Raw genomic sequence first — 270,314 nt, forward strand, 5'->3', positions numbered from 1 at the left:
CGGGTGAGCGAGCTTGATGATGGTTTCACCAGTGGTGGGTGGGTGAGTGGATGGGATGGTGAGTGGGTGAGTGAATGAGTGGGTGAGCGAGCGAGATGATAGTTCTACTAGTGGACGGTGGGTGGGTGAGCAGGTGGGACGGTGAGTGGGTGAGTGAATGAGCGGGTGAGATTATGGTTCTGCTGTTTATTTGGAGTTTGCGTGTCTCTCTCTCCCTTCCCCAGCAGTCGCGTGGAACTTTGTACGGTTTTCCCTCTTCATTTAGAATCAATAGCACGCGTTTAGACTACGAACATTCGACTTACAAACAAAACTGTCCGTATGTTCAGTTGCCCGCTCGGACCGAGTTGTAAGTTCAACCGCCCCGCCCAATAGATGGCGGTGGTGTCATCTACATCTACAGAACGTGAAGAACCAGTGGCATCTACATCTGCAGAACATGAAGAACCAGTGTCATCTACATCTGCAGAACGTGAAGAACCAGTGGCATCTACATCTGCAGAACATGAAGAACCAGTGTCATCTACATCTACAGAACGTGAAGAACCAGTGTCATCTACATCTGCAGAACATGAAGAACCAGTGTCATCGACATCTACAGAACATGAAGAACCAGTGTCATCGACATCTACAGAACGTGAAGAACCAGTGTCATCTACATCTGCAGAACATGAAGAACCAGTGTCATCGACATCTACAGAACATGAAGAACCAGTGGCACCTACATCTGCAGAACATGAAGAACCAGTGGCATCGACATCTACAGAACATGAAGAACCAGTGTCATCGACATCTACAGAACATGAAGAACCAGTGTCATCGACATCTACAGAACATGAAGAACCAGTGGCACCTACATCTGCAGAACATGAAGAACCAGTGGCATCTACATCTACAGAACGTGAAGAACCAGTGGCATCGACATCTACAGAACATGAAGAACCAGTGTCATCGACATCTACAGAACGTGAAGAACCAGTGTCATCGACATCTACAGAACATGAAGAACCAGTGTCATCGACATCTACAGAACGTGAAGAACCAGTGTCATCGACATCTACAGAACGTGAAGAACCAGTGGCATCGACATCTACAGAACGTGAAGAACCAGTGGCATCGACATCTACAGAACATGAAGAACCAGTGACATCTACATCTGCAGAACATGAAGAACCAGTGGCATCGACATCTGCAGAACGTGAAGAACCAGTGTCATCGACATCTACAGAACGTGAAGAACCAGTGGCATCGACATCTGCAGAACATGAAGAACCAGTGTCATCGACATCTACAGAAGGTGAAGAACCAGTGGCATCGACATCTGCAGAACATGAAGAACCAGTGTCATCGACATCTGCAGAACATGAAGAACCAGTGTCATCGACATCTACAGAACGTGAAGAACCAGTGGCATCTACATCTGCAGAACGTGAAGAACCAGTGTCATCGACATCTACAGAACGTGAAGAACCAGTGGCATCGACATCTGCAGAACATGAAGAACCAGTGTCATCGACATCTGCAGAACATGAAGAACCAGTGGCATCTACATCTGCAGAACGTGAAGAACCAGTGTCATCGACATCTACAGAACATGAAGAACCAGTGTCATCGACATCTGCAGAACATGAAGAACCAGTGGCATCGACATCTGCAGAACATGAAGAACCAGTGTCATCGACATCTGCAGAACATGAAGAACCAGTGTCATCGACATCTGCAGAACATGAAGAACCAGTGTCATCGACATCTACAGAACGTGAAGAACCAGTGGCATCGACATCTGCAGAACATGAAGAACCAGTGTCATCGACATCTGCAGAACATGAAGAACCAGTGTCATCGACATCTGCAGAACATGAAGAACCAGTGTCATCGACATCTACAGAACGTGAAGAACCAGTGGCATCGACATCTGCAGAACATGAAGAACCAGTGTCATCGACATCTACAGAACATGAAGAACCAGTGGCATCGACATCTGCAGAACATGAAGAACCAGTGTCATCGACATCTACAGAACGTGAAGAACCAGTGGCATCGACATCTACAGAACATGAAGAACCAGTGTCATCGACATCTGCAGAACATGAAGAACCAGTGGCATCGACATCTGCAGAACATGAAGAACCAGTGGCATCTACATCTGCAGAACATGAAGAACCAGTGGCATCTACATTTACAGAACGTGAAGAACCAGTGGCATCTACATCTGCAGAACATGAAGAACCAGTGTCATCTACATCTACAGAACGTGAAGAACCAGTGTCATCTACATCTGCAGAACATGAAGAACCAGTGTCATCGACATCTACAGAACATGAAGAACCAGTGGCACCTACATCTGCAGAACATGAAGAACCAGTGGCATCGACATCTACAGAACATGAAGAACCAGTGTCATCGACATCTACAGAACGTGAAGAACCAGTGTCATCTACATCTGCAGAACATGAAGAACCAGTGTCATCGACATCTACAGAACATGAAGAACCAGTGGCACCTACATCTACAGAACGTGAAGAACCAGTGGCATCGACATCTACAGAACATGAAGAACCAGTGTCATCGACATCTACAGAACGTGAAGAACCAGTGTCATCGACATCTACAGAACATGAAGAACCAGTGTCATCGACATCTACAGAACGTGAAGAACCAGTGGCATCGACATCTGCAGAACATGAAGAACCAGTGTCATCTACATCTGCAGAACGTGAAGAACCAGTGTCATCGACATCTACAGAACATGAAGAACCAGTGTCATCGACATCTGCAGAACATGAAGAACCAGTGTCATCGACATCTACAGAACGTGAAGAACAAGTGGCATCGACATCTGCAGAACATGAAGAACCAGTGTCATCGACATCTACAGAACATGAAGAACCAGTGTCATCGACATCTGCAGAACATGAAGAACCAGTGTCATCGACATCTGCAGAACATGAAGAACCAGTGTCATCGACATCTACAGAACGTGAAGAACCAGTGGCATCGACATCTGCAGAACATGAAGAACCAGTGTCATCGACATCTACAGAACATGAAGAACCAGTGTCATCGACATCTACAGAACGTGAAGAACCAGTGTCATCGACATCTACAGAACGTGAAGAACCAGTGGCATCGACATCTACAGAACATGAAGAACCAGTGTCATCGACATCTACAGAACGTGAAGAACCAGTGGCATCGACATCTGCAGAACATGAAGAACCAGTGTCATCGACATCTACAGAACGTGAAGAACCAGTGGCATCGACATCTACAGAACATGAAGAACCAGTGTCATCGACATCTGCAGAACATGAAGAACCAGTGGCATCGACATCTGCAGAACATGAAGAACCAGTGTCATCGACATCTACAGAACGTGAAGAACCAGTGGCATCGACATCTGCAGAACATGAAGAACCAGTGTCATCTACATCTACAGAACGTGAAGAACCAGTGGCATCGACATCTACAGAACATGAAGAACCAGTGTCATCGACATCTGCAGAACATGAAGAACCAGTGGCATCTACATCTGCAGAACATGAAGAACCAGTGTCATCTACATCTACAGAACGTGAAGAACCAGTGTCATCTACATCTGCAGAACATGAAGAACCAGTGTCATCGACATCTACAGAACATGAAGAACCAGTGTCATCGACATCTACAGAACGTGAAGAACCAGTGTCATCTACATCTGCAGAACATGAAGAACCAGTGTCATCGACATCTACAGAACATGAAGAACCAGTGGCACCTACATCTGCAGAACATGAAGAACCAGTGGCATCGACATCTACAGAACATGAAGAACCAGTGTCATCGACATCTACAGAACATGAAGAACCAGTGTCATCGACATCTACAGAACATGAAGAACCAGTGGCACCTACATCTGCAGAACATGAAGAACCAGTGGCATCTACATCTACAGAACGTGAAGAACCAGTGGCATCGACATCTACAGAACATGAAGAACCAGTGTCATCGACATCTACAGAACGTGAAGAACCAGTGTCATCGACATCTACAGAACGTGAAGAACCAGTGTCATCGACATCTACAGAACATGAAGAACCAGTGTCATCGACATCTACAGAACGTGAAGAACCAGTGTCATCGACATCTACAGAACGTGAAGAACCAGTGGCATCGACATCTACAGAACGTGAAGAACCAGTGGCATCGACATCTACAGAACATGAAGAACCAGTGACATCTACATCTGCAGAACATGAAGAACCAGTGGCATCGACATCTGCAGAACGTGAAGAACCAGTGTCATCGACATCTACAGAACGTGAAGAACCAGTGGCATCGACATCTGCAGAACATGAAGAACCAGTGTCATCGACATCTACAGAACGTGAAGAACCAGTGGCATCGACATCTGCAGAACATGAAGAACCAGTGTCATCGACATCTACAGAACGTGAAGAACCAGTGGCATCTACATCTGCAGAACGTGAAGAACCAGTGTCATCGACATCTACAGAACGTGAAGAACCAGTGGCATCGACATCTGCAGAACATGAAGAACCAGTGTCATCGACATCTGCAGAACATGAAGAACCAGTGGCATCTACATCTGCAGAACGTGAAGAACCAGTGTCATCGACATCTACAGAACATGAAGAACCAGTGTCATCGACATCTGCAGAACATGAAGAACCAGTGGCATCGACATCTGCAGAACATGAAGAACCAGTGTCATCGACATCTGCAGAACATGAAGAACCAGTGTCATCGACATCTGCAGAACATGAAGAACCAGTGTCATCGACATCTACAGAACGTGAAGAACCAGTGGCATCGACATCTGCAGAACATGAAGAACCAGTGTCATCGACATCTGCAGAACATGAAGAACCAGTGTCATCGACATCTGCAGAACATGAAGAACCAGTGTCATCGACATCTACAGAACGTGAAGAACCAGTGGCATCGACATCTGCAGAACATGAAGAACCAGTGTCATCGACATCTACAGAACATGAAGAACCAGTGGCATCGACATCTGCAGAACATGAAGAACCAGTGTCATCGACATCTACAGAACGTGAAGAACCAGTGGCATCGACATCTACAGAACATGAAGAACCAGTGTCATCGACATCTGCAGAACATGAAGAACCAGTGGCATCGACATCTGCAGAACATGAAGAACCAGTGGCATCTACATCTGCAGAACATGAAGAACCAGTGGCATCTACATTTACAGAACGTGAAGAACCAGTGGCATCTACATCTGCAGAACATGAAGAACCAGTGTCATCTACATCTACAGAACGTGAAGAACCAGTGTCATCTACATCTGCAGAACATGAAGAACCAGTGTCATCGACATCTACAGAACATGAAGAACCAGTGGCACCTACATCTGCAGAACATGAAGAACCAGTGGCATCGACATCTACAGAACGTGAAGAACCAGTGTCATCTACATCTGCAGAACATGAAGAACCAGTGTCATCGACATCTACAGAACATGAAGAACCAGTGGCACCTACATCTACAGAACGTGAAGAACCAGTGGCATCGACATCTACAGAACATGAAGAACCAGTGTCATCGACATCTACAGAACGTGAAGAACCAGTGTCATCGACATCTACAGAACATGAAGAACCAGTGTCATCGACATCTACAGAACGTGAAGAACCAGTGGCATCGACATCTGCAGAACATGAAGAACCAGTGTCATCTACATCTGCAGAACGTGAAGAACCAGTGTCATCGACATCTACAGAACATGAAGAACCAGTGTCATCGACATCTGCAGAACATGAAGAACCAGTGTCATCGACATCTACAGAACGTGAAGAACCAGTGGCATCGACATCTGCAGAACATGAAGAACCAGTGTCATCGACATCTACAGAACATGAAGAACCAGTGTCATCGACATCTGCAGAACATGAAGAACCAGTGTCATCGACATCTGCAGAACATGAAGAACCAGTGTCATCGACATCTACAGAACGTGAAGAACCAGTGGCATCGACATCTGCAGAACATGAAGAACCAGTGTCATCGACATCTACAGAACATGAAGAACCAGTGTCATCGACATCTACAGAACGTGAAGAACCAGTGTCATCGACATCTACAGAACGTGAAGAACCAGTGGCATCGACATCTACAGAACATGAAGAACCAGTGTCATCGACATCTACAGAACGTGAAGAACCAGTGGCATCGACATCTGCAGAACATGAAGAACCAGTGTCATCGACATCTACAGAACGTGAAGAACCAGTGGCATCGACATCTACAGAACATGAAGAACCAGTGTCATCGACATCTGCAGAACATGAAGAACCAGTGGCATCGACATCTGCAGAACATGAAGAACCAGTGTCATCGACATCTACAGAACGTGAAGAACCAGTGGCATCGACATCTGCAGAACATGAAGAACCAGTGTCATCTACATCTACAGAACGTGAAGAACCAGTGGCATCGACATCTACAGAACATGAAGAACCAGTGTCATCGACATCTGCAGAACATGAAGAACCAGTGTCATCGACATCTGCAGAACATGAAGAACCAGTGTCATCGACATCTACAGAACGTGAAGAACCAGTGGCATCGACATCTGCAGAACATGAAGAACCAGTGTCATCGACATCTGCAGAACATGAAGAACCAGTGTCATCGACATCTACAGAACGTGAAGAACCAGTGTCATCGACATCTACAGAACGTGAAGAACCAGTGGCATCGACATCTACAGAACATGAAGAACCAGTGTCATCGACATCTACAGAACGTGAAGAACCAGTGGCATCGACATCTGCAGAACATGAAGAACCAGTGGCATCGACATCTACAGAACATGAAGAACCAGTGTCATCGACATCTACAGAACGTGAAGAACCAGTGTCATCGACATCTACAGAACGTGAAGAACCAGTGGCATCGACATCTACAGAACATGAAGAACCAGTGTCATCGACATCTACAGAACGTGAAGAACCAGTGTCATCGACATCTACAGAACGTGAAGAACCAGTGGCATCGACATCTACAGAACATGAAGAACCAGTGTCATCGACATCTGCAGAACATGAAGAACCAGTGGCATCGACATCTGCAGAACATGAAGAACCAGTGTCATCGACATCTACAGAACGTGAAGAACCAGTGGCATCGACATCTGCAGAACATGAAGAACCAGTGTCATCTACATCTACAGAACGTGAAGAACCAGTGGCATCGACATCTACAGAACATGAAGAACCAGTGTCATCGACATCTACAGAACGTGAAGAACCAGTGTCATCGACATCTACAGAACATGAAGAACCAGTGTCATCGACATCTACAGAACGTGAAGAACCAGTGTCATCGACATCTGCAGAACATGAAGAACCAGTGTCATCGACATCTACAGAACGTGAAGAACCAGTGGCATCGACATCTGCAGAACATGAAGAACCAGTGTCATCTACATCTACAGAACGTGAAGAACCAGTGTCATCGACATCTGCAGAACATGAAGAACCAGTGTCATCGACATCTACAGAACATGAAGAACCAGTGTCATCTACATCTGCAGAACGTGAAGAACCAGTGTCATCTACATCTGCAGAACATGAAGAACCAGTGTCATCTACATCTGCAGAACATGAAGAACTAGTGTCATCTACATCTGCAGAACGTGAAGAACCAGTGTCATCTACATCTGCAGAACATGAAGAACCAGTGGCATCTACATCTGCAAAACGTGAAGAACCAGTGGCATTTACATCTGCAGAATGTGAACAACCAGTGGCATCTACATCTGCAAAACGTGAAGAACCAGTGGCATCTACATCTGCAGAACGTGAAGAACCAGTGGCATCTACATCTGCAGAACGTGAAGAACCAGTGGCATCTACATCTGCAGAACGTGAAGAACCAGTGGCATCTACATCTGCAGAACGTGAAGAACCAGTGGCATCTACATCTGCAGAACGTGAAGAACCAGTGGCATCTACATCTGCAGAACACATCTGCAGAACCACTTTTAAAGCCATTCCCCGTGTCTAGTTGACACGCAGCACAACAAGTTTGGAATCGACAGGAGTAAAGTTGGACTCGTAAACAAATAGACTTGCGAACACAAACCTCAAACCTCAGGAACCTAACCCGTTTGCAAGCCGAGGAGTGCCTGTATTTGGCCGACGCTATCCACATCCACGCGATGGATTGTGACGATGGTGGCAAGCCCCTTTTCTTTGGGCCATCACTTGCGATAGCCGGGGTTCACTTCTGACAATAAAAAGCCACGTAGCAGCTTAGTGGGGCTTTAGCTGGCAAAGTATGTTTTACTGGTAGGAACCTCCTGGTTACACCAGCCCACAGGGGATTATTGCGTCCGTCCGTCGTGCATCCAAAAATGGGAGGGGTGGGGCTGGGTGGGGAGGGGCTGGTCACCCCGTGGTGCTCTTATAAAACTCAACGTTTAAACTACTCACGTCGGCTTGTGCCCACCCTCACAGTCGGGCATATTTGCGGAATACACCACGCCGCCGTTGACCCTGCAGGCCATTGACCGAGCAACCCAACGTTCCTACCAGCTCCCTCCGCAGGAATGTGTTAAAAATACCAACACGTTTTCAGTTTATTGGCAGCGCTATGCTGCCCATTACCTACAGAGAACAGCGCTAAAGGATTGGCGGTCAGTATCGGTCAAAAGTGGTGGGCTCTTGAGGAGGGGGGGGGGGGGGGAGTGGTGGCGCAGCGGTTAGCAGGCCCCCCCCCCCCCGCTACAAACCCTCCACCCCCTCTCCCTCCGATCACGGCTATGTACAGCGCGAAAGACGTTCCACGAACAAGAACCCGGCGACCAGAGTTCGATTCCCGCCTCGTGGCCAAACAGCGGTGACGATTAGAATCGAACCGCTTATCGGATTATAATCATCCGGAAGCGGCTCGGAGCCTCCCCTAGGTCGACTCGGCCTCAAGCGAGTACCCGGTGCGGTGCGTAGTAAACCCCTGCGTGTGCAATGCCGACCCTCACAGGCGCTGCTCGCCAACAGCACTTGGCCCAGCAGTCTGTTGAAGGCTACACGGGGGATCTTTGTCTTGAGATAACAATGTAACGCTCTCCGCAACTTCTGCATATGGACAAAGCCTTGTATCTATAAATGGATCGCCAAAAAGCTATTCAAATTCTGTGGGCCACACGGAACCCCCCCCCCCCCCCCCCAACTACATCGACTGGACATCTGTGACAGAGCCCTTCACAATTCATCGGATTCCTCCAGACTATAAATCAATATTCAGATTCTGGTGAGATGTTAACTACCTCGCCTGGTGTGCAGGAGGTCGTGGGTTCGATCCCGACCCTGACGCCTGCTGCTGTATATTTGGAGTTTGCGTGTCTCTTTCATCATCATCACGGTGGCTAGGAGATGTTAACTACCTCGCCTGGTATGCAGGAGGTCGTGGGTTCGATCCCGACCCTGACGCCTGCTGCTGTATATTTGGAGTCTGCGTGTCTCTATCTCTGCCCGTGGTCGCGATGATGACGATGACAATAAGCCACTTCGTTGAGCTATAATCTGTGATAGCCAGGAAGTCGCTTCTGATCAAAAGGGCTACGTAGCTCAGTGGGCCTTACCTGGCAAGATAAAAATTGTTTAATAGTTTAAATATTGTCCACTTAATCATAATTATTACTGCCATGGGGGCGTTTAGGACTATCAACAGGGGCTAGCGCACGAGTTAAACCTGCGAGCGAATCCCAATATTTATTTCCACCGGAACAAATCCGACAAGCCGCAAAGCTCTTTTTGTCCCCACGGATTTCGGGCGAGCGCAAGAAACGTTTGAGGGCGACCCCCCTCCCCGCCCCGGGCCAAGACAGCCGCAGGAGCCGGGGGAAGGAACGGAGGAAGGAGCCGGGGGAAGGAGCGGGGTAAGGAACGCCCGAGGGCCGAGACGGAGCCGCTCACATCTGCCCGCGGCAGATCGACCGGCATCATCGCCGCGACGGCCCTGGGGGAGCGTCTCCATCCAGCAGTGGAGAGACCGCGGCCTGTGGCGGGGGGGGGGGGGGGCGGCGGGGGCGTCGTGCCCGCTGCTGCGAGCGGTGGGCACGCGGGTTCGGGGGACACCCAGAAGGAAAAACGAGGCGGGGAAAACAGTGGAGGGTGCGCAAACGACGCGTGGAGTGGGGAGAGAAGGGGGAGACGCTCCCTGGGATGGTCTGCGGGCCTCTGCGTGGCTATAGGTCTCTAGAAGTCTCTATGGGTCTATGTACGTCTGTGGGTCTCTGTATCTCGCAGAGTCTCTATGGGTCTATGTATGTCTGTGGGTCTCTGTATCTCGCAGAGTCTCTATGGGTCTATGTACGTCTGTGGGTCTCTGTATCTCGCAGAGTCTCTATGGGTCTATGTACGTCTGTGGGTCTCTGTATCTCGCAGAGTCTCTATGGGTCTCTGTATCTCGCAGAGTCTCTATGGGTCTATGTACGTCTGTGGGTCTCTGTATCTCTCCGAGCCTCTATGGGTCTATGTACGTCTGTGGGTCTCTGTATCTCGCAGAGTCTCTATGGGTCTATGTATGTCTGTGGGTCTCTGTATCTCGCAGAGTCTCTATGGGTCTATGTACGTCTGTGGGTCTCTGTATCTCTCAGAGTCTCTATGGGTCTATGTATGTCTGTGGGTCTCTGTATCTCGCAGAGTCTCTATGGGTCTATGTATGTCTGTGGGTCTCTATCTCTCAGAGTCTCTATGGGTCTATGTATGTCTGTGGGTCTCTGTATCTCGCAGAGTCTCTATGGGTCTATGTATGTCTGTGGGTCTATGTATCTCGCAGAGTCTCTATGGGTCTATGTATGTCTGTGGGTCTCTGTATCTCGCAGAGTCTCTATGGGTCTATGTACGTCTGTGGGTCTCTGTATCTCTCAGAGTCTCTATGGGTCTATGTACGTCTGTGGGTCTCTGTATCTCGCAGAGTCTCTATGGGTCTATGTATGTCTGTGGGTCTCTGTATCTCTCAGAGTCTCTATGGGTCTATGTATGTCTGTGGGTCTCTGTATCTCGCAGAGTCTCTATGGGTCTATGTACGTCTGTGGGTCTCTGTATCTCGCAGAGTCTCTATGGGTCTATGTACGTCTGTGGGTCTATCTCGCAGAGTCTCTATGGGTCTATGTACGTCTGTGGGTCTCTGTATCTCGCAAAGTCTCTATGGGTCTATGTATGTCTGTGGGTCTCTGTATCTCTCAGTCTCTATGGGTCTATGTACGTATGTGGGTCTCTGTATCTCGCAGAGTCTCTATGGGTCTATGTATGTCTGTGGGTCTCTGTATCTCGCAGAGTCTCTATGGGTCTATGTACGTCTGTGGGTCTATGTATCTCGCAGAGTCCCTATGGGTCTATGTATGTTTGTGGGTCTCTGTATCTCGCAGAGTCTCTATGGGTCTATGTACGTCTGTGGGTCTCTGTATCTCGCAAAGTCTCTATGGGTCTATGTATGTCTGTGGGTCTCTGTATCTCTCAGAGTCTCTATGGGTCTATGTACGTATGTGGGTCTCTGTATCTCGCAGAGTCTCTATGGGTCTATGTATGTCTGTGGGTCTCTGTATCTCGCAGAGTCTCTATGGGTCTATGTACGTCTGTGGGTCTATGTATCTCTCAGAGTCTCTATGGGTCTATGTACGTCTGTGGGTCTCTGTATCTCGCAGAGTCTCTATGGGTCTATGTACGTCTGTGGGTCTCTGTATCTCTCCGAGCCTCTATGGGTCTATGTACGTCTGTGGGTCTCTGTATCTCGCAGAGTCTCTATGGGTCTATGTATGTCTGTGGGTCTCTGTATCTCGCAGAGTCTCTATGGGTCTATGTACGTCTGTGGGTCTCTGTATCTCTCAGAGTCTCTATGGGTCTATGTATGTCTGTGGGTCTCTGTATCTCGCAGAGTCTCTATGGGTCTATGTATGTCTGTGGGTCTCTATCTCTCAGAGTCTCTATGGGTCTATGTATGTCTGTGGGTCTCTGTATCTCGCAGAGTCTCTATGGGTCTATGTATGTCTGTGGGTCTATGTATCTCGCAGAGTCTCTATGGGTCTATGTATGTCTGTGGGTCTCTGTATCTCGCAGAGTCTCTATGGGTCTATGTACGTCTGTGGGTCTCTGTATCTCTCAGAGTCTCTATGGGTCTATGTACGTCTGTGGGTCTCTGTATCTCGCAGAGTCTCTATGGGTCTATGTATGTCTGTGGGTCTCTGTATCTCTCAGAGTCTCTATGGGTCTATGTATGTCTGTGGGTCTCTGTATCTCGCAGAGTCTCTATGGGTCTATGTACGTCTGTGGGTCTCTGTATCTCGCAGAGTCTCTATGGGTCTATGTACGTCTGTGGGTCTATCTCGCAGAGTCTCTATGGGTCTATGTACGTCTGTGGGTCTCTGTATCTCGCAAAGTCTCTATGGGTCTATGTATGTCTGTGGGTCTCTGTATCTCTCAGAGTCTCTATGGGTCTATGTACGTATGTGGGTCTCTGTATCTCGCAGAGTCTCTATGGGTCTATGTATGTCTGTGGGTCTCTGTATCTCGCAGAGTCTCTATGGGTCTATGTACGTCTGTGGGTCTATGTATCTCGCAGAGTCTCTATGGGTCTATGTATGTTTGTGGGTCTCTGTATCTCGCAGAGTCTCTATGGGTCTATGTACGTCTGTGGGTCTCTGTATCTCGCAAAGTCTCTATGGGTCTATGTATGTCTGTGGGTCTCTGTATCTCTCAGAGTCTCTATGGGTCTATGTACGTATGTGGGTCTCTGTATCTCGCAGAGTCTCTATGGGTCTATGTATGTCTGTGGGTCTCTGTATCTCGCAGAGTCTCTATGGGTCTATGTACGTCTGTGGGTCTATGTATCTCTCAGAGTCTCTATGGGTCTATGTACGTCTGTGGGTCTCTGTATCTCGCAGAGTCTCTATGGGTCTATGTATGTCTGTGGGTCTATGTATCTCTCAGAGTCTCTATGGGTCTATGTATGTCTGTGGGTCTCTGTATCTCGCAGAGTCTCTATGGGTCTATGTACGTCTGTGGGTCTCTGTATCTCGCAGAGTCTCTATGGGTCTATGTACGTCTGTGGGTCTATGTATCTCTCAGAGTCTCTATGGGTCTATGTACGTCTGTGGGTCTCTGTATCTCTATGGTTATCTGTGGGTCTATGTATCTCTATGGGTCTCTATAGGTGTCTATGTATCTTTATGGGTCTCTCTGGGTCTATGTATCTCTAAGGGTGTCTATGTCTCTCTATGGGTCTATGTATCTCTATGGGTCTCTATGTATCTCTATGGGTCTCTATGGGTGTCTATGTAAATCTATGGGTCTCTATGGGTGTCTATGTATATCCATGTGTCTCCCTCTACGAGCATGCAAGTGGGAGGGGCTGTCGGCCTGCAGGCGTCAGGGCAGAGACTAACAGTGGAGTGGCAGTCCAAGGAGGGAGCGAGGGATCACGCGCGCCCAGCGAGTGGCACGCCCACGGTGGAGACGGAGCGACGGAATGGGATTGTTGTGCGGCAAGCCGGGCGGATCGCTCCGTCGTCGGAGGTTCCGTGGCGAGGAGCGGTGGCGCAGCGGTGGACGCAGCCAACACCGACGAAACCGGCCCCTGGGCCCTCCCCTAGGTCGACTCGGCCTCAAATGAGTAACCCGGTGCGTTGCGGGAGAGACAAAGGCGGCCCGGGCGTGGTGCTTTGCCAGCCAATCACATCACAGGCGCGCTGCTACTCGCCAACAGCACTTGCCCCAACAGTCTGCCGAGGCTACACGGGGGATCTTTGTCTGCGGTGACTGAATCACGGGTGGTCTACGTAGGGTGCGAAAGAAGTTCGAGGTAGGGGACACGAGACCATCAACACTGAAGGTCCCCCCCTCTCTCTCTCTGGACTACAAAACGCCATACGGCCAGCGAGAAACAGCACTAAATTTCAATGTAAAGCTTTCGTGACTGCAGGGATTCATCTTCTTGGTTCTTTCGGTAAAGTCACGTAGAAGGGAAATAATAAAAAAGTAAAAGTAAAACATAATAAATTATAAAATAATACAAATAAACCATAATAAAGTATGTTTTATTTTTATTATTTTAATAAAACATAATAAATAATGTTTCATTTTTATTATTTCCCTTCTACGTGACTTTACCGAAAGAACCAAGAAGATGAAACAGCACTAACTCAATGAGTAACCGAAAATCCGATTTTTTTTTTTACAAAATAAAATATCCGTTATTTTACTTTAGCAAGGTATTCTTTTTATTCTCTATAACTTTCTTATATTTTTATTAGAACTTTAACAACTTGCGGTGGTGGAAGGGGGGGGGACAACATGGGGCGATGTTGGGGGTGGGAACGGCGTGGATTCAAAAATAGCTTTAGCCGAATTCCTGAAAATAAATTTATTATTTTAAATATAATGATTTGTAAATAATGATGATGATGCGTCATCGCTGAGATATCTGAAGTCACAAAATCAAACAGCCGGTAAAATAGTAAACACGCACTGAAGACACAATCGTGAACACAGTGGTGAGCACAAAGACACAATCGTGGACACAAAGACACACTCTTAAACACAGTGGTGATCACAAAGACACAATCGTGAACACAGTGGTGATCACAAAGACACAATCGTGAACACACAGTGGTGAACACAAAGACACAATCGTGAACACAAAGACACAATCGTGAACACAAAGACACAATCGTGAACACAAAGACACAATCGTGAACACAGTGGTGGACACAAAGACACAATCGTGAACACAAAGACACAATCGTGAACACAAAGACACAATCGTGAACACAAAGACACAATCGTGAACACAAAGACACAATCGTGAACACAGTGGTGGACACAAAGACACAATCGTGAACACAAAGACACAATCGTGAACACAGTGGTGGACACAAAGACACACTCTTAAACACAGTGGTGATCACAAAGACACAATCGTGAACACACAGTGGTGATCACAAAGACACAATCGTGAACACAAAGACACAATCGTGAACACAAAGACACAATCGTGAACAGTGGTGAGCACAAAGACACAATCGTGAACACAATCGTGAACACAAAGACACAGTGGTGAACACAAAGACACTGTTGTGAACACAATAGTGAACACAAAGACACAATCGTTCAACACACAGCAGACAGACACACATACGAGAGAGAGGAGTTTGAAGCCGGTGGGGGTAGTGGCAGGTCAATGAAAGGCACTCCAAGTTCATGGTGAATGCGGAGTGATTATTGATTATTGATCAGCGCCATCATCATCGTCGTCTCGATTTATAGACTGATAATTACTGTGTAGTCCACACGAGGCTGCCAATGGCACCACCATCACCATCACCACCATCTCCACCATCTCCAAAACTACCATCATCTCTACCATACCACTACCATAACTACCACCACCATCACCACAACTACCACCACCATCTCTAAAACCACCATCTCTACCATACCACTACCATAACTACCACACCATCATCACCAACATCACCATCACCACCAGAACCAAAATAAACACCACCATCAGCACCTTCATCTCCACCACCATTATGACCTGCACCATCATCTCCACCATCAACGGCCCCACCACCAAAACCACATCACCACACCACTACCACACCAACACTACCACACCACCACCACCACACACCACCACCACCACCACCACACACACCACCATCACAACACCACAAACACACCCTACCACACCACATCACTACCACCACACACACCACCACACACTCCACCAACCACCACAACACCACTCCACACACCACACCACACAACCACCACCACCACAACACCACCAACCACCACCACCACACCACCACCACACACATCACCACCAACCACCACCACAAACACAACCCCACCACCCCATCACACCACACAACCACCACCACAACACCCCACCACCACACACCACAACACACACCACACAACCACCACCACCAACCACCACACCACAACACCACACACCACCACAACACACAACACCACAACACCACCACCACAACACCACCACCACAACACACAACCACAACACCACCACAACACACACCACACAACCACCACCACAACACACACGACACAACACCACCACAACACACAACCACAACACCACCACCACAACACACAACCACAACACCACCACTTACTCTTATGGCCACAACTTTTGCCCGCGCTGGGGCTTCTGACGATGGCTCGCCCCGCCACCCTGAAGGCTTCCATGGCGCAGCTGGCAGGCGACGTTGGTGCTGGTGGTGGTTGTTGTTGTTGTGGTTGTTGTTGTTGTTGTATTACAAGCTGCTGCTGCTGCTGCTGTAGGTTGTTGTTGTTAATCGGCTGAGAAGTCGTCGCCTCCGCCGCCGCCTCCCGACTCGCAACTTTTTGTAATGAAAACTCTGGAGCCACGCCCAGTGGGCGTGGCTCCGGAGAGAGGCAACCCGCGATTAACATAAATTAACATAACTTAACATAACTTAAAACTAACATAAATTAACATAACTTAACATAACTTAAAACTAACATAAATTAACATAACTTAAAAAAACACACGTGAATTCAAACTGCCGTTTGGAATAACCGCGCGTGGGCGTGGCCTGTTATGTTAATTTGGAACAAGGGCGGGGCTTGTTGGATTAGGGCGTGGCGAGCCTCGCCGTGTAGACCAATGGGAGGCGAGACATTTTATGGTAATTTGCGAAGGGCGGGGGACCCCTTCCCCCCGCCCCTCCCATTATGCTAATTAGACAAACAAGCGCTGGCGCGCGCGCTCCAGAGCCACGCTGGCGTGACGTGGATGACGTCAGCCCACGAAGGTCGATGACGCGCAGGGGAGGCCATGTTGGTCAGGGGTAACGGAGCGAGCGCGGGGCTCAACGGGCGGACATGTTTGTAAAGGGGGGTGGAGTCGCACGTGAAGTGACGTCACAAAGCATCAACACGTGCGTCGTTATTTACACAATATGGCGGCCGGCCGGTGACGTCACCAATCAAGTGTGTTTACCCTTTATGTCAATAACACAGGTGTTAAGATGCTTAAACACAAAATAGAAACCTTTTTGGTGTTTCAACTATTTATACTTGGACGCCGCACTCAATAAATGTGGGTTGCTATTATTAATAAAGGGCCGTCCATAAATGACGTCACGCGCTTAGGGGGAAGGGGAGGGGGGTCAGACATTTGTGACGATGTGTGACGAGGGGGGGGAGGGGGGGTTTGAGAATGGGACGTCACATCAAAATGCGCAACTTTAAATAAATATTAACTAAATTGAATTGTTATAACCACACAAATTTTGATTAATTTTCATTATTAACGATTTGATTATGTAAATTTACTAAGGTCACGTTTTATTGAGTTCATGAAGGAGCATTTTGCTTCTCCATGAGAGAATGGAGAAACACACATTTAGTAATTTGTTTGAACGATTAATATTAAACATTTTTATTCTATTGATTCTACCAGAGCTTTTCATTCTGTGAAATTAATGTGATTGTTATAATTGTACTCTCCATTTTGCTTCGTTCTACTACAAAGTTTCAAGTATTTTTTGTTATAGTTATAATTACTTTTAATATTTTATAATTATCAGAGAATTTCAATATAACATCCGCAGTTTTAGTTAGACGTTGAATAGTTTCAAGTGAATGTTATGCTAAATTTAAGCTTTCCAACGACCTCCTTTTTAATAAATGTTTTCTCCTACAACATCAGAGTGCAGCGCCACATTAAATACGCACTACAATGACAATAGAGTTTAAAGTGATTTGAAGCAAGTTTCATTTTCAAAATGGAAATATGGTTTTGGGGAAGGGGGGGGGGGCAGAGCTTTGTAACGTCATATTTGAGGAGGGGGGTCTGACTTTTGTGACGCCGCGTGACGAGGGGAGGGGGAGTGTCAAAAATCGGCCAAAATCGCGTGACGTCATTTATGGACGGCCTCTTATATAAACGCCCAACTTTATCTGTGATGAACGCTGCACTTGCCGTCGTTTCCACGTTGGAATCGATCTGCAGACGGCGGCAGAGGTCGCAAACGGGTACCCGATACCCGTACCCTACCCGATACCCGGCTACCCGTACCCGGCCAGGTACGGGTACGGGTATCCGTTTGCGACCCTGGTGCGGCCGGGTACGGGTACGGGTAGGCCGTGAGTCACTGATGAGTAACCGTTTGTCACTCATTTCGGGTAGGGTACGGGTAGGGAACGGGTACCCGTTTGCGACCCTGGTGCGGCCGGGTACGGGTAAGGAATCAAAACCCGTTTGCGACCTCTGGACGGCGGTCTTCTCGCACGGCCAGTTGTGTCGCCTTATCTCGATCCCGCAATCCCATGAAGGTGAAAGTCCGCATCGAACCGAACCCCCAGCAAGGACATCTACTTTACGACGAGAGAAAATTCACACGAAATGTCGTTTTCAATGAAGTCTTCCAGATGTAAAATGGTATTTGTATATAAACAACTTTCTCTATGATAATTGGTTTTTTACCCTTCTATCTGACAACAAAACTGTCAGTTTTTTTTTTACTGGCAAATGAGGTTCCAATGGTGTAAATGCTTACCCCGAGCTCTCATACTCTGATGGTGCATTGTCTTTGAGTTGTGCGCCTTTTGGCGTCATCTGGTCCAACCAATGTGAGACTAGGCTCTAAGGAAAGCTGTCTCGGGTGTGGACCAATCAACTTCAAGGACAGTGCATACATTATCAGAGTTATGTTTTTTGTTTGCATTATGACTGCAGGTATTGTAGTGACTCCTTGTAAAAAAGGTGTCAGTTTTGTTGCCAGATAGAAGGGTTAAAAAACAATTATCATATTTTTTACTGGCAAATGAGGTTCCAATGGTGAACTTTCTCTACCTGTCTATGATGAATATGATGGACGCTTGAAAGAGAGAGAGAACGAGGCGATTCGTTGTTGATTCCCACGATCGACTTGGTCCCCACCGACACGACTTTGCCATTTGTTTTGCGACAACGACGACAATTCCCCATTCTCCCCGCATAACACCATCACAATCAACAAGTCGCAGGGACAGACGTTCCGTTACGTTGGTAAGCGCACAACTTTATCTACGATTTCTTGGTTCTTTCGGTAAAGTCACGTAGAAGGGAAGTAATAAAATAATAAAAATAAAACATAATAAAATAATTCTCACGACGTTTCGGCCACAACGCAAGCAGCCGTCCTCAGGTGAAGACCAGGTCTGTCTGCTTGCGTTGTGGCTGTGGCCGAAACGTCGTGAGAATTATTTTATTGTTTTATTTTTATTATTTTATTATTTCCATTCTACGTGACTTTACCGAAAGAATCAAGAAGATGAATGTCAATCATATTATCAATGTATGTTTTTTGTTTGCATTTCGACTGCAAGTATTGTGGTTAATGCAGTGACATGAATCCTTGTAAAAAAGGTTTCAGTTTTGTTTGCCAGAAAAAAGGGGAAAACCCCTATTATTACATTTCGATTTAAAGCTTTCGTGACTGCAGGGATTCATCTTCTTTGTTCTTTCAGTAAAGTCACGTAGAAGGGAAATAATAAAATAATAAAAATAAAATTAAAAAATATATAAAAATTATGGTTAATTTTTATTATTTCCCTTCTACGTGACTTTACCGAAAGAACCATGAAGATGAAACCCTATTATTACGTTTTCATACTTTGACACTGGCCAATAAAGTCACAATTCACGAACGCATTCTGCGCGTACACGATCCGACCGCGTGATGCGCCACGAATGATCTGGCTCCATTTGAACCGTCACGTGTGTAGGCTGCGATTGTGACGCGTGTGCCCCAATGTCCAATGCGTGGTGGTGTCGAGATATAGTGGTCCGCGTAAGGGGCCGTCCATAAAATGACGTCATGCGATTTTTGACAATTTGACCCCCCCCCTTCGTCACACGGCGTTACAAAAAGTCAGACCCCCCCCCCCCTCAAATATGACGTCACAAAGCTCTGCCCCCCCCCCCCCCCAAAAAAATAAAACTTCAAGTCGCTTTAAACTATTGTCATTGTAGTGCGTGTTTAATGTGGCGCTGCACTCTGATGTTGTAGGAGAAAACATCAAACAGTCTATTTAATTAAGTAGAACGCGTCGTCTATATATATTTAAAGTTGCGCATTTTGATGTGACGTCACATTTCTCAAACCCCCCCCCCCCCTCCGACACAAATGTCTGACCCCCCCCCCCCAGGTTCGTGACGTCATTTATGGACGGCCCCTAACGTCGATCGTGCACGTCTCTTGAAGGTGGCATGCTGTTGAAAAGTGTCCACTCCACGCGACCGGTTTGCACCGCGGCCGGTTGCACGCGACCGGTTTGCACGCGACCCAGTTGCACGCGACCGATTGCACGCGACCGGTTGCACGCGACCGGTTGCACGCGACCGGTTGCACGCGACGGATAACGGCTCTCGCATCCCATCCGACACACGACAGCAGGAGCCGAAGTCAAGGTTTGTGTTTTATTACAACAAGAACATGATTACAGATAAAAACTATCACATAACTGCCTTTCAAGTCCAACACGTTATGTGTTTTCTCTTATTTTCAGTGTTTTACCCCAAGAAGGAGGAAAAAAAATATATAAAGTTGCAAAATACAAATAAAACTTTCATTTTAATTTTTAGTGTTTAAAGATTAAAAGTGTGGAGAGACACTCTCTCTAGCGTGATGTGATCAACTCAAAACTGCAATTGTGATACGTGGCCTGCCGCTGTACGAAAAGTGAAGGCCACTCACTCCCCGTTGCTATGGAATTATACAACAATAATGAAACCACTGCTGGATTGAAGGCCTCCTACAATCCGTGTCGATCATGGGGGGTTGTTTGACCATACTTCACCACGCTGGTCAAAGCGGCTTGGTCGAATTAAGTGTGCGATGGAGCCAGACATCGACTCGCCGTGGACGGGAATGAAACTAAACTCGACACGATTAATGCTAAGCTAGGCAACTCGGGGCGTGACGGTGGCGAGATTTTAACGACCTCGCCTGGTCGACAGGAGGTCGTGGGGTTCAACCCTGACGACGCCTGCTGTATATTTGGAGTCTGCGTGTCTCTCTCATCATCTTCACGGTGGCTAGGAGATGTTAACTACCTCGCCTGGTATGCAGGAGGTCGTGGGTTCAATCCCGATCCCAACGCCTGCTGCATATTTGGAGTTTGCGTGTCTCTCTCTCATCATCATCACGATGGCTAGATGTTAACTACCTCGCCTGGTAGACAGGAGGTCGTGGGTTCAACCCTGACCCTGACGCCTGCTGTATATTTGGAGTTTTCGTGTCTCTCTCATCATCATCACGGTGGCTAGGAGATGTTAACGACCTCGCCTGGTATGCAGGAGGTCGTGGGTTCAATCCCGATTTCAACGTCTGCTGCATATTTGGAGTTTGCGTGTTTCTCTCCGTGGGCCGCGTGGATTTTCTCAGGATCCTGCGGTGTTTCCATCCACGTTAAGAATCAATGTCACGGTGTTTGGAATATATTTGGCTGCTACAAATTTCCACATGTTGACGATAAGCCACTCTGCTGTTGAGCTATTATTTGTGCAAGGTCGCTTCTAAAAAAAGGAGTTTTAGAGCTCAGTGGGCCTTTCAGTTTTAATTCAACCAGATGGGACTTTAGTTTGAAGAATCGATATCAGCGCTGGATGGAGGCCTCTCCAAGCCGTCGGGATCTGATCTCATCTCCACCGCTGGCAGTTTGGTATCATCACGAGACCGCCAGAGAGAGAGGGGTAGGGGGGGGGGTGGTGGTTGAAGTCTAACAGCGCCACACCACCGAAAAATCGACGTCGAAATCCCTTCGCCGCCGTTACGTAGACGAACCGTGCCCTGAACGTTGGACAGGGCCCCATGGGAAATTGGACCAGGACCCCATCCAACGTCAAAAGCGCAACAATCCACTGCTCCCGCGGGCTTTGCAGCATGGAACTCCCCAACAAACTCCATGTGGGCAAGGCAACTGCGGGCATCTTGGATAGGTTTGTGCCCAAAATGGTGAACGAAAAAAAAAAAATCGCCGGTTTTGTCGTGTTTTAACCGATATACCGTTCCTCGGGGCACAGCGGCGTGGAATTGACATGGGCGACAGCAAGTCGGCGAGAGACAGCAACAAAAAACCACGCGGGGCAGCCGCTGACACCCCCCCCCCCCAACCCCCGGGGGATTAACAACGAAACAAGCGGGCGCACGCACTTCCCGCACTCGTTCATATACATATATACAGTACACAGTGCGGTACAGCGAATCACCACCATCACCGAGGGCGGAGGAGGAGACAGAGGAAGGGGATATGGAATCAGTTCGCGTTGCAGGCGGCTGGCTGGGGTGGACCGTCGTGTTTGCCGTTGCAGCAGAGATCATCACCCGGGCAGTGGGATTCGACCATGGCTTCCTGCCGCCACCGATGATGATGATGATGACGCAAGCACAATTTCTTTCGCAGCCGTCACGCAGCCAACCCGTGTTCATCGGGAGGTGCGGTGGAGAAGGGGGGGGTTAGGTGGGGAAGGACAACATACTAAACCACGGCGGATGACGACAGTCAGAGCGCCGCATTTACACCAAAACCGTGCGGTTTCCCGCGGGAATTGCCACGTGCGCGATATGTCTTTAGTACTATGTACAGCTCCATCCGCGGACCGGAGAGCCGCCCACGCAACTCCTCTCAACCGACCCGTACGACGGACGTGATATAGAGTAAACGTGCATACGCAGACGCCGACCGGCAGAAAAAAAAAACCCCGATATTATTCGTTACTTGGCGAGCGTAATTAATTGGGGGGGGGGGGGGGGGGGGCCGATATTGTTGACCCGACCAAAATTCCGCGTGTGATGGCTTGTCTTGAGAAATACGATTTCAGTGTTAAGGCAAGGGGTCATGGGGGGGGGGGGACGGGGACAGACCCTATGGGCTGACTGGGCTGAATGCAAACCCCACCTTCATTGCAAACTGATCGTGTGAAGGAGGTGCGCGCGTGTTTGTGTGTGTCACTCTCGGTGCTACAGACGACAAAATCAACTGTTTTACTTTTACACTGGGAGGCGGAGGCGGGCGGGGTGGACCACAGACAGAACGAAGGTCGATTTGTTTTTGAAAGTGGCTCCGAGTCGTCGCGCGACGTCCTCGGTTAAAACGTTGCTGCCGCTCCGTGACGAGTTGTGGAAAGCAACTCGGTCGAACGCAGCCTCTGTGGGACCGCAACACAACTTTGTGGAACGCAACTTGTAGCGTCGCCCCGGGGGGCATGGCGCAGCAAAGCGGATAAGACGGAGGGACGCGTGAACCGCCACGAGCCCCAAACAGTAATTCGACAGCTCCAGTTAAGTGCGACTCAACCGTAACAACCATGATAGCACAGTAACTGTTAAATATTGCTGCAGGCAGCTCTCGTTAATCTGGAGTAATGGGGGGGAGGGGCGGGGGGCGGTGTTGGGAGGGTGTGGCAACAATAAAATATAAGACGTGAATACAAAACATTCGTACGGCAGGGTTAAGCATTTTTGTTTGTTGCCTGCGTAGCATGCATGTACGTTCAACCTCGTTCGCACCGCACGTAGCAGAGCCGCGCTAATCGGAGGCGAGCGAGCGGGGCGGGAGAGGGGCCGGGGTGGAAATGAACCATCGTCGGCTGGAGAGGGGAAAATGCGTCGCCTGCAATTTTTTAAAATCCGCACTCACGAGCCAACGGGGCTTTCGTTCGCCGACGCGTTTGCAGTCGAGCTCACGGCCAAACCTCTTGACGAGGGGCGGGCGGGCGTTGAGTTAGACACGAGTCGCGGCGCACGGCGATAACGTAAAAGCCATGGGGCGGCTTCTTTTTTTTACTTAACGCAAGAGAGTTGACCCGTGGTGTAAGGTCGCGGCGATAGGCATCAAAACCAGCGTCGCGATAAACTTTGATTTCTTTTTTTTCCCACGAGCCACGGTCGACCCGTGCCATTCCTACGAAGGTCACACACATCCCACTTGCATAATCAAGACTGCCAACAACAACAAGAATCTCGCACGGGCTCGTGACTTGCCCTCGTCGGGGGTAGAGTCAGCAGGCACTGGGGGTTCAACTCCCCCTGGATCTCACGGCCCCCTAAAACCCGCGGGCGGGCAGGTGAGCAGCTTGTTAAACTCCCGCGGCTCTCATTGCACGTTGCGTGGACGCACGTTCAAATTCTTTCGCACGCCACGTAGCCGACTGTGCAAATCGGGAGGTGTTTTACCGGGAGTTTAGCCGCGACGAGTTTTGGCATCGAGGCGCGGGGGGGGGGGGGGGCTACGCCGTGGGGCGGCAGGTCCTCATCCAGCAGCGGAGAGATCGTGGCCAACGATGAAGTTTGTGAAGTAGAACCCGTTGCAAAAGTAAAACTATTTTGGGGTGGCTCTAGTTGTGGTGATAGTGGTTGTGGTGGTGATAATGAGTGGTGGTGGATAGTGGTTATGGTGATTGCGGTGGTGGTAATGAGAACGGTGGTGATAGTGGTTGTGATGATGACGAGAGGAGTGGTGGATAGTGGTTGTGGTGGTGATGAGCGGTGGTGGATAGTGGTTATGGTGATAGTGGCACCTGGGCCTGTCCCGCGACCTCCTGCCAGCGGAGCTTTCGACACTTCACGCAGCCTTTACATGCACCTAGCCTGGCGCAAGCGCCGTGGTAACATCATCAGTGTTGTTGGTGGTGATGATAGTGGCTGTGGTGATGATAGTGACGATGGTGGTGATTGTGGTCTAGGTCCTGTACCCCCCCATCCTTTGTTGAGTTTTGTTCCAACAGAGTAACCCACCAACGTGGTTCTGAGTAAATAAAAGTACGAATAATGAACATAAAATATTGTAACCAATTGTCCACTTAGTGACGTCATCCTAGCTAGCTGCCAATCACTCAAAAGCGAATTGAACAAAAAACAATCAAACTGTCGCTCTGCGCGCGTGACGTCATTTGTTCGCACTCACTGGTTGCTCACGGCAACCACGTTGCTTACGATCGGCGAGTCTGGAAGGGGTCTTATTACTCATCGTTCTGGGTTACCGCATGGATTCAAATTGTATCCTTAAGTTATACGTTCACATTGGCAGATTCATCGCCGCCTGATTATCTTACCGACGTGCTCTCGCGCACGATACAATTTCACGCGTTCCATCAATCGCCCCACGTGACCCCCCCCCCAACTCCCCTCTCCCCGCGCGTACCACCCGGTTGAGACCCACAGCTCGAGGGCGATGGTAGCGGTGAAACCTGGATCCGAACCCCGCAAACTCAGCGGCGCTGGCTCGGCCATGAGGACCACGGCCCCAACCCCCATCGTGTCCCCGTTTAAGATAAAAAAAAACTAAACAGAAAATAACCGAGAAACGGTAAGAACCGAGAGGGGGTTTGCGGAGCATGCCGTTGGGCGCTCCCTTCACCGAGTTGACAACACCGGCGGATCCCCTCCGCCGTGCCACGGCGAAGCTTAAACCGATGAGGTTCCAATGGCGAAGCCTAAACCGCCGTCGGCTTCGCCGCCCCCTTGAGGAGGCAACCCAACAACCTCGGGGGATAATCGCCGAGTGGAGAATGATCATCATCTTCATCGTCGCCGTCAACATTATTACTACTACGACTACCACTCCACAACCGACACAAGCCGGGAGAGTTTTAATGTACCCCCGGCAAGGATGATGAGATTTCCCCAGCAGCTAACCCTTTGAGAACCAAGAGGTTGTGGATCCTTGGGGGGGAAGGCAAAAAATAACAACCAGGACAGGTGGCAACGGTGCTCGAGCGTGATGACGTTTCCCCAACACGGACGTCATCTTTACCCTGGGAGCTGACACGAGGAGGAAATAAAGCTACCGACAACTTTTTGGTGTTGCCATTGTTGCTGTTGCTGCTGCTGTTGCTGCTGTTGCTGCTGTTGCTGCTGTTGCTGCTGCTATTGCTGCTGTTGCTGCTGTTGCTATCGTTACCCGAGGATGCTCCATGTATCCCACAGCCGACGCAAACACGCCGCGGTTTCCCCCGAGTCCACACAATGTGCTTTGTCGCCCCGCGGAAATCGTTTAGAATCGGCGATAATTAATTTTTTAAAAAAGCTCTCTTGCAAAACGAACCCAGCAGAAGGGAACGGCCGTTGCCTACCGTGCCTCGCGCACGCACGCAACGTGACGACCGACCGCGCCATGCACAGCAGGGGGGTGAGGGGTCAGTGGGTTTCCCCAGATCTGCGACGTTCTTTCGACATCAGCTTATTGCTCGGGGGGGGGGGGGGGGGGGGGAAGGGGGGCAGGATAGAAAAATCGACAAAACAACAAAAACGGCGACGACAACAATCGAGAGATTTGGTTTTTTTTCACCATCGACCCAACGACGAATCGGAAGTTTGGGGGAAAAATCCGCGCGGTGGGTGGCCAGCAACCAGTGGCGATGATTTCACACACCTGGTACTAATTCGAGGCCGAGTCGACCTAGGGGAGGCCTAGGACTTGGGCCAGGTGAATCGTCACCGGTGTTGTCCGTGAGCGGGAATCGAACTCGGGTCGCCGGCTTCGTGGCGCGGCTGTGCCGACCGCGACCATCGCCGCTCCCCACCGAGACATCCCGGGACGTGTTCGCGATCGCGCTGCCCCGTCAGCGATGGAAGGACAGCCGGGAGAGACAGGGACGCAGAGAGAGACGCAGAGAGAGACGTCCGGATGGATGCTACACCTCGCACGCTCGACCGCCGAAAGATGGCGAGAAAGACGGGGGGAGGGGGACGGGCAGGCACAGAGGGGAAACACGAAGGGCTGTCTTCCACGGCGGACCAAGCGATGGAGCCCATCATCATCAGCATCGTCGTCATCATCATCATCAGCGTCGTTATCGTCATCATCATCAGCGTCGTCGTCATCGGCGGTGGTGTCGCCTCATCGAGGAGGAAGCGTGGGGAGACCCCCCCCCTCCCCACCGGATCAGATCTTTTGTTGCGCTTTTCTCTCCGTCGGCCGGCGGGCCAGACGGACCGAGCCAGAGGCCGAGGACGCAGAGACGCAGAGAGAGACACACAGACGGTCTTCCGCGAGCAAGCGGGCACGCGTGCTATCGACTGACCGATCGACCGATTGATTGACCGATTGATTGACCGATCGACTGATTGATCGACCGATTGACTGACCGATCGACCGACTGACTGATTGACCGACCGATTGATTGACCGACCGATTGATTGACCGACTGACCGACCGAGCGAGCGAGCGACAGACTGAGCCACGCCGCACACCACCGCCGCCCGCTTTATTTGTTTCCCAGCTCTTGCTCGAGCTCCATGAGCTTGCGCGACGTCTTGATCTTGTTGGCGACGTCCTGGCCCTGCGAGAAGAGGCGCTGGCGCTCACGGAACGGCAGCTTCTCGGGCATCGGGCTCGGGTGATCGCCCGCCTCTCTGCGAAAGAAAGAAAGGAAAAAAAACACGGAGAAAGTTCATCTTCAAGCAGGACGGCTGCTTGCGTTGAAGCCGAAACGTCGTGAGAATTATTTTATTATATTTTATTTTTTATTATGTTATTACTTCCCTTCTACGCGGCTTTACCGAAAGAACCAAGAAGATGAATCCCTGCAGTCACGAAAGCTTTAAATCGAAATTTTATTATGTTTTATTATTATTATTTTATTATTTCCCTTCTACGTGATTTTACCGAAAGAACCAAGAAGATGAATCCCTGCAGTCACGAAAGCTTTAAATCGAAATTTTATGATGTTGTACTTTTATTATTTTATTATTTCCCTTCTACGTGACTTTACCGAAAGAGCCAAGAAGATGAATCCCTGCAGTCACGAAAGCTTTACATCGAAATTTAACGGAGAAAGTTTATTCAACCAATTGGATTCACACGCTCCAGACGCCAATGGCGGTTTCACTCTCACGCGCTCGGGGTGGCCGCCTACAGGGACCGGTTTGCCCTCCATGCCTCTCGGAAACCCCTAACCCCCCCCTGCGATCGCCATTGCGTCGTTTCTCCGTTGTCGGCCCCTCCCCTCCACCTGGAACGCCGCCCCATCGCCCCCCCCCCCCCCACCACCTTCGCATTCGCAACGCTCGACTCTTTAACCTGCGTTTGAGAGGCACTTCTCAAGAGATCTATTTTTGATGCTCGACTTCTACACGGCGGGTCTTCGAGCTGGGCTCCCCGCGCCCGTGACAAGCGTGCCAGTGAGCATCACCGCCATTCTGTTTTATTACATCATCTCGGCGGGGTTCAGAGATTTTAAGCGGCGCCTCCGACTTCACTGTCGCCAGGTCGGCAAGCCCCTCCCCCCACCCCCCACCCCCCAAGCTTTGCGCCATCAAGCGAGACGGTATTGCAGACGTCGCTAACCAAACACATTTCCTCTGCACGTGGCCGCTTTCCCAGTACAGGCACAGTTCCTAAACTATTTATTTCGATTTAAAGCTTTCGTGACTGCAGGGATTCATCTTCTTGGTTCTTTCGGTACAGTCACGTGACTTTACCGAAAGAACCAACAAGATAAACTATTACTGGTAGGAACGAAGTGAACCAGCCTACAATAGATTATATCGTCCGTCCGTCCGTCCGATGTCCGATTAGGTGTAGCAACATCGCCCCCTACTGCAAACACTTGGCAGGACCCTACAAAAACCTTTAGACTCAGTGAGGCTTTCCTGGCTAAACAAGTGTAACATTCCCTTATAATTCCCTGAGATAGATTTTAATTAAAACATTTAAATTAAAAATTAACTCACAGCGGCCTAGAGCCTACAGCTAGGCCTAAAGCCTAGAACTAGGCCTCAAACTCTCCCTTCGTATCGTCCGATTCGGTGTAGCAGCATCGCCCCCTACTGCAAACACTTGGCAGGACCCTACAAAAACCTTTACACTCAGTGAGACAAGTGTAATAATACATTATGTTTTTATTCTTTGGTTATTCGTTGCTACCAGCCCACCCCGCAGGGACCTGTTAATATTTCACCAGCCCAAGGGCCACAACTGAGCTGCCATTGTAGCGTCTTTTGCAGAACAGACCCTGGGCTATCACGAACGATAGCTCAACAAAGTGCCTTATCATCATCATCATCGTGTGGAAATGCACAGCAGCCAAATACTCTGAACGCGTGATGTTGAGTCTCAACGTGGAGGGAAAAACCGGAGGAACCGGCGATAAAAACCACGTAAACACTGGGAGCACGTGCGCTCCAAATATACAGCAGCAGGGGTCAGGGTCGGGATCGAACCCACGACCTCCTGCACACCAGGCGAGGGAGTTAACATCTCCTAGCCACCGTGATGATGATGAGAGAGAGAGAGACACGCAAACTCCAAATATACAGCAGCAGGCATCAGGGTCGGGATCGAACCCACGACCTCCTGAATACCAGGCGAGGTCGTTAACATCTCCTAGCCACCGTGATAATGATGAGAGAAAGAGACACGCAAATACCAAATACACAGCAGCAGGCATCATCAGGGTCGGGATCGAACCCACGACCTCCTGTAAACCAGGCGATGTAGTTAACATCTCCTAGCCACCGTGATGATGATGATGAGAGAGAGACACGCAAACTCCAAATATACAGCAGCAGGCGTCAGGGTCGGGATCGAACCCACGACCTCCTGCATACCAGGCGAGGTAGTTAACATCTCTCCACTAATTATAATTGTCATCATCATCATTCAGCTTGTTAATTTTTACAATAATCATCATCCTCAGCCTTGTTTACCCAGGAAAGCCTCACCTATAGTCAAGACTTTCACAGGAGGTTCTTACGTACTACTGTGTGTGCCAGGTTACGTACCCTGGGTACTCGAATATATTGTTGTGTACTGTGTGTACTGCTGTGTGTACTGCTGTGTGTGCTGCATGTACTGTGCCCCACGGTGCGAGCTGTTTGTCTTTGTGTAATGTGCACGTGTTGTGTTGCATGTGCTGCACTTGTGAGCTGCACTTGTGCTGCGCATGTGAGCTGCCTGCGGGAGTGCGTGTTGCATGTGTGCTGCGTGTGTGTGGGTGCTGCGTGTGTGTGCTGCGTGTGTGCGTGCTGCGTGTGTGCGTGCTGCGTGTGTGCGTGTGCTGTGCGTGTGCTGTGCGTGTGCTGTGCGTGTTGTGCGTGTTGTGCGTGTGCTGCGTGTGTGCGTGCTGTGTGCGTGCGTGCTACGTGCGTGTGTGCTGCGTGCTGTGTGTGTGCTGTGCGTGTGCTGCGTGTGTGTGCTGCGTGCATGTGTGCTGTGTGTGTGTGCTGCGTGTGTGTGCTGCGTGTGTGCATGCTGCATGTGTGTGTGCTGTGTGCGTGCTGTGCGTGCTATGCGAACACTCACGGTTTGCTCTGGTTGGTGCGGCGCTCGCGGGGGTCGCGGTAAACCTCCTGGGAGCCGATGACGCCGGGGGTCCCGCCGGGCCGGTAAGTGTTCATGCCTGCAGACGCACACCGCCGGTAACAAAGCCACGCCACTAACCGCTAGCCACACACCACCACTGCTGACCACACACCACCACTACTAACCACACACCACCACTGCTGACCACACACCACCACTACTAACCACACACCACCACTGCTACCCACACACCACCACTGCTACCCACACACCACCACCACTACTAACCACACACCACCACTACTAACCACACACCACCACTACTAACCACACACCACCACTACTAACCACCACCACTAACCACACACCACCACTACACCACTACTACCCCACACACCACCACTACTACCCCACACACCACCACCACTAACCACACACCCACCACTACTACCCACACACCACCACTACTAACCACACACCACCACTACTACCCACACACCACCACTACTACCCCACACACCACCACTACTACCCACACACCCACCACTACTACCCCACACACCACCACCACTACCCACACACCACCACCACTACCCACACACCACCACTACTAACCACACACCACCACCACTACCCACACACCACCACTACTACCCACACACCACCACCACTACCCACACACCACCACCACTACCCACACACCACCCACCACTACCCACACACCACCACCACTACCCACACACCACCACTACTACCCACACACCACCACCACTACCCACACACCACCACTACTAACCACCACCACCACCACCACTACCCCACACACCCACCACTACTACCCACACACCACCACTACTACCCACACACCACCACTACTACCCACACTCCACCACTACTACCCACACACCACACCACTACTACTACCCACCACACCACCACTACTACCACACACCACCACTACTACCCCACACACCACCACTACTACCCACACACCACCACCACCACTACCCACACACCACCACTACTACCCCACACACCACCACCACTACCCACACACCACCACTACTAACCACACACCACCACTACTACCCCACACACCACCACCACTACCCACACACCACCACTACTACCCACACACCACCACCACTACCCACACACCACCACTACTAACCACACACCACCACCACTACCCACACACCACCACTACTACCCACACACCACCCACTACTACCCACACACCACCACTACTACCCCACACACCACCCCACTACCCACACACCACCACTACTAACCACACACCACCACCACTACCCACACACCACCACTACCCCACACCCACCCACCACTACCCACACACCACCACCACTACTACCCACACACCACCACCACTACCCACACACCACCACTACTACCCACACACCACCACCACTACCCCACACACCACCACTACTAACCACACACCCCCACCACTACCCACACACCACCACTACTACCCACACACCACCACTACTACCCACACACCACCACTACTACCCCCACACCACCACCACCACTACCCACACACCACCACTACTACCACCCACCACCACCACTACCCACACACCCACCACTACCCACACACCACCACCACTACCCACACACCACCACCACTACTACCCACACACCACCACCACTACCCACACACCACCACTACTAACCACACCACCACTACTACCCACACACCACCACCACTACCCACACACCACCACTACTAACCACACACCACCACCACTACCCACAAACCACCCTACTACCCACACACCACCACCACTACCCACACACCACCACCACCTACTACCCACACACCACCACCACTACCCACACACCACCACTACTACCCCACACACCACCACCACTACTAACCACACACCACCACCACTACCCACACACCCACCACTACTACCCACACACCACCACTACTAACCACACACCACCACTACTACCCACACACCACCACTACTAACCACACACCACCACCACTACCCACAAACCACCACTAACCCCACACCACACCACCACTGCTGACCACACCACCACCACCACTACTAACCACACACCACCACCACTACTAACCACACACCACCACTACTACCCACACACCACCACTACTACCCACACACCACCACACTAACCACCACACCACCACCACTACTAACCCACACCACCACCACTACTACCCACAACACCACCACTGCTGACCACACACCACCACTACTACCCACACACCACCACTACTACCCACACACCACCACCACTACCCACACACCACCACCACTACCACACCACACACTACTAACCACACCACACCCACCACTACCACACACCACCACTACTACCCACACACCACCACCACTACTAACCACACACCACCACTACTACCCACACACCACCACTACTAACCACCACCACTACTAACCACCACCACTACCCACACACCCCCCACCACCCACTACCCCACACACCACCACCACTACCCACACACCACCCACCACTACCCACACACCACCACCACTACTAACCCACACACCACCACTACCCCACACACCACCACTACCCACACACCACCACCACTACCCACACACCACCACCACTACCCACACACCACCACCACTACTAACCACACACCACCACTACCCACACACCACCACTACCCACACACCACCACCACTACCACACACCACCACCACTAACCACACACCACCACCACTACCCACACACCACCACTAACCACACACCACCACCACTACCCACACACCACCACCACTACCACACACCACCACCACTACCCACACACCACCACCACTACCAACCACACCACCACCACTACCCACACACCACCACTACTAACCACCACACTACCCACACACCACCACCACTACCCACACACCACCACCACTACCCACACACCACCCTACTCCCACACACCACCACTACACCACCACCACTACCCACACACCACCCACACACCCACACACTCACCACCACCACCCACCACACCACCACACCACACCACCACCACTACCCACACACCACCACCACTACCCACACACCACCACCCTACCCACACACCACCACCACAACCCACACCACCACCACCACTACCCACACCCCACCACTACTACCCACACACCACCACCTACCCACACCCACCACTACTACCCACACCACCACCCACTACCCACACACCACCACTCTACCCCACACACCCACCACCACTACCCCACACACCACCACCACTACCCACACCACCACCACCACTACCCACCCACCACCACCACTACCCACACACCTCCACCACTACCCACACACACCACCACTCACTACCCACACACCACCACCACTACCCACACACCACCACTACTACCCACACACCACCACTACTACCCACACACCACCACCACTACCCACACACCCACCACCACTACCCACACACCACCACCACTACCCACACACCCACCACCCCTACCCACACACCACCACCACAACCCACACACCACCACCACTACCCACACACCACCACACTACCCACACAACCACCACCACACACCCACACACCACCACCACTACCCACACACCACCACCACTACCCACACCCACCACCACTACCCACACACCACCACCACTACACACACACCACCACCACTACCCACACACCACCACTACTACCCACACACCACCACCACTCCACACACACCACCACCACTACCCACACACCACCACCACTACCCACACACACCATACTAACCACCACCACTACCCACACACCACCACTACACCCACACACCACCACCACACCCACCACTACCACCACTACACCCACACCACCACCACTACTAACCACCACCACTACCCACACACCACCACCACACCACCCACCACCACCACTACCCACACACACACCACCTACTACCCACACACCACCACTACCCCACACACCACCACCACTACCCACACAACCACCACCACTACCCACACACCACCACCACTACCCACACACCACCCACCACTACCACACACCACCACCTACACCACACCCACCCCACTACCACCAACCACCACTACTACCCACACACCACCACCACTACCCACACACCACCACCACTACCACACACCACCACTACTACCCACACCCCACCACTACTAACCACCACCACTACCACACACCCCCACTACCCACCCACCACCACCACTACCCACACACCCACCACCACTACCCACAAACCACCACCTACCCACAACACCACCACCACTAACCCACACCACCACCACTACCCACACACACCACCACCACTACCCACACACCACCACTACTACCCACACACCACCACTACCCACACACCACCACCACTACCCACCACCACCACTACAACCACACACCACCACCACTACCCACACACCACCACTACTACCCACACACCACCACTACCCCACACACCACCCACCACTACCCACACACCACCACTACTAACCACAACACCACCACCACTAACCACACACCACCACTACCCACTCACCCACCACCACTACCCACACACCACCAGACCACTACCCACACACCACCACTACTACCCACACACCACCACTACCCACACACACCACCACTACTACCCACACACCACCACCACTACCCACACACCACCACACTAACCACACCACCACCACCACTAACCCACACACCACCACCACTACCCACACACCCACCACTAACTACCCACACACCACCACTACTACCCACACACCACCACCACTACCCACACCACCACCACTACTAACCACACACCTCCACCACTAACCACACAACCACCACCACTACCCCACACACCACCACTACTACCACACACCCCACCACTAACCACACACCACCACCACTAACCACACACCCACCACTAACCACACACCACCACCACTAACCACACCCCACCACTAACCACACACCACCACCACCTTACCCACACACCACCACTACTAACCACACACCACCACCACTAACCACACACCACCACCACTAACCCACACACCACCACCACTACCCACACACCACCACTACTACCCACACACCACCACCACTACCACCCACCACCACCACTACTAACCACACACCACCACCCTACCCACACACCACCACCACTACCCACACACCACCACTACTACCCACACACCACCACCACTACCCACACACCACCACTACTAACCACACACCACCACCACAACCACACACCACCACTACTACCCACACACCACCACTACTACCCACACACCACCACCACTACCCACACACCACCACTACTAACCACACACCACCACCACTAACCACCACACCACCACCACTAACCACACACCACCACTAACCACACACCACCACCACTAACCACACACCACCACTACTACCCACACACCACCACCACTAACCACACACCACCACTAACCACACACCACCACTACTACCCACACACCACCACTACTACCCACACACCACCACCACTACCCACACACCACCACTACTAACCACACACCACCACTACTACCCACACACCACCACCACTAACCACACACCACCACTACTACCCACACACCACCACCACTACCCACACACCACCACTGCTACCCACACACCACCACCACTAACCACACACCACCACTACTACCCACACACCACCACCACTACCCACACACCACCACCACTAACCACACACCACCACCACTAACCACACACCACCACTACTACCCACACACCACCACCACTAACCACACACCACCACCACTAACCACACACCACCATAACCACACACACCACTACTACCCCACACACCACCACCACTACCCACACACCACCACTACTAACCACACACCACCACTGCTACCCACACACCACCACCACTACCCACACACCACCACCACTACCCACACACCACCACCACTACCCACACACCACCACTACTAACCACACACACTGCCAGTGATACAACCATGCCACCAACCACTAACCAAACACACAACCGGTAAAAGCCCACACCACTTACCACACAAACACGACACACACCTGTTGACACCCATACTAAACACATCCACGCTACAACACTTACCACACAAACACGACACACACCTGTTGACACCCATACTAAACACATCCACGCTACAACACTTACCACACAAACACGACGCACACCTGTTGACACCCATACTAAACACATCCACGCTACAACACTTACCACACAAACACGACACACACCTGTTGACACCCATACTAAACACATCCACGCTACAACACTTACCACACAAACACGACACACACCTGTTGACACCCATACTAAACACATCCACGCTACAACACTTACCACACAAACACGACGCACACCTGTTGACACACCCATACTAAACACATCCACGCTACAACACTTACCACACAAACACTATGCACACCTGTTAATACACCCACGCCCACACTACACACACACACACAACGACAAAGATCCCCCGTATAACCTTAACACACTGTTGTGGCAAGTGCTGTTAGCGAGTAGCAGCACCTATGAAGGCCGGCTTGGCACACGAGGGGGTGGGTGGCCAGCCCCACACCTGACCTCCTTTGTCTCCCCAGTAGCGATGTTTACACGCCGCACCAGGTACTCATTAGAGGCTGAGTCGACCTAGGGGAGGGCCCTGGACGGTTTAGATAATCGTCATTGGTGTTGGCCGTGAGCAGGAATCAATCTCGGGTCGCCGGGTTCATAGCGCAGCGCGCTAACCGCTACACTACCGCACACACACACCCTTTAACACTCACGCCACACACACACCCGTTAACACCCACACCACACACACACACCCATTAACACCCACACTACACACAGCCACAACTTCCGCTAGCTCACAAAAGCTCTACACACAATTCAAGACGTCACCGTTGACAAATTCGTCGGTGAAACCACCGCCACCTCATCGCCACCACCACTTCCGCTCGCTCGCCCACTCGCCATTCTATCTTTGCGTAGGGGAGCAAAATGCCAATTCTAGATGTGAAGCTTTCGTGACTGCAAGGATTCATACTCTTAGGTTTTTTCGGTAAAGTCACGTAGGTCAAAAATAGAATTAAAATTTATAAAAGTAAAATAAAAAATCACGACGTTTCGGAGGCAACACAAGCTTCCGTCTTCAGGTGGAACCGTCACAGCACGATTGTTGTATCAAGTAAAGATACAGCAATTTTTACTTGATACAGCAATCGTGCTGTGACGGTTCCACCTGAAGACGGAAGCTTGTGTTGCCTCCGAAACATCGTGATTTTTTATTTTACATTTATTAATTTTATTTTTTACCTACGTGACTTTACCGAAAAAATCGAAGAGTACAAAATGCCCATGTCGAGGGTTTGCTGGCCAAGAGAGGGAGTGCAGTTTTTCTTTTCCTCCCCGTCTGTGCAATGAGCAGTCAACAGTGGGTTTTACTCCATATATAGGCCATAGTTTGGGTTGCTCACTCACCCACCCACTTGCTCACCCAAACCCACCCACTCGCTCAACCAGATCCACCGACCCACTCGCTCGCTCATCCAGACGCCCACGCACCCACTCACCGAATCATCCAGACCCATCCACCCCCTTACCTAACCACCCAGACCCACCCACTCACTCATCAGTATCCACCCACCCACCCACTCACCCAGACCCACTCACTCACGCACCCAGACCCACTCACTCACTCACCCAGACCCACTCACTCACGCACCCAGACCCACTCACTCACGCACGCAGACCCACTCACTCACGCACCCAGACCCACTCACTCACTCACCCAGACCCACTCACTCACTCACCCAGACCCACTCACTCACGCACGCAGACCCACTCACTCACGCACCCAGACCCACTCACTCATGCACCCAGACCCACTCACTCACTCACTCACCCAGACCCACTCACTCACGCACCCAGACCCACTCATTGACCTCACCCACCCAGACCCACCCACTCACTCACCCAGACCCACCCACTCACTCACCCAGACCCACTCACTCACGCACCCAGACCCACTCACTCACGCACCCAGACCCACTCACTCACGCACCCAGACCCACTCACTCACGCACGCACCCAGACCCACTCTCTGACCTCACCCACCCAGACCCACCCACTCACTCACCCAGACCCACTTATTCGCTCACCCAGACCAACTCACTGACCTCACCCACCCAGACCCACCCACTCACTCACCCAGACCCACTCACTCACCCACCCAGACCCACTCACTGACCTCACCCACCCAGACCCACCCACTCACTCACCCCCCAGACCCACTCACTCACGCACCCAGACCCACTCTCTGACCTCACCCACCCAGACCCACCCACTCACCCACCCAGACCCACTCACTCACGCACCCAGACCCACTCACTCACGCACCCAGACCCACCCACTCACCCACCCAGACCCACCCACTCACCCACCCAGACCCACTCACTCACCCACCCAGACCCACTCACTCACGCACCCAGACCCACTCACTCACGCACCCAGACCCACTCTCTGACCTCACCCACCCAGACCCACCCACTCACCCACCCAGACCCACCCACTCACCCACCCAGACCCACTCACTCACGCACCCAGACCCACTCACTCACGCACCCAGACCCACTCTCTGACCTCACCCACCCAGACCCACCCACTCACCCACCCAGACCCACCCACTCACCCACCCAGACCCACTCACTCACCCACCCAGACCCACTCACTCACGCACCCAGACCCACTCTCTGACCTCACCCACCCAGACCCACCCACTCACCCACCCACTCACCCACCCAGACCCACTCACTCACGCACCCAGACCCACTCACTCACGCACCCAGACCCACCCACTCACCCACCCAGACCCACCCACTCACCCACCCAGACCCACCCACTCACCCACCCAGACCCACTCACTCACGCACCCAGACCCACTCACTCACGCACCCAGACCCACTCACTCACCCACCCAGACCCACTCACTCACGCACCCAGACCCACTCACTCACCCACCCAGACCCACTCACTCACGCACCCAGACCCACTCTCTGACCTCACCCACCCAGACCCACCCACTCACCCACCCAGACCCACCCACTCACCCACCCAGACCCACTCACTCACGCACCCAGACCCACCCACTCACCCACCCAGACCCACCCACTCACCCACCCAGACCCACCCACTCACCCACCCACTCACCCACCCAGACCCACTCACTCACGCACCCAGACCCACTCACTCACGCACCCAGACCCACTCTCTGACCTCACCCACCCAGACCCACCCACTCACCCACCCAGACCCACCCACTCACCCACCCAGACCCACTCACTCACTCACCCAGACCCACCCACTCACCCACCCAGACCCACCCACTCACCCACCCAGACCCACCCACTCACCCACCCACTCACCCACCCAGACCCACCCACTCACCCACCCAGACCCACCCACTCACCCACCCAGACCCACTCACTCACTCACCCAGACCCACTCACTCACGCACCCAGACCCACTCTCTGACCTCACCCACCCAGACCCACTCACTCACCCAGACCCACTTATTCGCTCACCCAGACCCACTCACTCACCCACCCAGACCCACTCTCTCACCCACCCAGACCCACCCACTCACCCACCCAGACCCACTTATTCGCTCACCCAGACCCACTCACTCACCCACCCAGACCCACCCACTCACCCACCCAGACCCACTTATTCGCTCACCCAGACCCACCCACTCACTCACCCAGACCCACTCACTGACCTCACCCACCCAGACCCACCCACTCACCCACCCAGACCCACTCACTCACGCACCCAGACCCACTCTCTGACCTCACCCACCCAGACCCACTCACTGACCCACCCAGACCCACTCACTGACCTCACCCACCCAGACCCACCCACTCACGCACCCAGACCCACTCACTCACTCACGCACCCAGACCCACTCACTCACTCACCCAGACCCACTTATTCGCTCACCCAGACCCACTCACTCACCCACCCAGACCCACTCTCTCACCCACCCAGACCCACCCACTCATCCACCCAGACCCACTTATTCGCTCACCCAGACCCACTCACTCACCCACCCAGACCCACCCACTCACCCACCCAGACCCACTTATTCGCTCACCCAGACCCACCCACTGACCTCACCCACACAGACCCACTCACTCACGCACCCAGACCCACTTATTCGCTCACCCAGACCCACTCACTGACCTCACCCACCCAGACCCACCCACTCACTCACCCAGACCCACTCACTGACCCACCCAGACCCACTCACTGACCTCACCCACCCAGACCCACCCACTCACTCACCCAGACCCACTTATTCGCTCACCCAGACCCACTCACTGACCTCACCCACCCAGACCCACCCACTCACTCACCCAGACCCACTCACTCACCCACCCAGACCCACTCACTGACCTCACCCACCCAGACCCACTCACTCACTCACGCACCCAGACCCACTCACTCACTCACGCACCCAGACCCACTCACTCACTCACTCACCCAGACCCACTCACTCACTCACCCAGACCCACTCACTCACGCACCCAGACCCACTCTCTGACCTCACCCACCCAGACCCACCCACTCACTCACCCAGACCCACTCACTCACCCATCCAGACCCACTCTCTCACCCACCCAGACCCACCCACTCACCCACCCAGACCCACTTATTCGCTCACCCAGACCCACTCACTCACCCACCCAGACCCACCCACTCACCCACCCAGACCCACTTATTCGCTCACCCAGACCCACCCACTCACTCACCCAGACCCACTCACTGACCTCACCCACCCAGACCCACTCACTGACCCACCCAGACCCACTCACTCACCCACCCAGACCCACTTATTCGCTCACCCAGACCCACTCACTGACCTCACCCACCCAGACCCACTCACTCACTCACGCACCCAGACCCACTCACTCACTCACGCACCCAGACCCACTCACTCACTCACTCACCCAGACCCACTCACTCACTCACCCAGACCCACTCACTCACGCACCCAGACCCACTCTCTGACCTCACCCACCCAGACCCACCCACTCACTCACCCAGACCCACTCACTCACCCATCCAGACCCACTCTCTCACCCACCCAGACCCACCCACTCACCCACCCAGACCCACTTATTCGCTCACCCAGACCCACTCACTCACCCACCCAGACCCACCCACTCACTCACCCAGACCCACTCACTGACCTCACCCACCCAGACCCACTCACTGACCCACCCAGACCCACTCACTCACCCACCCAGACCCACTTATTCGCTCACCCAGACCCACTCACCAACACCGCAGGTCACCTCACTTCTCTTTCTGCTTCTTCCCTCGCACCGCTCCACTTTGCAATTCCCTCCTCCCATCATCATCACCGTCACCATCACCATCATCGTCTCCTCCCCCACCCCAACCCCAATCTCTCGCGATAACAACCTCGCTCAGTTCACGTCACGCGTTACACACTCCTACCACCTCTCACGCAACTTTGCTAATGGGTGCGCTGTGCTGTTGCCGCCCCCGCCTGGGCGACGCGTGCTCCTTCGGCGGTCGTGAATTTCAAAGAAGCAAAACCATTCCGGTGCGCGGCGCGGCAGACGGACGGGTGCACAGACGGGACAAGACTCACGGTGACGGACGGACACGGACGGACACTCGCAACCAGGACGGCACAAAGGCAGCAGCGGGTGGCCACGGTGTCGGAGGTCACGGCGTGCGACCGTTTCTCGCGATAGCCGTTGAAATGCGTGAATTGAATTTTGCAATTTTTAAAAAAACTTTTTTTCCCCCTCCCTCCTTCTGTGATTTGCTTTTGCTGTGCGTGTAGCAGGAAGGCAGATTGGTTTATTTATAAAGTTATCATCCAAGTTCGAATTGTTCGGCACAAGGCAGCCAAAGCGCCTTCCAACCTGTCCAATCTTTGTAGAATGCCGACAACGCAGGTCAATTAATGCCAACAAAACAGCGTCGTGTATTCGCCGTTACATGAATTAACTCGCAAATACATTTAGCAAATCACGAATTTCACGAAGAGCAGACATTTATTTACAATGATCCATAAGAGGTTTCTTTTACTCAACTTTAACTACTTGAGTTTTAAAACTCAGCAATATTCCGTCGGAGGGAGGAAGAATAAAACGGGGATCGGGGGGCGACCCGCCGTGCATCTCACATCGTCGGGGTCGCGGGGGTCACAGAGGTCACGGGGGTCGTGGCGACCATAAACCTACAGCGAGCAGTGATTGGCTATTTCCGCACGCACAGTGGGGGGGGGGAGGGGGGGAGGTTGCACCGATGAGTCCCAGAACAACTAGAATCCCTCCCCGCAGCACCTACGCATTTGCCCATTTCAGGAAGACAAAGACCCCCCCCCCCCCGTATAGCCTCAACAGACAAGTGCTGTTAGCGAGTAGCACCTATGAAGGCCGGCACGGCACACGAGGGGGTGGGTGGCCAGCACCACGCCCGGCCGCCTTTGTCTCCCCGGTGGCGATGTTTACTGCACACCGCACCAGGTACTCATTTGAGGCCGAGTCGACCTAGGGGGAGGCCCCGGACCGGTTCAGATAATCGTCACCGGTGTTGGTGGTGGTCGTAAGCGGGAATGGAACTCGGGGGTCGGCGGGTTCGCAGCGCAGCGCGCTAACCGCTACGCTACCATTTCACCGCCGTTGCAATCAACGTACTTTCGTAACTTCACCCGCCGCGGTGGTGAGATCAAATCCTGGCCGACAACCCGGCCCCCCATCGTCCCTCCGTGGGGGGGGGGGGGGTGTCACAGTAAAAATTTAACCGGCTTCCTTGGAGAGACCAGCCCCCCGCAACCCACCCACCCCGCCCTCCGCTCCGACGTAGCGAAATGTGGAATGTTCAACCACCGGCGGCTCCGTGCTGGGACGTGCGCAGGAGCTGTGTCCCCCCGATGAATCAGAATCTTTGTTAAGACCGCAGGAGAAATCCGATGAGCCGTGAAGCTCTTTTTTGCACAGATGTCCCACTATGCGCATGGGGGGGCGGCGAGCCATGGAATCAAAGCTCAATTGGAGCAATAAATGTGAGTGACACCTTTCGCTGCGTGGAGTCATTCCCGCGTTTTGTCAACGCCACACACAGGCCGGCCGGTAAACATCCGACATCGGGCTAATTCTACGGGGACCCGTCGGTGCACGACTTATTAGGATTGGCTTAGTGACAATCTAGAACAGTCGCAGCGAGCGCGCACACGTTCACACACACACACGCGCGCACACACGGCGCAACTAAATCAAGGGCAGATAAAAAAAAATAATGTAAATCAAACACGGACACGTAAGTAAAGTAAGCGAATCGTCCACGTCGATCTTGCTGGCTCGAACCAACGTCGGGGTTGACCAGGTCGTCACGTCGGATTGGGGAAGAGGCGACGACGGATTGGCAGGGAGGGAGGCAGGGAGGGAGGGAGCGAGCGAGCGAGGGAGGGAGGCAGGGAGGGAGCGAGCGAGGGAGGGAGGCGAGTCTGAAAAGCCGGGTCAACTCACGTGCCCCTGGTCGGTCGCGCGACCAAAATTTTGCTCTGGAAATCGTCGCGCGAATTTAAAAAATGTGCCGCCCCGCGCCACACTTGTCGGCGTCTGGGCGAGCAGCTGAGCGACAAGCAGTTTAGCATCACAACGGCCAAATCGGGAGTCGCGCAAATCTGCCCCGCGAACGAGCGTCTCCGCTGCAAGTTAACGGGTCATAATCTTAGTTCTTTCGGTAAAGTCACGTAGGTAAAAAATTAAATTAAAATTAATAAATAAATTATTATTGTTTTATTTTTACCTACGTGACTTTACCGAAAGAACTAAGATTATGAATCCTTGCAGTCACGAAAGCTTCAAATCTAGAGTTAACGGGTCGCGGCAACCGCCGCTCCCGACTCGATTGCCGAGACGTTGAGTTGCGTACGAATCCCCGGGTTGCGCAACCGATTGTGAAGAGGCGTGGACTCCGGCTTCAGGGAAACGCCCCCGAGGGACGGGGGGAGGGGGGAAATCGCGACGTTTGTGGATGGCATGCGGTCACAACACGCATGCACGAGGCGGCTGGGTGCTTCCATCGGTAAGAATAACAATTTAGAACATTTGGATCTGTGTCTTTGTATAGCGCGAGGCATTCTCTCTCGGCATGCAGCACTCCATTTCAGAGAAGGCGGCAAGATGCTGTGGTGTGGCTTAACCCAATTAACCAATCTGTGAGTATTTACACCATTGGAACCGACACATTTTTTTTTACCAGGAGTCATGTTTGCATTGACCACAACACCTGCATTCCGATTGCATCCGCGAAATAACGGGGGTGCGGTTCAGACACGGGAAAGTTGCGAACAACGGCTGAGACACCCAGCTGCCTCGCGACGGGAGAGTGAAAGCAGATGAGTTGAGGAAAGGTGAGGAGTTAATCGGTCGTAGACACGGGGGGGGGGGGGGCGCAAAGGGCCCCGGGAGTACGGATGATCCGACAAAGCAATTTGAATCCATCAAGCAAACCATAAGCAAGCCACAAGCAAGCCACAAGCAAGCCACAAGCAAGCCACAAGCAAGCGAGACAGACAGACAGACACACAATCACAGACAAGCGAGGCGTGTCCTTGCATAGAACACACACACACAGAAGCGGGGTACAGACACGGACACACAGACTAGAGTCACACGTACCGACAGGCTCGCACACAGACACACATACAAGCCACTAGCACACACAAGACACTCACACACAGTGCCTCACTGCTCACACAAAGAATAAGAGCCCCCGTGTAGCCTTAAAAGACTGCTGGGGTAAGTGCTGTTAACGAGCACCTATGAAGGCCGGCACGGCACACGAGGGGGTGGGTGGCCAGCACCACACCCGACCGCCTTTGTCTCCCTAATGGTGATGTTTATACACCGCACCAGGTACTCATTTGAGGCTGAGTCGACCTAGCGAAGGTCCAGGACCAGTTCAAATAATCGTCACTTGTGCTGGCAGTGAGCAGGACGAATTGAACTCGGGTTGCCGGGTTCGTAGCGCAGCGAGCTAGCGAACTAACCCGCTACACCACCCACACACACGCACACACCTACTCACACACACACGCGCACACCGACTCACACACACACGCGCACACCGACTCACACACACACGCGCACACCGACTCACACACACACGCGCACACCGACTCACACACACACGCGCACACCGACTCACACACACACGCGCACACCGACTCACACACACACGCGCACACCGACTCACACACACACGCGCACACCGACTCACACACACACGCGCACACCGACTCACACACACACGCGCACACCGACTCACACACACACGCGCACACCGACTCACACTCTGACAAGCCGTACTCGCAAACACAAGCCAAGTCACAACCCACGAACAGACAACAACAACTGCCGTTGACAGACAACAACCCCCAGGGGCCATGCAGGCACGCTCTCATTCAAGACACTCGCTCGCTCGCACGCACAGAAAGCCACGCGCACAGCCAAGGTGCGGCCTTTCACCTTGCGAGTTTCCAGGCGAAGCATAGGTGAGCAGCAGCGAGGCCGGCGTGCCGCGGAGCTGCTGGGCGGCCGCGGCGCCGACAGCGCAGCCGACGCCGCCGCCGACGCGCGCCAGGTCGGCCATGCTGCTGGAAGCCGCCACCGACGGCGCCTGCCTGCCCAGGCCGGCCGCCCCCCCCGCGGCCGACGAGAGCGCAAAGCCGTCCGACACGGGGCGCGGCGGCCGGGCAAGCGGCGGTCGGCGTGCCGTCACGGCGCCACCCGCCGCCGCCCGGCTGCTGCTGCTGCTGCCAGCGCAGGGGGGCGGCCGCCACCGCCGCCGCCGCCGCGGGGTTAGTGCGAGCGTCTCTCGTCTTTGCAGAGTCCGCCTCCTCCTCGCCGTCACCGCACCGCACCAGCATGGCTCGGTGCAAGACATCGCCGCCGATGCCGCCGATGCCGCCGCCGATGCCCGTTCCGCCTCCGCCGCGAGGCTTACTCTGCTGGGACGGCGCCGGCGGAGACGCGGTAGTGGTGGCGTAGGCCGCCGTGGATGTCCCGTCGTCGTCGCCGCCGCCGCCTCCGTTGTTGTTGCCGGGACCCAGCAGGCGGCGCTCCTCCTCATCGAGCGCGCGCCGCCGCTCCGACTCCATGTGAGCGTAGTAGTCGTCATCGCGGCGCCGCTGGTGGTGAATGTCGCCGCCGCCACCGGCGGGAGGGAGAGACGCGGCCGCGTCAGGGACTAGTGCCGTGCCAACGGGCCGATAGCGGCGAAACTGGCGTTGTGCTTCCGACGACGGCCGGGAAGGGCGCGAGGCCGTTGGTGAAGAGAGTGCGTTACGCTGATGAGCGACAATTCTGGAGAAACTGGCACTATCCTTCTGATGAATGCCAACGAGAGCACGAGGCCGGCGTTAGCGGGGCAGGCGCACGCGCTACACCGACGATCCCGCTGACGATCAACAAGGAGGGCGAGGCCAGCGCTAGTGAGAGCTCCGCCATGCTGGCGACGTGCTCATGATGATGATGATTGGTGGTGGTGAGCATTGAGGGTAAAATACACAGACCCTACGTGCCCACCTGCGTTTTTACTTTGCGTCATTTCATCGTCAAACTCTGGACCGCCGGTTTCAACGTTCGCTCTGGCGGCTTTGCTTCAGCCAATGTTGGTGAGCAGCCGCACGTGATTTCTGTTATCGGAGACGGATCCTAGTTTCGGTGCCAACAACACACAGAGCCGGCATCGAGCCCACTGAAGCTAGGCACACCTTCCCAGAAGGCCGTGCGGCCGATAGGATGTGAAAATATTTTTTTCACGATGCAGACACAATGTTGTCACCCGTATATTTATCCTCGCCGGCTCTCAACAGTATCGTTGCTGTATGCACGGTGAACTTCTTTCGCGCCGTACGTATTCAACCGTGCTAATCGGAGGATGGGGGAGCGTGCGGGTGAGTGACTATGTGAGTGGGTGAGTGACTATGTGAGTGTGTGAGTGACTGTGTGAGTGACTATGTGAGTGGGTGAGTGACTATGTGAGTAGGTGAGTGACTGTGTGAGTGACTGTTTGAGTGGGTGAGTGACTATGTGAGTAGGTGAGTGACTATGTGAGTGAGTGACTGTGTGAGTGGGTGAGTGACTATGTGAGTCTGTGTGTTCATAATCGTTTTTTTGGTGTTTATTGGTCGCGACAACCTACGTGTTAAACTAAGCCTGTGTGTGTATGTTGAACTGCTTTCGCAAAGTATGTGGCCAAACGTTCTAAATCGGGAGGCGCGGGGTGGGGAAGGACAACAAGCTAAACACAGAAAGCAGTTCCTAAGAAATACTTTTTCAATATAGATGACGATTTCAAAGTGCATCGCTCCTTTAGCTTTCTAATATCGGAAGGAAGAGCTTTCCAGACGGCCGCAGAAGTGCATCCGAAAGCGCCGCGCGGTGATGCGTTGACCGTCTTTGTTCGACGGCCAGCCAAAAGCCGCTAGTGCGAGGATGACCGGAGTTCACGTAATGGTTGTCATGAGGCTTCCGCCTGATGAAGTTGGTTGCAATCACGAGAGAAACATCGCACTCCAATTTGCAAACGTTGTGGGTTTACCCTCCAGCACACAACCGGTTAGCGCAGAAGTAGTCGCTAAATGGGCATTCTAGATTTGAAGCTTTCGTGACTGCAAGGATTCATATTCTTAGGTTTTTTCGGTAAAGTCACGTAGGTAAAAAATTAAAATTAATAAAAGTAAAATAAAAAATCACGACGTTTCGGAGGCAACACAAGCTTCCGTCTTCAGGTGGAACCGTCACAGCACGATTGCTGTATCAAGTGATAGGAAGCTTGTGTTGCCTCCGAAACGTCGTGATTTTTATTTTATTTTTATTTTACTTTTATTAATTTTAATTTCTCTCACTTGATACAGCAATCGTGCTGTGACGGTTCCATCTGAAGACGGAAGCTCGTGTTGCCTCCGAAACGTCGTGATATTTATTTAACTTTCATTCATTAAATTTTTTTACCTACGTGACTTTACCGAAAAAACCTAAGAATATGCTAAATGGGCATGTTGTGTGCACGTGACAAACCTCACTAATTAGCCGTTGTCGGGTGTTGGCGGGTTTAACGACACATTCATATTTAGGCGGCTGGCCCGTACCATGCCGGGTTCACCCGGCAGGAGACCTCCAGCCTCTCACCTGCTCCTCCACCTTGCGCGTCCGCTCCTCCGCTTCTCGCTGTTGCTTCGTCCGCTCCTCCGCTTCTCGCTGTTGCTTCGTCCGCTCCTCCGCTTCTCGCTGCTGCCGCGTCCGCTCCTCCGCTTCCCGCTGCTGCCGCGTCCGCTCCTCCGCTTCCCGCTGCTGCTTCGCCCGTTCCTCTGCTTCCCTCTGTCGAGCTCGCTCCTCCGCTTCTCGCTGCTGCCTCGCTCGCTCCTCCGCTTCTCGCTGCTGCCTCGCTCGCTCCTCCGCTTCTCGCTGCTGCCGGGCTCGCTCCTCCGCTTCTCGCTGCTGCCTCGCCCGGTCATCCGCTTCTCGCTGCTGCCGGGCTCGCTCCTCCGCTTCCCGCTGCTGCCGTGCACGCTCCTCCGCCTGCTGCTGATGCTTCCGGCGCTCCTCGTCCTGGAGCTAACGCGCAGGCGGGGAGCGCGAGGGGCAGGAGAGATCAGCGGCTTTTCAACGCGTAATACACGCGCAACGCACGCACGCACGTTCACACGCATACACGCACGCAGGCAGCCGTACCATCCATACGCGTAGATTTATTTTTAGTAATCTGCTTACCTTTCCTATACTTTGAACTCCTATCGTGTTTGTGTGTTGTGCGTGACCCCCCCCCCCCCGCCCCCCGTGCCCGTACTGGACATCTGTGGGGAAACCCGAGCCTCACGGCTCATTGGATTCCCCCCGACCGAGATGAACATTCCGATTCTCAGGCTAAAAACTCTGCACTCTCGTGTGGTAACAAAACAAAAAAGATCCAAACATTAATGAAATTTCAGTGCAGAGCTGCGTTGCTGTTGGGGGGACTTTGCCGGTTTCGATTTCCGGCCGACTCCGCCCCACCGTGCCTTGTGTACGCAACGCTCTGCACGTACGCAACGCTCTGCACGTACGTTGAAATTATTTCTAACCGTACGTAGCCAACCCGCGCTAATCAGAGGTGTGCAGGCAGATGGGGGGTGGGAAGGACAACAAAACTAAAACACGAGTTTCCAATCTAGGTGACGATACCAAAATGCATAGCTCCCAGTGGCTTTCTTAACAGCGGAAGAGCATTCCAGACGGCCGCAGAAGCGCTAAGGGCTCTCCTCACAGCCTTGTCTGGACCAGCGGCTCAATAACGAAACGTTTGTGTGTGTGCGCGATGGTGCGTAGTGGTGGTGGTGGTGTCGTCGCACCAATCGGATGCACGGATGGAAGATGGCGCGGGGGGGGGGGGGGGTGGGGGGGGGGGTATAAAGGATGCCGCATTCACAAATTAAAACCTCGCCGATGGATTCGAAGAGCAAACCGGTGAAAGCAAAACGGCAAACAAAACAAAACCAAACGGCAAAACGAGAGAGCGAGAGGAGGCGGGAGGGCGGTGGCGGCGGCGTGGCTCACGGTGTCTCCGCTTGCGACAGGCGGCACAGGCGGAGCAGAAGGCACAACAGCCCGAGCCGGTGCAACGGCACCGGAGGGCACACACACACACACACACGCACGCACACGCGCAGGAGGGCATACACACACACACGCGCAGGAGGGCATACACACACGCACACGCGCAGGAGGGCATACACACACACACTCAGGAGGGCATACACACACACACACACAGGAGGGCATACACACACAAACACAGGAGGGCATACACATACACACACGCACACGCAGGAGGGCATACACATACACGCAGGAGGGCACACACACACACAGAAGGGCATACACATACACACACACTCAGGAGGGCACACACACACACACACGCAGGAGGGCATACACATACACACACATGCAGGAGGGCATACACACACACACAGGAGGGCATACACGCACACACGCAGGAGGGCATACACACACACACACACGCAGGAGGGCATACACACACACGCACACACGCAGGAGGGCATACACATACACGCAGGAGGGCACACACACACACAGAAGGGCATACACATACACACACACTCAGGAGGGCACACACACACACACACGCAGGAGGGCATACACATACACACACACGCAGGAGGGCATACACACACACACAGGAGGGCATATACACACACACACACGCAGGAGGGCATACACACACACGCACACACGCAGGAGGGCATACACACACACGCACACACGCAGGAGGGCATACACACACACACGCAGGAGGGCATACACACACACTGGAGGGCATACACACACGCAGGAGGGCATACACACACACACAGGAGGGCATACACACACACACACACACAGGAGGGCACACACACACGCAGGAGGGCATACACATACACACGCACACACGCAGGAGGGCATACACACACACACGCACACTCGCACGAGGTCATACACACACACACACACACGCAGGAGGGCATACACATACACACGCACACACGCAGGAGGGCATACACACACACGCACACACACGCAGGAGGGCATACACACACACACGCACACTCGCACGAGGTCATACACACACACACGCAGGAGGGCATACACGCACGCACGCACAAGGGCACAAAACACGCACGTACAAGGGCACAAAACACGCACGCACAAGGGCACACACACGCACGCACGAGGGCATAAACACACAGACACGAGGGCATACACACACATCCAGGAGGGTATACCTCACAAGCACGGGGGCATACACACACACACACACAAGGGCATACACACATAAGCACATGCAGGCACTCACACGCACGAGGGCACATACACACACGCACAAGGAGACATACACACAGACATGCAGGAGGGTATACTCACATGCAAGAGGGCATACACACACACGTGTGCGCACAGACAACCACGAGTGCATACACACACGCACGCACACGCACGCACGCACACGCACGCACACGCACGCACGCACACGCACGCACACGCACGCACACGCACGCACACACACGCACGCACACGCACGCACGCACACGCAAAGTGGCTTCTCCCGGGACTAAGGCAACAAGCGTCCGTCTCACCCCGACACGCACGGGGCAGCGTGTACATCTCCCCCACGGCTATTCGTTATACTTCTCTTCATTGACCCCCCCCCCCCCCCCCGTTTATCTGTTGTGGAGCGACACGTGTGATTGTGTCCTCCGCCGCTGCCGCCGCTGCCATCTGGTGGCCACATTTGCAAACTACATTTATTGCGCGAGGGATGACAATGGGCCCAATTCAGATTTTTACAAAAAATGTATGTTACGTACCAATTAAAAAAAAAAAAGTTTTTCCTCCAATTAATGTGACAACGACGACAACGGGCCCAATTCAGATTGAAAGGCCGATGCACGTTTGAAGTAAATTTATAAACCCCAAGAGAAAGCGTTACTGATTTTGAGCGCCTGAGGATTACAGCCTCGGCAGGGCCAATTCATCATCTCCATTATCGCCGCCACCACCACCACCACCACCAGGGGAGATTGGTGGAATGGGTGCCCTGATTTGTGCTGGGGCCATACTTCATGGTAGTCGAGTCCAAAAGGTGGCGGCTGCTGCTCCTGATTGCTGCTTCTGTCAGGTAGAAGCTCGATGATTGGCGACAGGATGGAACCAAAGTCGAAAATTGTGGGGAACTTCCATTGCCCAACCACGGTGAGATAAAAGCGCAAACTCCAAATGTACAGGCGTCAGAATCGAACCCACGACCTCCTGTATACTAGGCGAGGTAGTTAACATCTCGCCAACGTGGCGAGACCACCTGAACGTCGACAGGTCTCCTCCAGACCTCCAGGAGATGAGGTGACCCACCAGAACTCCTGGAGGTTGCGCTCCTACAACTTCTGCAGCCGAGGGTGTCACTGGACCTCCTCAAGACAAGGTCGCGGAAGAACACCCAAGATCTCCCCGGTTTAATCGGCCGTAGTGGAACGTTGCCAACGTCGCGGCGGCCGCGGCGAATTTAAAGGATCGCGACGTCGTCCCACGCTCCTGCCGATGCTGCTGCCGCCGCCCTCGCGAGTGTGAGAGGAGCGTCGGAGAGACAAACAAACGAAGAGCAAAACGACCAGGGCCGCGACGATGGGTGAACATCGTGGAGGCGGCCGATGGGGGATGGGGATGGTGGCCGCGTTGGTGACGGTGGCTGGGAAATGAAGAGGGGGCGGGGGGAGGCATGCGGAGAGACAGAGACGGAGAGAGGGGTGGGAGAGCGGCGGCGGCGGCGTCGTCGCACATACCAAGTGCAAGACCGAGAGAGTCGGGAAGGCCTGCGCAGGGGGGAGGGGTCAAGGATGCTCCCAGCCAGGAGAGAGAAACAGACCCCGACGGTCAAGGCGCTCGGTTAGGTGGAGGAGACACAACGACAACGCGACGGTGGCAACAACAACGCGACGACAACAACGCAACGACAACACAACGACAACAACGACAAGAACAACAATCTTCTTGGTTCTTTCGGTAAAGTCACGTAGAAGAAAAATAATAAAAATAAAACATAATAAAATAATTCTCACGACGTTTCGGCCACAACGCAAGCAGCCGTCCTCAGGTGACGGCTGCTTGCGTTGTGGCCGAAACGTCGTGAGAATTGTATTTTATTACGTTTTATTTTTATTATTTTATTATTTCCCTTCTACGTGACTTTACCGAAAGAACCAAGAAGATGAATCCCTGCAGTCACGAAAGCTTCAAATCGAAACAACGACAATGCGACAGTAACACGACGGCCAATCCACGCTCGCGCCGATGGACTACAATACCCCACCCCCCCTCCCCCCACCCCGCCCCCCCCCCCCCGATTCCACCAGCACAACCGAGCCAACGCGGGGCCGGTACGGGTGGTTTTTCCACTGCTTGCTTGCCGAGCCAAGCCAGAAGCAAGCGGCGCAAGGCTGATGGACTCACAAGAAGGCCCCAGGAGCTATGCCACCTTCAAATCGAGGCTCGAAAACTCGTTTTCTTTAGAACTGCCTCATGTTTGTGTGAACATTGCCGCTGGTGTTAGCCACTCGGCTCTAAATTGAAAACTCATTTTCTTTAGAACTGCCTCATGCGTTTAGTTTGTTGTCCCTCCCGCGCACCGCCGCTTAGCGCGGTTGGCAACGTGCGGCGCGAAACAGAGGTCGCAAACGGGTTTTGATTCCTTACCCGTACCCGGCAGCACCAGGGTCGCAAACGGGTACCCGTACCCGGCCGTACCCGTACCCTACCCGTACCCGGCCGGGTACGGGTAGGGTACGGGTATCGGGTACCTGATTGCGACCTCTGGGATGAAGCCATGTTGCAGGCGCGGGTGGGTTGATTCTAGGAACTTGAATTGTGAGAAGAGACAAGACGTTGGGAAATGAGTGACACACGGTTACTCACCAGTGACTCACGGCCTACCCGTACCATTACCCGGCCGCACCAGGGTCGCAAACGGGTACCCGTACCCGTACCCGGCCGGGTACGGGTAGCCGGGTATCGGGTAGGGTGCGGGTATCGGGTACCCGGTTGCGACCTCTGGCGCGAAAGAAGTTCAACGTACACGTACGTACAAAGGGGACGGCTGAATCTGGCCCGGGGGGCCAAGCAAGGGCCAGGGGTTTCGAGGGCCGATGACGCCGTGAGGAGGCAACATCACCCGAGCAGTGGGGTGGGGTGGGGAGGGGGGGAAAGAGAAGCAGCTTGGGGCCCGTCCTGAAACGCGGCGGCCCCTGGCTTGGTACGGCCCCGGCACGGCTCAGATGTGCCAGTGGAAAAGAAGCAAGAGCTTTGCCAGTACAAACTGCGTCCAAGTTTGGACGGCGATTCACTTTCCTTTCCCGTTCCGAGGGCTACGGGGTGGCTAGGAGATGTTACCTACCTCACCTGGTGTACAGGAGGTCGTGGGTTCGATCCCGACCCTGACGATGCCTGCTGCTGTATATTTGGAGTTTGTGTGTCTCTCTCTCATCATCATCATCATCATCACGGTGGCTAGGAGATGTTAACTACCTCACCTGGTATACAGGAGGTCGCCGACACGCACCGACAGGCATAGTGAAGTATGATCACACAATCCTGACGACTGACAAGGCGTGGGTGGGAAGCCTCCAATCCAGCAGCGGGATGACGACAGGGCTGTAGAATAATTGCTGTCATTATTATTATTATCCATTGTCAAGGAGGCGTGAATGCTACCCTCATTGTTATATAATTTATTATTCTTGCGATTGTTTACCAAACGAAAGCTTTAACGAGTCTCATGACACTTGGTCAAGAGGGTGGTGCGACTTTACATCGGGATGTTGAGCTATGAATGTCACGAGAATTTGGCCCTCCGTGTGTGTGGAGGAGGAGCAGGAGGAGGGGGAGAAAACCCAGCCATGGGGAGAGACACACGCAGCTTCTAAGTATACAGCAGGCGTCAGGGTCGAACCCACGACCTCCTGTATATCAGGCGAGGTAGTTAACATCTCCTAGCCACCGTGATGATGATGAGAGAGAGAGAGAGAGACACGCAAACTCCAAATATACAGCAGCAGGCGTCAGGGTCGGGATCGAACCCACGACCTCCTGTATATCAGGCGAGGTAGTTAACATCTCCTAGCCACCGCGGAGCACAGAGTGGAGTGCCATTTACGTTCCTGACCGCCGCCACTGGACACCTGTGTATAAAGAGCACCACAGCTAATCGGATTTCTCCAGGACAAATAAAGATTCTGACTCCGACACGGAGAGGGGGGGGGGGAGACTCGGCGCTGCCATCACCTGGACGAGCCTCTCAAACCCCAAGCCTACGAGCAACACCTGGGTCTCGATGTAAAACTTTCCTGACTGCAGGGATTCATCTTCTTGGTTCTTTCGGTAAAGTCATCACGTAGAATGGAAATAATAAAATAATAAAAATAAAACATAATAAAATACAATTCTCACGACGTTTCGGCCACAATGCAAGCAGCCGTCCTTAGGTGAAGAACAGGTCTGTCGGACGCTGTCTTTCTGACAGACCTGTTCTTCACCTGAGGACGGCTGCTTGCGTTGTGGCCGAAACGTCGTGAGAATTATTTTATTATGTTTTATTTTTATTATTTTATTATTTCCCTTCTACGTGACTTTACCGAAAGAACCAAGAAGAAGCACCTGGGTCATCGCAGGCAGTCCTCCCACATCCTGTCTCCCACCGAAGGCAGGAAACCCCCTGCAAGCCATGCCCACCAGGGTGACGACGTGGCCGGCGGTGCCGGAGACGCGCCACGCAACACCACCACCTCCCGTCCAGCGGCACACGTGGGGTGAGACTTCCCCCATCCCCATCCCCGCCCCCCCGTCGCTCCCAAACTATTTCCACGTTTTCCGACGAGGCACGCGACCCGAGCGAGATTGCTGAATGGGGAGAGTGGCGGAGAGAGAGAGAGACGGGGCAAGGGATCTACCTGCAACACGCGCGTCTCCTCCTCATGCCTTTGCTGCTGCTGCTGGTGAAAGTCTCCCGTCTGCTGCTGCTGCCACGGCAGAGGCTTTTCCTGCGTTCGCGCGAGAGACGGCCGGGCCCCAATGGCGTTAACACCCCGGGCGAAGAAAAGAATAATAAGTATAACCCATAAAAACAGTTTTTCACTATAAATCCTTTATATGCGTGGCGGCTAGAGTCCTCTCGTCCTCTGGCTTGAGATGGCTGCCACCTATGGCTCAGATGATTGCATTGCACCATTGAGCAATTGGTAATTACATATAATATTTTTGTCCTAAAAAATGTAAAATTTTGGAATTTTTTTTTTCACGAACATTAATTGTCACGCACAACGAGTCTGTGTGCAAAATGTCAGCTCGATTGGATCACGGGAAGTGGGTTAAAAAACGACCGAAACATTTGCACGGTCCTAAGCAAGCAAGCAAGCGAACTTAATATAAAGGATTTAAAAACAAAAACGCTCGTTCGTAACGTTGGCGAGCGATCAAGCGCTGCCACGCAAACCTCCTCGCTCATACGACGACGGGCGTCTCCTCTCGCTCTCATTACACTACACAACACAATTCTTGTCCCGGGGTAGTAAGTGTTATGTTTTAATTGCTTATGCCTAAAAAGAATAGAAAATATAGTGCTAGGTTTTTACCCTTTCAACTGGTACAAAAACTGACACCTTTATACAAGGCATCATGTTTGCAATAAGCACAACACAAGCAGTCAAAATGCAAACAAAAAGAAACAACTCTGATGATGATAATGATATGCACTGTCCTTGAAGTTGATTGGTCCACACCCGAGACAGCTTTACTTATAGAAAATTACTATTATTCCCCACAAACTTTGCTTTTTTGACCAGGACTTTACGCGAAGGAATGACACAAATGAACACCGCGTTTTCTCATTGAAAATAGGTACATTTCTAAACGTAACTGTCCTGATCACAAAAGCAAAGTTTGTGGGTTATAATAGCCATTTCTGTACTTTTGAGGCATAAGTAATCAAGAATTGACACTTACTACCCAGGAAGAAAAACATTTTTTGTTACACAGTGAATTATTTAAGAGGCGCCATGGTAGCTAGGAGATGTTAACTCCCTCGCCTGGTATGCAGGTCAGGGGATATTTTCCGACCCCGATGCCTGCTGTATATTTGGAGTTTGCCTGTATCTCTCTCTCCCCGTGGTCGAGTGGATTTTCTCCGGGTCCTCCGGTTTTTCCCTCCCCATTTAGAATCGACATCATGGGTTTAGAGTGTTTGGCTGCGATACATTTTCATGCGACGATAAGCCCACTTGGTTGTGAGCTGCATAGCTTAATGGGGCCAAAATGAAAATAGTCAACTTCAAGGACAGTGCGTACATTATCAGAGTTAGGTTTTTTGTTTGCATTATGACTGCAGGTATTGTGGTCTATGCAAACATGACTCCTTGTAAAAAAAGGTGTCAGTTTTGTTGCCAGATAGAAGGGTAAAAAAATAAATAATCATATTTTTTACTGGCAAATAAGATTCCAATGGTGTAAATGTTTATCCCTGAGCTCTCATACTCTGATGGTGCATTGTCTTTGAGTTGTGTGCCTTTTGGCGTCATCTGGTCAAACCCATGTGAGACTAGGCTCTAAGGAAAGCTGTCTCGGGTGTGGACCAATCAACTTCAAGAACAGTGCATACATTATCAGAGTTATGTTTTTTTTTGCATTACGACTGCAGGTATTGTGGTCAATGCAAACATGACTCCTTGTAAAACAAGGTGTCAGTTTTGTTGCCAGATAGAAGGGTAAAAAAACAATTCTAAAAATAGTTCATTCGCTTAAATAGCATCACAGTTTCCGTGCGCGGGTCCGTAAAGACGCTGGTGTCTCCACGTCCGTGCGCGCGCGTGCGACGTTCACCTGCACCGACTGCTTCTGCCCTGCGGCCTGCACCCCGATCCTAGCGCCTCCACCTCCTCCCCCGTCGTCGTCCCTCTCTTCGTAGTCCTCGTCGTCGTCGTCGTCGTCGTCGCCGCCCCGCCGGCGCAGCGACACCTCCTGCACGCGCCGCTGAAACTCGCGCTCCAGCAGCAGCTTGCGCAGCCGGTCGCTCTCCTCGGGCAGCAGCTGGTGCTGCGGCCGCGACTGCAGCGCCGCTATCTCCCGCTCCAGCATCTCCAGCTGCTGCTGCTGCCGCTGCTTCTCCTGGCGCTCGCGGGCGTCGCGCGCCCACGGCGACGGAGACAGCTGCGGGGAGCCGCTGGCGCTCTCCTCCTCGCCGGGGCCCGCGGGGGGGGGCACCAGGAAGTGCAGGTCGTGGCGCTCGATGGTGCGCGGCTGCGACTGGGGGCGCAGCTCCCTGGAGGAGGGGGAGGAGGACGGGGGGGGGGGGGGGGGGAGTCGCCAATTGATTGAGCGTGGCGCCGGGCAGCAACGTTGATAGAACCAGCGGCGTGGAGCACTGGCGCCATTGGCAGTTGCACTAACAGCATGGACAGCGGCACTAGCAGCAGCGTTGATCGAACCGGCAGGATGGGGGGGGGCAGCATCGAGCGTGGCGCTAGGGGCATCGTTCCGTGCAAAAAACATCGAGGTGAGGTATCACCTGATGATCGTGTCTCCCTGCGGCGGCACCACCGGCCTTTCGTGCGGTCTCACCACCGCCCCCGCGCCACCACCACCACCACCACCACCACCGCCGCCACCGCCGGGACCAGCGGCCCCCGCCGCTTTCCTGCGCCGCTGTCGCTCGCGCTCCTCCTCCAGCCGCGCCTTCTCCGCCTCGTACCAGCGCAGCTGCTCCTCGCGCTTGCGCTCCGCCTCGGGCCCCGCGTCGCCGCCGTAGCCGGGCGACGGCAGCGACGGCGACGAAAGCGACGACAGCGACGAGGACGTGCCCCCGCCCCCGCCCCCTCCGCCGCTCATCCCGCCCATCCCGTGCAGGGCAGACGCCGGCGGTGGTGGCGGCGGCGGCGGCGGGAGGTCCCGCGACTCGGGCCCGTACCCCGGCGGGTACCGCGTCGGCGGCGGTGGCGGCGGGAGGCCTCCTCCTTGCTGGCCGCCGCCGCCGCCGCCGCCGCCGACGACGGGCGTCTTCCAGCGGCCCGGCCCCGTCTTGGCGGAGGCGGCGCCGCCCACGGCGATGCCGTACTGCGGCGCGCGAGCCGACGGCGCCGACTGCTCGTGGCTGGAGGAGGCGGAGAGGAGCGAGGAGGGCGGCTGCTGGCGCTGCGCTTGCTGCTGCTGCTGCCCGTGGTGGTGGTGATGCGGCGGCGGCGGCGGCCCCGCCGCACGGTAGGGGCGGTCTCGCCGCAGCTCCTCCTCGGAGTGCGCCGCTCTCTGCGCGACGGAGGGCGGGAGGAGGAGAGGTTACGGTGGACGCGTGTGGTGGTTGGGGTGGTGGTGATGATGATGGTGGTTGTGGTGATGATGGTGGTCGTTGTTGTGGTGATGATGGTGGTGGTGGTTGTTGGAGGTGCTGCTGCTGAATGCCACAAAATACCCAGCACCTGCCTGGGTATTGTGCTACCAAACACTCCACACCCCCTCTGCTCCTCCATTGGTGATGGAGCAGTTGCTGTGTGGAAGCTACCTGGTCTGTCGCTCCGCACGAAGCTTTGGGTGTTCTTGGCCACAGCCATGCCCTCCCTACTCTATGCTTGTGAAACGTGGACCCCCTCTAATGGAATATGGCATGCCTACGAACCACCCTGGGTTTAACCAGGCTGGATTGTGTGAGGAGCTCACAAATCCTTGACCTGCACACATTCCCATCGGTGAGCTCCTCCGGCAGGCAAGGCTGCGTTGGCTGGGTCATGTAGCCTGCATGCCCAAGCAGTTTCTGTCTGGCTGGGGAGCTAAACGGGTACAACATGGATTGAGCGAACTTGCCGGAGACTGGTACCAGCGGTGTCAAGATCGGCCTCAGTGGAGGAGGCTCGTGAAGGACGCTACTGGGCAGTTGGAGGCAGTCGCCCTCCAGCAACAACGGAGGGCGGAGGAGCGACGCCGGCCGGCTAAAATGTACCAAGTTGGCACAGTAGTGGGTACCAGCTGGTGTGCATCTACCGGTCATCTCAGTCAGTCGACCCATGGCACCTGGGTCTGTCCCGAGACCTCCTGTCAGCGAGCCTTCGACACTTCACGTGGCCTCAAAGTGCACCTGGCCTGGCACAGGTGCCGTGGTGACGTCACTGTCACTTAGTGGCAAATGGCGGGTGTTGGTATTGGTGGTGGTTGTGGTAATGATGGCAGGTGGCATTAGCGGTACTTCTGGTGGTTGTGGTGCTGGTGGTGCCCGCTCACGGCCAACACCAGTGACAATTATCTGAAAGAGTCCTGGGCCTCTCCAAGATCGACTCAGTCTCAAATGAGTACCCGGTGTGGTGTGTAGTAAACATCGCCACTGGGGAGACAAAGGCAGCCAGGAGTGGTGGCTGGCCACCCACCCCCTCGTGGGCCCTTCATAGGTGCCACTCGCTAACAGCACTTGCCCCAACAGACTGAGATCAGCGATCTCAGCCTAACAAGCTCCGTGCCAACCTAGCCTGGCACACGAGCTGCGGTTACGTCACCGTGGCGGTGTTGGTATGCTGTTGTTGTTGTTGCTGTTGTTTTTCGATTTAAAGCTTTCGTGACTGCAGGGATTCATCTTCTTGGTTTTTTTCGGTAAAGTCACGTAGAAGGGAAGTAATAAAATAATACATTTTTTTTTAATTTTATTTTTATTATTTTATTACTTCCCTTCTACGTGACTTTACCGAAAAAACCAAGAAGTTGCTGTTGTTGTTGCTGCTGCTGTATTTATGCTTGCTGAACTTCTTTCGCACCGTACATAGCCAACTGTGGTAATCGAAAGTGCGCGGGGGAAGGACAACACAACTAAACACAAAAAGCAGTTCTAAAGAAATTCGTTTTAAATTTAGAGCCGAGTGGCTAACACCAGTGGCAATGATTACACACCCCGCACCAGGTACTCATTTGAGGCCTAGTTGACCTAGAGCAGGCCCAGGACTGGTTCAGATAATTGTCACTGCTGCTACTGCTGCTGCTGCTGTTGCTGCTGCTGCTACTGCTGCGGCTGCTGCTGCTGCTGCGGCTGCTGCTGCTGCTGCTCCTGCGGCTGCTGCTGCTGCTGCTACTGCTGCTGTTGCTGCTGCTGCTACTGCTGCTGCTACTGCTGTTGCTGCTGCTGCTACTGCTGTTGCTGCTGCTGCTACTGCTGCTACTGCTGCTGCTGCGTCTCACCTGCATGCTGGAGGCCGCCCAGGCGGGGGAGCTGTCCGCGGGCGGGGGTGGCAGCGTGCTGTACTCGCGTGCGTAGGTGGCTGTGGGCACCGGGTAGGCCTCGAGCGACGGCGGAGAGGGACTCTCCTGCACGGCGCACACGCACGACACGCAACGACACGCATGACACACACGCAAGGCACACACGCAAGGCACACACGCACGACACGCATGACACGCATGACACACACGACACGCATGACACACACGCAAGGCACACACGCACGGCATACACGGCACACACGCACGACACACGACACGCAAGCACGGCACACACGGCACACACGCACGACACGCACGGCACACACACGACACGCAAGCACGGCACACAGACAACGGCACACGCAACGGCACGCATGGCAGGTAGGCGCGAGGTCAATTCTCGACACGGTTTATTGTAACCAGGTGAGAACTCGTGGGCCCGGGGTAGGGGTGTCAGAGTGAGTGCATGAGTGGGTGGATGGGTGGGGGAATGGGTGAGTGGGTCATTTTATCAAGTGGACGAGCGGATAGGTAGGTGAGTGGGTCAGTGGATGGGTGGGTAGGTGGGTGAGTGGGTCAGTGGATGGGTGGGTAGGTGGGCGAGTGGGTCAGTGGATGGGTGGGTAGGTGGGCGAGTGGGTCAGTGGATGGGTGGGTAGGTGGGTGAGTGGGTCAGTGGATGGGTGGGTAGGTGGGCGAGTGGGTCAGTGGATGGGTGGGTAGGTGGGCGAGTGGGTCAGTGGATGGGTGGGTAGGTGGGTGAGTGGGTCAGTGGATGGGTGGGTAGGTGGGTGAGTGGGTCAGTGGATGGGTGGGTAGGTGGGTGAGTGGGTCAGTGGATGGGTGGGTAGGTGGGTGAGTGGGTCAGTGGATGGGTGGGTAGGTGGGTGAGTGGGTCAGTGGATGGGTGGGTAGGTGGGTGAGTGGGTCAGTGGATGGGTGGGTAGGTGGGTGAGTGGGTCAGTGGATGGGTGGGTAGGTGGGTGAGCAAAGTTAGTGGGGACGAGTGAGTGAGTGAGTGACATCAAGGGTGAGATGATGAGGACTTTGTGGTAAAAAAATGCGAGCGGGTACTGGGCGACGGGGTGATGGGCGACGGGGTGATGGGCGACGTGGTGATGGGCGACGTGGTGATGGGTGACGATGTGACGGGTGACGTGGTGACGGGTGACGTGGTGCTGGGTGACGTGTTGATGGGTGACGTGGTGACGGGTGACGTGGTGCTGGGTGACGTGTTGATGGGTGACGTGGTGATGGGTGACGTGTTGATGGGTGACGTGTTGATGGGTGACGTGGTGATGGGTGACGTGTTGATGGGTGACGATGTGATGGGTGACGATGTGATGGGTGACGTGTTGATGGGTGACGTGGTGCTGGGTGACGTGGTGATGGGTGACGATGTGATGGGTGACGTGGTGATGGGTGACGTGGTGATGGGTGACATGGTGATGGGTGACGATGTGATGGGTGACGTGTTGATGGGTGACGTGGTGCTGGGTGACGGGGTGCTGGGTGACGTGTTGATGGGTGACGATGTGATGTGTGACGTGTTGATGGGTGACGATGTGATGTATGACGATGTGATGTGTGACGTGTTGATGTGTGACGATGTGATGGGTGACGTGTTGATGGGTGACGTGTTGATGGGTGACGTGGTGCTGGGTGACGTGGTGATGGGTGACGTGGTGATGGGTGACGTGGTGATGGGTGACGTGGTGATGGGTGACGTGGTGCTGGGTGACGTGGTGATGGGTGACGTGTTGATGGGTGACGTGGTGATGGGTGACGTGGTGATGGGTGACGTGGTGATGGGTGACGTGGTGATGGGCGACGGGGTGCTGGGTGACGTGTTGATGGGTGACGATGTGATGTGTGACGTGTTGATGGGTGACGATGTGATGTGTGACGATGTGATGTATGACGATGTGATGTGTGATGATGTGATGTGTGACGTCTTGATGTGTGATGATGTGATGGGTGACGAGGTGTTCACCTCTGCCTTGAGGTTGCCGGTCGACACCGACTGGACCCTTGAGGCCGGAGCGCCCGGGTACACGGGGCGGAGACCGACGCTGTCGGGGGAGTCTGCGGGGGGCGACACAAACGACCCTTCGCCAGTGACGACACTAAACTACAGATTTTTTTTTATTTCAGAAGTGACCCGGCTATCACAAAGGATAGCTCATCCAAGTGGCTCATCAAACGTAGAGCGGTCGCCAAGCGCTCCAAACGCGCTGCGATGTCGATTCTAAATGTGGAGAAAAAATCCACGCCACCACCGTGGCAAGATCTCACCGCCGCAGACAGACGGGCAAACACGAGACCGCGTGGTCTCTGACCGCGACGACGTGGACGCGTGATCTCCCCGTGCACCGCAGCGCGACCACGCTCACTCACGCTCACTCACGCTCACTCACGCTCACTCACGCTCACTCGCGCTCACTCACGCTCACTCGCGCTCACTCACTCACTCGCGCTCACTCACTCACTCGCGCTCACTCACTCACTCGCGCTCACTCACTCACTCGCGCTCACTCACTCACTCGCGCTCACTCACTCACTCGCACTCACTCACGCTCACTCACGCTCACTCACGCTCGCGCACTCACGCTCACGCTCGCGCACTCACGCTCACTCACGCTCACTCACGCTCACTCACGCTCACTCACGCTCACTCACGCGCACTCACGCTCACTCACGCTCACTCACGCTCACTCACGCTCACTCACGCGCGACGTTGGGGGTAGAGCGGTGGTCTGCGCGGTTCTTCACGAGCCGGTCGTCGCCGTGAGTGACTGGGCCGCCCTGCTGCTGCTGCTGCTGCTGCTGCTGGTGGTGGTGGGCGTCGGTGTGGGTCTCCGCCGGCTCTTCCGGGCTGTCGGGACGCGCCGCGCCGCGATACAACTCCAGCCCCTCGCTCTTGGGCCTCGCCTTGCCACCGGTGCGACGGTCGGTTCCTGCGACGCACGCACACACACGCACACACATGCACGCACGCACGCACGCACACACGTACGCACACACACACACGCACGCACACACGTACACGCACACACGTACGCGCACACACACAAAGATCCCCCGTATAGTCTTTAACAGACTGTTGAGGCAAGCGCTGTTAGCGAGTAGCACACAAACAAACAAAGATCCACCGTATAGCCTGAAAAGACTTTAGGGGCGAGTGCTGTTAGCGAGCACCTATGAAGGCCGGCACGGCACACGAAGGGCTGGCCAGCACCACGCCCGGCCTCCTTTGTCTCCCTGGTAGCGATGTTTTGCACACCGCACCAGGTACTCATTTGAGGCCGAGTCAACCTAGGGGAGGCCCAGGACCGGTTCAAATAACCGTCACCGGTGTTGGCCGTGAGCGGGAATCAAACTCGGGACGTCCATGTACGTCATCAATTTTTTTAATGTGTATGTACTGCGGGCGTAAACGGCCTCGCGGATATGACGTCACGGGGGGAGGGGTTAGGTCACGTGAGAGAGAGAGAGGGGTAAGGTCTTAAGGGAGAGAACCGGAAGAGACGGGGGAAGAGTTTGGGGATAGAGACAGAGTGAGGCCGCGCAGGGCGGAGAGTGGAGAGTGGCGAGATCGCCACACGGTGAGACTCGGCACCGTCGGCCAGCAGTGACCGAGCACGGAAGAACGGGGAGCAGCGGTGGAGCTGCAGTGAGAGCAGCCGGAGGACTGCACAAGGGAACCTGCAGCGGAGCTGCATCCGAGTGGAGAAAGGCTACGGGAGCGACGGCAGTTGTCGAGCTGCCAAGCGGGGAGGCTCTGAGCGAGGGGCCGTGTGGGACTAGTGTAAAGAACCCAATAAAGGACAACGGAGACAGACACAGTGAAAGAGTCCTTTATTACATATACATATATAAACATTATCCGTAACGAGGATCCCACAAGGCCATGCGGGAGGGCATGTGGCACAGTTGGGCGGTCGTGTCGCTGCGGCTCACTGCAGCTGAGTACAATGTCTTTAAAACCAGCGGCGCTACGCCCCTCGAAATAAATTGAACCGCTTGGGCGTTCCGAGATTCGGGATATTTGTCCTCTGTGTGCGCTCTGTGTGTGTGTGTGTGCTCTCTGTGTGTGTGTGTGTGCTCTCTGTGTGTGTGTGTGTGCTCTCTGTGTGTGTGTGTGTGTGCTCTCTGTGTGTGTGCTCTCTGTGTGTGTGTGCTCTCTGTGTGTGTGTGTGTGCTCTCTGTGTGTGTGTGTGTGCTCTCTGTGTGTGTGTGTGTGTGCTCTCTGTGTGTGTGCTCTCTGTGTGTGTGTGCTCTCTGTGTGTGTGTGCTCTCTGTGTGTGTGTGCTCTCTGTGTGTGTGCGCTCTGTGTGTGTGCGCTCTCTGTGTGTGTGCTCTCTGTGTGTGTGTGTGTGCTCTGTGTGTGTGTGCTCTGTGTGTGTGTGCTCTGTGTGTGTGTGCTCTGTGTGTGTGTGCTCTCTGTGTGTGTGTGCTCTGTGTGTGTGTGCTCTCTGTGTGTGTGTGCTCTGTGTGTGTGTGCTCTGTGTGTGTGTGTGCTCTCTGTGTGTGTGTGCTCTCTGTGTGTGTGTGCGCTCTCTGTGTGTGTGTGCTCTCTGTGTGTGTGTGCTCTGTGTGTGTGTGTGCTCTCTGTGTGTGTGTGCTCTCTGTGTGTGTGTGCTCTCTGTGTGTGTGTGCGCTCTCTGTGTGTGTGTGCTCTCTGTGTGTGTGTGCTCTGTGTGTGTGTGCTCTCTGTGTGTGTGTGCTCTCTGTGTGTGCGCTCTCTGTGTGTGTGTGCTCTGTGTGTGTGTGCTCTCTCTGTGTGTGTGCTCTCTGTGTGTGTGTGCTCTCTGTGTGTGTGTGCTCTCTGTGTGTGTGTGCGCTCTGTGTGTGTGTGTGTGTGCTCTCTGTGTGTGTGTGCTCTCTGTGTGTGTGTGTGTGCTCTCTGTGTGTGTGTGTGTGTGTGCTCTCTGTGTGTGTGTGCTCTCTGTGTGTGTGTGTGTGCTCTCTGTGTGTGTGTGTGCTCTCTGTGTGTGTGCGCTCTGTGTGTGTGTGTGTGCTCTCTGTGTGTGTGTGTGTGCTCTCTGTGTGTGTGTGTGTGCTCTCTGTGTGTGTGTGTGTGTGTGCTCTCTGTGTGTGTGTGTGCTCTCTGTGTGTGTGTGCTCTCTGTGTGTGTGTGCGCTCTGTGTGTGTGTGTGTGTGCTCTCTGTGTGTGTGTGCTCTCTGTGTGTGTGTGCTCTCTGTGTGTGTGTGCTCTCTCTGTGTGTGTGCTCTCTGTGTGTGTGTGTGTGCTCTCTGTGTGTGTGTGTGTGCTCTCTGTGTGTGTGTGCTCTCTGTGTGTGTGTGCTCTCTGTGTGTGTGTGCTCTCTCTGTGTGTGTGCTCTCTGTGTGTGTGTGTGTGTGCTCTCTGTGTGTGTGTGCTCTCTGTGTGTGTGTGCTCTCTGTGTGTGTGTGCTCTCTGTGTGTGTGTGTGCTCTGTGTGTGTGTGCTCTCTGTGTGTGTGTGCTCTCTGTGTGTGTGTGTGCTCTCTGTGTGTGTGTGCTCTCTGTGTGTGTGTGCTCTCTGTGTGTGTGTGCTCTGTGTGTGTGTGTGTGTGCTCTCTGTGTGTGTGTGCTCTCTGTGTGTGTGTGTGCTCTGTGTGTGTGTGCTCTCTGTGTGTGTGTGCTCTCTGTGTGTGTGTGTGCTCTCTGTGTGTGTGTGCTCTCTGTGTGTGTGTGCTCTCTGTGTGTGTGTGCTCTGTGTGTGTGTGTGTGTGCTCTCTGTATGTGTGTGCTCTCTGTGTGTGCTCTGTGTGTGTGTGTGTGTGCTCTCTGTGTGTGTGTGCTCTCTGTGTGTGTGTGCTCTGTGTGTGTGTGCTCTCTGTGTGTGTGTGTGCTCTCTGTGTGTGTGTGCTCTCTGTGTGTGTGTGCTCTGTGTGTGTGTGCTCTCTGTGTGTGTGTGCTCTGTGTGTGTGTGCTCTCTGTGTGTGTGTGCTCTGTGTGTGTGTGTGTGCTCTCTGTGTGTGTGTGTGCTCTCTGTGTGTGTGTGTGCTCTCTGTGTGTGTGCTCTCTGTGTGTGTGTGCTCTCTGTGTGTGTGTGTGCTCTGTGTGTGTGTGTGTGCTCTCTGTGTGTGTGTGTGCTCTCTGTGTGTGTGTGTGCTCTCTGTGTGTGTGTGTGCTCTCTGTGTGTGTGTGCTCTCTGTGTGTGTGTGTGCTCTCTGTGTGTGTGTGCTCTCTGTGTGTGTGTGTGCTCTGTCTGTGTGTGTGTGCTCTGTGTGTGTGTGTGCTCTCTGTGTGTGTGTGCTCTCTGTGTGCTCTCTGTGTGTGTGTGCTCTCTGTGTGTGTGTGCTCTCTGTGTGTGTGTGCTCTCTGTGTGTGTGTGTGCTCTGTGTGTGTGTGTGCTCTCTGTGTGTGTGTGCTCTCTGTGTGCTCTCTGTGTGTGTGTGCTCTCTGTGTGTGTGTGCTCTCTGTGTGTGTGTGCTCTCTGTGTGTGTGTGCTCTCTGTGTGTGTGTGTGCTCTGTGTGTGTGTGTGTGCTCTCTGTGTGTGTGTGCTCTGTGTGTGTGCGCTCTCTGTGTGTGTGTGTGCTCTCTCTGTGTGTGTGCTCTGTGTGTGTGTGTGTGCTCTCTGTGTGTGCTCTCTGTGTGTGTGCGCTCTCTGTGTGTGTGTGTGCTCTGTGTGTGTGTGTGCTCTCTGTGTGTGTGTGCTCTCTGTGTGTGTGCTCTGTGTGTGTGTGTGCTCTGTGTGTGTGTGTGCTCTCTGTGTGTGTGTGCTCTCTGTGTGCTCTCTGTGTGTGTGTGCTCTCTGTGTGTGTGTGTGCTCTCTGTGTGTGTGTGTGTGCTCTCTGTGTGTGCTCTCTGTGTGTGTGTGCTCTCTGTGTGTGTGTGTGTGCTCTCTGTGTGTGTGTGTGTGCTCTCTGTGTGTGTGTGTGCTCTCTCTGTGTGTGTGCTCTCTGTGTGTGTGTGCTCTCTGTGTGTGTGTGCTCTCTGTGTGTGTGTGCTCTCTGTGTGTGTGTGCTCTGTGTGTGTGTGCGCTCTGCGTGTGTGTGCTCTCTGTGTGTGTGTGCTCTCTGTGTGTGTGTGCGCTCTGCGTGTGTGTGCTCTCTGTGTGTGTGTGCTCTCTGTGTGTGTGTGCTCTCTGTGTGTGTGTGCTCTGTGTGTGTGTGTGCTCTCTGTGTGTGTGTGCTCTCTGTGTGTGTGTGCTCTCTGTGTGTGTGTGCTCTGTGTGTGTGTGTGCTCTGTATGTGTGTGCTCTCTGTGTGTGTGTGTGCTCCCTGTGTGTGCTCTCTGTGTGTGTGTGCTCTGTGTGTGTGTGTGTGCTCTCTGTGTGTGTGTGTGCTCTGTGTGTGTGTGTGCTTTCTGTGTGTGTGTGTGCTCTGTATGTGTGTGCTCTCTGTGTGTGTGTGTGCTCCCTGTGTGTGCTCTCTGTGTGTGTGTGCTCTGTGTGTGTGTGTGTGCTCTCTGTGTGTGTGTGTGCTCTCTCTGTGTGTGTGCTCTCTGTGTGTGTGTGTGTGCTCTCTGTGTGTGTGTGTGCTCTCTCTGTGTGTGTGCTCTCTGTGTGTGTGTGTGTGCTCTCTGTGTGTGTGTGTGCTCTCTCTGTGTGTGTGCTCTCTGTGTGTGTGTGCTCTGTATGTGTGTGCTCTCTGTGTGTGCTCTCTGTGTGTGTGCTCTGTGTGTGTGCTCTCTGTGTGTGTGCTCTCTGTGTGTGTGTGCTCTCTGTGTGTGTGTGCTCTCTGTGTGTGTGTGTGTGCTCTCTGTGTGTGTGCTCTCTGTGCGTGTGTGCTCTCTGTGTGTGTGTGTGCTCTCTGTGTGTGTGCTCTCTGTGTGTGTGTGCTCTCTGGGTGTGTGTGTGCTCTCTGTGTGTGTGTGTGTGCTCTCTGTGTGTGTGTGCTCTCTGTGTGTGTGTGTGCTCTCTGTGTGTGTGCTCTCTGTGTGTGTGCTCTCTGTGCGTGTGTGCTCTCTGTGTGTGTGTGTGCTCTCTGTGTGTGTGCTCTCTGTGTGTGTGCTCTCTGTGCGTGTGTGCTCTCTGTGTGTGTGTGTGCTCTCTGTGTGTGTGCTCTCTGTGTGTGTGTGCTCTCTGGGTGTGTGTGTGCTCTCTGTGTGTGTGTGTGTGCTCTCTGTGTGTGTGCTCTCTGTGTGTGTGCTCTCTGTGCGTGTGTGCTCTCTGTGTGTGTGTGTGCTCTCTGTGTGTGTGCTCTCTGTGTGTGTGTGCTCTCTGGGTGTGTGTGTGCTCTCTGTGTGTGTGTGTGTGCTCTCTGTGTGTGTGTGCTCTCTGTGTGTGTGTGTGCTCTCTGTGTGTGTGTGTGTGCTCTCTGTGTGTGTGCTCTCTGTGTGTGTGTGCTCTCTGTGTGTGTGTGTGCTCTCTGTGTGTGTGTGTGTGCTCTCTGTGTGTATGTGTGTGCTCTCTGTGTGTGTGCTCTCTGTGTGTGTGTGCTCTCTGGGTGTGTGTGTGCTCTCTGTGTGTGTGTGTGTGCTCTCTGTGTGTGTGTGCTCTCTGTGTGTGTGTGTGCTCTCTGTGTGTGTGTGTGTGCTCTCTGTGTGTGTGTGTGTGCTCTCTGTGTGTGTGTGTGCTCCCTGTGTGTGTGCTCTCTCTGTGTGTGTGTGTGCTCCCTGTGTGTGTGCTCTCTCTGTGTGTGTGTGTGTGCTCCCTGTGTGTGTGCTCTGTGTGTGTGTGCTCCCTGTGTGTGCTCTCTGTGTGTGTGTGCTCTTTGTGTGTGTGTGTGTGCTCCCTGTGTGTGCTCTCTGTGTGTGTGTGTGCTCTCTCTGTGTGTGTGTGCTCCCTGTGTGTGTGCTCTGTGTGTGTGTGTGTGCTCTCTGTGTGTGCTCCCTGTGTGCGCGCCAACCTCTGTGCTGTGTGGTGGGCGAGGGCTCGTTGAGCAGGGTGGCCAGGCCGTGGTAGATGGCTCCCTGCTTGGCGATCTCCAGCGTCACCACCGAGCCCGTGCGGGTCATCAGCTCGGCCGCCCTGCGCGCAACGCGTTGACGTTACCGTCACATCGTCGTCGTCAAATCGTCGTCGTCGTCATCATGGTCGTCGTCGTCATCATCGTCGTGGTCGTCATCATCGTCGTGGTCATCATCGTCGTCGTCATCGTCGTCATCATCGTCGTGGTCATCATCGTCATCAACTCGTCATCAACAGAAATAATCACGAGCATCGCAATCATCATTGCAACATTATCAACATGGTCATCAGCTCGTCATGAATATCGTCATCATCATCATCGTCGTCATTGTTGTCATCACCAAAATAATCACGAGCATCACGATCATCATTGCCACGTTATTAACACAATCATCATCACGTTGTCATGAAGATCGTCGTCATCATCATCGTCGTCGTCAGCGTCCCATACGAACTGTGACCACGTTACGCCCAGTTTTAATTGGCGTCATGTCGACACAAGACGGCGAATCCATTCGGAAGTCTCGCAGAGCAGTGCAGCCCATCTCGTTAGAGTGTCTGAGCGAGTGTGTGTGAGTGAGCGAGTGTGTGTGAGGGTGAGCGAGTGTGAGCGAGTGTGAGCGAGTGTGTGTGTGAGCGAGTGTATGTGTGAGCGAGTGTGTGTGTGCACGAGTGAGTGTGAATGTGTGTGTGATTGTGACCGAGTGTGTGTGTGGACGAGTGAGTGTGAGTGTGTGCGAGTGTGTGCGAGTGAGAGCGAGTGTGTGTGCACGAGTGAGTGTGTGCGAGTGTGAGCGAGTATGAGTAAGTGTGAGGGTGAGCGAGTGAGTGCGAGTGTGTGAGTGTGAACGAGTGTGAGTGTGAGCGAGTGAGTGTGAGCGAGTGAGTGTGAGCGAGTGAGAGTGTGCACGAGTGAGAGTGAGACTGCACCTCTCTTGAGAAAGGCCCACGAGGCTGTTCCCATCGATGTGTGCACGAGTGAGTGTGTGTGTGAGCGAGTGAGTGTGTGTGCACGAGTGAGTGTGTGTGTGTGAGCGAGTGGGTGTGAGTGTGTGAGTGAGTAAGTGTGTGAGAGCGAGTGCGAGTGTGTGTGTGTGTGTGAGCGAGTGAGTGTGTGAGCGAGTGAGTGTGAGTGAGAGTGTGTGTGTGTATGAGCGAGTGAGTGTGAGCGAGTGAGTGTGAGTGAGTGTGTGTGTGAGCGAGTGAGTGTGTGTGAGCGAGTGAGTGTGAGTGAGTGAGTGAGTGAAGTGTGCGAGTGTGTGTGTGTGAGCGAGTGAGTGTGTGAGCGAGTGAGTGTGAGAGCGAGTGAGTGTGAGTGAGAGTGTGTGTGTGTATGAGCGAGTGAGTGTGAGTGAGAGTGTGTGTGTGTGTGAGCGAGTGAGTGTGAGTGAGTGAGTGAGTAAGTGTGTGAGAGCGAGTGCGAGTGTGTGTGTGTGAGCGAGTGTGTGAGCGAGTGAGTGTGAGAGCGAGTGAGTGTGAGTGAGAGTGTGTGTGTGTATGAGCGAGTGAGTGTGAGTGTGAGCGAGTGAGTGTGAGTGTGAGCGAGTGAGTGTGTGAGCGAGTGAGTGTGAGTGTGTGAGCGAGTGAGTGTGAGTGAGAGTGTGTGTGTGTGTGAGCGAGTGAGTGTGTGAGCGAGTGAGTGTGAGTGAGAGTGTGTGTGTGTATGAGCGAGTGAGTGTGAGTGTGAGCGAGTGAGTGTGAGTGAGAGTGTGTGTGTGTGTGTGAGCGAGTGAGTGTGTGAGCGAGTGAGTGTGAGTGAGAGTGTGTGTGTGTATGAGCGAGTGAGTGTGAGTGAGTGAGTGAGTAAGTGTGTGAGAGCGAGTGCGAGTGTGTGTGCGTGAGCGAGTGAGTGTGTGAGCGAGTGAGTGTGTGAGCGAGTGAGTGTGAGAGCGAGTGAGTGTGAGTGAGAGTGTGTGTGTGTATGAGCGAGTGAGTGTGAGTGTGAGCGAGTGAGTGTGTGAGCGAGTGAGTGTGTGAGCGAGTGAGTGTGAGTGTGTGAGCGAGTGAGTGTGAGTGTGTGTGTGTGTGAGCGAGTGAGTGTGTGAGCGAGTGAGTGTGAGTGAGAGTGTGTGTGTGTATGAGCGAGTGAGTGTGAGTGTGAGCGAGTGAGTGTGAGTGTGTGTGTGAGCGAGTGAGTGTGAGTGAGAGTGTGTGTGTATGAGCGAGTGAGTGTGAGTGTGAGCGAGTGAGTGTGAGTGAGTGTGAGTGTGAGCGAGTGAGTGTGAGTGAGAGTGTGTGTGTGTATGAGCGAGTGAGTGTGAGTGTGAGCGAGTGAGTGTGAGTGAGAGTGTGTGTGTGTGTGAGCGAGTGAGTGTGTGAGCGAGTGAGTGTGAGTGAAAGTGTGTGTGTGTATGAGCGAGTGAGTGTGAGTGTGAGCGAGTGAGTGTGAGTGAGAGTGTGTGTGTGTGAGCGAGTGAGTGTGTGAGCGAGTGAGTGTGAGTGAGAGTGTGTGTGTGTGTGAGCGAGTGAGTGTGTGAGCGAGTGAGTGTGAGTGAGAGTGTGTGTGTGTATGAGCGAGTGAGTGTGAGTGTGAGCGAGTGAGTGTGAGTGAGAGTGTGTGTGTGTGTGTGAGTGAGTGTGTGAGCGAGTGAGTGTGAGTGAGAGTGTGTGTGTGTGAGCGAGTGAGTGTGTGAGCGAGTGAGTGTGTGAGCGAGTGAGTGTGTGAGCGAGTGAGTGTGAGTGAGAGTGTGTGTGTGTGAGCGAGTGAGTGTGTGAGCGAGTGAGTGTGTGAGCGAGTGAGTGTGTGAGCGAGTGAGTGTGTGAGCGAGTGAGTGTATGAGCGAGTGAGTGTGAGCGTGAGCGAGTGAGTGTGAGTGAGTGTGAGCGAGTGAGTGTGAGTGAGAGTGTGTGTGTGTACGAGCGAGTGAGTGTGAGTGTGAGCGAGTGAGTGTGTGTGTGAGCGAGTGAGTGTGAGTGTGAGCGAGTGAATGTGAGTGAGAGTGTGTGTGTGTGTGAGCGAGTGAGTGTGAGTGTGAGCGAGTGAGTGTGAGTGTGAGCGAGTGAGTGTGTGAGCGAGTGAGTGTGTGAGCGAGTGAGTGTGAGTGAGAGTGTGTGTGTGTGAGCGAGTGAGTGTGTGAGCGAGTGAGTGTGTGAGCGAGTGAGTGTGAGTGAGAGTGTGTGTGTGTGAGCGAGTGAGTGTGTGAGCGAGTGAGTGTGTGAGCGAGTGAGTGTGAGTGAGAGTGTGTGTGTGTGAGCGAGTGAGTGTGTGAGCGAGTGAGTGTGTGAGCGAGTGAGTGAGAGTGTGTGTGTGTGAGCGAGTGAGTGTGTGAGCGAGTGAGTGTGTGAGCGAGTGAGTGTGAGTGAGAGTGTGTGTGTGTGAGCGAGTGAGTGTGTGAGCGAGTGAGTGTGTGAGCGAGTGAGTGTGAGTGAGAGTGTGTGTGTGTGAGCGAGTGAGTGTGTGAGCGAGTGAGTGTGTGAGCGAGTGAGTGTGAGTGAGAGTGTGTGTGTGTGAGCGAGTGAGTGTGTGAGCGAGTGAGTGTGTGAGCGAGTGAGTGTGAGTGAGAGTGTGTGTGTGTGAGCGAGTGAGTGTGTGAGCGAGTGAGTGTGTGAGCGAGTGAGTGTGAGTGAGAGTGTGTGTGTGTGAGCGAGTGAGTGTGTGAGCGAGTGAGTGTGTGAGCGAGTGAGTGTGAGTGAGAGTGTGTGTGTGTGAGCGAGTGAGTGTGTGAGCGAGTGAGTGTGTGAGCGAGTGAGTGTGAGTGAGAGTGTGTGTGTGTGAGCGAGTGAGTGTGTGAGCGAGTGAGTGTGTGAGCGAGTGAGTGTGAGTGTGAGTGTGTGAGTGAGTGAGTGTGTGAGCGAGTGAGTGTGAGTGTGTGTGTGAGCGAGTGAGTGTGAGTGAGAGTGTGTGTGTGTGTGAGCGAGTGAGTGTGAGTGAGTGTGAGCGAGTGAGTGTGAGCGAGTGAGTGTGTGTGTGTGTGAGCGAGTGAGTGTGCACGAGTGAGTGTGAGTGAGAGTGTGTGTATGAGCGAGTGAGTGTGAGTGAGAGTGAGTGTGCACGAGTGAGTGTGAGTGAGAGTGTGTGTATGAGCGAGTGAGTGTGAGTGAGAGTGAGTGTGCACGAGTGAGTGTGAGTGAGAGTGTGTGTATGAGCGAGTGAGTGTGAGTGAGAGTGAGTGTGCACGAGTGAGTGTGAGTGAGAGTGTGTGTATGAGCGAGTGAGTGTGAGTGAGAGTGTGTGTGTGAGCGAGTGAGTGTGAGTGAGAGTGTGTGTGTGAGCGAGTGAGTGTGTGAGCGAGTGAGTGTGAGCGAGTGAGTGTGTGTGTACGAGCGAGTGAGTGTGAGTGAGTGTGAGTGTGAGCGAGTGAGTGTGAGTGTGTGTGTGTATGAGCGAGTGAGTGTGAGCGAGTGAGTGCGAGTGTGTGTGTGTGAGCGAGTGAGTGTGAGCGAGTGAGTGTGAGTGAGAGTGAGTGTGCACGAGTGAGTGTGAGTGAGAGTGTGTGTATGAGCGAGTGAGTGTGAGCGAGTGAGTGTGAGCGAGTGAGTGTGAGTGTGTGTGAGCGAGTGAGTGTGTGTGAGTGTGAGCGAGTGAGTGTGTGTGTGCACGAGTGAGTGTGAGCGAGTGTGAGCGAGTGAGAGTGAGAGTGTACCTCTCTTGAGAAAGGCCCACGAGGCTGTTCCCATCGACGCTGAGCAGCTGATCCCCAGCAGCCAAACGCCCGTCCTGCACAAGCACAAAGACAAAGATCACCCGTATAGCCTCCACTGAATGCCGGGGCAAGTGCCGTTAGCGAGCAGCGCCTATGAAGGCCGGCACGGCGCAACGAGTGGGTGGGGGTGGCCAACATCGCGCCCGACCGCCTTTGTCTCCGCAGTGGCGACGTTTACACATCGCACCAGGTACTCGTTTGAGGCCGAGTCGACCTAGGGGGAGGCCCAGGACCGGTTCAGACAATCGTCCGGGGATCGAACTCGAACTGACCTGATCAGCAGCGCCGCCTTTGACCACCGACTTCACGTAGATTCCCAGCTTGTCCAAACCGGCACCCTGCGGGGTAAGAGAGAGGGGGGGGGGGGGGCGACATCGCGAGCGGGTTAAGTGCTGTTAGCGAGCACCTATTGAGGGCCGATACTACCAGCAGGGTAATTGGAGAATGCAGCACGACAACAAAGGTCCCCCGTGTAGCCTTCAGAGGCCGTCGGGGCAAGTGCTCGTTAGCAAACAGCACCTATTAATATTCGTAGGTTTCTTTCGGTGAAGTCACGTAGGTTAAAAAAATTAAAATTAAACGTCGTGATTGTTATTTTATTTTAATTTTACTTTTATTCATTAAAAAAAAAAATTTACCCACGTGACTTTACCGAAAAAACCTAAGAATATGAATCCTTGCAGTCACGAAAGCTTCAAATCTAGAATTAGCAACTATTAAGGCAGGGAAACTGGGACTTGCACCCCGTGTAGCCTACAAAGGCTGTCGAATCCACGCCTCCTATATACCAGGCGAGGTAGTCAACATCTCGCCCGCGACACCGCCGGCAGGAAAAGGGGCATCCACTCGGGCGAACTGTATTTGGCCTTCTCTTCCACGTCGACCGGGTTCTGTTTTAGCGCAACGTGGTCTGCCGATCGTAGAGCAAAACTGCCCGGGGTGGGACCCTTTTAAAGCGCTGCCGCTGGGAGTGCGACAGAGGTGGCGGTGGTGGGTGGGTGGATGGTGAGGGTGGGTGGTGGGTGGGTGGTGGGGGTGGGTGGTGGGGGTGGGTGGTGAGGGTGGGTGGGTGGGTGGTGAGGGTGGATGGGTGGTGGGGGTGGGTGGGTGGTGGGGGGGGATCTTCTTTCACATTAATTTTTATTGGCGGCAGCGTGCGAGGCCCCGTTACATCACCATGTTGTGACGCACGTACGCACACACACACGCACACACACGCACACACACACACACGCACACGCACACACACACACGCACACACACACACACACGCACACACACACACACGCACACACACACACACGCACACACACACACACGCACACACACACACACGCACACACACACACACGCACACACACACACACACACACACGCACACACACGCACACACACACACACGCACACACACACACACACACGCACACACACACACACACACGCACACACACACACACGCACACACACGCACACACGCACACACACGCACACGCACACACACGCACACACACACACACGCACACGCACACACACGCACACACGCGTACACACACACACACGCACACACACACACGCACACACACACACACACGCACACACACACACACACGCACACACACACACACGCACACACACACGCACACACGCGTACACAAAGACAGAGATCCCCCTTATAGCCTGAACAGACTGTTGGGGCAAGTGCTGTTAGCGAGCACCTATGAAGGCCAGCATGGCACACGAGGAAGTGGGTGGCCAACACCACGCCCGGCCGCCTTTGTCTCCCTAGTAGCAATGCTTACACTCCGCACCAGGTACTCATTTGAGGCCGTGTCGACCTAGGAGAGGCCCAGAACGGTTCAGAAAACCATCACCGGTGTTGACCGTGAACGGGAATCGAACCCGGGTCGCCGGGTTCGTAGCGCGGCGCGCTAACAGCAACACTCCCGTTCCCCGTGTAAACGCACACATACGTACAACACACACCGTCAACATAGGCCAAACCATGAAAAATAAGAATGGGCGTTCATCCTTTCTGCAATAAAACAGGGGATGTTAAGATGTTCAAACACCAAATCGATTCCTTTTGCGAGGAATCAAGTCTGCATTGACCACACACGGCACCTGCGGTTTGCATGCAAGCAAAACATTCTCTGATAATGTGTGCATTGTCTTTTAAGCAGCGGGGAGATATAGAGAGATGGGGAAACAGGCTCGCGCTGCCCCCCAAACCATATTGGGGGGGGGGGGGGTGATAAGGGCAACGCGAAACACGGCTGGCACAAAGAAAAAAAAAAGTTATATTTAAAAAAACTTTTTTTTTTAAACACGCTTTCATGAAATGTACTAGTAATGTAAGAACTCCACGACTCCAGGAAGTGGCCCCGAAGCTTGCCACAACGTAATTACAGCCAACGTCAGATTACCGTGGACAATTAGACCCAAGTCGAAATATAACATATCAAAAAGAACGTTAGAAAATATATATTTTTTATGATAGAATATATATTGTCATCAGTATGACATGAGTATACCAAGTTTGCAGTCGATATCCACATTGGGAAGTGGGTAAAAATTGAGTTACAAGATTTGAGGATACAACAACGACAACAACAACAGACAGAGCGAGTTAAATGAAAGCGTGTAAAATAGGTTAGTTTAAGTTTAACACTCCAGTTGAAACAACGGCACACTTTTCTTAAATCTCCACTACCCACCACCACCACCTCCTCCTCTGTCCTCCAAACAGCGTCAATAAGTTCACCACAGTTAGTCGGAGATCAGAATCAGAATATTTATTTATACTGCAGGTGGTGACCTAAACGGGCATTTTTTGGTATTTTAAAATCCTTTATATTAAGTTCGCTTGCTTGCTTACGACCGTGCAAATCTTTCGGTCGTTTTTTAACCCACTTCCCGTGATCCAATCGAGCTGACATATTGCACACAGACTCGTTGTGCGTGACAATGCATTTTCGTGAAAAAAAATTTCCCAAATTTTACACTGTTTAGGGAAATTTTTTAAAAATATTTAATTACCAATTGTTTAATGCTGCCAGACAATCATCTGACCCATAGGTGGCAGCCATCTCAAGCCAGAGGACGAGAGGACTCTAGCCGCCCCGATGCCACGCATATAAAGGATTTATAGTGAAAAACTTTGTTTTTACGGGTTTACTTGTTACCCCTCCGGCTCCAGTCGAATCTGCAGCGGCTGTACTACCCCCCCTTGTGTCCTCTCTCGAGCCCCCGTTTCCCGGTGAGGGGATTTTAAAAAAAACCAGCTGGCTCTATTAAATCTTGACTTAAACCTTTCGTGACTGCAAGGAATTCGTATTCTTTGGGTCTTTCGGTGAAGTCACGTAGAACAAAATTTTCGTTACAAAAAACTACGACGTTTCGATCGCAACACAAGCAAGCGTCATCAGGAGGAAACAATAAGGGATGACGATTGCTTGTGTTGCGATCAAAACGTCGTAATTTTTTTTAAGTGTTCTACGCGACTTTACCGAAAGACCCAAACAAAATAGCTGCTCCGTTGTTTCAACTCGCAGTGGCCGGAGATGGGAGTCGAACCGGTAAACCCTCCGGGTTGCGAGGTCGTTGCGTTACCAAAAAAACCCCGTTACGGCGCCCCTTCTATAAACAGATCACCGCCGTGTGAATTTGTCGCTCGTAAAATAATGCTAGCCTACACACACACACAAGATGTTACGAACGTAAATTTAAAAAAAATTGGGTCTCCGAATTAAAGACGGCTTCCGCCCTCTATAAAACGTTGAAAGGTTAAAGCTACAAACTGTCAGGGTCGCCGCACCGTAAATACGCCACCACGCTGCGTTTGAGCTGGGGACCGGCGGAGGTCGTGATTTAAAGGGCGTTGATCTCGGGTGTGGGCAAGCAGAGGGGCTGACCATACTTCACCACGCTGGTCAGCGTGGGTTGGTGTAGCAAGCACATTTTATCTCGTACTTGACTGGCAGTACAGCTACTCGGGTCTACAGCATGAGAATAAAAACCATTACTACAATTATCATAATTGTTTATAATTATTCTAATAGTACCGGAGTGGCAGCCCAACAATGGAGTGTACCAGGGGACATCCACCGAGGAGACGGAGCGATGAAATCAGCAGGTGCCGGATCGATTGCTGCGTTGCAGGATCGTTGGGGTGGCGGTGGTCTGGGAGGCCCTCATCCAGCAGTGGATTGACCAACAATGAACGAATTTACAAGCGGTAGATCACCCACCCCCCCCACCAACCCTACCACCCATCCATCTATTTCTCTACCCATCCACGTCTCCACCACCCATCCACGTCTCCACCACCCATCCATGCCCCCACACCACCCATCCACCCACCGTTAAACATGAAAAATTGAGGTGCTGGGGCAATGGTGATCGCACTGCGCTATGAAACCAGTGACCCCACTTTGCTTCCCGGCCACCTCTCACGGCGTCGGTGAGTGATGTCGCAGCCACCGGTCCCTCACTCCCCTACCCTTCACCAACTACACACTGACCAGCGTGGTGAAGTATGGCCACCCCCCCCCCGCCCCGTGACCGCCAGGGCGACGGGTGACCTTCACACGCAAGTTTGACACAAGCATTGTAACTGCACAGCAATTCTCTCGTTCAACGCGCGAGCAGTAGGTGACATCCCTGTCAACCCCTTTGTATTGACAGGTGTGCTACTATACACTACACTACTATACGCTGCACTACACATTACACTACACTACACATTACACTACACTACTATACACTACACATTACACTACACTACTATACACTACACATTACACTACACTACTATACGCTACACTAGACATTACACTACACTACTATACACTACACTACACATTACACTACACTACACATTACACTACACTACTATACGCTACACATTACACTACACTACTATACACTCCACTACACATTACACTACACTACACATTACACTACACTACTATACGCTACACTAGACATTACACTACACTACTATACACTACACTACACATTACACTACACTACACATTACACTACACTACTATACGCTACACATTACACTACACTACACATTACACTACTATATGCTACACTACTACATACCTGTCAACCCCCTAACAGAACCCCCCTTATTACAGACCAATTCAGACCTTATTGGTCACCCCGTGGCCCTGATAAAAATCTCAACGTTCATCCAACAAAGTCCCATCACGAGGGAGAAACACAAACGAATAAGACAAAACATTTCCTTACCCGCATTGCAACGGCTGTACGCCGTATGGACCTGCAAACTCAATTTCCCTGCACAAAAATTACAGGTTAAACCGTTTGGGTTGACAGCTATGAGATGATGCGTTCCTGAAAAGTGCCGCGTTGGGCGAAAATAATTCCCCCGCCGCCCAAATAACGTTACGGACGAGGAAATTTGGCGAGTTACGATGAACGCACACCACAGTGAGATGGCGGGACTGATGGTAATGCCACCAACGTGTTACTGTGTCATTCCGCGTACCGTATCCCTGTACCGTATCCCTGTACCGTATCCCTGTACCGTATCCCTGTACCGAATCCCTGTACCGAATCCCTGTACCGAATCCCTGTACCGAATCCCTGTACCGTATCCCTGTACCGAATCCCTGTACCGTATCCCTGTACCGTATCCCTGTACCGTATCCCTGTACCGAATCCCTGTACCGAATCCCTGTACCGAATCCCTGTACCGAATCCCTGTACCGAATCCCTGTACCGAATCCCTGTACCGAATCCCTGTACCGAATCCCTGTACCGTATCCCTGTACCGTATCCCTGTACCGAATCCCTGTACCGAATCCCTGTACCGAATCCCTGTACCGTTCAGCAGCGCAGCTCAAAAAAGTAGGTCGTCGTTATATAACGCGGTGCGTTCCCACGTTACATTAGGGGTGCCACGTTGCCGAGATGTTAACTACCTCGCCTGGTGTACGGGAGGTCGCGGATTCAATCCTGACCGTGACGCGTGTACACATCTGGAGTTTGCGTGCGTCTCTCGCTCTCTCTCCCCGTGGTCGAGTGGATTTTTTTTTCCGGGTCCTCCGTTCTTTCCCTCCACGTTTTGGAATCGACGTCACGCGTTTAAGGGTTTTTGGCTTCCGCGATGAATTTCCACACGACGACGATAAACCACTACTACTATATTCTTGGTTCTTTCGGTAAATTTTTATTATTTTATTGTTTCCCTTCTACGTGACTTTACCGAAAGAACCAAGAATATGAATCCCTGCAGTCAAGAAAGCTTTAAAATCAAAGCCACTACACTACTTTGCCGAGCTATCATTTGCGATAGCCGGTTGGTCGCCTCTGAAATGAAGAGCCGAGTGAGTGAGTGGACCTTTTCTACACCTGGTGGAATAAAAATAATAGTTAATAGTTATTTTTGGAGCTTTTGACCGCGAGTGCCGAAGGTCAATGTTGGTCACGAGGTTTTGTTCGGGCAGGCGAGAGGGGGGGGGGAGTGCAACTCCGGTGGGCGATGGGGAGTGGTGGCGCTCTGCTGCACGGCATAAAAGATCTTCCTTCGAGAAAATAGATCAGAATCAGAATTCTCCCTTTCTGGCAATTGTGTTCAGATGTTCAAACATCAAATAACACTGGTCAACAACAAAAAAAAAATATTCTGGCCTGGACTTTTGCAGCTGTTCTAGGCTAATTTCAGGGTGCTGATTCCAAATCTGATCTCAGATTTGCTCTATCGCATCTCATTTTATGCTATCGGCATACCCCATTTTCATTGATTTTACCCGAAATTAACTCTGTCACTTATGATTGCAAGTTGTTGCGAGTCAGCGACTGCTTTAGTGTTAAAATACGGTTGCTGTATTTTTAGGAGAGTGCGTTTATAATATCATTTTATATAGATATCCACATTTATTTAATATTTTTCTTCTGCAGTTTTAATTGAAAATGCAATATTTGATATCTCAAAAACCTGATGTGATAGACAAAAACTGATGACAGATTTGGAATCAATACCTCTAAAAAGATTACCTTACAACCGTTGGAATACCTTATGCCAGAAAAAGTGTGTTGACCAGTGTTATTTACGTTTTTCAAGGCATCAAGTCCTGCACTAAGCTACATATACGTGTGCCCAAAACATGGCCTTGTGAAAGGTATCTTATTTGGCGTTTGAACGTCTTGACACAGCACCTGTTTATGTTGCCAGAAGGGGGTAAAAAACTATTCTTATTTTTTATCGTTTTAGATGCTGGGGAAAACGACCCCACAGCAGCATCGGAATCTTTGTTTAGACTACAGGAGGAGGAATCCGATAAGCTACTAAGCTCTTAGTAGCTCGGGGGGGGGGGGCATGGGAATCAGCTACTTGACAACAGCAAACGACAACAGACAGATAGTAGTGCAAATTTAGATAAGCTGGTAAGCAAGTCACTAAATGTTAATAAACAATAAATACATTTATCAAGATTGGGTAAGGCAGCAGAAACAACAACAACAGAGTCCCAGACCACAGCAATATAACACCACACAGCAGTAGGTCCGTCAAAACGACGTCACATTAACACTGAAGTATCGATACCACGCAGAGCAATGATCAAAGTTACACATCACACGGCCTCAAGCGGGGGATCGGTGTCGGGTACAGCTGCCACATTTGCCAACGTAATTTTCAAACCCTGATCATTACCACCCGTGTATTTTCCGCCTGAGGACGATCGCTTGTGTTGCGATCGAAACGTTGTGATGTATTATTTTTACTTTTTTTATTTTTATACCTACGTCAGAGGTCGCAACCGGGTACCCGATACCCGTACCCTACCCGATACCCGGCTACCCGTACCTGGCCGGGTACGGGTACGGGTAGGCCGTGAGTCACTGGTGAGTCACCGTTTGTCACTCATTTCGGGTAGGGTACGGGTACGGGTAGGGAACGGGTACCCGTACCCGACCGGGTACGACCGGGTACAGGTACCCGTTTGCGACCCTGGTGCGGCCGGGTACGGGTAAGGAATCAAAACCCGTTTGCGACCTCTGACCTACGTCACTTAACCGAAAGAACCAAAGAGTATAAAGAATGGATGGTTACATTTTAAATGTGCAATTTAACCGAGGGACTACTGCGTGCTGCCTTGGTGCGGAGTGCTGCTGTTGTTGTTGCTTTGCTGCCTTGCCCCAAGCTTGCATTTGCTGTTGACAAATGGGCAGAAATTGTATGGGCAATTCTGGCTGTCGCCTTATGATGCTGGTTATTCATCAACGGCGAAACGTCACGGCTACTCCAATTGCAAACGTCGTTGTGGGTGGGTTTACTCTCCAACACGCAACCGGTTAGCGCTGAAGCAGTCACTAACTGGCACGTTTGGTCTCCGTGACAAACCTTACTACTACTAAATTGGCTGTCGGGGCAGTGGCGAGTTTAACGACACATTTATATTAACACCGTCCAACCCAGAAACCCTCGATTGTGGATATTGGTCGCGAAAGCCTACGCGTGAAACAGACATGTGCGCGCTTGCGCAATTTGTGATTTTACCCCTCTATTTAATTCAATTCATTTCTTTTTAGTGGCTTGCTTTCTTACATTTCCCACACTTTGCCCTCCTATCGTGTGTGTGTGCATGTGCAATGTTTGCTGCTGTAACGTCCTTACCCCGCGCCCCGACTGGACGTATGAGCTTAACAGCTAATCGGTTTCTTCCCACAGTATAAATAACAGATTCTGATTCTGACGTTCGTATTGTGGGTCACAATGGACGCCCAGGGAGGGAGATGAGAGAGACGACGCATTGGGGCATGGCCTCCACTGTGCGTGGCTCTCTTTTTTCTCTCGCCAAACAATCATTTTTTTTTGTCGTCCCCGATGAAAAATGCTACTGAACGAGTCGACCCACACCCCCCCACCCCCGCCACAAAGTCGCTGTGACCACACCCCGGCCATGTGAAAGCAACAGGAAGAAACCCGCAGCCCCTGTGCACTGATGACACACACATCGCAAGCGAGCGAGTGTTATTCGCCACATTTTACGTTTTTAAATCCTTTATATTAAGTTCGCTTGCTTGCTTAGGACCGTGCAAATCTTTCGGTCGTTTTTTAACCCACTTCCCGTGATCCAATCGAGCTGACATTTTCCACACAGACTCGTTGTGCGTGACAATTAATGTTCGTGAAATTTTTTTTCAAAAAATTTACACTTTTTAGGACAAAAATATTATATTTAATTACTAATTGCTTAATGGTGCAATGCAATCATCTAACCCATAGGTGGCAGCCATCTCAAGCCAGAGGACGAGAGGACTCTAGCCGCCACGCATATAAAGGATTTATAGTGAAAAACTTTGTATTTACGGGTTATACTTATTTTTCTTCTTCGTCAACACGATTAGGCACGCACGTTATCTGGGGCGTTTCGTCACTCCGCTCTTTCAAATGTCCTGCGCGAGACCGAGATCTCACAGGTGGCGTTGGTGTGAAGGAGACGTCCACGGATCGAAAAATTTAACCCGTAAAAACAAAGTTCTTCACTATAAATCCTTTATATGCGTGGTGGCTAGAGTCCTCTCGTCCTCTGGCTTGAGATGGCTGCCACCTATGGGTCAGATGATTGCCTGCCACCATTAAGCAATTGGTAATTACATATAATTTATTTTTGCCTATAAAGTGTAAAATTTTGGGAAAATTTTTTCACGAAAATACATTGTCACGCACAACGAGTCTGTGTGCAAAATGTCAGCTCGATTGGATCACGGGAAGTGGGTTAAAAGACGACCGAAAGATTTGCACGGTCGTAAGCGCGCAAAAGCAAGCAAGCAAGCACGTGAACTTAATATAAAGGATTTAAAAATAAGTCAACATCTCGGTGGGCTTTGGCCTGGTTAGGATGGGGATGGTTTCGTTTTATTTGTACGTTTTTGGGCAATTCCGTTTGCCGTTCCTGCACCTCGCACCACCTATCTTGTTTTTGACATTGTTTGGTTGTTGCGACGTTCCCACCCCGTGCCCCTTACCGGTCGTCTGCGAAAAAGAGCTTCATAGCTCATCGGATTCCTCCTCCAGTGTAAATAAACATTCCGATTCTGACCGTCGAGGAAAGCTAAAGACAGAATGGAAGCCACCCAGGGGGGGATGAATGCGTGCCGGCGAGGGCGGATACGTCCCCAGCGGAGATGGAGCGATGAAATCGGGCCGTGTCGCGGGTGCACGCAACACACGGCGAGCCCACGAGGGATCGTGACGGCTTGGGGCGGAGGGGGGAATCTTCCATTCAGCAGCAGCAGCAGTGGATAGATCCCGGCTCACGATGGTAACGCCCACGGCCTCCTAAAGCTTTGCCCGTCGCAAGCGACGCTCACTTCGCTGCATTGAAATACTTCAGGGGGGTTACGACACGCACATTGGAAAGCATCGCAGAATCCAAGGGGGCGCCACGGTGGCTAGGAGATGTTAACTACCTCGCCTGGTGTACAGGAGGTCGTGGGTTCGATCCCGACCCTGACGCCTGCTGCTGTATATTTGGAGTTTGCGTGTCTCTCTCTCTCTCATCATCATCACGGTGGCTAGGAGATGTTAACTACCTCGCCTGGTGTACAGGAGGTCGTGGGTTCGATCCCGACCCTGACGCCTGCTGCTGTATATTTGGAGTTTGCGTGTCTCTCTCTCATCATCATCACGGTGGCTAGGAGATGTTAACTACCTCGCCTGGGATACAGGCGATCGTTAATGTCTCTCTCCCCATAGTCCCGTGGATTGTTCTTGGGGTTCTCGGTTTTTCTCCACCACATTTAGAATCAACATCGCGCATTTAGAGTATTTGGCTGCTGTAAAATTCTACACGATGATGATGATGTTGAAAAGCCACTTCGTTGAGCTATCATTTGTGATAGCTCAGTGGGCCCTACCTGGTAAAATAAAGTAAATAGTTCGGTAAAGTTTAGTTTAGCATGAGCGTGATCTTACTTCATCCGAGGAGCAAACATTTAATAACAATATCACAGCGGAGACAGGCAGAAGGATGAACGCGTACAACGTTCCCACACCTCCGATTAGCACGGTTTGGCTACATGCGGTGCGAAAAAAGTTCAACATATTCTTGGTTCTTTCAGTAAAGTCATGTAGAAGGGAAATAATAAAATATTAAAAATATAAAACAATCAAATTCTCACGACGTTTCAACTGTAACACAAGCAATCATCATCATCACCTGATGCAATCATCATCATCATCATCACCTGATGATGATTGCTTGTGTTACAGTCGAAACGCCGTGAGAATTTTATTGTTTGATATTTTTAACATTTTATTATTTCCCTTCTACGTGGTGACTTTACCTAAAGAACCAAGAATATGAATCCCTGCAGTCACGAAAGCTCTAAATCAAAAAGTTCAACATACTTCCATGCTCATCGGAGGTGCAGGGGAAGGACAACATACAACGTGTCTAGGTGAGCGGGGGTGGGGGAGGAGGGGTGGTGCAGTGGTTGGCTCGCTGCTGCGCTACGAACCCCAACAACCTGAACTTGATTCCTGCCCGCATCCAACGTGAGCGGCACGCACGACACCTGAACTGCTCCTCCGCCCCTCCGCTCCCCCCTGATAGAACAAGCCACTGAGGTTGTGTTTGTTCTCCCTCGGATCCACGTATTCCTCTCTCTCGCTCCATCTATCATGAATGAGTTTATTGAGAATGAATGGTTTTCTTATCATCGACGGCGCTTTGTCTGTTGCAATGTTGAACGTATTTCACGCCGCATGTAGCCAACCGGTTACTCAACAGCTAATGACGGTGAAACTATTCTTCCCCGATCCACGTGTTTCCTCTCTCTCCGTCTAATACGAATGAGTGTTTTTTATTCGATCATCGATGGGGGTTTGTCTGTTGTATGTACGGTAAAACCTTGGATTGCGAGTAACTTGGTCTGCTAGTTTTTTGCAAGACGAGAAACATTTTTTTGATCAATTTTAACTTGATAAACGAGCGAGGACTTTAAATACGAGTACTGTAGTACGTACAGTATACGCTTTGGCTGCCGAACGTCACGTGATCACAACTGAGCCGATGGTTCTTCTCTCTCTCGCTGTGGGATTGTGGGTAATCGTCTTCCATGCTCGGTCTCAGTCGGCGTGCCTCACTCGTGTAGTCAACATCCGTGCGAGCGTAGACTGTTTACTGTAGTGTTGTGACCACGTGTGTGTGCGTAAAGCATTTTTTTTATTTTGTGTCCAAGTGTAGTGACTGTTCTTTTTGTTTTTTTCGGTAAAGTCACGTAGAAGGGAAGTAATAAAATAATAAAAATAAAACATAATAAAATAAAGACCAGGTCTTCACCTGAGGACGGCTGCTTGCGTTGTGGCCGAAACGTCGTGAGAATTATTTTATGATGTTTTATTTTTATTATTTTATTATTTCCATTCTACGTGACTTTACCGAAAGAACCAAGAAGATGAATCCCTGCAGTCACGAAAGCTTTACATCGAAGTGTAGTGACTGTTCTTTAGTAACTGTACTGCAACAATGGCCCCCTCCCTCCTCTCCTCTCTCTCGTCTCCCTCACACCAGCCACGATTAAAATGTAATTGATTACTTTATATTAAATTTTAATATTAAAAATATAAAAAAGGTATTTTGTATTCATCGTTTTTACACGAATATTTTTGGGTTGTGGAACGAATCACCCGAGTTTCCATTTTTTCTTATGGGGAAATTCGCTTTGATATACGAGTGTGCTGTGGATTATGCTCGTAATCCAAGATTTTAATGTATTATGTTTTTATCTCATCTGTTTAGGGGGCAGCGTTTCTAAAACTTGTTTTTGGCCCTGCGGACCACCCAGTCTGCACCCCGTGCCTCCCTTATTACAGACCAATTCAGAACCTTATTGATCACCCTGTGCTCCTTATAAATCTCAACGTTCATCCAAAATGTGTTTTTATTGCCCGTATTGAAACGGCTGTACGATGGATGGATCTGAAAACGCAATTTCCCTGTACAAGAATGCGGGTAAACCGAATGGGTTGATAGGTATTCTACTATACACTACACTACTATACGCTAAACTTCTCTTGCACCCTAGATTTGAAGCTTTCGTGACTGCAAGGATTCATATTCTTAGGTTTTGTCGGTAAAGTCACGTAGTTAAAAAAATAAAAATAATAAAAGTAAAATAAAAATAATATAATATAATAAAATAATTACATTTTTATTTTACTTTAATAAATTTGTATTCTCTTGCATCCTACGTCATCGTCATCATCATGATGGGAAGACAGCCCAAAAGGTGTTCACTGCACATCTCGTTGTTTTCACTTTCCCCTCCGCCTTGTCGTGCCAACACGCTCTTAGTAGTGTGCACATTTTCCTGCCACCAATCTGTTACGTTGTCCTGCCCCGTAACGTAGCCAACCGTTTAAGTCGCTGTCATGCTCGACAGCTACCCACACGGTGCAACCATTCACGTGGCAATTAAAAAAAACTGGCCATCCGAAAACATTTAATGGGTGTTATTCTCATCGGGTCCCATGGCTTGAACAAATGCAGCCTTCCAACTCTTAGCATCAACTCACTCCCTCTATACTTGGCCTATTATGTATCCCATTAAGGCCACTCGCACGCAAAGAATCCCCCGAATAGTACAGCCCAAGCAGGCTTTAGTAGCAAGCGCTGTGATTGAGTAGCACCTCGAGGTAGGTCACCAGCACCACGTCCGACTGCCTTTGCCTTCCCGGCGGCAATGTTTTTACACACCGCACCAGGTACTCATTTGAGGCAGAGTCGACCTGGGGGAGGCCCAGGATCGGTTCAGATAATCGTCACCGATGTTGATGGCCGTGAGCGGGAATCAAACTCAGGCCTCTGTTGGGTTCGTAGCGCAGCGCGCTAACCGCTACACCGCCGCTCCCCACACACACACAGAGGTATTGATACGGAATGTGTCGAGGGAGTTTTATGTCTCTCCGTGCAAATCCACCTATGCAGCCCCCCCCCCCCGCCCGCCCTCTGCGCTTCTCCGTGCACTTTTCATCTTTTGTTCCGTTGAGTACACGCGCACACACACACGCACACACACAAACGCGCGCGCACACACACACACAAACGCGCATACACACACACACACAACAAAGATCCCCCGTATAGCCTTAACAGACTGTAGGGGCAAGTGCTGTTAGCGAGCACCTATGAAGGCCGGAACGGTATACGAGGGGGTGGGTGGCCAGCACCACGCCCGACCGCCTTTGTCTCCCTAGTGGCGATGTTTACACACCGCACCAGGTACTCATTTGAGGCTGAGTCGACCTAGGGGAGGCCCAGGACCGGTTCAGATAATCGTCACTGGTGTTTGCCGTGAGCGGGAATCGAACCCTGGTCGCCAGGTTCGTAGTGCAGCGCGCTAACCACTACGCTACCGCTCCCCAACACACGCGCACACACACACACGGCAGTTGATCGCAGGTGTACACCACAGCAGAGCGGAAAGAGGTGCTTCAGGAACGATGCACTAAGTAGCGAAGAGCAACACTCACTGCTGCCCATGTGCCGCTCGACAGGAGAAACGTTGCCATTTGCACGCGTTACACTAGCTGTGAATGCGAGTTCAAGAGACCTCAGAAAGACCCCCCCCCCCCCCAGGGTTTGATCTTCCACGAAGCTAATGGTCCACCACTAAACGGCATCCACTGCACAAAACCGTGGCCGCAGATGCAGATACGCAAACCCCGACGGCACTTTGAGGGCTGAGTGGAGTTCGAAAGAACTCGCCGACAAACACCACCTCGTTGTGAAAGACCCAACGCGGAAGATCCACTGGGTTTGATGTTCCACGAAGCTGCCCGTGGGTCTACCTCTAAACCACCACACACTGCACAAACCGTGGCGGCAGCATAGCACTATCGGCTACGGTACGGTGCGAAAGAAGTTCAACATGCATACGCACAGAACAGATCCTCCAACACCATTGGAACCTCCTTTACCAGTAGCAAAATATGACAATTGTTGTTTTACCCTTTTATCTGGCAACAAAACTGAAATTGATTGGTTCAAGGACAGTGCGTACATTATCAGAGTTGTGTTTTTGTTTGCATTCCGACCGCAGGTACTGTGGTCAATGCAAACATGACTCCTTGTAAAAAAAAAGGTGTCCGTTTTGTTGCCAGATAAAATGGTAAACAAACACAATTATCAGATCGTACAACGTATGACGACGCCGTGCCTCCCAGATTCACAAATACCAAGGAGACATGAAGGCGGGCGACACAACTGCTCCACTTACTCCTGACGCCGTGAATCTGGCCTTGACCACCTGGATGTGAAATTGTAGCCGTTGCTCTGAAATCGATATGAGCAGCCGTACGGAAGAAGAGGACCCCGCTGCGAGACGTGGATCGTACACGGCCACAGCGGTACAGCACCAACGACCCCCCCCCCCCTCCTACCGTGACCCACACGGCCTGGGGAGGCTCTCTCATCCAGCGGTGGATTGACGGATGGACGAGAGTTCAAATTGAAGGGGGAAGCCACCAGCGCCGTGGCGGCTAGGAGATGTTAACTACCTCGCCGGGTGTGCAGGAGGTCGTGGGTTCGAACCCGATCATGACGCCTGCTGCTGTATATTTGGAGTTTGCGTGTCTCTCTCTCATTATCACGGTGGCTAGGGGATGTTAACTACCTCGCCTGGTATACAGGTGGTCGTGGGTTCCATCCCGATCATGACGCCTGCTGCTGTATATTTGGAGTTTGCGTGTCTCCCTCCCCGTGAGCGGGTGGATTTTTATCCCGGCCCTCCGGGTTTCCCCCTCCACTTTTAGAATCAACGTCACGCGTTTTGGAGTAATTGGCTGCTGCTATAAACTTCCAACACGACGATGATGATTTTAATTCGTTGAGCTATAAGTTTTGGCGAGGTCGCTTCTGACGCTCCGGATGATCGCTGCAAAGTATGACCTGTGTTTTGATTTAGTGTGCTGATCTTAAAGGTGCATTGAAAAATTATAATACTCCGATTGATGCTCCTGCTGTTGTGGAGTGACTCATGCAGCCAGCTGTGGCTGCAGGGTTTTGGTAGTACATGTTGTTTGTCGTTTATTGTGAAAATTCCATCACAGTTTCTATGATCACTGTTTCATTGCTTTCATGGCTTTATTTTGGTGATTTCGAAAAGTTTACTAGTTTGGCCATGTTTGTTTGTTGTAGTACGGAGTAAGACTGATGGCCTTAATCTAAGTTGTCTTGTGGTTGTTGTTGTTGTTGTTTGACTTGCATCCCACTGGGATTTTTGCACACAGCGTTGGTGTACGGTGTTTTTTCTGCAATATTTTGCCGTCTTTTCTTGGATTTTCTGTTTGCACTCAGTCACATATTCACTTTAAGGTGTTTTCTTGTTCATGTTTTTGTTTTTTGTTTGTTGCGGTTGCACCCGATTCAAGAGCCGAATGGCTCACAGGGCTACACCTAATACATCAACTTGGAACTTGACAAAAGAGCTACGTAGCCTAGCGGGCCCTTGGCCGGTAAAAATAAATAAAAAAGTTTAATAATGAGGGAAAGTCACCAGGTATGGTAAGACCTGCCACCTGCCAAAGGAATGTGGAATGTCCACCCACTTGGGCTCGTGGTTATGAACAGCAGTTGAGCACCCTGCAATTAATTGAGAATAAAAACCGCCTATTTTTTTTTTATTCTCGCTACATTACGTAAAAACTCACAATACTTAATCATATTTCTATTCTAAATACCGATCATACAAAATAGACAAACGAGGCTGTTGTATTCGTTATACGTAACACGGAGGAAACACGACGAGATAAACCTCGACAAAGATCCCCGCCGTGTAGCCTTCACAGACTGTAGGGGCAAGTGCTGTTAGCGAGTAGCACCTATGAAGGCCGGAACGGCACACGAGGGGGTGGGTGGCCAGTACCACGCCCGGCCGCCTTTGTCTCCCCAGTAGCGATGTTTACACACCGCACCAGCTACTCATTTACGGCTGAGTCGACCTAGAGGAGGGGCCCAGGACCGGTTCAGATAACTGTCACTGGTGTTGACCGTGAGCGGGAATCGAACCCAAGTGCTGTTAGCGAGTAGCGGCACCTACGAAAGTTCAAAGTTCAAAGTTAATTTATTAGGTGTAGCCCTGTGAGCCACTCGGCTCTTGAATCGGATGCAACCGCACCAAACAAAAAACTAAAACATGAACAAGAAAACATCTTAAAGTGACTATGTGCAAACAGATAATCCAAAAAAAGACAGCAAAATATTGCAGAAAAATCACCGTACACCAACCTGCCAGTGGAAAGCTGGCATAGCACAGCCGGCCACCTTTGTCTCCCCAGTGCTGATGCTTTGCACACTGCACCAGGTACACAGTACTCATTAAGTCCATGTCAACTACGACAAGAACCACAACAACAACCGCCATTCGTCAGTAAGTGGCGGTGACGTCACCACGGCGCTCGTGCCAGGCTACGTGCACTTTAAGGCGACGCGCCAAGTGTCGAACGCCCGCTGGCAGGAGGTCACGGGACAGACCCAGGTGCCATGGGCTGACTGACTTGTCAACACACACACACACGCACGCACACTTCAGTAACTACGCAAACACAACTTGATACATTTAACGCAAACGTCCACAGTAAAAACACACGCACATAATTGCACACGTTACTATAGTAAATTCGAAACAAAAACAAAGATTCCCCCGATAGCCTTTAACAGACTGGCGGGGCAAGTGCTGTTCGTGAGTAGCACCTATTAAGGCCGGCCAAGGGCACACGAGGGGGTGGGTGGCCAGCACCACGCCCAGACAAACTTGGACCTATTCAGATAATCATCACTGTGTTGGTGGCCATGAGTGGGAAGTTAACTCAGGATCGTCAGGTTCGCGGCGTAGCGTGCTAACCGCTTCGCTACCACGATAAATGATAAACACGCACGCACACACACAACTGTCGTATTAACACACTTATTAATCTTGGCCGCCTACATCGAACAGACAGAAACACACACGTCAACCGTACAGACACATAACAAAGACAAAAATCCCCCGCATAGCCTGTAACAGACAGTTGAGGCAAGTGTTAGCGAGCACCGATAAAGGCCGGCACGGCACACGAGGGGGTGGGTGGCCAGCACCACGCCCGGCCGCCTTTGTCTCCCCTAGCTGCGATGTTTACACACCGCACCAGGTACTCATTTGAGGCTGAGTCGACCTAGGGGAGGCCCCAGGAGCGGTTCAGATAATCGTCACTGGTGTTGAACCGTGAGCGGGAATCAAACTCGGGTCGCCGGGCTTGTAGCGGAGCGCGCTCACCGCTACACTACCGCTCCCCACACACAGACACAACAACAACAACCGCCATTCGGCACTAAGTGGCGGTGACGTCACCAAGGCGCTTGTGCCAGGCTATGTGCACGTGAAAGCCATGTCAAGTGTTGAACGCCCGCTGGCAGGTCACGGGACACGCACACACACACACAGTAAGATCAGGTCAAAAAACTAATTATACACAGAACAGACCCGATGATGACATCATCTAAACTGCTAAGAAAAATTCAGTGGAGCCTGGGGCAGGTATTGTTGATGGTCAAGAATAATAGCAGGTAAGGGCCCACTGAGCTATGTAGATCTTTTTTTCATAAGCGACCGGGCTATCACAAATGATAGCTCAACAGAGTGGGCTTAACATCATCATCATCATCATGTGGAAATGTATAACAGGCAAATGACTTTGAACGCGTGACATTGAAGAAAAATGTGGAGGGGGAATAACCCGGAGGAACCGGAGAAAAATTCCACGCGACCACGGGGAGAGAGAGAGAGGCATACGCCAACTCCAAATATACAGCAGGCGGGATCAATCCCGAGACCTCCTGTACACCAGGCGAGGTAGTTAACATCTCCTAGCCATCGTGATGATGATGAGAGAGAGAGACACCGCAAGCACCAAATATACAGCAGCAGGGATCAGGAACTGGACTGAAACCACCAACTCCTGTACACCAGGCGAGGTAGTTAACATCTCCTAGCCATCGTGATGATGATGAGAGAGAGAGACACGCCAACTCCAAATATACAGCAGGCGGGATCAATCCCGAGACCTCCTGTACACCAGGCGAGGGAGTTAACATCTCGACACCGTGGCGCTCCAAGGGGAATTGAACTCATGCCCACGGCAGGAACGTCCACGGAAGAGGCGGAGGAATTCAATAATCCGTAAGGAGGTTGTTTTTGGGTTAGATCGCGTAATATATAAATGTGTCGTTAAACCCGCGGGCACCGCAAAGTGGGCCAATCATCAAGGTTCGTCGCGTAAACACAAACGTGCCAAATCGTGACGAGTTCGGCACACCGGTGCGCTGGTGGGCAAAGCCACTACGATATTTACAACTCGAGCAGCGTGAGGTTCTGCCGGTAATTACATCAACAACAAGCAGCCTCATGAGGCGGACAGACAGATTTGTGGTGAAACCCTCCCTCCCCGCTTGGGTCTCGTGTGCACATGTGCCAGGTGGATTATGACATCGCAGGAGGCGTGAGGAACAGATATGGCCCGGGGAGACGTTCATCCAGCAGTGGATTTATCGTGGCTGACGATAACGAGAGAGAGAGAGAGAGATACAAACACTATACTCCTAGGTTTTTTCGGTAAAGTCACGTAGGTAAAAAAATAAAATTAAAATTAATAAAAGTAATAATAGAAATAAAATAATAAATCACGACGTTTCGGAGGCAACACAAGTCTCCGTCATCAGGTGGGACCGTCACAGCTAGATTTACTGTATCAAGCGAGGCAAAACAATTCAAGATACAACCTTCAAATCTAGAATAGATACAAACACTGTTGACCTCTCGCAGAAATTGCGCGCGCGCACACACGCGTAATGATTCCACCTATCCCTACACTTACACAATCACAACAACAACAACCGCAAGTGCACCTCCGATTAGCACGATTGGCCTATGTGCGGTGCGAAAGAAGTTCAACATGCAGGTACGTGAGTGGCGATTACGTCACCGCAGCGCTTGTGCCATGTGAGGTGAAGCGCACACACACCCACAACCGCATTGCTAACCCACACTTAAATCGAGGTTGTTTACACGGCGCAACAAATACAAAGATCCCCCGTATAGCCCCTTAACACGCTGTTTGGGTCTTCTTGGTTCTTTCGGTAAAGTCACGTAGAATGGAAATAATAAAATAATAAAAATAAAACATAATAAAATAATTCTCACGACGTTTTGGCCACAACGCAAGCAGCCGTCCTCAGGTGAAGAACAGGTCTGTCGGGGAGACAGCGTCTGAATGAGGACGGCTGCTTGCGTTGTGGCCGAAACGTCGTGAGAATTATTTTATTATGTTAAATTTTTATTATTTTATTACTTCCCTTCTACGTGACTTTACCGAAAGAACCAAGAAGATGAATCCCTGCAGTCACGAATGCTTTACATCGAAGGCTGTTTGGGGGCAAGTGCCGTTAGCGAGCAGCACATGTGAAGGCCGGCACTGTGACGCACGAGGGGTGGGTGGCCAGCACCACGTCCGACCCGCCTTTGTCTCCCCAGTGGCGATGTTGACACACCGCAACAGGTACTCGTTTGAGGCCGAGTCGACCTAGGGGGCAGACCCATGACCGGTTCGGATAATCGTCACTGGGTGTTGGTGGCCACGAGCGGGAATCGAACTCGGGCCGCCGGGTTCGTAGCGCAGTGGCGCTAACCGCTACACCCACCGCTCCCCACACACAGAAACAAACACACGCACGCGCAAATGCATTTATAACACACACTTAAATGGAGGTTTGTTCAGGTAGACACAACACATACACAGCAGGCATTTAAAAACACGCGCATACTTGCCCCTGTCGCTAGAGCAAACACTGACAACACTCAACTGTACTGTTAACACACACACACACCACAGCACCCTTAAGCACCCAGCTGTTAACACGGTCTACTCCCAACAACGCTTGCATGCATCATCACGAGATACGCGCGAGTCTACGTATACATGTACGTTGAACTTCTTTCGCACCGTGCGCTGCTAATCGGAGGCGCGGGGGAGGAAGGAACAACAAACTAAACACAACAACAACAACAAGCAGTTCACCACAAAGTGGTGATGGCTGGAGTAATAACGATGATTAAATGTAACAAGCAGGACTGTTGCGGGCGGAGGCTGGGTGCCCGACAACACTGACATTTTACGCGACGAAACTTTGTCATGTTGGCTAGCCCAGGTCACTCTTGCAAATGAGACTCTGTGCTTGCGAGTGACACAAAATCATCTAGAAAGCTTTAACTCATCACCTAACTCATATTGACCCACTCACCCACCATGTCACCCACCCACCCACTCATCCACCATGTCACCCACCCACCCACCCACTCACCCACCATGACACACACCCACTCATCCACCATGTCACCCACCCACCCACTCACCCACCATGTCACCCACCCACTCCCTCACCCACCATGTCACCCACACACCCACTCACCCACCATAACACCCACCCACTCACCCATCATGTCACCCACCCACTCACCCACGATTTCAACCACCCACTCACCCACCATGTCTCCCACCCACTCACCCACCATGTCACCCACCCACTCACCCATCATGTCACCCACCCACTCGCCCACCATTTCACCCGCTCATTCGCTCACCCGCGTGCTCACCCACAGACTCGGTCACTCACTCTTGCAAATGAGGCTCATGCTGGTCTCTGAGTTCTTAACCTAGTTACACAAAATCTTCTAAAAAAGCTTTAACTCATCACCTAACTCCTATTGACCCACTCACCCACCATGTCACCCACTCACCCACCATGTCACCCACCCACTCACCCACCATGTCACCCGCTCACCCGCTTGCTCACCCCCACAGACTTGCAAATGAGACTCACGCTGACATGCGGGTTCTTAACCTAGCTAACACAAAATCATCTTAAAAAGCTGAACAAATCACCTCACTCATATTGACCCACTCACCCACCTTGTCAACCACTGTCTCACCCACCCACTGATTCGCCCATCCACTCACTCTCCCATCGACTGACTCGCTCGCCCACCCACTCAGTCACTCACTCTTGCAAATGAGACTCATTTGCTGGTCTCTGGACTTCTCACATGGTTAAACAATACACTCTTGAAACTTGAAATGCATAAAGTCGACTAACTTCTCACATGGTTAAACAATATACACTTGAAACTTGAAATGCATAAAGTAGAATCCATAATCCAACAAATAAACAAGGATTCTCGCACGTACGCACTATGACACGAGCCTTAAGAATAAATATTGATCGATGCATCATCACACAAGCCTACCCGTACTACACACGACCACAGCTGTAGCCAAAGTAAACACAAACCTGCACACGCGTAGTGCACACACACCTCTCAATAATGTAGTAAATACACACACGTGCAGCCCTCGCTCATGTAAACACACACAAACCTGTAAGCATCTGGCAAGGTAGGCACTCACCTGTCACAGTAAAGGCACAGACAATCACACAACTGTTGACAACATACAGACACACACACACACACCTATACACAACTCACAGTACACACACACACACACCTGTACACACCTATACACAACTCACAGTACACACACACACCTGTACACACCTCACAGTACACACACACACACCTGTACACACCTCAGGACACACCCACCCAACCTTTCAAAACACACACACACACACACTCCTACAGCTGTTGATACATTACACACATTTGGCAAGAGTTCACACACATCACTTTCAATACTGTAAACACTCACACACATTAAGATTAGACCTTAACACATCAGTAGATACTACCCATAGCAAAGATACTCCCCAGTAACCCCGTATAACCTCCACAGACTGTTGGGGCAAGTGCTGTTAGCGAGCACCTATGAAGGTCGGCACGGCACACGAGGGGGTGGGTGGCCAACACCACGCCCGACCGCCTTTGTCTCCCTAGTGGCGCTGTTTACACACTGCACCAGGTACTCATTTGAGGCCGAGTCGACCTAGGGGAGGCCCAGGACCGGTTCAGACAATCGTCGCCGGTGTTGGCTGGGGTCTTTGCCGGGTTTGTAGCGTAGAACATCAACCGCTACGCCACCGCTCCCCCAAATACAATTCACAGTACACACACACACTTCAATACCACAACGACCCCGTACAGCCATCACAGACTGCTGGGGCAAAAACTGTCCGCTGGCCGCACATATTTCAATACCATACACACACGCACACACTTCAATACCACAGCGACAAAGATGCCCCGTACAGCCTTCACAGACTGCTGGGTCAAAAACTGTCAGCCAAAAGCACCTATTTCAATACCATACACACACGCACACACTTCAATACCACAGCGACAAAGATCCCCCGTACAGCCTTGTCAGACTGCTGGGTCAAAGACGGTCAGCGGGCAGCACCTATTTCAATACCATACACACACGCACACACTTCAATACCACAGCGACAAAGATCCCCCGTACAGCCTTGTCAGACTGCTGGGTCAAAGACGGTCAGCGGGCAGCACCTATTTCAATACCATACACACACACGCACACTCCCAACAGCTGTTGATACACCGCACACACTGGTAAAACACGTTCACACACACAACAGACAGGCAACTTTAAATCGTCACACAGACATACGCACGCCGCTGCAGCTATTGACATTGCCAACACTTGACACACATCGGCACACATCAGCCACAGTGCGCAAGCACACACCGTTCAGTACTGTAAACAAAGTACACATCCACACACCTGTACCACACCTGTACCACACCTGTACCACACCTTTAAAAACACAAGCATCCCCCCCCCGTATAGCCTGAACAGATTGTTGGGGCAAGTGCTGTTAGTGACCACCTACGAAGGCCGGCACGGCACACGAGGGGGTGGGTGGCCAGCACCACGCCAGGCCGCCTTTGTATTCCCAGTGGCGATGTGTGCACACCGCACCAGGTACTCATTTGAGGCCGAGTCAACCTAGGGGAGGCCCAGGACCGGTTCAGATAATCGTCAGGTTCGTAAGCGCAGGGTGCTAACCACTCCCCCAAAACGCGCGTGCTCACACACTTTCAATACTGTAAACCGAGTACACATTCACTCACTCACACCTGTACACACCTGTGCACACACCTGTACACACCTGTACACACCTGTACACACACATGTACACACCTGTACACACACATGTACACACCTGTACACACACATGTACACACCTGTACACACACATGTACACACACGTGTACCACACCTGTACCACACCTGTACCACACCTGTACCACACCTGTACACACACGTGCACACCTGTACATACATGTACACACACATGCACACACACCTGTACCACACCTGTACCACACCTGTACCACACCTGTACACACACGTACCACACCTGTACACACACATGTACACACCTGTACACACACCTGTACACACACCTGTACACACACCTGTACACACATGTACCACACCTGTACACACATGTACCACACCTGTACCCACACATGTACACACACCTGTACACACATGTATACACACCTGTACACACCTGTGCACACCTGTACACACACACGTACACACCTGTACACACCTGTGCACACCCACGTGGCCGTCAGCAGTGACAGTTGGTGACCAAGGTTCACCTGCGAAAGCGCTCGCGCTCTGGGTAGTGGTTGAGGTGGGGGGGGCACGGGGCGACAAGGATGGTGGTGGGGGGGGGGAATGGTCCCCGCCGATGATGCTGCAGCGCTGACCCAGGTCGGGCTGTACCACCGCAACCCGGAGGTGGTGGGGGGGAGAACCAAGTGGTCTCTAGCACTTGAGCGGTATGGACAAGGGGCGTGTGTGTGGAGTGGTTGTGAGGAGCGGTGGTGTAGCGGCTAGCGCTACGAAACTGACGAGCCGGGTTCGATTCCCGCTCACGGACAATGCCAGTGACGATTATCCGAACCGGTTTTTGGGTGAGATCGCGTAAAATATAAATGTGTCGTTAAACCCGCCAGCACCGTGACGCGGCCGATTACTAGGTCGACTCGGCCTTAAATGAGTACCTGGTGCGGTGTGTAAACATCGCCGCTAGGGAGACAAAGGCGGTGGGGCGTGGTGCTGGCCACCCACCCCCTCGTGTACCGTTCCGGCCTTCATAGGTGCTCGCTAGCAGCACTTGCCCCTACAGTCTGTTAAGGCTACACGGGGGATCTTTGTCTATTTTTGTATTAAAAGGCTATTTGTGGAAAGTAGATCATCGAATTTCCAAAAAACGCCGGATAATGTCATCACGATTTAAAATAGCTTATTCTTGTACAACATCGTTTGTGGGTGTTGCGTGTACGTTGTATTTTTCCAGTGTTCTAAATTTGCTTACGATACGAAATTGGCGCATGAACATACAAAAGTTGAAAAATTCTAAATACCCAACTGTTAAATGTTACCGTATGTACCGTCCCGCACTTACACCGCTACAATGTTGAAGACTGCATCACGGGGTGATGTACATGTCCTACGTAACACAACGAGAATGATCTACGTAGCACGCACTGCAAGAACGCACTACGTAACAGTTTAACACGTAGACTTTCGCGACCAATATCATCCATAAGAGAGGTTTTTGGGTTAAATCGCGTAACTATATAAATGTGTCGTTAAAACCCGCCAACACCCGGCACAGCCAACTAGTAAGGGTTGTCACCTAAACAGAACGTGCCAATTCGTCACTAGTACAGCACTAGTGTATAGTAGTGTAGTGTATAGTGTAGTGTATAGTGTAGTGTATAGTGTAGTGGTATAGTAGTGTATAGTGTAGTGGTATAGTAGTGTATAGTGTAGTGTATAGTAGTGTATAGTGTAGTGCATAGTGTAGTGTATAGTAGTGCAGTGTACAGTAGTGTAGTGTGTAGTGTATAGTAGTGTAGTGTATAGTAGTGTAGTGTATAGTAGTGTAGTGTATAGTGTAGTGTATAGTGTATAGTAGTGTATAGTGTAGTATACTAGTACAGCACTAGTGTATAGTGTATTGTAGTGTAGTGTATAGTGTAGTATATTGTATAGTGTAGTGTATAGTGTAGTATATAGTGTAGTATATAGTGCAGTGTATAGTGTAGTGTATAGTAGTGTAGTGTATAGTGTAGTATATTGTATCGTGTAGTGTATAGTGTAGTGTATAGTGTAGTATATAGTGTAGTGTATAGTGTAGTGTATAGTAGTGTAGTGTATAGTGTAGTATATTGTATCGTGTAGTGTATAGTGTAGTGTATCGTGTAGTATATAGTGCAGTGTATAGTGTAGTGTATAGTAGTGTAGTGTATAGTGTAGTATATTGTATCGTGTAGTGTATAGTGTAGTGTATAGTAGTATATAGTGTAGTGTATAGTGTAGTACATAGTGAAGTGTATAGTGTAGTGTATAGTATATTGTATAGTGTAGTGTATAGTGTAGTGTATAGTGTAGTGTATAGTGTAGTATATTGTATAGTGTAGTGTATAGTGTAGTGTATAGTGTATTGTATAGTAGTATATAGTGTAGTATACTAGTACAACACACCGGTGTGTTGGAGAGCCAAACCACAACACCTGTTTCGTTCCTTATATGGAGGCGTAGATGTGTTGACCACGCATCAGCTACTACGTACCACTACGTAGTACGTTTGTGTTTCAACACAAGCACGTTCATAATAAACTTTTCTGGGTTAGATCGCGGTACTTATAAATGTGTCGCTACCCTTCACGGTCAATCAGTAAATTAGTGTCAGATTGACTAAAGACAAATAGTTCACTACTTTAGCCCACCGGTGTGTTGAAGAGTGAATCCAAAACATATTGCGGATTCACTCTTCAAAACACCGGTGGGCTAAAGTGGCAAACTATTTTGTCTTTTCTCAACGTGACACTTTTTTACCGATTGGCCGTGTCGGGTGGTGGAGGGTTACGACACATTTATAAATAACGCGATCTAACCCAAATACGTTTATCATGTATAATATTGGTCGTGAAAGCCTGCTACGTGTTAAACTAACACAAGCACGTGTTTGATGATCGCCGGACTGATGCGGTGCTCAGGCGAACGCCCAAGTTAACGGATGCACTTTATGGCCGGACCGCACCGTGCATATTTTCTGTTGTTACTCCATACCGTGTCAAACCATGCGGTTTACTCCGTATATTCTTGTATGTACAGGGAAACTGAGTTTTCAGGTCCATACGGCGTGGTACAGCTGTTTCGGGCGACGACAATAAAAAAAATCCAACAGCTTTTGTTTATCTTCTTGGTTCTTTCGGTAAAGTCACGTAGAAGGGAAATAATAAATAAGAAAAAGAAAACATTATTTATTATGTAATTTTTTTATTATTTTATAATTTATTATGTTTTGTTTTTATTATTTCCCTTCTACGTGACTTTACCGAAAGAACCAATAAGATGAATCCCTGCAGTCACGAAAGCTTTAAATCGAGCTTTTGTTTAGTAGCTTCAACTTGTGTCCGTTTGTGTTTTTCTCTCGTGATGGGACTTTGTGGTATGAACGTTGAGATGTAAAAGTGGGCACGGGGTGACCAACACGGTCTGAATTGGTCTGTAATAAGGTAGGGCACTGATAGGGCGTTGACAAGTATTATTCGTCATGAGAAATGTTGACACGTGCAGTATTCTCATTGCCAAATTGTATGTTTGTAGTGTATAATGTACGGTAGATATCATATTTTACACTGAAATCGAGCGTAGCTACTTGTATTTGTCACGCCACACGGTGACATTCGCTGGACTGGGTTACAATCTTTGGAGTAGTTTTGCCGGGATCGGCCTTGGACCACCAGATAATCAATATACTCTACTCTGGTTATCCATTGGAGGTTTTTGAGTTAGATCGCGTAAATATACATGTGTCGCTAAACCTGCCACAGCCAATTAGTGAGGTTTGTCGCGTGAACAAAACGCGCCGGTGTAAGTTACTACTTCAGCCCGCCGGAGTGTTGAAGAGCAAACGCTCACAAATGTACAATTCGAGTAATTACAATGAGCACCGATCTTCATTTGAAGCTTTCGTGACTGCGGGAATCCACGCTCGTTGGTTCTTTCGGTAAAGTCACGTGGGTAGAACAATAACAGATCACGACGTTTCGATCGCAACACAGGCAATTGTCATCAGGTGGGACACGCGATCGGAACATCGTTATAAAACACATTCCTGCTGCGGAGGGAGCTGGTAGGAACGTCGGGTTGCTCGGTCAATGGCCAGGGTCAACGGCGGCGTGGTGTATTCCGCAAATATGCCCGACTGTGAGGGCGGGCACAAGCCGGCGTGAGTAGGTTAAACGCTGAGTTTTATAAGGGCACCACTGGGTGACCAGCCCCACCCCTCCCACCCAGCCCCACCCTCCCCACCCAGCCCCTCCCTGCACGACGGACACAATAATCCCCTGTGGGCTGGTGTAACCAGGAGGTTCCTACTAGTATTATTTTTCTACCTACGTGACGTTACCGAAAGAACCAAAGAGTCCGGCTAGCATCCTCAGACGACATCCAGATTCGTGGAGAAAAATCCTCCCTGTTTCGTTCTTAACGACACATTTATATGTACGCGGTCTGACCCAAAAAAGGAATTGGTCGCGAAAGCCTACGCTGTTAAACTCCTGTGGTTAGTTGGGAATTCCCTTTCCCCAGTCGGCGGTGCTGCAGACTCCCTGCCGAAGTTTCACAACCCGTGCATCCCCCGCCACGCTGCAGGTCACAACGTAACGCTCTCCCACTCACCTACACACTCACTGCAGGTCACACACAACATGACACTCACCCACTCACTCACCACACTGCAGGTCACAACGTAACGCTCTCCCACTCACCTACACACTCACTCACCACACTGCAGGTCACACACAACATGACACTCACCCACTCACTCACCACACTGCAGGTCACAACGTAACGCTCACACACTCACCTACACACTCACTCACCACACTGCAGGTCACACACAACATGACACTCACCCACTCACTCACCACACTGCAGGTCACAACGTAGCGCTCACACACTCACCTACCCACTCACCTACCCACTCACTCACCACACTGCAGGTCACAATGTAACGCTCACACACTCACCTACACACTCACTCACACAGTTGCCCACTCACCCACTCACTCACCACACTGCAGGTCACAACGTGACGCTCACACACTCACCTACCCACTCACTCGCCACACTGTAGGTCACAACGTAACGCTCACCCACTCACCTACCCACTCACTCACACAGTCGCCCACTCACCCACTCACTCACCACACTGCAGGTCACAACGTGACGCTCACCAACTCACCTACCCACTCACTCACACAGTCTCCCACTCACCCACTCACTCACCACACTGCAGGTCACAACGTGACGCTCACCCACTCACCTACCCACTCACTCACACAGTCGCCCACTCACCCACTCACTCACCACACTGCAGGTCACAACGTAACGCTCACCCACTCACCTACCCACTCACTCACACAGTCGCCCACTCACCCACTCACTCACCACACTGCAGGTCACACCGTAACGCTCACACACTCACCTACCCACTCACTCACACAGTGGTGAGCTGTGGGTGAGCGTAGTGGTGAGCTGTGGGTGAGCGTAGTGGTGAGCTGTGGGTGAGCGTAGTGGTGAGCTGTGGGTGAGCGTAGTGGTGAGCTGTGGGTGAGCGTAATGGTGAGCGGTGGGTGAGCGTAGTGGTGAGCTGTGGGTGAGTGCGTGAGCGAGTGCGTAGTGGTGAGGAGTGGGCGAGCGAGTGAGTGCGTAGTGGTAAGCTGTGGGTGAGCGCGTGAGTGAGTGCGTAGTGGTGAGGAGTGGGCGAGCGAGTGAGTGAGTGCGTAGTGGTGAGCTGTGGGTGAGCGTAGTGGTGAGCTGTGGGTGAGCGTAGTGGTGAGCGGTGGGTGAGCGTAGTGGTGAGCGGTGGGTGAGCTGTGGATGAGCGTAGTGGTGAACTGTGGGTGAGCGTAGTGGTGAGCGGTGGGTGAGCTGTGGGTGAGCGTAGTGGTGAGCTGTGGGTGAGCGTAGTGGTGAGCGGTGGGTGAGCGTAGTGGTGAGCAGTGGGTGAGCAGTGGGTGAGCGTAGTGGTGAACTGTGGGTGAGCGTAGTGGTGAGCTGTGGGTGAGCGTAGCGGTGAGCGGCGGGTGAGCGTAGCGTGAGCGTAGCGTGAGCGTAGTGGTGAGTTGTGGGTGAGCGTAGCGGTGAGCGGTGGGTGAGCGTAGCGGTGAGCTGTGGGTGAGCGTAGCGGTGAGCTGTGGGTGAGCGTAGTGGTGAGCGGTGGGTGAGCGTAGTGGTGAGCGGTGGGTGAGCGTAGTGGTGAGCTGTGGGTGAGCGTAGTGGTGAGCGGTGGGTGAGCGTAGTGGTGAGCGGTGGGTGAGCGTAGTGGTGAGCGGTGGGTGAGTGTAGTGGTGAGCGCTGGGTGAGCGTAGTGGTGAGCTGTGGGTGAGCGTAGTGGTGAGCTGTGGGTGAACGTAGTGGTGAGCGGTGGGTGAGCGTAGTGGTGAGCGGTGGGTGAGCGTAGTGGTGAGCTGTGGGTGAGTGCGTGAGCGAGTGCGTAGTGGTGAGGAGTGGGCGAGCGAGTGAGTGCGTAGTGGTGAGCTGTGGGTGAGCGCGTGAGCGAGTGCGTAGTGGTGAGGAGTGGGCGAGCGAGTGAGTGAGTGCGTAGTGGTGAGCTGTGGGTGAGCGTAGTGGTGAGCTGTGGGTGAGCGTAGTGGTGAGCTGTGGGTGAGCGTAGTGGTGAGCTGTGGGTGAGCGTAGTGGTGAGCGGTGGGTGAGCGTAGTGGTGAGCTGTGGGTGAGCGTAGTGGTGAGCGTAGTGGTGAGCGTAGTGGTGAGCATAGTGGTGAGCTGTGGGTGAGCGTAGTGGTGAGCTGTGGGTGAGCGTAGTGGTGAGCTGTGGGTGAGCGTAGTGGTGAGCGGTGGGTGAGCGTAGTGGTGAGCGGTGGGTGAGCGTAGTGGTGAGCTGTGGGTGAGCGAGGTGTGGCTCCAACTATAGGGCAGGCCGGGGCGTGTGCTGGCTCGGCATGACCACAAGAATGCCACGTGGATTAGGAGCCGGGCGAGCGCTTGGTTCACCTCCCCTGCCACCGTCGCACCACGCGAACGTTCGGGCGACGTCGGCGTGACAAGCGCCGCCTCTCGCATTGAAAAATATAATTTAAGGACGATTCGTCATTCAAATTCCTCCACGCCCCCCCGCCTCTCATCTCCGATCCGCAAGTTCTATTGTCTCCAGGGTTAAGCCGCCATTAACGGGCGGGTTTGTCAACAATTACATAACAAGCGAAACAACTGCCAAGCGTGCGACATACACGTATCATTATTGTTGTTGTTGTTGTGACGACTGCTACCGTTGTTAACGTTTTAATGCATTCGGTGAGACCCAGGGTAGTAGCCTCGCAGCGAGTCTCAAGATTCACTTTCAGGAGGGTCTTGCCACGTTTTCGCACTGGGCGGGCGGAGGGGGGCGATGATTCCGCTGCCGTGTGTTGATCCTCGCTCGCGGTCACCAACACCGGAGGATGTTTGTCTTTGTGCGCTATGAGTTGTTGTGTTGAGCGGCAGCGCCGCGCTTTGCACGCCGCGCTACGAACCCGGCGACCCGGGTTCGATTCCCGCTCGAGGCCAACAGCGGTGACGATTATCTGAACCGGCCATGGGCCTCCCCTAGTGTGTGAGAAAGTGTGAGAGAGTGTGAGAGAGTGTGAGAGTGTGTGAGGGAGTGTCGACTCAGCCTCAAATGAGTACCTGGTGCGGTGTGTAAACATCGCCACTGGGGAGACAAAGGCGGCCGGGCGTGGTGCTGGACATCCACCCCCTCGTGTGCTGTTCCGGCCTTCATAGGTGCTCGCTAACAGCACTCGCCCCAACAGTCTGTTAAGGCTATACGGGGGATCTTTGTCTTTGCTGCGAGTTGTATGTGAGGGAACGGTGACGTGGCAACGTTTGGCGCTGCGCTACGAACCCGGCAGACCTGAGTTCGATTCCCGCTCACGGCCAACACCGGTGACGATTATCGGAACCAGTCCTGGGCCTCCCCCCTAGGTCGACTCGGCCTCAAACGAGTACCTGGTGTGCGGTGTGTAAAACATCGCCACTGGGGAGGCAAAGGCGGCCGGGCTTGGTGGTTATAGCCACAAACTCCCCGTCGTATGCCGTGCCGGCCTTCATAGGTGCTGCTCACTGACAGCAGATGCTCCAACAGTCTGTAAAAGACGACATGGGGCATCTTTGTCTATTCATCCCAACGGAGTGATTTGCAGGGCATCTTTCCACATTCGAGTGTTTTTTTGTGGCCAATACCAGTTCATACTGTACACGTGTGTGTTTTTTTGTCAGCTCTGAGAGCAAAACGGAAAACCCACGCAGAACACGGGGGGGGGGGGGAGGAGGAGAGCGAGAGAGATAACCCTTCCAGAGACTCCAAACAGAGGAGGAGGGCTCCAGGTCAGGAATCGAACCCAGGTGATTTTTGCAGTGAGGCAAGAACGCTTACCACTGCGTGCCACCCTGGGCGCTCACGATCCAAACTGGTTTTCCTCGTTATGAATTTGTCTTAACGGAGAAGGGAAGTCAACGTTAGGGTGGCTCGGAGATGTTAACTACCTCGCGTGGTATACAGGAGGTCGGGGGTTCGATCCCGACCCTGACGCCTGCTGCTGTATATTTGGCGTTTGCGTGTCTCTCTCTCTCATCATCATCATCACGGTGGCTAGGAGATGTTAACTACCTCACCTGGTGTACAGGAGGTTGGGGAGTTCGATCCCGAACCTGACGCCTGATGGATATTGCACGTTCTCTCTCCCCGTGGTGGCGTGGATCTTTCTCAGGGTCATCCACTGATTCCCTCCACAGTTAGAATCAACGCCACGTGTTTAGAGTATTTAACTGCTGATATCAATGTCAAGGTGATGACGACGACGATGATAGGCCACTTCGTTGAGTTATCAATTGCGATAGCCAAGTCGCTTCTGAAAAAGAACTACGGATCTTCGTGGGGGTATTACCTCGTAAAATAAAATAAAAGGTTTAGTTTAGAGCTGTGGGTGAGCGAGCGAGTGCGTAGTGGTGAGGAGTGGGTGAGTGAGCTGTGGGTGAGCGAGCGAGTGCGTAGTGGTGAGGAGAGGGCGAGTGAGCTGTGGGTGAGCGAGTGAGTGCGTAGTGGTGAGGAGTGGGTGAGTGAGCTGTGGGTGAGCGAGAGAGTGCGTAGTGGTGAGGAGAGGGCGAGTGAGCTGTGGGTGAGCGAGTGAGTGCGTAGTGGTGAGGAGTGGGTGAGTGAGCTATGGGTGAGCGAGTGAGTGCGTAGTGGTGAGGAGAGGGCGAGTGAGCTGTGGGTGAGCGAGTGAGTAGTGGTGAGGAGAGGGTGAGTGAGCTGTGGGTGAGCGAGTGAGTGCGTAGTGGTGAGGAGTGGGTGAGTGAGCTGTGGGTGAGCGAGCGAGTGCGTAGTGGTGAGGAGAGGGCGAGTGAGCTGTGGGTGAGCGAGTGAGTGCGTAGTGGTGAGGAGTGGGTGAGTGAGCTATGGGTGAGCGAGTGAGTGCGTAGTGGTGAGGAGTGGGCGAGTGAGCTGTGGGTGAGCGAGTGAGTGCGTAGTGGTGAGGAGAGGGCGAGTGAGCTGTGGGTGAGCGAGTGAGTGCGTAGTGGTGAGGAGTGGGCGAATGAGCTGTGGGTGAGCGAGTGAGTGCGTAGTGGTGAGGAGTGGGTGAGCGAGGTGGCAGGTGGCGGAGGAGGAGGGATCCCGCAAGAAGGCTCCATTTCCTAAAGTGTCCTCGATTATATTATGTTTTCATCTCATCTGTTTAGGGGGCAGTGTTTCTAAAACTTGTTTTTGGCCCTGCGGACCACTCTGCCGATGCAAACATTTCCACCGGACCACCCAGCCTGCACCACGTGCCTCCCTTATTACAGACCAATTCAGAACCTTATTGATCACCCTGTGCCCTCTTATAAATCTCAACGTTCATCCAAAATGTGTTCTTTTTCGCCCGTATTGCAACGGCTGTACGATGGATGGATCTGAAAACGCAATTTCCCTGTACAAGAATGCGGGTAAACCGAATGGGTTGACAGGTATTCTACTCTACGCTACACTGCTATACGCTACATGATACCACAATAATACATTCCTGTCAACCCCTTATCAGAGCCTACCCTTATTACAGACCAATTTAGAACCTTATGGGTCACCCCGTGTCCCCTTATACATCTCAACGTTCATCCTACAAAGTCCCATCACAAGGGAGAAACACAAACTCAATTTCCCTGCACAAGAGAGCAGGGTAAACCGTATGGGTTGACACGGAATGCCCCCAGGCCCACCATGGTGACAGCACGCATCCACATCTCTCTCTGGATACCACGCATACTAAAGTATCCATATGACCGGAACGTCAACATTACTTTGTTAACGCAGCTAGAATAACAAGAATAACACTGGTCAACACACTTTTTCTGGCATAAGGTATTCCAACGGGTTATAAGGTAATTTTGGGGTGCTCATTCCAAATCTGGCATCAGTTTTTGTCTATCACATCAGGTTTTTGAGATATCAAATATTGCATTTTCAATAAAAACTGCAGAAGAAAAATATTAAATAAATGTGGATATCTACATAAAATTATATTATAAACACACTATCCTAAAAATACAGCACCATATTTTAACACTAAAGCAGTCACTGACTCGCAACAACTTGCAATCATAAGTGACAGAGTTAATTTCGGGTAAAATCAATGAAAACGGGGTATGCCGATAGCATAAAAATGATGTGATAGAGCAAATCTGAGATCAGATTTGGAATCAGCACCCTGAAATTAGTCTAAAACTACTGAAAAAGTCCAGGCCAGCAAAAATAGTTTTTTTTGTTGACCAGTGTAAGTTTTGGTACTGGCAAAGGAGGTCTAATGATGTAGATGCTCACCCCGAGCCCTCATTACTGTGATAGTGCAGCATTGTCTTTGAGCTGTGCGCCTTTTGGCGTCCTCTGGTCTAGCACCAATTGAGACGAGGCTCAAAAGAAAGCCGTCTCTGGTGTGGACCAATCAGTTTCAAGGGCAATGCATTTATTATCAGTGTGTGTTTTTTGTTTGCATTTTGACCGCAAGTATTGTGGTTAATGCAGACATTAATCCTTGTAAAAAGGTTTCAGTTTTGTTGCCAGAAAAAAGGGGAAAAACCCTATTATTATATGTTGGTACTGGCAAAGGAGGTCTAATGATGTAGATGCTCACCCAGAGCCCTCATTACTTTGATAGTGCAGCATTGTCTTTGAGCTGTGCGCCTTTTGGCGTCCCCTGGTCTAGCACCAATTGAGACGAGGCTCAAAAGAAAGCCGTCTCTGGTGTGGACCAATCAGTTTCAAGGGCAATGCATTTATTATCAGTGTGTGTTTTTTGTTTACATTTTGGCTGCAAGTATTGTGGTTAATGCAGACATTAATCCTTGTAAAAAGGTTTCATCTTCTTGGTTCTTTCGGTAAAGTCACGTAGAAGGGAAGTAATAAAATAATAAAAATAAAACATATTATTTTATTACTTCCCTTCTACGTGACTTTACCGAAAGAACCAAGAAGATGAATCCCTGCAGTCACGAAAGCTTTAAATCGAAAAAAAAAGGTTTCAGTTTTGCCAGAAAAAAGGGGGAAAAAACAATTATCATATTTTGCTATTGGCAAAGGAGGTTCCAATGGTGTTGTAGGATCTGTTCTGTGCGTCTGCATGTTGAACTTCTTTCGCACCGTACCGTAGGTTTTACACTTCCTGTCAATGAAACAGGAGGTTGTTCAGATGCTCAAACACCAAACGGAAACCTCTCACTAGGAATCAAGCACTGCATTCACCGCTCACAGTACTTGCGGTGAACATGCAAACGAACGTGCCTCTGATAACACTGGTTAACAAAAAAACAAATTTCTGGCCTGGACTTTTGCAGCTGTTTTAGACTAATTTCAGGGTGCTGATTCCAAATCTGATCTCAGATTTGCTCTATCGCATCTCATTTTTATGCTATCGGCATACCCCATTTTCATTGATTTTACCCGAAATTAACTCTGTCACTTATGATTGCAAGTTGTTGCGAGTCAGCGACTGCTTTAGTGTTAGAATATGGTGCTGTATTTTTAGGATAGTGCGTTTATAATATCATTGTATGTAGATATCCACATTTATTGAATATTTTTCTTCTGCAGTTTTTATTGAAAATGCAATATTTGATATCTCAAAAACCTGACGTGATAGACAAAAACTGATGCCAGATTTGGAACCAGCACCCCAAAATTACCTTAAACCCGTTGGAATACCTTATGCCAGAAAAAGTGTGTTGACCAGTGTAATCTGTGGGCATTGCCTTTGAGAAACTGATTTATCTACCCCAGAGGCAGCAGCAGCAGCAGCCTTCTCTTTAGGGCCTAGTCTCACCACCAGTGTCAGACCAAAGAACGCCATCAGGCAAACAGCACAAAGACATCTTCTTGGTTCTTTCGGTAAAGTCACGTAGAAGGGAAGTAATAAAATAATAAAAATAAAACATAATACAATAATTCTCACGACGTTTCGGCCACAACGCAAGCAGCCGTCCTCAGGTGAAGACCAGGTCTGTCGGGGAGACAGCGTCTGAATGAAACAACACCACGCTTGGAGCGACAGACCTGGTCTTCACCTGAGGACGGCTGCTTGCGTTGTGGCCGAAACGTCGTGAGAATTATTGTATTATGTTTTATTTTTATTATTTTATTACTTCCCTTCTACGTGACTTTACCGAAAGAACCAAGAAGATGAATCCCTGCAGTCACGAAAGCACAAAGACAATGCCACTAGGTAACCAGAGCATGCTTTGTGTTTGCATGCTCAACGCAAGTGCGTGTGGTTAAGCTGCCGAACGGTTCAGCAGTTCCACTGCTGGATTATTATTATTTTTTTCCGCCTGAGAGCGACCGCCTTGTGTTGCGATCGAAACGTCGTCATCTATTATTTGTTTCTACCTACGCGACTTTACCGAAAGAACCAAAGAGTATAGTGTAGTGTATAGTAGTGTAGTATAGTGTAGTGCATAGTGTAGTGTATAGTAGTGTATAGTGTAGTGTATAGTAGTATAGAGTAGTATAGTGTAGTGTATAGTGTAGTGCATAGTGTAGTGCATAGTGTAGTGCATAGTGTAGTGTATAGTGTAGTGTATAGTGTAGTGTATAGTGTAGTGTATAGTGTAGTGCATAGTGTAGTGTATAGTGTAGTGTATAGTAGTGTAGTGTATAGTAGTATAGAGTAAGAGTATAGTGTAGTGTATAGTAGTGTAGTATAGTGTAGTGCATAGTGTAGTGCATAGTGTAGTGTATAGTGTAGTGTATAGTGTAGTGTATAGTAGTGTAGTGTATAGTGTAGTGTATAGTGTAGTGTATAGTGTAGTGTATAGTAGTGTAGTGTATAGTGTAGTGTATAGTAGTGTAGTGTATAGTAGTATAGAGTAAGAGTATAGTGTAGTGTATAGTAGTGGTGTATAATAGTGTAGTATAGAGTAGTGTATAGTGTAGTGTATAGTGTAGTGTATAGTAGTGTAGTGCATAGTGTAGTGTATAGTAGTGTAGTGCATAGTGTAGTATAGAGTAGTGTAGTGCATAGTGTAGTGTATAGTAGTGTAGTATAGAGTAGTGTAGTGCATAGTGCAGTGTATAGTAGTGTAGTATAGAGTAGTGTAGTGCATAGTGCAGTGCATAGTAGTGTAGTATAGTATAGTGTAGTGCATAGTGGAGTGTATAGTAGTGCAGTGTATAGTTTACTGTATAGCAGTGTAGTGTTTAGTAAACCAAACACAAAACGACGCCCACGATAAACTCGTGCCTCTTTTCAGCGAACGCACGCGGCGGCGTCAAAGGGGACGGGGGCCCTCCCTACCCCCGTTACTTGCGCTTGAAAGAGATGAGATCAATCGTGGGCACTATCACCGCCCTTCCCATCATCCATCCGCAAGCCAACAGCGAATGACAACAGTACACAGAGGAACGCCGTGTTACTGTTGAGACTTTCACACGAACTCCACGGTGCGAGCACGTGCGGTGGCGAACGGAAAGTGAACTTTCACAATTAATTTAAGTTTTTGTTAGTTACAAATTTTGGCGTAAATCCACCGCCAAAACGCGCTGGAAGACGTCTGCCAGTAGAGGAAGATGATGTTAACTCCCCCGCCTGGTATGCAGGAGGTCATGGGTTCAATCCCAACCATGACGCCTGTTCGAGATTTGGAGTTTGCGTGTCTCTCTCTCTCCCCGTGGTCGCGTGGATTTTCCTCCGGGTCCTCTGGTTTTCCCCTCCACATTTAGAATCGACATCACGGCGTTTGGATTATTTTGCTGCTATAAATTTCCAGACGATAAGCCACTTTCCTTGAACTATCATTTGTGATAGCCGTGTCACTTTGTAAAATAAAACAAAGTTCAGTTTGAATTTAACTAGACGGACTTTAGCTTTAAGAATCGATACTGGCCAAGGTCTATAAATGGAGGCCTCTCCAAGCCACCATCGCTCGGGATCTTGCAAAGCGACAAGACCCCATCCTCGCTGGCGACGCGCAATCCGATCTCATCGCCACTCCATCTCCACCGTTGGGGGGGGGGGGGGTGTTTGTATCACCACGAGGCCGCCAAATAACAAGTATAACCCGTAAAAACTAAGTTTTTCACTATAAATCCTTTATATGCGTGGCGGCTAGAGTCCTCTCGTCCTCTGGCTTGAGATGGCTGCCACCTATGGGTCAGATGATTGCCTGCCACCATTAAGCAATTGGTAATTAAATATAATTTTTTCGTCCTAAAAAGTGTAAAATTTTGGAATTTTTTTCCACGAACATTAATTGTCACGCACAACGAGTCTGTGTGAAAAATGTCAGCTCGATAGGATCACGGGAAGTTGGGTTAAAAAACGACCGAAAGATTTGCACGGTCCTAAGCAAGCAAGCAAGTGAACTTAATATAAAGGATTTAACAATAGTTGTCGAGTAAATATCCTCTCTCTAGAGGGGCTCTCTCCTCCCGCGGAAAACATTCTCTGGCAGTAGCGGCACGAGCGAGCGATTGCAGAGGCTGCGCCACGACCTCTCCTCCAACTCTCCTCCTCCTCTTCCGTACGGCTGCTGATGTAGATTGCAGAGCAACGACTACAATTCCACATTCAGGTGCTCAAGCGCAGACAGCCGTGTCAGGAGTCAGCGGAGCAGTTGCATCGCCGTGACGTCTCCTTCGTATTTGTCGATGTGGTGGCGGCGCTGTGTCGTTACGAGTCGTCGTACTGCGGTGCTGTTCTGGACGACGACCCACGGTCGCCCATTTGTGACGCCGGGTATCTGCGTCGTCTGCTGCTGCCGTGGTTTGCGCAGTGGGGTGGACTAGCAGCTTCGTGGAAGATCAAACCCCAGGGGATCTTCTGCGTCGAGCCTTTCACAACCGGTGTTTCTTTCAACTCCGTTCAGCTCTCCAAGCGTCATCGGGGTTTGCGGTTTGTGTGGTCAGTGGATGGCGGTTTAGGGGTGGACCGTGGGGTTGATACTCTGGCGCAAAGTGGGGTAAAAGCGAGCGAGCGTGCGCGCACTGTGCTATGAAACCGGAGAAGTGAATTTCATTCCAGGCCCTGTGGGCTGGCGTCAATGGCGACCGACATCCGAAACCGGTCACGGGCAGGAGGCTTTGTTAAAAAAGAAAACACAGCACAAAGAAGAATCGCGTCGCTTTTTACGTTTTCATTTGGGCCCTCTTCCATTAGTATAATCATGAAGTGGGTTTTCAATCCCCCTGGGCTTAGTAGGTTAAACCACATTAGGACTGTAATTCAGAGAGAAATCATTCGAGGTCCGCCGCCTTTCTTGATGATCTGGAGAAGTGCTGATGAAATACCAAGGCGCCTAAACTAAACTATTTAAACTATTTTTCATTTTGCGAGCTAAGGCCCTCCTGAGCTATGTAACTCTTTTTAGACGCGACCTGGCTATCACAAATGATAGCTCAACGAAGTTTGCTTATCATCACGTGGACATTTATAATAGCAGCCAACAATTCTAAACACGTGATGTTGATTCTAAATGTGGAGGGAAAAATCAGAGGGATTGGGGAGAAAAAATCATCACAACCACGGAGAGAGAGACATGCACAAAAACTCCAAATATACAGCGGGTGTCAGGGTCCGGATCAAACCCACGACCTCCTGTTTACCAGGCGAGGTAGTTAACATCTCAGCACCGTGCCACCCTTAAATTTATATTCCATCCAGGCTGGGATGGCGACTGCACAGAGCCTGGTGTAAGTGCCGAACCGTCACGTTATTTCACTAATAGGCCGTACACTTTTAAACCGATGGACGATTACCCTCAGAGCGACATCCCCATGGGTATTATTAAGACGATTGCGACAGTTTTGATTGCCAAGCGGCCTAATTTGGTGACACTGCCCATGTGCCATCAATTCATTCGTTATGTTGTTGCGTTACTCTCCGACTGCACAGAAGATTCCAGCACTTTTGCCAATCAACTGCTGGATGAAGCCCTCTCTCTCCTCCACCCCCTCAGTCACCCCCCCCAACTCCCCACCGCCTCCCCCCACCAACGCCGTCATGGTCGCGATAGCTGCTGATCCACGCGGAGCGGACGCGTCGAAAGAGGTTGCTTCGTTGAGCTATCATTCGTGGCTTCTGCAAAAGAAGCTAATCGCTGGGGGGGGGGGGGGGTACCTGCTGAGATAAACAAAGTTTAGTTGTATTTATATATTTATTTTTTCAAGTGATTTCCTAGCACTCCTATCGTGTGTTTGCACTGTTTGTTGTTGTAACATTCCTACCCCGTGCCCCTGCTGGACACCTGTGAAAAAGTGCTTCATAGCTCATCGGATTTACTCCTGCAGTATGAATAAATATTCTGATTCTGATCTCCGACTAACTGTGGTGAACTTATTGACGCTGTTGGGAGGACAGAGGAGGTGGTGGTGGAGATTTAAGAAAAGTGTGACCGTTGTTTCAACTGGAAAGTTAAACTTAAACTAACCTATTTTACACGCTTTCATTTAACTCGCTCTGTCTGTCTGTTGTTGTATCCTCAAATCTTGTAACTCAATTTTAACCCACTTCCCAATGTGGTATCGACTGCAAACTTGGTATACTTTTGTCATACTGATGACAATACTATATTCTATCATTAATATGAATAAATATATTTTCAAACATTCTTTTTTATATGTTATGTTTTGGCTTGGGTCTAATTGTCCACGCTCAACTGACGTTGGCTGTAATTGCCCACGGTCCCTTACGTTATGGCAAGCTTCGGGGCCACTTCCTGGAGTCGTGGAGTTCTTCATCACTAGTACATTTCATAAAAGCGTGTTATAAAAAAAGTTTTTTACAAATATTACTTATTTTTATTCTACCAGGTAAGACTTACTGAGCTATGTTGCTCTTGTGTCAGAAGCGACCTGGCGATCACGAAGGAAAACTCAACTAAGTGGCTTCTCATCGTGTGGAAACTTATAGCAGGAACCAAGTACTCGGAACGCACGTCGATTCTAAATGATGGGAAAAACTGGAGGACACAGCGACAAATCCACGCGACCACAGGAAGAGAGAGAGAGAGAGACACGCAATCTTCAAATATACAGCAGCAGGCGTCAGGGTCGGGATCGAACCCACGACCTCCTGTATACCAGGCGAGGTAGTTAACATCTCCTGGCCACCGTGATGATGATGAAAGACACGCAAACTCAATTTATACAGCAGCAGGCGTCAGGGTCGGGATCGAAACCATGACCTCCTGTATACCAGGCGAGGTAGTTAACATCTCCTAGCCACCGTGATGATGATGATGATGAGAGAGAGAGAGAGAGACACGCAATCTTCAAATATACAGCAGCAGGCGTCAGGGTCGGGATCGAACCCACGACCTCCTGCATACCAGGCGAGGTAGTTAACATCTCCTAGCCACCCGCAGCACCCAGACACATATCACCGCCAATACCAACAACACCGCCGCCGCCGCCACCACCACCACCACACCCAGCCAAACAGCGCTAATCACTCTCGTAATGCGGCAATTTATAGCAATCGTCCATCGCAGAGTGATGTGGGGCTCAGGTGGCTCGTTTTGAAATTGGCTCGATGATCACAAAGAGCCGGGGCGTTGCGCTGTCGCGTCACTCATTGCGTCACCAGTTGCATCACCAGTTGCGTCACCAGTTGGGTGTTTTTCGGTGAAATATGGCAACCGGTGGCTTCGGACCGTGACGTTTCTTACACGCCCATCCGCAAGTTCAATAAGGGGCTGTCCATAAATGACGTCACGCGATTTTGGACGATTTTTGACCCCCCCCGCCTCGTCACACGGCATCACAAAAAGTCAGACCCCCCCTCAAATATGACGTCACAAAGCTCTGCCCCCCCCCCCCCCCAAAAAAAATGCTTCAAATCGCTTTAAACTATTGTCATTGTAGTGCGTATTTAATGTGGCGCTGCACTCTGATGTTGTAGGAGAAAACATTTATAAAAAAGTCTTTAATTATGTAGAATGTGATGTCTATATTTATTTAAAGTTGCGCATTTTGATGTGACGTCACATTTCTCAAACCCCCCCCCCTCCCTCGTCACACATCGTCACAAATGTCTGACCCCCCCCAGGTGCGTGACGTCATTCATGGACGGCCCCTAATTTCGGAGGTACACTTTTCATCACCGGGATATTTTGGGCCAATGGCTTTCATGTTTTTATTTTTTTATTTTGGTGATTTCGAAAAGTGTATTGGTTTTAGCCATGTTTGTTTGTTGTGGTACAGAGTTAGACTGATGGCCTTAATCTAAGTTGTCTTGTGGTTGTTGTTGTTGTTGTTCGACTTGCATCCCACTGGGATTTTTGCACACAGCGTTGGTGTACGGTGATTTTTTCTGCAATATTTTGCTGTCTTGTCTTGGATTTTCTGTTTGCATTTAGTCACATATTCACATTAAGATGTTTTCTTGTTCATGTTTTAGTTTTTTGTTTGTTGCAGTTGCACCCGATTCAAGAGCCGAATGGCTCACAGGGCTACACCTAATAAATAAACTTGAACTTGAACCCCGTGCAGAACAAGCGGGAGAGAAAGAGAGAGAAGATACTGCCTGCTCTCCGACAACGCGACGAATGTACGAGGAAACGCATTTATTATAACGCGGCCGCGATTTGGATGTACAACGCGATCGAGCAAACGAAACTACGTCGCACGGCTGCATCGGCGTAGCGTCTCACAAGGCGGCATGCTGCTGGATTCTTCTAGATGGAACACACGCGCCCTCCGTCTTTGTTCGGCCTGCGTACGCATCTCACGCGGTGTGTTACCGTGCACCCTGCTTCGCCAAACATGACATATCACTTACGACAACGCGATTTTTCCAAAACGCGGTGTTCTTCAGGAACGAGTCGGGAATCGAAGCCAGCGGCTTCTTGCTGTGAGGCGCGGGAGTTACCACCACGCTGCCAACCAATAACTCTCCCAACAATCGCGGCAAAAGCAGAGATACCCGGTAGGTAAGTAGGTACACGTTGAAGTTCCTTCGTGCCGTACGAAAGCCAACCGTGTTGCCGTGGGCTCGCCAGGATGTGCAGTTGCATGGAGTCTACGTTACCTGGTTACCAGGTCGCCGTGGTAACCAGGGCGAGGCGTTTACCTTGGCGGCGACGATGCTGAGGCCCAAGCCGTGCTGCTTCTTGAGCGTGACGGTGAGCACCTTGGGCACCTGGTGTTGCAGCGAGCCCTGCGCGTCACCACAACCGCACAAACGCAACAGCACCGTGTGTCAGCGTATGTCAGTGTGTGTGGGGAGCGGTAGTGTAGTGTTTTTCCCTTCTACGTGACTTTACCGAAAGAACCAAGAAGATGAATCCCTGCAGTCACGAAAGCTTTAAATCGAAAGGTAGTGTAGTGGTTAGCGCACTGCGCTATGAACCCAGCGAGCCGAGTTCGATTCCCGCTCGCGGCCAACACCGGTGACGATTATTTGAACCGGCACTGGGCCTCCTGTAGGTCGACTCAGCCTCAAATGAGTACCTGGTGCGGTGTGTAAAAATCGCCGCTAGGGAGACAAAGGCGGTCGGGCGTGGTGCTGGCCACCCACCCCCTCGTGTACCGTTCCGGACTTCATAGGTGCTCGCTAACAGCACTTGCCCCTACAGTCTGTTAAGGCTATACGGGGGATCTTTGTCTTTGTGTATGTCAGTGAGTTGGCACAGTGTAGGGGGGGGGGGCATCTGCCAGTCATCTCATACAGTCAACCCACGGCACCTGCGGGGTCTGCCCCGTGACCTCTTTGTGAGCAGCGAGCCTGCGACGACACTTCACGTGGCCTCAAAAAGCATGCACCTGGCCTGGCACAGGCGACGTGGTTGACGTCACCGTCACTCAGCAGGGAATGGCGGGTATTGGTACTGGTGTCAAGAGTGTGTCACCGGTCCTGGGCCTCCCTTAGGTCGACTCAGCCTCAAATGAGTACCTGGTGCTGCGTGTAAATACACTGCCACTCGGGAGACAATGGCGGCCGGGCGTGGTGCTGGCCAACAACTCCTTGTTTGCCGTGCCGGCCTTCATAGGTGCTACTCGCTAACAGGACTTGCCCCAACGGTCTGTTGAGGCTATACGGGTTATCATTGTTTGTGTGTCAGCGTGCACATATCAGCGTGCACGTATCAGCGTGCGTGCGTCAGTGTGCGTGCGTGTCAGCGTGTATCAGCGTGTGTCAGTATGCGTGCGTCAGCGTGCAAGCACCGTGTCAGTGGGAAGGAGGGGGCCACTGTCGTTGTCGTGACCCTCAAAGAACACGGTCCACACTCCCGGTGAGCGTGGAAGGGGCACCAGACGACACAGACCTGCACACACACACACACACACAAAGGTAAAGGTCCCCCATGTATGTATGTATGTTGAACGTCTTTCGCACCGTACGTAGCCAACCATGCCAATCGGGAGGTTCCGTGCCTCCCTTAAACGAGCGCCTGGTGCGGGGTGTAAACATCGACGTAGCGTAGACACACAAGACTGTTGGGGAAAGATTGTCTTCTTTATTAAAAATAGAATTTTACCAGGTATGGGCCCCACTGAGCTATTAGATCTCTTTCATAAGCGACCTGGTCAACCACAAATGATGGCTCAGCGAAGTGGCTCATCGTCGTCGCGTGAAAATGTATCGCAGCAGCCAATTACTCTCAACCGCGTGTTGTCGATTCTAAATGCGGATTGGATAAAACCCGTCAGGGTCGGGATCGAACCCACGACCTCCTGTATACCAGGTCAAGGTAGTTAACATCTCCTAGCCACCGTGATGATGATGATGAGAGAGAGAGACACGCAAACTCCAAATATACAGCAGCAGGCGTCAGGGTCGGGATCGCACCCACGACGTCCTGTACACCAGGCGAGGTAGTTAACATCTCCTAGCCACCGTGATGATGATGAGAGAGAGACGCAAACTCCAAATATACAGTAGCAGGCGTCAGGGTCGGGATCAAACCGAAGACCTCCTGCGTACCAGGCGAGGTATTTAACATCTCCTGGCCACTGCAGTGTTGTTAGCGAGTGCCAGTCGGGGGTGGAGGGTGGCCAGCACCACTCACAGCCGCCTTTGTCTCTCCCGAGTGCCGACGTTTACACACCGCACCAGGTGCTCGTTTAAGGCCGAGTCGGCCTAGGGGAGGCTCGGAACCATTTCTGATATCAATACCGACTATAATCACCCAAGAATGTGTGTCCTTAACGCTCGTGACGTCACTCCACGTCGACCAGCCCCCCTCATTAATATTCATGAGCAGGTGACGTCCTGCAAATGGACACCCCCCGCCCCCCCATTATGATTACTTATTAAGAATGTCAGTGTGCAACGCTCGTGACGTCACTCGACGGCGACCAGCCCCCCTCATTAATATTCATGAGCAGGTGACGTCACTCCACATGTAGCAGCCTCCCCCTCATTAATATTCATGAGCAGGTGACGTCCTCCAAATGGACACGCCCCTCTCATTCATAATAATTAGCGGCTGACGTCACTCCACACGGGGGGGGGGGCGAGGCGCCTCCTCCCCCCTCCTCGTCGTCAACTCACAGCCCTCACTACAAAGGCAGAACCCTCACGTCACGCGGGTCTCCGTGACGCTGTTGAGACATCGAAGTAAAAAGGACGTCACGATGAACAAGGGATTATAACCTTCAAATGAAATAGGTCTGTGTCACCGCGCCCTTACAAGTTGCACACGAATTGATGCAATGAATATATCACGTCGCGGGCTGCTCTTCGCTTGTAAGTTTCAGATTTATTGCAATACACCCGTCCTTGGACGGGCAAAAGGCGAGTTAATTCTAATTATGATAATTGATTTTTTACCCTTCTATCTGGCAACAAAACTGACACCTTTTTTACAAGGAGTCATGTTTACATAGACCACAAAGCTGCGGTCATAATGCAAACAAAAAACATAACTCTGATAATGTGCACTGTCCTTGAAGTTTTTTTTTACTGGCAAATGAGGTTCCAATGGTGTAATTCTAATTAATTATCGGACACAGGTCACCGGGGTACGGATCGTAGTGTGCTAATCACTGGGCCACCACTCTTCACACCTTATGGATACAAACACCCACCACCCGTACCGCCCTGTAACAGAGGGGTGAGGAACTCTGGGAGCCCGAGTGGGACCCCCCTCTCTCATTCGCTGTTTCTCTCATTCACTGTCTCTCTGTCTCTCCCTCTCTAGCCCCCATAGCTCTCTAACACAGAGGAGGAACTATGCAAGTCGGTGTCGCGCTACCCACAATCTCCTCTGCGTCTCTCCCTCGCTCTCTCTGGCAGAGCGGAGCGAGAAATGCCTGTCCGCCGTACCTTTCTTCATTATTGACAACTTGCAGCTCCGCACACGGCAGATGCCTGCGCAGCGCGACTCACAACCTCCTCTTGATACCAAGATCTAGGATGGTCACCGTGTCTATGCGCCGCTTCTCGGTGGCAGCCCCAACAGTCTGGAACGCCATCATCCCTCTGCACGTTCGCAGCATCACCTCAATCGCCTCCTTCAAGAGAGACTTAAAAACTCACCTCTACAGCCACGTGCTTTCGAGCGACTCTGAGCTTGGCTCCGCGCCTCTGAGTTGCGGCCGTTACGTCCGCAAATTTGCGCGCGTTATGAATTGCATTATTATTATTCCATGTGGAACCGGGGCATTCACTCAGTCTCTTTCTCTCTTACACACACACACACACAAACATTCTCTGTATCTCTCCCCCTTCATCTCTCCCTCCCTCTCCCCCGTACCTCTGGGCCAGAGCGGAGCGAGGAACGCGGCGAGTCTGTGTGGCACCCCGCTTACTCCCTCGCTCCGTCTCTCTCTCTCACACTCGCTCTGCATCTCTCCACTGCTCACTCCATCCATCTCTCTCCATCTCTCTCCCTCCCGCCCTCCCCCGTACCTCTCTGGCAGAGCGGCGCGAGGAACTCGGCGAGTCCGTGTGGCACCCCCTTGACGATGTCGCACGAGTAGCCGTCCTCGGGCAGCAGGAAGGGCAGCTGCAGGTCCGGGTCCTCCTCCAGACGCACCTCGCGCATATCGCTGTGCGCCAGCTCGTCAGCAGTGCTGGTGGCCACGGCAACCACGCTGTCGATCAGTTCCTGCGAAGACCACAGACCCACCCGTGCAGCTTCAACAGAATGTCGGGGCAAGTGCCGTTTTCGAGTAGCGACGATAAACGCCGGGACTGGGGCACACGAGTTGGGTGGATCGCCAGCTCCACTCACGTCTAATGTTGTCTCCCCGCGTCACCCGGTCTATCCCCGCGTCACCCGGTCTATCCCCTACGACAGCCAGCGTGTCCGCCACCGCTCCCCCTCTCCACCGTGCGTGTCCCCCGTGTGCGTGTCTCCCGTGCACGTGCCCCCCCCTCCGTACGCGAGGGATGCTGGGCTCCCCCGTGGCGCCCTGGTATCCCTCCAGCAGCGCGCGCAGCTGCAGCGAATTGAGCTTGAAGCAAGTGCTGCTGATCTCTGGCACGTCCTTGGGCGCGTACTTGTCCATCGTGAGCAGGGTCGTGGCCTGGGATGCAAACCGCACGGTGAGAAGTGCAACAACAACAAGAGGATTCAACACACACCACACAAACACCACACACACCACACCACATACACACACACCACACACACCACACCACACCACCACACACACCACACCACACACCACACCACACACACCACACACACACCACACACACCACACATCACACACACCACACATATCACACCACACACACATCACACCACACACACCACACACACACACCACACCCACACCTGCATGATCCTGCTGAGGTGGCAGTCGGCGGCGAGCTCGAGCCCCTGGCGCTCTGCCCAGCCCTCGACGGCGTGCAGGCGCTCGTGCAGCGCCACCCCCCAGTAGTAGGAGCAGAGGGGCTGGCGAGCCGCGGCGCCCCGCGCCAGCTCGTTGAAGAGCCACATGTTGACAAAGTGGAAGAGCTGCGAGAAGAGCTGGATGGTGAGCGCCGCGTTCACGCGGCACCGGCGCAGCAGGGACATGGCGCCGCTCAGCGTCTGCAGCACGTCGTCTGGGAGGGGGAGGGAGGGCGAGGGAGAATGAGGAGGAATGAGAGGATGAGGAGGGTACGGGTAGCCGGGTATCGGGTAGGGTACGGGTAGCCGGGTATCGGGTACCCGGTTGCGACCTCTGCTGGCCACTGCCTTCCCCTCCATGTCCTTGGCTCCTCCTCACACCTCCAAGTGGTTCCCTCTCTCGCTCTCTCTCTCTCTCTCGTGCTCACCGTCTCTCCACGAGGGGCGAGGGATCAATTCTAGATTTGAAGCTTTCGTGACTGCAGGGATTCATCCTCTTAGGTTGCTTCCGGTAAAGTCACGTAGGTAAAAAATAATCAAATCAAATAATAATACATCAGGTGGGACCGTCACAGCTAGATTTACCGATTCACTTGATACAGTAAATCTAGCTGTGACGTGCCACCTGAAGACGGACACTCGTGTTGCCTCCGAAACGTCGTGATTTATTATTTTTTGATTTGATTCTTTTTTACCTACGTGACTTTACCGAAAAAAACCTAAGAGTATGAGAGGGATCAAGCACGGCGTGCATTACAAGTTGAACTTAATAAGATTATGATTTTTATTATTAAGAAGGAAAATCACCGTTTCACAGACGGCAGCCTCTAATCTCGGAAAGCAATCATGCCCCCCCCCCCCCCGGCCGGTCCAGGTTTAACTTCAGGGCAGGTTTTGTTTGCTGGCCAAAAAGACAAAGATCCCCCCCCCCCCGTATAACCTTAACCGACTGTTGAGGCAAGTGCTGTTAGCGAGTAACACCTATGAGGGCCGGCACGGCACACGAGGGGGTGGGTTGGCCAGCACCACATCCGACCGCCTTTGTCTCCCCAGTGGCGATGTTTTTGCACACCGCACCAAGTACTCGTTTGAGGCTGAGTCGACCTAGGGGAGGGCCGAGGGCCGGTTCAGATAATCGTCAATGGCGGTGGTGCAGCTAACCGCAGCTAACCGCTGCACCACCGCTCTCTACACACACACAGAGGACGTGCTGTCTGCTGCTACTCCCATCTGGTGGCCACAGAAGGGAAAATAAAAAAAAAACATGGCACAGCAGGTCAACCGGTGCCGCAATGCCTCCATTCATTTACTCTGACAACTGCTACAGAAAATCGATATTAAGAGGGGTAACGGACAAATTTGAAAACAAAAGCACACACGTGGATGTCTAGCGGACATCTGCGAGTAGCAGGGGGAGGCAAGAACGCGTCACTTTGGGCAGCAGCGGCAGGGAAAAAAGACGCGGGGAAGCTTAGATCAGAGAGAGGGGGAGCACATAGCAGCAGGGGGATGGGGTGGATGGGGGCAGCACAGAGAGCAAGGGAAGCAAAAGGGGCAGCAGTTTTACCGATCTTGGGGCCCTGGGCGCTGGGCTCCTCCGGATCCTCCAGGAAGGCCGGCATGCACTTGTTGAGATCTGACTGCAGGCAGTGAACCAGGTGCCTGCAATCACACACACAATCACACGCACAATCACACGCACAAACACACACACAAACACATGCGCACAAACACACAAAGACAAAGACCCCCATATAGTGTTTAACAGACTTTTTGGGCAAGCACCTTTGAAGGCTGGAACGGCACACGAGGGGGTGGGTGGCCAACACCACGCCCGGCCACCTTTATCTCCCCAGTGGTGATGTTTACACATCGCACCAGGTACTATCTTAAGGCTGAGTCGACTTAGGGGAGGCCCATGACTGGTTCAGATAATCGTCGACGGTGTTGGCCGTGAGCGGGAATCGAACTCGGGTGGGCGGGTTCGTGGCGCGGCGTGCGAACCGCTGCACTACCGCTCCCCACACACACAACCCGCACACCTCCGATAAGCATGGTTGGCTACGTTCGGTGCGAAAGAAGTTCAAGATACACACGTACACACATAGATAAACTATAACACAGGTTTTTCTTTTTGTGTTAGATCGTGTAAATATATAAATGTGTCGTTAAAACCCGCGACCACCCGACACAGCCAACTACACATATTCACTTTAAGATGTTTTCTTGTTCATTGTTTTTTGTTTGTTGCGGTTGCACCCGATTCAAGAGCCGAATGGCTTCACAGGGCTATACCAAATAAATAAACCTGAACTTGAACAGTCTGTTGAGGTTTCGATTTAAAGCTTTCGTGACTGCAGGGATTCATCTTCTAGGTTCTTTCGGTCAAGTCACGTAGAAGGAAAATAATAAAATAAAAATAAAGATATGTTTCGTTGCTTCTACATACTATTAACATTCCCTCCCTTTGTTAATGCTACCCCCTACCCCCTCCCTTGGATGCTGCTAATCCTACACATTTCCCATAAATATGTTAAATCCCTCTTGATATACAAATTATTTTGTCAAGGCGCTCTTCTTCCCCCTCCGACCCAGCTTAAATATACGCTCCAAGCTTGGTGGCGTTTCATTCTTCACCTGAGGACGGCTGCTCGCGTTGTGGCCGAAACGTCGTGAGAATTATTTTATTATGTTTTATTTTTATTATTTTATTATTTTCCTTCCACGTGACTTTACCGAAAGAACCAAGAAGATGAGTCTGTTGAGGCTACACCGGCGGCGGGGCGGGGGGACGGGGGGACCTTTGCGTTTGTGCCGGCGTGTCTCACCGGAAGGCCGTGTGCACGCCGCTTGCCAGCACGTCCTGGCCATCGGCGGTGACGCGGCCAAGCTCGGCGTCCTGCTTCAGGAAGTTGAGCAGCTCCGAGGCATTGGCCATCCAGAAGGCGAGCGCGCTCGCCATGCCGCTCTGCTCCTACACCACCACCACCACAGCAGCAACCACCCGGCGACGATCAGCACCGCAATCACCACCACCACGGCAACAACCACCATGGCAACGATCAGCACCGCAACACCACCACCACGGCAACAACCACCATGGCAACGATCAGCACCGCAACACCACCACCACGGCAACAACCACCATGGCAACGATCAGCACCGCAACACCACCACCACGTCAACAACCACCATGGCAATGATCAGCACCACAATCACCAAAACACCACAACACGTCAACAATCACCACAACAACAACAACACCACCACCACCACGGCAATAATCAGCACAACACCACCACCACGATCATAACCAGCAAGACGACCACCATTCCAGAACACCAGCTCGTGCACCATCCTTCTCCGATCCCGCTCCACCACGACCACCACCGTAACAATCAGCAGCACAATCACCACCACCACCACAGCAATAATCAGCACGACAATACCACCACCACTCTCCCAACCAGCATTACCACCATTCCAGAATGCCAGCTCGCTCACCATCCTACTCGGCTCCTGCTCCACCAACAACACCACCACAACCACCCCGGCAACAATCATCAACCACAATCATCGCCGCAGATCTTGAGCATTCAACACAATCACACCAACGCACCACGGCGTGGGTGCACGTCAGTTAGTCTGCACGGAAAGCGCAGATGAGGCACGGGTGAACGAGCGGACAGAGCACTGACGTGACGGTGTTAGCGGGGAGAGGTGGGTGGTTGCGGGGGGAAGGGAGAGTGGCTAGGAGATGTTATCTCCCTCGCCTGCTATACAGGAGGTCGTGGGTACGATCCCGTCCCTGACGCCTGCTGCTGTATATTTGGAGTTTGCGTGTCTCTCACTCTCATCATCACGGTGGCTAGGAGATGTTAACTACCTCGCCTGGTGTACAGGAGGTCGTGGGTTCGATCTCGTCCCCGACGCCTGCTGCTGTATATTTGGAGTCTGCGCGTCTCTCTCTCTCGTTCCCCCCCGTGGTCGTGCGGATTTTTCTCCGGCCCCTCCGGTTTGTGCCCTCCACATTTGGAATCGACGGCACGCGTTTATTATTTGGCCGTCACAAATTCCCACGCGACGGAAAAAAAAAAAAGGATCTGGACAGCTCACGCGGGCCATTACGCGGCACAAACATAAAACGTAGCTCATCGTTTTAGCAATTTGAGTCGTTCCACGTTTACGCTCCGGTACGGACACGCGGGCGGGGGGAGGGGTGGAGATCGCGTCCGGGTGCCGTTGGTGGATGGGGACAGCGAGATGCATGGAAAGCGACGGGGGGGACGGGGGAAGGTTGTTACAGGGAGGGAGGGGGGGGGGGGCAGGGTTACACTCACAGCCAAGGGGGCGGCTGTGACACTCGCTCCTCCGGCCGCGACGTCGTCAGAAGATTTCGCGACCGAAAGTGCGTCGTCGTCGCAAGCAACGTTAGCGACGTAGGCGAGTTGGTACGCGTCGCCACGCTCGCCCCCCCCCCCGCCCCCCGCCCCCCGCTCTGTCAATCTGCTGCTGGACTGAGGGGGGCTGCCCCCCCCCACGGCCGTGCGGGTTTACCGGCCGTACTTCACCGCGCCGGCCAGTGCGGGCTGGCGGGCGAGTGTCGATGTGCGTGCGCACGATCATCGAGATTGCATTGCTGCTCCACATTTCCACGCGACCATGAGCCGCTTAGCCGAGCTCTCATTTGTGGCCCAGGTCGCTTCTGTAAAGGAAGCTAAATAAGCTCGATGGGCTTTACCTGGGTGAGATAAAAAATGATTGTTGAGTTTAATTTTTCGATTTAAAGCTTTCGTGACTGCATGGATTCATTTTCTTGGTTCTTTCGGTAAAGTCACGTAGAAGGGAAGTAATAAAATAATAAAAATAAAACATGATAAAATAATTCTCACGACGTTTCGGCCACAACGCAAGCAGCCGTCCTCAGTTGACGAACAGGTCTGTCGAGGAGACAGTCTGAATGAAACACCACCACGCTTGGAGCGTATATTTAAGCTGGGATGGAAGGGGGGAAGGGCGCCTTGACAAAATAATTTGCATATCAAGAGGAATTTATGCAAATGATTTTGTCAAAGCACCCTTCCCCCCTTCCAACCCAGCTTAAATATACGCTCCAAGCCTGGTGGTGTTTCATTCAGCGTCTGTCTCCCCGACAGACCTGTTCGTCAACTGAGGACGGCTGCTTGCGTTGTGGCCGAAACGTCGTGAGAATTATTTTATTATGTTTTATTTTTATTATTTTATTACTTCCCTTCTATGTGACTTTACCGAAAGAACCAAGAAGATGAGTTTAATTTGTTTTTATTTATTTTTTTACCTTTCCTATACTTTGCACTCCTATCGTGTTTTTGTATCATGTTTGGACATCTGCCAAAGAGCTTTATAGCTCATCAGATTCCTCCTGCAGCATAAATACAGGTTCTGATTCCGATGAGTGGTGCAAAAACAAACGAACCTTGCTGCACAGCCCTCTGCTGCCAGCAATGTAGACCCCCCCCAGCGGCTAGTAGGAACCTATAGCACCCTGCTATGCACGACTGGTGGTGGTCCCCCAACGAAATCAACTATCCAGGCTCAACCCCCGCTTGGCGTCCGAGATCTGTCGAGATTGGCAGTGCGCTCCCGTTAAGTGCTCAACCGTTAGGGGGTTGTCAACGTCATTTACCCAACGGGGAACCACAGACACACAGCAGCAGCAGCCATCGTCATCCGCACCCCCCCCACCCCCCCTTGAAAAAGAAGAATCAAGAGACTCGGCGAGGGTTCTCCATGGGCGGCGGGGCGGGGGGGTTAAACGAGCGGGGGACTAATGATAATAATCGTGAATAAACATGCCATGGCAAAGTGAGAGAGTTAAAACGGTGTGTTAACGCGGCGTTCTTTACCGATTTACAGAGGGGAGGGGGCCCACTTTCGCCAATAATACATCAGCAGTGTGAAGCTCACCGCACCATTTGATACCATTGGGGGTTTGACAGCAGCACGATGATGATGATGATGGGTGTTGGAAGGATTTCACTCTTTGTGTATTGCCGTTGATGAACGAAGAACCAGAGCCACTGTCACCAGGCAACACTGACCCCGCTCTCACGTTAACGAACTAAGAACCAGTCACTGTCATCACGCAACACTGATCCAGCCCTCACGTTGACGAACTAAGAACCAGTCACTGTCATCACGCAACACTGATCCAGCCCTCATGTTAACGAACTAAGAACCAGTCACTGTCATCACGCAACACTGATCCAGCCCTCACGTTGACGAACTAAGAACCAGTCACTGTCATCACGCAACACTGATCCAGCCCTCACGTTAACGAACTAAGAACCAGTCACTGTCATCACGCAACACTGATCCAGCCCTCACGTTGACGAACTAAGAACCAGTCACTGTCATCACGCAACACTGACCCAGCCCTCACGTTGACGAACTAAGAACCAGTCACTGTCATCACACAACACTGACCCAGCCCTCACGTTGACGAACTAAGAACCAGTCACTGTCATCACACAACACTGATCCAGCCCTCACGTTGACGAACTAAGAACCAGTCACTGTCATCACACAACACTGATCCAGCCCTCACGTTGATGAACTAAGAACCAGTCACTGTCATCACACAACACTGACCCAGCCCTCACGTTGACGAACTAAGAACCAGTCACTGTCATCACACAACACTGATCCAGCCCTCACGTTGACGAACTAAGAACCAGTCACTGTCATCACACAACACTGACCCAGCCCTCACGTTAACGAACTAAGAACCAGTCACTGTCATCACACAACACTGATCCAGCCCTCACGTTAACGAACTAAGAACCAGTCACTGTCATCACACAACACTGATCCAGCCCTCACGTTGACGAACTAAGAACCAGTCACTGTCATCACACAACACTGACCCCGCCCTCACGTTAACGAACTAAGAACCAGTCACTGTCATCACACAACACTGATCCAGCCCTCACGTTAACGAACTAAGAACCAGTCACTGTCATCACACAACACTGATCCAGCCCTCACGTTGACGAACTAAGAACCAGTCACTGTCATCACGCAACACTGACCCAGCCCTCACGTTGATGAACTAAGAACCAGTCACTGTCATCACACAACACTGACCCAGCCCTCACGTTAACGAACTAAGAACCAGTCACTGTCATCACGCAACACTGACCCAGCCCTCACGTTGACGAACTAAGAACCAGTCACTGTCATCACACAACACTGACCCAGCCCTCACGTTAACGAACTAAGAACCAGTCACTGTCATCACGCAACACTGATCCAGCCCTCACGTTGATGAACTAAGAACCAGTCACTGTCATCACACAACACTGACCAGCCCTCACGTTGACGAACTAAGAACCAGTCACTGTCATCACACAACACTGACCAGCCCTCACGTTGACGAACTAAGAACCAGTCACTGTCATCACACAACACTGACCAGCCCTCACGTTGACGAACTAAGAACCAGTCACTGTCATCACACAACACTGATCCAGCCCTCACGTTGATGAACTAAGAACCAGTCACTGTCATCACACAACACTGACCAGCCCTCACGTTAACGAACTAAGAACCAGAGTCACGCGGTCGCGGCAGTTGGAGTACCAAAACTAAACCAGCAACGGTAACTGCAGAATGTTCTGGAGGACCCCCCGGTGAAAATCGCACCACAACGCGTGGCACTCAAAAAGGCCGCGCGCTGCGGATGAGCTTCGATGATCCATCGCCGAACTGCCCATGTCCTATTCTTAGGTTTTTTCGGTAAAGTCACGTAGGTAAAACATTTAAATTAATAAAAGTAAAATTAAAATAAAATTAAAATAAAATTAAAATCACGACGATTGCTGTATCAGCTATCGTGCTGTGACGGTTCCACCAGAAAGCGGAAGCTTGTGTTGCCTCCGAAACGTCGTGATTTTTATTTTATTTTAATTTTACTTTTATTCATTTTAATTTTTTACCTACGTGACTTTACCGAAAAAACCTAAGAGTTATGAATCCTTGCAGTCACGAAAGCTTCAAATCTAGAATTAATAGCCTCTACAGGGAGGAATTCCACCTATCTGTTAGAGTTTTGAACAGACAACAAGACAAGAAGTCACAGCTTCTCAAGACGCTGGCCTTCCTCAAGAGATGCCGAGATAACAAGGTAATACCCATCGCTTTCACACTCACATCTGCTGACAAATACTGTTTCTTGGAATTTATCTCACTTGATACAGCTATCGTGTTGTGACGGTCCCACCTGAAGATGGAAGCTTGTGTTGCCTCCGAAACGTCGTGATTTTTATTTTATTTTTTATTTTACTTTTATTCATTTTAATTTTTTACCTACGTGACTTTACCGAAAAAACCTAAGAATATGAATACTTGCAGTCACGAAAGCTTCAAATCTAGAACTAATGCCCATGTCCTGGCCGCCCCACAGGGCGAGACTCTCCTGGTGGCTCCCCGAGGCCACGAGAGACTGGGCATGCGCCAAGGGCGACGCAGGTTAGGGTGGTTATGGTGGTTATGGTGGTTACGGTGTTACGGTGGTTAGGGGCATGCGCACGTACGGCGGGGAGGAAAGCACGTGGCCGTGACGGGGGAAGCGGCGAGGGTGGGCGAGCGACACATCAGCGTCAATGGATACGGCTGCCCCGGGGTGGATGGGCCGAGAGGTGGGTGGGTGGTGGGCCCAAAGTGCGAGGATGCGTCCGGCTTGTCCATTAGCGTCGATTCTCAAGCCCATAGACACGGACGCGCGCGAGGATCGACGCGGTTCTAAATGCGAATGCTGTACGCAATGGGTTCACGGGCCGTACGTATTTGCGTGCGCGTGTTGAACTCCTTTCGCACCGTACGTAGCCAACCTTGCTAATCGGAAGGACAACAAACCTTCAGTAAACCACCGCAGCCTGCGCTCCTTCCAACGGAGGAGGAATAGTAAAACCACAAGCATTTACTACCCTCTGTCTCTCTGCGGAAGACCTCTCATGGCAGCCAGCAGACCTCGAAGTTGGCAGTCAGACTCTCATCATCATCACGGTGGCTAGGAGATGCTAACTACCTCGCCTGGTATACAGGAGGTCGTGGGTGCGATCCCGACACTGACGCCTGCAGCTGTATATTTGGAGTTTGCGTGTCTCTCTCTCATCATCATCATCACGGTGGCTAGGAGATGTTAACTACCTCGCCTGGTATACAGGTCGTGGGTTTGATCCCGATCCTGATGGCTGCTGCTGTATATTTGGAGGTTGCGTGTCTCTCTCTCTCATCATCACCACGGTGGCTAGGAGATGTTAACTACCTCGCCTGGTATACAGGTCAGGGGTTTGGTCCCGACCCTGACGCCTGCTGGAAATTTGAAGTTTGCGTATCTCTCTCTCATCATCATCATCACGGTGGCTAGGAGATATTAACTACCTCGCCTGGTATACAGGAGGTCGTGGGTTCGATCCCGACAATGACGCCTGCTGCTGTATATTTGGAGTTTGCGTCACAATTCTGGCCGTCGCCTGATTATGCTCGTTGTAATTAATGGCGAAATGTCACGGTACTCGAATTGTACATTTTGTGGGTTTACTCTCCAACACACAACTGGTGTGCTGTACTGGTAACGAATTGGCATATTCTGATCACGTGCAAACCTTACGAATTGGTAAGAGGTTTTTTGGGTTAGATCCAACCCAAAAAAAACTCTATTATAGCCTACGTGTTAAACTGACTAATTGGCTGTGTCGGGCGGTGGCTGGTTAAACGACACATTTATATTTACGCGATCTAACCCAAAAAACTCTAATATGGATATTTGTGGCGAAAGCCGACGTGTTAAACAGATAACGCTGTCCATCATGTGATGGTTGTAAATCGATAAGAGATTCGATAATAATAATAATTCCATTGCGATAACTGGTTTAAAACCCCGAGCTCATGGGCATGGTGGCTGTGACTGGCTACACAAAGACACTTAGACACACACAGACACGGCACACGAGGGGAGTGGGTGGCCAGCACCACGCTCCCCAGTGGCGATGTTTACACACCGCACCAGGTACTCATTTAAGGCTGAGTCGACTGGTGTTAGCCGTGAGCGGGAATCGAACCCAGGTCACTGGGTTCGTAGCGCAGTGCGCTAACCACTTCGCCACCACTCCCCCCGTATAGCCTTAACAGACACACACACAGACACAAGTGTATGAAAATTCCTTTGTCAAGGCGCTCTTCCCCCCCTAACCCAGCTTAAATATACGCTGCCAAGCTTGGCGGTGTTCATTCAGACGCCGTCTTTCCGACAGACCTGTTCTTCGCCTGAGGACGGCTGCTTGTGTTGTGGCCGAAACGTCGTGAGAATTTTATTATTTCATTATGTTTTATTTTTATTATTTTATTATCTCCCTTCTACGTGACTTTACCGAAAGAATCAAGATGTGTAGATATGTTATTCTCATTGATTAGATTGTACTAAAGGGTAGATGCACACCCCTTGCACCGTCCCCGCTCGGCAGTAACGCACACCGACGCCCACTCTATTTGAGGGCGACATTGGCACGCAAAATAAAGGATCGATCGGCATGAGTCGCGGCGAGCGTTGCATTGACACTGATGCGAGGTCACGGGCTTTGTGGTGTTACTTGGGCAAGCAACGCATGGAAGGTGAGGAGGGGCGGGTAAGGGCGGGGGGGGGGGGGCGGCGGTGGTGGTAGCGCTCACACACCGTACCTGCTCGTGGTGCTTCAGGTCCTGAAAAGAGAGATTGGGGACCGAGAGAGAGAGAGGGGGGCAGGGGACGCGGTTGAGGGGTCGAGCGAGTCAAACCGCGGACACAGCGACACCACCACCAACGACAAAGATCCCCCGTGTAGCCCTAACAGAATGTTGGGGCAAGTGCTGTTAGCGAGCACCTATGAATGTCGGCACGGTACACTAGAGGGTGGGTGTCTAGCACCACGCCTGACCGCCTTTGTCTCCCCAGTGGCGATGTTTATTACACACTGCACCAGGTACACATTTGAGGCTGAGTCGACCTACAGGAGGCCCAGCAACGATTCAGATATTCGTCACTGGTGTTGGCCGTGAGCGGGAATCGAACTCGGGTCACCAGGTTCGTAGCGCAGCACAAGCCGCTGCACTATCGCTCCCTACGGCGACACCAGCAGCATCAACACCACCAACACTGCCTGCGTGGAGGAAGTATGGTGGCCTGGGGAAGAGGCATTCATCCAGTAGACTCAAAACTGCCCATAGACTCAACACTGCCCATCTACTCAGCACTGTCCATCTACTCAGCACTGTCCAGAGACTCAACACTGCCCATAGGCTGAACACTGCCCCTGTACATTAAGCAGTTAACCTCCTTCCGTTCCTTTCCTACATCCTCACCTCTTCTCCATCTCCCATTCTCTTCCTCTTCCCTCGCCTCGCCCCTCCACTGCGTCCCGTCACCCTTACGTGACCCCCACGTGCCCTCTGTTACGGTCACTCGCTCCTCAGCCCATGTAGCACTGTCCATCTAAACCACTCTCCGTGTTGTTTCCGCTTTTAAACTAATTTATTGAGCGCCATGAGCTGAGGCGCTCTGCTCTATAAATATAATGAGATAAGAATCTGCGAGTGCTGGATGGACCAATCGCCCCGACTATGTGAGATTCTGTCAAGCGCGGTGAGGCTGGAACTGCACGCTCCACTCCCAGATACAACGACAATCACCGACGGTCAAAATAGAAATGTGGGCAGTCTCCGTATGAAACCCATTCTAGATTTGAAGCTTTCGTGACTGCAAGGATTCATACTCTGAGGTTTTTTCGGTAAAGTCACGTAGGGAAAAATAAGTAAATATTAAAATAATAGAAAATATTATTTTATCAATTTTATTATTTATATTATTTTATTATTTACATATTTTTACCTCCGTGACTTTACCGAAAAAACCTAAGAGTATGAAACCCATTGGTGCTGGCGGCCCGTTTTTCGTGAACACGCTAACGGCTCTCCACACACACGGCACTCAACAACAACAGCAGCAGCAGCAGCCAGCGCCATCCACCACTGAAGTGGCGGTGACGTCACCACGGTGCCTGTGCCAGGAGATGTGCACTCCCGAGGCAGCGTGAAGCGTCGAAGGCTCCTTGCTGGCAGGAGGTCATGGGACAGACCCAGTGTGCCATGGGTTGACCGAGACAACTGGCAGATACACCAGCTGTTTCCCCTCCGTACTGTGCCAACTTGCTGGACATCTGTGCAAAAGAGCTTGATAGCTCATCGGATTCCTCCTGCAGTATAATCACATTCCAATTCAGATTCTGCTGCATTTCAGCCACACGGCGCTCCGCTCGTAGTTGTGAGCGTCGCTCCTCTGACCTCTGCTTCCCCCTCTCTACACCGGGTCACACTCGCTGCCGTTTAGCCTCTGTGGAATCATCACAGCTTAGAAGAAATCTCTTTTTTTTTATATGATTCTATATAATTCCTTGTCACAGCCATCTCTTAGACACACTTAAGCGGTTGTGCTTTCGCTATGTTGTCCCCACCTGAAGAAGGACGCTTGTGTTGCACCCGAAACGTCGTCATTTAATTTAGTTGTTTTCACCATTGGTACCTCATTTGCCAGTAACAAAATATAATTGTTTTTTTACCCTTTAATTTGGCAACAAAACTGACACCTTTTTTACGAGGAGTCATGTTTGCATAGACCACAATACCTGCAGTCATAATGCAAACAGTGCATACATTATCAGAGTTATGTTTTTTTATGACTGTAGGTATTGTGGTCTATGCAAACATGACTCCTCGTAAAAAAGGTGTCAGTTTTGTTGCCAGATAGAAGGGCAAAAAAACAATTATCATTAGTTGTTTTCATTTATTTCATTAGATTGTTTACCTACGTGACTTCACCGAAAAATAAAAAAAAACATGAATCCTTGAGTTATGTTCCAGAGTTATGTTCTTTTGTTTGTATTATGACTGCAGGTATTGCGGTCTATGCAAACATGACTCCTTGTAAAAAGGTGTCAGTTTTGTTGCCAGATAGAAGGGTAAAGAACCAATTATCATATTTTTACTGGCAAATGAGGTTCCCATAATGAATCCTTGCAGTCACGAAAGCTTCAAATCTAGCTTAGGAATCGGAAAGCTGTCTGTTGGTAAATGCCAGAGGTGTGGACTCGAGTCATGTGACTTGGACTCGAGTCAGACTCGAGTCATGAATTTGATGACTTGCGACTCGACTTGGACTTGCATAACAATGACTTTGTCCCACCTATGAGATGTGGACTCGAGTCATGTGACTTGGACTCGAGTCAGACTCGAGTCATGAATTTGATGACTTGCGACTCGACTTGGACTTGCATAACAATGACTTTGTCCCACCTCTGGTAAATGCCGGCACCTGGCGTTTGGTATCCTGAGAAGGGCCGTCGCCATATTCCGGCACATTCCTGGATGCAGCACAAATCCGCCTCTCTCTCGCACTGCAGGTGACGCCAGTGGGTGGAAAATTCCAGGTTTCTGTGGCAGGAGGGCTCTGGACTTGAAAATGATCTCATTACATTTCCACCAGTGACGAGGGAGACGATAAACAATTCCTCTTGATATGCAAATTATTTTGTCAAGGCGCTCTTCTTCCACCTCCAAACCAGCTTATATGTATATGCTAAATTCCTCTTGATATGCAAATTATTTTGTCAAGGCGCTCTTCCCCCCCTCCAACCCAGCTTAAAAAGACGCTCCAAGCCTGGGGTTGTCATTCAGACTCTGTCTTCTCGACAGACCTGTTCTTCACCTGAGGACGGCTGCTTGCGTTGTGGCCAAAACGTCGTGAGAATTATTTTATCATGTTTTATTTTTATTATTTTATTACTTCCCTTCTACGTGACTCTACCGAAAGAACCAAGAAGATAGGTCCACACCGTAAAGAAAAGAGTCCTATTGCAAATAGCAACAAGTCCTATTGCAAACAACAACGTAGTAGGCTTTCGCAACCAATATTATCCGTAATAAAGGGGTTTTTTTTGGGGGTTAGATCGAGTAAATATAAATGTGTCGTGAAACCCGCCACCACCCGACACAGCCAATTAGTAAGAAACGTCACGGCTACTCGAATTGTAAACGATGTTGTGGGTTTACTCTCCAACACACAACAACCGGTTAGTTCTGAACTATATTCTTGGTTCTTTCGGTAAAGTCACGTAGAAGGGAAGTAATAAAATAAAAAAAAATGAAAGAATAAAATTCTCACGAAAAAAAGTGGCGTTTTTTTCTTAACGTTAAGAAAAAAACGCCACTTTTTATCAAATTTTCTTGCTGTGGTTTTCACACCTGATGATGATTGCTTGTGTTGCCATCGAAACGTCGTGAGAATTGTATTGTTTTATTTATTATTTTATTATTTACCTTCTACGTGACTTTACCACAAGAACCAAGAATATGAATCCCTGCAGTCACGAAAGCTTTAAATCGAAATTTAGTTCTGAACTCGTTAACTAATTTGGCACGTTTTGTTGACGTCACAAAGTTTACCGATTGGCTGCGTCTGGTGGTGGCGGTTTTAACGACGCGCATTTCTATTTTACGCGACCTACCCCAAAAACCAAACGTTGTCACGGATATTTATTGAACCTTCATCTCGAGTGGCTTAAGCGCAAGCTTGCACGCGCTCAGTCGCGCACAGACAAACAAAGCAAAGTGAGGAATTGAGGGTCGTGGGGCAGGCGTAGAAATCAAATTGGCAAGGGCCGATCAACTTAAAAGCGCCAGCCTCCAAGAGCCACCGCTATTCCACTCTCGCGCACGACGGTGGCGGCATCTCTGTATGCGTCTACGTTGAACTTCTTTCACACTGTGCGTAGCCAAACACGCTAATTGGAGGTGCGGGGGAAGGACAACACTTAGCAAAGAGCAGTTCGCAAGAAATTACTTTTCCCAATCGAGATCATTTAAAAGTGCAACATAGCTTCCCCAGTGGCTTCCTGATATCGGCAGGAAGAGCGCGCTCCAGACGGCCGCGGGAGCGCATCTGAAAGCGCCGGGCGAAGCGCTAAACCGTCTCTGTTCGATGGCTCGACAAAAGCTGCTGCTGCTGTTGCTGCTGCTGTGAGGATGACCGGAGTTTGAGTGATGATGGTTCCCTGGCTCCAACGTCGAGGCCCTGCTGCTGCTGCTGCTACTGCTGCTACTGCTGCTGCTGTCACGGCGAGAGGGCTTCAGCAGAGAGTGTGTTGCTGCTCTATTAGGAGTAAATCGTACTCATATATTTCATTTACTTAGTGACTTGCTTACCGCTGCCATACTTTGCTCTACTATTGTTTTTTCCACGGTTTGTTGTTGTAACTTTCTGACTCGCCACTACCGCACAAGCGCCCGATAGTTCACCAGATTCCTCCAGACTGATTGTGATGGCAACGTCGAGATCCTACTGCTGTTCCTGCTGGCCATGACAAGAGGACTTCAGCAGTGAGAGGTTTGTGTCGTTTTCCTACGCCTCCTCCTCCACTACGGATGTCCCGGTGGAAATGGATGTTAACTCCCTCGCCTGGTACACAGGAGGTCGTGGATTCGATCCCCACCCTGACACCCGCTGTATATTTGGAGTTTGCGTGTCTCTCTCTCTCATCATCATCACGGTGGCTAGGAGATGTTAACTCCCTTGCCTGGTATGCAGGAGGTCGTGGGTTCGATCCCCACCCTGACACCCGCTGTATATTTGGAGTTTGCGTATCTCTTTCTCCCCGTGGTCGCGTGGATTTGTCTCCGAGATCTACCAGTTTATCCCTCCACATTTATAATCGACATCGCGCGTTGAGCGAGTATGTGGCTGCTCTAACTTGAGATTCCACTTGCGGCCAGTTTCGCTTCTGAAAAACAGCTACAGAGCCTTAATTAAAAATAGGGTTTTTCCCCTTTTTTCTGGCAACAAAACTGAAACCTTTTTACAAGGAATCACGTCTGCATTAACCACAATACTTGTGGTCAAAATGCAAACAAAAACACACACTGATAATATTTGCATTGCCCTTGAAACTGATTGGTCCACACCAGAGACGGCTTTCTTTTGAGCCAAGTCTCCATTGGTGCTAGACCAGAGGACGCCAAAAGGCATACAGCTCAAAGACAATGTCATTATCAAAGTAATGAGGGCTCGGGGTGAGCATCTACATCACTAGACCTCCTTTGCCATTACCAAAACCTATTATTGTTATTTTCATACCTTGATACTGGCAAAAATATACCATTTTACCCTGGTTACAACTACCCTAACCCGAATATCTAAATGCCCCCCCCCCCTTACCTGTTAACATAACAGTTTGCGGAAGGAGCGGGGCACGCTACGCCAACGCTTAAAACGTCAAGAACGAGAACAAGAGGAGACCCCCCCCCCCCCCACGCGCTCCCCCAACTTCCTGGCGGCCCGTGGGCGCAGGCTGACCTGGATGACGGCCTCCATCATGGCGACCATGCGGTTGACGAGAGACACGGTGCGACGGAGACGCTCCTCCTCGCCGGCGGCGGCGGAGGAGGCGCCGGCGGTGTTGGGGCTGCCGAGGGTGCGGCGCGCTGCCAGGTAGAGCGCGTAGGTGGGCGACAGCTTGAAGTGCGCCGTCGTGCTGTTGGTGTAGTTCACCACGCCCGCCAGGAACGCCTCCTCCGCTGTCGGCCGTCAGGAAGCGGGCGTTGTGGGGTAGGGGTGGGGGGTGGGGGTTGGGTGCGTCGATTAGCATGTGTGGTGCAGGCGGTGGCAGCGGTGGCAGCGGTGGTGGCAGCAGTGGTGGTGGCAGCGGTGGTTGTGGCAGTGGTGGCAGCAGTGGTGGTGGCAGCGGTGGTGGTGGCAGCAGTGGTGGTGGCAGCAGCGGTGGTGGCAGCAGCGGTGGTGGCAGCGGTGGTGGTGGCGGCAGCGGTGGTGGCAGCGGTGGTGGCAGCGGTGGTGGCAGCAGTGGTGGTGGTGGCAGTGGTGGCGGCAGCAGTGGTGGTGGTGGCAGTGGTGGCGGCAGCGGTGGTGGCAGCGGTGGTGGTGGTGGCAGCAGCAGTGGTGGTGGCAGCAGCAGTGGTGGTGGCAGTTGTGGCAGCAGCGGTGGTGGTGGTGGTGACGCTCTCGCATTAAGAAGAGCCCGGGTTCAAATCCTGGCTCAGGATGCCTCTAAGTAACCAGCTGCATGCAACTCCACACCCTGGCAACCTTACCAGGCAATCTCCTGTTTAGCCGCGTTGAGCGAGTCATGATCTAAAAAGTGCATAGCTCCAGCGGCTTATAATAAAAGAGCGTTCCAGACGGCCGCAGACGCGTGCGACGCGGTGACACGGCCACCGTAGTTGACTAGCTCACCTCCTTCTCTCAGCTCCAGCGTGGCTGGCAGATCGATGATTTGAGACGGCTTTTCTTGGCCGCTGCAGGCGCCAGAACACACGCCGACCCACAGTCACACCAGCGACACAAACTTGCAACACAATTAACTCGGACACCATTCTCCTTGGCTCCTACCCCCCCCCCTTACCCTATATAATATCACGGTTCTCTAAACAGCTCTCTTGATTCACTACAGCAATTTTGCTGTGGCGGTTCCACCTGAAGACGGAGGCTTGTGTTGCTTCCGAAACGTCGTGATTTCATTGAGTTGTTCTAATTTTTTTTTTTATTACTTTAATTTGTGATTTAATTTAGTTGTTTTCTTCTTGGTTCTTTCGGTAAAGTCACGTAGAAGGGAAATAATAAATAAGAAAAATATTACATAATTTTATTATGTTTTTTCCCCTTCTAGAAAGGAAATAATAAAATAATACATTATTTTATTATGTTTTATTTTTTTTATTTTATTATTTCCCTTCTACGTGACTTTACCGAAAGAACCAAGAAGATGAATCCCTGCAGTCACGAAAGCTTTAAATCGAAATTTAGTTGTTTTCATTTTAATATTTTTTGACCTACGTGACTTTAACGAAAAAACCAAAGCGTACCATCCTCACCGCCAGACTCGGCACCCGGGAGGTCGCTGGTTCGACTCCCGTCCCCCGGTGCAAGTGTCGATGGGGGCGCGTTCGTGCCTGGCCTTCATTGGGTGCGCTACTCGCCAACGGCACTTTTCCCCCAACAGTTTGTGAATGATAATTGGTTTTTTTACACTTCTATCTGGCAACAAACCTGACACCTTTTTTACAAGGAGTCATGTTTGCATTGACCACACTACCTGCAGTCAGAATGCAAACAAAAAACATAACTCTGATAATGTATGCACTGTCCTTGAAGTTGATTGGTCCACACCCGAGACAGCTTTCCTTAGAACCTAGTCTCACATGGGTTGGACCAGATGACGCCAAAAGGCGCACAACTCAAAGTTTGCGAATGGTCGTATGTGGGATCTGTGTCTTTGATGGTGTGGGTATGCGCGAATGCGTTCGCCCTGTTTTTTATTATGTACATTTGAATGCACGCTGAGGTGTGTGTGCGTGTGTGTGAGTAACGGTTAGCGCGCTGCGCTACAGAAGCCTGCAAACAGAGTTCGATTCCTGCTTACGGCCACCAACATCGGTGACAATTATCTGAACCGGTCCTGGGCCTCCCCTAGGTCGACTCGGCCTCAAATGAGAAACATCGACACTAGGGAGACAAAGGCGGCCGTGCGTGGTGCTTGGCACCCACTCCCTTCCTGTGTCGTGCCTTCACAGGTGCCGCTCGCTAACCGCACTTGCCCCGACAGTTTGTTAGGCTACACGGGGGACCTTTGTCTGTGTGCTTCTCCAAAGGGCTCTCACCGTAACTCTGACTTGGTAAATTCCACTCTGTCCGGTCGCATCGCAGACCTCCCATCGGCCTGACGCTGCAACAAAGACACGCGCAACACACAATGAATAGTGCAGATGTTGTTATCATTATTTTAACGTACAAATCCCGACAGTTTACCCAGGGAAAGCCTCACGGAGTCCGAATATTCTTCACGTTTTATCAGGAGGGTCTTGCCAGGGCCTGGCGGCAGCGCGGGGCCAAGTCGCGACGACGTCTAATCCACATTTGCGGGAGATTTTCCAGCAGCGTGATATTTGGCCCACCAGCAGTCGCATCGTACTTGTTCATCAATAGGAGAAGTAATCCGGTGAACCCTGGGAGGGGAGCCCGGGCAGAACCGGCGGAGAAAATAGAACCAGCAAGGGGCGCCCGAGTCGGGCTTCTTGCCTGCGAGGTGTGAGTATCGCCACAGCTCCACCACCGAGCGTAGCGGTCAGCGCTACGCTGCGCTACGAACCCGGCGACCCAAGTTCGGTTCCCGAATGCGGCCACCAACACCGATGACGATTATCTGATCCTGTGAACCCGTCCTGGGCCTCCCCCCTAGGTCGACACAGCACCTGGTGCGGTATGTAAACATCGCCACTGGGGAGACAAAAACGGCCATGCTCAGTGCTGGCCACCCGCCCCCTCGTGTGCCGTGCCGGCCTTCATAGGTGCTCGCTAATCGCACTTGCCCCGACAGTCTGTTCAGGCTATACGGGGGACCTTCGTCTGTGTGCGCGAGCGTGCACCCACCTTGGCGTGCGTGTCCGAGTTGCTGTGGACGTCTCCGTCGAGCTCAAACGTGGTCTCGTGGGGCACGGGCACGGAGCCACCACTGCTGCCCGCAGTGGGGAGGACACGCAATAGAGACACACACACACAGACACAAAGTCATTCACATGAACACAAAGGAAAATATACCCCGTATAGCCTTTAACACACTGTAGGGGCAAGTGCTGTTAGCGAGCACCTATGAAGGCCGGAACGGTACACGAGGGGGTGAGTGGCCAGCACCACGCCTGACCGCCTTTGTCTCCCCAGCGGCGATATTTTTACACCGCACCAGGTACTCATTTGAGGCCAAGCCGACCTAGCGGAGGCCCAGGACCGGTTCAGATAATCGTCACTGTTGTTGGCCATGAGCGGGAATCGAACCCGGATCGCCGGGTTCATAGCGCAGCACGCTAACCACTACACTACCGCTCCCCACTCCCCCCCCCCCACACATAAATACACGTAGACACACACACACACAGTCACAGACACCACACAGTCAATCGTACACACAGACACGATGACTGGGCTGAGACCACCAACACACTGCACCTGTGAACCTGGTTTTAAATCACAGGCAGTGACTGAAACAAATACGGACGGCCGTGGTAATGGCCACACCACCCCCTCATGTGCCGTGCCGGCCTTCATAAGTTGCTCCTAATAGCCACCGTTTGTTTACTTACCAGGCAAGGCCTACAGAGAGCTGGCTTTAACAAATGGCAGCTCTAAGAAGCGGCTTATCATCGTGTGGACATTTATAGCAGTAGCCAAATACTCTAGCACGTTGGTTGATTAATGTCAAGGGAAAAACCGGAGGACCCGGAGTGAAATCCATGCAACTGCGGGGAGAGAGACACGCAACTTCAAATATACAGCAGCAGGCATCAGGGTCGGGAGTGAACCCACGACCTCCTGTATAGCAGGCGAGGTAGTTAACATCTCCTAGCCACCGTGATGATGATGAGAGAGAGAGAGACACGCAAACTCCAAATATACAGCAGCAGGCGTCAGGGTCGGGAGTGAACCCACGACCTCCTGTACACCAGGCGAGGTAGTTAACATCTCCTAGCCACCGTGATGATGATAAGAGAGGGAGACACGCAAACTCCAAATATACAGCAGCAGGCGTCAGGGTCGGGAGTGAACCCACGACCTCCTGCATGCCAGGCGAGGTGGTCAACGTCCTGAACTCAAGCCGCGCGAGCCAACGATCGACGTCCGACCACAACAAATAAAACTATCAACTATTTATTTATTATCTTCCCAGGTAAAGAGGGGCACACGACTGACCTACCAAGCATCTCTTCTTCACAAGCGACCCGGCCACCACAAACTATAGCGGCTCAACCAAGTGACGGCTCATCACGGCGACACGGGGAGGGAGGGGGGGGTGGTTATCACGGACGGTCTCACCCCACGGCGGCAGCGGCGCGCGCCGGCTCCGTCTCCCCCTCGGCCGCACGGCGGACTCCGCCGGAGGAGGAGGAGACGCCGGGCGGCTCGTGGCCGGGGTCCACGAACTTGAAGACACTGGCGCGGCCGAAGCGCAGGGTGCAGCCGCTGCGCAGCATGGTGGTCTCCGAGATGCGGCGTCCCTGCACGAAGGTGTCCGCCTCCACGCTGCTCGGCGTCACCGTCACCACGCCCTCCATGTTGGTGACCACGCAGTGCTGCGGCTGGATGCCGGCGCCAAACAGCTGTGCGGCGTGAGGGTGGGTGTGAGGGTGGGGGTGAGGGTGGGTGTGAGGGTGGGCGTGAGGGTGTGAGGGTGGGCGTGAGGGTGTGAGGGTGGGCGTGAGGGTGGGCGTGAGGGTGGGTGTGAGGGTGGGTGTGAGGGTGGTTGTGAGGGTGGTGTGAGGGTGTGCGTGAGGGTGTGAGGGTGGGTGTGAGGGTGGGTGTGAGGGTGGGTGTGAGGGTGGGTGTGAGGGTGGGCGTGAGGGTGGGCGTGAGGGTGTGAGGGTGGGCGTGAGGGTATGAGGGTGGGTGTGAGGGTGGGTGTGAGGGTGGGCGTGAGGGTGGGCGTGAGGGTGGGTGTGAGGGTGGGTGTGAGGGTGTGAGGGTGTGAGGGTGGGCGTGAGGGTGTGAGGGTGTGAGGGTGGGCGTGAGGGTAGGTGTGAGGGTGGGCGTGAGGGTGTGAGGGTGTGAGGGTGGGTGTGAGGGTGGGTGTGAGGGTGGGTGTGAGGGTGGTCGTGAGGGTGTGAGGGTGGGTGTGAGGGTGGGTGTGAGGGTGGGTGTGAGGGTGGGTGTGAGGGTGGGCGTGAGGGTGGGCGTGAGGGTGGGCGTGCGGGTGGGCGTGAGGGTGTGAGGGTGGGTGTGAGGGTGGGTGTGAGGGTGGGTGTGAGGGTGGGCGTGAGGGTGGGCGTGAGGGTGGGTGTGAGGGTGTGCGTGAGGGTGGGGGTGAGGGTGTGAGGGTGGGTGTGAGGGTGTGCGTGAGGGTGGGCGTGAGGGTGTGAGGGTGGGCGTGAGGGTGGGCGTGAGGGTGGGCGTGAGGGTGTGAGGGTGGGTGTGAGGGTGGGTGTGAGGGTGGGTGTGAGGGTGGGCGTGAGGGTGGGTGTGTAGGTTGGTTGGTGAGTGGGTGGCGCGTGTGGTGGAATCAAAACACCGCGCGGCGCCGTCACGGTCGCGGAAATCGTGCACGCCTCACGTGCCCGCCAGCCCACCCCATTCACGCCGGTGTACAGACGGATGTACCAACTTTCCTTCACGCCGTGCGTGGCCAACCGCACTCATCGCAGCTGCAAATGCATTTTTTTAAACGGTGTAACGTCAACCCGAAAACAATACAATTACGGGCTGGAGCGGCACCCTCACCTTCGATATTTATGAAGCCACTGGGAGCCATGCACTCATTTATTTAGAACTATTTTTAGTGTTTAGTTTGCTGTCCTTCCACCCGCACCTCCAATTAGCACGGTTGGCTATGTACGGTGTTAAAAAAGTTCAACATAGATACATAGATACACGTGAACCACCCTGTTACTCCACGTGTGTGTGCGTTACAGGGAGTGGAAGTGTAGCGGTCAGCGCCGCTGCGCAAGGAAACCAGCGGCCCGAGTTTGATTCCCATTCACGGCCAACACCACTGACGATTATCTGAATCGGTACCTGGGCCTCCCCTAGATCGACTCAGCCTCCAATGAGTACCTGGTGCGATGTGTAAAAGCATCGCCACTACAGAGACAAACGCGGACGGGCGCGGTCTTGGCCACCCCACTCCCTCGTGTGCCGTGCCGGCCTTCACAGGTGTTGCTCGCTAACACAGCGGGGGGAATCTTTGTTTTGTTTTTGTTAAACACTAAACGGGCGTGAACACGGCCTACACAAGACATGGGCTGACGTGGTCCAGAAGGATGCGGAGCCGAGTGGACTTGGCCGTTGACCGGCACTCGTGACACACACGCCGCCGGTCGGCCTCAACATACGCACACGCACGCAGAGAACGGCGGCAGTAGAGGGGGCAAGATACCGGCGCCAAACAGCTGCGTGGTGGGTGGCGCGGTGGGGCAAGTGCTAACAGAACTTACGTACGGGCAGCGGTACGGGGGGGGGGGGGAACCCCAGAGCAAACAGGAACGTGGGAAAAAAAATCAACCCGTGACGACCTCTGAAGGGACCCCTTCCCCCGCACGCGTCGTGCGTCGCGAGCCCCTCTCACCTGGATGAACTGCGGCGACGACGTGTCGCTGCCGACCTCCGTCACGTTGAGCTGCAGCCGGTACATCTTGGGCTTGTCCCGCGAGTCCGAGCCGTCTGCACGCGGCACACGGTGGCGAGACGTTCAATGCCTCGCCCGGCAAGCCGGGAGGTCGTGGGGCAGAGGTCGCAAACGGGTTTTGATTCCTTACCCGTACCCGTACCCGGCCGCACCAGGGTCGCAAACGGGTACCCGTACCCGTACCCGGCCACGGGTAGCAGGGTATCGGGTAGGGTACGGGTATCGGGTACCCGGTTGCGACCTCTGTCGTGGGGTTAAGGATCGGAATCTCTGATTTATACTGGAGGGAATCCGATGGGATGTAAAGCTCTTTTTTTCCACAGATGTCCCAGTAGGGGCACGGCGTAAGAACGTTACAACAACAAAGAGTACAAACAAGGTAAACAAATCACCCAAACACATACAAATAAAACTAAACAATTCCCATCCTACCAGGCAAAGCCCAATGAGACGTTAACTTATTTTTCAAAAGCGACCTGTCCACAAATGACGCGTCTCTCTCACTCTCTCTCTCCGTCGTCGTGTGGATTTTTCTCAGGGTCCAAAGTATAGGAAAGGTAAGAAAAATATATCTAAGTTCAAGCCCATGGAGCTAAAAGGTCTTGGGTTCGATGCCGACCCTGATGCCTGTATGTTTGGGGTTTTCATTTTCTCTCCGTGGTCGCATGGAATTTTCCCTGGGTCCTCCGGTTTTTCCCTCCACATTTAGAATTCATCTTCTTGGTTCTTTCGGTAAAGTCACGTAGAAGGGAAGTAATAAAATAATAAAAATAAAACATAATAAAATAATTCTCACGACGTTTCGGCCACAACGCAAGCAGCCGTCCTCAGGTGAAGACCAGGTCTGTCGGGGAGACAGACGCTGAATGAAACACCACCACGCTTGGAGCGTATATTTAAGCTGGGATAGAAGGGGGGAAGGGCGCCTTGACAAAATAATTTGCATATCAAGAGGAATGTAGCATATTTATGGGAAATGCAGGTATGTGATTAGTACTACTTGTGAAATGCGTAGGAGGTGGACAAGGGGGGTTTCAAAGTCATATTATTTTATTATGTTTTAATTTTATTATTTTATTACTTCCCTTCTACGTGACTTTACCGAAAGAACCAAGAAGATGAATTCCTGCAGTCACAAAAGCTTTAAACCGAAATTTTGAATCTACATCGCACGTTCAACAGTATTTAGACTGCTGCTCTAAATTTCCACACGATGATGAGCCCATTTCGTCAAGCTATCATTTGTGACAGCCAGGTCGCTTCTGAAATGAGCTACTTAGCTCAGTGGGCTTTACCTGGTGGGGGGGGGGGGATGGTGGAGGCGGGAGGTGAGGGCGGTGGCGGAGGGGTGTGGCAAGCACCGAGCGTCATACTGCTCGGAACGTCAATGCCCGCGCATCAACGTACCCGGCCCGAGACGCAAGCTTTGTTATTTATTTCGATGACCGACTTCCCGGGAACACCCTGAACAAATGAGACGTTCCATCTCAAGGGGATCACGCGGGGTTTAACAAAGAAAGCCCGCAAACGCCGACGGCGAGCGTGCGGGAGTGATAGGGTGGTGAAATGTGGTGGGGGTTCATTCCAGCAGCGGAGAGAGCATGGCTGACGAGGACAATGTCCGGACATCGGGGCCGTTACCTGGAGTCCTGTAAGAGCGGTGGCTGTGGCGACCGCCTGCCGTGTCCAGCAGCAGCAGCAGCAGCAGAGAGATTAACGAGAGGACACGAAGAGGACAGCAGGCGGCACGAGAGACACGAGAGACACGAGAGACACGAGAGACACGGAAGAGCCGCGGGGGGACATCACGCGCAGCACGGAGGTGGAGTGCGCGAAGCGGGGAACGAACACCCGTCGTGATCGGCATGCGCGCAAGACGCACACACACACACAATGTACACGATGCACACACACACAACGTGCAAGACGCACACACACACAATGTACACGATGCACACACACACAACGTGCAAGACGCACACACACACAATGTACACGATGCACACACACACAACGTGCAAGAAGCACACACACACAATGTACATGATATACACACACACACACAACGTGCAAGACGCACACACACATAATGTACACGATACACACACACACAACGTGCAAGACGCACACACACACAACGTACACGATGCACACACACACAACGTGCAAGACGCACACACACACAACGTACACGATGCACACACACACAACGTGCAAGAAGCACACACACACAATGTACATGATACACACACACACAACGTGCAAGACGCACACACACACAATGTACACGATGCACACACACACAACGTGCAAGACGCACACACACACAACGTACACGATGCACACACACACAACGTGCAAGACGCACACACACACAACGTACACGATGCACACACACACAACGTACATGATGCACACACACACAATGTACACGATGCACACACACACAACGTACAAGACGCACACACACAATGTACATGATGCACACACACACACAACGTGCAAGACGCACACACACACAATGTACATGATGCACACACAACAAACAAAACGCATACACACACACAATGGATTCGATGCACACGCGCACACGACGGACACGATGCACACCCACACAACGTGCAAGACACACACACACACACAATGTACATGATGCACACACACACAACGTGCAAGACGCACACACACACACAACGTGCAAGACGCACACACACACAACGTGCAAGACGCACACACACACAATGTACATGATGCACACACAACAAACAAAACGCATACACACACACAACGGATACGATGCACACACACACAACGTGCAAGACGCACACACTACAAGACACACAAACACAATTGTATACAATGTACACGTACACACGGACAAGACGCACACACACACACAACGGACAAGATGCACACCACCGACACGACGCACACACACGTCGCATCGCACAACTCGCACACCCGACACCAACACACGCTTCACACGTCAAACGCGCACGTGTACAGTCATCGCACGCGAGCGGCAACACACGTCACACACACCCCCGCGTCGCAGTCAGGAGACGTGGATTTCAAGCGGACGACAGTTGCCATTAAAATCGAGCAACTGCAATTATCAGACGAGCCACAGGGGGGCGGTGAAGGCCAATCCCCCACCACATCACGAGCCTCTTCTTCCGCACGGTGGCCGATGTAGAAGCACCCCCGATTAGCACGGTCTGCTACGTACGGTGCGAAGGAAGTTCGTTCAATATACACACAACGTACACACAAAGAGCAGCAACTACAATTTCGCATTCAGGTGTGCAAGACCAGACAACCGCGTCAGGAGTCAGCGGAATTAGTTTTATTGCCGTGATGTCTCCTTCATATTTGTGGATCTGTGGGGATTGCGTTGTTACCGTCGTACTGTGGTCCTGTTCTGGATGATCCACGGTCGAACGCTACTAACGGAGAGTTTAAAATTTTCCATTTGTCCATCAGGTAGCCGCATCTGCAGCCTTGGTGTGTGCAGTGGATCGCAGTTTAGGGTGGGCCATGAGCTTCGTGGAAGTCACAACTATTTATCAACTTCTTCTTGGTTCTTTCGGTAAAGTCACGTAGAAGGGAAGTAATAAAATAATAATAATAAAAACATAATAAAATAATTCTCACGACGTTTCGGCCACAACGCAAGCAGCCGTCCCCGACAGCCCTGTTCTTCACCTGAGGACGGCTGCTTGCGTTGTGGCCGAAACGTCGTGATAATTATTTTATTATGTTTTATTTTTATTATTTTATTACTTCCCTTCTACGTGACTTTACCGAAAGAACCAAGAAGATGAATCCCTGCAGTCACGAAAGCTTTAAATTGAAATTTATTTATAAACTATTTTCTATTTTGCAATTATATATTTTTTTTAATCAGGTAAGACCCCACTGAGTTATATCGATCTTTTTTACTGCAGTGAACAGGCCACAAATGATAGCTCAACGAAGTAGCTTATCGCGTAGAATTTATAGCAGCCAAATTTCTTTAACAGATGTTGATTCCAAATGTGAAGGGAAAATCCAGAGGACCCAGAGAAAAATCCACGCGACCACGGGGAGAATATTAAAACTCCAAATTTTCAGCAGCAGGCGTCAAGGGTCGGGATTGAACCCACGACCTCCTGTATACCAGGCGAGGTAGTTAACATCTCATAGCCACCGTGATGATGATGAGAGAGACACGCAAACTCCAAATATACAGCAGCAGGCGTCAGGGTCGGGATCGAACCCACGACCTCCTGTATACCAGGCGAGGTAGTTAACATCTTGCCACCACACACGCCAAGTCACAACACACAAGACAACAAGCGGTACAAATGTCATACGTAACAAAGCACATCACGTACAATACAAATGTCATACACTGCACGATGCAACACGCCGTACATAACACCGCATTACAAATATCACAAGATAAGACCGCGTAACATTACACAAACAACGTAATGCTCGCGCGCAGAGGACAAGCACACAACAAACATTTTGCAGACTCGTTACGCCCCAACGTGCGCGCTCACGCACGTACATGCAACGTAGCACAGACACCGTACACAGCACAATGCACAGGGACATCGGGAGGCGCGCGGACGCTCACAACGATGGCGCACGCCACAAGTCGTCACACGAAGGGGCAGAGCCCATTAAGGCGTCGTTAGGCTACTAACGGCGCATCCCATCGAGGCAACCCCCCACGCCGCCCCCCCGAGACGCAAGCAAACAAAGCGGGGAGACAAACGAGCGGCGTGCAACCCTCTCGTGTTACACAGGAAAGGGGCCCAGGCCTTGACAGCGAGTCCTCGTTCAACGCGCTCGCAGGTATATGAATGCGGTCCTGAACGGTGTCGCGTGAAGCGAAAACATTTTCCCAATTGATAATGCGACGATAAAGTTTGGCGAGACACGATGCACTGCCGCGCGCACGCAGAGTAAAATGCGAATACACAGCGGGCGTCAGGGTCGGGACTAAACCCACGACCATCCTGCATACCAGGCGAAGGAATTAACATCTCCTAGCCACCGTGATGATAATGAAAGGGAGAGACACGCAAACTCCAAATATACAGCGGGTGTCAGGGTGGGGATCGAAACCACGACCCCCTGTGTACCAGGCGAGGGAGTTAACATCTCCTAGCCACCGTGATGATGATGAAAGGGAGAAACACGCAAACTCCACATATACAGCGGGTGTCAGGGTGGGGATCGAAACCACGACCTCCTGTGTACCAGGCGAGGGAGTTAACATCTCTTAGCCACCGTGGTGCCACCGGTCGAGACTAACGAGAGAGAGGTCGTACACGACGGAGAAGGAGTGATGACATGAGCTCGTGTGAAGCAGTCGGGGGTGATGTTGCTTTGGTGGCTAACCCAACGGAGTCATTTGATCAAGGTGGACCACTGTGGTAATGTGTAAACATCGCCACGAGGGAGACGAGGCTATACACGGGGAACTTTGTCTCTGGTATTTACCAGGGTGCATTAAGCAGGGTGCCACCCTGCTTAATGCCGCGCGGTGAGGGCAAGGAGGGGGGGAGAAAGAGAGGATTGCCATTTGTTGCGTGCCGAGGTCCGTGACGGTTCGGCGGGGGGGGGGGAACACGTGGTCTCAGCGCCCAAATAATCCCCCCCTCCCCCCCTCCAGTGGGGGCTGCCAGGAAACCAGTGAATTGTAGGAAACAGATTTTCTTTGCTGGGAAAACCGCGAGCGCCCGGGCCCCCGGCGCGTCTCACGGCGACGCCAGCTCCTGTCAAGCTCCTCCCAGCAAGCACAAACACAGAGTGCTGGTGTGTGTGTGCGTACGTGCACACGCGCGTGTACCCCGTGTGGTGTGTTTAAAAACATTGCCGCTGGGGAGACAAAGGCGGTCGGGCGTGGTGCTGGCCACCCACCCACCCCCTCGTGTGCGTGCCGTGCCAGCCTTCATAGGTCCTCGCGAACAGAACTTGCTCCAACAGTCTGTTAAGGCTATACGGGGGAGCTTCGTATTTGTGTGCGTGTACATGGGGAGCGGTGGTGTAGCGGTCAGCGCGCTGCATTACGAACCCAAAGTTCGATTCCCGCCCACGGCCAACACCAGTGACGATTATATTTGAACCAGTCCTGGGCCTCCCCTAGGTCGACTCGGCCTCAAAAGAGTACCTGGTGCGATGCGCAAATATCGCTGGTGGAGAGACAAAAGTGGCTGGGCGTGGAGCTGGCCACCCACCCCCCTCGTGTGCCGTGCTGGCCCTCATAGGTGCTTCTAGATGCTACCCACGCGCGTTGGTTTTTTTGCTCGGTCTGTGTACACAATGCGAAAAGCATGAAAATAGACTTTTGTATTTTTCGAATTAAAGCTTTCGTGGCTGCAGGGATTCATCTTCTTGGTTCTTTCGGTAAAGTCACGTAGAAGGGAAATAATAAAATAAAAACATGATAAAATACAATTCTCACTTTACCGAAAGAACCAAGAAGACTTTTGTATTTTTGGGGGGGGGGGGGGGTGCAATAATGGATATTTTTTGCACGGCAAGTGTGCCTGCTGACGTCACGCATACCCCCCCCCTCACCCTCTGCGTAGGCCGTGTATTAATCCAAGACAAGAATCCAAGTCCCGGGTAAAGCCGGGTAGTAAAGCTAGTTTATTATAAAGCGACTGTTCTTCAGGAACGCAACTACCGCCGCGTTGTAGGAGAACAGGCCGTACTGCCTATCCACCCCAAAGGTCGCAAACGGGTTTTGATTCCTTACCCGTACCCGGCCGCACCAGGGTCGCAAACGGGTACCCGTACCCGTACCCGGCGGGGTACGGGTAGCCGGGTATCGGGTAGGGTACGGTTATCGGGTACCCGGTTGCGACCTGTGATCCACCCCCACCCCACCAGTCCCCCCCTCCGTCACACCCCCCATAGCCCACCCCCCACCCCATCACACTCCGGCGGGCCGTACCTGGGCTGAGCTCCACGAGGTACGGGAGCCTGTCGGGTGGCGGCGCCGCTCCGTACGCGTCGTGCCCGGAGCCGGAGTCGGCCCCGGGGGCTGCGTCACCGCCACCGCCGCCACCACCACGCCGGCGCTCCTCCTGCCCCTCCCCGGCAGCCTTGCCCACCACCCCCTTGAGCTGCTGGTGCTGCTGCTGCTTCTTCCGTCGCGCCGCCACGTCCTCCTTCTTGCGCAGCTGGAAGACCAGCACGCCTGCTCTCGCCGCACGAGCACCCACGCACGCACGCACACGCCGGTTATTGAGGAGGTGGAGGTGGTGGTGAAGGTGGTCGTGGTGGTGGTAGTGAAGGTGGTCGTGGTGGTGGCGTTTAAGGTGGTCGTGGTGGTGGTGAAGGTGGTCGTGGACGAGGTGGTGGTGGTGTTTAAGGTGGTCGTGGTGGAGGTAGTGTTTAAGGTGGTCGAGGTGGTGGTGTTTAAGGTGGTCGTGGTGGAGGTGGTGTTTAAGGTGGTCGTGGATGAGGTGGTGGTAGTGTTTAAGGTGGTCGAGGTGGTGGTGGTGGTGTTGAAGGTGGTGGTGGTGGTGGTGTTGAAGGTGATGGTGGTGGTGGTGTTGAAAGTGGTCGTGGCAGTGGTCGTGGTGGTGTTGATGGTGGTCGTGGTGGCGGCGCTCGTGGTCGAGGTGGTGGTGTTGACGGTGGTTGCGGTCAAGGTGGTGATGGTGGTAATTGTGGTGTTCGCGATGATGAACACCATGAAGAGGAGGTGATGGCGGCGAGGTATTAACTCCCTTGCCTGGGTTGCAGGAGGTCGTGGGTTCGAACCCTTCCCTGATGCCTGCTGTATAATTGGAGTTTGCGTGTCTCTCCCTCTCTTTCCCCGTGGTCACATGGAACTTTTCTCCAGGTCCTCCGGTTTTTCCCTCCACATTTATAAATCAACATCACGCGTTCAACGCATTTGGCTACCACTTTAAATTTCCACGTGACGATAATGATGAGAGCCACATCGTTGGCTCATCATCATCGTCGGCACGTCAATAGAAAAAAATTAACCCGTAAAAACAAAGTTTTTCACTATAAATCCTATATATGCGTGGCGGCTAGAATCCTCTCGTCCTCTGGCTTGAGATGGCTGCCACCTATGGGTCAGATGATTGCCTGCCACCATTAAGCAATTGGTAATTAAATATAATTAATTTTTTCCTAAAAAGTGTAAAGTTATGGAACAAAAATTCTCACGAAAATAAATTGTCACGCACAACGAGTCTGTGTGCAAAATGTCAGCTCGATTGGATCACGGGAAGCGGGTTAAAAAACGACCGAAAGATTTGCACGGTCGTAAGCGCGCAAGCAAGCACTTAATATAAAGGAACTTAATATAAAGGATTTAAAAAGAGCTACGAATGGGCTCTACTCGGGGGGGGGGGAAACAAAACTTCTGCAACCTCTGAGCATGTCGTCCCAGTGCGGCCTCACCGTCCTCAGCGGGCCACTCCACCAGGATGTTGAGGGGGCAGTCCTGGTCGTCGAGCGCCGTTTCCAGGCCTTCGCGTCGCACCGCCTCCTCCATCATGTCGCTGTCGGGCGGCAGCACCAGCTGCAGCGATGGACGAACGGAGAAACAAACAAACGACAAAAACAAAGTTGGGGCGGTCCGTACCCAACGGGCTCTCGTCGACGCCGGCGAGCGGCAACAAACGGGCGGCGCGAAAGCGCCGGCGAGCGAACGTGGGCAAGCGCCTGTGTGTCAGAATCAGAACGCTTTGTTTGGACTGGAGGAGGAAGGGGGGTGTGGGGGGAGGGTGAGAACTTTACGACAACAAAAAAATACAAAAACACGATACGGGTGCAAAGTATAGGAAAGGTAAATTCATCTTCTTGGTTCTTTCGGTAAAGTCACATAGAAGGGAAGTAATCAAATAATAAAAATAAAAGATAATAAAATAATTCTCACCACGTTTCGGCTGCTTGCGTTGTGGCCGAAACGTCGTGAGAATTATTTTATTATGTTTTATTTTTATTATTTTATTACTTCCCTTCTGCGTGACTTTGCCGAAAGAACCAAGAAGATGAATCCCTGCATTCACGAAAGCTTTAAATCGAAAGGTAAATTCCTTTGTCAAGGCGCTCTTCCCCCTCCAACCCAGCTTAGATATATGCTTCCAAGCCTGGTGGTGTTCAATCAGACGCTGTCTTCCCGACAGACCTGTTCTTCGCCTGAGGACGGCTGCTTGCGTTGTGGCCGAAACGTCGTGAGAATTATTTTATTTAATTTTTATCATTTTATTATTTCCCTTCGACGTGACTTTACCGAAAGAACCAAGAAGGTAAAGAAATCACTTACAATAATATATATAATATACTACATACCTAAAACTTCTTTCGCACCATATGTAGCCAACCGCGTTAAATCAGAGGTGCGGGGGGGGGGGGAGGTGGAAGGACATTTTGGCGCGCAACGTGGCCCGCTGAGGCCCGCTGAGGCCCGCTGAGGCCCGCTGAGGCCCGCTGGGGTCGCTGGGGGCCGCTGGGGGCCGATAAGAACCACTCACCCTGGCCAGGCAGTAGTTGGCGGGGTCTTCCCGCTCCAGGCCGTACTTATCCAGCACCTCGCGCACCACAAACTCGGCGGGGTCCGACAGAGACACGAGCAGCGTCTTGTAGGGGATCGTCGGCCTGAGGCTGTCGGCAAACACCCGCAGCATCCCGCCTGCGCACGCGCAAAGACAAAGATCCCCCCCCCCCCGTATAACCTTTACAGACTGTTGGGGCAAGTGCTGTTAGTGAGTAGCAGCACCGATGAAGGCCGGCACAACGCCCGGGCCGCCTAGTGGCGATGTTTATATACCACACCAGGTCCTCCTTTGAGGCTGAGTCGACCTAGGAGGCCCACGGCCAGTTCAAATCATCATCATCACTGGTGTTAGCCGTGAGCGGAAATCGAACTCGGGCCACCGTGTTCATAGCGCAGCGTGCTAACAGCTGCACTACTGCTCCCGTATCCACACATACAACAGACACATAGCTAGACAAAGAAGCGTTGCTCATGTTATTGCTCGTGCATTTCTGTGTTGCAGCGTTGCTATTATGTTGATGTTCACCAAACACTATTGCCCATGCGTTGAATTGTTGCTACTGTGTTGCAGCCTTGCTCACGTGTTGCTAATGTCACTGCACATCCGTTTGTGTTGCAGCATTGCGACTGTGCTGCTCAAATGTTGCAGCATTGCTATTATGTCGCTAGCACTATTGCCCATGATTTGAATTGTTACTACCGTGCTGCAGCGTTGCTCATGTGTCTCAGCGTTGCTATTGCGTATGTACGTTGAACTTCTTGTCCACCGTACGTAGCCAACGGAGCTAACTGGAGGTGCGGGGGAAGGTCAACAAACAACGCGACACGTCACTACACACGTGTAGCTACTCGTCACTACACACGTGTAGCTACTCGTCACTACACACGTGTAGCTACTCGTCACTACACACGTGTCGCTACTCGTCACTACACACGTGTCGCTACACACGTGTCGCTACTCGTCACTACACACGTGTCGCTACACGTCACTACACACGTGTAGCTACACATGTGTCGCTACACACGTGTAGCTACACATGTGTCGCTACACGTCACTACACACGTGTCGCTACACGTCACTACGCACGTGTCACTACACACGTGTCGCTACTCGTCACTACACACGTGTGTAGCTACACACGTGTCGCTACACACGTGTCGCTACACGTCACTACACACGTGTCACTACTCGTCACTACACACGTGTAGCTACACGTCACTACACACGTGTCACTACTCGTCACTACACACGTGTCGCTACACGTCACTACACACACGTCACTACACACGTGTCACTACACACGTGTCGCTGCACACGTGTTGCTGCACACGTGTCGCTACTCGTCGCCCGTGGCACGCACCGGAGCGGGGCCGCCCGTCGTCCCCGTGGAACTCCTGCAGGCGGCGCTCCAGCTTCTGCTGGCGCCGCCGCTTCATGACGACCTCGGGGTTGGAGATGGTTCGCGTGAAGCTCGTCTCGGGCATCTCCTTGTAGACCTCCTCCGCCACGCCCGCACTGAGCACGCAACAAAGACAAAGATCCCCCCCCCCCCTTTAACAGGGTGTTGGGGCGAGCGCTGTTAGCGAGTAGCAGCTGTGAAGGCTGGCATGGCGCACGAGGCGGTGGGTGGCCAGCACCGCGCCCGGCCGGCCGCCTTTGCCTCCCGAGCAGAGGTAGCAACCGGGTACCCGATACCCGTACCCTTCAAGTTCAAGTTCATTTATTAGGTATAGCCCTGTGAGCCATTCGGCTCTTGAATCGGGGGCAACCGCAACAAACAAAAACATGAACAAAAAAACATCTTAAAGTGAATATGTGACTTAGTGCAAACAGAAAATCCAAGAAAAGACAGCAAAATATTGCAGAAAAAACAACGTACACCAACGCTACCTGTACCCGGCCGGGTACAGGTAGCCGTTTGTGACCCTGGTGCGGCCAGGTACGGGTACGGGTAGGCCGTGAGTCACTGGTGAGTCACCGTTTGTCACTCATTTCGGATAGAGTACGGGTACGGGTACCCGATACCCGGCCGGGTACGGATACCCATTTGTGACCCTGGTGCGGCCGGGTACGGGTAAGGAATCAAAACCCGTTCGCGACCTCTGCTCCCGAGTGGCGACGTTTACGCACCGTACCAGGTGCTCATTTGAGTCGACCTCGAGGAGGCTTCAGGTCCCGTTCGCACAATCGCCACTGGTGTTGGCCGTGAGCGGGAATAGAACTCGGGTCGCCGGTTTCGTAGCGCTAACCGCCACACAATTGCTCCCCGCACACACACACAGAGACTCCTACCTCCCCCTTTCCCACTGGCACAGTATCAGAACATTTACGCTGGTGGAATCCGATGACCTACAAAGCTCTTTTTCGCAGATGTCCCTTGGCACATCCGAGCCAAACCAGAGCGGGGGCCCTCACGGTACGGGTGGTCGGGATTGGGACCCACGAGCAGCTGTACACCAGGCAAGGTGCCTGGCCTGTCGCATCGCGAGACAGTGAGAGAATTGGCAAAGGCTTGGGGAGGCCTTCACCCAGCAGTGAGATGTGCGATGGCTGACGATGATGATGATGATCACAGCGATTGTAATTGTGCTGCAGTACACGCACGAATAGCGCTGTGTCAATGCAGAAAATGGCTTGAGATTACAAAAGTAGGGCGGGGGTGGGGGTTGCAAAAGCTTGGGCAGGATTAAATAGACAATAACGGGCGTTAAAACCTCAGAACCGGACACGTTTTGCAGTTGGATAGAATTCAACTGTGGGCACTGTATGCAATGTAAACACAATGCCCTGTTTTTTAGTGTGGCGAGGAATGGTGGCGCCTAAGTGGCGAGATGTTAGCTGCCTCGCCTGGTGTACAGGAGGTCGTGGGTTCTATCCTGATCCTGACGCCTGCTGCTGTATATTTGGAGTTTGCGTGTCTCTCTCATCATCATCACGGTGGCTAGGAGATGTTAACTACCTCGCCTGGTATACAGAAGGTCGTGGGTTCTACCCCGACCCTGAGGCCTGCTGCTGTATATTTGGAGTTTGCGTGTCTCTCTCTCTCGTCATCATCACGGTGGCTAGGAGATGTTAACTACCTCGCCAGGTATACAGAAGGTCGTGGGTTCGATCCCGACCCTGAGGCCTGCTGCTGTATATTTGGAGTTTGCGTCTCTCTCATCATCATCATCACGGTGGCTAGGAGATGTTAACTACCTCGCCTGGTATACAGGAGGTCGTGGGTTCCATCCTGACCCTGAGGCCTGCTGCTGTATATTTGGAGTTTGCGTGTCTCTCTCTCTCTCTCCCCGTGGTCGTGTGGATTTATCTCCGGGTCCTCCGGTTATTCCCTCCACATTTAGAATCAACGTCACGCGATTAGCCACTTCGTTGAGCTATCATTTGTGATAGGCGGGTTTTTAATGAAAAACAGTTACATAGCTCAGTGGGCCGTAGCTGGTAAAATAAAAAACAATAGTTCGGAGAATGTGTTGGGAAACAAACATGATTAACAATGATAATTTACATTCGTAAGGTGGCGCATTTCATCATTAAATCCCAATCCTCTGTTTACGGAAAACAGAAAATAAACACAACGTGTAGGGTACACGTCCAGAACTAACTGGGGTGGGTGGGGGGTTAAAGGCCGGTTGACAGAGGTGAGTTTTCAAGACGGGACTTTAAATATAGCTCTAACAACTCCGATTGTATAATTAGCACCGGGTGAAGCGTCGTTTCAAAGCTTGGAGAGCGGCCGCACGCAGTGGCAACGTCCCGCTCAGCCGTGGCAGGACACGTGCCTTGACCTCGGAGTACTCGGAAGGCGATCCCGAACATCTCAGGCGACCTATCGTTGGTGTAAGGATACATACTCTTTGGTTCTTTCGGTAAAGTCACGTCGGTATAAAATATCAAGTAAATTAAATCACGACGTTTCAGGCGCAACACAAGCGTCCTTCATCACGTGGGACAACCACAGCAAGAAACAATTGCTTAAGTAGGATTTAATTTTCTTGGTTCTTTCGGTAAAGTCACGTAGAAGGGAAATAATAAAATTCTAAAAATAAAACATAATAAAATAATTCTCACGACGTTTCGGCCACAACGCAAGCAGCCGTCCTCAGGTGAAGAACAGGTCTGTCGGGGAGACAACATCTGAATGAGACAGCGTCTGAATGACGCTGTCACCCTGTGCTAATGACGCTGTCTCCCCGACAGACCTGGTCTTCACCTGAGGACGGCTGCTTGCGTTGTGGCCGAAACGTCGTGAGAATTATTTTATTATGTTTTATTTTTATTATTTTTTATTATTTTATTATTTCCCTTCTACGTGACTTTACCGAAAGAACCAAGAAGATGAATCCCTGCAGTCACGAAAGCTTTAAATCGAAATTTAGGATTTAATTTATTTTAGATTTTATACCTACGTGACTTTCCCGAAAGAACCAAACAGTATGTATAAAGATGGACCCCAGTTCGTGTAAATATCTACAACCTCACTCAACATATAGTAGTCGGTTTTTACCCTTTCAACTGGTACAAAAACTGACACCTTGATACAAGGCATCATGTTTGCAATAACCACAACACAAGCAGTCAAAATGCAAACAAAAAGAAACAACTCTGATGATGATAATGATATGCACTGTCCTTGAAGTTGATTGGTCCACACCCGAGACAGCTTTTCTTAGAGCCTAGTCTCCATTGGTGTTGGACCAGATGACGCCAAAAGGCGTACAACTCAAAGACAGCACACTATCAGAGTATTGAGAGCTCGGGGTAAGCATTTACACTATGAGACATCTCCTTTACAAACATGATGACTTGTATAAAGGTGTCAGTTTTGTACCAGTTGAAAGGGTAAAAACCTACTACTATATTTTGCCAATGGTAAAGGAGATGTCTCATAGTGTAAATGCTTACCCCGAGCTCTCAATACTCTGATAGTGCGCTGTCTTTGAGTTGTACGCCTTTTGGCGTCATCTGGTCCAACACCAATGGAGACTAGGCTCTAAGAAAAGCTGTCTCGGGTGTGGACCAATCAACTTCAAGGACAGTGCATATCATCATCAGAGTTGTTTATTTTTGTTTGCATTTTGACTGCTTGTGTTGTGGTTATTGCAAACATGATCCCTTGTATAAAGGTGTCAGTTTTTGTACCAGTTGAAAGGGTAAATACCTACTACTATATTTTGCCACTGGTAAAGGAGCTGTCTCATAGTGTAAATGCTCACTCAACATCCCTACCCGAGAGATAGCCCGGACCGGCAAAATTAATCGTCAAAACCCTACAAACAAAATTCGACGCTCAACCCGCGTTCACTTCCATTGAGATTCATCACAAACAAGTGGTGGGGAGTGGGCAGTGGCACGATGGTTAGCGCACCGTGAGTTACGAACCCGGCTCCTAAGCTCGATGCCCGGCCACGGCTGACATCAGTGCCGAGCGATATGCAAGTCCTCTGTGTTTCGCCCCCCCCAACTCTTCACCAACCCGCATTGGACCAGCGTGGTGAAGTACGGTCACGCAACACGCATGACCAGTGGGGGAGGGGGGGGGGGAAAGTCGGCAACCAATATAAGAGGAGCTATTTAAGATTTTCGAATTCGGTACACCCAATATTTCAAGAGCCACAATGCAATGTGGTGAACATACGAGGCTGCTGGTCCTTGATAAATAACGCCAAGAAGGAGCCCTTATTTTTACGGACAGCGCTTTGAGATGCTACAATATGAAAGGCGCTTTATAAATAACTCTCAACTACTACCATTCGCTTCTATCATAGTCCTTCATTTCATTGGCATTTCGAGAGTGGTCGTTGATACCGTTATTATTGGCGTTCTATTTCGCTTAGATTTTTATCTTTATTTGCGAGTGCAGTTTTAGTTCTACGCACAGCGCTTTCGAGACCATTCAATGTGAAAGGCGCTTTTATAAAATAGACGTTGTTATTGTTTCGATTTAAAGCTTTCGTGACTGCAGGGATTCATCTTCTTCGTTCTTTTGGTAAAGTCACATAGAATGGAAATAATAAAATAAAAAATATAAAACATATTTTATTATGTTTAATTTTTAATAAAATAATACAAATAAAACATATTTTATAATGGTTTATTTTTATTATTTTATTATTTCCATTCTACGTAACTTTACCGAAAGAATCAAGAAGAACTTGTTTTTGTTATTATTCAAGAGCCGCCACGCACGTTCAGAGCCACAGGTCGCCGACCCCCGACACCCCCTGCCCGATTGACGGTTAGTGTGGGAGGGGGGGAAGGGGTCTTCATCCAGCAGTGGATTAACAAGAGGGCTACACGTGTGACACGTGCGCGACCGACCCAAGTGAATGATGAAGCGTGAATATCGACACGGCCCAAACTCGGCGCCCGCAGAGCCTGACGGCTGTGGAGGCCCAACTTGAACCCCACAATCCCCCCCCCCACCCCCACACCCCCCCCCCCCCCCGGGGAGCAGCGCGTGCTCAATTTTAAATCCTTCGTCTTGTACAAGCAACCCAACAATGCCGACATTAATTAGCGTTACCATCTGCTTTGGCTTATTAACCCTCTGCAGTTCTGACGCAAGTAGGTGTACGTCGTCAAAGCGAAACCGGAATAACAATTTAAGTAAAAAGAACTTCATCGGTACACCGAGGCTACCACAGTTTGGCGCCGGCTATCGTAGAGTGGCGGCGGTCGTGCCGCTGCGGTTCTCCGCGGTGAGTAACGACGTCTTTAAAAACGACGGGGGCAGCTGCTGCTGCTGCTGCTGCGCCTCTCTAAATAAAATAAACGCCGAGGCGCTCGCGCGTACCGAGATTCGTCGGTGAACAGGGACACCCACAACCCACCCTGCAACTTGCAGACGACTCGGAACGGGAAAGGGGTTAAATAAAACGGAAATGAACCGTGCGAGCGACAGGCGGGAGACCCCGCGCGCACGGGCGCTTGCACGAGAGAAAGAAACCTTCGCAAATTAAAATCACGCTCGGTGATTCCGCGCTAAATTGGAACATGCGGTGGCCGCCACGGTGCGGCACGAATGCCACGCTCCGCCACTGATGCCATGTTCATTACCAACAACTGCGCCTGGGTAAGGGAGGTCGGGGATTATCTATGCGGCGCAAGTGATTGTTGCCACTGCTGGTGACTTGCGTGGGATCTTTGTCCATCGCAAGGTTCGGACATTAGGAGTAGAATTCATGATTTATAAAAAATTTTGGGGCTAGGCCACGCAATGATTTCGCCAATTGCTAAATCAAAATCACAAATTTTTATTTGAGAAGTTTGGTTGCGAGACTCATTCTTCAACTCACCAGTGAGCGCGAGTCAAAACAATAATAAATTGTGCATCGTTAAAAGCCTGTAACGCCACGTGACAAATTCATTTGTTTGGCCGTGTCGCGGTTTGGTGGGGTTTTAAAACACAAATTTACTCAGATCATAACGTAGCTCAACCCAAAATTCAACGACGAAAAACTGGCAGCGTAAACCTACTACGTGTTCGGCAAGAGTTCATATTATAGGCCTGCGGAAACCTTACGTTGAGAGTGGACATGTGTGTATGAACCCATGGCACCTGGGTCTGTCCCATGACCTCCTTTCAACGAGCCTTCAACACTTCCCGTGGCCTCGGAGTGCACCTGGCCTGGCACAAGCGCCGTAGAGATGTCATCACCATTTAGTAACGAACGCCGGCTATTGCTGTTGTTGATTAACAAAATCACGTAAATTATTAAATGCCGAGTGGATGCCTGGATTCCAACCCGGATTTGTATTAGTGCGGGGCTAAGCGTCGCTCAGTCACCCCAGTAATCCCAAATGCAATTTGTTTTCCTGGCCCCCTTTGTACGAAAAATATAATAAAACATATAAATTGGGAAAACAATTTTGCCGCAACAAGGAGCTGCGATTGTCCCACGTGATTGCCCTGTGTTTTGTTGGCAATCGAAAGCAAAGATTCACTACCAAAGGATACACAGCATTTAGCCGCGTGAGCACCCGCTAAGGGAAGGGAAGTTATCGACCATCAACTGAGGATGGTATGAAACCCATAAGGCGTGTGGTGTGGGTACGGTGGGGAGGGGGGGGGGTAGAGAGACAAAGGTGGTGTGGCACACGTGTTGCTTGACACACCACCATGAAATATGTGACCAGCGCAAAGAAGTTTCGATTGAAAGCTTTCGTGACTGCAGGGATTCATCTTCTTGGTTCTTTCGGTAAAGTCACGTAGAATGGAAATAATAAAAGAATAAAATAAAACGTAAAAAAATAATTCTCACGACGTTTCGGCCACAACGCAAGCAGCCGTCCTCAGGTGAAGACCAGGTCTGTCGGGGAGACAGCGGTGAGAAGACCAGGTCTGTCTCCCCAACAGACCTGGTCTTCACCTGAGGACGGCTGCTTGCGTTGTGGCCGAAACGTCGTGAGAATTATTTAATGTTTTATTTTATTATTTTATTATTTCCATTCTACGTGACTTTACCGAAAGAACCAAGAAGAAGACATCGCAAAGAAGTTTGGGCAGAGGAACGGGTCAAATGCATTTGTATATTTGGTGTTTGCATGTCTCTCGCACATTTAGAATCAACATCACACGTTTATCGAATTTGGCTGCTATAAATGTCCACATGATAGATGACGATAAGCCACTTCGTCGAGCCACCATTTGTGATGGCCACGTCGCATGCGAAAAAGAGCACCGTGAGCTCGGTAGGCAAAATAAAAAAAACAGTTTATAGTTTAAAAGGTAAAGATGCAGTCTTGCAACTGCTGGAAAAGGTGACCAAGTATTCTCTATGGGGGCTCTATCCGAGCGAGTTTCTTAAAACCCCCCTCTCTCACCCACCCACCTGCCTGTCCACCGCCGAGTTCAACCGCAGTTACGTCTCTAACGGTGCTGCTGTCGCCTGTAGGCCAAAACAACCTCGCTCTCTGCATGCACGTACGGAGATCGTCTTCCGTACCGTACGTAGCCAACCAACCTAGTGGATGCTCTTCCAACGGCAGCGTCCGAGCGAGCGATTGCAGGGCTGTGCTCCCTACAACGGCGCTTGCCCGAGCCGCGCGTTATTAGACTCATCGCCGGGCAGGAAACGCTCGGTAAAATTCACGACTCGCGCCGTTTGCCGGGACAAAAGGCCGCACGGCGTGACGCTTTGGCGCTCATTTATTTACACAGCTCCCACTCCCCCCGCCGCCACCGCCGCTCTCCTTGAAGAGCCTCGTTTTATCAAATAATTATATTTCAAAGCTTTCCCAACCCCCCCAACTTCAATATTTCCACTCTCTCACCGCCGTTACCTAACTGCCCCCCGCCCCAACGCGTCGGTAACCAAACACGTTTTTAAATAAATTTCGTTCTCCACAAGAGGATTTTTTGGGGTCTGATCACGCAAATATAAATGTGTGTCGTTAAAGCCGCCGCCACCGCCAAGTAGTAATGTTTGTCACGTAAACAGAGCACGCCAATTTGTTACTAGTATAATGACCGAGGACAGTCAGGATGTCAAAGGGTTCCCCCACCCCCCCCAACTTCAATATTTCCACTCGCTCACCGCCGTTACCTAGAGAGGGCCTCCAGAGCGATTGGTCGGGAGACGAGGGTTCAAAGGGATTGGAGGAGAGATTTTGAACGTAAAATGCGGGAAAAGCGAGGGCGGACAGTAGGGGTGACGGTTGACCACTGTTGGTGGAGGAGGTTTGGATTAAGTGGGGCGAGCGAGCTACCAGAAAGGGGGGCTTGGGGAGTATAAAAGGGGAGGGCACACGGAGAAGGTGACGTTCGGAAAGAGTTCAAGCATCGAAAACAAAGCCCGGGCCTAGTGTTGGTGCTGTGCCCAAATAAAAGGCTCCGAGTAGCAATGTGTGTCGGTGTCATTACACTAGTTCAGCACACCGGTGTGTTGGAGAGTAAACACCCCTAGTAGATTGTGGGTTTACTCTCCAACACACCCACAATAGATCGTGTGGGTTTACTCTCCAACACACCCATACCTGTCAACCCGTACGGTTTACCCGTATTTTTGTACAGGGAAATTGAGTCTTCAGGTCCATACGAAGTACAGCCGTTTCAATACGGGCAACAAGAAATAATAATGTATATTTGTTTGTGTTTATTATTTTTTTAAATTGTATTATTTCCCTTCTACGTGACTTTACCGAAAGAACCAAGAAGATGAATCCCTGCAGTCACGAAAGCTTCAAATCGAAAAATTGTATATTTATTCTTCGCACAGGCAAGAGGGGGGGATCTTTACGACCTGGTGTCCTCGTGCGCGCGTACGTGTGTACATGTACGTGCGTAGGCGTGTACATGTACGTGTGCGCGTGTACGCGTGTACATGTGCGCGTGTGCGCGTGTACATGTACGTGTGCGCGTGTACGCGTGTACATGTACGTGTGCCGTGCGTGTGCAGCCACCTGTCGGCCTGCGGGGCTGCGCCAACGTCGGGGGCGTTCTCCTCGTCCTCCTCGCAGCGCGACGACGCCTCCCTCTCCCGCCTCTTCTTCTCCTTGCGCTCCTTCTTGGACAGCGTGCGCTTGAAGTTCTGCATCACGCCCTCCTTCTCCGCCTTGCCGGCACCGTTACGCTCCACCTTCTGCGCCGTGCGCCGCCAGGTGACACACGCGATAGAGGGGTTGGGGGGGGGGGTAGGCCAGAGGTTGCAATCGGGTACCCGATACCCGTACCCTACCCGATACCCGGCTACCCGTTTGCGACCCTGGTGCGGCCGGGTACGGGTACGGGTAGGCCGTGAGTCACTGGTGAGTCACCGTTTGTCACTCATTTCCCAACGTCTTGACTCTTCTCACAATTCAAGTACCTAGAATCAACCCACCCGCGCCTGCAACATGGCTTCATCCCAAAGGTTGCAATCAGGTACCCGATACCCGTACCCTACCCGATACCCGGCTACCCGTACCAGGTCGGGTACGGGTACCCGTTTGCGACCCTGGTGCGGCCGGGTACGGGTAGGCCGTGAGTCACTGGTGAGTAACCGTTTGTTGCTCATTTCGGGTAGGGTACGGGTAGGGAACGGGTACTCGTACCCGGCCGGGTACGGGTACCCATTTGCGACCCTGGTGCGGCCGGGTACGGGTAAGGAATCAAAACCCGTTTGCGACCTCTGGGGTAGGCTCAGCTGGCCGCCGCCGCGCATCAAACGGGACGGGGCAAGGCGGGAATCTGAGGAAATTCTGGCTTGGACACGGCCAGCGTGCTGCAGTTTTTCTAAGTCTACACGGAGAGACGAACCCGTGTGTGCATCTATGGGACCCTTCCTGCCAGCATCCAAAAATGATGAAAGATAAGAATAGCTGTTTTGCACTTTCAGAAAGGGTGTAAAACCTCTTCTCAATTTTCTACGTGTAAAGTGGAAAGGTGTGCATCTATGGGCCACATTCTTGCCAGTACAATGATGAAAAATAAGACTAGGCTTTATCCTTTCAGAAAAAGTTAAATCTATTCTTAGGGTATGACCTATTTTTCATCATTTTGGAACATGTGTGTATTGCGTACGCCGCAATACACACACGATTCCTGACACGGGCGCCTGCCTTGTGTGCGGAGTTTCTACGTTCTCTCTCTCGTCCCTGTTATGCAGTCTCTGAGTGCAGTTTCTGTGTTCTACAAATAGTGAGTGTGTGTGAATGTGAGCATTTGGGGAGCGGTGGCGTAGCGGGTCAACACGACAATGGGGAGACAAAGACGGCCGGGGGTGGTGCTGGCCACCCACCCCCTCGTGTGTCGTGCCGGCCTACATAGGTGCACGCCAACAGCACTTGCCCCAACAGTCTGTTACAGGCTATATGGAGAATCTTTGTATTTGTGTGAGCTAGTGTGGTGCATCTGCCAGTCGTCTCAGGCGGTCAACCCATGGCACCTGGGTCTGTCCCGTGACCTCCTCTGTCAGCGAGCCTCCGACACTTCTCGTTGCCTCGGAGTGCACCTGGCCTGGCACAAGCGCCGCCGTGACGTCACCGCCACAGAGTGGAAAACGGTGGCTCTTGTATGCGCGTGTGTTTAACGTATTTCGCCCCGCACAAAGCCAACCGTGCTAATTGGAGGTGTTGTTGTGTGAGCGAGTGTAAATGTGTTTGAATATCAGTGAGAGTGTGAAGTTTGTATGCTCTCTCCCTGTTCCCTCCCTAGTTCTCCGGTTTTCTCCTCCCCTCGCTAAATATCCTCCAATACTACACAACCGGTATTGGCCAAAAATTCAACAATTATGAAAAAATGGACCTGAAAACTACTCTATTGGCAAGACACACAGCAGCAGCGCAGCAGCAACATCACCATTCCCCCTCTACTGTGAAAAATCTGCGTAGCAGTAGCACTTATGAAGAGTGGGCGTGTGCGTGGGTGGATGGGTCCATGCCTGCATGGGTGGGTGGGTAGTTGGTTGGGTGACTGGGTGACTTGCTAGGTGGCTGGCTGGCTGGATGGCTGACTGGGTGGCTTGCTAGGTGGCTGGGTGACTGGCTGGCTGGCTGGGTGGCATGCGTAGGAGAGTATGGGCGGGTATGGGTGGGTGGGTGGCTGGCTGAATGGATGGCTTGCTGGGTGGGTGGGTGGCTGGCTGACTGGATGGCTTGCTGGGTGGCTGGGTGGCTGGCTGACTGGATGGCTGGCTGGCTGGCTGGCTGGCTGGGTGGCTGGCTGGGTGGCTGGCTGGGTGGCTGGCTTGCTGGGTGGCTGGGTGGGTGGGTGGCTGGCTGACTGGATGGCTTGCTGGGTGGCTGGGTGGCTGGCTGACTGGATGGCTGGCTGGCTGGGTGGCTGGCTGGCTGGGTGGCTGGCTGGGTGGCTGGCTGACTGGATGGCTTGCTGGGTGGCTGGGTGGGTGGCTGGGTGGTTGGCAGGGTGTCTGGCTGACTGGATGGTGGATGGCTGGCTGGCTGACTGGATGGCTTGCTGGGTGGCTGGGTGGCTGGCTGACTGGATGGCTGGCTGGCTGGCTGGCTGGCTGGCTGGGTGGCTGGCTGGGTGGCTGGCTGGGTGGCTGGCTTGCTGGGTGGCTGGGTGGGTGGGTGGCTGGCTGACTGGATGGCTTGCTGGGTGGCTGGCTGACTGGATGGCTGGCTGGCTGGGTGGCTGGCTGGCTGGGTGGCTGGCTGGGTGGCTGGCTGGGTGGCTGGCTTGCTGGGTGGCTGGGTGGGTGGGTGGCTGGCTGACTGGATGGCTTGCTGGGTGGCTGGGTGGCTGGCTGACTGGATGGCTGGCTGGCTGGGTGGCTGGCTGGCTGGGTGGCTGGCTGGGTGGCTGGCTGACTGGATGGCTTGCTGGGTGGCTGGGTGGGTGGCTGGGTGGTTGGCAGGGTGTCTGGCTGACTGGATGGTGGATGGCTGGCTGGCTGACTGGATGTCTTGCTGGGTGGCTGGGTGGCTGGGTGGATGGCTGGGTGGGTGGGTGGCTGGCTGGGTGGCTGGCTGGCTGGCTGGATGGCTTGCTTGGTGGCTGGCTGGCTGGGTGGGTGGCTGACTGGATGGTGGGTGGCTGGGTGTCTGGCAGGACTGCTGGGTGGGCACCTTGACGGGAGCGATGTCGTTCTCGTTCTTGAGCACAAAGCGCCCCTCGCGGTCGTCCTTGTTCCAGTTGAGCTGCACGACGAGCGGCTTCTCGTGCTCCCCCAGGCGCCGCTCCTCTGCACGGGCGGCACGGGGATAAGGCGGTTGGGCGACAGCACGTGGCATTGGCAACAATTACCAGCGGGCCACCAGCGGCAATGGCACCAGCATTGGCACCAGCATTGGCACCAGCATTGGCACCAGCATTGGCACCAGCATTGGCACCAGCATTGGCACCAGCATTGGCACCAGCATTAGTAGAAGCATTGGCACCAGTGTAGCATTAATGCCCACAGCAACGACAACGCTGGAACAGCACAGCACTTGTCAACACCGCCACAAACGGATTAACAAACAACACCCAACAGCAACCACTTGTACAACACCCTTAATTCTGTCTCTCTCTCGCTCTCTTTGCGGGAGTGAACTAACACTGCGCGCATTACAAATTAGTATTATTATCGACATCATGATTATTAATCACACCCTAACCCTGAATCTCCTCCACTGATGCTCTCATCCCTCCCTCTTATCCCTCCCTCTCCCCCTCCCTTCCCTCCCTCTCACCTCCGCTGGAGTGAACCTCGTAGAGGGAGTACCGCGGCGCCGTCAGCATGCGGATGTCCGGGCGAAACTTCTCGCTCAACGTCTCCACCACGTCCGACGTGGTGGCCGTGCTGGACACGCGGATGCACTTGGTGGCGAAGTTGCCAGACATCTTGTCTTGGAAGTAGAAGCGCATCACGCCGTGGAACTCCAGCTCCTGGCGACGACAGAGTGAGAGGCCGGATGCGTCAAGCCGGAAGAAGAAGGCGGACGCCACGTCTCCCCCCCCTCAACTCAACCCCCCCCATCTTCTCTCTCCAGACTCCGCACGCAACCTAACCGCCGCCCTGCAGCTGGGGAGATGTTAACTACCTCACCTGGTATGCAGGAGGACGTGGGTTCGATTCCGACCCTGACGCCTGCTGCTGTATATTTGGAGTTTGCGTGTCTCTCTCTCTCTCATCATCATCATCCCGGTGGCTAGGAAATGTTAACTACCTCGCCTGGTGTGCAGGAGGACGTGGGTTCGATTCCGACCCTGACGCCTGCTGCTGTATATTTGGAGTTTGCGTGTCTCGCTTTCATCACCATCACGGTGGTTAGGAGATGTTAACTACCTCGCCTGGTATGCAGGAGGACGTGGGTTCGATTCCGACCCTGACGCCTGCTGCTGTATATTTGGAGTTTGCGTGTCTCTCTCTCTCATCACCATCACGGTGGCTAGGAGATGTTAACTACCTCGCCTGGTATGCAGGAGGACGTGGGTTCGATTCCGACCCTGACGCCTGCTGCTGTATATTTGGAGTTTGCGTGTCTCTCTTTCATCACCATCACGGTGGTTAGGAGATGTTAACTACCTCGCCTGGTGTGCAGGAGGACGTGGGTTCGATTCCGACCCTGACGCCTACTGCTGTATATTTGGAGTTTGCGTGTCTCTCTTTCATCACCATCACGGTGGTTAGATGTTAACTACCTCGCCTGGTATGCAGCAGGACATGGGTTCGATTCCGACCCTGAAGCCTGCTGCTGTATATTTGGAGTTTGCGTGTCTCTCTTTCATCACCATCACGGTGGCTAGGAGATGTTAACTACCTCGCCTGGTATGCAGCAGGACGTGGGTTCGATTCCGACCCTGACGCCTGCTGCTGTATATTTGGAGTTTGCGTGTCTCTCTTTCATCACCATCACGGTGGTTAGATGTTAACTACCTCGCCTGGTATGCAGCAGGACGTGGGTTCGATTCCGACCCTGACGCCTACTGCTGTATATTTGGAGTTTGCGTGTCTCTCTTTCATCACCATCACGGTGGTTAGATGTTAACTACCTCGCCTGGTATGCAGCAGGACATGGGTTCGATTCCGACCCTGAAGCCTGCTGCTGTATATTTGGAGTTTGCGTGTCTCTCTTTCATCACCATCACGGTGGCTAGGAGATGTTAACTACCTCGCCTGGTATGCAGCAGGACGTGGGTTCGATTCCGACCCTGACGCCTGCTGCTGTATATTTGGAGTTTGCGTGTCTCTCTTTCATCACCATCACGGTGGTTAGATGTTAACTACCTCGCCTGGTATGCAGCAGGACGTGGGTTCGATTCCGACCCTGAAGCCTGCTGTATAGTTGAAGTTGGCGTGTCTCTCTCCCCTGTATTCGTGTGGATTTTTTTCCGGGTGCTACGGTTTTTCCATCTACAGTTGGAAACATGCGACAAAATTCGACGTGATAAGCCACTTCGTTGAGCTATCAATTCCAAGTCGCTTCTGAAAAAAAGCTGTACAACTCTGTGGGCCTTACCTGGTAAAATTAAAATTGTTCAGTTTAAAATCAGATAAATAAAATATACAGGAATACCCCGGTTTACATCGGTGGAGGGGGATGCGTTCCTGAAAGGTGCGACGACGAATATCGAAACAAAGTCAATCAAAGCAATTTACAGGGTAGCAGTGGGAGGTGGTAGTAGTGGGTAGCAGTCGTGGATAGTAGTAGTCGTACTGGAAGGCTGAGAGGCGACGGATAATAAGAGAGGACGGACAATTCCGTCAGCGACGTGAGTGTGTGGGGGATGAGGCGACGCAAATCGTGCAGCGGTGTTCATAATAAAGTGAAGACGTGTTTGCGAAAAGACATAAAAGGGGCAGACGTAAATCGGGGTATTACCATCTATAAATGTTGGTATATGTAAATAAATATATCATAAATAGGTATAGATGTAACATGTACGAGTGAAAATATATTTGAATATTTATATATTTCTAAGATTATCTGAACTGGTTCTGGGCGTACCATAGTAGTTGCTTGCTAACGGCCCCTTCCTCAGAAGTCTATGAAGGCTATACGGGGGACCTTTGTCTGATAGGTCACGTGGTACGTGTGGCTCCCCCAGGGCCACGTCCTTAACAACAACCGTGAGGTGCCGGAGTCGCTTAGTAAAAACAAACCGGCTTCCACTCATTTATTTTCTTCCCGTAGAAACGTAAAGCGGTCGCGGGTTGATTGATGAGCGAGCACCCGCTCAGGATTCTCTCGCTCGCTCGCTGGCGGTCAGTCGCCACGTCGCCCATCCATCACCACGTCCCACGGTGCTGCACGTCCTGTGACTTTTTCGTCTTGTCCACACTGTTGTTCAACCACCATCACCGTGAAATACTACGCGCTAACGGCCCCTTCTTCAGAAGTCTATTAAGGCTATACGGGGGACCTTTGTCTGATAGGGAAAGGCCCGAGGAGACGTGGCGGATATGAGAAAGGACGGATGATGCTGTCAGCGACGTGAATGTGTGTGGGGGATGAAGCGACGCTAATCGGGTAGCGGACACGTATTTGTGAAACGTCGTAAAAGGGGGAGACTTAAATCAGGGTATTAAATACCTACCTCATTACAGACCAATCAGTGCCTACCTCAATACAGACCAATCAGTGCCGACCTCATTACAGACCAATTCAGACCTCATTGTTCTCCCCGTGCCCTAATAAATCTCAAGGGTCACCCGACAAAGTCCCATCACAAGGGAGAAACACAAACCGATAGACAAACTTTTTTTCCGCCCCGTATTGAAACGGCTGTACGCCGTATGGACTTGAAAACTACATTTTCCCATACAAAAAACACGGGGTAAAAAACCGTATGGGTTGACAGGTATGGTATTATTACACGTTCTCCCCCTGTTCTGCAGAGTGTGAGCGAGTGTGTGACAGTGTATGAGTGAATGAGCGAGTGTGTGGGTGAATCTGTGTGTGTGTTATACCACTGCTCTGCGGTGTGAGTGTCTAACAAGTGTGTTCTCCCACTGTTCTGCACAGTGTTGGGTAAGTGCGTGAGAATGGGTGAATGTGAGCCAGTGGAGTTTGTACTTCCCCTGTTCTGCATGGGTTTTTCCTCCGGATTCTCCGGTTTCCTCCCGTAGCTAAAACAAATCACACAATGTAACCGCTATTGAGGCCAAAACATCCTAATGCTGGAAAATTACCTGCAAATTACTCAATTCGGATTATCAAGAAGCAACACTGTAAAGACCTGGCCGCACCATCCTACAACAAGACTATTATATTTCGATTTAAAACTTTCGTGACTGCAGGGATTCATCGTCTTGGTTCTTTCGGTAAAGTCACGCAGAAGGGAAATAATAAAATAATAAAAATAAAACACAATACAATCTTTTATAATAAAATCTATTATTTTATTATGTTTTATTTTTATTATTTTATTATTTCCCTACGTGACTTTACCGAAAGAACCAAGAAGGAGACTATTATAACCAGGTAAGGCGCAACGAGCTATGGAGCTCTATTTCAGAAGCGACCTGGCTATCACAAACGATAGCTCAACGGTGTGGAAAAATGTGCAGCAGCTAAATACAGTAAAACCTTGGATTGCGAGTAACTTGTTCTGCGAGTGTTTAGCAAGACGAGCACATTTTTTTAATACATTTTAATTTGATAAACGAGCGAGGTCTTGCAATACGAGTAGTACGTATACGCTTTGTCTGTCGAGCGTCACGTGACCACAACTGATGTACGAGTGCTTTGATATACGAGTGCTTTGGATTGCAAGCACGTTTCCGGAACGAATTATGCTCGCAATCCAAGGTTTTACTGTACTCTAAAACGTGTCATGTTGATTCTAAATGTGGAGGGAAAAATCGGAGGACCCGGCAAAAAAAAATCCACGTGATTTTTTATACCCCCTGTATACCAGGCGAGGTAATTAACATCTCATCACCTTGAAATCACCATGGCTAAGTGAGGCTTTCCTGGGTAAATGATCATAATAATAGAAATGAAATAACAATCTGCTTTGTATACAAGTATGTTGAAATTATTTTGCACCATACGTGCTAATCGGAGATACTTTAAATTTACTTTATTGCATAAGCCTCCGTGATATGGGGAGAACATTCCACCAAAACGTAAACACGTATTCCAGTAAACGAAGCCCCCCACCACGGCCACGTGACCCTCGCACGGATGCCCGCTCAACGAATAACGGCAGCCGATAAAAATAGGCAACATTTTTATTGCCAATTATTGTTCTCCATAAACTAATGAAGCCATTAGCGGGAGGCAGCAGCAAGAGCTGAGAGCAAGCGCGTTGGCAAATTGGCGAGAGCGCGGGATCACGCAGAGCTGAATATCATCAGTAAAGACAAAGATCGCCTGTGTAGCCTTAACAGACTGTTGGGAAAAGTGCTGTTGGCAAGCACCTCTGATGGCCGACACTGTGGCACATGAGGGGGTGGGTGGCCTGCGCCAAGCCCAGCCGCCTTTGTCTCCCCAGTGGCGATGTTTACACACCACACCAGGTACTAATTTCGGGCTAAGTCGACCTAAGGGAGGCCCACGACCGGTTCAGATAATCGTCACTGGCGTTGGCCGTGAGCGGGAATCGAACTCGGGTCGCTGGGTTCGTAGCGAAGCGCGCTAACCGCTACCCAGAGGTCGCAAACGGGTTTTGATTCCTTACCCGTACCCGGCCGCACCAGGGACGCAAACGGGTACCCGTACCCGGCCGTACCCGTACCCTACCCGTACCCGATTGGGTACCCGTACCCGATTGGGTACGGGTAGGGTACGGGTATCGGGTACCTGATTGCGACCTCTGGGATGAAGCCATGTTGCAGGCGCGGGTGGGTTGATTCTAGGAACTTGAATTGTGAGAAGAGACAAGACGTTGGGAAATGAGTGACAAACAGTTACTCACCAGTGAGTCACGGTCTACCCGTACCCGGCCGCACCAGGGTCGCAAACGGGTAGCCGGGCATCGGGTAGGGTACAGGTAGCCGGGTATCGGGTAGGGTACGGGTATCGGGTACCCGGTTGCGACCTCTGCCGCTACCCTACCGCTCCCCATACCGTGAGCGCACGCGACAACAACGGGTGCGTTGGTAACAAACCGACCGCGCGCGTAACAAGAGCATCGTCCGCATCTCGTAAATCGGCCGCGTTAATAAAAACGCCTCCGCAGATTTTAAAACAAGCGCCGTCACGTGTGCACGAGCGCGATCCTAAACCGCGCCGGGGAATAATGGCCAATGTGAAATTAACGAGCAGTGTAAGGCACAAAAACTGGAGTCTCAAAAGTTAATTGGGGAATTACCAAGGGCCACGTCAGGCGTGATTTTAACAAATTCTGATACTCCTGCCCGGTAACTAGAAAAAGACCACGCACAATGTAAATGGTATTGGCCAAACATCCCTATCATTTTTACTTTTTATTTTACCAAGAAAGGCCCACTGAGCTGCAAGAAAACTATTTTTCAGAAGCTCATAATCACGTGGTAATATACAGCAGCCAAATACTCCTCTAAACTCGTGACGTCGATTCCAGATCTGAGGGTAAAAACCGGAGGACTCGGAGAAGAATCCACGCGACCAAAGGGAATAAGAGAGACAAATCCACGCGTCAGGGTCGCGATGGAACCCACGGCCTCTTGTATACCAGGCGAGGGAGTTAACATCTCCTATCCACCGTGATGATGATGATGATGAGAGAGAGATATATGCAACTCCAAATAAACAGCTTGAGTCAGGATTGGGATTGAACCTACGACCTCCCATGCCAGGCGAGGGAGTTCACATCTCGCCAACGTGGCAACTGCAGAATTTCTTGAAAACCCTGCAAATTACTCAATTATGGAATCGCACACAGCAGTAGCAACAGCAACGATGCCCCCCTCCCTGACTGCTAAACCTTGACAGGAGTCTCCTTCAAGGAGAGGGCTTGAAACTCAAACGAGGCTCTCTCTGCTGGGGGTAAAGCGAGTGTAAGAATAAAAAAACTAATGCAAATTCGATAATTGTTTTTTTACCCTTCTATCTGGCAACAAAACTGACACCTTTTTTACAAGGAGTCATGTTTACATAGACCACAATACCTGCAGTCATAATGCAAACAAAAAACATAACTCTGATAATGTGCACTGTCCTTGAAGTTGATTGGTCCACACCCGAGACAGCTTTCCTTAGAGCCTAGTCTCACATGGGTTGGACCAGATGACGTAAACTCAAAGACAATACACCATCAGAGTATGAGAGCTCGGGGTAAGCATTTACACCATTGGAAAGCTGTCTCGGGTGTGGACCAATCAACTTCAAGGACAGTGCACATTATCAGAGTTATGTTTTTTGTTTGCATTATGACTGCAGGTATTGTGGTCTATGTAAACATGACTCCTTGTAAAAAATGTGTCAGTTTTGTTGCCAGATAGAAGGGTAAAAAAACAATTATCATATTTTTTACTGCCAAATGAGGTTCCAATGGAATGCAAATTCGTCAACAAAAATTGAGCGCGGGTCACCGATATCGTAGCTAAAAGCTTGACACCACCGCCAACCACGCTGAACCCCCCCTCCTCCCTCCCCTACACCGAATCCTCAAACCCATGACTAATGAATGACAGCCGCAGTCCGTAAGGATACACCTCGTGTGAATGAAACACGACCTCAAATAAATTATTGAGCCACGCACTTGGCAAAGGGCCGAGAGCGGGTCGAGATTACGGCACAAACGCCGAACGGGATGGGATGACCTCCAATTTTCCACAGCGGCAGAGTTGGGATGGTTCGTTGCGTAAAATTACAAAGGTGGAGCCCTGCAATTGCTTACTCGCGTCACTGCTGACGGATGAGAACCACCCACCCCCCCGTCCCACCACCGTCTAGAGGATATTTTTTCTACTTTTTCCACACTGGCGGAATATCCTGGAAGCACCCACACTACCCCACCACCAATACCATTACCCACCATTCGCCACTAAGTGACGGCGACGTCACCACGGCGCCTGTGCCAGGCAAGGTGCACTTTGAGGACACGTTAAGTGTCAAAGGCTTGCTGACAGATCACGGGACAGACCCAGGTGCCATGGGTTGGCCGACTGAGATGACCAGTAGATGCACATCAGCTGTATGTCCTACTGAGCCCCACCACCACCACCAGCGACCTGCCGATCATAGACCCTCTTTCTTTATTTTTATGTATTTGTCCTGGAGGAATCCGATGAGCTTTGTGAATGGCAACATCGTCCAGTGAGTGGCAACACCGTCCAGTGAGTGGGTGGCAACATGGTCCAGTGGGTGGCAACATGGTCCAGTGGGTGGGTGGCAACATGGTCCAGTGGGTGGGTGGCAACATCGTCACGTGGGTGGCAACATCGTCCAGTGAGTGGGTAGCAACATCATCGAGTGGGTGGCAATATCATCCAGCAGGTGGCAACATCGTTCGGTGGATGGCAGCATCTTCTCGTGGGTGGTAACAGTCCAATGAGTGGGTGGCAACGCCGCCCATTGAGTTTGTGGAAACACCGTTCAGTGGGTGGTGCCCACTGCCCATCAAGACAGGAAATGAGCACCAACTAAACGCTCAATTTGAGTAGGAAATCACTCCCTGCATTAAACCTAGCGACACGACCTTCCGTGTCAGCAGCACATCCGAGAACACTATAACCGCACACAAAGGTGTGCACAGCATTGCGTAGGAAAGAACTTTGCCAAGTCTAGATTGTAGACTATAATACAGGCGGTCCCAGCTTTCATGACGTTGAGCAATGCGTACACGGAAACCCCATGGGTGTAAATCAGATTCATGTCAACCGGATCGTTATTTTCCCATAAACGGTAGAAACATCACTCGCCCGATGTATTTTTCCTTTTTAAATTGGCCATATTTAACGGGTTTTTTAATTCGGTAAACATCCACACACACAGCCGGACGGCTGCTTGCGTTGTGGCCGAAACGTCGTGAGAATTGTATTTTATTACGTTTTATTTTTATTATTTTATTATTTCCCTTCTACGTGACTTTACCGAAAGAACCAAGAAGATGAATCCACACATATACACAAACACTCAAGAATAAACAAAAGCTCCACGCAAAGTCATGTCAGAAACTGGGCCGACGCTTCCGGGACTTGTGTCAGAAGTAATAACTCTAGATTTGAAGTTTTCGTGACTGCAAGGGTCCATACGCTTTGGTTTTTTCGGTAAAGTCACGTAGGTAAAAAAAAAATGTATTTTTTATTTTAAAAAAATTGCATTCTTATTTTATTTTAATTAAAAAAGAATATTTATTTTCTATTTAAAAAATATATAAATTATTTTTTATTTTACTTTTTACCTACGTGACTTTACCGATAAAACCAAAGAGTATAGAAGTAATGACATTTGTTATTTCACACTCTTACGAGTCCAGACCATCACGAATGCACATTGATCACACGTCAAAGTTGGCTCTCTGAAACAACACCGTTTTGAGTCTGTTGCGGAAACTGGCTTGTACTCAGGGGTGGCTACCGACCGTGAGCTAGCAGGTTTTTGGGCCGGAGACCCCGAAACTGCGGTGGCCGCATCGCACGAGGTTTAAACGCGGGTACGGCAGCGGGTCGCCGCGAGCCCGCGGATCGTAGTCGGAGTCGACCTGGGTCTGTTGCAGCTGGTGCGCACTGATCGACGATTGATGGAAACGACTCTTGAAGATGAGTAGGCATGACTTGTACGCGATCCTGTATGTAATAGTTAGCGAGTGCTGCTCTCCACGTGTCAAACTCGTGATCGGATCACATTTCTGTTTCCTATCAGACGAGCTGCAGCATTTAACACCGACTGGAGTCGTAAATCAAGTTTCTGCGTCGTTAACCGATCCACGGAGGCGTCATAGTAACGTCGCAAATCGGACCGTCGCAAACCGCACACCGCCTGTATTCTTTATTTTCATTATAATTCATAATAAACGTTTTTTGGGTTAGATCGCGTTATTTATAAATGTGTCGTAACCCTCCACCACCCGACACGGCCAATCAGCAAAAAAGTGTCATGTTGACAAAAGACAATAAGTTCACTGCTTTAGCCCACCGGTGTGTTGAAGAGTGGATCAACATCGTTTACAATTGTGAGTACGACGTTTCGCTGGTAATTACATCATCCGGCATCATCGGGCAATTTGCCAGAATGGTGCAGCCCTCACTTGCTCCCGGTCTTAAATAGAGCAGCAGCAGGGTGACGTCATCATTTTAACCACCGTAACATTACCACCACAGCAGCTACCGCCCCAGTTTTAGAAGACCTCCTAGCCGTGCCTTGCTGCTGTGTCCTTACATAGCCACAAGCAGTTCTACCATCCATGCTAATTCCCAATCATCCAATCCACTCATCAACTACCTGCAACACCTGTTGCTGATTATGTTAAACTAAACTAAAACATTTCAATGGTAGGAACCTCCTGGTTACACCAGCCCACAGGGGATTATTGTGTCCGTCCGTCGTGCAGGGAAGGGCTGGGTGGGGAGCGGCTGGGTGGGGAGGGGCTGGGTGGGGAGGGTGGGGTGGGGCTGGGAGGGGAGGGGCTGGGTAGGAAGGGTGGGGAGGGGCTGGGTGGGAAGGGTGGGCTGGGTGGGAAGGGTGGGGCTGGGTGGGGGGTGGGAGGGGTGGGGCTGGGTGGGGAGGGGAGGGGCTGGTCACCCCGTGGTGCCCTTATAAAACTCAACGTTTAACCTACTCACGCCGGCTTGTGCCCGCCCTCACAGTCGGGCATATTTGAAGAATAAACCACGCCGCCGTTGACCCTGGCCATTGACCGAGCAACCCAACGTTCCTACCAGCTCCCTCCGCAGGAATGTGTTTTTTTGTTTACCAGGTAAGGTCCGCTGAGCTGCTACATAGCTATCTTTCAGAAGCGACCTTCGCTATCACGATTGATAGCTCAACGAAGTGGCTTATCATCATCACGTGGAAATGTATAGCAGCAGCCAAATACTGTACGCGGGTGCAGACGACCCGGCCCCCCTACCACCCCAACCCGATCATTGCCCACTCATCCCATCTCTGCACATCTGTACAAAAGGCTCTCCGGGAACTTATCCAGACCACCAGCTTAATTTAGGAAGTGAACACGCGGCAGTTTCCCGGTCTACCCCCCCCCATCGAACCTTCGGTTGCCACCGGGGGGGGGGGGGTGGTTCTCTCCACGGTTCAGGGGAGGGGGGGGGCGTAATTAATTAGGGGGCGATGACGCGACGTCCGATGTGAAAAGGGGGAAAGACAGAGAGAGTGCTGGAGCCCCCCTCACCCGCTCGATTCGTTCCCCGCAAGGGGCCGATTGAGCGACGTGCAGGATTTGCCTGGATTAGGTGGCCGCGCTGATTCCGCGCTCAGCCGTGGCCCGGGCTGTTCGGCTCACTCGGTGCCAACAAAGTCACTGGGACCCGTCCCGATTACTCGTAGTTGAAGGTTAAAAAAAAGATGATGCACAACAAATGTTAAATAAAGGTGCAGCTCTGCAATTGCTTGGCAGACGGGGCCTCTAACAGAGGGAGCTCCGTACGCTGGCTGTCCGGACGTCCTGGAAGTGGTGGCAGTACCCACATTTTACCTCACCACATGTGGACCCCCGACCCCCCCCTTCTGCCTGTCGAACAAACTCCGGTGTACCCCCGTTGTAAAAAAATTCTGCCGCCCGAGTCCGGCCACATGCAGGCAAGATAGATCGATGCGGCCGATATTCCAGCAGGGGAAGTAAAGAGGTAAGAGCGAGTGTGGTTTATAGCGGCATTCCAGGGAGTCTGGTCACCCGCGTATCTCGTAGCCGCGTGTCCACAAAGTCCGGCCACATGCAGGCAAGATAGATCGATGCGGCCGATACTCCAGCAGGGTAAGTAAAGAGGTAGGAGCGAGCGTGGTTTATAGCGGCATTCCGGGGAGTCTGGTTACCCGCGTATCTCGTAGCCGCGTGTCCACAGCACGGTGGGGGGGGGGGGATGCGTCGTCACGCACCACGGCGACTTGGGTTACAAGGGAGCAAAATCATATATATTTTAAACCTGTCGCTGCAATGGGCTCAGCTGGCCGCCGCGCTTCAAAGGGGGCGTGCGGGAGAGGAGACCATCTGTGTAAATTCCGGCTTTGGACATGGCCAGCGTGCTGCAGCTTTTCAAAGTCTACACGTAGAGTGGAACACGTGCACATAAACGAAACTCGAAACATTTTTCGATTTTAAGCTTTCGTGACTGCAGGGATTCATGTTCTTGGTTCTTTCGGTAAAGTCACGTAGAAGGGAAATAACAAAATAATAAAAATAAAACGATTAAATTATCACGAGGTTTCGATTGCAACACAAGCAATCATCATCAGGTGTGAAAACCACAGCAATTTTTTTTTAAGTGGCGTTTTTTTCTTAACGTTAAGAAAAAACTGCCACTTCTTTTAAAATATATCTCAACATTTTTTTTATTTTACCAGGTAAGGCCCCACCGAACTGCTATATGGCTCTTTTTTAGAAGCGGCCTAGCCATCAAAATTGAAAGCTCATCACGAAGTGGCTTGTCGTCGTGTGGAAATGTATAGCAGCCAAATACTCGCAACGTGTGACGTTAGATTCTAAACGTGGAGGGAAAAACCGGAGGACTTGGAGAAAAATCCACGCGACCATGGGGAGAGAGACACGCAAACTCCAAATGTACAGGCGTCAGGGTCGGGATTGAACTCACGACCTCCTGTATACCAGGCGAGGTAGTTGACATCTTGCCACTGTGGTGCCCCTATTGTGGCATACGCAACGCCTGTCTCTTCTCCGGTGGTAATCAAGGTTTTCCAATTGTGGAAGGGATAATTAGGGCGGCGTGGTGGCAACATGCTCGCCCCTCGCAGCAAGAAGAGCCTTGGTTCGGTTCCTGACTCAGGCACACCTCTCTCCCCCCTCTGGGTGGGTTTCCTCCGGGTTTTCCAGTTTCTCCCCATGGCCAACAAAAACCCCAGTGTAAGTGGCATTGGCCAAACATCCAAATGAAAAAAAAAAATCACCTGCAAATGACTCAATTGGGATCGCACACAACAGTACAAACATCGCCCCCTATTGCGAAAACTTGGCCAGACTAAACCGAAAAAAATCTTGACTCCGCGAAGCCTTGCTGGGTAAACAAGCGTAATAATAACAGTCATTAACTTTCACAGGAAAGAATTTTTCTCAGAAGCGGGCAAATTGCTTTAAAAAATGTATATTTTATCGCCAGACAAAAAAGAAAACTCGGGTCTCTTATCGACCAGCGGTTTTCAACCAATGGGTCGTTGGCTGTGGCATGGATCCCGTGCAGGGAATATTACTAATAAGGGCCAGGTAAACCAAATTATTTGTACTTCAGCAGGTAAGGCCCCACTGAGCTACATTGTTATTTTTCAGAAGCGACCTGGCTATCACAAATGATTGTTTAACGAAGTGGCTCATCACGTGGACATTTTCAGCAGCCAAAAACTCGAAACGCGTGACGTTGATCTAAATGATGAGGGAAAAAAACGGAACATCCGGAGAAAAATCCACGTGACCACGGGGAGAACATTTAAACTCCAAACATACAGGTTGGGATCAAACTCACGAACTCCTGTATACCAGGAGAGGTAGTTAACATCTCGTTACCGTGGCGCCCTCCTGAAAGTTGTCCCTAGGTCCAACACGCGGTGAAGATTGAGCCGCACGTGGAGGTCTAACAGAGGGACGCCCCTACACACATAGTACACTGTGGTTCAGTGGCATCGCGTGATACGATATAGAGTCACAGTTCAGGAAAAATCGCGGTTAAAGTAAATGATATATAATTTAGGGGTAAAGCAGAGTCCGCGATAACACGCGAGATGCGCACGCAGGCCGAACAAAGACCGAGTCGCGTGGTGGGTAGGCATCTAGAAGCATCCAGCAGCATCCCGCCTTGTGCGACGATGCTACACCCAAGGCAGCCGTACGACCGCCGATTTCTACTCGTGCGACCGTAGTTCCGTTCACTCGATCGCGTGGCATATCCAATTGGCGTCCGCGCTATAAAAATATCGCGTTCCTCAATACATTAAACGCGTTATATATCCAAATCGCGTTTCGAAAACACACGGCGTGATAGGAGCCAGATGCTGCCACCGTTTCACGTTTTAGCCTACGGTGTTTTTTTGGCTGTCGGCCAAAAACTACCTTCAAGGCGAATAACTGGCACAGGGAGAGATGAGGTGCCCCCTTCCCAAGGTTAACGGCCACTTCCCAAGAATGCATAAATGGTGATTTCGTTGAAATTGTAAGGATGGTAGAGGTGAAGGAGAGACATTTCACAAGGTCTTATTGTTTACATTAGACCGGTGTTTGTCAAACTTTTTTGGCCCCTCGGAACCACCGCCCCAGCTGATGCAAACATTTCCACGGACCACCCAGCTACCCCCCCCCCCACCGTGACAACATGCATTTCACTTCTCTCTCTAAATACTACTTACAAAAAAAATATTTTTCGATTTAAAGCTTTCGTGACTGCAGGGATTCATATTCCTGGTTCTTTCGGTAAAGTCACGTAGAAGGAAAATAATAAATTAATAAACATAAAATAATAAAATTCTCACGACGTTTCCATTGCAACACAAGCAATCATCACAAGGTGTGAAAACCACAGCAAGAAAATTGCTGTGGTGGTGCACTGGTGGTCTCTACTGGTGGTCCACTGGTGGTCCACTGGTTGGGCCTCTGGTGGTCTCTACTGATGGGTCACTGGTGGTTCCGGGGACCACACTCTGAGAACCACTGCGTGAGAGGCACCACTTCATAGCACTGTCGGCGAGTGTCATTATGGGCTCATCTGTTCTGGACACCTCCAACCCTGCCCTCAAAGTGGACTAAAAACACATTCCTGCGGAGGGAGCTGGTAGGAACGTTGGGTTGTTCGGTCAATGGCCAGGGTCAACGGCGGCGTGGTGTATTCCGCAAATATGGCCGACTGTGAGGGCGGGCACAAGCCGGCGTGAGCAGGTTAAACGTTGAGTTTTCTAAGGGCACCACAGGGTGACCAGCCCCTCCCCACCCAGCCCCACCCCTCCCACCCCCCACCCAGCCCCACCCTCCCCACCAAGCCCCTCCCCACCCAGCCCCTCCCCACCCTCCCCACCCATCCCCACCCAGCCCCTCCCCTCCCATTTTTGGATGCACGACGGACGGACACAATAATCCCCTGTGGGCTGGTGGAACCAGGTGGTTCCTACCAATATTAGATATCCACTGCGTCCACACAGCGCTCAACATACGGTTCAGAATCATTAGAATGTGTATTTGTACTGGAGGAATCCGATTATCTATAAGCTCTTTTTCACAGATGTTCAGGGTATAGACGTCCAGAGTCTTTGAGTAATGTACAATCCAAAGCTGATGTTATACGAGTAAAATGTGTGTGTGTTTTTTAGGGGTAGTATGCAATTATAGAGCTTCAGGCCACGAGTAATTCTGATGCCAAATAAAATTCCAAGTGATTTACTCGTACATTGAGCAGTGAGGCATTGGTGCCCAACTCCCGTTTACAGCACCTCAGCCAGTGGTGGAAATTCCACAGTCCGATGACAGGGGCGAGTCTCTCCATAGGACATGCGCAATTTATTTTCGTGAAAACATTTTTCCAAAATTTTCCACTTTTTAGGAATTTTTTTTTTCATATTTAATTTAAAATACCAATGTGATAAAAATGAAACTCTTACTCAAGAAAAACAGAAATGAATAATAAAACAAAACCGATGCCACGCATATAAAGGATTTATAGTGAAAAACTTTGTTTTTACGGGTTAAATTTTTGATCCCCAGAAGGCTGATGGGCTGAGTCAAACCTCCCAAACCGGGCTTAGAACCCACAACCTTCCGATAGAGAGCCGCTCCATCGCTCTCCCACTGAGCCACCGGCAGATATATACTGTACAAAATACTGTAAAGCACCTTATGCAATTTATCTTTTTAGATGTTCTTTTTATTCGCAAAAATAAACTAAACTATTTTTTTATTTCGATTTAAAGCTTTCGTGACTGCAGGGATTCATCTTCTTGGTTCTTTCGGTAAAGTCACGTAGAATGGAAATATTAAAATAATAAAAATAAAACAAAATCAAATCATTATCACGACGTTTCGGCCACAACGCAAGCAGCCATCCTCAGGTGGAGAGCAGGTCTGTCGAGGAGACAGAGAGAGAGGAGACAGAGTCTTCTCGACAGACCTGCTCTCCACCTGAGGACGGCTGATTGCGTTGTGGCCGAAACGTCGTGATAATTATTTTATTATGTTGTATTTTTATAATTTTATTATTTCCATTCTACGTGACTTTACCGACAGAACCAAGAAGATATTTTTTTATTTACCAGGTAATGCCCACCGAGCAATATAGCTATTTTTCAGAAGCGACCTGGCTATTACAAATGATAGCCCAACGAAGTGGCTTATCATCACGTGGGAATTTACAGCAGCTAAACATTCTAAACACACGGTTTCTAAACGGAGGGAAAACCGAGAGGTCCGGGAGAAAAATCTACTCAACCACGGGGAGATCACGCAAACTCCAAATATACAGCAGCAGGCGTCAGGTTCGGGATGGAACCCACGACCTCCTGTACACCAGGTGAGGTAGTTAACATCTCCTAGCCACCGTGATAATGATGAAAGAGACACGCAAACTCCAAATATACAGCAGCAGGCGTCAGGTTCGGGATGGAACCCACGACCTCCTGTATACCAGGTGAGGTAGTTAACATCTCCTAGCCACCGTGATGATGATGAAAGGGAGACACGCAAACTCCAAATATACAGCAGCAGGCGTCAGGGTCGGGATGGAACCCACAACCTCCTGTACACCAGGCGAGGTAGTTAACATCTCCTAGCCACCGTGATGATGAGAGAGAGACACGCAAACTCCAAATATACAGCAGGCGTCAGGTTCGGGATCGAACCCACGACCTCCTGTACACCAGGCGAGGTAGTTAACATCTCCTAGCCACCTTGGCGCCTGTGCAAGTGGGCAAGCTTGTATGGAAGCACTGGTGGTCTGGTACCACATCGAGCCCTATCAGGTGCCAGCGCGACTTTCCAGCCCTCTCCTGGCATCGCCAATGTTTTGACTGTGATAAAAGCTGACCGTGCTTGATAGAGAAGAGCTTTCTTTAGCGTCCTTACGAGGAAAAACCGAAGGCATACTACACACGTACCGGCTCGCTAACATGCCGAAGGCGCGACCCTCCTTTTGTGTGTGCGTCCATGTCTTTGTGTTTGCACTGGAAGCACAGGCGGGGGGGGGGGGAGCGGCTGCATAGTAGATAGCGCGCTGTGCTACGGACCCAACTACCCGAGTTTGACTCCAGCTCACGGCCTGAGTCAGCGTAAAATATGGTTGTGTGGGTGACAGTGGATTGTGGCTATGAAGATGGGGACTACTGAGGTATGCGGGTGTCTTTGTCTTTTGTTGGGTCATAGTGTAGCAGTTAGCGTGCTGCTCCACGAACCCGATTCCTGCTCACGCCCAACACCGGTGACGATTATTTGAACTGGTCCTGGGCCTACCCTAGGTCGACTCAGCCTCAAATGAGTACCTGGTGCGGTGTGTAAACATCGCAGCTAGGGAGACAAAGGCGGCCGGGCGTGGTGCTGGCAATCCACCCCCTCGTGCACAGTCCTGGCCTTCACAGGTGCTACTCGCGAACAGAACTTGCTCCAACAGTCTGTTAAGGCTAGACGGGGGGGGGGGGGGTCTTGGGTCTTTATTGCTGTGTGTGAAAGACATCAGCGCTGGAAAGACATCAGTACGTGGTGCTGGTCACACTGACCCCCACGTGCACCAAGCCGGCCCTCACAGGCGCTCGCTCACTGCACTTTGCCTCAACAAGCTGTGCCGGCTACAAAAGGGAGAGACATCTTTGTCCTTGTTGCGTTTGCACTGCCACACTGTATCTCATTGTCTTGCCCGACTCAGAGCAACCATGGGAGTCGAGTCTGGATGTGGCGGACAGAGCCTTGGGCAAGGTCAGTTCACAAAGCCCCCCAACGCCCCACAATCCCACCCCCCATCCCCGCCCCCCCCAAGAAAAGAGCAATTTTTATTTGCAACGCGACAGATTATGCGACCGCTTCCCAAGAGACTCGAAAACAGCAAAATGCACGCAGTAATACTTTCACTTTAACACGTGGCAATCGGTCGGTTTTCGTGGACAATATTGTTCTTAACAATGAAAGGTTTTTTTGGGGTTAGATCGCGTAAATGTACGTATACGGCGCTAGACTAGTGCAGCATAACACACCGGGGTCCTCATAAAACAGTCTTGAATCAAAACCACTTCGGTGTCATTTTGACGCACCACCACCACCACCCCACACAAGATTTTCTGACCGGTTCTGGGGGAATTTTTTTTTATTATCGGCAAAATTCAGTTTTTTAATATATATATACACCGCGCACCACCGGTGAAATACCGCCCAATACGTTCAAATACAAATGTGTCGTTAACCCACCGCCACCCGACACAGCCAATTATTAAGGGTTTGTCTCGTAAGCAATACGTGGCAGTTAGTTACAAGCTCGGCACACCCGGTTGTGTGTTGCAGAGTAAACCCACGACGTTTACAATTTGAGTCGAGGTGACGTTTTGCAGGGTGCCCAGGGTTGCCCCCAGTGGTGATGCTCGTGCCTCACACCAAGAAGGGCTTGGGTTCGATTCTGTGTCAGATTTGCACAATCTCCCACCCCACTCCTTGGCTGCAGAGTTTGGTAGTACATGTTGTTTACGTTGTTTATTGTGAAAATTCGGTCACAGTTCCTATGAGTTTGTTTCATTTCTTTTATGGCTTTATTTTGGTGATTTCGAAAAGTTTTTCGGTTTGGCCATGTTTGTTTGTTGTAGTACAGAGTTAGACTGATGGCCTTAATCTAAGTTGTATTGTGGTTGTTGTTGTTTGACTTGCATCCCACTGGGATTTTTGCACACAGGGTTGGTGTACGGTGCTTTTTCTGCAATATTTTGCTGTCTTTTCTTGGATTTTCTGTTTGCACTCAGTCACATAGTCACTTTAAGATGTTTTTTGTTCATGTTTTTGTTTTTTGTTTGTTGCGGTTGCACCCGATTCAAGAGCCGAATGGCTCACAGGGCTACACCTAATAAATGAACTTGAAACTATCACGGGATCCTCCGGGATCTCCGTTTTTTCCTCCTCCTGTAGGGCTAGACAAAAAAACGTAACCGGCATTGCTCACCAAAACATCCCAATGTTCAAAAATGCCTGCAAATTACTCAACTGGGATCGCACACACAGCAACAACATTGCACCCCCCCCCTCTGACTGGGAAAACCTGGCAGGACCTTCCTGAACTAGAGGTCTTGAGACTCGGCGAGGCTTTAACCGGGTGCTGCGGTGGCGGGATGTTAACTACCTCGCCTTGTATGCAGGAGGCCGTGGGTTCGATCCCGACCCTGACGTCTGCTGCTGTATATTTGGAGTTGCGTGTCTCTCTCTAATCATCATCATCACGGTGGCTAGGAGATATTAACTACCTCGCCTGGTATACAAGAGGTCGTGGGTTCGATCCCGACCCTGACACCTGCTGCTGTAAATTTGGAGTTTGCGTGTCTCTCTCTCTCTCATCATCATCACGGTGGCTAGGAGATGTTAACTACCTCGCCTGGTATACAGGAGGTCGTGGGTGCGATCCCGACTGACGCCTGCTGCTGAATATTTGGAGTTTGCGTGTCTCTCTCACCGTGGCCACGTTGATCTTTCCCCGGGTCCTCCGGTGTTTCTCTCCACATTTAAAACCAACGTACGTTCAGAGTATTTGGCTGCTGCCATAAATTTCCACGTGATAAGCCGCTTCCTTGAGCGATCATTTGCGATAGCCAGGTTGCTTCTGAAAAAGCACTGTATAGCCCAGTGAGCCTTACACATGGTAATATATAATGTTTTAAGTTTAGGGTAAACAAGCGGCATGAATTTAAAAATTTAATATAAATTACCCCGAGGGTGGAAAAAAAAAAAACGGACTCCAGTGTTTATAGCAACAGGTGGAGGAGGAAGCCTGTACCAGAGAGAAGTAGTATTAACTGGTGTTGAATAGATTTTCACTGTGAGCAATGCATTGTAATGCCCAACAGGCCTCCTCTCTATCTGTGTTTGCTCACCCGGTCGCTACGGTTTAGCGCTACGCTGCTCTACAAACCCGGCAACGCGAGTTCTGATTCCCGCTCACGGCCACCAACACCAGTGACGATTATCTGAACCGGTGCTGGGCCTCCCCTAGGTCGACTCAGCCTCAATTGAGTACCCATTGCAGTGTGTATAGATCACCACCGGGGAGACAAAGGCGTGGTGTTGGCCACCCACCCCCTTGTGTACCGTGCCGGCCTTCATAGGTGCTGTTCGCTAACAGCACTTGCCCCAACAGTCTGTTCAGGCAATACGGGGGATCTTTGTCTTTGCTTACCCATTCCAGCTCGTCATTCATTTACAATGGCACTGGACCATTACATGGGGAAACCAAAACAATGTCCCTTTCACTACCCGCCCCTACTGGGCATCTGTGAAAAAGAGCTTTATAGCTCATCGGATTCCTTCAGTCTAAATACAGATTTAGAATTCTGATGTATGTTGGGTTGGCCAGCAATGTATAGGGATATACAGTGATCCCTGGTTTATCGCGGTTAATGGGGACCGGAACCCCTCGCGATAGGTGAAAATCCGCAAAGTAGGATTGGCCCCCTAGACATTTACGTATATGTGTGTGGGTACCAGAATGTTTAAAATATGTATATTTATACTTTATATATATATTTTACTTAAATCTATTTAATTATAAAACCCTAATATTATACATTCACTCTCTCTCTCATACGATACGTATTATGGTGTTCTACACTCACCAATGACAGTAGTATCTTGAGACTTGACTCCAGTAATGACGACGACGACGATGACAATGACGACGATGACAGACCTGTGCAGTTCGATGAATGTGATGATGGATGATGATGATGATGGTGTTACTGCACAGGTATAATGAGGCCTTTAAATCAGTTCGAAAAATCCGCGATGCACTGAGGCCGCTAAACTTGAACCGCGAAGTGGCGAGGGATTACTGTAAAGGGGTTGATGGTTCATGTAGGCAGTACAGCAAGAAGGTTTACGCATAATGGGATTTAACTGGTATCTTGCCATGTATGTGCGTGTATTCTCCGGCTAATCTGGTTTAGTCCCACGTAAAATACGTTTTTGAAAGGGAATTGGCCAACACTTATCAAGCTTGGCACGCGCTACTTTCTGTATCTTCCGGATTATAATCACTTACTTGGGTTTCCACACAGCAACGATCATCGCGCCCTCCCCCCGTACGCAAGCCAGGTAACTCCATGACCTTGTGCCACACAGGGACAGCTGCCGCTGTGGGGGGTGCCCTTTACAATGTGCCGAGGTTTGATATAAACACGCGTGTAGAGCGCTCCGAGATACCCCCGGCACAAAGGACACTCCATCACAGAACAAATCACTATCGTTCTCATTATTACGATCCTATTTTACTGGTAGGAACCTCCTGGTTACACCAGCCCACAGGGGATTATTGTGTCCGTCCATCCGTCGTGCAAGGAAGGGCTGGGTGAGGAGGGTGGGGAGGGGCTGGGTGGGGCTGGGTGGGGGGGTGGGAGGAGTGGGGCTGGGTGGGGAGGGGCTGGTCACCCCGTGGTGCCCTTATACAACTCAACGTTTAACCTACTCACGCCGGCTTGTGCCCGCCCTCACAGTCGGCCATATTTGCAGAATACACCACGCCGCCGTTGACCCTGCAGGCCATTGACCGAGCAACCCAACGTTCCTACCAGCTCCCTCCGCAGCAGGAATGTGTTTGTCCTGTTTGTTGTTGTAACGTTCACACCCACCCCTACTGGACATCTGTGATAAAGAGCTTCATAGTTCATCGGATTCCTCCAGTTAAAAAAAATATTCAGGTTCTGAAAAATATTATTATTACAAAACAACTTTTCGTTTGCCCAAATATTTTAAGGAAAACACTTTCTTTATGCATATAAAAAAAGAATACAGAGAATTCCCAAGTCCTCCAGTGAGCCAGATCTCTCGGTCTTGCAAAAGCGATTCGAATCCTGGCCTCGACAGCTCTACCAGGCGACGCAAAATTCACCCGACACCCCCGACGCGAGCTTCAATCTAGTTGCTCACAATCAACTTCTGGCAGGCCGGTTTCTCATGAGCAGAGTGAGGCATACAACACTTCACAACCCTTAGCGGGACAGCGATAAACGGGGCAGACCGTCACAAAAATAAGAGGTACGGGGCTTGTGGTCCTACCTAACCTGACAACAAGGCTGGATTAAACATTGTTTACAATACACTTTTTTGTACAATTGCAGTCACTGCCTGCGAAGTTTAGGGAGGAGGAAACCGGAGGAAATGATGCGAATGTTCAAGCCAAGTCGTGGTTACAGCAGATGCTAAAGTAAAAACAACAAAAAAAGTTCGTCAAGTCACACTCAAAGTGATTTCCTGCTCCAATGAGCATCGAGGCAGTGCGCACACCCACCACCCGTTTACAGTTCAGAGCCAGTGGTGGAAATTCCACATTCCTATGGACAGCCGACTGTTGACTTCCCCCACAGAGCGGTATATATTTTATCGACCCCCTGGAGTGTTTACGGGATGAGTCAACCGCCCAACCAGGAGTTGAACTCGTAACCTTCTGAACCAGCCACCTGGCCGGATATTTGTCACAGACACTAAAAACATGTTTAACACGAAGTAGTCGGCTGTCGCGACCACGATTATCCACGAGAGGTTATTTTTGGGTCAGATGGCGTAAACACTACAAATATTGCGTAGTTAATCAGAGATAAACACTACAAATATTGCGTAGTTAATCAGAGATAAACACTACAAATATTGCGTAGTTAATCAGAATATGCGGCGCGTGAGTAATTGGGTCACGGCGAAGGGTGCAAAAAAATTCGGAACAAGAGGGCTTTATTCGTTGTCACGTTAAAACCCGGTTTTCTCCGCCGGTCACCGACACACGCTTGCGATTAGATACTTATTGAACTCCTCAGTCCAGAACGCTACACAAGGGGGGCCAACACCACGCCCGACCGCCTTTGTCTCCCCAGTGGCAATGTTTACACATCGCACCAGGTACTCATTTGAGGCTGAGCCGACCTCGGGGAGGCCAATGACCGGTTCAGATAATCGTCACTGCTGTTGGAATTGAGCGGGAATCGAACTCGGGTCCACGGGTTTGTAGCGCGGCGTGCGAACCGCTGCACTACCGCTCCCACACACACAACCCGCACACCTACGATTAGCACAGTTGGCTAAGTACGGAGCAAAAGAAGTTCCAAGATAAACTACATACAGTAAACTTTATTTATTTTACGAGGTAAGGCCCACTGAGCTATGTAGCTCTTTTTTCAGAAGCGACCCTCGCCACAAAAATTACAGGCCAACGAAGCGTCTTATCGCCACGTGGAAATTTATAGCGGCCAAATACTCTAAACACTTGGTGTCGATTCTAAGTGTGGAGGGAAAAACCGGAGGACCCATAGAAAAATCCACACGACCACAGGGAGAGAGACAAACTCAAAAGACACAGGCGTCAGAATCGAGATCGAACCTACGCCCTCCTGTATAGCAGGCACAGTAGTTAACGTCTCTCCGCCACCGTGGCAAACCATGTCCTGAATGCCATAAGGTCTTGGACAAAACACCCAGCCCTGCTGTTCCAACAGACAGTGGGCAAATTAGGCCTGCAATTATTATTTAAAAAGGTAGCCCTGCAGTGTTGTCAGAACATTCAATAATTAACCGGCCGCATTGTGTGGAGCAACCTAGTTCCTTGAAAGCACACAGCACTCCCCCCCCACCCACCCCCTCATTGGTAATATTTTTTACGACTTCAGTTTCATTGTGACACCAGCCTCGAAAAAGGGTCAAGTGGGGTTCTTCTAAAACAAAAGTAGGCCACGTGTTCCCGGGTCCTTGTGCTCCAAATTTTGCCCAATGTAACAAAAATGGCACGCAAGTAACTCAATTGAGTAAAATTACATAGCAACATCACCCCCCCCCCCCTACTGGCAGACTAAAATGGATGCTCTTAGTTCGGTGTTGCGCACGCTTTGTGCCACACAGTGGCAGCTGCCATCCGGGGAGATGGGAGGGGGTCCCTCGGCTTCCTGCCATGAGGCAACAACAAGAGTTACCGCTGTGGTCAACCGGACGATTGCAATGACGCCACCTCCAGTCCAGTGGCTCACAAGGGAAAACACTGTTTGCTTTCAATTGTGTTTTCATTATTGCGTGCGTGTTGAGCGATTGAACTGATGATCGGCAGTCTATAAACCATTCACCCTATAAGCCCAGTGGCCAGATGCACAAAACAGTTGCGCGACTGGGATTTATACCGTGCAGCAATCATAGCCTCTGAATGGCTGACTTAATGTCTGACTAATGTCAGCCATTCCGATTGTCAGCTAATGTCAACCTCCGATAAGCACGGTTGGCTACGTACGATGCAAAAAAACGTCAACAATACAGACTCAGAATATTTACTTTCATTGGAGGAATCTGATGGGCTATAAAGCTCTCGTTTTTACAGATGTCCAGGAGGGGCACAGGGTCAGACCATTACAACAACAAACAATACAAAAACACGATGGGAGTGTCAAGTACAGGAATGGTAAACAAATCACTTAAAAAAATATACAAATAAAACTAAACTATTTTGTTTTCACTTACCAGGTAAAACCCAGTTAACTATTAACTTATATTTCAGAAGCGACCTGCCCACAAATGCCAGCTCAACAGAGTGGCTTACCACGTGGAAATTTCTACGCAGTAAAAAAATCTAAACACATTCCTGCGGAGGGAGCTGGTAGGAACGTTGGGTTGCTCGGTCAATGGCCAGGGTCAACGGCGGTGTGGTGTATTCCGCAAATATGCCCGACAAGCTGGCGTGAGTAGGTTAAACGTTGAGTTTTATAAGGGCACCCACCACAGGGTGACCAGCCCTTCCCCACCCAGCCTCACCCCTCCCACCCCCCACCTCCACACCCAGCCCCTCCACACCCTCCCCTCCCAACCCAGCCCCTCCCCACCCTCCCCTCCCCACCCAGCCCCACCCCTCCCACCCCCCACCCAGCCCCTCCACACCCTCCCCTCCCCACCCAACCCTCCCAACCCAGCCCCTCCCCACCCTCCCCTCCCCACCCAGCCCCACCCCTCCCACCTCCCACCCAGCCCCTCCCCTCCCCACCCAACCCTCCCAACCCAGCCCCTCCCTCCCCTCCCCACCCTCCCCTCCCCACCCAGCCCCTCCCTGCACGACGGACACAATAATCTCCTGTGGGCTGGTGTAACCAGGAGGTTCCTACCAGTAACAATCTAAAAGGCATACATAGAATGTCTCAGGCTCACTCCTTGGAAATGAGACCATCCTGGTCTGTCCGAGTTCTCACCTGGTGAAAGAAAATAAACTTGAACCCTCAAGCGCTCACAATTCGCTTAGTTCCTATTCAATTTGGCGTAAATTATGGGAGACGTTAAGTCAAGGGGTGTTTTATGAAATAGGCCACAGACCCCACAACTCAACACCCAGCCTAAAAACTAATCATCCACCCCCCACCCCTCCACTATTTTGGCCCAAAGAGTGGTAACTAAATTGACAAATGTGACACTAAAGCCAAGAGAGAGTGAGCAGGAAAAGCTCCTTTATCAGTTGTTCGCACAATATATAAATCAGTGTTGTTCACCAATATTCAGAGGAGGGGGGGGTGGCATTTTCGCCAACAAGACATCATACAGGACCCGAACATCAAACCTACCCTCCCGGTATCAACCATCAATGTTGCCAATGGTCGACCATCAACCGAATCAGTACCGGGGGGGGGGAGGGGGGGGCATGCGGCCGACGCGGCCACCCGCGATGCCATGAATGGCGTCGTCAAAGATTCGGCAGGCCTGCGAGTGGCGCGTCTACGAATCCCAAACCATCGACCCGCATCGTGACCACTCCGCTGCTGGCGCTACTGCTGCTGTCTACACTCCGTTAAAGGAGGAATGGGGACGAGATCCACTCGTGCTTCTCAACAGACAATTGGGTGGCGAACAAATCCAAAATTCCATCTTTAACCTGCTGCTATTAATCCACGTGTGAAGGCCGCCACACATTTCAAACCATTGAGGGTTTGATAGCACGATGATGGCGGGTGTTGTCACTTTTCTGTATCGTCCGTGGCCGCACGTTAGGGGCCGCACTAAAGGCCACCAGAGGGTCGCCAGTGGCCTGGGGTGGCCTTGCTGTGAACAAAACCGACATAAACCATCGCGAGACCACGAGACAAGGCAAAGGCTCGGGGAGGCCTTCATCCACCTGTAGATAGATCACGGCTAACGATGACGACAAACTATTTCACAAAGCAGCACCACAATGCTATTCACGACACTTTGCACTACGCCCCTCTGAGTCACAGGCTGAACCAAAGGAAAAAAACCGCACCAAATTCCTCCGCTTGTCTCGCTGGGTTTTAGAAAAAAAACACAGACAAGCGTGTAAAGGAATTACAGTCGCTTCTCCTATAACGCCGCGCGTTCATTTCACAACACGAATTGGATGTAACGTGACGAATGAATTGAGGAACATGCTTTTTATAACGTGTGACTTTACCGAAAGAACCAAAGAGTATGGATATATATAACGCGATCGAGCCAACGGAACCAGGACACGCGACTGGGAATCAGCGGTCGTACGGCTCCCTCGGCGAAAGCATCGCGCAAGACGGGATGCTGCTGGATGCTTCGAGACGCCACCCCACCACGTGCCTCAGTCTTTGTTCGGCCTGTGTACGCATCTCTCACGTGTTATCGGGGATTGTGCTTTGCCCTATATTACAACGCGACCTCTCCTCAACGCGGTGTTCTTCACCAACGCAACTAAAACCGCGTTACAGGAGGACGGACGGTACTCCCATAATAAAACATTTCAACGCGATTTAATGCTCACTTACCCATCGAATCGGCGCTCCATCTCGCGTGTACGAGCCCTGAGGCAGTGGTGGATATTCCACATTCAATTCGTGAACATCCGCTGTTGACGTTGCCCACAAAGTGGTATGTATTTTCGATTTAAAGCTTTCGTGACTGCAGGGATTCATCTTCTTGGTTCTTTCGGTAAAGTCACGTAGAAGGGAAGTAATAAAATAATAAAAATAACACATAAAAAAATAATTCTCACGACGTTTCTTTCCGACAGCCCTGTTCTTCACCTGAAGACGGCTGCTTGCGTTGTGGCTGAAACGTCGTGAGAATTATTGAATGTTTTATTTTTATTATTGTATTATTTCCCTTCTACGTGACTTTACCGAAAGAACCAAGAAGAAGGGGGGATCTTTGGCTTTTTCTTTTTTTGTCGTTTCGGCCACAACGCAAGCAGCCGTCCTCAGGTGAAGACCAGGTCTGTCGGGGAGACAGACGCTGTGAGAATTATTTTATTATGTTTTATTTTTATTATTTTATTACGTCCCTTCTACGTGACTTTACCGAAAGAACCAAGAAGATGGTATGTATTTTATCGACCCCCCGCCATAAGGATTATGGGCCGAGTTATCCACCACCAAAAATCCGGTTGTGGACTACCAACCCTGATCAGATTGCTGGTCCCACCGCACTGCCACTGAGCAACCACTGGCCCCAGCCGATTACAACCACAAACGCAAAAGAACAACAATACCCGCCATTTGCCACGAAGTGACGGTGACGTCACCACGGCACCTGTGCCAGGCCAAGCCTATGGAGGAGGCTCGTGAAGGACGCTACTGAGCAGTTTGAGGCAGTCGCTCTCCAACAACTGAGGGCAGAGGAGCGACGCTCACAACGAGTGGAGCGCCGGGCAGCTAAAATGAAGCAAGTTGGCGCAGTAGGGGGGTACAGCTGGTGCATCTACCGGTCATCTCAGTCAGCCAGCACATGGCACCTGGGTCTGTCCTGTGACCGCCTGTCAGTGAGCCTTCGACACTTCACGTGGCCTCAAAGTGCAAAGAACAGCACACACACAAATTGCTTATCCATAAGATATTTTTTTTGGGTTAGATCACGTAAATAAAAAAGTGCCGTTAAACCCGCCACCACCCGACACAGCCAAGTGGTAGGGTTTGTTACCTAAAAAAAACGTGCCAATTGGTTTCTAGTTCAGCAAACCGGTTGTGTTGGAGAATAAACCGACATTTACAATTCGAGTTCCGTGACGTTTTGCCAGCAATTACAAGCAGCCTCATCATGCATGCTCACGATGTATGTACATTTTGCCGTTTTAGTAAAACAAAACTTCATCGTCAATGGGACGGATGACCCCACCAACAATACCCTCCGCACCACACCAGGCATCAGACGAGACACACTCACTACCAGAACCCCCGCCCACTAACACACTCACTACCAAAACCCCAGCCCACTAACACACTCACTACCCACTAACACACTCACTACCAGAACCCCCACCCACTAACACACTCACTACCCACTAACACACTCACTACCAGAACCCCCACCTACTAACACACTCACTACCAGAACCCCCACCCACTAACACACTCACTACCAGAACCCCCACCCACTAACACACTCACTACCCACTAACACACTCACTACCAGAACCCCCACCCACTAACACACTCACTACCAGAACCCCCACCTACTAACACACTCACTACCAGAACCCCCACCCACTAACACACTCACTACCCACTAACACACTCACTACCAGAACCCCCACCCACTAACACACTCACTACCAGAACCCCCACCCACTAACACACTCACTACCAGAACCCCCACCTACTAACACACTCACTACCAGAACCCCCACCCACTAACACACTCACTACCCACTAACACACTCACTACCAGAACCCCCACCCACTAACACACTCACTACCAGAACCCCCACCCACTAACACACTCACTACCAGAACCCCCACCCACTAACACACTCACTACCAGAACCCCCACCCACTAACACACTCACTACCCACTAACACACTCACTACCAGAACCCCCACCTACTAACACACTCACTACCAGAACCCCCGCCCACTAACACACTCACTACCAAAACCCCCACCCACTAACACACTCATTACCCACTAACACACTCACTACCAGAACCCCCACCCACTAACACACTCACTACCAGAACCCCCACCTACTAACACACTCACTACCAGAACCCCCACCCACTAACACACTCACTACCAGAACCCCCACCTACTAACACACTCACTACCAGAACCCCCACCCACTAACACACTCACTACCCACTAACACACTCACTACCAGAACCCCCACCCACTAACACACTCACTACCCACTAACACACTCACTACCAAAACCCCCACCCACTAACACTCACTAGCAAAACCCCCACCTACTAACACACTCACTACCAGAACCCCCACCCACTAACACACTCACTATCAGAACCCCCACCCACTAACACACTCACTACCAGAGCCCCCACCTACTAACACACTCACTACCAGAACCCCCACCCACTAACACACTCACTACCAGAACCCCCACCTACTAACACACTCGCGACCAGAACCCCCACCCACTAACACACTCACTACCAGAACCCCCACCCACTAACACACTCACTACCAGAACCCCCACCCACTAACACACTCACTACCAGAACCCCCACCCACTAACACACTCACTACCAGAACCCCCACCCACTAACACACTCACTACCAGAACCCCCACCCACTAACACACTCACTACCAGAACCCCCACCCACTAACACACTCATTACCAGAACTCCCACCTAACACACTCAGTACCAAAACCCCCACCCACTAACACACTCACTACCAGAACCCCCACCCACTAACACACTCACTACCAGAACCCCCACCCACTAACACACTCACTACCCACTAACACACTCACTACCAGAACCCCCACCCACTAACACACTCACTACCAGAACCCCCACCCACTAACACACTCACTACCAGAACCCCCACCCACTAACACACTCACTACCCACTAACACACTCACTACCAGAACCCCCACCTACTAACACACTCACTACCAGAACCCCCAGCTACTAACACACTCACTACCAGAACCCCCACCTACTAACACACTCACTACCAGAACCCCCACCCACTAACACACTCACTACCAGAACCCCCACCTACTAACACACTCACTACCAGAACCCCCACCCACTAACACACTCACTACCCACTAACACACTCACTACCAGAACCCCCACCCACTAACACACTCACTACCAGAACCCCCACCCACTAACACACTCACTACCCACTAACACACTCACTACCAGAACCCCCACCTACTAACACACTCACTACCAGAACCCCCAGCTACTAACACACTCACTACCAGAACCCCCACCTACTAACACACTCACTACCAGAACCCTCACCCACTAACACACTCACTACCAGAACCCTCACCTACTAACACACTCACTAGCAGAACCCCCACCCACTAACACACTCACTACCAGAACCCCCACCCACTAACACACTCACTACCCACTAACACACTCACTACCAGAACCCCCACCTACTAACACACTCACTACCAGAACCTCCAGCTACTAACACACTCACTACCAGAACCCCCACCTACTAACACACTCACTACCAGAACCCCCACCCACTAACACACTCACGACCAGAACCACCACCCACTAACACACTCACTACCAGAACCCCCACCCACTAACACACTCACTACCAGAACCCCCACCCACTAACACACTCACTACCAGAACCCCCACCCACTAACACACTCACTACCAGAACCCCCACCCACTAACACACTCACTACCAGAACCCCCACCCACTAACACACTCACTACCAGAACCCCCACCCACTAACACACTCATTACCAGAACTCCCACCTAACACACTCAGTACCAAAACCCCCACCCACTAACACACTCACTACCAGAACCCCCACCCACTAACACACTCACTACCAGAACCCCCACCCACTAACACACTCACTACCCACTAACACACTCACTACCAGAACCCCCACCCACTAACACACTCACTACCAGAACCCCCACCCACTAACACACTCACTACCAGAACCCCCACCCACTAACACACTCACTACCCACTAACACACTCACTACCAGAACCCCCACCTACTAACACACTCACTACCAGAACCCCCAGCTACTAACACACTCACTACCAGAACCCCCACCTACTAACACACTCACTACCAGAACCCCCACCCACTAACACACTCACTACCAGAACCCCCACCCACTAACACACTCACTACCCACTAACACACTCACTACCAGAACCCCCACCTACTAACACACTCACTACCAGAACCCCCAGCTACAAACACACTCACAACCAGAACCCCCACCTACTAACACACTCACTACCAGAACCCCCACCTACTAACACACTCACTAGCAGAACCCCCACCCACTAACACACTCACTACCAGAACCCCCACCTACTAAACACACTCACTACCAGAACCCCCACCCACTAACACACTCACTACCAGAACCCCCAGCTACTAACACACTCACTACCAGAACCTCCACCTACTAACACACTCACTAGCAGAACCCCCACCTACTAACACACTCACTACCAGAACCCCCACCTACTAACACACTCACTAGCAGAACCTCCACCTACTAACACACTCACTACCAGAACCCCCACCCACTAACACACTCACTACCAGAACCCCCACCTACTAACACACTCACTAGCAGAACCCCCACCTACTAACACACTCACTACCAGAACCCCCACCTACTAAACACACTCACTACCATAAGCCCCATCGCAATGTTTATTCAGAAATCAACCCACAGCTCTCTTTTGTTCTCAAACAAACAACCAAAAAACCCAGCAAGTAGCTCTAGTTTGGCGGAGGGAGGGGGGGCACAGCATCAGGAATGCTGCCCACTGTAAGGGGCAAGAGGAATGTGAAGTCATGCTCCAAACACGAGGCACAGCGGGCACGCACATTCCTCTCATAACCGCCTTTTGTTGAAAGGTACCTGGCTAAACCCGCCGCTCGCTTACAGGCAGTAGGTCAGCTCCAACGATGAGAACTCGTTTACATTCAGACGGAGAGCGAGTCCGCTGAAGTGGCTCTAAACCCGGTGCTCTAAAGCACGGCCGTAGCGTATGGAGTCAACATTGGGGGGGAGGGACCACATTTTCCAGAGGGTCTGGGGGTCCCCCCCCCCAGAAAAAAAATCTAAATTAGAAAACGAATTTCCTGCCATTTCCTGCCTAAAATATTTTAAAAAATCTTCTTGGTTCTTTCGGTAGAAGAACCAAGAAAATGAATCCCTGCAGTCACGAAAGCTTTAAATCGAAAATTAAAAAAATCGCTAACACATAGGATGAACTTTTTATTTATTTTTAACAATAATGTCTAATAGTGTATTGTATTACATTGTTCTGTTTTTTTCTTTTTTAACCTTTTCTTGTTTCATTGTACGTAATGGCAGAGATTAGGGATTTATAAAGTACAACCATAACCACAATGATACAAACAAAAATCTATTTTATAGCAATATATTGAGGGGGACATTTTGAGCATATTTGAATATTGGGGGGGATGTGTGTCCCACCATTATATATTATAATTACGGCCTTGCTCTAAAGGGAGCAGCAAGACTTCGCAAATCGCCTGCTCACCCGGACTGTCTGTTCACGCGTGGCGGTAAAGTGTGGGTACACCGACCAAGCGTGGAAGAATAGGCCAAAACATACCCTCGAGAGGGGCTTCTCTAGCCTCTGGTGGGAGGGGGGCCCTTCCAGAAGTGAGAAGAGAGAGCATCTCGTCTGCTTATTTAATTTGCTGCTTATATTCTCAATAGCAACAACAATTCTAGATTTGTGAAGCTTTCGTGACTGCAAGGATTCATTCTCTCAGGTTTTTTCGGTAAAGTCACGTAGGTAAACAAATAAAAGTTAATAAAAGTAATAATGGAAATAAAATAAAATAATAAATCACGACGTTTCGGAGGCAACACAAGTCTCCGTCATCAGGTGGGACAGTCACAGCTAAAATTATTGCATCACTTGATGCAGTCATCTTCTTGATGCAATAATTTTAGCTGTGACGGTCCCACCTGATGACGGAGACTTGTGTTGCCTCCGAAACGTCGTGATTTATTTCATTTTATTTCCATTATTACTTTTATTATTTTTGACCTACGTGACTTTACCGAAAAAACCTGAGAGTAAGCAACAACAATGCTAATGATTACTTTGTGTTATATACCATGAGGGGAGAATGGTCACAATCAGACCCGCCAGCAGTAACATCCAACATTAGATAAACTTATTTTAGGGGGAAGGGAGAGGAGGGACACTGTCTGCACATTGTGGGCTTCTCAAAAGAAAGAGAGGGGGGAAAAAAAACACGGACACACACGTTCAGAGAGAAAATTCCAGACACTCACACACAAGTCCCAAGGGAAACAGAAAGAGGAGGATGAAGAGGAGGATGGGAGGTGAAAGGAATGTTTGGCAAGAGCAGTGGGAGTGGAATCAGGTCAAAGAGGTGAGCGCAAAAGATCCACCAGGCACAAACTTCACAGCCCTGACATAACTCACACACGTGCGGCGGAGGGCGGGGGGGGAGATTTTGCTCGAGCTGGGAAGGCACTTCAGAGAATAAACGCGGCGAGAAGAAAACCTCGAGGGTGCACCAAAAGGGACCAAAAGGAACGAACTTGAGAGCTTTGTCTTCTTCCTGCCCTTATTACATTTTGGGACTAAGAAAGAGGAATCCACGGATCGGCGAACATACAAAAAAAGAAAAAGCCAAAGATCCCCCCTTCTTCTTGGTTCTTTCGGTAAAGTCACGTAGAAGGGAAATAATAAAATAATAAAAATAAAACATTAAATAATTCTCATGACGTTTCGGCCACAACGCAAGCAGCCGTCCCCTCTGGTGAAGAACAGGGCTGTCGGAAAGAAACGTCGTGAGAATTATTTTATTATGTTTTATTTTTATTATTTTATTATTTCCCTTCTACGTGACTTTACCGAAAGAACCAAGAAGATGAATCTCTGCAGTCACAAAAGCTTCAAATCGAAACCAAAGATCCCCGTATAGGCTTAACAGACTGTAGAGGCAAGTGCTGTTAGCGAGCGCCTATAAAGGCCGGCACGGTACACGAGGGGGTGGGTGGCAAACACCACGCCCGGTCGCCTTTGTCTCCCTGTTTACACATCGCACCTCGTACTCATTTGAGGCCGAGTCGAGCTAGGGGATGCCCAGGATCGTTGCAGAAAATCGTCACTGGGTGTTGGCCGTGAGCGGAAATCGAAACCCTGGTCGCCAGGTTCGTAGCGCAGCGCGCTAACCGCTACACCACCGCTCCCCATTATACATACACACATGCACAGGTTCATGACATCATTCGTAAATCCTGGGTTCCAGGATCACGTGGTCGTCAAAAGCTGAGCTTTTCTATCATTGGCAACATTCCAGCGTTCGAGAACAGGTTTTTAGTCCGTCACTCGCTATTTTTGTTCACGAATTCGTCAACTGCCGTGTGACTCCGAGGGGCCTCTGCAAGGGAGGGCGGTGAGGTTGGGGGGGGGGATTGCAAACCCAGGTGACGTCACCTGCCCTGGGCACCACAAGGCCAGCACACAGGCCAAACACCACCCATCCATGGCTTAGCAAATTAACTAAACTAAAAATTATTTGGTAAAGTCACGTAGGTAGACAGAATAATAATGGATCACGACGTTTCGATCGCCACACAAGCAATCGTCTACAGGTGGGAGAGTGAAACTGGCTGCTGAAACAAGTCCTTATATATAACAAATCGCTATTTTCGTTCACGAATTAGTCAACGAGTCCTTAAATATAATATACATAAGGACTAGTTTCAGCAGCCAGCACTCCCCCACAGTGTTTTGCCAATGAATGTGAATTGTTTGAACGTACTTCACCACACACTGAGCATTCGGTTTTTGTGAAGGGAATTGGCCTTGGAATGGAATAATTCAGTTGTCCTTAGCTAACTGGTGTCAGCTGTGGCCGCGAATCGAACCGAGGTTGCCAGGTTTTACGGCAGCGCGCTCTAACTACCGCGCCGCCTTTTAAACGTCGCTGTCAACGATACACGAGTCACCGGTTCTCTCCGCACACTGGGGCTGATCTCGCACCTCCGATGAGCACGTTTGGTTACGTACGATGCGAAAGAAGCTCAATGTACCGACATGCATCTCGTCGAGGCACGTAAACGATCATCACCCCCCCACCCCCGGTATAGCCTTAACAGACTGTTGGGACAAGTGCTGTTAGTTTTCAGCTATCAAGGCCGGCACGGCACACAAGAGGGGGGTGGGTGGCCAGCACCACGCCCGGCCGCCTTTACCGGCCCTAGTGGCGATGTTTACACACCGTACCAGGTACTCATTTGAAGCAAAGTCGACCTAGGGGAGGCCCAGGATCGGTTCAGAATATCGTTAAATGGTGTTGGTCCCCCACCTCCGATTAGCACGGTTGGCTACGTACGGTGCGAAAGAAGTTCAACGTACACACGGATCCCGTTCTGATGACGGGCGCACGCGTGCACGTCATCGGAATGGGAAAGGGTTAACTCCCATTTCGTGCGTTCTCACAATTTGCACGTTTCTCCAACTCGCGCCGATGCGCAATGCCAGTCGTGCGCGTCGGCGCGGGCTCTTTGCGTGCTCTTCGCAAGGGCGACGGTGCACGAGCAGATGAACGCTTCGAATAAAATCAATTCCCTGTAACGAAAGGTCGGGCCCCCGATAATTTACGGGGTTTTTTTTTTAAACCGTTCAGAGCGCGACGTGAGGCTGAAGAAACGTGACGCGGATTTCGGGCGATTACTGCACCGCCATGTAAAACGGACGATGTCGTGCCAAACAACCGAGAGCGCTCAATTTGACCCAAAAAATAGAGAGCTTAAACGCGATCTTTGTTATGAACTACAAAAAAATGAAATTGGACCAAAAAAAAATGAAATTGGACCAAAAAAAAGTGAAATTTGACCCAAAAAAAAGTGAAATTTGACCCAAAAAAAAGTGAAATTTGACCAAAAAAAATCCTCTGAAAAATTAAGAGCCGATTACGTCTTATCCTCCGAATTATCCCATGACGTCGCTGTGATATGACGAGCCCGCACTAATAACACGCGGTGCATCGCACAGCATTCCGACAATTGCCTGCATCCCCCATTGCACAATTTACTTTGCGAAATTGCCTCATTAATTTTCCCTCTGGGAGGAGGGAGAGAGGGGGTAACGCAAGAATTTTAGTTCGCTCACTAACCGCCGTGAATTTCATTTAACGCCAAAAGAAAATTAAAACGACCGTTGACGCAGGGTCCCTTAACTGCGCCGATAAACGCCCAGATGCGCGATATTCCAATAGTCAGCCCACGTCTCTCGTCACAGCCGAGGGCGTGTGGCATCGAATAAGACGGCGCGACATGGCGGTTTCAGTCAATTATCCCTCTGCTTTTTTCTTCTTGGTTCTTTCGGTAAAGTCACGTAGAAGGGAAATAATAAAAATAAAACGTAATAAAATAATTCTCACGACGTTTCGGCCACAACGCAAGCAGCCGTCCTCAGGTGAAGAACAGGTCTGCCGGGAAGACAGCGTCTGAATTTCAGACAAATTCTGAATTTCAGACAAATTCTGAATTTCAGACGCTGTCTTCCCGACAGACCTGTTCTCCACCTGAGGACGGCTGCTTGCGTTGTGGCCGAAACGTCGTGAGAATTATTTTATTATGTTTTATTTTTATTATTTTATTATTTCCCTTCTACGTGACTTTACCGAAAGAACCAAGAAGATGAATCCCTGCAGTCACGAAAGCTTTAAATCGAAATATCCCTCCGCTCTTAACCATTGCTTGATTGCGCTATTATTCCACGTCGCATCACGGGACGAAGAGACCATTCAGAACTCTTGTAGAGCAGCGCGACCCTTTCCGTCCGAGAGAACTTCCCGTGGAAGTGGATCACAGAACCACCTCTGAGATCTCTTGAATATAATCTCTAGGACAGAGTATGTAGGTATATGTTGACTTTTTTCACACTGAACGTAGCCAACCATGCTCATCACGGTTGGAAGTTCAAGAAATAAGTTTTCAATCTTGAATTAAAAGTGCACACCTCCAGTGGCTTCCTGATATCGGAAGAGCGTTCGAGACGACCGCAGAAGCGCATCCCAAAGCGCTGATGTGGTGACCACCGTCTTTTTTCGATGGCTTAGCCAAAAAGCCGCCGCCGCTGCTGCAAGGATGACCGGAGTTCGGGTGATGATCGTTTACGTGCCTCGACGAGATGCATGTCTGTACGTTGAACTTCTTTCGCACCGTACGTAGCCAAACGTGCTCATCGGAGGTGCGAGATCAGCCCCAGTGTGCGGAGAGAACCGGTGACTCGTGTATCGTTGACAGCAACGTTTAAAAGGCGGCCGCGGAAAGTTAGAGCGCCCCGCCGTTAACCTGGCAACCTCGGTTCGATTCGCGGCCACAGCTGACACCAGTTAGCTAAGGACAACTGAATTCGTCCAGGGCCAATTCCCTTCACAAAAAACCGAATGCTCAGTGTGTGATGAAGTACGTTCAAACAATTCACATTCATTGGCAAAACACTGTGGGGGAGCGCTGGCTGCTGAAACAAGTCCTTATATATATTATATTTAAGGACTTGTTGACTAATTCGTGAACAAAAATAGCGATTTGTTATATATAAGGACATGTTTCAGCAGCCAGGGGAGTGCTTTACCCGGGGCAGTGGATTGACAGAGGTCCGTAATTTATGATGAATCTGGACAAAAGGCATTCTAGTTTATGATTGGCGCATTCCTAAGTGTTAGACAAACGACTTTACATACACTGCACTCAGAGTAGTTATTGATTATTTAGTGCTTGCTCAACCCCCCCCCCCCCCCCCGTTTATTGCACGTGACATTTTCCACAAAGCAATTTGTAGGCACGCCGTGGCTGTTTGTCTTGGGCCAAAATCCGTGCAGTTTCTTCAGAGCCATCGCAAGGGGCTTGAGGGCCTTGACCTTGTGTGACAACACAAACGTGCGGCCGATTCAAATTGGCTACATATTTCATAGCGTGAAAACAAATTCGTCATGTGATCATACACTCGAGAACTCGGGTGTAATCACTATGCGAGTGGGGACGCCAACGCTGACGAGATGTTAACTACCTTGCCTGGTATGCGGGAGGTCGTTGGGTTTGATACCGACCCTGACGCCTGTATATTTGGAGTTTGAGTATCTCTGTATCTCCTCGTGGTCGCGTGGTATTTTTCTCTGGGTTCCCCCGGCGTTTTCCCTCCACATTTAGAATCAACGTGCGTTTAGAATACTTGGCTGCTCCAAATTTCCACGAGGTCATAGGCCACTTCGTTGAGCTATCGTTTGTGATTGCCAGGTCACCTTTGAAAAAGAGCTATACAGCTCAGTGGGCATTATCTACTAAAATAAACAAAAGAAAGTTTAGTTTACTTTATAGCTTAGGTCTCCACGTAGGCCGATGGGTGTCTGTGCGAGTCTACGAGTCACTGGTGACCTGAGACCATCAACTCACGACACCCGAGGACCTGGCTTTATAGCAGGCAGCTGCCTGGATTCAAACCTAGGCCCTGAGCAGTGCAGGGCACAGCGATCTTGGCATCTGAGCCACCCGGCTCACCTGCTAAATTCCAACCCGTGTGGCTCAAGACTGGCCAAAATTACATTTTTATTGCCTTTCAGTGTAATGAAAATTAAGTGCTGGCATGAAACATCAACTCTGACCTCTTAGCTACAGAGCCACCTTCCATATCCAACATGCCATCTCTATGGAGACTTCTTCCTAACAGCAGTAGAAGCGGCAACCCGAGCCACCCTGCCCGGGGCTGCCTATCGAACAGGGGGAGGGGGATGTGAGACGTTGGAAGGCATGGGAGGCACCCAGCCACGTTGATCGCACAAGTCAGGTCACCTTTGATGCTCCTGTGTGTGCTTATGAACTCATGGGGAGTGGTAGCGCAGCGGTTAGCGCGCTGAGCTATGAACCTGGCCACCCAGGGTTCGATTCCCGCTCACGGTTGACACCGGTGGCAATTATCTGAACCGGTCCTGGGCCTCCCCCTAGAGCGTCTCGGCCTCAACTGAGCACCGAGTGCGGTGCGTAAACGTTGCCACACTGGGGAGACAAAGGCGGCCAGGCGTGCGTGGTGTTCGCCACCCCCGCCCTCGCGTGCTGTGCCAGCCTTCACGGGTGTTACTCGCTAACAGCACTTGCCCCGACGGTATGCTAAGGCGACAGGGGGGATCTTTGTCTTTGTGAAGGTGGGAGGGCCGCCCCTGCCTACGGTGAAGTGTCGTTGTTCCCGCGCGGCGTACACACATCCGCAGCGCCCGACGCTATTATTACACACGGCCTGGGGAGGGCAGGGAGGGAGGTTTCGTACAGTCCGTAATTTGATGGCTGGTAAAAAAAATGCTGTTTTTACCACTGTCCAGAGATGACAACGCGGCAAGTGCTTTTGTCGTCGAACGCGGACGCTGTCGTGTGGTTAGCGCGCGACGGTCTTACAAATCCAGGAGTCGCCAGTTCGATTCCATCTCCCGGAGCGGCGGTTGCGTTCATTCAACAGAATACTACGATGGGCTGTGGGCAAGCTTTTACTCCGTTTGCCTTGATCGTTTTTCTTTTGGAGGGACGTATACACATATCCGTCATTTCTTTCCCCCCCCCCCAACCGATTTTACTGCAATAAAAGGCAATTTTTTTTTTAATAATTCATCTAAAACCTGATTTGGGTCGACCGTACCATACATGAGCGAGATGTTAACTACCTTGCTGGGTATGCAGGATGCAGGAGGTTGTGGGTTCGACACGCATATTTGGAGTTTGCGTGTTTATCTCCCCGTGGTGGTGTGGATTTTCTCCGGGTCCTCTGGTTTTTCCCTCTACATTTAGAATCAACATGCACTAGACATTTTTCCACATGATGATAAGCCACTTCGTTGAGCTATCATTTGTGATAACCAGGTTGCATCTCAAAAAGAGCTAGGCTTACTGGGCCTTACCTGGTAAAATACATTTTTTTGTTCTACTTTAGTTGATGTACACCTTTAACCACCTTACACATCAGGTTGCTGCCCGTGGTGTAATGGTCAGCGGCATTGGACTCGCAACCCAGAGTTCGTGGGTTCATATCCCATCTCCCAGCGTGGCAGCTGAAACAACAGAGTAAGTTTCTTAAACCCCCCCCCTGCCCTCCTACCACCACCATGTCCTCCGTCAGCCCAGCAGCGTGAATGGATTCACTAACATCTCATAAATCGGGAGGTGGCGTGTGTGGTGGGGGCAAAGTGGGGGTACTGTCCCACTCACTTCTAAAACATCTGGCCTGCGGAAGCCGTCTGTTCTCCTGTAGCGCGGTAGTTGCGTTTTGCGTTCCTAAAGAATGCCGCGTGATGGAAAAATCGCATTATAGTAAATATACAATACGAGGTAAAGCACAGTCCGCTATAACACGAGATGTGTACACAGGCCGAACACAGAGTGAGGCGCATGGGTAGCATCTAGCATCCAGCAGCATCCCAATGCGTCGTGCGATGCTACGTCGAGGCAGCCATACAACCGCTTAAAATCTTACTCGCGTGACGTAGTCCCCCGTTTGCTCGATTGCGTTATTTTTCCAATTCGCGTTATAAAAAATGTGTTCCCCAATACATCCATCGCGTTATATCCAATTTCGCGTGATGAAAACACACGCTATGGGAGAACAGACTGTATATTTCGTCGGCGGTGGTGTGAGCAAGAAATTGCGGGGCTACACCTTTAGCAGCCTGACACAGCACACATTATTTTAGATGCCCGAGCAAGTGACAAGGTCACAAAGAGTAATTGGCCACTCTGTTTGCCTGTGGTTTGGGCTCCATAAACATACGCTTCATGTGCCGTGTGCCCCCTAAGCTCATGTACATTTATGCATTACGATCCGGGTGCTGTTGTGGTTATTGTTGTAGGTGACGCCGTGTGACACGTTTGTGTGTGAGTGTAGCCGCAATGGGGAATGGTAGTGCAACGGTAAGCACGCGCTGCCGCTACTAACCCGCCATAGACCCGAGTGCAATTCCCGCTCGGGGGCCAACACGGGTCGGAATTACCTGAATCGTTTCTGGGCCTCCCCGAGCATCAACTCGGCCTCAAATGAGCACCTGGTGTGGGTGTGTAAACGTCGCCACTGGGGAGACCAAGACGGACGGGCAAGGTTCTGACCACCCATCCCCTATGCATACGACAGTGCCGGCCTTCACAGGTGCTGCTCGCTAACAGCACTTGCCCCAACAGTCTGTTAAGGCTATAGGAGGGGGGGGATCTTTGTCTTTGTTTAACCGCAAGAGTGGATTGGAATGCGTTTGCAATTCGCGAAATGACCCACTTGCCTTTTAATAATAAAATAAGTAACGTCCCCCACCCCGCCCATATTTGCCTCTCCACGTAAAAAATATGAACTTATATTTTTTAAAATTTAACCCACTGGCCACACGCCTTCTTGGGGTGCATCTTATCCGCAAGCATTGGTTAAGACACACGCCAAACTCTGGACCGGTCTCAACATTCAGGGTCTTGTCAGTAGTCAGGCTTATTTGAAACATCGCTGGCAAACTGCCCCGTTTGTCTCTTGGCCCTCCTCGAATTGCCCTTTCAAATAAACGCCGCGCTTTGTATATTCAAGTCCCAACGTTTTTGTAATAACAAATACTTGAACCACGTTAAGTGTCTTTGCCAAAAATGGACGGGGAGGCTTTTTTTCTCTTTATCTGAGCTTGCCGGCTACAGGCACCGACCGGTACGGGCATTTCTGCGAGCGCACGCATGCTCCCTAGCATGTTTTCCAGGGCGAGATGCTAACCATCTCGCCTGGTATGCAGGAGATTCATGGGATCGGTCACGATCCTGACGCCTGTTGTACATTTGGATTTTGCACGTCTCGTTCTCTGTCATCATCACGGGGTGGCGAGATGTTAACTACCTCGCCTGGTATACAGGAGGTTGTGGGTTCGATCCCGACCCTGACGCCTGCTGCTGTATATTTGGAGTTTGCGCGTCTCTCTCTCTCATCATCATCATCACGGTGGCTAGGAGATGTTAACTACCTCGCCTGGTATGCAGGAGGTTGTGGGTTCGATCCCGACCCTGGTGCCTGTACATTTGGATTTTGCATGTCTCGTTCTCTGTCATCATCACGGTGGCGAGATGTTAACTACCTCTCCTGGTATACAGGAGGCTGTGGGTTCGATGTTCTCCGCGTAATCGTGTGGATTTTTCTCCGTGTCCTCTGTTTTTTTCCCTCCACATTAAGAAAGGTGCGTTTAGACTTTTAGAGTATTTGGCTGCTAGAAATCTCCAAGCGATAATGGGCTATCATTTCATAGCCAGGTCGCTTCGCAGTGGGTGTTACCTGATAAAATATTAACACAATTTAAGTTTAAAAAAGAAAGATCGTTCGTTTAAATGCGGCAGCCTCTTCCAGTTGAGGTGAATTTTGTAAAAAAATCCAGATCGTGGTTTGTCTGTAACTTCAGAATCATCACCATCACCCACCGCCAGTGTTGTAACATGGCCATTTGGAGCACTCCCTGCCTACTCACAATCATCATCACCTCCGATTTGCACAGTTGGCTATGTACGAAAGGCGTTCAACATACATACACACATCAGCCATGGTCATTCCACTGCTGGATAAAAGCCTCCCACCCCCCCAAGCCACCGCCACTATTGCGACGTAGCCGTCCACCCAGCACCTGAGCACAAACCAATTTCATCGCTCCATCTCCACCTCTGTGGCCGTCCTCTCCGAAGCGTGCCACTTCTAGACAGACCGTTATAATTCCTGACACTAACTTTTCTTAATAGTTCAAATTATGTCGTTAACACAAGCTAAGCACGACAAGATCATTATCTAATCACAGGCAATTAAACAAATGACTTTGCACGTACCGGGGTGCATGCTTAACTCAAAGTGCCCTGGCATTACATCTCGTGTCACCCGTTCAATTGCCCCTGCTGGCAAGATGGCGAGCCACACGACCAAGCCTGCAAGTGGGTACGAGTCTACCGGTTGGTTGGGGCGGGGGGACGGGGTCAAAACGTCGTTACGCGGCTTTGCCCAAACAGGTAATGCGCGTGAAATTGAACAAATTTGCCAGATTTAGACTGTGACGCCAGCGCGTATGGCACTACTCCCCCAATTATAAATAACGTCATGGGGGGGGGGGGGGCTGGCTGGCTTTTAACGTCCGGTGTGCTATCAAAGCGTTAATTTTAACAAACAACAAAATTCCAAACATTTTGGAGAGTGCACTTCATAATCATTTGGGAGTAAACCGGTGGTGATGTACACAGCCGGACTTTGGCACAGCAAACAGCCACAGTGGTTTAACTTCACGCGGGCACTTGCTGATGTTAGCAGCAGCACAAAAATGTAGGTCACCTTTTATGATTATGCAAATACAATGAGGCATTTAGCAGAAACGTCCGCATTAATATATTCCACACGTGTATGCCTGCTACTCTCCCGCACCTCCGATTAACGGCGTTTGCTACGTGCGGCGCGAAAGAAGTTAAACATGTACGCACATTAATGAATACAACGGCTGCCCACCACCCTCCCGTCTATGCAGACAGTGCGGAGCACCATGGTGGCGAGATGTTAACTACCTCGCCTGGTAAACAGGAGGTCGTGAGTTAGATCCCGACCCTGACGCCTGCTGCTGTATATCAGGAGTTTGTGTGTCTCTCTCTCTCATCATCATCACGGTGGCTTTGAGATGTTAACTACCTCGCCTGGTGTACAGGAGATTGTGGGTTCCATCCCGACCCTGACGCCTGCTGCTGTATATTTAGAGTTTGCGTGTCTCTCTCTCTCTCATCATCACGGTGGCTAGGAGATGTTAACTACCTCGCCTGGTATACAGGAGGTCGTGGGTTCGATCACGACCCTGACGCCTGCTGCTGTATATTTGGAGTTTGCGTGTCTCTCTCTCATCATCATCATCACGGTGGCTAGGAGATGTTAACTACCTCGCCTGGTATACAGGAGGTCGTGGGTTCGATCACGACCCTGACGCCTGCAGCTGTAAATTTGGAGTTTGCGTGTCTCTCCCCCTGTGGTCGGTGGTATTTTCTCCGGGGTCGTCCGGTATTTCCCTCCACATTTAGAATCATCGTGCATTTTAGAGTATTTGGCTACGGCTATAAATTTCCACGTGGTGATCAGCCACTTCGTTGAGCCATCATTTATGACAGCCAGGTCGTTTCTGAAAGACAGCTACATTGCTCAGTGGGCCCTTATCTGGTAAAATAAAAATAGCTTCGTAAATAAATTTCGATTTAAAGCTTTCGTGACTGCAGGGATTCATCTTCTTGGTTCTTTCGGTAAAGTCATGTAGAAGGAAAATAATAAAATAATAAAAAACATCATAAAATACAATTCTCACGACGTTTTTCCTTCTATGTGACTTTACCGAAAGAACCAAGAAAAAAAGCTTTGTAAATAGTTAAAATATGAACATTTCCACACGTCCACATGCTTAAAGCGACCTCCGCTTTATCCGTGTCCAGTAACCTATTTGTGCAAGACTGTGTAACAGTCATTCCCTACTGATGTTCACGTATCTGACCGTCTGTATGTGTTTGGGTGATTTGTTTACCTTTCTTGTACTTTGCACTCCGATCGTGTTTTTGTATTGTTTGTTTTTGTAAGGATCTTACCCGCCCCGATTGGACATCTGTGAAAAGGAGCTTCATAGCTCATCAAGATTCCTCCAGTGTAATTAAATAATACGATTCTGTTTCACAGATTCGCCTGTATTCCTCGGCCCATCTCTGCGAGTCGGTTACGTGACATTGCACGGCACAAGCTCGGAGGGGGTCCACACGCACACCATCACAATGTGGGAAATTCTAGATTTCTGGCTCACAATTTAGCAGGAGCATTCCCATGACAAATGGCATAATACGTCTCTCGTCATTTACGCTTCGAACTGGCTGTGCCAGGCAGGGTTGAGAGAATGCGTGCCCTAAAGCGCTCATGTTAAAAGCTCAGCTGTTAACGTACTGACGGCGTGGGGTGGTGGCGCAGTGGTTAGCGCACTGCATGATGAACCCAGCCCAGCGACCCGAGTTCGATTCCTGGCGACGGTTAACATCAGGTGGCAATGACAGCTGCTTTCCATCCTTCAGCATCTGCCATGGAGTGTGGCACAAGCTTCCCGTTCTTCTAAAATGCCGGAAGCACATCCGAGCGATGGGTAGCGTCACCAAATTGCCATCAAGTCACGCAACTCAATCACTGCTCTATCAAATGCTTCGTTCATCGTGTGAGCGGGTAGTTGCGTGACCAAGGCTGTTCACAGGATTGTACTGAACAATCGGAGCGTGCAAATGTTCACGTTGTTGAAATGTCACTTACAAGTCGCTGAGCAGATCTATTCTCGAAAGCAGTCAGCCTCCATGTGAAAACGGTTGTGGAATTGCTCGCGACCAATTGCAGAGACGTCCAAATATAAGCGATTCAGTTGCACATGACTAAGTTGCCAAATTTACACATCTCTTCTCATCCTTCTGCAGCCTTCTGCCCAGATGGCGAATATTAAACTACCGTGCCGCATGTTAAATGTAACGGCGTGATGGTAAATGTTTCACTCGACTGAAAACGCTTCAAAAATGTTTCAGAAATAGAGCTGACAAATATGTTCTGACAATTAAACAAAAAGTTAATCATCTAAAGTTTGCAACACACACAGTTTTACCGGTAACTAAACTAAAAACTAAACTTTTTTTTACTTTACCAGGTAAGGTCCACTAAACTAGGCAGCTCTTTTTCAGAAGCGACCTGGCTATCACAAATGAGAGCCCAACGAAGAAGTGGCTTATCATCACGTGGAAACGTATAGCAGCCAAATACTCGAAACGCAAGTTTCTAAATGTGTATGGGTAAACCGGAGAACCCGGATAAATATCCACATACACGACCATGGGGAGAACATGCAAACTCCAAATATACAGGTGTCAGGGTTGGGATGGAACACACGACCTGCTATATACCAGGTGAGGTAATTCACATCTCGCCAACTACCAGATGGAGAGAGAGCGAATGATTCAGCGGTGCGAGATGCCAGACAAGAGAGAGAGGGGCAAGCCAGAACCTTCAACAATTGCCCAAGGTCTGGGGTACTATAATTGCGTACGTTTGAGTAGCTCCATGAATGAGTGGTTATAAACGTGGGGGATAACCCGTGTGTGTACTCGGAGAGTGCCATAGATGCACGAGGGGGGTACCTCGCACAGATGGAACCTATTCCCCCGCTTGCAGGGCTGCCACTGTACCCTGGCAAGCCAGATGGCAACCAATGCCCACAGGGAGGGAAAGAGTTTCACAAAAGGGGCACCGCAGTGGCGAGATGTTAACTCCCTCGCCTGGTATACAGTAGGTCGTAGGTTCCATCCCCACCCTGACGCCTGCTGTATATTTGGAGTTTGCGTGTCTCTCTCTTTCCCTGTCGTCGCGTGCATTTTTCTCTGGGTCCTCTGGTTTTTCCCTCCACAGTTAGAATCACAACGTGCACATTCCGAGCGTTTGGCTGCTATACATTTGCACACGATGAGAAGCCAACTTCGTTGAGCTATCAATTGTGATGGCCAGGTTACTTCTGAAAAAAAATGAGCCACTTCAAAGCCTTACCTGGTAAAATAAAAAAAATACAAAGAGTTAACATCCCACCACCGCGGCTCTCCACGTGTCACTCACGCTTTGTTTACATTTGCAGAGCACATTTATAGAAGGGCGTGACATTTTATTGCCTGTTACGCTGCGTCTAGTGCTATTTAACAAATAGGTGAACTGGCCACTTTATTGCAGTGCAGCGGCGTATGCGACCGGAACATATATTTTTTGAAATGCTCGTAAAACACGTTTCTGTCCTCGTCAATTCACGGCTCGATCGGAGGACCTCCCCCTTGCAACCACGTTGGCCGTGCGGGTTGTTTGACCACACCTCGCCACGATGGACATCGTTGCTGGTGAAGGCGGTTTTGGGTGCCAAAACTGCCTTTGGTGGTGAGATGTTAACTCCTGTGTCTGGTATACAGGAGGTCGTGCGTTCGATCCCGACCCTGACATTTGCATGGCTCTCTCCTCATGGTCAGGTGGATTTTTCCCCACGTCCTCCAGTTTTTCCCCCCACATTTAGAAACAATGCGTTTCGAATATTTGGCTACTGCTATACATTTTCACGTGATCAGCCACGTTGTTGAGCTATCATTTACGGCCAGATCGCTTCTAAAAAAGAGCTATATAGCTCAGTGGTCCCTTAACTGGTAAAATAAAAGGTTTTTTTCGCCGGTGATGTTAGCCATGGTCAGGAATCAAACTGAGGCTATCGGGTTTGTGATGCAGTGTGCTAAAACTACTGAGCTCCACCCCTGCCTGTGTATAATTTGTACACTTACTCTGCTGTGGAATTTTTTAAAGGGGGCAAGCAATGCCACGGCCACACCACCCTCTGATTTATAAACGCTGCTATTGGGTAGAGAGCTGGTGACTTTTGCTGCACATTTAGTGATGCGGCACTGTAGAGGCAAGCGTTGGTGGATTACAAATTCCTTTTACCCCTCCCCCCTCTAACCATGGGCATCGAGATGGCTACCATGTGGATTATGTTGACAGCACAGCAAGCGGGATTAATTTCACCTCTGTGGCGAGAATCAGAATCTTTTTCATCATGTTGAAATCTGATGAGCTACGAAGCTTTCTTTCACGGCTGTTCGGCAGTTATCTCCCTCGCCTGGTATAGAGGAGGTCGTGGGTTCGATCCTGACCCTGACACCTGCTGTATTTTTCGGGTTTGCATCTCTCTCTCTTCCCGTGGTGGCGTGGATTTTTCTCCGGGTCCTCCGGTTTTTACCTCCACATTGAGAATTAACATCATGCGTTTCGAATATCTGGCTGCTGCAATACAATTTGCACACGATAAGCCACGTCGCCGAGCTATATCATTGGTGTTAGGCAGGACCCTTCTGAAAGAGAACCACATAGCTTAGTGTGCTTTACCTGGTAAAAAATAAATGTATACAGGGGGATTGAGTCTTACCCCTCCCCCGCCTTCTCGCACACTTGGTTTTCTCCAGGCACTCCGGTTTCCTCCCTCATATACAATTAATGGAGTTGGCCAAACATCCCATTACAGGATCACGAAGCTTGGGCAATAGTGTAGTTGCCACTGGTTCTGGCCGCCTCTCACCTCAATCTGCGGTTTTTGCCCGCACCTCCGTAAAAAAGTAAAAACGAGATAAAGAATGCGCGCGTTACAAATTCCACGGAGATTTAAGATGCGATTTGCACGAAAGATGCTTTACAAGAATAAAGCGTTACTATTTTTACGACTCTGAATAATGATGCCGGTGAATATTTGGCAACGCCACCCAATGGGGATGATGTACCACGGCACACGGATTTAATGAGCAGACGATTATTACGCTGTAACACTCTTCGCTCTTCGTGTGCCCCTGCCAACATTCGAGCCACTTTACGAGTGAACTGCCACGCTATAAAGGGACGGCAAAGAGCCAATTATGTTCCAGAGCACTTTAAAAAAAAAGGTAACTGACGTCTACGTATGCTGAACTTGTGTCGCACCGTGCGCAGCCAACCGCCCTAATCAGAGGTGCGGGGAGGGGAAGTACAAACTAAACACAACAACAAGCAATTCTAACGAAATGAGTTTTAAATCTAGATGATGATTTCAAAGCACATCGCTCCAGTGGCTTCCTAATATCGGAAGGAAGAGCGTTCCAGATGGCCGCAGGGGCGCGTCTTAAAGCACAAGATGCAGTGAACGGTCTTCGTTCGATGGCTTAGCCAAAAGCCGCCGATGCTGCGAGGATGAGCGAGAATAAGTATAACCCGTAAAAACGAAGTTTTTCACTATAAATCCTTTATATGCGTGGCAGCGAACTTAATATAAAGGATTTAAAAATATATTCGCCTGTGGAGGACGCGGGGATCGATCCCGCGACCTTTGGCATGGGCAGCGAGGGCGCTACCAACTGCGCTACTCCGCCACGGCCTGTGGAGGGGTTACGCTCTGGGCTCTTACACTGTGCGTTCTATTTGAATATATGTAAAATAATTTTCTTTTGCCTAAAAAGTGTAAAATGTTGGGAATTTTTTTTCACGAACATTAATTGTCTCGCACAACGAGTCTGTGTGGAAAATGTCAGCTCGATTGGATCACGGGAAGTGGGTTAAAAAACGACCGAAAGATTTGCACGGTCGTAAGCAAGCAAGCAAGCACGCAAGCAAGCACGCAAGCACGCAAGCAAGCACGCAAGCACGCAAGCAAGCAAGCAAGCACGCAAGCAAGCACGCAAGCACGCAAGCAAGCACGCAAGCAAGCACGCAAGCAAGCACGCAAGCGCGCAAGCAAGCACGCAAGCACGCAAGCAAGCACGCAAGCAAGCACGCAAGCGCGCAAGCAAGCACGCAAGCAAGCACGCAAGCAAGCAAGCGAACTTAATATAAAGGATTTAAAAAAGGGCAAGGGTGCATCCCCTGCAATTGCTTCCTCATTTCACTGCTGGAGGTAGAGCCTCCACACAAGAGAGCGCGACAGAATTTTGGCCTACTCTTCCACAATGGCCAAACATTTTGGAAGAAGTGGCAGTAGCCCACTCTTTACTCCAACAACAACCGCCATTCGCCACTAAGTGGCGGTGACGTCAACACGACGCTTGTGCCAGGCTATGTGCACCTTGAGGCCAAGTGAAGTGTCGCACGCCCGCTGATAGGAGGTCACGTGGCAGACCCAGGTGCCAAGGGTCGACTGACCGAGATGACTGGCTGATGCACCACCTGTGCCCCATACTGTGCCACCACCACCACCACACGCGACCTACCGATCGACTCCACCGTGGTGAAGCCAGTTACGCTGTTGGGTGGGACAAAGGGCTGCAAAAGGTGGAGCAGGATGGACTTTTCCTTTCCCGCACCTCCGATTAGCACAGTTGGCTATGTACCGGGATCCGATCACAACCCTGACGCCTGTATATTTGGGGTTTGCATGTTCTCCCTGTGGTAGTGTGGATTTTTTTTTCTCCGAGTCCTCCGGTTTTTCCCTCCATGTTTTGAAGTATGCATCATTTGCGGCCAGGTCGCTTCTGAAAAATAAGTTTACAGGAAAACCTTGGATTGCGAGTAACTTGCTCTGCGAGTGTTTTGCAAGACGAGCAAAATTTTTAAATAAATATTAATTTGATAAACGGGCGAGGTCTTGCAACACGAGTAGTACGTGCATACGCTTTGTCTGCCGAGCGTCACGTGATCACAACTGACATACGAGTGCTTTGGATTACAAACACGTTTCCGGAACGAATTATGCTCGCAATCCAAGGTTTTACTGTATACCTCAATGGGCTTCTTCTGCGAGGATGGGGATGGTTTAGTTTCATTTGTATGTGTTTGGGTGATTTGTTTATCTTTCTTGAATTTTGCTCTACTATCATGTTTTTGTATTGTTTGTTGTTGTAACGTTCTTACCCTGTGGATATCTGTGAAAAAGAGGTTTATAGCTCATCGGATTCCACCAGTATAAATACATATTCTGATTCTGTTTGGAATTGCAATCCCAGAGGTCGCTCACCGGGTCATGTCATCCACTCTTTAAAATGTATTTGCAGTGGGCAAATACACAGTGCATCTCTAGAAGCTACGTGTAATAACACCAGTCAAAGGCTAATAACGTATTAAAATAAATATCAAACAAGGTTTTTAAAACACACACACACTGTCAAATAACAATAAAGGGTTTGAGAATTATTACCTGCAACACAGCCCCAAAAGTGCAATGGAGTGCCCTTGCTCATAATAACATCTGGTAATCCAGCGGCAATTGTTCAATAAGCCTGCCTCTGCTGAGGAGGCCCAGAGGGGTCGAAGCCGGTCCAGAGTTGTCAAACAAATGCTCATTGATTTTTCGATTTAAAGCTTTCGTGACTGCAGGGATTCATCTTCTTGGTTCTTTCGGTAAAGTCACGTAGAATGGCATAATGACTTTAAACCCCCCGCCAAACCTCCTACGCATTTCACAAGTAGTACTAATCGCATATCTGCATTTCCCATAAATATGCTAAATTCCTCTTGATATGCAAATTATTTTGTCAAGGCGCTCTTCCCCCCTCCATCCCAGCTTAAATAGTCGCTCCAAGCCTGGGGTGTGTCATTCAGACTGTCTTCTCGGCAGACCTGTTCTCCACCTGAGGACCGCTGCTTGCGTTGTGGCCGAAACGTCGTGAGAATGATTTTATGTTTTATTTTTATTATTTTGTTATTTCCATTCTACGTGACTTAACCGAAAAAACCAAGAAGATAAATGCTCATTGATAATAAAGGCTTTTGGGTTAGATCGCGTAAGTATAAATGCGTCGCAATCCTCCACCACCCGACATGGCCATTCAGTAAAAAATGTGTCACGTTAACAAAACGCCAATTGGTCACTTCTTCAGCCCACCGGTGTGTTTTAAGAGTCAATCCACAACATTTCGAATTTGAGTACGACGTTTCGCTGGTAATTAAATCCAGCATCTTCAGGCGATTTACTGATTGGCCGAGTCGGGTGGTGGAGGGTTGCAACACATTTATACTTACGTGATCTAACCCAAAAAGCCTTTATTACGAATAATACTTGTTGCGAAAGCCTACGTGTTCAAATGCTCATTGATAATATGGATCTGGAAAGCCAATTGTTAATATTAAGAATAGGTTTTGTCCTTTCTGGCAATGAAACAGGAGTTGTGTTAAGATGTTCAAACACCAAATAGAAACCTTTTGCAAGGCATCAAGTCTGCATTAACCACACAAACAAACATGCCCTGATAATATGTTTGCATGTTTAGCCACAAAGTACTTGTGGTTAATGCGGATGCCTTGCAAAACGTCTCTGGCGGTCACATTAACTACCATTTTATTTGTTTGTCATGTGCAAATACCCATTGTATATTTTAGACAATACGTGTGACTCAAGCCATGAACACCGGAGGTGATTTTTTTTATTTTAGCAGGTTAAGGGCTCACTGAGCTATATCGATCTTTTTCAGAAGCGACCTGGCAATAACAAATGATAGCTCAACGAAGTGGCTTATCAAATTAACTTTTAAAACAGCCAAACACTCTAAAATGCACCTTGATTTCTAAACGTGGAGGGAAAAACCTGGAGGACCCGGAGAAAAAATCACCCAATAATGGGGAGAACGTGCAAACTCCAAATATACTTCATAATAAACGTTTTTGGGTTAGATCGCGTCATTTATAAATGTGTCGTAACCCGCCACCACCCGACACGGCCAATCAGTAAATCGCCCGAAGATGCTGGATATAATTACCAGCGAAAGGTCGTACAACTCAAAAATTGAAAATGTTGTGGATTCACTCTTCAACACACCGGTGGGCTAAAGTAGTGAACTATTTGTCTTTTGTCAACGTGACACTTTTTTACTGATTGGCCGTGTCGGGTGGTGGAGGGTTACGACACATTTATAAATCACGCGAATTAACCCAAAAACGTTTATTATGAATAATATTCTTCTTGGTTCTTTCGGTAAAGTCACGTAGAAGGAAAATAATAAAATAATAAAAATAAAACATAATAAAATAATTCTCACGACGTTTCGGCCACAACGCAAGCAGGTGGAGAACGTCGTGAGAATTATTTTATTATGTTTTATTTTTATTATTTTCCTTCTACGTGACTTTACCGAAAGAACCAAGAAGATGAATCCCTGCAGTCACGAAAGCTTTAAATCGAAATGAATATTGGTCGCGAAAGCCTAAGTCCAAATGTACAGGCATCATGGTCGGGATTGAACCCACGACCTCCTGTATGCCAGACAAGGGAGATACCATCTCGCCACCATGGCACCCCTTTAAGTGTGGAGACAGAGCAGAACTCTCCACTTGTATATGCTTCGCTATTTCTCAGGTACAAGAGTTTGCCTAGGTGTAATTCCTTACATTCTTTATTCGGCTTAACCAGGCTTATCACAAGACTTACATCAACACATGAGTAATAAAAAAAAACCTCTGAGCAACAATGAACGTTGATCAGACGTTAGGATTAAACCCCCCAGCTGTGAGCCACTGTAACAATGCATTGCATCAAGTGTATCACCGCACCCAAATAATACAATCATATTCACCATTATTATTATTATTAAACTTGAGCAGCAGTGCAGCACAGTGCGTCCTCCACATCAATAAGGGCCTGGGTTCGATTCTCAACTCGGGCACCTTTCTGTGTTGGAGTTTGTATGCTGTCTCTCTCTTGGCCCCACTTTTGCATGGGGTTTCTTCTGAGTTCTCTGGTCTCCTCCCATAGCCATTTGTTTTTAAAACCATCACACAATGAAACTGGCATAGGCCCAAAACATCCCAACGGGCGAAAAATTACTTGCGAATTACTCATTTGGGACAACACAGGAAGCAGCAGCAGTAACAGCAGCAGCAGCAGCTAAATCTCACACCCTTACTGCGAAAAACTTAGCAGGACCCTCCTGCAAAAGTCTCGAGAATCAGCGAGGCTTTCCTGGGCAAACGTGCATCATCAATAATAGCGTAAATGCGTGTCGTTAAACACACCACCACCACCACCCAGACACAGCCAATTAGTAAGGTTTAGTCGCCTAAGCAAAACGTGCGCAATTACAGGTAGTCCCCTACATACGATGTGGATGGGGATGCGTTACGATGACCCCATCGCAAGTCAAAAATATCGTAAGTAGTAGATGGCCTAGCCTACCCAGGAGCCTTAAAGAATGGTGATAATTTAGCAGAACAGAGTAATTTACAGTACCGGACTGTATGAACTATTTCCATTATGTATTTATTAATTATTAATTACAATACTGCACAGCGTCCCAACGGACAGTATCGTACCTCGTACGCTGCTGCGTTTGCCTGCTGCGCGAAATTAAAAATAATTTACAATTTTGTCGTATCGCTACCGCCATCGTAAGAGCGAAATATCGTCAGTCGGACCATCGTAACTCGGGGACTATCTGTAGTTACTAGTTCAGCACACCTGGTAAGAGTAAATCCACTACAACATTTATCATTCGAGTACCGTGACGTTTTAGTGGTGATTAAAACCAACTTCATAAGACAATAACCAATTCTGATTCTTTCTGGAATTAGCAAGACATTTATATTCACGCAATCGAACCAAAAAAAACCCTCTATTATGGATGATATTGGTTGCGAAAGCCTACGTGTTACGTGTCATCAAAATAATAACAATACCGTCACTCCTGATTTAATGCGATAGATACGTTCCTGACAAGTTCCACGTGAAGTGGGGAATTACCGAGTTACCGAGTCACGTTTGCACCGTAAACTCAGCCTGCAGTCATTCCCACGGTGGGACGGAGAACTGAGATAAGGGTACGTGCCACTACGTTGCTCTACTGTATCACTCCGTGTGCTCCCATTCCACTCAGCCGCGCGGCTCAAGAAAGTAGTTCGCCGTCGACGGCTCAGAAACCGCGTGAGAACGGTGCGCGCGTTTCTTGTCGTGTGAAAAGTATTCCCGAACGGACGAACCCACGTTGCAGCAAAAAGGAGGTCGGGTAAACGCCACGCGTTAAGCGAATAGTTGCCGGAGAGTCTGTTCTCCTATAAGGCTGCGTGTTTTCAAAACGTGAATTGCATATAACGTGATGAATGTATTTGGGAACACGTTAATTTTTAAATAGCGCGCCATCGAGTGAGCAAAACTACGTCGCGCGAGGAGGAAGAAGCGGTAGCGTCGTCGCACAAGGCGGGATGCTGCTGGATGCTTTTAGGCGCCACCCACGCGCCTCAGTCTTTGTTCGGCCTGCGTACGCATCTCACGCATTATCGCGGACGGACCGTGCTTTACCCCCCTACGTTATATATTATTCATTATAACGCGATTTTTCCACAACGCGGCATTCTTGAGGAACGCAACTACCGCCGCATTATAGAACAGACTGTAGGCCGAAATACTCCACAAATCCACCGTGCGATGTCTCCAAAGTGTCGAGGGCAACCGCGTTGACATTGTCCCCACATACACCTCTGCCGGTCGGGAGGTAATCAAGCGGGGGGGGAGGGGGCACATGCTTTAATTTGCATAAACACTCCCAAGGACGCCCGAGGGAGAATTTGCACACCAGATGAGGGACACATTTGCGAGGCAAAGCAAAAACGTTTTGTAGGGCGGGCGGGCGCTGGCACGGCAGCCTGCGTCAAGAACCACCGGCACCAGCAGAAGCTTGTACAGCTTTAATGCCACCGTCGATATTTATCGAACCGTTCTGTCGAATTTGCAAAAGCGGTTCTTAAAAGAAAATAAAGTGCCACCCGCAGATGCGGAATTCGCCGAGGCAAAAAGAGCAGCACCTGCAATTTGCGTGGTCACGCTACTGGTGGCGAAAGGTGCTAGACTGGAGGAAGCTCTACAGCGGGTGGCGCCAAGGTGGTTAGGAGATGTCCACTACCTCGTCTGGTATACAGGAGGTCATGGGTTCGATCCCGACCTGAACGCCTGCCCTATATAGTATTTAGAGTTTGCGTGTCCCTCTCTCTCCCCGTTATCGTGTGGATTTTTTTCTGGGTCCTATGGTTTTTTCCTCCAAATTTAGAATCAACATCATGCTGCTATGCTTTAAGAGTATTTGGCTTCTATGAATTTGCACATGAGCCAATTCGTTGAGCTATCATTTGTGGCCAGGCCACTTCTGAAAAACAGCTATATAGCTCAGTCGGCCTGACCTGGTAAAATACAAATAGTTTACAATATAGTTTTCAAAGGGCCCCTCAAGACGGTGCTTTGGCCTACTCTTCCACACTGACCAGATGTCTCGGAAGAGGCAAGAGGACCCACACGTTACCCCACGCACGCAACGTGCCGATCGACTAACCAAGAGGCAATGGGTGGGTAGGGAATTAAAAAAACTGGCTCCATCGTTTCCACGGCTGCAATGGTTAGAACACTGGGACTTGCAATCCAGAGGTCGCTGGCCGACCACATTAACTACCGTTTAATTTGCTTGTCATGTGCATGTAAACAATGCATCTCTAGACAATGTGTGTGTGACTCGAGCCATAACACCAGAAGTGATATCGTAATTTTTATTGCACCAGGTAAGGCCCATTGAGCAATATATAGATATTTTTCATAAGCGGCCTGGCTGTCACAAATGATAGCTCAACTTAGTGGCTCATCATCGTGTGGATTATTATTGCAGCCAATTACTCGAAACTCATGATGCTGATTATAAACATGGTGAGAAAAACCTGAGGACCCCAAGAAAAATCCACGTGACCACGAGGCGAGAGACATGCGAACTCCAAATATACAGCAGGCGTTAAGGTAGGAGTCAGGATCGAACACAAACCCTCCTGCATACCAGGCGAGGGAGATAACTACCGAACATCTGTGAAAACAACTGGACATCTGAGAAAAAGAGCTTCATAGCTCATCGGATTTCTCCAAGATATATATAGATTCTGATAAAAATAAGAATCAGACTCTCGCCACCGAGGTGAAATTAAACCCGCTTTCTGTATTGCCACCATACCCATGGCCATAAGCCACCAGGTGGTCATCTCGATGCCCATGGTTAAGGGGGCGGGCGGGGTAAAAGGAATTTGTGATCTACCAATGCTTGCCTCCACAGTGCTGCGTTACCAGATGTGCAGCAAAAGTCAACAGCGCTTGACTTCATAACGGCATGATAATTCAGAGTGTGTATGGACGTGGCTTTGATTGCCCCTTTCAAAATTCCACAGCAAAGTGAGTGTGGAAATTACGCAGAGGCGGGAGGAGGGAAGGGAAAGTGAACTGATGTGACGACCTCTGGATTGCAAGTCCGATTGGCTAACCATTACATCGCGGTCGTCACCGCAGACACGCGTATGGCGTAATCAGAACGTCGGTGACCGCGTTCAAACCACAATGCGGAAGTTTTACGAGGTATGTGGGCCGGAGCGAAAGGCAATACGGAAACCCACGCGAAGCCCCTTTAAAAAGCAGGCAGGGCCGGTCTGGTCTTATCGCAACGCCACCACCACCACAGTCTGTCACCCGTCGTATCAATACGAGTTCAGGGCAGGCTTTGTGGTTGTGAGCCGGGTTCGGCGGGCGAATGACATTGTACTGGCACGCAGGCAAGGGCCCTCTCTTGCGTACACTACCCTGGAGAAAACTACTTTTGCCCATCGTCACGTACACGTGTACGCGTACCAATCGGTTCACGTCCGACCGACTTTTTACGAGTTACAATAATTAATGGTAATTCAGCGAATTCGGGACTCGTGACGTTGAAGAAAGGCGCCGTGTTTCACATGGTCCCTGCAGGAGTTTCACGACAGCGGGTGAACGTAGCTACGCGAGATCCCAAATGGGCACCATGGTGGCGAGGTGTTGAATACCTCGCCTGGTATCAGAATATTTATTCATACTGGAGGAATCTGATGAGCGAAAAAGCTCTTCTTCCCAGATGTCCAGTAGGGGCAGGTAAGAACGTTACAAGCACAAACAATAGAAAACACGATCGTGGTGCAAAGTACAAGAAAGGTAAACAAATCACTCAAGCACATACAAATAAAACTAAACCATTCCCATCCTACAAGACAAACACACACTAAGAAATGTACTTATTGTTCAGAAGCAACCTGTCAACAAATGATAGCTCAACAAAGTGGATAATACAGGTCGTGCGTTCGATCCTGACCCTGACGCTTGCTGTATATTTAGAGTTTGCATGTCTCTCTCTCTCTCTCCCCCCGTGGTCGCGTGGAATTTTCTCCGGGTCCTCCGGTTTTCCCCTCCACGTTTAGAATCAACAGGCGTTTTAGAGTATTTGGCTGCTATAAATTTCCACGAGCCACTTCGTTGAGCTATCATTTGTGATATCCAGGTCGCGTCTCAGTAGGCCTTACCGGGTAAAATAAACATAGAAGTAATTCAGTAATTTCCTGTGTAATTTTTTTCAACTTGGAAAATTCAGACGGTGACGCCGGCACGCAACAGCCTACCCATTTCGAAACGAGGTGACGGGATATTTTAAAGTCCACCGTGAAGCAGATTGCGCGTAGTATTTCACGGTGATGGTGGTTGAACAACAGTGTGGACAAGACGAAAAAGTCACAGGAACTGCAACACCGTGGGACGTGGTGATGGATGGGCGACGTGGCGACTGACCGCCAGCGAGCGAGCGAAAGAATCCTGAGCGGGTGCTCGCTCATCAATCAACCCCCGACCGCTTTACGTTTCTACGGGAAGAAAATAAATGAGTAGAAGCCGGTTTGTTTTTACTAAGTGACTCCGGCACCTCACGGTTGTTGTTAAGCACGTGGCCCTGGGGGAGCCACACGTACCACGTGACTTATCAGACAAAGATCCCCCGTATAGCCTTCATAGACTTCTGAGGAAGGGGCCGTTAGCGAGCACCTGCGAAGGCCGTGCAGTACTAGGGTACGCCCAGAACCAGTTCAAACAATCTAAGAAATATATAAATATTCAAATATATTTTCATTCATATATGTTACATCTATACCTATTCATGATATATTTATTTACATATACCAACATTTATAGATGGTAATACCCCGATTTACGTCTGCCCCTGTTATGTCGTTTCGCAAACACGTCTTCACTTTATTATGAACACCGCTGCACGATTTGCGTCGCCTCATCCCCCACACACACTCACGTCGTTGACGGAATTGTCCGTCCTCTCTCATTATCCGTCGCCTCTCAGCCTTCCAGTACGACTACCACCCACTACTACCACCACCACCCACTGCTCCCCTGTAAATTGCTTTGATTGATGTCGTTTCCATATTCGTCGCACCTTTCATGAACGCATACCCCCCACCCCATGACGTAAACTGGGGTATTACAGTACTAAATGTATATTTACTATATACAGTATTTCGTCTTTTGTACTGGACGTCTTCACGCATGTAATAGGCTATGTGCTTCCGGTCAGAGGGGCGGCACGGTGGCGAGAAGTTAACTGCCTCGCCTGGTATACAGAAGGTTGTGGGTTCGATCCCGACCCTGACGCCTGCGGTATAGAGTATTTGGAGTTTGCGTGTCTCCTCTCTCGCGGGTCCTCCGGTTTTTCCCTCAACATTTGAGAATCAAAATCACGTGTTTAGAGTATTTGGCTGCTATAAATTTACACACGATGATAAGCCACTTCGTTGGGCTATCATTTGTGATAGCCAGGTCGCTCCTGAAAAAGAGCTATATAGTTCAGTGGGCCTTACCTGGTCAAATAAAAAAAAATAGTTCATATAGTTTAGTTTACATGGTACGTGTGGCTCCCTAGGTACATGGGCTGAAGAACCACCAACTTGTGGTTCACGAGCCACAAAGTCTTATGAAAGTTTGTATGAAAAAAAAGTGTGTAGTCCACTGGCTTTATCTGCACAACGTTGTTTAATCGACCGTTTAACTCACGCGCATTGACCAGCATGGTGAAGTAAAGTCAAACAACACCCCATGACGACAGAGTGTGCGGGAGGAGGCATTCATCTAGCAGTGGATTGGCAAAGGGGACAACAATTATCGTTCATTATCGTCAGTCATGATCAATCCATTGCTAGACCTTCCCAGGTCACCATGATCATCATCTCAAGAGTCTTGCGCTGCAGCAAACCATCTCGTACCTTCACAGGTACGCTTGCGATGAGCACGGTTGGCTCCAATTGCTCGATGAACGCCTACCCATGCTGTGTCGGTATGCCGGGAGACAGTTTGACCATACTTCACCACATTGGTAAGTGCAGGTTGATGAAGGGAGAGCTGCTCAGCACTCGTTTCAGGTATCACCCTCCACTCAAGTTTTCCACGGTCAAAGAAATTAACTCGGGCAAACCACTGTGCCACCACTCCACCCTACATTCCCATATCTACTCAACTTCCTTATCAGCTCGGGCATTATCTGCATTTGTTTCAGTACAATTCGCTGAAAAGGCACTAAAACTTATTTTAAGATCTTATTCGCAACTAGTACAACTACCTTCCCACATTAAATCACAAGTGGCTGCTCTTACTACATCGCTCATAACATGAGGGTTACCAAGTGGTGTTGCTCTGAGCCAATAACACTGCTGATGAGATCAAATAAAGTTAAATCAGTCCAAGGTTGCATATATAAATACAAACGACTGGACGGTTGGGGCTCAAGACAACTGATCAAGATTCTGATCTGTATGTTGAACTTCTTTCGCACGATACGCAAGCCAACCGCGCTAATCGGAGGTGTTTAGACACACTGTGCGATTTAGTCATGAGCACACCCACCTTATTAGTAAAGAATGACACAAGCACACCCTACCTCTCCTTGCCTCCCTCCTAAGCGACGACGCATCTTGATGGATTCTGACCCGGTTGAACAAAGGGAATGGTACAGCACCCCCCGCGCCCCTCTCTGAGAGGGTATTTTGGCGTCCTCTTCCACGCTGACCAGACGTCTTGGAAGAGGTGGGCGAACCCACACTTTAACACACCACCACATACAACCTGCCCATTAACTGCGGTGCAACCGATTCATACCCGCTGGGTGGACAACAGAGGGAAGGAGGGGAAAACCCAAGAAACGTTTGAGTCACCTGCTGTGCCTGGAGATTGAATCGAAACGATGACACCTGGAATTGCAGTTCCCGTGTGCTAACCATCACTCCGTGGTGGCGAGATGTTAACTACTTTGCCTGGTATGCAGGAAGTCGTGGGTTCGATCCAGACCCCGACGTCTGTATATTTGGAGTTTGCGCGTGTCGCTCTCCCTGTGGTGGAGTGGATCTGTCTCCGGGGTCCTCCGGTTTTTCCCCTCCACATTTAGAATTGACGCGCGTTCAGAGTATTTGGCCGCTTCCAATTGCCCTGTGATAAGCCACTTCATTTGCAACGGCCACGTCGCTTCTGAAAAAGATGTCAGTGGGTCCTTACTGGTCAAATTAAAATACAGTAGTTCATAATTTCACTCCACGGAAGCAAGAAAAGGACACAGCTTTTACCGTGACCTGCCATCGCTAAGCCCACCATTGCTAATGCAGCTTATTCGTCGTGTATGCACCCCGGGGGGGCCCTCAACGTCCACGTGATCTGCCGGAGCCCAATTATCCTGGGAGAACGTTCGCTCGCTGGCTGGCTCACCGGCTGGCTCGGTCGCGTCAAGTTCAAGCGTCGTCACACGGGGTCGCGGGTTCGCTGGGGCGCTCGCTCTGCAATTCGCGGACTTTGGGACAAATCGTAAACGGCGAGCAAAGTACCGCGCTGCAAAACTGGGCGCCGCAATTTACCACCCCCCGCCCCGTACCCTGCACAACAATTGCGATCCAATAAATTCTTGCCATTCAAGGTTTTGAAGGTCGGTTAAATCATTGGTTACTTTGTCGGCGATGAGATTTCCCTCCCAAATTTGAACCCGGCCGAGCCATCGGCTGTCACGTCGCGAAACGAAGAATCCATTCTCAGACGCGAAAGAAGTTTTACGTATGTACGTATATTCGGAACTCTCGCAGAGTAGCATCAGCTCTTCGTGTTGAACAACAGCCCACGGAAGAGGATATGCCGGAGCTACCTCCGACATCTCTCCCTATTACCTCTGGACCACACACGGGACACTTTCCCCCACTCAATCTGCATCCGAGAATTGCTTTTATTTTTTAAACATTGTCGGGAATATAGCAGTTACCAGTGGCAGGACAGGTCAAAAACACCCTATAATGTAAACATAACGATTGTAAAACAGAGATTGCGCATGCGCGAATCGATGTGTGAATAGCAAACCAGAGGAATCCGTGGTGCTGGCCGTATTATTTATTATTCATGTCAACTGGGCAGCGGAAGTTTTGATGACGGACGGTCAAGACTGCTGACAAGGTGGTAGCCAAGAGGGATGACACATCTGAGAGGACGTCTACCAGAGGAGATGGAGCGATGGCATCAGCTGGGTGGAATGTTACATCAAAGAATCATCAGAATCTTTATTTATACTCGAGGAATCTGATGAGCTATGAAGCTCTTTTCACAAGATGTCCAGTATAGCAAGAGGTGGCAGTGGCTTGGAGGCCTTCATCCAGCAGCGAATTGACCGTGGCCGATGAGAATGACGAGTCGGCAGGAAGGGCTCCAAGTGGCCATTGCTACAGTGCTTAGTCAGCAACGGCACTGGAATCTTTGCGTTTGAATATGGGCAGCCAGCCGTGACTAAACCAGGTTGTCATGTTCAGCAAGTTCTATAGAAAAACCCTCGTCAGAAATGTCTGCACACCAAAAAAAACCCCACCTTATTTTGTCTTTTGCATTTAATTTGTGCCAGTTCGCCGCCTTGAGGGTCGCATGGCCACAAACATAATGGTGATTACTTACCCCCAAGAAAAACCTCGAAGAGTCTCAAGATTGAATTCAAGAGGGCACTGCCAGATTGAAATCGTTTGGCCAAATCCATAAGCGTTTTTGCTTTTGTGTACACGAGGAAAAGGGAGGACACTCAAAGTTCCACACAGATGGATTAAATAATCCACTGTCCTTCACAGAGGTTTTTTGGGTTAGATCGCGTAAATATAAAAGTGTCGTTAAACCCGCCACCACCCGATACAGCCAATTAGTAAGGTTTGTCACGAAACTAAACGTGCAAATTCATTACTAGTTCCGCAAACCGGTGTGTTGGAAAGTAAACCCACAAAATGATGCTGGTTGTAATTCCAACCAGCATCATAAGGCCAGAGATGTGGAGAAATCCTCCTCCTGTTTCGGTCTTAAATAGAGGAATAAATGTCCTACTTTAGTATCCGGACAATCTCGCTGCCCACACCCACACGACACAATCTGGCATTGCCAAGCAATTCACCCTTGCAAGCACTGACCAGGCTCAAAAAAAATCTGCTGAGCTTGCCCGAGGGCCGACAGTCTGGACACATTCAGGGCAACTTGGTTGTAAGCCTCTGAACAGTGAACGGATGAATAATGCACTCCGAAGTCGACTTCGGAAGCAGGCTGTATGTACGATAGGAGCGATGGTTACGCGACTGCGATAAATATTTCAGGATGGGCCGCCCGTGTCTTGTTCAAAGTGGATGCGCCGACGTTTCGCTTGAGATGCCGGTAGCTTTTTCAGGAACCGAGCTTTTGGGACGAAACTTCAGGCAACCGTACTGGTACGCACGCAATAACAACCCCAAGACACAATCAGAACGCTGCACAACAAAAACCGTGACATCCCGAGAGCTGGTGACAGCCATTGATTGAGATTGCACCAGTGGGGATAATTTTTCCATGAAAACAACCAACACCTCCTCCACCGACTGAGACTTTCAGGAAATCAAAAAGACGAATCGCCTCAATCCTTGACTTAAGAGATGTCACACGTCTGGGACATATTTGACATTACGGGAAACGACAAATAATTATAATCATCATCATGTGCTGTACAGAGACACCTTTGTCAAAAACACTTGAAATCTATTCAAACTTTAACTAGCGCTGCTTGTTTCTGGCCGTCTGGCGTTTTGGGGAGGTGCTCGGCAACTATGCAACAACGCTGCAAATAATGAAGGTAGTGGTCAGTTGCCGAGGGTAGTTTGACCATACTTCACCACGCCTGTTCAAGTTAGGAGTCAATGTGACTGCACTCATTAAAACGACCTCACAAACACACCGTATCTACGGATATGTCCGCATACCTGTCAACCCCGTATTCTTACACATGGAAATTGAGTTTTCAGGTCCATATGACGTACAGCCGTTTCAATACAGGAAAAACACATTTTTGTCCATTTGTTTGCGTTTCTCCCTTGTGATGGGACTTTGTAAGATGAACGTTGATATATGTATAAGGGGATTGGGTGACTAAATGGGTCTGAATTGGTCTGTAATAAGTTAGGCACTGATAAGGGGTTGACAGGTGTACTTGTTTCGCACTGTACCAGGTGCTGCACAATCGATGTCATTACCGTTTTACAATCCACTGCTGGATGAAGGCCTCAGATGCTGTGCAGTGGTTCCTCTGTCAATCCACTGCTGGATGAGGCCCTCAGATGCTACACTGTGTGGAGTGGTTACTCTGTCAATCGACTGCTGGATGAGGCCTCAGATGCTACACTGTGTGGAGTGGTTCCTCTGTCAATCCTCTGCTGGATGAGGCCTCAGATGCTACATTGTGTGCAGTGGTTACTCTGTCAATCGACTGCTGGATGAGGCCTCAGATGCTACACTGTGTGGAGTGGTTACTCTGTCAATCCACTGCTGAATGTAGGCCTCAGGTGCTAGACTGTGTGGAGTGGTTACTCTGTCAATCGACTGCTGGATGAGGCCTCAGATGCTACACTGTGTGGAGTGGTTACTCTGTCAATCCACTGCTGAATGTAGGCCTCAGGTGCTAGACTGTGTGGAGTGGTTACTCTGTCAATCTACTGCTGGATGAGGTCTCAGGTGCTAGACTGTGTGGAGTGGTTACTCTGTCAATCTACTGCTGGATGAGGCCTCAGATGCTACACTGTGTGGAGTGGTTACTCTGTCAATCCACTGCTAAATGTAGGCCTCAGATGCTACACTGTGTGGAGTGGTTACTCTGTCAATCTACTGCTGAATGTAGGCCTCAGATGCTACACTGTGTGGAGTGGTTACTCTGTCAATCCACTGCTGAATGTAGGCCTCAGATGCTACACTGTGTGGAGTGGTTACTCTGTCAATCTACTGCTGAATGTAGGCCTCAGATGCTACACTGTGTGGAGTGGTTACTCTGTCAATCCACTGCTGAATGTAGGCCTCAGATGCTACACTGTGTGGAGTGGTTACTCTGTCAATCTACTGCTAAATGTAGGCCTCAGATGCTACACTGTGTGGAGTGGTTACTCTGTCAATCCTCTGCTGAATGTAGGCCTCAGATGCTACACTGTGTGGAGTGGTTACTCTGTCAATCCACTGCTAAATGTAGGCCTCAGATGCTACACTGTGTGGAGTGGTTACTCTGTCAATCTACTGCTGGATGAGGCTTCAGGTGCTACACTTTGCGGAAATGTTTAATCTGTCAATGCACTGCTGGGTGAATGCCTTTGTACCATACTTCACTCAAGACCACAACAACTCACAACAACAACAATGACGTCCATACCTTCACCGCAAGTTCACAACTCACCCCCCCAACTCGAGCGGCGTTTGTCTCAGAAGTCTCTCCACGCACTCCGCTCCACTAAAGCCACCCAAGTGGCGAGCGAGCCCACCGAAAACCACCACCACCAACACCAACCACCACCACCAACAACACCACCACCAACAACACCACCCACAACACCACCACCAACAACACCAACACACCACCAACTACCACCACCAACACCACCATCCACCACCACCACCACCAACTACCACCACCAACACCACCACCACAAACACCACCAACAACACCACCATCCACCCCACTCACACAACTCACACAACTCACCTCGTTGGGAAGACTGATCTCGAAGAGGTCGAGTCTGTTCTCGTTCCAGTGGTTGATGATTTCCCTCAGCTTGCGTCTCTCCTCCTCCATCGCCATCCTTACACGCGGCCCCCCCCCCCGCCTCAACTGTGTGGGCCCGGGGCTGCCTCCCCCCCCCACGCACGCCGAAGCCGCCTCGCGATGATGAGAAGAAATGGGGGTGTGGTGTTGTGTGTTGTGTGTTTTACTGTATGTGTTGTATGTGTGTTGTGTGTGTGTGTGGGGGGGAGCCTTCGGCCGTTCCCAAACCACACAAGACAATCGACTTCAAACTCCCTCCTTCCTTCCTTTCGCCTCCTTCCTTCGCCCCCCCCCCACCGAAACGACTCACTGGCTAGTGTCTACACCAACCTAACAACGATATGGCAACGTAATATAATATTTATTTGACAAAAATTTTAATTTTTATTATTTTCCCCTCAGCCTGCTTTGCTTTGCACCCCCCCCCAGCCCGCCACACACAGAGCGCGGGCCCAAAATGTCCGCACCCTCGCGCGAGGCGGCCCCCCCTACCCCCCACGTCGTCGTCACCGTCAACGACGCCGCCAAAGACGCCGAAGACGCCGAAAACGACGCCACAAACCACCAGGAGCGCGCACACGGCCCCCCCGAAAACGAGCAAACGACGACGACGCCACCGCCGCCAAACCAAACCGCTGCCGCCGGAAGGAACCCCCGGGACCTCCCCCCTCCCCCCCCTTACAACCACCCTCAACCACTCGGCCCTCGCCCCTCCCTACAGACTCCAAATATGGGCATGTGGGCGGGGCTTCGGATGTAAATTCGGCGCTGGGGGGTGAGGGGTGGGGGATGAAGGGTTGGATTCCGCCCCCTTGGCACGCCCATTCCCGGCAACGGACCAATCGGAGAAGGTGTTTTTTTTCAGTTAAGTAACCCCCCCACCCAAAGGGGTGGGGCTTTCGTAAGCTCCGCCCCTCAAAATGTGGCAGGTGGGTATTTTATTAAGCTCCTCCCACAAGAGAGTAGGAGGGGCTTCAATGGAAGCTGTGAGGTCAGGGTGCAGTTTAAACTCAATGTACATATAAGTTTAAACTAAACAATGTACATATAAGTTTAAACTAAACAATGAACATATAAGTTTAAACTAAACAATGAACATATAAGTTTAAACTAAACAATGTGCATATAAGTTTAAACTAAACAATGAACATATAAGTTTAAACTAAACAACGCGCATATAAGTTTAAACTAAACAATTAACATATAAGTTTAAACTAAACAACGCGCATATAAGTTTAAACTAAACAATTAACATATAAGTTTAAACTAAACAACGCGCATATAAGTTTAAACTAAACAATTAACATATAAGTTTAAACTAAACAACGCGCATATAAGTTTAAACTAAACAATTAACATATAAGTTTAAACTAAACAACGCGCATATAAGTTTAAACTAAACAATTAACATATAAGTTTAAACTAAACAATGAACATATAAGTTTAAACTAAACAACGCGCATATAAGTTTAAACTAAACAATTAACATATAAGTTTAAACTAAACAATGTACATATAAGTGTAAACTACACAACTAACATATAAGTTTAAACTAAAAAATGAACATATACGTTTAAACTAAACAATTACCATATAAGTTTAAACTCAACAATGTACATATAAGTTTAAACTTAACAATGAACATAAAAGTTTAAACCAAACAATGAACATATAAGTTTAAACTAAACAATGAACATATAAGTTTAAACCAAACAATGAACATATAAGTTTAAACTAAACAATGAACATATAAGTTTAAACTCAACAACGTAAATATCATATAAGTTGAAACTAAACTACATATGGATTTTACCCTTTCTAGAAATAAAACAGGTGTTAAGATATTCTTGATTCTTTCGGTAAAGTCAATAATAAAATAATATAAATATCAAACAATAACATTCTCACGACGTTTCGACTGCAACACAAGCAATCATCATTAGGTGTGAAATCCACGACAAGAAAATTTGAAAAAAGTGGCGTTTTTTTCTTAACATCTTCACCGACAGAACCAAGAATATAAATCCCTGCAGTCACGAAAGTTTTAAATCAAAATTTAGGTGTTAAGATGTTAAAACACTAAACAGAAACCTTTTGCAATGAATTATATCTGCATTAACCACAGAAACGTGTTATGAACATGCAAACAAAAAAGACGTGCTCTGGTAGTATTTGCCATGTTCACCACAAGTGTAGTGACGGTATATCCACCACTAGGGGGATAGAGCCCTGAGCACCAATTGGGTCGAGGCTCAAATGAAAGCCGTCCCTTGGTGTGGACCAATCAATTTCAAGGACAATGCATATATTATCAGAGTGTGTTTTTGTTTGCATTTCGACTGCAAGTGTTGTTGTTAATGCAGTGACATGAATCCTTGTAAAAAGGTTTCAGTTTTGTTGCCAGAAAAAAGGGGAAAACCCCTATTATATTTTGGGACTGGCAAAGAAGGTCTAATAATGAGGGCTCACCCCGAGCCCTCATTACTTTGATAGTGCAGCATTTGTCTTTGAGCTGTACGTTTTTTGGCGTCCTTTGGTCTAGCACCAATTGGGTCGAGGCTCAAAAGAAAGCCGTCCCTTGGTGTGGACCAATCCGTTCCAAGGACAATGAATATATTATCATAGTGTTCATCTTCTTAGTTCTTTCGGTAAAGTCACGTAGAAGGGAAATAATAAAATAATAAAAATAAAACATAATAAAATAATTCTCACGACGTTTCGGCCACAACGCAAGCAGCCGTCCTCAGGTGAAGAACAGGTCTGTCGGAAAGACAGCGTCTGAATGAACACCACCAGGCTTGGCAGCGTATATTTAAGCTGGGTTGGAGGGGGAAGAGCGCCTTGACAAAATAATTTGCATATCAAGAAAAATTTATTATATTTATGGGAAATGCAGATATGGGATTAGTCACTACTTGTGGAATGCGTAGGAGGTGGGCGGGGGGTTTCAAAGTCATATTATGCCCGTGCATTATGCAGGATTAGCAGCATCAAAGGAAGGGAGTAGGGTTAGCATTAATAAAGGAAAGGAATGTTAATAGTATGGAGCTGCAGCAACTAAACCACCACGTAAAAAAATAAAATATAAACTACATCAGTATCATCAGTATACTAAATATACTCTCCAATAAGCTGAGCTACTAACAGTAAGTCATACATTGCATTTCGACTGCAGGTATTATAGTTAATGCAGACATGAATTCTTGTAAAAATGTTTCAGTTTTGTTGCCAGAAAAAGGGGAAAAAAGGGGAAAAACCCTATTATTAAGGTGAAGGATAGGCGCAGAGATGATCCAGGGTCGAGTGTAATGACGGTATATCCGCCACTAGGGGGATAGAGTGCGCAACAGGATAAAAGGGGAGCGCGGAGATGATCGAGGGTCGTTTGAGTGAGTTACAGTATAGTAATAGGTTTTTACCCTTTCAATTGGTACAAAATCTGACACCTTTATGCAAGGCATCATGTTTGCAATAACCACAACACAAGCAGTCAAAATGCAAACAAAAAGAAGCAACTCTGATAATGATATGCACTGTCCTTGAAGTTAATTGGTCCACACCCGAGACAGCTTTTCTTAGAGCCTAGTCTCCATTGGTGTTGGACCAGATGACGCCAAAAGGCGTACAACTCAAACATGATGCCTTGTATAAAGGTGTCAGTTTGTGTACCAGTTGAAAGGGTAAAAACCTATTACTATATTTTGCCACTGGTAAAGGAGATGTCTCATAGTGAGTGAGTAACGTTCGGTGGGTTGGGTCCCGCCGTCGGGTCGTGGAGCTGCAATATCCTCGTGTATAGGGGGTCACGTAGTGACAAGGACGTCTACACCAATTATAAAACCAGCTCCGAAAAGGTCCTGATTAAAGGTCTTTTAGACACCGAGATGCATTACGCATTCATGCGTCGCCCATGTCAGTTATATATGATAATACACGAGCATAATGTGACTTTGAGACCCCCCCCCCACCACCTACACATTCCACAAGCAGTGACTAATCCCATATCTGCATTTTCCATAAACATGCAAAATTCCTCTGTTGATATGTAAATTCATTTGTCAAGGCGCTCTCCTCCTCTAACCCAGCTTAAATATACGCTGCCAAACTTTGTGGTGTTCATTCGGATGCTGTCTTTCCGACAGCCATGTTCTTCACCTGAGGACGGCTGCTTGCGTTGTGGCCAAAACGTCGTGAGAATTTTATAATGTTTTATTTTTATTATTTTATTATTTCCCTTCTACGTGACTTTGCCGAAAGAACCAAGAAGACGATAGAAATGGTTATTAAACTGAGTGAGCGTTATTCTTGGCTCTTTCGGTAATAAAAATTAAATGTAGGTGAAAACAACGGCACCGGCAGTGGGTCTACACCAATCAAAGGGCCGTCAGGCAATCATTGCACCTCACTGCATATACCCACACTGCTGACGGTTGACAAAAAAACACAAATCAAGTCATGACTCAAAGTGGTTGATGACATCTTTCCAATGATTGCTGAGTTTATAACCGTCCTCTCGGTTGAAATTGTGTAGTGACTGTACTCGTCACTGTATGGTGCCGGGGCTTGCGAAGTCACGGCCGGTAATGTTGTCATTACGGGCAGCCCGGGTTACGGGCCGCAGTAACAACCCTAGTGGTGGTTGGGTGAGCGTTGGTTTGCACAGAGGCACCACGAGCAGTGTGCGATTCCGGCTCTCAGTGAGGGAGCGCGAGGGAGCGCCAGCCAGCCCGGCAGAGGTCGCAAACGGGTTTTGATTCCTTACCCGTACCCGGCCGCACCAGGGTGGCAAACGGGTACCCGTACCCTACCATATCCCCGGCTACCCGTACCCGGCCGGGTAGGGTACGGGTATGGGTACACGATCGCGACCTCTGGGATGAAGCCATGTTGCAGGCGCGGGTGGGTTGATTCTAGGAACTTGAATTGTGAGAAGAGACAAGACGTTGGGAAATGAGTGACAAACGGTTACTCACCAGTGACTCACGGCCTACCCGTACCCGTACCCGGCCGCATCAGGGTCGCAATCGGGTACCCGTACCCGTACCCGGCCGGGTACGGGTAGCCGGGTATCGGGTAGGGTACGGGTATCGGGTACCCGGTTGCGACCTCTCCAGCCAGGGTTACTCTGACTGACATGTTGTCACGTGACCGTACGATACTGGAGGGGGGCCACCGGTGGCCAGGGGCCGAGGGGTGGTCACGTGGTCCCGAGGGGCTCTTGAGAACATTCGAGAAAGAGCTCGAGAAGCCTGGAAGGTGGGCGGGGCTAAGGGCGGAGCTAGCCCCGGCCGGGAACATATGACGAGAGCTCCGTGGGGAGCTCGGGGTTCTTCAAGTGTTGGTGTTGGAAACTCCACGTCGGGGAGAAGAAGCCTCTAGCCACGTGGTCCGGGACACAGCTTGTGGTCCGGACCCGGGTTAGCGAACTGTGTCTAAATTTGATTTAAAGCTTTCGTGACTGCAGGGATTCATCTTCTTGGTTCTTTCGGTAAAGTCGCGTAGAAGGGAAGTAATAAAATAATAAAAATGAAACATCATAAAATTTCGATTTAAAGCTTTCGTGACTGCAGGGATTCATCTTCTTGGTTCTTTCGGTAAAGTCACATAGAAGGGAAATAATAAAATAATAAAAATGAAACATCATAAAATTTCGATTTAAAGCTTTCGTGACTGCAGGGATTCATCTTCTTGGTTCTTTCGGTAAAGTCACATAGAAGGGAAATAATAAAATAATAAAAATGAAACATAAAATTTCGATTTAAAGCTTTCGTGACTGCAGGGATTCATCTTCTTGGTTCTTTCGGTAAAGTCACATAGAAGGGAAATAATAAAATAATAAAAATGAAACATCATAAAATTCCGATTTAAAGCTTTCGTGACTGCAGGGATTCATCTTCTTGGTTCTTTCGGTAAAGTCACATAGAAGGGAAATAATAAAATAATAAAAATGAAACATCATAAAATTTCGATTTAAAGCTTTCGTGACTGCAGGGATTCATCTTCTTGGTTCTTTCGGTAAAGTCACGTAGAAGGGAAATTATAAATTAATAAAAATGAAACATCATAAAATTTCGATTTAAAGCTTTCGTGACTGCAGGGATTCATCTTCTTGGCTGCTTGCGTTGTGGCCGAAACGTCGTGAGAATTATTTATTATGTTTTATTTTTATTATTTTATTATTTCCATTCTACGTGACTTTACCGAAAGAACCAAGAAGATGAACTGTGTCTAGTTCAGCCGTAGCGTGGTTAGATGGGCGTCCGAGACCCGAGTGTAGATTGTGTTGTGTTCCGTGTTAATGCGGAATTAATAGTGTTGCTCCCAAGAGAACGTCTGCGACTCAGTTAGACTCACTACATATGGATGGCTTCCTGAATAAATCTTTGTTGATAGCCAGTAGACTTGCAAAGTACCATCGTCTTAGAGAAATCTATTTCGTGTGAGCCAGCCGCATTAAAATAATGATCAGCCACGGCAGAAGTATTTGGTCTTATCGTGTTTCAAATCTGCCTCATGCTCACTAACACGGTCTGAGACATGTTGCTTAGTTTCCCCAATGTAACTGCTGCCGCAGATACAGCTTAGATTTCATAATCAACGTTTTTCGGTTAGATCGCGTTATTTATAAATGTGTCGTAATCCTCCATCACCCCACACGGCCAATCAGCAAAAAAAGTGTCACGTTGACAAAAGACAAATAGTTCAAAACTTTAGTCAACCGGTGTGTTGAAGCGTGAAACCACAACATTTACAATTTTTGAGTACAGCTTAGATCAGGGGTCGGCAACCAAAATAACAAGAAGAGCCATTTCTTTCCAATTCGGTACACAATTCAGTATTTCAAGAGCCGCAATGCATCTGAGTACATACTGTACATACGTACATATCGTCAAGAAGCAGCCCGCAAAGAGCCGCATGCGGCTCCGGAGCCGTAGGTTGCCGACCCCTGGCTTAGATTGTAGACGCCGGGATATTGCATGTCAAAGAATATGAATTCCTGCAGTCAGGAAAGTTTTAAGTCAAAATCTTAACACCTGTTGTTGTTTTTTGCCAGAAAGGGTATACACTTATTCTTATATTTTGATACTGGCAAGGGAGGTCCCTTGATGTAAACAATGTACAGTTCACCATTTTTGCTTTACAATGTAAAGGCCCACTGGCCATCACAAATGATAGCTCACACGAAGTGGGCTTATCATCATTGTGTGAACATTTATAGCATCAGACAAATACTCTAAACGCGTGATGTCGATTCTAAATGTGGAGGGGAAAAAAAACCACACTACCAACAGGCGTCAGGGTCGGGATCGAACCCACGAACCTCTTGTATACCTGGCGAGGTATAGTAGTAGGTTTTTACCCTTTAAACTGGTACAAAACTGACACCTTTATACAAGGCATCATGTTTGCAATAACCACAACACAAGCAGTCAAAATGCAAAAAAAAAGAAGCAACTCTGATAATGATATACACTGCCCTTGAAGTTGATTGGTCCACACCCGAGACAGCTTTTCTTAGAGCCTAGTCTCCATTGGTGTTGGACCAGATGACGCCAAAAGGATGGGCATGGTTAAACTGCTCCCCAAAGTGGGCGTGGCTTGATTAAACCCCTCCCCCAAGTAGGCGGGGCTTGTGCATTGGCTTGACTCCCGTGCTACGGCTCATGGAGCCCCACCCACTACTCAGGTAGCCCCACCCACTGCTCAGGTAGCTCCACCCACTACTCAGGTAGCCCCTCCTACTGCTCAGGTAGCCCCTCCCACTACTCAGGTAGCCCCTCCCACTGCTCAGGTAGCCCTACCAACTACTCAAGTAGCCCCACCCACTGCCCAGGTAACCCCACCCACTGCTCACGTAGCCCCACCGACTTCCAGGTAGCTCCACCCACTACTCAGGTAGCCCCACCCACTGCTCATGTAGCCCCTCCCACTGCTGGGGTAGCCCCACCCACTACCCAGGTAGCTCCACCCACTACTCAGGTAGCCCCACCCACTGTTCCTGTAAACTTGTTCGCAGTAGAGGGCGCTGGGGGGGCGATGTTGCTTCCGTGCGGAACCCCAACTGAGTAACTTGCGGGCAACGTTTTGTTATTTTGCAGCAGTGGGCTCGGGCAAGCACTTTCAGGGCTGTGCCTTAGCCCCCGCGCCACGTGGGACGATGTCCAATGAGCGCGTGGTGTGTGTGATGATATGTTCCGGCGCTCCCCTAGGTCGACTCAGCCTCAATTGAGAAAACATCGTCACTGGAGAGACAAAGACGGTCGGGCGTGGTGCTGACCACCCAACCCCCTCGTGGTGCCGTTCCGGCCTTCATAGGTGCAACTCGTCAGCAGCCCTTGCCCCAACAGTCTGTCCAGGCTATACGGGGCATCTTTGTCTTCGAGCTGCCGTGCTGCGATGGGAAATATTGCCCCCTGTTGGTCACTGCGTGAGATACCCGGTCTAACACGCGGGGCCACACGCTGACACAACGACAAAGATCCCCCGTGTAGCCTTAACATAACTTTCGGGGCAAGTGCTGTTCGCGAAAACCTATGAAGGTCGGTACGGCACACGAGGGGGTGGAGTGGCCAGCACCGCGCCAGGCCGGCCTTTGTCTCCCCAGTGGCGACGTTTACTACACACCGCACCAGGGTACTCGCTTGAGGCTGAGTCGAGCTAGGGGAGGCCCACGACCGATTCAGGTAATCGTCGCTGGTGAACGGGGAATGGAACCCGGGTCGCCGGGCTCGTTGTGTTTTCTGCTGCTGGGGTCTGGTGTCGAACCCACACCCCTCCTCCTCGCTGTGGTGGTAACCCTCGAGAATCGGTTCGATTCCCGACTCGGGTGCCTCTCTATGCGTGTGCGTATGGAGCGTAACATGACCAATATCATCCAACATACAGGTATTTTTTTGGGCGGGGGGGGGGGGTTAGATCGCGTAAAATATAAACGCGTCGTCAAACACGCCACCACCCGACACAGCCAATTAGTAAGTTTTGTCACGTAGACGTAACGTGCCGATTTGTCACTAGTACAGCTCACCGGTTCTGTGTTGGAGAGCCAAGAGTGTAAATGTTGTGGCTTGGCTCTCCAACACACCGGTGTGCTGTACTAGCTTAATGACCACTCGACACACTTCTCTTGAGATGGTACTTTATTGAAGACACGTTCACTTGACATCAGGCGGAGACCCCCACTGCAACAGCCCCGAGTCTCCCGTGCATATCCCCCTTTTATATACCGACCGAGGCCACGCCCCCCTTCCAGAAACTTCTCCCTGACTCTGGACGCTCGGTCCACCGGCAAACTCCACCGCACTCTTCTGTCACCTGACCACACTTCCTTCTTGATCATTCCCGTAGCCACCAGTCCCTTCACACTCACAACTGACTCCCCTGTCATTACCTCCCGTAGCCACCGGTCCCTTCGCACTCACAACTGACTCCCCTGTCATTACCTCCCGTGGCCACCAGTCCCTTCACACTCACAGCTGACTCCCCTGTCATTACCTCCCGTAGCCACCGGTCCCTTCGCACTCACAACTGACTCCCCTGTCATTACCTCCCGTAGCCACCGGTCCCTTCGCACTCACAACTGACTCCCCTGTCATTACCTCCCGTAGCCACCGGTCCCTTCGCACTCACAACTGACTCCCCTGTCATTACCTCCCGTGGCCACCAGTCCCTTCACACTCACAACTGACTCCCCTGTCATTACCTCCCGTGGCCACCAGTCCCTTCACACTCACAACTGACTCCCCTGTCATTACCTCCCGTGGCCACCAGTCCCTTCACACTCACAGCTGACTCCCCTGTCATTACCTCCCGTGGCCACTAGTCCCTTCACACTCACAGCTGACTCCCCTGTCATTACCTCCCGTGGCCACCAGTTCCTTCACACTCACAGCTGACTCCCCTGTCATTACCTCCCGTGGCCACCAGTCCCTTCACACTCACAGCTGACTCCCCTGTCATTACCTCCCGTGGCCACCAGTCCCTTCACACTCACAGCTGACTCCCCTGTCATTACCTCCCGTGGCCACCAGTCCCTTCACACTCACAGCTGACTCCCCTGTCATTACCTCCCGTGGCCACCAGTCCCTTCACACTCACAGCTGACTCCCCTGTCATTACCTCCCGTGGCCACCAGTCCCTTCACACTCACAACTGACTCCCCTGTCATTACCTCCCGTGGCCACCAGTCCCTTCACACTCACAGCTGACTCCCCTGTCATTAGCTCCCGTGGCCACCAGTCCCTTCACACTCACAGCTGACTCCCCTGTCATTAGCTCCCGTGGCCACCAGTCCCTTCACACTCACAGCTGACTCCCCTGTCATTACCTCCCGTGGCCACCAGTCCCTTCACACTCACAGCTGACTCCCCTGTCATTACCTCCCGTGGCCACCAGTCCCTTCACACTCACAGCTGACTCCCCTGTCATTACCTCCCGTGGCCACCAGTCCCTTCACACTCACAACTGACTCCTCTGTCATTACCTCCCGCGGCCACCAGTCCCTTCACACTCACAACTGACTCCTCTGTCATTACCTCCCGTGGCCACCAGTCCCTTCGCACTCACAACTGACTCCCCTGTCATTACCTCCCGTGGCCACCAGTCCCTTCACACTCACAACTGACTCCTCTGTCATTACCTCCCGTGGCCACCAGTCCCTTCGCACTCACAACTGACTCCCCTGTCATTACCTCCCGTGGCCACCAGTCCCTTCACACTCACAACTGACTTCCCCGTCATTACCTCCCGCGGCCACCAGTCCCTTCACACTCACAACTGACTCCTCTGTCATTACCTCCCGCGGCCACCAGTCCCTTCACACTCACAACTGACTCCTCTGTCATTACCTCCCGCGGCCACCAGTCCCTTCACACTCACAACTGACTCCTCTGTCATTACCTCTCGCGGCCACCAGTCCCTTCGCACTCACAACTGACTCCCCTGTCATTACCTCCCGTGGCCACCAGTCCCTTCACACTCACAGCTGACTCCCCTGTCATTACCTCCCGCGGCCACCAGTCCCTTCGCACTCACAACTGACTCCCCTGTCATTACCTCCCGTGGCCACCAGTCCCTTCACACTCACAGCTGACTCCCCTGTCATTACCTCCCGCGGCCACCAGTCCCTTCGCACTCACAACTGACTCCCCTGTCATTACCTCCCGTGGCCACCAGTCCCTTCACACTCACAGCTGACTCCCCTGTCATTACCTCCCGCGGCCACCAGTCCCTTCGCACTCACAACTGACTCCCCTGTCATTACCTCCCGTGGCCACCAGTCCCTTCACACTCACAGCTGACTCCCCTATCATTACCTCCCGTGGCCACCAGTCCCTTCACACTCACAGCTGACTCCCCTGTCATTACCTCCCGCGGCCACCAGTCCCTTCGCACTCACAACTGACTCCCCTGTCATTACCTCCCGTGGCCACCAGTCCCTTCACACTCACAGCTGACTCCCCTGTCATTACCTCCCGCGGCCACCAGTCCCTTCGCACTCACAACTGACTCCCCTGTCATTACCTCCCGTGGCCACCAGTCCCTTCACACTCACAACTGACTTCCCCGTCATTACCTCCCGTGGCCACCAGTCCCTTCACACTCACAACTGACTCCTCTGTCATTACCTCCCGTGGCCACCAGTCCCTTCGCACTCACAACTGACTCCTCTGTCATTACCTCCCGTGGCCACTAGTCCACTCACACGGCATGCAGGCTCTATTGTCATTAGACTAGTAACGAATTTGCACGTTCTGTCGACGTGACAAACCTTAATGCTCGGTTGTGTCGGGTGGTGGCAGGTTTGACGACACATTTATATATTTACGCCATCTAACCCAACAAAAAAAACTGCATTATGTGTGTGTGTGTCTGTGGAGGTTGCACGTTCTGTCTCTCCTCTCTCTCTCTGGCCTACGCCTGTCCTGCATGGGGCAGGGAAGCGCAGTGGGTGGGGGGGGGCAGTCGGCAAAGTTTCGGCTCCAGACTCTTCAAAGGAGCGGCTCGGTGCCGTTGTGCCTTCAGGACCCACCGCGTCTCGCATTCGCCACGGTCCGGACCATTTTGGCGGCTCTTGAAGCAAGTCCGTAGCCATGGAGTCAACATTGGGGGGGACCAAATCTTCCAGGGTGTCTGGGGGTCCCAACCCAGAAAAATATCTGAATTTGAAAAGTCATTTCCTGCCTAAAATATGAAAAAAAAATTCACGAACACGTGGGATGGACTTTTAATTGATTTTTTACAATAATGTCTAATAGTGTATTGCTCTGTTTTTACTTTTTTTTTTTTTACCATTTCTTGTTTCATTGTATGAAATTGCAGAGATTCGGGATTAATAAAGTACAACCATAACCACAATCATATAAACAGAAATCTATGCATTGATTTAGAATACAAGTCCAGATATTGTGGCCAAGGTTTAGCAAATTGTTGTTTTTATTTACATAGCATAGCAATTGTTTTATAGCAATATATTGGGGGGGGACATTTTGAGCATATTTGAATATTGGGGGGGGATGTGTTATAATTACGGCCGAGTGGTATTCGAAACAAACCAAAAAATTAATATAAATGCCTCTTCTTGTCATTTTGGGTTCTTACTACACAGAGACAAACACAGGCAAACCTTGACGCAAACGCCAACAACATTAACAACAACCACCGCCATTCGCCACTAAGTGGCGGTGACGTCCCCACGGCGCTCGTGCCAGGCTACGTGCACGTTGAGGCCACGCGAAGTGTCGAACGCCCGCTGGCAGGAGGTCACGACGGAGGCAGACCCAGCAGGTGCCACGGGTCGACTGACTGAGATGACCACCACCAACAACAACAACATCGTCGTCGTCATCATCAGCTATGATCGATCCACTGCTGAATGGAGACACCATCCCCCCCCCCCCGATCGCCATCCACGGTGATGATGTTGACGATGGTGGTGACGACGATGGTGATGAAGGTGACGATGGTGGTGACGACAATGGTGATGGTGACGATGGTGATGGTGACGACGATGGTGATGATGATGGTGATGGTGACGACGATGGTGATGGTGACGATGGTGATGACGACGATGGTGATGGTGACGATGGTGGTGATGACGATGATGATGGTGACGATGGTGATGACGATGGTGATGGTGACGATGGTGGTGATGACGATGGTGATGATGGTGGTGATGACGATGGTGATGGTGACGATGGTGATGACAACGATGGTGATGGTGACGATGGTGGTGACGACGATGGTGATGGTGACGATGGTGATGACGACGATGGTGATGGTGACGATGGTGGTGATGACGATGATGATGGTGACGATGGTGATGACGATGGTGATGGTGACGATGGTGGTGATGACGATGGTGATGATGGTGGTGATGACGACGATGGTGATGGTGACGATGGTGATGACGATGGTGATGGTGACGATGGTGGTGATGACGATGGTGATGATGGTGGTGATGACGACGATGGTGATGGTGACGATGTGGTGACGACGGTGGTGACGACGATGGTGACAGTGACGATGGTGACGATGACGATTGTGACGGTGACGTTGGCGAGGATGATTTCGTCGCTCCGTCTCCGCGGTGAGGACGTGATTCCCCGCACCCCATCTCACCCTCCACCGTCATCAATTGTCACATCGACAAGGGAACGAAGTAAAATATCTCTATATCGTAATGATTAAAAAAAATAACTCACCAAGGGAAACCCGGGCGCCGTTATAAATTCGACGTGGCACTTAATTTGGGGGGGCGGGGGGGGGGTGCGATCCGTCTGCGATGGGGAGAAAGCGCTGCGGATAAACGATGAGTTGGAGAGCTCACTCCGTCTCGCGGGCGAATCCCGGGGCGTTTGGTACCCCCCCCCCACCTCCACCCCCCCACTACTATCGCCCACTCCCCCCCACCACTATCGCCCCCCACTTCCATCCCCCCCCCAACCAACCCCTATCCCCCTCCCGCCAGCCGCTGTCCCTCCCCCCCACCACTTTCCCCCCCTTACCCCCACTCCTATCCCTCCACCTCTGCTCTCCCCCCCCCCCAGCATCCCCCTCACCACCCCTATCCCCCCCCCCCCGCGCTATCTGTCCCCCCGCCCCGCTATACCCCCCCCCCCCGCTACCCCCCCCCCACTCCTACCCCTCCCCCGCTACCCCCCCCACCCCCCTCCGCTATTCCCCCACCACCCCACCCCCCATATCCCCCCACTACCCTCCCCCCCCACCACCGCCATCCCCTCCGCCACTCTCCCCTCCTCCCCCTCCCTCCACCTCTACCCCCCCCCCCACACTCCTATCCCCCCCACCCCTCCACCCTTCCTCCCCGCCCCTCCCCCCACCCCCCGCCCCTCCCCCCGCCCCTCCCCCCGCCCCCCGCTGGACACAGCAGGAGATTAGACCTGTCCACTCTGCTGGCTAGCGATGACTCGTGCTGGCATTGTATACACAATTTATATATATAATAAAACACATATATAAAGAGAGCTATTATATATTTATATAAAACATTATATATTTATATACAATGGCACCGCGAGTGTATATATATACACACACACAGAGTAATGCCTCGTATATTCGATATTCGGAATTAACGAACTTTGGAGGGAAATAACAAATTGTTCACCATCATTTTACACAGAAAGCTAAAAAGTAAATAAAATTAAAATATGAAGACGCTGAATTGTTTTAATGTAATAATAAATACAGTGCAATATGAATAAGAATTAAATTACGTTTCTTGACTATGCTTCTTAAATTTATGTCCGTTTTTATTTTATTTTAACACGGTACGGTATGAAACAAAATGTGATTTCCAACGTAAATTGTCTTTGTTGGCAATACGAATGGTAAGTCATGAAGTCCGTATCGTGTGAAACGGTAAGTCACAAAGGCTGGGAATGCATCCTCATACTACTAATGTCATACGTTGTTCAATTTACGACGTTTCAATAGACCAGGGGTGGGGAACCTTTTTTCTGCCAAAGGCCATTTGGATATTTATAACATCATTTGCGGGCCATACAACATTATCAACTTAAAAATGTGCCCGTTATATTTGGTCAAACATTTAATTAACTCGCCACTAATGTGATGGCTGGAACTGCTTCTCTTTGCTGAGGCGTGTGATGTTAGCTGCTATTGATGATGTTGCTACTCGCAACTGCTTTTCCAGGTTTGCTCCGAGATTTATTGAATTTCGAGTCCCGCCTGCGGTTGCCTTGGCAGGGCCAGAGACACAAATGATTTCGCGGGCCGGACGTTCCCGACCCCGGCAATAGACGAACGAAGCTCCAGGAATGCATCTGCTTTGTATATCGAGAAATTCCTGTATATCCATGCACTTGCACATGTGTGTGTGTGTTGAACGTCTTTCGCACCGCACGTAACCAACTGTGCTAATCGGAGGTGCGGGGAAGGACAACAAATTAAATACAAAAAAAAGCAATTAAATTTCGATGTAAAGCTTCTTTCGTGACTGCAGGGATTCATCTTCTTGGTTCTTTCGGTAAAGTCATCACGTAGAAGGGAAATAATAAAATAATAAAAATAAAACATCATAAATTTCGATGTAAAGCTTCTTTCGTGACTGCAGGGATTCATCTTCTTGGTTCTTTCGGTAAAGTCATCACGTAGAAGGGAAATAATAAAATAATAAAAATAAAACATCATAAATTTCGATTTAAAGCTTCTTTCGTGACTGCAGGGATTCATCTTCTTGGTTCTTTCGGTAAAGTCACGTAGAAGGGAAGTAATAAAATAATAAAAATAAAACATCATAAATTTCGATTTAAAGCTTCTTTCGTGACTGCAGGGATTCATCTTCTTGGTTCTTTCGGTAAAGTCATCACGTAGAAGGGAAATAATAAAATAATAAAAATAAAACATCATAAATTTCGATTTAAAGCTTCTTTCGTGACTGCAGGGATTCATCTTCTTGGTTCTTTCGGTAAAGTCATCACGTAGAAGGGAAATAATAAAATAATAAAAATAAAACATCATAAATTTCGATTTCAAGCTTCATTCGTGACTGCAGGGATTCATCTTCTTGGTTCTTTCGGTAAAGTCACGTAGAAGGGAAATAATAAAATAATAAAAATAAAACATCATAAATTTCGATTTAAAGCTTCTTTCGTGACTGCAGGGATTCATCTTCTTGGTTCTTTCGGTAAAGTCACGTAGAAGGGAAATAATTGAATAATAAAAATACAACATCATAAAATTTCGATTTAAAGCTTCTTTCGTGACTGCAGGGATTCATCTTCTTGGTTCTTTCGGTAAAGTCACGTAGAATGGAAATAATAAAATAATAAAAATAAAACATAAAATAATTCTCACGACGTTTCGGCCACAACGCAAGCAGCCGTCCTCAGGTGACAGACCTGTTCTTCACCTGAGGACGGCTGCTTGCGTTGTGGCCCACGTTTCGTTTCTCCAATGTAGCAATCACCACAAATGCAACTCAATTTGTAGACTCCAGGATACTGTAAGTCAGGAACGACATCCTTCACAGATGGAATCAAATCACGGATTTTATGCACTGTACTGAATCGGACTTGGATCTTATGTTTGTTTAGAATTTTGGAGATCTTTTTGGTCACGCCTGCTATGTATGGCAACGTGATAGTTTTGGTCGGAGTTTCATGTGGCTGTTTCTGTATGGTGGGAGAGACAGCTTGGCGGATAGTGCGGTCAGAGTATCCGTTCATCCTGAGGGCCCGATGTACATGTCTTAATTCACCAGCCAGGTGGTGTTGGTCAGAAATGCCATGGGCTCTGTGGTATAGCGTTTTGATGAGAGAATTCTTTTGAGATGGGTGGTGGTGGGAATCCGGTTTCAAGTAGGAATCTGTGTGGGTGGCTTTCCTGTAGACAGAATGTCCCAAGGATCCGTCAGGCCTCCTCTCAAACAGAATATCCAAGAATGGTAGTTTACCGTCTTTCTCCACTTCCATGGTGAATCTGATGGATGGGTGTCTAGAATTGATGTGGTCCAAGAAGTGGTTCAATGCTGGGAGGCCATGTGGCCAGATGACGAAAGTGTCGTCCACATACCTCTTCCACAAGGAAGGACGCAGGGTGGATGTCTGGATGGCGTCTGATTCAAACTTTTCCATGAACATGTTGGCTATAACTGGTGACAAGGGGGAGCCCATAGGGGTACCCTCATTCTGTTTGTAGAAGGTGCCATTCCAGGTAAAATAAGTGTTGGTGAGGCAATGCCTAACCAGCGCAGGTACATCAGAATTCAATCCATGTTGGACTAAGTCCTCAATTATTGTTAGGGTGTCCGGTACTGGGACTTTGGTGAACAAAGATACTACATCAAAGCTGACGAGGATGTCATCAGGAGATAGTACCATGTCCTTAACCATAGAGACTAATTGGGTTGAGTTGAGTACTGCCGAAGAGGTCTTGCCTGTGAAGGGGAGCAGAGTATCTGATAGAAAACGGGCTAGTTTGTACGTAGGAGAGTTTATCATCGACACGATGGGTCGTAGCGGGGTGCCTTCTTTATGGATTTTGGGAAGACCATAGAGTCTGGGAGGTCTAGCCGCCGATGGTTTTAGAAAGGGACGTTTGCTTGGTTCGATTAGGGAAGTCGAACTCGTGATGATACTGTTGGTTTTTGTCGTTGGGTTTTTAGTGGGATCGTTTTTAATTTTGGAGTAACTCCCATCATTAAGAAGGTCCAGGATTTTGTTGTTGTATGAATCTTTATCCATGATGACCGTGGCATTGCCCTTGTCTGCCGAGAGGATGACTATATCATCTCTCTTTTTTAGGTCCGCGAGTTCAGAGCGTTCGTTTTTGCTGATGTTACCGAAAAAACCTAAGAATATGAATCATTGCAGTCACGAAAGCTTCAAATCTAGAACCCGTAGAGATATGCAGAGACGCATAGAGACAGAGACATAGAGACTCATAGAGACGCATAGACTCATATATATACATTGCAACATATAAACACACAGACACCCATAGAGACACGCAGAGATGCATAGAGACACAGAGATATAGAGACTCATAGAGACACATATGTAGTGGGTTCATTGAGAGAGACACACACTAACTCAAGAGGCAACATGTTCATTCTATGGACCACAACGGGATAACAACATAAACTGGGTCAGGAAAGTCGGCACACTGCCTGACCCCCTCTGCCGAGCACGAAGATCGAAGACCCAGGGGAAGAGGCAGCACTTAGGACTCCATTCCAGCAGACAGCCCCGACCCAGCCTCGGGACCTCCCTTCAATGCCCCCCTGCGTGACCTGGCTCCGCCCTCGGCCACGCCCTCTTCTGGAACCTACCAGAAGGTTCTGGGCCATACCCCACGTGTGCCTTCTGTGACCTATCACGTGACCTTGCCAGCCAACCAGGCTGCTATGTCCTCAGACGCCCCCTCTCTGCCAGCCACCAGCACTACGCCCCCTAGGGACCCGTTCCGTGACATTGCATGCACCACTGCCAGAGAGGGCTACTCCACTCCCAGTTCCCATCTCTTTCAGTAACTGGTATTAGGCGCCGTAGTGACCCATTCTATGTCACTACACATAGACTCATTGACATACATAGATACATATTAACACATAGAGACCCATAGAGACACGTAGAGAGGCATAGAGACACGGAAAAATAGAGACTCATAGAGACACATAGACTCATCGATATACATAGATAAATGTAAACACACAGAGACCCATAGAGACACGTAGAGAGGCATAGAGAGACAGAGAGATCAAGAGTTAGAGACTCAAAAAGACACAGACTCATCGATATAAATATATATAAACACAGAGACCCAGAGAGACACATACAGACACATATACAGTCATAAAAAACAGAGACACTCATAGAGATACATTAAAGACCAAGACACAGTAGTGTGACTGGCCATACAACCTAATCTATGGACCACAGTAGACCCATAGATTCACAAAGAGAAACATAGAGATATATAAACACAGAGACACATAGAGACCCATAGACACACACAAAGACACATAGAGACCCATAGACACACACAAAGACAAATAAGTCAGGTGCTTAGTTTTGGTGGGGCTGATGGTAAGTCCCCACCTCTTAGTGGCAAGCTAAACTTTCAGCAACAGCGCCTCCAACTCCTCCTCTGAGTGAGCAGCAATGACCAGATCATCGGCATACATAACATGGTTGAGCAATAGTGAGCTATCCCTTGACCGCACCCGGGCATCGATCAGCTTCCCATTGTATCTGTACCAGATGGAAATTCCTCCGGTACAGCTATTGAAGGCTTCGCGAACTACGTGGTCAAAATAGATGTTAAATAATGTGGGAGCCAGAGGAAATCCCTGTCGCACCCCAAAATGAACAGGGAATGGCTCCGACTCCCGGCCACGTAGTTTGATCTGGGCCCGCTCAAAATCATGAAGGTCCTTAATGATCGTGAGCAGCGTGTCAGTGACTCTGAAAACACGAAGAACAACCCAGAGCCCAGGCCTATTCATGGTATCATAGGCCTTGACCAGTTCAATAAACCAGAGATGTAGGAATTCCCTACACCTCTGCTGTAGCAGATGGACAGAAAATATGGCATCTGTGCAGGACCGCCCTTTCCTGAAACCAAATTGGGGCTCCGCAAGCCTCTCCTCAGCGTGCCTGGCAAGGCGATGTTGAATAATCCTTGCCAGGACCTTTCCCGGCACACTGAGGAGTGAGATGCCCCTGTAGTTGTTACAGTCTGTGCGGTCCCCCTTCCAGTTCTGCAGAACCCGTTCAGTGGTCCAGACTGTTGTTATGAAGTCATGTAGGGCAGTCTGTGCACAAACGCCACCCTCCCTCAGCAATTTGCTTTGGAGATCATCTCTGCCCAGTGCCTTTTATGGTCTCCAGCTCAGGATCGCCTTCAGTACTTCCTCAACTGATGGCACCTCAGCCAGCCACTCACAGGGGGTGACTTCTTCTTCCAATATTTGAGGCACCGCAGCCTCAGCAGGGTCATCCCCACTTTGTCCCACGATGTTTTCCGGGCTGAGGGATTTCCCCTCTCACAGGATCTCACAGAAATGCTCAGCAAATCTGCTAACCTGTTCCTGGGGGTCGGAGATTGGATCACCGTTCTTTCCCGTAATGATGGTAATAGGTGTGGCCCTGCAGGTTATTTTTTAATGAAGTTAAAGAGCGATTTGTGATTGCGGGCCATTGAGGCAGACTCCATCTCCTCAGCAACCTGCGACCACTAACCTTCCTTGCAGCACCTCACGGCTCTCCGAACCTCTGAGCGAAGGCTGTGGTAAGCCTCCTTATTCTCTGATGTGGGATGCTGTGGACGATGAAAGTGAGACAGCCAGTCTGAACACCTGCTCTGTCAGCTGCATGAGCCACAGTTCTAAACCTCGCCCATTTCCCCTCGACATCTGGTGGAGTGGGGGACGATGCTAACCCCAGCCGCAAGCGATAATGAAATTCTCGCTTGCAACTTTCATCAGGTAACTGAGACCAGGCCACTTTAGGTTGGAATGGGGTCCTGGGTGTACACCCACCACCGGAGTGGAAGAATGGCAGGCACATCTTACAGATGACAAGTCGATGGTCAGTGGGCAGATCAGCTCCACGGTATTACCTGGTGTCAAGGGCATGGGACCGCATCCTTTGTTCCGTCACTATGTAGTCCACCAGATTTCCTTGCTTGGACCCGGCATGCATCCATGATGTTGTGTGGATGCGCCGATGCCGGAACAGAGTGTTGGTAATTACAAGCCCATGGGCTGCAAGAACAATCTAGCAGCCTCCTACCGTTGTTATTGAGCTGATCTGACCCACGCCTTCCAATCACTCCAGACCAGGTGCCAGCATCAGGAACCAACTCGGGCATTGAAGTCACCCAACAAGATGACTATATCCCGTGAGGCCACTTTAGCTAGCACCTGTGACAGGAGGTCATAGAAGGCATCTGACGCATCGGCCTTGCCTGCATCCCTCCACGGATGTTCGTCTTCGGTGGGGGCATAAGTAACCACGACCACCACTCCTCGCCTCCGGTTGATGGGAAGGCGAGCCCAAAGTAGCCTGGGGCTGACAGCTTCCCACACCTCACCGCCACGCTCCTACGCCCCCTTCATTCTTTTGTTCAGAAGAAGAGCCACTCCCTGTTTGGTAGTCTCCTGCCCCGAGTAGAGGACTGTCCACCCCTCATGATGGCTGGAGCCAGAGCCGGTCCACCGGACCCCTTGAATACCACAGAGATCCAGGCAGTACCGTTCCAGCTCCCGACAGAGGAGTGGCAGCCTCTCCTCCACAGTGAGCATTCGAACATTCGACATGGCCATCCGTAGTGGCTTTTTGTTGTTTCTGGAGGAGCCCCGAGGGTAAAGATTTAATCTCCCGACTCTGCCAAATGGGGTTTGGCCAGGAGACGTCATAGATTCCTGTCCCCCCGGGGCCTCCGGCCCAAGCTTATTAATTAGTTATTTTTACGTGGTTTTGTGGTAATTTATTGAAGGTGGAGGGGTTACCAGCCCCTCGCACCCGTCCAGAGCCCCCATTTAGTCGCTGTGGTGGCTACAAACGCCCTGAGGAGAAAGGCCAATCGGAATTGGCCCTCCCCCCCACAGCACTGTCCACGACAATGTTGCCCGTCCGGCACCATGAGGAGGTAGGGGGTTGTTTTTGCCGGACATACATCTATACACGCATACATACACACATACATACACACATACATACATGCATACATTCACAACAACCGCCATTCGCCACTAAGTGGCGGTGACGTCACCACGACGCTTGTGCCAGGCCATGTGCACCTTGAGGCCACGTGAAGTGTCGAACGCCCGCTGGCAGGAGGTCACGGGGCAGACCCAGCAGGTGCCACAGGTCGACTGACCGAGATGACCGAGATGACTGGCTGATGCACCACCTGTGCCCCCTCCTGTGCCAACTTGCTGTGCTTTAGCCACCCGGCGCTCCGCTCGTTGTTGTGAGCATCGCTACTCCGCCCTCCGTTGTTGCTGGAGGGCGACTGCCTCCAACTACCCAGTAGCGTCCTTCACGAGCCTCCTCCACAGAGGCCGATCTTGACACCTCTGGTACCAGTCATCGTCAAGTCCACTCAGCTCCACGTCCTCCTGTACCACATCACTCCATCTCTTCTCTAGCCCGTGCCGCACCCGTTTAGCCCCCTCGATTCGGCTGAACAAAAGCTGTTTAGGCATGCGGTGGCTGGGCATGCGGGCTACACACATACATATGCAGAGGAGTAAAATGGGGACGTGACGTCAGGTGTGCCGTTCAGTGCGATGACGTCACGTCTCCTGGGGTACTTAAGGGAGACCCCGTGACGTAAGCGGGGTCACTGTGGGAACGGGTAAAGTGAGAAGGGTGAAGAGGGAACCAGGGGTAGAGAGAGGGATCGAGTGGTGAGTCTGGGGAGAAGCCGGTGGTAGCCGTAGAGGTGCTTCTCTCTCCGCTCGGTGGAGTCGGCAGAGTCCACGATCCGACACGAGAGAGAGAGAGACCGGAGCTAGCCGGCAGGGACCCGGACTCAGAGTAGGACCCCTAGCCCCTGGGAGTTGTGTACCCTTGTGTGTGTTATTGATAAGCTTTAATAAACCCTCGGCGAAAGCCCTTAACTTACCTTCGTCTCCGAGTGCGTCCGTGGGAAGTTCTCTACACACACACACAGACACATACACAAACATATACACACATACATCCACACATACATACACACAGACACATACATATACACACATACATACACACATACATACACGCGCGTCAACCACATCGTTCCGACGTGGGTCGCCGCTTTGTAAGCTTTGTCGTCAAGCGCCTGTGAGTGAAGGCTCTCGATATGAATATAAATGAGATTATTAGGCGGCATCATCATCATAATTCAACAGCTGTGGAGAGGCACATCTGGCCACGCGGGTCTGGACAGGCGCTGTTCACGTGGTTTTTACACGGTAATCACATTCGACTGAGTTAATTTTCGATTTAAAGCTTTCGTGACTGCAGGGATTCATATTCTTGGTTCTTTCGGTAAAGTCACGTAGAAAAAAATTTATAAAATAATAAAATAATTCTCACGACGTTTCGGCCACAACGCAAGTAGCCGTCTTCAGGTGAAGAACATGTCTGTTAAGGAGACAGAATCTTTACCTGAAGACGGCTACTTGCGTTGTGGCCGAAACGTCGTGAGAATTATTTTATTATGTTCTATTTTTATTATTTTATTAATTTCTTTCTACGTGACTTTACCGAAAGAACCAAGAAGAGATGAATAATCTCACTTGGATATTTAGCGACTCGTTTTTCTTCCCCTTGCCCCCACCACCACCCCCACCCACCACCACCCCCACTAACTTCCCCCCACCACCCACCCACCCACTCGCCCGCCTCTATTACAGCCATGCATCGTAAGTAAATAAATCACTCAACAGATAAATAACCCAAGGAGCCTCCAGCTGCTACTGCTGCTGCTGCGAGTGAAGAAAGCCACGTGGTTGCGTTACCAACCCGAGATCCGTCTACGGACATCGTTTAAGATGATGACTTATGGCTCCTCTTAATCTTATTCTTCTTCATGATCGCCATCATTCTCATCAGCGTCGTTTTACTTTGCCGGCAAGGCCTCTCACTGCGTTTCGAGACTCCTGTTTTGTGTTGTGTGTGTTTGTGTTGTTTTCTTCCGCCCTAAGAGAGTCCTGACGGGTTTGTTGTTGTTGTTGTGAGCATCAGCAGGAAGCGAAGTTGTTGTTGTTGTTGTATCAGCAGGAGGGGTTGTTGTTGTTGTTGCTGCTGCTGTGTAGAATCCCGATTTAGTAATTCGCAGGTGATTTGTTCCAGCATTCACACAGACTCACACACTCACACAGACTCACACACTCACACAGACTCACTCACTCACACAGACTCACACACTCACGCAGACTCACACAGACTCACTCACACAGACTCACACACTCACTCACACAGACTCACACACTCACGCAGACTCACACAGACTCACTCACACAGACTCACACACTCACACAGACTCACTCACTCACACAGACTCACTCTCTCACACTTACACAGACTCACTCACTCACACAGACTCACACAAACTCGCACACACAGACTCACTCACTCACACATACTCACTCACTCACACTCACACAGACTCACACACTCACACAGACTCACACACTCACACAGACTCACTCACACAGACTCACTGACACAGACTCACACACTCACACAGACTCACACACTCACACAAACTCACTCACACAGACTCACACACTCACACAGACTTACACAGACTCACACAGAGTCACTCACTCACACAGACTCACTCACTCACACAGACTCACACAGACTCACTCACACAGACTCACTCACTCACACAGACTCACTCACTCACACAGAATCACACAGACTCACTCACACAGACTCACACACTCACACAGACTCACACACTCACACAGACTCACTCACACAGACTCACTCACACACACTCACACAGACTCACACAGACTCACTCACACAGACTCACACACTCACACAGACTCACTCACTCACACAGACTCACACACTCACACAGACTCACACACTCACACTCACACAGACTCACACAGACTCACTCACACAGACTCACACACACAGACTCACACAGACTCACTCACACAGACTCACACACTCACACAGACTCACACACTCACACAAACTCACACAGACTCACTCACATACTCTCACGCTCTCACACTCACACAGACTCATTCATTCACACAGACTCACACACTCACACAGACTCACACAGACTCACTCACACAGAGTCACACACTCACACAGACTCACTCACACAGACTCACTCACTCACACAGACTCACTCACACAGACTCACTCACACACACTCACACAGACTCACACAGACTCACTCACACAGACTCACACACTCACACAGACTCACTCACTCACACAGACTCACACAGACTCACTCACACAGACTCACACACTCACACAGACTCACACACTCACACAGACTCACTCACACAGACTCACTCACACACACTCACACAGACTCACACAGACTCACTCACACAGACTCACACACTCACACAGACTCACACACTCACACAGACTCACACAGACTCACTCACATACTCTCACGCTCTCACACTCACACAGACTCATTCATTCACACAGACTCACACACTCACACAGACTCACACAGACTCACTCACACAGACTCACACACTCACACAGACTCACTCACACAGACTCACTCACTCACACAGACTCACACACTCACACAGACTCACTCACACAGACTCACTCACACACACTCACACAGACTCACACAGACTCATTGACACAGACTCACACACTCACACAGACTCCAACACTCACACAGACTCACTCACACAGACTCACTCACACACACTCACACAGACTCACACAGACTCACTCACACAGACTCACACACTCACACAGACTCACTTACACAGACTCACTCACACAGACTCACACACAGACTCACACAGACTCACTCACATACTCTCACACTCACACAGACTCACTCATTCACACAGACTCACTCATTCACACAGACTCACACACACACTCACATACACTCACACAGACTCACTCACACAGACTCACACACTCACACACACTCTGTGCCGGCTGGAAGACCTACCAGAGGTGGCCTTCGCAAACGTCAAGAGGAAGGTGCTCTACTCCTACATGGTCCGGTGTCACCAACAGGACACCGTGAGGAGCCACAAGGACCATGCCTGGAGGAGAGCCCTGCTGCCCTGCGTCTCTCCGGAGAGGCCTCGCTGGAGGCAACTCTACTCCAGCCCGACGTACAACCGCATCGGAGACCTCGGCTGGAGCATCGCCCACGGCACCGTCACCACCAACGCCTCCCTGGCGCGCTTCACCGACACGTCCCCGGAGTGTCGGTTCTGCGGTAAAGTGGAGACGGTGGCGCACCAATACGTGGAGTGCAAGAGCCTGGACTCGCTGTTCAAGGTCCTGAGAAACATCCTCCTAAGGTTCAGCCTCCACTTCTCCCCGATGGTCCTAATCTTTGGACATTCGATGGGCGATGGATCCCAACATCTTCAGGGGCTGGTCAACGTGCTTGTCGGCTACGCCAAGCTCGCCATGTACAGGGCGAGGAAGGTGGCCCTGGAGGGGAAACGTCCGGCCAGCAGCCTGGGCATCTTCCGCGCTCTGGTCGGTGCCAGGGTGTGTGGGCTGGAGTTCCGCCATGTGGCGCGGCTGACCCACGCCGTGCCGGCCTTCAAGGAGCAGTGGGCGATGGAGGAGGCCGTGTGCTCGGTGGCAGATGACGGGGAGCTCTGCGTGCTGATGTGAGCTACCCGTCGGAGGCCGTAGGAATGCGAGAAGGGCTGCGTGCAGATGCAGCACCTGTCGTAGTTAAAAAAAACACATAAATATTAACATAAAAAACAGAGGGAACATATACATAGAGTAGGGAGAGAGGGGGTAGAGAGAGAGGGAGGGTAGAGAGAGAGAGGGGGGGTAGAGAGAGAGGGGGGGGGGTAGAGAGATGGGGGTAGAGAGAGAGAGGGGGTAGAAAGAGAGAGGGGAGGGGGTAGAGAGAGGGGGTAGAGAGAGGGGGGGGGGGTAGAGGTAGAGAGAGGGGGTAGAGAGAGAGGGGGTAGAGAGAGGGGATAGAGGTAGAGAGAGGGGGTAGAGGTAGAGAGAGGGGGGGGGTAGAGAGAGGGGGTAGAGAGAGGGGGTAGAGGTAGAGAGAGGGGATAGAGGTAGAGAGAGGGGGTAGAGAGAGGGGATAGAGGTAGAGAGAGGGGGGGGGGTAGAGAGAGGGGGCAGAGAGAGAGAGGGTAGAGAGAGGGGGGGGGTAGAGAGAGAGAGGGGGTAGAGAGAGAGGTAAGGGGTAAGAAGGAGGAGAGCAGAGCGTGAAATCTTTTGTGAAATATTTTATTTAAAAAGGGGGGGGGGGGTGCACATAAAGCAAAGCATTGCAAAAAAACTAAAAAACCTAAATAATGAACGACGCAAAGTGCCAACTACACCGAGCATCTTCTTGTTTCCTCTGATCGTAAAGAAACGAGAGAGAGAGAGAACACACAAACTTCACAACAGAGAGGCGCCCGAGTCGTGAGTCGAACCCAGGCGGGAACCGAGGTGGGGTTGCGTGGGGGGGGGGGTCACGTTAAGAGTTACAAACGACCGAGGGGAGTTTGTTGACTCGGAACAAATACTCAGAGAGAGAGCGAGAGAGCGAGATCAGTGGTTCCGCTCTGCGACACGGCCATTACGAACTCCCAGGGTAGCCGCGGAAAGGTGGTGACGGTGGTGGTGGGGGTCTCGGAGTAATAACGCAGCGGGTTGTTGAGACATCGCTTGGCCGAGACGATTTGTTGAACGATAATAAAAAATAATACAAAATAAATAATGACCTCTACTTTCGGAAGCGTTCTTCGTCTAAGGGGCCGTCCATAAATGACGTCACGCGATTTTGGACGATTTTTGACCCCCCCCCCCCTTGTCACACGGCGTCACAAAAAGTCAGACCCCCCCCTCAAATATGACGTCACAAAGCTCTGCCCCCCCCCCCAAAATAAACGTGCTTCAAATCACTATAAGACCTCCTTAACCAGTGGCAAAATATAGTGATAGGTTGAAAGGGTAAAAACCTATTACTATATTTGAAAGGGTAAAAACCTTTTACTATATTTTGCCACTGGTAAAGGAGATGTCTCATAGTGTAAATGCTTACCCCGAGCTCTCAATACTCTGATAGTGCGCTGTCTTTGAGTTGTACGCCTTCTGGCATCATCTGGTCCAACACCAATGGAGACTAGGCTCTAAGAAAAGCTGTCTCTGGTGTGGACCAATCAACTTCAAGGACAGTGCATATCATTATCATCATCAGAGTTGTTTCTTTTTGTTTGCATTTTGACTGCTTGTGTTGTGGTTATTGCAAACATGATGCCTTGTATAAAGGTGTCAGTTTTTCTACCAGTTGAAAGGGTAAACACCTATTACTATGCTTCAAATCGCTTTAAACTATTGTCGTTGTAGTGCGTATTTAATGTGGCGCTGCACTCTGATGTTGCAGGAGAAAACATTTATTACAAAGTCTATTTAATTAAGTAGAACGTGTTGTCTATATTTATTTAAAGTTGCGCATTTTGATGTGACGTCACATTTCTCAAACCCCCCCTCTCGTTGGCCGTGACATTGAGAACACACACACACACAAAGACAAAGATCCCCCGTATAGCCTGTAACAGACTGTAGGGGCAAGTGCTGTTAGCGAGCACCTATGAAGGCCGGCACGGCACACGAGGGGGTGGGTGGCCAGCACCACGCCCGACCGCCTTTGTCTCCCCAATGACGATGTTTACACACCGCACCAGGTACTCATTTGAGGCTAAGTCGACCTTGTCAGAGGCCCAGGACCGGTTCGGTGTTGGGCCGTGAGCGGGAATCGAACTCGGAATCGGGTCGCCAGGTTCGTAGCGCAGCGTAGCGCTAACCACTAGCACCACCGCTCCCCAGGGGGAGAACACACAAAACCACCGCCATTCGCCACTAGGCGGCGGTGACGTCACCACGGCGCTTGTGCCAGGCTACGTGCACTTTGAGGCCGTCCATAAATGACGTCACGCGATTTTGGACGATTTTTGACCCCCCCCCCCCTCGTCACACGGCGTCACAAATGTCTGACCCCCCCCCCTAGGTGTGTGACGTCATTTATGGACGGCCCCTTTGAGGCCATGAAGTGTCGAAGGCTCGTCGGTAGGAGGAGGTCACGGGACAGACCCAGAAGGTGCCATGGGTTGACTGACTGAGATGACCGGTAGATGCACACCAGCTGCCAACTCGCCGTGTTTTAGCCGCCCGGCGCTCCGCTCGTTGTTGTGAGCGTTGCTCCTCTGCTTTCCATTGTTGCTGGAGGGCGACTGCCTCCAACTGCCCAGTAGCAGCGGCGTCCTTCACGAGCCTCCTCCGCTTGCCATTTGCAAACTCACTGCAACCCTCAAAAACGCTAAGATGCCAGCTAGCAACATCAGCAAAGATGAACGTTTTGAATTAGCTCAATTAAAAAAGAGGGATGACATTGTCATCCTCTCAGCCGACAAAGGCAATGCCACTGTCATCATGGGCAAAATAGAATACAACAACAAAATTCAAGAACTACTCAACGATGGCAGCTATACAAAAATAAAAAGAGACCCCACCAACAGCCTCGTCATTAAAACCAACAAAATAATTTCTGATTCAACCGCATTAATTGATCAAACCAAACAGTTCTCGTTGAAACCTTCTGCAGCCAGGTCACCAAGATTATACGGCTTGCCAAAGATACATAAAGAAGATACACTTCTTTGTCCCATTGTCTCTACTATCAACTCCCCCACCTACAAACTGGCTCGTTTTTGTCTGAAATCCTGCGGCCTTTTACTGGAAAAACCACCTCTGCGGTACTAAACTCTACTGACCTGGTATCGACAATCAAGGGAATTTCCCTGTCCCCAGACGACCTGCTTGTCAGTTTTGATGTGGTTTCCTTATTCACCAAGGTTCCTGTGCCTGACACCATCGCAATCATTGAAGACTTGGTTCATCAAGGACTGAATGCTGGGGTACCCCCCTGGTGAGACACTGCTTAACCAATACATACTTCACCTGGAATGGAACTTTCTACAAGCAAACTGAGGGCACCCCAATGGGCTCCCCCCTATCTCCGGTTGTAGCCAACGTGTTCATGGAGAAATTTGAGACTGACGCTATTCAGACTGCCACTCTACGCCCGACCTTATGGAAGAGGTACGTAGACGACACTTTTGTCATCTGGCCACATGGCCGGCCTGCTCTAGACCAATTCCTCGACCACATCAATTCCATACACCCAGCCATCAGATTCACCATGGAAGTCGATAAAGATGGCAAGCTACCCTTTTTGGATGTCCTAATTAAAAGGAGACCTGATGGTTCAATGAGCCACTCTGTCTACAGGAAAGCCACCCATACGGATGCTTACCTAAAACCGGACTCCCACCACCATCCATCCCAGAAGAATTCCCTCATCAAGACTCTATACCATAGAGCCCAATGCATCTCCGACCAGGAACACATTGCCAGTGAACTCAAACACGTACGCCATGCTCTTAAGGCTAATGGTTACTCCGACTACACAATCCGCAAAGCCATTACTCCAACCATCAAGAAGGATCCTGTTGAGGAGCCTTTCAAGACCATCACCTTACCCTACATTGCTGGGGTCACAAAAAAGATCTCCAAAATCCTGATTAAACACAAGATCCAGGTCCGATTCAACACAGTACATAAAATCCGTGATCTGGTCCCGTCTGTAAAAGATGTGGTTCCAGACATACAGTATTCTGGCGTCTACAAACTAAGTTGCCTCTGTGGTAGCAGTTACATTGGAGAAACCAAACGACATGTCTCGGACCGCATCCGTGAACATAAAGCAGACCTGAAACACGGTAGGACAAACACTTCAGCCATGGCAGATCACTGTTACAATTCAGTGGGTTCACATGACATTGACTTCACCAAGACAGAGGTTCTCTGGAAGCCATCTGGCTACCATGAGAGATTCGTTCATGAGGCGATCCACATATACAAACACAGAGACAATTTCAACCGAGAAGATGGATTCTGGCTCAGCAATCATTGGAAGGACGTAATAAACCATTTCGGATCTTAACTGATTGTGTTCACGTTTACGGTGACTTTCAGACCGCAGTCCACTCACTGGCATGACTATGTATCTTGTATTCTCTGCAGGGAATGGATTCTTTGCTCCGCTGCAAGTCTCATACCACCACTCTCCCATTGACATATTTCGTTGCTTCCTCTTAGTATTTTTCACTCGACGGTCAATGGTATTGTGTATAGCAGATTGTATAATAATAAACTGTTAACATTCCTTCCCTTTATTAATGCTACCCCTATACTCTCCCTTTGATGCTGCTAATCCTGCATAATGCACGGGCATAATATGACTTTGAAACCCCCCGCCCACCTCCTACGCATTTCACAAGTAGTACTAATCACATACCTGCATTTCCCATAAATATGCTAAATTCCTCTTGATATGCAAATTATTTTGTCAAGGCGCCCTTCCCCCCTTCCAACCCAGCTTAAATAGACGCTCCAAGCATGGTGGTGTTTCATTCAGACGCTGTCTCCCCGACAGACCTGGTCTTCACCTAAGGACGGCTGCTTGCATTGTGGCCCGAAACGTCGTGAGAATAATTTTATAATATTTAATTTTTATTATTGTATTATTTCCCTTCTACGTGACTTTACCGAAAGGACCAAGAAGATGAATTCCCGAACGTTCCCGAAGCCTCCCTGGTGGAACCGCTTCTCAACTTTCACCCAGATATAAACCCCACTAGGGGTTAGTATAACTGTAGAATTAAAAACATGCCCCATTAATAATCCAGGCGATGGCGCTCTCATTACAAGTCTATGGGCAGCGTTGAGTCTATGGGCAATGCTGAGTCTATGGGCAGTGCTGAGTCTATGGGCAGTGTTGAGTCTGTGGTGCAGTGTTGAGTCTATGGGCAGTGCTGAGTCTATGGACAATGCTGAGTCTATGGGCAGTGTTGAATCTATGGGCAGTGTTGAGTCTATGGGCAGTGCTGAGTCTATGGGCAGTGTTGAGTCTGTGGTGCAGTGTTGAGTCTATGGGCAGTGCTGAGTCTATGGACAATGCTGAGTCTATGGGCAGCGTTGAGTCTATGGGCCATGTTGAGTCTATGGGCAATGCTGAGTCTGTGGGAAGTGTTCAGTCTATGAGCCGCGTTGAGTCTATGGGCAGTGTTGAGTCTATGGGCAGTGTTGAGTCTGTGGTGCAGTGCTGAGTCTATCGGCAGTGTTGAGTCTGTGGTGCAGTGTTGAGTCTATGGGCAGTGCTGAGTCTATGGTGCAGTGCTGAGTCTATGGGCAGTGTTGAGTCTATAGGCAGCGTTGAGTCTATGGGCAGTGTTGAGTCTATGGGCAGCGTTGAGTCTATGGGCAGCGTTGAGTCTATGGGCAATGCTGAGCCTATGGGCAGTGTTGAGTGTATGGACAATGCTGAGTCTGTGGGCAGTTTTGAGTCAATAGGCAGTGCTGAGTCTATGGGCAGCGTTGAGTCTATGGGCAGTGCTGAGTCTATGGGCAGCGTTGAGTCTATGGGCAGTGCTGAGTCTATGGGCAGTGTTGATTCTATGTGTGGTGTTAGTCTATGGGCAGTGCTGAGTCTATGGGCAGTGTTGAGTCTATGGGCAATGCTGAGTCTATGGGCAGCGTTGAGTCTATGGACAATGCTGAGTCTATGGGCAGTGCTGAGTCTATGGGCAGTGTTGAGTCTATGGGCAGTGTTGAGTCTATGGGCAGTGCTGAGCCTATGGGCAGCGTTGAGTCTATGGACAATGCTGAGTCTATGGGCATCGTTGAGTCTATGGGCAGTGTTGAGTCTATGGGCAGTGCTGAGTCTATGGGCAGTGTTGAGTCTATAGGCAGTGTTGAGTCTATGGGCAGTGTTGAGTCTATGGGCAGTGCTGAGTCTATGGGCAGTGCTGAGTCTCTGGGCAGTGTTGAGTCAATGGGCAGTGTTGAGCCTATGGGCAGCGTTGAGTCTATGGACAATGCTGAGTCTATGGGCAGCGTTGAGTCTATGGGCAGTGTTGAGTATATGGGCAATGCTGAGTCTGTGGGCAGTGTTGAGTCTATGAGCCGCGTTGAGTCTATGGGCAGTGTTGAGTCTATAGGCAGTGTTGAGTCTATGGGCAGTGTTGAGTCTGTGGTGCAGTGCTGAGTCTCTGGGCAGTGTTGAGTCTATGGGCAGTGTTGAGTCTATGAGCCGCGTTGAGTCTATGGTGCAGTGTTGAGTCTATGGTGCAGTGTTGAGTCTGTGGTGCAGTGCTGAGTCTATGGGCAGTGTTGAGTCTGTGGGCAGTGTTGAGTCTATGAGCCGCGTTGAGTCTATGGTGCAGTGTTGAGTCTATGGTGCAGTGTTGAGTCTGTGGTGCAGTGCTGAGTCTCTGGGCAGTGTTGAGTCTATGGGCAGTGTTGAGTCTATGAGCCGCGTTGAGTCTATGGGCAGTGTTGAGTCTATGGGCAGTGTTGAGTCTATGGGCAGTGCTGAGTCTCTGGGCAGTGTTGAGTCTGTGGGCAGTGTTGAGTCTATGAGCCGCGTTGAGTCTATGAGCCGCGTTGAGTCTATGGGCAGTGTTGAGTCTATGGGCAGCGTTGAGTCTATGGGCAGCGTTGAGTCTATGGGCAATGCTGAGCCTATGGGCAGTGTTGAGTGTATGTGTAATGTAGTAACTCGGCGGGAGACGACTTCACGGGTAACACACTCTTTATTTTATCAAACTTGGTTACAGGTGACTAACACCTACTTTGTATCTCGGGTGACGAACACCCACTTAGCTACTTGGCGACTAACGCCCACTGAGCTACTCGGATGACCAACATCCACTTAGTACTCGGGTGACAAACACCCACTTAGCTACTTGGCGACTAACGCCCACTGAGCTACTCGGATGACCAACATCCACTTAGCTACTCGGAGCACTAGGTCTTCAGCTCCGTCTTCGGGTCTTCAACTGGGTAACTTTCCCCGAGTGCTCTCGCGCGTCCCCCTTTATACCCCACCTGCGGACGTCGCTGCGAGCACCCACTTATTCGACCAATCGCCGGGCGCTGGCTACGATCCTCTTTTCCCACATCTCATCGTACCTCACCACTCACTCCGCGCCGCCCCGTCATCTGTCACTCCCGGCGCGCGCGTCCACACCACGCCCACAACGCGTGCCCAACCCCGCACCCCGCGCCGCCCCGTGATCCATCACTGTCACAGTCGGCGCACGTCAATACCACCACTACATCACCCCCTACCACATAGCTCGCAGCCGCCCCGGCTGCTATAAAAATATACAAACCCCCCTTGTGTGCCCCGTAACACAACACAACAACAAGAACGACAACTAAGCTAACAACACAACACGACGCGAACACTACCATCCGCAACCCTCAACCAATGCCACCGCGACAATAGAACAATATATACAAACCGGCGAGTGACAATAGCAATGTGTATGCAAAAAAAAATAAATGGAAATTTTTTTTTTTTTTTTTTTTTTTTTCTTTCGACTCGTGCAGTGTCCCCTTTTCTTCCGAGCGTCCCTACAACGGGACATTACCCCGGTAGAGGGGAACACCGGGCGAGCTCGGTGTAGAGCAAAAAAACCGTCTTCATGAAAATTGTTGAGACCTAGCCCGAGTCCGCCTTGCCGGTCCGTCGTACGGCACCAGACGCGGTTGAACGTCCGGTGGTGCCGGCGGTTCAGGAAGACATCGGCCAGGCATCGAGGACTCGTGCGTGCCCCGGGGTTCAGGCTCTCGACGGTCAGCAGCCGTCAAGCCCGAGGCACCGGGTTTTGTTGGGATGACTTGTGGCCCTGGTCGTCGTCCCGACGTGGTCCTGCGGCGCGCTGACGCGGGGCCCGGCACCCGGCTGCGACGTGACCCCGAAGGCCGCAGTTGTAGCAGACGACGGACGTCGTAGGTTTCGGTTGCTCCAGCTTGCGGGGCGAACGTGTGGGCGAACGACCTCCCGTTCTCCACTCCCCCGGACGCGATGCAGCGAAGGCCTGCTCCTGCACCGCAGCTGGCTGAGGTTCGGCGATCGTGGCGGCCAGTGCCGCGTTCCCCGGCCATTTGCAGACGACCCCCGGCTTGCGTTTGAGGACCTCGTACGCGTGAATGCTCGTGGCGATCGCCAGGGAGCAGATCTCCATCTCGTCTGCCACGTTGATGGGGACCCCCAACTCGTGGGCCAACACCAGCAGCTGCTCCGTCACCATGGCGTCCTTCCCCTCCTTATCCATGCGGGGAAAAGCTGCGTCCGCCAAGGCGAGTAGTGCCGTGCGGTAGGCTAGCGTCGTTTCCCCAGCCACCTTCCGCCGATCGTAGAACTGGTGGCAACACGTGGAGGGCGGCCCGAACACCTTCGCCATCAGGTGTAGTGCGGCCTGGAGCGTAGAGCGGGACGACCTTGCAGCAGATGTGAAGGCTGCAAGTGCGTCGTCGTCAAGCATCGCTGGCAACGCACGCAGGGCAGTGGTGTCGGACCACCCCGACATCTCCTGATGAGCGAGGAACCTTCGTTGGAAGGCTCCCCAGTCGCCCCCATCCGCCTTGAACGCCGACAGCGCGGGCAATCTTTGCTGGAGGACCCGATCGTCGTCGACGTCGGAGAGATTTTCCCGCGCTCCGCTGGAGTTGTGTAAAATGTCGGCTCGGTTGTCAGGCGCAAAATGGAGGGCTCCGGCGCGCGCTGATGACGTGGGCTGCGCTGCGCGGAGGTGTCCGGCCACGTGGCGTCCGTCTTTCCCGCCAATCGGTGGCGGCCCCCCAAAAACGGCG

General features: G+C 50.7%; 2 protein-coding genes across 2 annotated transcripts; both read right to left on the minus strand.

Moving 5' to 3' along the window:
- Positions 1 to 26,269: 26,269 nt before the first annotated feature.
- On the minus strand, positions 26,270 to 235,544 carry LOC144735742 (afadin-like). The gene is given in 36 exon segments (XM_078618239.1): positions 26,270 to 27,427; positions 30,318 to 30,414; positions 45,931 to 46,193; positions 46,195 to 46,592; positions 48,598 to 49,023; positions 55,941 to 56,030; positions 57,865 to 58,303; positions 58,550 to 59,283; positions 61,192 to 61,317; positions 63,206 to 63,297; positions 63,942 to 64,169; positions 69,993 to 70,114; positions 74,638 to 74,711; positions 74,970 to 75,035; positions 118,380 to 118,466; positions 119,474 to 119,574; positions 122,163 to 122,361; positions 122,639 to 122,782; positions 123,037 to 123,308; positions 124,661 to 124,755; positions 125,922 to 126,067; positions 133,813 to 133,833; positions 139,514 to 139,734; positions 140,408 to 140,469; positions 141,832 to 141,896; positions 142,601 to 142,685; positions 144,038 to 144,321; positions 146,280 to 146,374; positions 153,295 to 153,540; positions 154,764 to 154,884; positions 155,840 to 155,997; positions 157,224 to 157,378; positions 166,268 to 166,446; positions 169,376 to 169,491; positions 169,982 to 170,177; positions 234,835 to 235,544. Coding segments are annotated over 36 exon segments (6,447 nt in total). The 5' UTR covers positions 234,931 to 235,544; the 3' UTR covers positions 26,270 to 27,279.
- Positions 61,515 to 63,175, minus strand: LOC144735891 (uncharacterized; the record flags this gene model as incomplete). Its single annotated transcript, XM_078618461.1, has 1 exon — positions 61,515 to 63,175. A coding segment is annotated over one exon (939 nt), but the record flags the coding sequence as incomplete, so codon positions are not given.
- Positions 235,545 to 270,314: the final 34,770 nt, after the last annotated feature.

This window comes from Lampetra planeri, chromosome 57, assembly GCF_965212315.1.
Source record: "Lampetra planeri chromosome 57, kcLamPlan1.2.h2, whole genome shotgun sequence".
Lineage (NCBI taxonomy): Eukaryota > Metazoa > Chordata > Hyperoartia > Petromyzontiformes > Petromyzontidae > Lampetra > Lampetra planeri.